This window comes from Typopeltis vanoorti, chromosome 1 (assembly GCF_054136105.1).
Source record: "Typopeltis vanoorti isolate ZY-2024b chromosome 1, IOZ_Tvanoo_1.0, whole genome shotgun sequence".
In the NCBI taxonomy this organism is placed as follows: Eukaryota; Metazoa; Arthropoda; class Arachnida; order Uropygi; family Thelyphonidae; genus Typopeltis; species Typopeltis vanoorti.
The window spans coordinates 118,651,296-118,939,653 of NC_143549.1; the positions used below are offsets into that span (position 1 = coordinate 118,651,296).

Below are 288,358 nucleotides of genomic sequence, written 5' to 3' on the forward strand. Positions count from 1 at the left end.
CTTGCAGCTTTGTTTACACTTGGATAAAGGAAAGGCTTAAAATGAACCCAATTTCTTGTCAAGTACCAGTTACTTTGTAATGAGATGGAGAATCAACCATTCCTTCAGTTGTTTCCTACGGTAAGGAAACCGAAATTTTTGCCATGATACTCAAGGACTCATTTCATCTGTTTAATATCCTTTAAAGAAAAATCCTCAGAAAAATATTTGGCCCCGTGGATGACCAATGTTCCTTGGGAAATCACATACTACCATAAGTTAAAGCAACACTTCAATTAATCTAAAATATCTACTTTACCAAGTTCAAAAGTTAGATTGGACAGGTTATCTTACTCAAATAAAAGGTTGCTGTTCTGAAGAAGACAATAAATGAAAATATTCCGTAAAAGAAAAACCAAACCTAAGGTGGTTATATACCAGTAGTCAAGGTAATAGTCACATCAAAATGATGTTCAAAACTGTACAAGCAAATAGTCAGTCATAGAAGCGAGGAGTCTCGGAAGCAAAAGCTCAAGTTGGCTGATAGCGTGATAAGGAGACAAGACATTGCTCCTTATCCGTAAACATACAGCTTACGTTTCTTTTAGAGTAAAATAATCATTGTGGCGGATGATTGGTTTAGTTGTGTGAGGCATTCTTACAATAGCTGTTAGGTGAAAACACAAAGTCTATTTCACGGCAGCTTGGGATATTTAATGTGAAAAATTATTCGATGGGTGTTTCATATATAACTGCCTTTCCTAAGATGATTCATAGAAAATAACGGTCTTTATACTAGAATGTATTAGAAGCGGATGAGCGGAAAGTTAAAAATAAAGAAGAAACTTAAGAAATGTCTTTTAAAGGAAGTAGGACAGAGTTTTTTAGCCCTAATTTACTAAGAAGAAACTTTCTAACATTAAATTTCGATATGTACATTGCATCCTTTTCGAACGACATAGGAAATGGAAGAGAAATTGAAATGAAAAAGAAAGAACAGTTATTTGAATTTGAAGTTGAATTTAGTTCAACTTATTTAGTTATTTAGATGAATTTGAAGTTCAACTGCGAAGGAATGCTGATAGGGGTCGGAACAAATTTAGAAGAGAGCTATTATGTATCGATGGCAATCCTGATTAACAGTAACTATGGGATCATTTGCAGAAAACGCCAGCAGTATATTCCAAACATACGTGAGAAAGAGTCGAGTAAATTGAAAAGAGAGAGAGAGAGAGGTGATTAACTTAATCATTGCTCTCTCTATAGCAAACTGTGTTTTAAGGAGCTCTTAGGTATATCTCCCAAATGTTAGAAGGTATTCAATTTTTGAAGAAATTCGCAATTTATGTAGAGGTTATATAACGAAGAGCGAAAGATAAGCTATAATTTCTTGTATGTCCAGGTGACAATATTTGAAATCTCCTTATGCTAAGGTTGGTTACGATTGTTCGAGCGCAAGCTACTTTACGTGCAAACTTTGCTTAAAATGGGATTAGGGATTAAAAACTATGCAATATTCTGTCAAGTATAATTTAATTTGTAACCAGGAAAATTCTTCACAACTATCTCTGATCCAGAGTTTTTAATTATAATTATCTCACACATCGTTTTACTACATGTATATGTGGAAAATACATAACTGCTTTGTTAATTCCATCTTGGTGTTTGGTTTCTGCTGATGAGAATAGTCTGGATAGAAACCTATCCCAGAGGCTGGGAAAATGTACTGTCCAGCCTCTGGAAAGCTGCTTTATTATTCACTAAATATTGACCTATTCAGATCAACACACATGGTTTCCTGGAAGACATCTTCTGATTTACCATAGAATTTTCTATTCAGATCAACAACAGTCTTGTCAGAATATCACCTTTCTGCATTCGAACTGCAAACCATTCTGCAATGAATTATCTTTTAAATTTCAATACTCTCTTATTTAAAAAATAAGTTTACTAGTATTACTTTCGACAACACGTATATAGTTACTTTTAATCAGGATTGTCATCAATGCGAAACAACTCGCTTCTAAAACTGTTCTAAACACGTTCAGTACTCGACCCTCCCTCGTGGTTTAATTTCAAATTCAAAAAAAAAAAAATCAGAATGTTTTCCCGTCGTTTCCCTTTTTTTCTATTTCTGTATTTTAGAACAGTCTTCTCCTCAATGCATTTCTTAAAGGGTATAGTCTACAGATATCCAGCTTTAAAGTTTCTTATATTCCTGAACTTTCTGCCCATCAGCGAATACTCTACATTATATGCAGAATGGCTGACAGTTATTTCTTACATATGATATACAACAGTACAGATAGATTTTCTGTAATGGCAAAATGTTAAGAATGACGAAAGTTGAATATGTGAAAAATCTTTTCACATATTCAACTAGATCACTAGTTGAATATGTGAAAAGATTTGTAATAGCTATGGCTCTGATTATTATATTTTGTATTCGTATCAAAGGAAAGAGATTTTTATAGTCATCTCCTCCCTGATAGGTGACAATACTGCAATGAAGAATTTTTCCATGAATATAGGCATCTCCAAAATGCTGCATTGATGTTTTTTCACAAATTACTCTATATTTTGTTATTTACGAACCTCAGCTGTTGTTTGCTAAAAATGATGAGGTATGGGAGTTCCGTTTCAGGTTGCTGTCGGTATGTTGGCCCAAATACTTTAGTGATTTATTTTTACTAATCCACAACCATATGCCTGGGAAAGGAGTGTCCTGCGTTCGATTCTCGTCGCTGACGTGAGGAGCTTAGGATCTTTCTCAGACATACATAAGTTAGCCGGTCTTGGGCGTAGACCCCAGGGTTTTTCTTCCCTGTTTATCCGGTTTTTTTTCCTACCGCAACCAGGCAAACCAGCCCCCTTTAACACATCCTTCTACAGTCATAGGATTCCTCCAGGAGTAAGGGGTAATCAACCTTTTCCCTAGGATTTCTAGGGAAAAGGTTGATTACCCGATTACGAAAGTGATCGGATCTTTCTCCACCTTTACTACGAGTTGCCTCAGACTTGACCATGTTCAGGCGTAAACTTGACTTAATTGTCTGATTGCTCACTTGCGAAATAGGATTAAAACCAAGTTTATAAAATTGCTTGGTATCTTTAACACATATTATACCCAAGTTAAAAAACTTCCTACATATTTCTCTCATCCGGAGATTTATTTAATAAGGGGTCAAAGTACCTTGTGGCATCTTGTTTAGGTAAAATTTATAAGCTCTGCATCACTTCAATCTTGGCATTTTTGGGTCTGGTTCCCACTGACGAAACTTCAATAAAGGTCGAAACCGGTCTGGGTAGTGGGCCTTGCCTTTAATGCATAGCATCATACATCTCTGTTTGGGGATATGCTTTGCATTAGGGGAAAATACCAAGAAAAGTGATAGGAACTTGCCCCACCTTTACCACGAGTTGCCTCAGACTTTAAACATGTTCAGGCGCAAATGTAACTTAATTGTCTGTTTGCTCACTTGGGAAATAGGATTAAAACCAAGTTTATAAAATTGTTTGGTATCTTTAACACGTAATATACCCACGTTAAAAAACTTCCTACAGAATATTTTTTGTTTTAAAAACATTGATTTTTAAGAATAGAGAAAAATACATTCTTCTAACTCAATTCCAAGTTACCTTTCCGAAATATACTATTTAGAAAGCAATTTGAAATATAGTGTTTCCAATTGTTGGGTCACAAGAATTAATTTAGACAAATTTGAAAAATTGGTATCCAAAGAGTTCATCGAAAAGGAAATTCATCGAAAGACAATTCTTCGAAAAGGCAATTCATTGAATGAAGAATTCTTCGAAAAAACAATTCACCGAAAATTTTAAATTTTCGAAAATGTTATGAGAAAATTGATCCATTTCGAGCAATCACTGAACCGTGCAGAGAGAGAGAGAGGTAGCAATGCTACATTAATAGTGAAAAATTATAGAACAATATGGTTTCTTATAGTCTTTCTTGTCCGATAACTGTTTCATGTCTGTTCATGGGACTGATTTGCCTGCTTCCTGGAGGAAAAGCCCAGCCATCTCCGTATTATGCCTGATAACGTACCTTTAGCTGAACAGGACTGATAAAAAATATGAGTGTCGTAAATCGGATTCCAACTACTCAGGTCTTTCTAAATAAATGGCTTCGTTCATACAGACTGAACAACGCAGACTTCATTTTTATTATTGTTGTTGTTGCTAGTAGTAATATGTGACTTCAATACAGCAATTATTATGGGATGAATTTTACTCAGATTCGCTATTTGAAATTTTTACAAGAAAATGTCGAACCATTCCAGTTTTCAGTTCAGCTATATTCGGGGCGACAAAGAAGTCACGTGTCCAAATTATGTACTGTATTACAAAAACTCTGTGACTTAGCGGAATTAGTAGAAGTTGTCAGTACAAGAAGCTGTCTGTCAGTTTTTGTTCTAAATGGATCACTTTTATCATAACATTATCGAAAATTTAAAGTTTTCTGTGAATTGTTTTTTCAATGAATTGCATTTTCGACGAAGTTTCGTTCGATGAATTGTTCATTCGATGAATTTTCATGTAACCTTATTATGGGCTATTCAATGAAGTCACACTCATCGTGGGAGGCCCCAAACATCATGCGAAGCACTGTCCAAGTTTTGCGCAGTATCTATCATACATTTCCTTGAACTCATTCACAACAGTCTTTGCAAACGCAACAGACTCTGGCAAACCATTCCACTCATTCCTCACTCTCCAAGCAAAACATCTACGTTTAATACCCCTGCTGACTGCACTCTCGTTCAGTTTCCAAGAATGTCCCCTCTAGTTTTCCAACCATCAGACCTATTCTAAAAAATTTGCTCTGTATTAATCTTAACCTTCAGTAATTTGCATATCTCAATCAGATCACCACTTTGCTGCCTCTCAATCAATTTCTGTAACCCAAAAATCTATAACCAGCTCTTGTATTTCATGTACGTTCATTCCATGTACCTGCCACCATCTTCGTCACTCACCTCTGGACCCCTCTCCACCTCCTCCTTATTGCAAGAAACACCGACCAGATTCATGCTCAGTAATAAAGATGGAGTCTTATCAAGACTCGATAAAGAGGAATAATAAACTGCTTCTCTAAAGGATACTTTATCCTTTATCCTATTCAGCTGTTACTGTGTTGAGAAACGTGAGCAAGTTATTGAGGCATGCCCTACACTTCACAAACTCATGTTGTCCTCCACACAGTATTTTTTTCTGTCTTGTCTATCCATTTCTGTATTTCGCTCTTGACGAACTTCTCCAAAGTTTGATATGATGATAAGTCAGCAATTTGGTACATCAATCTTAAAGTTTCCTTTATGCAATGGAACTGTTTTTCCCTCTTTCCACTTCTTGGGACTAACCCACATCTGAAATTTAAATTAACCAATATGGTTAAGGGCACTGTCAATTCCGTCGATGCTTAACATAAAACTCGAGCTGGTATATCATCCAATCCCACAGTTGTATTCACATTAGAGGTCTGTAATATGCTATGCACCTCCATTTCATTTATCTCAGTTCCCATATAAACCATTGTTTCTCTCGTTACTACAATATCTCCACCTAGATGATATTCTTTTGTAAATTGTTCACTTTGTAATTCTACAATTTTATCTGATTCAGTTAAAATCCTACCTTCGGTATTCATTAAAATCATTCTTCCAAAAGCATTCTTCCTTTTACTCGCAACATATCGAAAGTGCTGTTTGAGATTAACATTGGCTTGTACAACTTAGTTCCTTTCGTATTCTACTTTTGCTTTTCTTACCACACTTCGTAAGAAAGTTTTATATTAGTAATTCTTGGTGCATTTTGTGATGTAACACCTTTTTTAGCAACTCATACGGAAAAGTATGTGTTCTGCATCACTTCAACCTTAGTATTTACATTTACATCTCAGTCTGGCTCCCACTGACGAGATCTCAGAAAAGGTCGAAACCGGTCTGGGTAGTGACCACCCCCATAATATATAACATCATATATCTCCGTTAGGAGATGTGTTTTACATTAATGGAAATATTAACAATAGTGATCAGAGCTTATTGGATCCGCCGAAACGTTTATAGTTTCTATATTCGGCAAGAAACTCTTGTAGTTTCTCTATTCGGCTTTGACATAATGCTGGATTCAATATCCACTTAATTTGAATAATCTTCGTAATTAATTATTTTTCTTTTTTGATATTCAATTTAGGTCTCTGTATCATTGTTCATCTACATTATTGGTGAGCATCCTTCCTGTCTTAATTGGTAACTAAATTGGCTTTTTTTAAAATACCTGGGTTTGAATCTCGTCTATGATAGGAATATAAGGGCTTTTTCAGCTGACGGTGAGTTTACTGTTCTGACATAGAGATTGAAGCGATTATTGTCCTAGAATATGTAAACCGGGAGAAACGTGAAACTAATTGACAAAACTGGCATGATTGCCCTATATGCCTCGTATGCTTCGCCCTTATTTATGAATAACTGAACTATCCTGATCCTTTCTCCAAATAAGTCCGTTATTTCTTTAATTATCAGTTCGTTTATTAGTTTTAATATATTTTTACTGTTATATATTTCTTTCATACACGAAAGGAAAGGCACAATAGCATGTAGCAGAAGTCGGCAACACGACAAAAGCGCATTGTATCGATCACGACTCAACGATTTTCATTTAGACTGCTGCCTAAGAACACCGGAAATTCCATTTACGTGCCAGATTCTAATAAGTTAGCTGAATATCTGCTATGCAAGTATCATATTAATGTGTTTTTTTTTTCCTTTGAAGCACATGCTTAAGTTTGTAAGTAGAATTTTGCATTAATAAATTCATTTAAAATACACATTTAATGTATTGAATATACATATATATTCAATACTTATTAAAAATAAATATGTATTGAATGTACTTTAAGCTTACAACTTCCCTTACAGCAAAATTAAAGTAAAGTGCCTTTTGTCATAAGGCAAGTATTCTTACCTACGTGTTCCTGGTCAGATTTTTACAGGCTAATTCACCATTGTTTTCCCCAACCATCTACTTTATCCGGGACCGGCATATAGCTGACGAATCAGACCTATGGCTAGGACGTATTCGTGACAGTAAACCATGTGTGTTCGCGGGCACGGTTTGCCTCTTCTGGGGGACGAAACCAGGCGTTTCCGGATGAAAAAAATCCTCTGCCACCGTATGAGACCGGCTAATTCACCTTTCGTCGAAAAAGACCAGATAAAAGTTCCTCATGTCACTGATGGAAATCGAACCCAGGTGATTCTGATCAAAGGCTTCGTCTATACTGACTGAGCTACGGAGGCTCCCAGGAGAGTACTCTCTTTATATTCTTCTTGAACTCTTGTAGGTTGTAGCCTTTGGAAATGCTTTTCCAGGGAGGTTGTTATTCTACGGACTTGAGGTTGAAGGATTGAAAAATGAATGGGGGTTATCAGGTTCGCGGAATATGCAGTTCAGTTATGTTGAGAAGCTATTGCTCGAGTACCTGTAGTTCTTAAAGCAATGGAAGGCATAAAGGATTCTAGTTCAAAGGAACAATGGCGATGGAAATATCATTAGAAGCGATACAGTGCAGAAACTGTTCTTCTATGGACAGTACTGAAGAGAGTCTTTAAGGGAATATCAGTAAACAACCGAACTGCTTTTTTCTGAAAAGCATGAGAGCAGTATTCCAAAATTGGTCGGATTTGCTATGTTTATTTACAGAGTAAGCAACTGTTCAGTAGAGAAGCATTGACTTTAGCAGAAAACGATGTCAAGTTTTTTTGGAAGCTGATGATGCAATAAAAGCGATATGATTGTGTTATATTTCTGCTTCCGATTGTTTCAGCAACCAAATCAGTTCGGATACTGTTTCATATCTAACATTGTTTCTCCGTGATAGGTTTCTCCAATTTGGTTAGTTGTTTTCAGCTTGCTTCTCTTTCAAGTGTAGCTCCTTTCCATAAACCGTTTAAATTTTAATTTAAAAAATTCCAAGGAGACTGTGATTTGATAACAAGTCTGCACTCAGATCATATTTTTCAACCATGACCTGATCCTTGTAATTGATTTAGTTTCTCTAATTATTTGAGCTTGAGCATTTCCTAGTGATTTCTAAGTGTATGGTGGGTTGATCAAGCTATGCACTAGATATATAAAGTTCTATGAAATTAATGAATGAATTCTATTAATGTACTCCTCGCTCCTTTTCTCCCTCACTAAGTGAACTCAACATTTATATCTGACATCCGCCTACTTTACATTAAAGTCTCTCATAATGATAATAATTTTACTGGTAGCAAATTAATGAAATCTGCCATTGCTATTTCATTAATCTGTGGGTTTAATTTGTATCCTTGATAGTAATTGGTGCTATAATTAGTATGTTGTCTTCGTCTAATTAGCCAGATTTCGTTTGCTCCTGAAAAAGATATTCAGCAGCTATTACAGTGGTTGATGCTTACAAAGGAATATATTTTTTTAGAAAGGAAGAGGAATAGTTTTTTTGTTGCTTGGAAAGGGGAGAATGAATAGAATTTATTAGCAGAGGTGACTTTGGGTGCCTGTTCTCCAAATCCAAATCTTGCAGGCAATCTATTACTTCTGTGTTGTTCCTTATTAAAGTCAAAGAAATTTCAATTGGATATTCAGGAGAAAATATTGATGGTTTGTTCTTTCGATAGTTTATGTTCCCTTTGAAACAGCACCTAAGGGAATTTGTGGTGCTATTCGAGATCTTTTCGCTATCCATAAACTGTCTATGGTTCAGTTTGCGTGGTTTTATTTAATAAGGAACTGGTGATACTATTTGATTTTGTGCTCTATTAGTTTTAAAAATCGATATCTGAAAACGAATATAATACGTAGTACATGATTTTTTTTTCAATGATCCGCTTTTGTACGTTTAAGAACGTTTAATCGTTTGAACCCTTCTTCTTTTATGCATGTTTTAAGTATTTCAATGACCTGACCGCTCCATTTCGAGGAGCCTGGTTTCGTTTAGATCGGAAATTAAGCAGAACCTTAAAGATAGACATTATGTTTCAAAATAAATAAATGAAATAATATAAAAAGGAAAGATAATACTGGAACATTTTGGAGAAATATTTCTAAGAAATACTGCCCCTGAGTGTGGTAGGTTTCAGAATGCTATAAAATGTTCATTTTTCTGTATAAATCACTAACTGAACTCATGCAATGTCTCCTTTTCCAACTTCCTTTATTTTTATTTACATTTCAAGTATCATAATCTGTTTTTCAAAACATTATATACTTTTTGCAGGCTGCAAAAACACCTCACTTACAAATTGGATCTTTTGCAACATTTGTTCCACTACTATTAATAATGATAACAATAATAATGCGTTTTTCTTCTAGGGTAATCGAAATATCACGAAGTTTTTTAATTACTTTAGAATAGTGCTTCGCAACGTTTTTTTGGATCATGCCCCGCCTCAAAGATTTTGATACCCACCTCAATCTCTCAAAGATTTTGATTCCCTTCTTTTAGCATAACTGTCAGCCAAGTTCTGAAAAAGTATAATATAAATAGCCTATGTACTTTTAAATAAAAAGGAACATAGGTAAAACTGTTTTTGATTTGAGTTTCTTCAATGAATGTAAATTTTATATTACACTTTGTATATTATAAACATAAATCGAAACTGAACTCGGGAAAATAAAATCCAAGTTAATGCGATCCTTGAGCTTGATTCTGCTGCAAAGAGTTTTATTTGAGGTACTAATTTAGTCATTTTCATTCTCAAATCCCCATGGTTTGTGATATCCACATGATTTAATTTTTTCAGTAGCACGTTACTTGTAAGTAACGTGCTACTGAAAAAATTGGCTTTAGTGCTGTAGCACTAAAGCCACATTCAACTAAATATGACGATGGGAAGGGCAACAATAATTTTTAGTTCTAATAGACTCATCAATTTGCTTTTCTGACAGTTCTTGATATTGTATTTATGTTGACTGCTGTACTAGTGATGTCAACTTTTTTTTATCGGAAAGTCAGGGTTGCAACATCATTTGATAATTGCCCCAAAAATATTCAAATTTCCCCCTTGTGGGACGTACGCCCCACGTTGGGAAACTGCTTTAGAATATTTATTAAGATTTTAAATTACATCCTTTATTGCAGATTTATTTAAGACTATTTTATTTCCTGCGATATTGTCTGCGCTCTCTCAGAGAAGAAGAAGAGTTATCAGATAATGTATCAAGAAGATTAATAACATAATCGTTTAAATCACTGAGTGACTGAAACTTTATATCATAATTTTCTCATATCTCTTAAAAACCTGACTACAATTTGAGTTTCTCTGGAGATTGAGTTACTAATGACAATAGTAAATAAAAGTGACAGATTTGTAAAAGTTATAAAATATTTGGTTGTCTAGATTCTTGGAAATGAGAAGATGGTGCAGATGATTTAGAAGCGGGGTAACTACGATGTCCGTGGAATACTTCGTATGAGGGCAGAGTGAAGATTTTTTTGTTACAAAAATTGGTTGAGAGACAGAGAAGCATTGAAGTACTTGACAGACATTAGAAGTTAGTAAAGGGATTCTGAAAAATTTACTGAGTGAAATTTTTCTACGAGTGAAAAGGAAATAACTTAGAAATTAAGTAAACATGTGGTTGCTTGGAAGAGGAATATATATATATATTTTTTTTCTTTTTTTTGCTTGGAAAGTGAAGAATGAATGGAATTTATTAGCAGAGGTAGTTTTGGGTGCCTGTTGTTAATAATAATATGATATATATATTTTGTGAATAATACCTATTTTGAACATCCTTCCCCCAAGTCTTTGGAGTATATGGGGAAAAGACAGAAAACAAATTTGCAGATCTATTAATATTTTAATATCCATAGCAAAGTATATACAGCAGCAGCCTCTTCTTGTAGATCAAGTATTTACACACAAGGATAATTAAAAAAAGGCTTCTTTGAAAATTCGTGAAAATTAAATAAAAACAATGACCGTATATTACATTGAAAGGCATATTAAATAAATATACACACATTTAAATCACAGTTTGTCAGATTTCGAGTTTCACTATTTGTACAGATTTATACCCGGCAAAGATTCCTATATAATACAGTTGATATAATCTATTTTCCGCAATCAGCAGAAAAGGAAAGACATACTTTATTTTCCCAAAGCATAGTGAATAATTCAAGACATCTTCTTGAATAAGAATTTATAATTAATAAATATGGAATAAAAATTTAAATTACGATATTCGAATTAATGCTACTCATTTCAAAATTCAATTTTTCCCTAATAAACTAACAATTTGAATGGGTTCCTTCCAATTTAGGCAATTAGGATTTAAGATATTTCTGTTTTTATAAATCGACCAGCTGTTTCTTCTTCTTTGTACAGAAACTGTATTCGAATGCCAAGAAACGCTAATATTTTTATATACATTTTTTTCCTTTGAGTATTTGCCGCGCTTGTCCTTCCACTTTTCGCAAAAAGGTTGACATATTATATATTCTTAGCCCTTGATACTGATTTAAGTTACTTAAATCAATGTCAAGGAGTAAGAATATAAGAGTTTTATCTCATTCATAGCTTCGATTGAAGTATGCAGCATTTTGTGGCCGGCTACTCTGTAAAATACAAAAATATATTTCTATTATAATGAAATACTGTAGTTAGTCAGTTAACATGAGAAAAATAATATTTTTTTTAAAAGTTCATCTTGAAGTGAAACAGTGTAAAAAGGTTATGGAACAAAAAGTTAATTTTGTTTTCAAAAATTGACTGTTATTTCATTTTTTCTAATGAAAAAATGACGTATGGTTTTATCTAATGGCATATTATCAAACAACACCATTTTATTGCTTGTTTTCGCAACGAAGGAGAAAAGTAATTTCTCTTTCCTTCCCCTCCCGCTTTCTTTACCTATTCAGAGGACAACATGGCATTCATTCTTTGGCTGAAAAAAATGTTTCTTCAGTCATAATTCTTACCATTAGCAATACCAATTTAGCTAAAGGGTCTAGTGAATATTACATAGGTCTCAAAGATTTAAAGCTTTGAGATAAGACTTCTCTGCCACTACCCAATTGGTTTCATGAAGAAATTAAATATACAATATATATATATATATATATATAATTAAAGTATCTTTGTTTAAAGCCTTGTGGAGCGCCACCCAATGATCCAAGTTCTGGGAACCTTTGCAAGAATACAAATGAATCATGCAGCAGTGATATCTGAGGGGAGAAAAAAAAGGAGTTCCAAAACTAACGACCGGCGGCGCTGTACGATTTGCCGAATATAGATGGAATAATGTGTGTAAAAAGTAGAAAAGCGACATAAGCATAAATAATGCATTTTTATTCATTTCCATTACGCATTCATGGGCTGTACTGTTCCGTATGCTGCCCTTGCCCGTATGCCACACACTGCATCCTTATCACAATGTGTTCAAAGGCAGAATGCAGCTTGGCGGTACTGATGTTGACGCATATTGTGTTATACAGTCTTTCATTGCAGCAAGTTATCAGGATGATCTCATAAACTCTGTGTTTGAGAAATCGCTAGAGTCAGAGGTCACAGGGAAGTCAGATCAGGTGAACGAGCCGGCCATGCAGTGGAAAACTCACGGTTGATAACTCTGGCTTTAGTAAAGTTTCTCGAAGAATCACCTGTACCAATCGATCAAGGTGTGGATGGTGTCCATTCCTGCATGAAAATGACTGTATTCCTGCACAGGCGCTACTGTAGCTGTAGCAAAACGAAATTGCTTGTCATATCGTGATACCTCTCACGTCAAGTAACGAGGCGGCTCACAGGACCACACTGGCGTATATCCTCATTGGACCATTATTCTTGATAAAAGAAGCTGTAAATCCGCACTGGCTGCAACTTTGGATGAATGCAGAGGAATTTGTTGAACTGCATGCGGATTTTGCATACCAGGCGATTGGGGATATTGACAGCTCCGTTCAGGTGAAAGTGACGCAGCCTTAAATTCGAATCGAGCAACAAATCTTAAAGCGAATGTCAGTCGCTTTTCAAAGTCCTGCGGGCGCATCTCCGGTGTCAGGGTTATCTTGAATGGATAGAAATGCAGAATCTTCCGTAGAATTTTCCAGACAATTGTGTAAAGCACTTCCATGTGTCTTACAGCACGTGCACTGCAGGAACCAGCACTGTTATTCATGACTTGCTGGACAACGGCGACTCATTTACTTATGAATGAACTCAACTTTCTTCAAAACGACTAATCATTCGTCGCAGAGCATATTGCGATAGTGGACCTCGTCGACATTTGTTAAGGCGACGAAATTTTCGGAGTGCAGAATCAGCTTAATTGCTAGATTAGTACAGCGTTACGAACCAACTAAGTTTGAAAAAAAAGTTAGTACTGTCACTGTGGACTGTATAAACAACCAGAATGAAGGGGAAAATCACGTGTCTATCTTTCTTCCACCTTCCTGAAATCTGCCAAGTTGAGTGATATGGAAATTCCATGCATTTAATTTTTACAACTCTGGTGGTGAATTTTGTAAATGCTTTTCCCCTCACATAGTGCTTCTGCATAATGCACAATGTATTCATGCATTGTTTCGCAGCATTTGAATCATTGGATGAAGCTCCACAAGGCACTAAACAGAGATACTTTAATTTTGTTCACGATATATAGTGATGGGAAAGCTGTAGCAGTTCTTTTTCTTACGTCGAAGCATTCTAGAGAATTTCAGCGAAGTGAAATACCTGAAACTTGAAAGTACAGTTCACTGCCTGTTATCTCTTGATGAATTTTTTTAAAACGTATTTTTAAAATAGATTTTTGAGTAACAAGGCATTGATTGTAAGATGAATGTTTTGCCAAATCGTTCTGAAAAAAGCAGATGATACGTTTGAAAAACACATCGTGCTTAAAACACTTATAACTCTCTCATTCTAAAAAAAGGAAATCACTGGAATAAAAAAGGTCAAACTAAAAAGACCCACGTATTGGGTGTTTTCAGTCGCACTGAGGAAAGTGTTGTTAACCTGCCATACATTTAGTACCTTTTGTAAAGTATAATGTTCTTAACTCCCTTGAAAGGAAGAGATAGCAAAGAGATCTGTATCGCGAAGTCTACAAGATGCCTTGAGAATCTCTGACAGTGTTCCGCCTCAGCATCTTTGGGTGCGTGAAGAAACAAGAATGTTGCCTAAATGGGAGTATAGAGATCAAAACTGGTCAAGACTAGGATTAACACCCTTCCCACCATGGATCGTATAGCCTGAGGTAGGCATTATATACTACACTACATGTAAGGCTGGATGTGGATTCAGAGAAACTGACACATATATCTCAACGTTGTTATAGAACCATATCATTAGAGTTAAGACATGATGCTGCCATAAATAACCGACTAGAACAAAAAGGAAAGAAGACGGAAAGAAGCCAAATATTAAGAGCAGGGGTAAGCATAAAAAAGCCTGATCTTGAACGGATTTTTTTGAATTAATATGATCCATGTCAACTAAAGTCCGCGCGGTTAGCCTAGCGGCTTTGCGCTTCGCAACCATATGCCTGGGGAAGGAGTGTCCTAGGTTCGATTCCCGTCGCCGACGTGAGGAGCTAAAGGATCTTCCTCAGCCATAGCCAAGTTAGCCGGTCTTGGACGTGGGCAGCAGGGTATTTTCCGCCAGTTTATCTGGGGTGTTTCATCCCGCAAGCAGGCAAGCCGGCCACTGAACACACAGGGATACAGCCAGGAATACTTAGAGGCATAGTGATGACCATTCCTATCCTCGTAGTTCGGTTACGAAATCCAAGCATGCTTGGAAGGTCGTGGGCCTTAATGGCCTGCTAAAACCATAGGGATAGACATAGGATGTCAACTAAAAGTTTATTTAAAATTCTAGATAAGTTCGCTTTTATTAAACTTCAGCATCCGCAATAGTTTAAATGTTATTCACACTATGGTAAAATACAATGATGATGTAAATCACTAAATGATTTATGTTAGTAACGGATATATGAAAATACTTCGAATATTTAAAGTTATCATTCGACATCTTACACACACACACACACACATACACACACACACACATCATTATTTAGTACGATATTCAAGAATAATTCCAAACTCAAAGATAGGGACGCTAATACTCATATCTTGATCCTCCCTTGTGGATTAATCTTTATAGAACTAAATTATACGATTTTTACTGGAAGCGAAACATCGCTTTATTTCACTAAATCAACGATTCAATTTTTAATTCACTTTAATGCATAATAAATTTATTATCTGCACAGCAAATGTGAAAAAATTGTACGTATTGAAGTTGAATTTTATGTTTCCGAATTATTTTTACTCCAAATAATGACATAAAAAAGATTAACTACTATTATTTATTCTTCATCCTACATCGGCAAATTATAACTACCGTGTATTATATTTGATCCTTGTATTTTTATTTTATATTATTTTTCTATGGATTATTTTCAAACATAATGGCTGTTGAGGAATTAGTTAAATAATAATAAATTTTGTTGCACAAAAATTATTTTCGTTTTTTTGAAACCTTAAAAAAAATAAATGGCCCAGTTATGGAAAAGGAAATGAAAGGGAAAAATACGGAAATTTATTTACATAGCGATTTATATGGTATTAGTAATTTGCATGAAAATAAATGAAATAAGAAAATAATGCTTGATTTTAGTAAAGTGTCTTACCATTTCCTGTTCTTCTCTTCCATAATCAGGATAAGACTGATCTTTACCTTTTTTCTTCAGCCTTTGAAAACAAAAATGCATTGTTTAGGGATAAGCGAAACTATTCTACTTTAGTAAGAGATAAAAACCACAATACGTCAACAACAATATCATAACAAGATATATTATACAATAATACAATGTATATAATATATTGTATCGTATATATTGTATATATTCTATTACAATATTATATATATATATATATATATATATATATATATATATATATATATATATATATATATATATATATATATATATATATATAGGGCTTTTTTTCAACCGGAACGTGTTCCGGTAAACTTTTAGGACTTAAATGGTCCCTAAACACATATTTTACAAGTACTTCAAAACTAGGACTGCTTCCATTTTAAATTCTGAATTATGGTCGTTGACAACGTAAACCAAGGGTCATCTTTGGTTCATCTAATCTAGTGCTGCCATCTTGTGTTGTTGAACCTCGAAGATCGAAGTTTTCGATTAGAATCGCTAGTCGGCTGGAAGTTACGGTAGTTACCGGAACTTTTATGTGAACAAGCATACAAGTAGACTTTTTTTCTACGGAAGTAGAGGTGCACCTTTACAACGTGAGTGAGGTTAATTTGTTTCATGGAATTTTCGCCAATTTCACGAGATGAATAGTAAAATAACACAATTTTTCTCTTCCCTCCCGCAACTAAAACGTTAAAGCTCGAGAACAATAAGTGTAGTTATGAGGCAAAAACAGACCCGATGGACAGTGATACAAAAACTGGAGGGATAAAACAAGAGGCTGCTACAGTTGCTACAATGATGAGTACGACAAGTAGAAACGCACATTCCTTTCTACTCGCACGTTTGGGAGTAAAAAGGAATAAGCATGCTATTAATATTTCAAACCCATGGACAAATATTCAAATTTCTCATTACGGTAGGAATAACAAAGAGCAAATGACTTCACTACGTAAAAATATTCACGATCATTATTCAAAAGTTTGAACATGAGAATGAAGTCACTTGTAGAATCTTCAGAATAGCGTATAAAAATATAATAAATAAATCACCTAACTCCTTTTGCTCCCTTATAGGGAGTTGGCGAGGCATTTATACCCTATCTAGCTTTTGGAGAGACTGAGTGGGCAGTTCAATCACCACCGGTAGCCAATCAGAGATAGCTGGCCCATGTCTATCACTAATTATAGCACCCACGGATGAAGAGGCTGGCAAACTGGTGCAACCATCTCTTGGTACCTAACTCTAACAAGATATGTCACTGTCTGAAATAATGTGGGTACTACGGTCGATTTTCTTGAGTTTCCGGGAGTAAACACCCGCTTGCCCGTGCCAGAGATCGACCAACTCGGGAACCGGGTGAAGAAAGGCTTAGAAAAAGTTCCTCTAGTCGACGACTAGACTTGAATTTAAGTCAAATTTCGAGCGACCAAGTACAGAGGACGCAAGCTCACTTCCACTGAGCTGCACAGGCCATCGGAAGAAACCTAAGAGAGCGAAACTCTGCGTCCCATTTTAGTCTCCTCTTACGACCTGAATGGGCTACAGTGGCGCTATTCTTATCCCGGCCACCACACGGGTAAAGTTGCGAAGAAAACACAGGCTTTCAACGATTTTGAATCAGAAGTTGACCTCAAAGAATTGAATGGCAATGACACGGGTCGAATTCTATGTTTTACCAATGTTTTTATGAATATAACAAATCATATTGTAACCGAAATGAAAAACGAAATCCTTTTTAAAAAATAGTAGAGTGAAACTGTGAGATTTCCGTTTTGATTGACAAAAGCACCACTATTAGCCAGTTATTATCATTAATAATATATGTACGCACAATGCTACCTGATCTGGAGCTATACACAAATATTTTTATTGACTTTGTAGAGTTAGAAAATGTATCCACACAAGGTATTTTCCATGGCTTGATGAATACCCTTAATTAATTGGGGTTTCATAATGATTATTTGAAGATAAATCTTGTTTCCATTGCCTGTGATGGAGCACCTATGATGTTGGGTATGAAAAAAGAAGTAGTGGCTTTGATTAAGGAACGTTATCCTCACATTTTGGTTTGGCATTGTGCCCACCATAGACCGATTTCTCTGTTGGTGATGTTGTAAAAAAATACTTTCTAGAACATATCAACCACTACAAGTCATTTCTTGACAAACTTTACTGTCTCTATCACCAGTCACCCAAAAATGTCAGAGAACTAGGCAAAATAGTTGAAGATCTTGACAAGGAAATCTTCAAAATTGCAAGAGTTTTAAGTTAACGTTGTCCACCCCCCCCCCCCCCCACCCCCCCCCCCCCCCACCCCCCCCCCCCCCCACCCCCCCCCCCCCCCACCCCCCCCCCCCCCCACCCCCCCCCCCCCCCACCCCCCCCCCCCCCCACCCCCCCCCCCCCCCACCCCCCCCCCCCCCCACCCCCCCCCCCCCCCACCCCCCCCCCCCCCCACCCCCCCCCCCCCCCACCCCCCCCCCCCCCCACCCCCCCCCCCCCCCACCCCCCCCCCCCCCCACCCCCCCCCCCCCCCACCCCCCCCCCCCCCCACCCCCCCCCCCCCCCACCCCCCCCCCCCCCCACCCCCCCCCCCCCCCACCCCCCCCCCCCCCCACCCCCCCCCCCCCCCACCCCCCCCCCCCCCCACCCCCCCCCCCCCCCACCCCCCCCCCCCCCCACCCCCCCCCCCCCCCACCCCCCCCCCCCCCCACCCCCCCCCCCCCCCACCCCCCCCCCCCCCCACCCCCCCCCCCCCCCACCCCCCCCCCCCCCCAATTTTACTTTTACTCAAATAGAAAGTTTCAACAAATTGCTATGACGATTTATGAAAAAATTAAGTCAGGAGTTAAGAAAACTGAATTAAAGAAGATATGATAATAGAGTATTTCTTTATTTCATTGATCTTGAAATAAAGAAATACTTTGAAATAAGAATAAGTTTTCATTATCTCTTTAAATATTACAGACACAATATTTACATCCGTAAATATTTCAAATATTTCTGGATGTAAATTGATTATGACAGACATAATTAAATTAACACAGAGTTGCCTTTCGTCCCCGACCCTGGAATTATCTCGATGTTTGGTTTTTTGAACTGAAAGCATCCCTGCCCCTAAAAAAAAAGCTAAAATCCCGCAAAAACTCATGTGATAATCTATACCTTTTGCATAATTATTAAACTACATAATGTAAAAATTATAAACGTTTATCGAAGGATTATTGTTTTTATTTTTTCCCATTAATTTCACAGGTGTCACTACTTACAAATCGCATTCACATCTCTCTTTCAAAGCAGTCTTTTTTTGTGTGTAACATCTTGTCAGGAGAAATGAAGAAACTAATATTGAGTGCTTCTTATGGACTCAATGAAATATGGAATTAAAGTGGAGTGGATTACGCTTAAAATTTAATTACTTGAACTTTACAGAAATTCGAAAATCTTGTATGAGTTCTAAAGGTAAGATAAGTGCATACTTATGTAATATTTTCAAGAAATTATATTGTAATACACAAGTACACTCAAGTACTATTTCATCAATTACAACAGAAATTAATATTAATACTCACTTTCGCAGCGTGCACCCGAAAATCCATCCTTGCAGCTGAATGAAAAGAAAGTTTCATTATAATTAGCATTCATTTCTTAAATGATGCATTTTATAATAAAATTACACCAACTGAGTTTAATGTGATCACCGTCATTTTAAGTATAAGAAAATTACATTAAAATGGTTTACATCCCCCCACACACACACACGAGTTAATGTTTGATATAAGATGAATCCAAAATTTCAATTTCAATATTTCATATTTCAAAATTAAATAAAAAAATTAAAAAAATTAAAAAATATAAACATAAATGGATGGAACATGTTCAAAGAATGAAAACAGAAAGATTACCAAAACAAGCCTTAAAGTACAAGCCATTAGGAAAAAGAAAACCAGGACGTCCTCTTAAACGATTCAACGATGATTTCTAAGGCCGGAACAGGCCATGCTAGGCCTAAATCCTTGATACGCATGGTGATGATGATGATGATCAGATAAAATCATTAGAATAATTTTATGAAACTAAATATACCAGTTTTTGATAAGAAGTGGTTGACATCGTTCATATACCTATTTAATATGTATGTTGTTTTTACTTACTTGCAGAACCATTGATTATCGCCTCCGACCTGGCATTTTCCACCATTTTGACAAGGGTTTGAACTGCAGAAAGCTAAGAAAAAACATGTAAAATATATTAATACCATTTAATAAGGCGACTTTAAAAATCCGAGATATTTATATATAAAATACTTAATTAACTCTGAGCGTTATCATCGTTCGCCTGCATATCCGATTCCTCAATCGCTCGAATAATTTTGTACGCCGCACAGCTAAAATTTGCTTTTCACTAATATATGATGTGTTTTAAGCAAATTATTCAACAGTGTTTATGCATTTTGTTTCTTTTTTATGCTGTCAAGAAAGACTTCCGTATTAATTTCAATAGGTCTTTTTAACTACTCATAAATGTTCGGACAAGTTGAGAAGTGTACTCTGAGCCAGCCAGTTTATCGAAATCACTCTCTTTTCTCCATCACAAGACTAGCTGCATTCGAATTTCTGAAGACGAAAGTAAATTTTGTAAGACCGTCCTGAACCATTTAAACTGACTGGATTTGATTATGTTTTTTTTTTTTTTTTTTGAATTTGGATATGGAATAAATACTGTTGCACTGATGCTGCAACTGTGTTTATTCCTAAGACTTGATGAGTTCGATAAATGGTGTTTAAGGAGATTTTGGATGTAAGAATGTTTGACTTCTTCGATAATGATGAGGTAAGTTAGAGGGGTGGTCAGACACATCTTAGCACTAGCCTATGTAAGGAAAAGCTACGATGGTTCGGGCACGTGGTGAGAATGCAGGACATTCGATTTGTCAGCAAGATTTATGTAGAGTGATTCAGAAGATTTTTCAAAATGAGGTAGCTCTGATTGAGACAGATCGACAATATCGAAAAATGCTTTAATTTAACTGGCACACAGTGGCACGGCGCAGCAGCGAACCATAACCTAAGGAAAGATACATTTGGAGAAGGAAATTATTTCATGTGGTGAGACATACATGACTGTTGGCTGCTTAGTGAACTTGTACGTATTTATATATGTAAGGCGGTGCTTAACCAAAAATACACCATCTTAAATTACATCATTAGAGTGTGATCCTACTACCATTTTCCCATAGACAAAGGTAGCAATTTAACATTCCATCACTAAAAAATCATTAATGGAATCAGCTATTTTTATTCCCTTATAGACAGCAGGCGAAGTCGTTTTAGTTCTGTATAACTTTTGGAGACTGAAGGGATGGTTCAATCTCGACCAGTAGCCAATCAGAGATAGCTGACCTGAGACTATCACTAATTGCACACAGCATCCAGTGAAGAGAGGTATGTCTGAACGAGATAATGGAGAATATCGAAGAAGCCTTTAATCGAACTGGCATTGGCAAGAAGCACTAGCGAACTGTGGAAGCGAAGAAATCCCACCATCTCGCAGTCCCTAATCCTAACATTATGTAAACTGTTTGACCACAGTGTGGGTTATACGGTCGATTTTCTTGAGTTTACCGGACGAAAAGCCGAGTTTCCTAGAGATTGAAAGAAAAAAAAAACGTGTACGTGCCAGAGTCAACTAACTTAGGAACTGGTCATAAAAGACAGTAAAAGTTCCTCTAGTCGTAATTACTTGTAGAAATAATTTATTCTTAATAAACTGTGCGTTATGTACTTAACTGACTTGTTCTTATTCCAAAAACATCATTACAATATGATGTAAAAATATCGGTAAATAATTTGTTTATTTGTGATATACTGTTAATTTCAAATTTTTCCTAGTAACAAACAATGACCATCAGCACCACCTATTAGGTACAATAAAAAAAAACCACTTGCAAGTACCAGAGATCGACTAACTCGGGCACCTGTCGAAAAAAGGCTTAGTAAAAGTTCCTCTAGTCGGCAACTAGAATTGAACTTACTAAGCCCTTTCTTCAGGATTGTTCAAATACTTTTCTACACGCTTAACATGCTTCAAACGGATCAATTCAATGTTTTTGGAACTATTCGCTCTGCTGTAGTTGGACTAGCTCTACCTCCTGGGAGAAATAGTAAATGGGGAATGATTTCTTCGCTATTTCATTGGCAAAATGTCGTTTACAAAATATCATGAATTTTGTATACGACAAAATTCATGATATTTCAGCTATTTGGTAGATTGGATTTGATATAGGAGAGAAATTTAGTATACTATCCATATTCATTTGCACGAATGTATATGCCTATTGGCAGTATTCCACATTCCTGTCCTTCACCTGTAGACTTCAGATGCAGACTTAAGCACTATTTCGATTGAGAGTGCATTCGGATGTTCTTTGCTTTAAGAAAAAAAAAAGAAAGAAAGAAAGAAAAAAGAAAAAAGTAAAGAAAAAAGTCAAGTGATCAACTTTGATATACCCATCGGGGATTTATTGCCAGTTAATCATCAAGCATTCAATAAATTATTCACGTTTGATATCGATCAGCTACACTTTCTGTGCACTTTTGAGTCCGAACACTGGACTGACATGTACTTGAGCAGTCAATCATCAGTGAACTATTGATGTTTTCACATCGAGCCGTTTCCAGAATTAATTCTTATATCCAGGAATCTCAATACACATGGAAACGCTGCATGAGGGAAATAATAAAAGAAATTTCATTAATGCCTTTGAATGCTAATAATTGAAGGCCATATTATTTAAGAAACTGAAAGAAATATTTTAATTTTTCGCACATCTTTTTTAGCCAATTCAGTTGCTATTTGTACTATGTCAGACACGTGATTTGAATGATAGCAATATCTTGTCTTACATTACAGAATTTTCATTTTAAGAGATCAGATCAGAACGATCGCAGTAGATTCACGATATCTCGTAGCCCTTCCAGTAATAGCAAACTGTTTTAATTTCTTATCGTTACCATTAGGAGAATGACACCAGAAGCTTTGACTCGTCTCTTGTTGTGAATTAGTTTTGGCAATCTGCAAAATAGTCGCAACGAAAAATTTGTTTTGGGTACTAACAGTTTGCACCTCCCATTGCTTCACGGAAAAAGATACTTTTCTTGCAGTTTCAACATAATTAGCGCTTCACAGTTATTAAAAATATTTCTCAACATAATGCAAACATCAGCCTTCTCTGCTGCAATAAAGCGCAACATCATAAGAAGAAAATTATTAATTACGAATTCTGAATGATTGGAGTACAAATCTCATAGTACCCATATGTAAAAAGAGAAATAAAACTGATTGCGAGAATTACAGAGATATTTTTCTATCCAGTGTTCCTGTTATGATTTATGCACGTAAACTTGATAAACGGTGGAGAAGGATTGTGAAAGATAAGCTTGGTGAAGAAAAAGCCCAAATAGAGGCCCTCAGGATCAGATCTTCATTTTACAACAAATAGTGGAGAAACCACGAGAATATAAGAAATATCTGTATTTAAGTTTTGTAGATCTAGTAAAGGCGTATGACAAGGTGCCATGAAAGAATCTATTCAATACGCTAGAGTTGTATGGTGTTAAAATGGCATTATATCAGGCAATACTTAGTCTCTATTTGAGTTGTAAGTCAGCAGCTAGAATTGAAGGAAGTACAGAAAGATGGTTTAATGTTAAATCTGGTGTCAGACAAGGATGTACGTTATCCCTCTGTTATTCATTATCTATATGGATCACATTTTGAAAGAAAGTGGTATTAAACCTGCTATCAAAATTGGAGATGTTTATCTCAGTACTTTGCTTTATGCGGATTATGCTTTACTTCTAAATAAATCAGCTACAAGTATACAAGGTACTCCGACTAAATTGAATAACTGTTGTAATAGATATGGTATGAAGGTCAGCAATAACGACACAAAGACAATGCATATAGGCAGAAACATTGAAAATGTCAACTGCGTTGTGAATGTAGAACAAAAAAACAATTAAAATATCTCAGCTACTTAGGCACGATTTTTAGTGAAGATGGTAAATCGAATAGGGAAATGGAAAAAAGTAGGAAATAGAAAAAAAGTGGGAAATAGAAAAAAAGTAGGAAATCAACTGAATATATTTAAATGGAATAAGAGAGAAATTAGCCAAAACACTAAATTAGCTGTATACTAGGCAGTGTTCGAACCAATTTTAACTTATGGATCTGAGAGCTGGGTCAGAAGTAAAACGCTTGACCAAAGACTAGAGACCACAGATATGGGAGTCGTGAGAAAAATTACGGCATGAACAGATGGCGTCAATGGCAATATCATATTAACAACTTGGAAAGGAAAGAACATTGTCAGTATCCGGAATGCGTTAGCAGAGCTAATCTCAGGTGGTATGACTTAAATAGAATGGAAGAAGAAAGATTAGAAAAAGACCCAGAAGAAGACCAAGATGTAGATGGATTGATATGGTAAAAAGTGCCTTAAAAGATAGAAATATAAGATCGGACAATGTTGGAGCCTTGAACAGGTAACAGACTGATTTGGAGGGAAATTGTAGATAGGAAGTTAGTAATGATGTAAATTTTTGATGTAGTACTATCATATCCTGTAAACCCGTTGAGGGTATATGTCAGGAATTTGATGATGATGAGGAGGAGGAGGATGACGTTCTTGAGAATTTTATAAGAAGTTACGTGAGAACTTAGAAGTATTCGAACCCAAAGTTAACTTTTTGTTATCTTGCCACTTCCAAAGACAACATGATTTTTTAAAAACAAAAACAACTTTTTCTGAGCTAGTTGACGGATTAACTTGGTGAAATAATTTAACATAAATTAATTCACCAAGAGAGAATAATTAGCTTAATGACATCCTTTCAAATCTCTACATTATTAATATTATGCCGCACCCCAGCATAGAAAAAGTGCGGTAGTATGAAAGCCTGCCACTAAACAAAACTGTTAATTTTCGAGATCAGTAAGAGATCCCATATCAGCATATTTCAAATAACGAGGAGGTTTATCGTACTATCACAGTTTGACTTGTCTAGAAATGTGAAAAAATAAACGATGATGACACAAGAGAAGAAACCGCAACAAAGGGAAAATTTTAGAAAGAAATATTGCGCTCTGTTTAGATACATTTCTGTGACATAACTTTTATTATTATTATTATTATTATTATTATTATTATTATTATTATTATTATTATTATTATTATTATTAAGAGAGACCTCCAGGAAGTCAGGGACTAATCAAGGGAAGCCACATATGACATCCACCATCTATCATACTTATTCTTGAATTCATTCACACTGCTTGCACTCACAACATCCAATGACAATCCATTCCAATAATGCATCACCTGCTGAGAGAAAAATCTAGCCCTCACCCCCTTCTTAGCGGCATTCCTTCTCAGCTTACAAAGATGCCTTCCTGTCGTTCCTCACCCTCCGTAAAATGAAAAATTCCATCAACTGAAATATTTTATGATCCTTTCAGAAGTTTGTAAATCTCAATCAGATCATCCCTCTTTCTCCTGTTTGCTAGTGTCTGCAGTCTACAAATTCTCACTCTGTCTTCATAATCAGTATTCCACAATCCTGATATCATTTTTAACACTGTATTTTGTACTCTCTCCAATATTTCAGAATCACAGCGGAAACCAGGAGACAGACCTGCGCATAATAATCCAAGTGAGGTCTTATGATCGATTCATAAAGAGGCAAATTAACATCCTTATCTTTACCTGTTAAAGTTTTTCAGCATTGCAATTATCTTTTGATTTGTATTTATAATCTTTGTTTCAAGACTACAGAACTTCAACTTGCTATCCACTAACACTCCAAGATCCCTAACCTGATCAGTAAAACACTGGATATCTAATCAGGACAAAGTTCATGATTTTCATTTACTGATATTGAACGGATATCCCTTTTCCAAAACCCACAATTCAGGCCTATTCAAATCATTCTGCAATTACTCTATATCAGCAGCATCCCTGATTACACTGTCTACTTTTGCATTATCAGCAAATAGATGTATGTCGTCTATCAAATCCTTCCCAATATCATTAACGTTCAAATTCAATAACAGTAGACCAGGCTTTGATCATTGTGGCAAATATTCTGGTGAACACTTAAGTCTCTTTTGCTGCCCTGTCATGCACTAAAATTTATCATTGTAGTGGCAATGTATACATAGTTATATATATATATATATATATATATATATATATATATGAGTGTGTGCATGGAGGTTCATCTACTCGGTTGTTAAACATATTTTTTAAAAGAATTGAATGAAAAAACCGAGAAAAAAAGGAAAAAGATTTAATGGTATCACACATCTAATTTCTGCTTTTTACAGCCTTCTTCAGGTGTTGTTATAAAAGAAAAAACCTTAAACCTTGAAGATAAAAACTGTGAATAGCACAGGAAAGTCACTATACATATTTAATGTGAAAACGTTGTAGTTAACGTATTCAAAGTAGTTCCTTCGTTGGTCATATTGTTGGGTGAGTGCGTACGTATGGCATCTCGTGAGCGCCAGTATTTGATCACAGCAGAATGACAGTCTGGGAGGTTATAGCTTAAATTATTATTTAAATGTACAGGGTTGAGGATGATTCCTCTAGATTCTATAATTTGCCTCTCCAATTCGTCATGGCAACGGAAAATGTTGTTAGATTTATCCCAAAAGATTGTATGGCCAGGGTTTTTATTATCAGAATCGGTAGAAAAAGGACATGGATGGATGGACATGGACGCTTACAAGAGAACACTGGCACGTGTTCTCTTGTAAGCGATGTCCCTCCTGTGCTCCTCCATACGCAATTCAATAGACTTATCTGTGTGGCCAAAGTAAGGGATGTCGCAGTCACACCATATCTTATACACACTGGGATAAGATGCATGAATTATTACAGAGTGACACTTACTTAATTCTTGAGAGAGATCCCACTCGTGAACTTCAAAATCGTACTAACAATTTATTAAAAACAACTTCTGAAATGTCTAAAAACATTCGCCTTTCTCTTCGCTCTCTCTATCCACTTATTCCACGCATATATGCAGTTGCCAAGATCCACAAGGAAAATACCCCACTTCGTCCCATCGTTGAAGGCATTTATTCACCAACATACAACCTTTCAAAACATCTCGCAAAATATCTCAAATGTTTTTCGGACAAACCTTCGTCTTTTATTAATAACTCTACAGAATTTGTATCACACATTAAGGATATTACTCTTCAAGAAAATGAAATCATGGCTAGCTTTGACATAGTATCCTTGTTCACAAATGTTCCTACAAACGAAGTCCTGTCACTTCTCAAAGACAAGTTGTCCAAAAAAATAATATTAGCCTTACTTACTCATTGCATCAAGTCTGGATATTTCAGATTTCAGGACACCATCTACAAGCAAAATCATGGTCTAGCAATGGGTAAATCTTTATCTCCTGTACTTGCCAATATTTATCTGGAAGATTTTGAAGTTAAAGCTATCTCTTCCTATTCCTTAGCACCTAGAATTTGGAAACGATATGGACGACATTTTACTCATTTGGAGCCATGGACGTGATTCTCTCCTGTATTTCCTTGAACATCTTAATAGTCAACACCCGAATATCCAATTCACGGCTGAGTTTGAAACTAATGGCTCCCTGCTTTTCTTGAACGAGGAACTAACCCGTTCTTCCGAAAAAACTTAAAATTTCAATGTACAGAAAACCTGTGCACACCAATAGATATCCCCATAGTCAGTACCATCATTTCCATCCTCAGAAACCTGGAATTATTTCTAATTTGGGACATTGAGCTCGCTCTCTTTTTGACAACCGAGATGAACTTCGTAAAGAAATCAATTTTTTTACATCTACCTTGAGAATGAATGGTTATTCTCAAAAAATTACTAAAAAATTCCTTTTTCTAGTCGCCATACTCAAGAAATGAATAATGTTAAAGGCACTATATCTATTCCATACATAAGCACAGTTTCTCAACAATTAGCCAAGGTTCTCAAAAAATATAATATTAGAACCTCATTTACTCCGCTTCCTAAGATCCGCTCCCTAGTGAGCCATCCAAAGCCTAGCCATCACAATCTAAAATATCCCGGTGTGTACAAGATATGGTGTGACTGCGACATTCCTTACTTTGGTCAGACGGACAAATCTATTGAATTGCGTATGGAGGAGCAAAGGAGGGACATCGCTTACAAGAGAACACGTGCCAGTGCTTTATCCAGCTATGTCCTTTTTTCGGTCGATTCTGATGATAAAAACCATGGTCATACAATTCTTTTAGATAGATCTAACAACATTTTCCGTTGCCATGCCGAATTGGAGAGAAAAATTGTAGAGTCTAGAGAAATCATTCTCAACCCTGTATATTTAAATAATAATTTAAGCTACAACCTCCCAGACTGTCATTCTGGTGTGATCAAATACTGGCGCTCACGAGATGTACGTACGCACTCACCCAACAATGTAACCAACGAAGGAACTACTTTGAATACGTTAACTACAACGTTTTCATGTTAAATATGTATAGTGACTTTCCTGTGCTGTTCAACTATTTTTATCTTCAATGTTTAAGGTTTTTTATTTTATAAACCACCTGAAGAAAGCTGTAAAAAGCCGAAACTGGTCGTGGGTTACTATTAAACCTTTTTCCTTTTCTCTGTTTTTTTTGGTGTAAAATAAAATAACAATGAAATGAGAAGATGTATACAAACATCATATATATGGGACATTCCATAGGTAAGTATACAAATTACCTTCCACCCCTAAGAAAAAGGAAACATTATAGAAGTCGACATAACATTCTACGAAATATGGTCACATAACATCGGTAAGACGGACGATACACTTTAATAGGTAAACAGCCTAACAGTGGTGCACTAGGCTCAATATAAGGACGTCTATAAGAGGAAACATACCCAATTCTTCCAGAAGAGTAGATTTTAGCTCACGAAATGAACAAATGGGTGCTGTCAGTGTGCAGGTTTGTCCTATACATAAAAGCCACACAGATATCAGAACAAATTTCAGTCTGATGAAAGCACTAGGTTGGATATCTTCAGTTTTAAGATACTCCTCACCAGTTGAACTGTATGGGCAGTGGCACTGTCATGTCTGGTCAAACCGCGTAGACATGAAAATGCATATTGGACCCAATATGTGGTTCTAGCACCTGATACCTCAAGGACCTCTGCGCACTTACAGTATCCTTATCAAAACATGAAGACGATTGCTACAGTTGATTATTATTTGCCTTACATGAGAAAACGGCCTCCATCGTAAGTGTCCAGTGTAAGATATTTCTGAGAATTGTGAATGGTCACATTTCTCTTTTTCATCAAATAAAACAACTTATGGAATCGTTTGCAAACTAAAACATGACTCGGAATCAGGGTCTCAATTCACATGTTTATGGCACTAGTTACGACGTGCTCTGCAGCCTTTTTTCTTAATGAGATACAAAGCAATGGCTTCATGCCTAAAGTACACTTGAATTGAGCCGCCTTTCCTACACAGTATCAGTTGAAACACCTTTCGCTTCTTGCTTCAGCAACCTTAAGACAGCTGGAGACAGGACATCGTATGATTTGCTCTTGTTATTAGAGCTAGATAGTGGTCTATTCTAGTTAATGTAGCTCTAGGGCGACTTTCACCAACACTACTTGGAATGGTTTAAGTCTTTTAAAACTAAGTCCATGTTGCCGAGACGATATTTCTTGATATGTTCAGTCAACGTGTCACTTTTTTCGTGTGACTGCAGGATTCCAGTCATCCAGCGGCAGTCATCTCAAAGTTATCTAAATGATGATGATGACTTGCCACTCATGTTAGTGGAGATGTGGCTAATTGATGAAGCAATCTAAAAAAAAAACAAAAGACGTGAATGACATAATGTGGTCGCAACTCGAGTTTATAGGCATGAGTAATTTGCACCGTATAGAGCCTTTTGAGTAATAGCTCAATTCCTATTGGATACGCGGAATCTCGGATAAAGCTTATTTCTATCAAATATTCGTATTCGCATTCTGAGACTCTTTTAAAAATAAAATATTCAGAAAAAAGCATTTTGTTCTGTTAATTTCATTGAGCAATGTACTATATGGGAATCTGCGTATGGGGCACATAACAGTATGGTTTGACTGCCTTTAAAACAAAAGTACCTCATAAGAGCGTAATGCTACTTTGGTCGACTAGTGAGACGAGAAGTGAACGAAGTTTCAGCATTTTCTTCCGAATTGTTTGTTGCAACTTCGTTTTATTCGCTTGGATAAAAAAAAAAATGAAAATGTTGGATTTTATGAACTTGAGTTCGATTTAGAACGTGGCAAACACATTTCGACGAACAAAAACAAATTTCAATTGATTTTTTTTTCCAACACTAGAACGGTAAGAATGTGTTTTTGATAGAAGGAACGTACTCTATGGAGAACTTAACTCTAAATTTGGTCAATGTTTTACTATTTTTAAACAAATTTCCTATGAAACTGTGGACAAAATCAAAGCAGGTGATATTCTGAACTGCAGAGAACAAGAAATAAATAAACTTACCGATGCAACGCTTTACTTTTGGATCAGCACCATTGTCACGTGTGTGATTCGCTCTGCATCTGCACTCATACGTACCTACTAGGTTTACACAAACGGAATTTTCTTTGCAGTCGTTTTGCTCAAGACACTCATCCACATCTAATAAAGAGTATTTTAGGAGTGAGACAGAGGATTATAATCACAGCCTATTCTCTAAGACATTCAACATTAAAGCATGCTAAATATAGGATACAATTACATAAACTGAGCTGCTTTTTGCAATAGGTTATCCAATTTAAAGTGAAAATTATACACATTATTCCCTTTCATTCCCATTACGAATATTAGAATTTTTTCCTTAAGTGTCACAAAAGCTATCATATTAAATAATCATAAAAATACAATGCAACGCAGAGCTCAATGAGCTCACTGCTACATCTACACTGAATCATTAAACTCAGCTGCATGATGACAGGGAGGTAGTAGAACTGTTGCATACACTTAATAAGATTTTGTTACGGGAAGGTGGAATATCAGCACGGAGAGTAATGGAGTGCTCCGTTGAACTAACTGTGAGTTTGAGCTGGTTGTTCAGCCTTTGAACTAGCTACATAATTTGTCTCAGGTAGAGAAAATTAAACAATAGTGGAATGAATGTATGATAATCTTATTGAACAAAAATGGTGCAAGAACTGGTGTTCTAATTATCAACCTATCAATATTTCTGGATTAGTGGCGAATATCTTGGCGCAATCAAATGGAGTTCTTATACAGAGATATTGACATAGAATCTACTTTTGCAAAGAACAGCATGGGTTTACTAAGGAAAGATCATAAAAAAAAAAAAAGAATTCCATACTCCAAACATGTCTCGAACCAAAGACACAAGATGACGTCAATGACGTAACCCTACGAAAGTCCAAACATTCCATACTCTATCTTATCTCTAACCATCACCCACAATTCCATACGCAAACTATTACCCAGAATGCCACACGTGAACATAACGTGACGTCAATAATGTCACCCTGTGAAATTTCAAACATTCCCTACTCTATCTTATCTCTGACCATCATCCACAATTCCATACGCGAACAAAAACACACAACTAAACATCGGTGACACATGTTCCCTCAGGGAAATTCCAAATATTCCTTGCTCATGACATCACAGCTAATCACTTATATTATTTGTTGATGATTCAAAGATAGGTGAAGTAATCAGCAATACGACAGACATGCAGTATTTGTAGAATGATTTGAACAATTTATGAATGTGGGAATGTGAAAATGGCTATCAGTTTAATGTTAATAAATGTAAAGTTATACATTTTGGTATGGTGAGATATTCAATGACGTATTTTACTGCCTGTTCTAGATGAAACCGAGCAATTTATAAATCTTAGAGCTTCTGTAGGTAGGAAATTGACTTCAGAAAGCAATATTGCATTGATTGCTAATACAATTCAGAGGATAATTGAAATACTGAAACAAACATTATTGTAAGAATACGAAAGTCATTTCACCTCCTTACAAGGCCCTGATATGACTTCATTTAGAGTATTGTGTGCCTGACTGCACCATCTCTTGGTTTATGTGGTTAGGCAAATATAGTGAAACGTTGCAAAAGGAGAATGTTATGAATAATGTCGAGTGTGGCATGTAGATTATGAGGACAGTTTGAGAATTTTTGGACAGTAGACTAGTAAACAAGAGAAAAAGGAATGATATAATATGATGCGTACATACCTCTGAAAAGGTCATACATAATAACTGTAGATGGAAATTTTCGTATTAGGGAGTGTGGGGAAAAACGGAAGACCATCCATGGAAGATAATGTGAATGGACTCAAGAAAAGGGCGATATATCGATTTTTCTCTCATAGAGCGGCGTTCGAGTAAAATGGCTTGCCTCCAGAGGTTGTGAGGGCAAACACTGTGAACGAATTCAGGAGAATGTATAGAATATATGAGAGGTGGTACGAGTAATATGTGAGCTTCCTTGACGAGTCTCGGATTCTCTGGACATCCGTTGTATAATATTAATCATAATGTGCAGTACTGCAGTACTTGCTATCCCTTATGACTCATTACTTGCCTACACTGGCTTTCATAACCATAATTTTGGGATAACGTCTTGTATCTTATACTTAAAATTACATACCTTTCTCTGTGAAAACTGCATGTGTTCTCCTGGTCAGTTTGTCTTGCCAGGAGAACAAACCAGAAAAGAAATAGTCGATTTCCAGAGAACGTGCTACATCCTATAGAAAAGCATTTCCAGGGCTATGTTTATATGACTTTTTTGTCAACAGAATATACGGCGGCAGAACAAGTGCCCAGATTTTGGCCAACTATTTTAGAAATATCCTCTATTATGTTTCCGAATAATCGAATGATTTGTCACACACACACACACACACACACACACACACACACACACACACACACACACACACACACACACACACACACACACACACACACACACTTTAAGTATAAGATACAAGACTTGATCCCAAAATATTAACTTTATTAATTATATTAAAAAAATATTAACTCTATTAAATTTGTATAAAAGAAATAATAATTATTTAAGAGAAAAAGAATATGTTTTTAAAAGAAGGGAAAGCAATGACGGCAAGAAGGCCGCAGCATAATTTTTCGAAACAACTGAAGAGTGAAATAAATAAACAAAATAAAACTATTGCGTTTTTCATTTTTTATACTCAATTTAAACTTCTTACCTTCACAAAACTCAGCATATACATCGCTGTCATTTCTTGCATAAGAAATAGATCGATATCCTTTTTTGCAGGTACAGTTAAATTTAGGTGTTAATGACTCTTCAAAACTACATATAGTAGAACTAGAGGGACAGTAGGGTGGACGCAGGTCATCTTCACACCGGTTAGTGTCGTTGAAGTTTTCTATAATAAGAACACACGAAAAAGAGGAGAGGTAAATATGAAAGTTACATTATGAAACTTTATTGTACCGATCAGAAACAAATACATCGCTATAAATCGTTAGGCTTTCCTTTGACAATTGATTCATTGATAAACATGATTTTTTTTAACAATTATCCTATGAATTAACGAAATCTTCACTTTAGTGAGCACAGACCTAAGATAATTCGATTAATCTTAGAATAGAATAAAAAATCTTAAACGAAATTAATTTTCTCAGAAGCTCTGATTCGGCGTTTTTTACACGAGAACCATTATTTGGTGATATTGTTGTCGCATAGCTGGAATAGCTCTTCCTGGTAGAGAGAGTATTATGAATTTAACCATCGTATGTTTAAAGCAATGTATATTTTTATATTTAAAATCAGCGGAAACTTTTTTGAAGCACGAGCCTAATCTTCTCAGTGGACCCATTTCAATCTGTTGCACCATTTAGAAGGATGTGAGATGGTTTTACTCACATAACCAACAAAGATCAACTAATATATTGATGCCGTTCAGGAATAATGTCCATGTGAATTACGATGGATTGTATCTACTTTGACATAAAATAGAATCCAATCATTCATTATAGAATATATCTATAATGAATACCTAACACTTCCTAGCAGTCAAAATATTAACCACAAAGAGTACTTCACTTCACATAACTCATTGTTCTACATTATTCAATCCTTCAGCTTCCACTAGCACTGTATATTGTGGTGTGTGTGTGTGTGTGTGTGTGTGTGTGTGTGTGTGTGTGTGTGTGTGTGTGTGTGTGTGTGTGTGTGTGTGTGTGTGTGTGTGTGTGTGTGTGTGTGTGTGTGTGTGTGTGTGTGTGTGTGTGTGTGTGTGTGTGTGCGTGTGTGTGTGTGTCATTTGATGCAAGAGATTTACTCGGCTATCTGACATAACTGAAGAAACATAAATGACTAAAAGCCGAGGGATAACAAAATATAAAAAAAACTATTTATTATTTTGAAAGCACAACTACTTTCGTCGATGTAAGACTTCGTCCGGTGCATAATATGGAAGTGAAAAGGAGAAATACAAAAATATACATTACCATAGACCAACAGCTACAAATAGTCTGCGGTGCTCCAACTGCTTTGGTGACAACAGAACGCGTTATAGGGAAAGATATAGTGCGTTGCTAACTTCTCCTGCGCACGCCACACACAGTAGTCAAATCGAAACTTGCGTGTATCAGACATTACATGCGCTTGTGTGACGTAGCCAGTAAGACGCAGCGATTACCGATAATAATATTTCAAAATACTCACACGTGCGTGTTCCTATGAAGACAGGTATTTTTGTTATTAAATAGGTAATCTTTTTTTTTTTTTGATATACAGACATATACGTATTTTTTAATGATTAAACTTTAGTTCCTTGTGTTATTTCGTAAAATAATTCAAAAAGTTAAAATAATTTTTTGGAAACTCTCGGAAGTACAAAAATTTATCTAATAGTTTTTGCTCATGATTTTGTTATAACTGAATTTACAACATTCGCTAATACTATAAAAATAAATGGTTATTTAATTATTAATTCTTTTTTACTCCAGCATGAATTCAACGTCATTTCAAAAGAAAGTAGGACCAAAAATAAAAAATCGTGGATGAAGGAAGAGTGTTCAATAAAAAATAGACAAATTAGTACTTTTTGTCGAGAAAAATAACTAGGCACTATGCTTGTTTTTTTGAAAATTGTAGCAGTTTTCAAAGATTATAATTTGAAAAGACTTGGTTTGGTAGACGAGATTTGGTAGCAGAGATATGCTACCAAATTCGTTATATATCAAGGAATATTTCGTAAAGATAAAATAGAGGTATTGAAGGAAAAAATCTCTCATCTCAAAAAAAAAAGCTTTTCAAGGAAGTTACAACTGAACTATTATAAAGTATTTTCAACAACTTAACTATTATAAAAGCTAGTTATGTGGTAGCAAGTGTGATTGCAAAAAAAAAAAAAAAATCAAAGCTATTTTCTGATGGTGACTTTATTAAACAATGTATGGAAAGCTTCGCAGATATAATTTGTCCTGATAAAAAAAGCAAAAAGAAAGGATTTTTCTAAAATCAGTTTATGCCAATAAACTATAGCTAGGTGAATTAAAGAAATAGGGAAATCTGTCGAAAGAGATATGGAGAGTAAAGCTGCCAATTTCAGAATTTATGCTTTGGCGATATATGAAATACTAATGCTACAGATACGGCTCAATTTGCCATTTTTATTAGAAGTATTGATAATGAATATAATATTACAGAGGAAATGGCTTCTTTGGTGCCATTAAAAGACGCAACTAAATCTCTTTATGTGTATATGAAGCACTAAAAATTTACATTGAAACGTATTACATATCTGGTATAGCTACTGATGTGACGCACCGGCGATTGTTGGTAAAAAAGCTGGACTTATAAAGTTAATAGAAGATGATGTAATTGCTGCTGACAACTCACATTTGATGAAATACACGGCATGGTACATCAAGAACATTTATGCGCGAAAGCTTTAAAAATGAAAAATGTCATGCAAAGGGTCATCAATGTTGTGAATTTCATAAGGTCGACGGATTGAATCATCGTCAATTCCAAGGGTTTCTTAAGAGTATGGATGTTGATTATGGGGACATAATTTACTTTTCTGGAGTAAGGTGGCTAAGTCGGGGTAAAATGCTTAAAAGATTTTATGATTTGAGAAATGAAATGAAATCATTTATGGAATCAAAAGAAAAAAATTTGTACCAGAAATTGAAGATAAAGAATGGGTCGCAGATTTAGCATTTTGGGTGGAATTAACAACTCATTTAAAAGAGTTAAACATGCGTCTTCAAAGTGGAAATCAACTTATCTGTGCTATGTTTCAAAGTATAACAGCGTTTGAAATGAAACGTAAATTATGGCAAGCTCAAGTTATTGCAAATGATTTTATGAACTTCGAGGCGTTGGCTAAACACGATCCTGTGAACAGCGAAAAATATGCTGTCTTTCTTTCCCTTTTTATACAGGAATTTAAGAATAGGTTTCAAGAATTCAGAAGAAAAGTATAATTTTTTTATATATATTTACGACTCCATTTTCTGTCGACATAAATACATTACCTCCGAATTTTGAAATGGAATGTATAGAGTTGCAATCAGATATTCAACTCAAAGAAAAATTTGATCAAGTCTATTTGCTAGATTTTTATAAGACCTATTTCCTATAGAAAAATATCTTTCGCTTCGCAGTCACGCTTTATTCATGTCAACGCTTTTTGGTAGTACCTACATTTGTGAACAACTGTTTTCAAGAATGAGCATACGAAGAGTAAAGTTTCCGACGAGATCCTTGAGAGCTCACTACGAATAGCAACCACTTCCATCGAACCAGACATTAACTCATTGGTTTCACATAAACAAGTCCAAATATCTCACTAGTTTTGTGTTTATGCTGCCCTTTTTTTAATGTTATAATAAAAACTTTAAGAAATAAATGCATTTTTTTACTTATACATTAACTATATTATACATTTTATATGTGGCACAAGACAATTCCTCCTCACTCAATGTGGCCCAGGAAAGCCAAAAGGTTGGACACCCATGGTCTAGAGCAGAGGTCGGCAAAGTAGTGCCCGTGGGCGCCATGACGTCCGCAGTGAATTTTTAGTGCACCCTCAGAGAAATTATTGTCAACTGCTTTGGAACTCGCAGCGGTAATTTTGCAGCGTAGATCGCAGTATATCTGAGAGATACATTCATTACTAGTATGTGATAAAATGCAAGAAAACATAAAGAAAAAACACTGTAAATATAACACATGATGGCACAAATTCAGTAAATATTGAATCCAACATTATTTCATAGCCGAATATATAAACTACAAGAGTTTCGTGCCGAATACATAGAAACCAAAAGTTTCGTCGGATGTAAGCACAAGTAGTGCCTTATGGGCAACTCGTAGTAAAGGTGGAGCAAGTTCCGACCTCTTTCCTTAGTATTTTCCATAAATGTAAAGCACGTCTTACAGAGGTCAGCAACCTTTTAAATATGAAGAGCTCAATATAAAATTTGAAAATTACGGAGGGCTTATGATACAGTGTTACACCCTGATAACCAAGAATGTAAAAATTTCAGTTATCATGGTGTTACAAGAAAATAAAAATATAAAGTCCTATGTAAGTTTCTAATACAAAATATTTAAAGACAGAAAATATGCTTGCATCCAAGTAAAATAATTATAACAGAAATTGTTTATTTAACGAAATAATAAAGAAGGGAATCTTGTTAAAAAAAAGGATATGGAAACAAATAGGTTAAGTAAGACAACGAAGATTAGAGACAAGAATTTGTATGTGAGAGACTAGTTTAACACTTGAAAAAAGGAGATTAAAATATTCAAGTAAATTCATAACAGATCAACATCAAAAAATAACCCAATCAGCATATGCTGATGACTTCACTGTATTAGTCTGAAATGAATAAAATGACAGTAACTGAGGAAGCACACTCACCATATGCACAATCCTCAAGGACCAAATTAAATTCTGCAAAACTCACTGGCTTGTGGTCAGGTAGATGTAAGATAGAAATGATTCTCCGATCGAATGTACCTGGTCAAGTGAAGGACAAAGATACTAAGATGTGTACCATGGAACAGCAGGATATATAACACACTGAACTGGACACAGCTGCACAACCGTTTTAAACATGTGCTAGGTAAAAGGAACATCATTCGTTCCACGTCTTTACTTAGAGGAAGAGCACTAATAGTTAACCAGATGGATGCGAGTGTGTTATGGCATACCCTCAAAGTACTCACACCTCCCGAAGAATTTTTCGACCACCTTCAAAAGGCAATCAAACCTTTCCTCTGGAACAGAACACACTGGACAACATATCCTCAACTCTGCAAGCCACTCAATAAGGAGGGTCAAGGCCTGATTTCCCTTGAAAACAATTTTAGATCCTTCAGGATAATCCTCCCCCTAAGGACATTTTAGTGCAACCACACCTATGTAACCATCTTTGATTATAACACAAAATCATCCACCAGAGGACTTACTTTCCACCAGAGGACTTACACTTTCCACCATCCTCCAAGTCGCTAGTCCTGCACCATCCCCTCTTAAACTACCTCACTTTTACAGAGATGCTCTACAGTGGTGGAAAAACACAGAACTTTATCACACACTGACAGGATCAACAGAGTCAACTATACTTACAGAACGACTATTTTCGAGCAGAAACATAAGTCTCACGACTGGCCAGCCCTTTCTTTTCGCTACATGGAACTGTGCAGGAATAAGAGTCATAGGGGACCTCCTAATTCAGATCCTAAAGTGGAAAACATTCACAAGCCTACAATGAAGAACCAAAAACTGAAAAGAAATATCAATAGGTGCAAGCTGATATTACTGCAATTATAAAAGCCTATCCAGATATCGCTACACCTCAGGGAATCCGTATTCCTTCAAGAAACTTCTCGGGACCGATATATCATCTTGTACAATCTGAAACCTCACTTACAAATCTTCCTTCCAACTATAAGAAAATATACCACTTCCTCATGTAGTGTCTCCAACTTCGCCCTTCGTATATTCATCCTTAACCCTCTTATCTACAAGGCTGCATATGCCACTCAGTTTTCAGTGGGATCTTCCATATGAATCAAAGTGTGCCAAACCAGTTTCCGATATACAGTGGAGACTATGGCATAACATCTTGCCAACGCCTTCTAAGCTCTACAAATTTCAGCTAAGAGAAACAGATCTGTGTCTATTCTATGACGTTTCAGGTACCTTGCAACACACATTTCTAACCTGTCCCGTAAATAAAGTTATGATCACCTATGCCCTGAATACTGCGTCTAGCACCTGTAACTACGCACGCAGCCAAGAAGACTACTGCAATTTAGTCGACACAGAAGACAACAGACACAGAATATGCAATTTCCTCTTCATCTGAGATAAGGCCGTCATCTATAGCTTTTACCTAAAACAGACAAGAAGTAACCAGCACCCATCCATCACTGAATTTGCACAAACCTTCATCTGTATCCTTCGTCGGAAACTAAATTGCAGGCTTTCACTGGAACTTGAGTACTACAAAGAAACAAGAAATGTCGCGAAATTCATAGAGGAGTGGAATCCAACTGGTACCCTCTTCTGGATTGACGACGACAATACGCTTCATCTGAAAGATGACTCAGACTGAAACTGAACTGTAATGTTGAATTCATTTATCATATTCTCTATTATATACCAGAAAGGAACATTTTTCTTTCTCTGTAATATATATACTTATATACTTATAATATGTAAATAGTCCTTGTTACCTATCGTCTAATGTATATTTTAACAAGTTAAATAAATAAATAAAAACAAATCTATGGAGCGGGATTTGGCCAAAGATGGATAGATAGATAGACATTTTTTTAAAAGTAAACTTGATAAAATATTCATTGGAAGATAGATAACAAAAACGGACTATTTACATATTATAAGAATGTATATTATAGGGAAAAAAGGATTTTCTTTTTATATATACAACAGAAATGAAGGGTAAAAAGGTACATTAGTGGTAAGCAGCATGCGACTTTTCAGTAAGAGTCAATATTACAGTTTAGCATCACTTTTAGTTATTCTTCAGCTGAAGTGTATTGTTGTCGACATTCCAGAACAGGGTACCATTTGGATTCCACTCCTCTATGAATTTTGTGACAGTTTCTGTTAATTTGTAGTAATCAAATTCAAGTGAAAGCCAGCTTTGTAGTTTCCAACGTAGGCTACACATGAGGGTTGGTTCCGATTCAGTGATGGATGGGCTGGTTATTTCTTATATGTTTAGGTAGAAACTGTAAATGACGGCCTTAGCGCAGATGAAGAGGAAATTGCATATTTTTTGTTTGCTCTCTTCTATGTGGAGTAAATTCCAGTTGTCTTCTTGGCTGTGCGCTTAGTTACAGGTGCTAGAAGCAGTATTCAGGGAGTAGGTGATCATCTCTTTGTTTGCAGGACAGGTTAGATATGTGTGTTCCAAGGTGCCTGAAACTTCGCAGAATAGACACTGATCCGATTCCATTAGCTGAAATTTCTGGATCTTAGTAGGAGTTGGTAAGATCTTATGCCATAGCCTCCACTGTATTTCGGAATCTGGTTTGGAACACCTCGATTTATATGCAAGATCCCACTGAAAACTGGGAGGCATGTGCAGCTTAGTAAATGAGAGGGTTAAGGATGAATATAAGAAGGGAGAAGTTGGAGGCACATATATGAGGAAGTGGTATATTTTCTTGTAGTTGGAGGAAAGAATTGCATGTGAGGCTTCAGATTATGCACGATGAAAGCAGGCTCCCCCGCAGTTCCTAGAAGTACGGATTCACGGAGTTGTAGCGATATCTGGATAGGGTTTTCTAATAGCAGTTGGTATTGCAATAGTTGGTATTGCTTTTCAGTTTTTGGGTTCTTCATTTGTAGTCTTGTGAATGTTTTCCACTTTAGGATCTGGGCCAGGAGGTCACCTATGATACTTATTCCTCCAGTTCCATGTAGGGAAAAGAAAGGGCTGCCAGTTGTGAGACTTGCTATGCTTCTGTTCGAAAACAGTGGTTCTGATAGTGCAGATGACTCTGTTGATCCTGTCAGTGTGTGATGAAGTTCTGGCTTTTTCCACCGCTGTAGAGTATCTTTGTAAAAATGAGGTAGTTCAAGAGAAGATGGTGCAGAAATTGCCATTCGGAGGATTGTGGAAAGTGTAAGTCCTCTGGTGGATGATTTGGTGAAATAATCGAAGGTGGTTCCCATACGTATGATTGCAATGAAGTGTCTTTATGAGGAGGATTATCCTGAAGGATCTAATCTTGTTTTCAAGGGAAATCAGGACTTGACCTCCCTTACTGAGTGGCACGCAGAGTTGACGGTATGTTGTCCAGTGAGTTTTGTTCCAGAGGAAACGTTTGATTGCCTTTTGAATTTGGTCGAGAAATGCTTCAGGAGGTTTGAGTACATTGAGGATATGACATAACACACTCGCATCCAACTGGTTAACTATTAGTACTCTTCCTCTAAGTGAAAACCTGGAACGTATGATGTTCCATTTATCTAGCACCTGTGTAAAACTGTTGTGCAGCTGTGTCCAGTTCAGTGTAGTATATATCCTGCTGTTCCGTGGTACACACCTAAGTATCTTTGTCCTTCACTTGACCAGGTGTATTCGATCGGAGAATCATTTCAACCTTCCATCTTCGTGACTACAAGCCAGTGGTTTTTAAAGAATCTAATTTGGCCCCTGAGTCTTGTGCATGTAGTCAGTGTGCTTCCTCGGTTACTGTCATTTCTTATTCATTTCAGGTTATTACAGTGATATCATCGGCATATACTGATTGGGTTATTTTTTTATGTGGATCTCTTATGCTGGTTCTTTTGGAGATGATGGTGTCGTGTACTCTTTTTAAGAAGGGTTCTATGGCCAGGGTGTATAATTGTCCAGAGAGAGAACATCCTTGCCTGATTTCTCGAGAATATGACAAAGTGCGAGTGAGCCTGTTGTTGATTTTTAAACAGAAATATGCATTTCTGTATAGCAATTGCACTGTTTCAATAATGAGAGGACCATAGCCAAATGCTTTATGACTTCATAAAGGAACTCGTGCTCTACCCAGTCGAAAGCCTTCTCCTGATCAAGGCTGACGAGTGTCAGGTTGTCATGTTGGTTGTTCGTGATGTGGATGACATCTCTTATTAAATGGAGGTTTCATGTATTGATCTTCCTGGGACAGAGTACGGTGGATGTTCGCCAATAACTTCGGGAAGTCTTGCCTTTATTCGGTTTGCTATAACTTCGGATATGATTTTGCAATCGGCATTAATCAGGGAGTTTGGACGCCAGTCTCAGATATCCGAGTGCACTCCCTTCTTCGGTATAAATCGCGCTAATGAGGTTGTGGTAGATTATGGGATCCCGTTAAGGTAGGCTTCTTGCAGTGTTTTGAGGAGAAGTGGTCCGAGCTGATTCCAGAAAACTTGGAAAAACTCTGACGTGAGACCATCAAGACCGGAAGATTTGTTCTTTGACAAGGATGTGCATGCAGTTTTCAGCTCATCTAGCGTGATTTTGTTTTCTAAGTGGTTCCGGTCTGTTGCAGAGATTTTTTGTTTCTTTCAGTATTTCGTGAATGGCATGATGGGATGTTCGTGTGGAGCTGAATGCAGTATGCATTCTAGTAGTATTTTAGGATTTCAGAAGTGATTTTACTTGGATCTTCTGTGATGCTGCCATCTTGAAGTCTGGTAGCTGAAATGGAGTTTGCTGCCTGGCATTTTTTTTTCAAAAGAGAAAAAATATTTTGTGGGGGCATCTGATAGATTTTATTTGTGTATGCTGCGATCTAAGTAGGGCACCTGTAGCCGCTAATTCTGCGTGTATTTGCATCGCTTGGCAGGCAGAATGATATTTAGGGTTTTCTTCTGGGAGATACTTGAGCTGTTCTTCAAGTTGTCGGATCCTAATATTCCTCTGTTGATTTTTATGGTCACTGTAGATCTGCGTAATTGATTTTATTTGGGATTTTACGTGGGGCCACCATATTTTCATTGGTTCTGTATCCACGTTCGAGTGAGTGAGACTGGTTATTAAAGCTTGAGTGTTTCTTATATAATCTGAATCTTTCAGGAGGGTGTTGAAGATCTAATAAGCACTTCCTCAATTGGATGCTTCCAAAGATAAAGACATTTGCAGCATTACGAAACAATGATCTGAGATGTAGGAAGGAAAGTGTGAGATGTTTCTAACTAGAGGAACAGTGTTTTTGGAAATGTAGTATCTGTCCTGTCGTGCTTGGTAGAGTGATCTGTTAGTTGCTGTGATTGCTGACCTCCATGTGTAGGACTTCTTATCTGGATGTTGATGCCGAAAGACGTCAATGAGTTCGTTATTGTTTATCAATATTTGAAGTTGGTTTATTAATGAGCAACGATGTTCAGTACGTCGAAGTCTCTCTTTTTCTTGGTCAACAGTGCAATTAAATTCCCCAGATATTATGTGTTCTTGGTAAATGCTGGCAAGATGGTTTTGAATGAAATCAAAGATTTGTGATGCCATAGACTCCTGCTCTGGTATGTAGATATTGAAGACATACAGGGTATTATGGTTGGGTACTTTTATGGGAGCATATAAGGCATATCCTGGAATATCAGAAATCATTTTAAGTTTGTAGGGAGATTGATGATGTACACCTTAGCTGACTCCATGATTTTGTTGGGTTGCAGAGTGATGTAGGTCATAAGGCCACTCTGTCCATCTTCCAGATAATTTGGACGATGACTTTATATTTATTTCCTGCAGAAGTCATAGGTCTATGTGGTGTTTTCGTACATGGTCAAGGGAAATTCTGTTGCGAAAAGCAGAGGCACATCCTCTTGCATTGAGAGATAAAAGGTTCAAAGACATTATGTTTATGAAAGTTTAATTGTAGGTTGAATCTAATATTGGTCCTGGTATTGTGTTTGTAGCTGATTAGTAGATTCGCTTACTTCTGTTAACCTATGCTCTGCCATTTTGCATTTTAATTGTGAGTGTAGATCCTGAAGTTGAGGAATTAGTTCTGGGATTATTGTGGTGTATTTAAGGGTTATACTTAATTTGTGAGAGGAGCTTGCAGTTTCTGTATGAATGATGACAGCTGCTCTATCATTAGGGTACAGTCAGTGTGAGGAAGTCCTCCCTCAGCTTCTTTCCCTTCTATGTCGTCACGTAGGAGTACAGTTTCATGATCGTCTGGAAACTCTCTTTCTCCTTGGTTGGCTTCAGGTGATGAAAGGCCATTTTGAATAGTTTCTTCTATCGGATGAGGTTTTGTAGTCGGAGGCTGGGCTGCTCATTCTGTTTGTTTTATCCGGGGATTGCTTTTAATTTGTTCATCCGAGTCATCTCTGTTGTGTGAATCCATGATTTCATCCTGTATGTGCTGTGAGACTTCGTTATCAGAGCTTTGGATCTCATTATTCGACTGAACCTCGTCTTTTCCAGTTCGGGATTTTCTTGGTTCTGAAATTCGTGATTGGGAGAGAATTTTTGGTTTACTTTTCCTATGCTTGGATTTTCTTCGCGTACGACGTTTTTCTGTTCAACTGATTTCGTAATCTACGATGGGATATTTGTTGATGAGTCCTCGGTAATATAAGGACCTTGTTTCCTAATGTGACCATTTACATGACAGAAGAACTGTGATGTGTAAGATAAGTAGAAAATGTAGGTTATCCCATTTATATCCGTGTTGATAAATTTTAGGAGGTCGTATAGTGCGGCGTTGTTTGGAAAGTGCATTAATGCCTGTTTTCGAAAGCTTTTAACATGGGCGAACTCGGGTTTTTTCTTGGCTTCGGACAATGTACGTATTTTTCCTGTGACAGAACTGTATCTTGATAACATGGATCTGATGGGTTGATGAGGAATTCCTGGTAGAACATTTGATACTGTTACTTTTGTCGGGTCCAGTGCTATTGGGACTGCTTCAAAGTGATAATCGCCGATATAGACGACTTTTTGCTGTACCGTTTGTGCCCATGTGATATGGCTGAATTTTCGTTGGAAAAAAATTGCCAGGTAGAAAACTCCATTTCTGCTATCAGACTTCAAGATGGCAGCATCACAGAAGATCCAAGTAAAATCACCTCTGAAATCCTACAATACTATAAAAATGCATATAGCTCTACCGGAATATTCCATCATGCCATTGAAAAAATACTGAAAGAAACAAAAAAATCTCTGCAACAGATCGGAACCACATAGGAAACAAAATCACACTAGATGAACTGAAAACGGTATGCATATCCTTGCTAAAGAACAAATCCCATGGCCTTGATGTTCTCACGTTAGAATTTTTCCAGTTCTTCTGGAATCAACTCGGACCACTGCTCCTCAAAATACTACAAGAAGCTTACCTCAATGTGCTGCCACAATCCGTCACGACGTCAGTAGCACGACTGATACCAAAGAAGGAAGACCACAGGTTTATTCGAAACTAGCGTACAATCTCCCTGATTGATACCGATTGAAAAGAAATCGTTTCCAAAGTTACTGCAAACCGAATAAAGCCCGAGGTCATTGGCCAACGTCAAACGTACTCTGTCCCAGGAAGTTCAATACATGATAACCTCCATTTAATAAGAGATCTCATCCACATCACAAACACAAAGCATGAAAACATAGTACTCGTCAGCCTTGATCAGGAGAAGGCTTTCGAAAATTAGAGCACGACTACCTATGAAGTCCTAACAGCATTTGGCTATGGTCCTCTCATCATTGAAACAGCGAAATTGCTATAAGAAATGCACACTTTTGTTTAAAAAATGAACATCAGGCTCACTCGCACTTTGTCATACTCTCGAAGGATCAAGCAAGGATGCCTCTCTCTGGGCAATTATACACCCTGGGCATAGAACCCTTCTTAAAAAGAGTACACGACACCATCATCTCCAAACGACCCAGTATAACAGATCCACATAAAAAAAATAACCCTATCAGCATATGCCGATGAAGTCACTGTATTAGTCCCAAATGAATAAGAAATGACAGTAACTGAGTAAGCACACTGACTATATGCACAATCATCAGGGGCCAAATTAAGTTCTGAAAAACCCACTGGCTTGTGGTCAGGCAAGTGGAAGGTTAGAAATGATTCTCCGATCGAATGTACCTGGTCAAGTGAAGGACAAAGTTACTTAGGTGTGCACACCGGCAACACTAAATTATATAACACATTGAACTAGACACAGCTGCAAAACCCTTTTAAACAGGTGGAAGAGCATTTGTTTCATGTCTTCACTTAGAGGAAGAGTACTGATAGTTACCCAGATGACTGCGAGTGGTTATGGGATACCATCAAAGTACTCACATCCCCTGGGAAATTTCTCAACCACATTGAAAAGGCAATCAAACGTTTCCTCTGGAACAATACTAACTGTACGACATACTCTGAACTCTGCAAGCCACTTAATATCGGAGTTCAAAGCCTGATTTCCTTTCACAACAAGATCACATTCTTCAGGATTATCCTACTAGTAAAGACACTTCAGTGAATCGTGCTTACGTAACTACCTTCGATTACATCACAAAATCATCCACGAGAGGACGTACAACTTACGTAATCCTCCGAGTGGCCAGTTTTGCAACTTCTCCTCATAAACTACCTCATTTTTACAAAGATTCTCTACAGCGGTAGAAAAATGCGAAACTTCATCAGACACTAACAGGATCAACAGAGTGAGATGTACTAACAGAACTACTGTTTTCGAAGATAAACATAACAAGTCTCTCAACTGGCCAGTCGTTCCTTTTCCCTAAATGGAACTGGGAAAGAATAAGAATCATTGGGAACATCCTGAACCTGACGCTAAATTGGAAAACATCAACATGTCTACCATTGAAAAATTCAAATATTGAAAAGCAATATGAAATGATGCAAGTTCTGTTATAAAAACCTTCCCAGATATCGCAACGCCTTAGGCAATCCGTATTTCTTCCAGAAACTGCGGGGAGCCTACCTTTCATCTTGCATCATCTGAAGCCTCACATGCAATTCTTTCCTCCAACTACAAGAAAATATACCACTTCCTTATATTTGTACCTCAAACCTCTCCCTTCGTGTACTGATCATTAACCCTCTCATTTACAAAGCTGCACATGCCTCCCATCTTTCAGTGATATCATCCATATAAATCGAGGTTTGCCAAACCAGATTCCGAAATACAGTGGAGGCTATGGCATAAGATCTTACCAACTCCTACTAAGATCCAGAAATTTCAGCTAATGGAATCGGATCAGTGTCTATTCTGCGAAGTTTCAGGCACCTTGGAACACACATATCTAACCTGTCCTGCAAACAAAGCGATGATCACCTACTCCCTGAATACTGCTTCTAGCACCTGTAACTAAGCACACAGCCAAGAAGACAACTGGAATTTACTCCACATAGAAGAGAGCAAACAAAAAATATGCAATTTCCTCTTCATCTGCGCTAAGGCCGTCATTTACAGTTTCTACCTAAACATATAAGAAATAACCAGCCCATCCATCACTGAATCGGAACCAACCCTCATGTGTAGCCTACGTTGGAAACTACAAAGCTGGCTTTCACTTGAATTTGATTACTACAAATTAACAGAAACTGTCACAAAATTCATAGAGGAGTGGAATCCAAATGGTACCCTGTTCTGGAATGCGACAACAATACACTTCAGCTGAAGAATAACTAAAAGTGATGCTAAACTGTAATATTGACTCTTCCTGAAAAGTCACATGTTGCTTACCACTAATGTACCTTTTTGCCCTTCATTTTTGTTGCATATATAAAAAGAAAATCCTTTTTTCCCTATAATATACATTCTTGTAATATGTAAATAGTCCGTTTTTGTTATCTATCTTCCAATGAATATTTTATCAAGTTTACTTTTAAAAAAATGTCTATCTATCTATCCATCTTTGGCCAAATCCCGCTCCATAGATTTGTTTTTATTTATTTATTTAACTTGTTAAAATATACATTAGACGATAGGTAACAAGGACTATTTACATATTATAAGTATATAAGTATATATATTACAGAGAAAGAAAAATGTTCCTTTCTGGTATATAATAGAGAATATGATAAATGAATTCAACATTACAGTTCAGTTTCAGTCTGAGTCATCTTTCAGATGAAGCGTATTGTCGTCGTCAATCCAGAAGAGGGTACCAGTTGGATTCCACTCCTCTATGAATTTCGCGACATTTCTTGTTTCTTTGTAGTACTCAAGTTCCAGTGAAAGCCTGCAATTTAGTTTCCGACGATAGTCCACTTTTCAGCATAGAAATGACATCATCCCTCCACAAAGAAAGGGGAAGAAAGATTTTTAGGCTTAACAGTGCGAATATTAATTAGCTGTCACTCTCATGTAAATAGAAAATATTTTCCTATATAACTGTTATGTTCTTCCACATGCATGTCAGATCTTATGTTCTTATACTGTATCATTTCAAATAACTGTTAATGGTTTAAATTTTAAAAAAAATGTAATTCACCTTATAACTGACATTTCGATGTAACATACCTGAACAACAGTATGAGCAGAGCATGTAAACTCTCTGCCTGACTGCAGAGAACCAAAAACAAGTTATCCTGCACATAAGATTGTTATGTTTACAATAATAATAATAATAATAATAACAATAATAATAATGTAAAATACCAAGCTATTTTACACCTGGTTTTACCTCATTTCCCAAGTAAGCAAACAGACAAACAAGTCAATTTTGCGCCTGCACGTATTGGAAGTCTAGCTGACCCTCAAAGTAGTGCAAGATATATATATATATATATATTAGGATAACCAAGTAATTTTATAAGCTTGGTTTTTTTACTCCGAATCCCAAGTATGCAAACAATTATGTTTACGCCTGAAGCAAAGTTCAAGTCTAAAGATGGTACAACACCTGGGCAACTCATTGTAAAGGTGGGTAAAGCTCTGATCACTATTCTTAGTATTTTCCCACAATGTAAAGCACATCTCACTAAAAGATGTATACTTTAATGCATTATGAGTGGGGTCACTACCCAGACCGGTTTCAACCTTTTTTCAGGTCTCCTCAGTGAGTAGCTAGACCCTAAATATCAAGGTTTTAGTAATACAGAGCCTTATCAACTTTATCTATATCTCCTCCAGAGTTTCTTATTAAAAATAAAAACACCTTGTTGCAACTTCTATAGGTTAAGTTCATTCTATTAAGATGCTGTATGCCAAAGCACACTTTTGCATGTAAATAAACAATAGACTTACAATAACTATACCATACAGCAGAGGTATTAATCAAGACTGTCCACTTTAAGGTCCCCTTTACACAATTTGCCATTGAGCCTTTATTGTGTAGACTAAGCATGCTACCTAGGGCATCCCGTCCTAAACTTTCCTACCAAACCATAACCCTTACAGCATATGCTGATGATGTTGCAATTATAGCCCGTAACAAAGAGGATTTCCATAACATACAAACGGTATACCAACAACACCAAGCAGCCCCAGGAGTCAAACTAAACGCACACTAAACCACAGGACTGTGGTGAGGCAAATGGAAAACCCGAACCGATTCTCCAATGTCTGGACACTGATCCGCATATGGAATCAAATACCTAGGGATTTACCTAGGAAACACGCCCGCTTATGTGGATAAAAAGTGGGAGACACTAAATAAACAGTTCAGGCAGGTACTAGGAAAGTGGGCATCAATACGAGCCTCTGCCTCCAGAAGACGGAGAACAATAATTGTCAACCAAATAGCCACCAGTGTCCTTTGGCATGCACTAAACTCTCACGCCACCAGTGAAACTCACCAAACAAATAAATTCAACCATCTATCGATTCGTATGGAACAAAACAAACTGGCTCTCCTACTCCACGCTATGAATTTCTCTCAAAGATAGAGGACAAAACTTGACTTCCATTGACAACAGGATAACAACGTTCCGCACTCGATTTCTCGTTAATGCCCAACAACAGGAAATAGCCCACAAATGCACCGCTGAATATATTTTCACCTCTGCCACTAGAGGTCTCTCTCTCTCTCTCTCTCTCTCCCCCTCCACATGCATCTAACAAACTTGTACAAAGATGTCTTTCGAAGATGGAAGAAGCTAAACCACCAGCACACAGTAAAGACAGCATCCCTTCCTGAAATCCTCATGGAACCCATCTTCCATAACACGATGGTAAGAAACCGGATCACTCAAAAAGAGATTTCCTTTCTTCCATGGAGCTGGCGAGGCGTGAGGATCTTGGGTGACATTCTGTCTATGAGCATCACCTGGCACTTTTAAATATCCCTTGAAAACCGGGAATACGGGAATCAGGCTGAGCAGATACACACTGTAAAGGCCGCTTTCAAGCAGCTATGCCTGATAGCCTAACGGAAGAGTGGCTTAATCCTTCTAACTCAGAAGATCCGGTGCCTATCTTTCTGATAAAAACTAATAATTCAAGTGAGAAATTTACACCCAGCAATACTAACAAAATCTATGGCACTCTAACAGAACAGCCCAACCAAAGCACTGTATTGGAAAATCTTGCATCATCCCACCAAACACCATTTCAATGGGACCTACCATATTCCACAAGGGCCATCAAACCCGACGCAGATATTGAGTGCAGAATGTTGCACAATGTATTACCCACTCCAACTATATGACAAAAATTTAACTCAGATGTCTCAGATAAATGCCTGTTCTGCTACCGAATAGGAACAATCCAGCACATCTACTTGGAATGCTCAGTCAACACCCAATTAATCAGTTTCTCCCGGGAAACGGCAGCTCTCTCACCTGTGGTAGTCTTCATACAGAAGTGGAGTATTTCAATCTCGTCCATGCAAAGTCAAATAATCATTCATTCTGCAACTACCTCTTCATCACTGCGAAAGCAGTAATATACAGCTTCTACCTCAGACATACAAGACCAGACAGCACAGCAACTTCACAGAGAGAGGCAGCTGACTATCTCCTTGCAGCCTTCAAACAAATGGTGAGAAGTTGGATCCTACACGAGCATCACCACCACAGGCAAAACAACCCTTAGATCTTTTCCACCAAGGCTGGAATCCACGGAATCACGGGCGACTGTATCATAGTCCACTTTCCAGCATAGAAGTGACATCATCCCCCTCCCTCTCGCAAAGAAAGGTTTTTGTGATATACTGTCATAAATAGATGATATTTTCCTATAGTAAGTGTTATGTTCTTCCACATACATATCAGATTTTATGGTCTTATACAGTATCATATCATATATATATACTTGTATTTATAGGCATGCGTAATTTGCATTATGTGCAGTCTGTTGATTTGTAAATCAATTTCTATGGGATACTTGGGATTTTCTTGCAAGAGTGCACATTACATCTAATATTCATCTTTGGAGACATTGTTGAAAATAAATTATTCATGGAAAAGTTTTGTGCCGTTAATATTGTCAAGCAGTACATTTCCATACGTGTTATCCTTTTGTAGTAGGCTTAGGAAACCTTTGAATACGAGTGTTCCTTTGAAATGTATACGGTGTTTCTAAATGTTTCGTTAAACTATTAATAGTTGTTCCACTGCTGATTTTGATAACAAAATGGCCATATAAATACAGAAAGTTGAAACACTTTCCTACAAAGATATACGCAGTGTGATGTGACATTTTGCATCATATCTTACCCACTGGGAAAGCAAAAAGGTTTGGTATTCCAATAATATTGTGCTGTATGTATAGTAAATGATCGAGGAAAGCTACTACCCCTGCTATATCACACAGAAAATGTTAGGAATGCGCTCCTGAGAAAGAATACATGCCAGCGTCGACTATGCTATTGCTGTATATGCTCGATCAATCTTCAAGTAGTCTGCATGGTCGTATAATCTTCCAAGATCCTTCGACGTAGAGCCTGTTTTTTAAGCACCGGTCTTGCATAGCGTTGTCTCCAGATATCGGGAGATCGAGGCTTCCATTCAACTGCCATTCTGGCTAATTGTTCTACCATCGGAATCGATGATAGAACAATTAGCCAGAATTTGGAGAAACATTATTATAACACCAAGCCTAGAAGGAAATATTATTGTTGCTGTCCATTTTAACATGCGACTATATCGATTTATTTCTAGATATGCTAAGTCAGTACGTAGCGAATCATAAAAAATGCAATGTAAATTCTTCGATTATAAGTAATTAGTCTGCAGAATTTTAGAGAAGAATATACATTTCAAGGTTTGGTTTACAACTAATAGTCTTCCCAAATAAATAAGAATCGTCTCTAAAGCAGAACTTTATAAAAATCAGGCAACTTTATGGTAACCCTTCATAAATTTTCACAGAGCGTAGTGCCAGGATAGAAGCTATAAAACACTGGTTAATTTTTTTCTTCCGAATTTAATTGTATAACAGCCTGGTGCATATGAGCTTTATATGCTGACGAGTTAGCCACTTAACAATTGTTCACTGGTCAATGGACAAAACAGTAAAGAGGGTCTAAGACGTGACACATATTTTGTTCTAACGATTCTGATTTCATTTTTAAGAAAAAACGTAGGCTTTTGAATGTTTTCAGCATTGTATCCTTAATTTCTACTAAATAATTATAAAAAAGGAAACTATAAAACTTGCTTCTTATTTATGATGTCGGCAATGATTTAATTAGCAGATATATGGAACATAAATTAAATTGTTAGTTTTGTTAACTATACATTAATATTCTCAATAAAAAGAATGTTGAAAGCATAATATCTATTTTTATGACTTATATTCTATATATAGTTTTATTCTAAATAAATGAACCCACCAGAATTCAGCGATTTTTCATCGAGTGCAAGAGTCGGATAGATAACACATTCTCCACCGGAGCTACCTGAGCATGTCTCTTTCAGCAGTTTTAATTCTGCTAAAGCTGATTTGTTAAACTGGACTTCAACCGTACATTTTCTGTCTGAAGTGCTGAAACAGTAAGGTAATAAACACCATTGGAATAATGCAGTTTATTTATGTGAATACAGAAACAAGCATTCTTAAACTCATAAAGGAGTAGTCAGACTTAAGTTTACTTTTTCTACATTTAATTAGTTAATTCAAAGTCTTGCAGCGGAGACATCATCTTAATCACATGACATTCTAATCTTTAGGTTTAACTGAAAAAAGTGATGAAAAGTAAATCAAATTTAAAGTCATATAGGTACAAAGAAATATTTATAATTTGGCATGTAAGTATCTGTATGTTTGTTAAAATATATACTAATGTGCCTTGAGAGAGAGCAGTTCTGGTATTCTCAAATAGCTTTCTTCATTTGTTATATGAATTGATTTTCGACTTAGCAATTGCCTTACAGTGATGTCAAATGCCTAGCTTTTCCCGTCCACAAAACACATCACCCGGTATGTACATTGCCACCATATATTTCTATACTGTACATGCAACGTTGGGGTTACTTAGATACAGGTACTACCATTCGAGCACCAAAATTGTATTGGCCTAATCGACACCTTACTCGATGGCACTGAACACAAACCTCGCCTCTTCTCATCACAACCTCCAAGTGTATTCAGCTGCTTGACGCTCATCCTATACGGGCGCTAAACGTCTAGGATACATCACTGCTCCTTTATACAACAAAATCAGATAAAAATTGAACGATCATCTATTACTTATCTTCTAAAGCCTGGGAATTGAATGGACAAATATTTCCATGGAAATATTTCGGAACATCAGAACATTCCCGAGAGAGAGAGAGAGAGAGAGAGAGAGAGAGTTCCTTCTCCTTTGAATTCCAGTGGATTTGTGAGTTTTTTTTAGTATATACATTTAGATAGTCGTTAATTTCGTAATTCTGTAATTACTATTTTTGTTTTAATTGTCTTCGTAGAATCTTTACACTTCCGCTAATAAGCTCTGTGTCTTTGAATTCCAGTGGCCGATACATGGTAAATGATTTAGGCAATAGATGCATTTCATTCCACCACCACAAACCCTCTACTTTGTGGAGTAACGAAATGTCTTGAACACTAACGTGCTACACAATACCAATCTGTCTTATGTGAGTTGCAGATAAAAAGAATAAAAACAGTTTCATACTATTGCTATTCTAAATCACAAGATCATATTGACTGTTTTGCCCACCGCTCACTTGGCCAATTGAATGAGGGAATAGTTCCTACTTTCACGTCAGTTGCAAGCCATACTGAAAGAGTTGTGTGGTTCGTTTTCTATTTCTGGTGTGGATTTGTTTCGTGGAATAAGAGTTCAGTATGGAAAAGGAATCTAAGTCTTGGAAAATATTAATGGAAAGTGCTTCCTCATACCAGAAGAGTCCTTACGTTACTTCGATCTTTTCTCTGAACTGAAAGAGCTCCGTGGAAGACCTTATCTCCAATGAGATTTCTACCAAAGTGATCCAAATCATTAAACGCATCAGGAAAAAGAAAATAAAAAGTTGGTTGGCAAGAACACAAGACCTCTAAATGTTAACCAGCAGTGACAAAGAAGAATTAAGATTATGATGAAGACCGGAAGATGTATTTTGTTAAATAATTGTTTTGTCACCGAGAAGAGTACAGTGCGCAGAAATGACTGTGCGCAGTATTTGACATGAGGACAACTATACCTTGCCGTGACAGTCCTGCAAACTGCCATTTGACGATTGAGGGCAATTTGGTAGATTGACGGATTATTGTAATCCTGAATTATTCGATCACATTAACAAGCTCTGACCATAGGGCTTCAAGGAGTTGGGTGTTTTCTGATTGCCGAATAATTTTCAAAGCATTCTCTCTGTTATTCTTGAACACCTTCGGTAGATTGGAAGTTTTATTCTGGTGCGCCTGACTCTGACACTTATGCCACACTCAGATCACAGTTGTTGCGTCATTGGCCCTTACTAATGCAACCATTCAACTGCAATTGGCATTTTTTACTTTATATAGCTTGGAAAGGATATGTTGCTCTCTTTCAGAAGAATAACGACTCTATTGATTACACAGGCGCACTTAATAAACTGGCGATTTCTTATACACACCTATATACAGAGCTAATAGAAATTGTTAATCTTAATCGTTTTCAATTATTTTTAAGACTAATACTTTGTTTATCTGCTCATTAATATCTGATACCATGAGAACAATTAATTTTAGGAATTTAACAAGTTATGGAATTGAATACAGTTTAACTAAAATATATGTAAAGCCTTACTTGCAGAACAAGACGTTAATTAAAGTAGGCTCGCCAATTTCCAAATGGTTCTGTAGTATCTGAAAGAGAACACAAACAAAAAAAATTACTGACATTATTGTGTGCATGAAACAACACAAAAATATTATGAATCAGTGTAACTCAGTAAGCAAATATCTGTGAATAACATAAAAGAAAATTCTAGGGGAAAAAGGGAATTAAGTTTCGGAAGAGCTATTCTGGATTAGTCTGATTTTGAATAGAAAGCCACGTGTTACATCAGCAATAGTTTGTTAAGAAGGTTTCGGTAGGAATTCAGAGATTAATTCTTTAAGGGAAAGGAATTAAGTGAGAATAATAACAATTCGTATTAGATATGTGTAAAGTACGTGACAGTTCAGAGATAGAGGTTGCTCTATCGCATTTATACTAATATAATATCTTAAACAATATGAGAAATCTTCGAGGACTTGAAGTAAAGTATAATACGAATCCCTAAAACAATAACAATAACCACTACCACGAACACCAAATACTCTCTCTCTCTCTCTCTCTCTCTCACACACACACACAACACACACACACACACACACACACACAAAGAAAAAATATCTCAAAACTGGAGTTCCTACTTTTGATTTACCTTTTTTACCTTTTACGCTGAATACATGCATTTCAAAGTATTTTGACTACCGTTCCAATAATTCCCTTCAACTCTTGTTGCAAAAACGCCCCCTACGTAGCTAAGAATGGACTGAATATTGCAGGACGTATGCTGTACAATGTTATGAGGATTACTTTCTTACGTCTTTGAATGTTTGGGATGGACGATTCACAGATCGGATCTCTAGTCGACACCTTTTTTTGTCGACTCTGATCTATCTCATCTGATCTCTGATGACAGGTCTAATCTATTGGAGACCTAATAAACATAGATTGTGCTATGACTTTGCAAAGCATTTGTCATGACTCCAAGAGTTTCAAAGAAATATATGCTATACCAAATCCTCCTGCCTGATGGCGCTGGCCCATGTACACACTGACCTACTGTACACACCGTAAAGTTGGAAAAGAGATTTATCTTTATCTGAAAAGGCAACTTTTTTTGATCTTCAATGGTCCAGTGACGTCTATCAAATGCAAGAATTAGACGTAGTTGTCGATGGCTTTATTCTTTGTGTAATGGTTGAGAGACAGGATTACTAGGCTTTCTGTCAGGCATAAAGACAGAAAGCCTAACGTTTACAGTTCTTTACCATTTTAATAAATTTTATATTTAAAAATACTTGTTTGAGATTATTGTGAGGGTTTGAATAACTAAAGAGGAATAAAGCTAAGGATGAACCAGCTGTAACATACTGGGTTTGTAAGAACATATTAGTACAGTTTCTGAGAAAACGAATAGTAATAAGCAGAAAGCCAAGAATAATAATTTCATTTCTACGAAAATGTTATCATGATGCTCGAAATATGTATTAGAAGCGTGAGCTTATAGTCGTAACGCTTCCAGAGATTTAATCCGAGAGTAGATATGTAGGCATCCATCTCAATAAAAAGAAAATACTCACCGACTGCTTGATATCGTTTTTAAATGTTTTAAGATCAAGCCAATGTTCAAAGAATTGCTCTGATCTCCCATTGCCGTTTGCCTTTACTGGCGATCCATATTTAAGTCCAGGTATTAATCGGATGGTATATGAATGTCCAGCTGAAAATAAAGAATCACAATAAGGTATGGTAACAGAACACGATTCTAAACATGTACTTAAGTAAAAAAACACTGAGTAAACAGTTCTCATTCACTGAATAAAAATCCAGGCCAAATTGTAATTTCATAAGCACGATCTACTCTTACTAGAATCTTCAGCAAAAGTAGACCATTCGATCTATTTTAAAATTATCTTTCTTTTCAACGTCAAAAGGGGGGGGGGGCACGGAGGAGATCCCACATCCAATTGCAATCACGCAGATCTACTAGCCCATAAATGGGATGAATACTGGAATTGAGTACCGTGCAGATTATTCGCCTCAATGGAACGCACATTAATTGCCGTTTTTCTCTTCTTATCTCCATATTTATGAATAACATTTAAATTAAAAAAGTTCTGCCCTTCGGACACTTTATAAGCGGAATCCTATATCTTATTTTGTAAAGTGTAAAAATTAAAACTGAAATGAAAACATTACTTCTCGCATAATTTCTGGAAAAAATAATTTTTTTAAATATGCCATTTGTTATCCGAGTGTAAATTTTATTAATAACTGGCACCCAGATGGATGGGTGCTTACTGATGTGTCTTAATTAAGAAATGAATTAGAACAGATATGTGAAGTTCATTTATTTATTTATTTATTGCTGTTGGGATTGAACATATGTGAAAAGAACACAACATTGGATTACAGAAGTGACGAATTCAAATATTTTTAAGAAAGAGTTTAATTATAAGTTTATTAAGAGTGGCTTTATGTATAAATATGTGTGTAAAATATTAAATGAAACTCAAAGAAAAAATAAGGAAATAGTATAAGAGAATGAACAAGAGGAAGAAAATAAGCTATGTGAATATATATATATATTCAACTTTTTTTCACTTATTTTTAAATTATATGTACGACGACTAGGGAGGAACAACAGTTTTTCATGATATTCTTTCTTATACACTTTTACACATAATGTAAATCGTAGTGATGGGGAATTTTTGTGTATGCCCCGGCGACGATTACACGCAACAATTCACCTTCTGTTCATATTTTTCACCATTGAGTTGATTAATCCATGGTTACCATTCTGAGACTGTGAGATGTTTTTTCTAGAGTGTTTTAGTGTTCTTCTCTTCATCAATATAAAAGCGATCTTAAGCAATTTTTTAAGTTGCGTTTATGCCATAAAGCTGCTCTAGATGGACTTACGTGTTTAAGTTGAAAGCCTGAGATTATTATTACTACTGCTAATACTAATAATGGTAATAGATTCATTTCTTTCTGAGAGGCAGTTCCCTTAATTAATTTCACTTAACTAATTTACAAACCTTCACTTAACCTTCTTTTACAAAGAATTTTATAATCGCACGATACCCAATTTTATCCATTTCAAGGGATCCAAACAACACCTTTGCTTCAGGCAGCTGTGTAAAACAAACTACTTGATAGAATGACTTGTAATTTCACATGGATGCTTGTGACAGTTGTACCACCTTAGAAAAAAAAAATCTTGCCGATAGTGTTGCAATCTATGGGCGAGACCGGGAACTTTTCGGACCACCCACATAACATTTCAATTAGGCTCTATCCATAGGTGTTCCCTATTAGCTGATTTAATAGTGAATCTATAATACAGGGGTGGTGGAGGCATAAAATAACTTTCCCTCTTTGGAGGCATCTGTTGCTAAAACCAATAAACGGGATGAGACCAAATTTTATATTGAGACTTTTGAAGACATGGAGAGATGATTTCCGCGAAAAAAAAAATAGTACCAAAAGTCGCCGATAGGGGAATTTTTGGCGCTGGCGGAACCGAAAACAAGCGGTAATTACATTGAAGGCAGATAAAATGGAATAATAACATTGCTACGGTGTAAGCGACAGCCGCTTGAATGAGTGACGCGGCTGTCACTCATTCCAACTCATGAGTCACTCATGTGGCACGTTACAACGATATGTGGCGGGTAACAAAGATAATAATAATAATAATTAAACGAAAACATAAAAATTGCGAGAGACTCAGAAATTAATGTAGTGATTGAACTCACAGGGAATAATCAGAATCAAGACCCCCTGGACCACATACACGATTTTCAATGTGCTGACCTTCCTTGTGTACAACAAATTGCATCCAGTGTGCGACATACTTTACAGCTGAGAGTAAGGAGTCGGATTGGATTTTCGTAACAGCCCGTTTTATGTTCTCTTTGAAGACATACAAGTTGGAAACGTCACCCACATACACAACGGATTTCAAATATCCCCACAGCCAAAAGTCACATGGAGTGATGCCCGGGGATCGAGGAGGCCATGTCGTCGGAAAGAACTGACTGTAACCCTCTCATTACTGAATGCTGGCGTAAATGGCGTTGATCCGGACGTTCAATGTGTCGCCATGCTCCATGCTGCATAAAATTTACGTCAAAACATTGTCTTTGCTGCAATGCAGGAATGACAAAATTTTCTAGCACTCGTCGATGAATCCTCCAGTAGTGGAACAGGTTACAGGGCATGTAAGGATAATACGCTGAAAAAAGTATGGTCCTATTATGAAATCAGCTATGAATCCACACCACACGGATACGTTGGAGAATGCAATGGTACTTGGTGGATCGCTTGGGATGTTCAGATGCACAAATTCTGCAGTTGTGAGTGTTGACCGACCTATTCAGATAAAACTGGGCTTCATCACCACAATATTCTCCAAGGCCAGTCATTGTCGACCTCCATTCGGGCAAGAAACATTAGCGCGGAGGTCATGCGCTTATCATAATCTGTGGTAGTTAGTGCTTGCACACGACTGAACGTATACTTATAGAAGTGAAGCATTTCCCCTAAGATTTTCCAGACTGTACCACAAGCTATATCAAGTTTGTGAGCTATGGCCCTTGGACCAGTACTGGTCCCTGTGTGTCAAACACCGCAGTAGAAAGGTCTTTTACTGTCTCCTCTTGCATTGCTTTCGTCCTCTGCCAGGTCTAACTCCTAGTGATCCAATTTCTTCAAACTTCTTAATCATAGCTCTCAGTGCTACAGCTGACATAGGACCTGTACGCAGGTTATGAAGCCTTCAAAATTCCCGAAGGGCCGCTACGGCATTGCACTGTTTAAGGTAAAACAACTTAACAAGTAAAGTAAAGTTTACTTAACAAGTAAAGTTGGACGCGCAATATGCGTCTTAGCTTGCGCTAAGGCAAGGTAGGACGCATATTGAGCACAATTCGTCAGTCATTTGAATAACTGTCTGAACGTTCCCAATCCCTTTTTAAGTGATATTGGTGGCGGTGCTGTCAAGTACTCACAGTAAAATTTGCATAATCCTTTCTACCTGCGTTTACTGCAAATATCTGACTGCTTTCGACTCCGCCAGCGCAAAACTTTCCCCTATCGGCGACTTTTAGCACTAAACCTTTTTTTCGCGGAATTCATCTCCCCATGCCTTCGAAAGTCTCAATATAAAATGTCGTCTCATTCTGTGTATTAATTTTAGCTACAGATACCTCCAAAGAGGGAAAGTTAATTTATCGCCACCTTGTACATTCTGTGCTCCATTGGTTCATATATTTTTCTTCTTTAGTAGGCTTCATATTCTTTACTACCAAGTAATGATTTACCGTTTTTCTTTTACTATTGGTACTCATTTGGTGTGGTTTTCTCTGCTTGTTTTCTCTGATAATAATAACAATAACAGATATTATCTGCGAACAAAACTTATGAATTGAACAAAATCAGAACAATGAACCCTTAGGCTATACCAGTGATCCGATACATGGCTGGGATAAAATACTTGACAGAAGACGACCTGAAGAAATGTCATAAAACTAGAAAATTAATGAGTATGCATCATGCATTACATCCGCGAAGTGATGTTGACCTGCACTAACTTCCAAGAAGATTAAGTGGACTAGAGATCTTCTGCAAGTGAGACAGATTGTTGAAGAAGAAATGAGTTGAAAATCAACAATAGCACTGAGCAAATGCTTCAATCCATTTCACAAGAAGGCCTTTTAAGAGCAAGAAGAAACAAATCCGATTACAAAAAGAAACAGCAAAATAACCGATATGTGCGCTGGAAAAATAAACCCTTGCGTGGCCAATTTCTTCCAGATACTAAGGGAAAGAAATGATGTGAACAAAACTTGGCAATGGCTGCAATATGAATATATCAAAAAAGAATCAGAAGGATTTATTCTAGCCGCTCAAGGACAGGAATGACAAACTAATGTAATTAAAGTTAAAATTTTAAACAGCAAATTCAGATTATGCAACCAGAAAGATGAGGCTGTAGAACATATGATCAGTGTCTGCCAAAACTGATTACATATGCCGCCTGATGAATTAGTCAAAACAATTCATTAGCGTGTCTTAAAAAAATATAGTTTTCCCTACGTCTGATAACTGGTAGCAGCATAAAATAGAGACAGTATTGAACACCGAAACAGCAAAAATTCTCCAGGGATTAAGTACAAAGTGATCGGCATTTTGAATACAATAGACCTGACATCACAATTATTGAACATTACGAAGTTTGGATTATTGACATTGCAGTACCCAGCGATAAAATCAAAAACAAAGAATTTTTTATAAAAAAATCACTGAATATTGATATCTAGTAATCGAATTTTAAACACACCAAAATCATCCCAATTGTTATCGGTGCAATTTCAAAGAAGCTACCAAACTATTTATAATAATTAATCATCAACGAAGTGACTACATGTGATCTACAAAAACGGTACTACTTGGAACAGTAAATATTTCAAGACCCTACCTGGTAGACTATTCTTAGATTCTTGGGAAGAATCTGAATTGCTTGAAAATCACCAGTCAAATTGTTGTTTGAATGATATCTTGATTTGAATGTGTTTCAATTGTGCGAATAAAGTAGTAGTAGTTAGTATTAGTATTAGTAATAGTAATAGTATTAGTATTATTATAATTAGTAGTAATACTTAGAAGCGTTCTATGATATCAACAGTATTAAATGACTATTCGTCTTTTTTGATTAATTCAGTTACTGCATATTGCATTGACATTGGTTTCTGTTAAGATTAAAAACCGCGTTTCGCTGTCAAATGTAAGCAACTGCCATTAGCAACTAACTCTGCCGAAGGAACGGCCACAACAGCTGGATAATTTATAACTCATTGAATTTGCCATTGATTCCCCATGTATCGGCTTCAAAAATAAAAACGTATAACTATACAAATAAGCGTTAATGACAAATAGGACAAATATAAATATATTTTCCTGAAAGTTTAGGAAAAATATATACAGGGTGTTCGGGATAAATTTGACATATTTATAATTAATTATATTTTTCCGTAAGTTACATGTATTAACACACACTTCTCTTCATTTAAAAGTTTGGACCCTTCTTCATTCATATACAAGATGTCAGAAAGGATGGATAGCTGGAACCCACCTGAATCATGGAAGAGAATAACTTGTATCATGATGATTCGTGCCCGCCATCAAAATAAGGATATTACGACTGCTGCCCAATGCTCCCTGAATACAGTAAAAACAATCAGGCATGAACTAGAGAGTTGCAATGGTGACTACGAGGATGTAGCAAGAAGAAAGATCCCTAGCAGACGATCTGATTGCGTTCGTACAGCAGAATTCCTCGCAAATCTGCAGGAACAGGTGTTGAAGAACCCTGGCATTGGAATTCGGGCTTTGTTCGTGGAGTTGCTAACTGTAGTCAAGCCCTGGATAACAAGGGTAGCCAATGGTAGGCCGTATGTATGGCAGCAGGATTCGGCCCCTTGCCACACCTCTGGGAAAAGTCAAAAATGGTTGTCTGAAAATTTCTACAACTTCACCAGTCCAAATGTTTGGCCTCCAAACTCCCCAGACCTTAACCCCATGGATTATTTTGTATGGGGCGCAGTTGAAAAAGACACCAATCGCACTTCCAGTAATACAAAAGCCCAGTTAATGGATAAAATTAAAACAGTTTTTGCGGCCCTTCCCAGGGAGACTGTAGCGTCAGCTTGTTCGAGGTTCCGAAGCAGAATTGAAGCTGTGATCGATGCTAATGGTGGTTATTTTGAGTAAATCTTGTTGATAGTATTGTAATTAACTCTGCCTGTAATGTTTTTTTGTCAATTCATTAAATTTAATAGATACAAAGAAGATTTTCTTTTTCCTTACGAAACTGTCAAATTTATCCCGAACACCCTGTACATTATGCGTGGACAATTAACATCAGCTCTTATCACAGTGATCCCCCTAGATTGATGAAGAGGGAAAAAAGCCTTAATGGGAAAAATATAAGAATTGAAGAAAAGAAAATGTTAAATATGGTATTTGTTAAAAGGAAAGCTGCATGGTACGTGTGTTTTATATCTTCTTTACAACGATATAGTTTTGCAAATAAATTACAACTTTATACTGTTATTAAAATGTTAAGATAAGTATTTTACGGATACTTACCAATAGTACAGTGTTGTCCAGTACGGTATTCGGAAAATCCTGCTGGGCAAGTGCAATTTGGTTTATTATTTTGGTTAACCATACAAAGGGCGCCATGTGCAATGCAATCTTTCTTGTGTTTATCTTTTTCACATATTACTGGAAAAAATATTCGAATAAATATTCTGTGCAATGAAAACAATAAATATATTAATTATAAGGTAAGTAGAACTAATGAATAATACAAAAGTTAACTGGTATCCTTTTTAAAAAGTATTCTTCCGTTTGTCAAAAATTGAGATTAACACACGCAATATAGTAATGAGTGCGCTCTTCATCGTATTTCAACGAAAGATTGCAAAATCTCCAAACTCCATTTTTACTCTTTACCTTATTGATCACACACGAAGCACATTAGTGCTGTGTGTATGTGTGATCAATGCGTTAAAGGAAAAAATGAGGAATCTCTTGATGTGTTTCTTTTCCAGCTGGAGGACAAGCGAAAACAGATGGTAATGAGGAAATAACTTGGCTGCATCTGTGAAAGGAAGCATCACTAGAATGCTTTCTAATGTCATTCGTTTTTATGCAGGAGTTTGGTGTACCACTGAAAAGGGGTGAGCGATATTACAAAGATGGTTGGATTGAGATTTATATATTGCTATCTGTTGGTGTATGAAAAGGCGGCACTTAAGTTTCTGACCTTGTTTAGAGATCTGGTAAAGATATTCATGATATTAGTTTTTGTTTTTCTTCCTGCGATTAACGTGTGTTTATCTTTGCGTAATGTTAATATCTATTTAACTTTGTATGATGTTACAGGACGTTGAAGGGACTAGGAGGCGAAATTACCATCTGAATAGGAAGCGAGCTTTTTGCATTTTGGGAATATCAAAATCATACCTCTTTTTACTTTGCAGTTTGTTTCATTATGCAGTGTAGCCCTAAGGAGAAGCTGCAGTCGTTTTACGGTCTTGATGTCATCCGATTTGTTACTGTAATGCCAAAAGATTCCAGATTGTTACTGTACCTAGATAATCCTCATGATGCTGCTAACCTGTCTGCAAGTAAAGATAAAAACTAACTGCAAATTTCCAATACTGTGGATCGTCCTTCTTTCAGGTGGCTGATGCTGTTAGATGTAGTTCAGATGCTTTTAGATGACGCAACTTCCCTTTCAGAACGATCAGTGGAAACGGAGAAAGAAAACTCAATGTCACCAACCAAGTATCGACTTCAGTGCTTGGGCGTTTGGAAACCACTGAAAGCGGTAAAGAAATGCTGATATTTTTATATTTTCATCTTTCCGTGGTGTTTCACATCGTGCATGTTATTATTAAGGTGAATGCTGGTTAATGTGCGTGGAACAAAAAATCGGTTTTTATGTTGTTAGTCTTTTTTTCTTGCTTTTCATGTGTTTTTTATGTTTTTTTTGTGAGAATTTTTCTAAAGAATGAATAGCAGTAATAATAATAATAATAATAATAATAATAATAATAATAATAATCTGCTTACGCCTTTTATTCTCTTATAGGGAGTAGGCGAAGCCTACGTACCCTATTTAGCTTTTTGGAGACTGTGGGCAGTTCATCCTCCACCAGCACCCAATCAGAGATAGATAGTTGGTCCATGACAAGCACTAACTATAAGTTAGTGCTAGTCATGATGAAGACAGATAGGAAAACAAGTGCCGCCATCTCTTGATGCCATACTCTAACAGGATGTGCTAATATCTGAAATAATATGAGTTTACGGTCGATTTTTTGGAGTTTACGGGATAAAAAACTCGAGATTCCGGAGTTTCTTTGTATATTCTTTCAAGGTTACTGAGGAGAAAATAAGCAAAAAGTAAAGAGATATAGTGAAGGTGAAAGATTTGGGAATCACATAGAGGAATTATTCTCCTTTCTGTGCATGTAATCTGGAAATATAAGTATAATTAAATTTATCAATATGATCTAGGGATAATCACATTAGTCTTGGATATTAAGGAAGAAGCAATTACATTTTGTTATTAATTGATACACTCATACATACAAAGAGCTACATTCTCCCAAGATAGACTTGGTCGCTGTGGGAAAAGTGGACTAAACAATCTCGCATATATGACAACCTTTGAAAACAAACCTTTGAAAACAGCTGTGAGGATTTACAGGCTGAATATAATAATAATAATAATCAGTATTTGATTGTATGTATGTATGTATTAACCGTAAAGATGTAAAATTGTTCTGTGGTCATTTCTGATTGACGTATTGGGGCCCTCAAGTGTTCATTATAGTTGGATTTTTTAGAGGAAAACAGAAGATATTTTTCTCAAATCAAATAAACAAACAAAAATAATTTTATCTTACAAAACACGGCTCAGCTAACTCAACAACACGCTCTTTACTTGGCAGTAGCCTAACCGCATTAAAAATTCATTTCCTGCAGGTGATAAAGGTTATGAAAATTGAAAGAAGCAAGCTAGAAGAGTCACAACTGTTACACGGAAAGCTAAGTCTGAGTATGAAAAGAAATTCGTTCTGCAAGCTAAAGACAACCCAAAAGCTATCGGTATGCTGAAAGTAAAGGTAAGAATGAATATGAAAGAATAAATCTTTCATATGAATTCCCATTTTGATAAGACATATCAACTCTATGATGTATGCAACATTGAGTTCACTGCTACCTTTTCAATAAATGAAGAAACTCAATTGTGTGAAGAGGAGGGGTTAGAGCTGTTGCAGAAATTAAATAACAGTTCAGCAATGGGGACTGATGGGATAACAGCACGGGTGATACGACAGGGTTCAGCTGAACTGGCTATACCTTTGACAAGGCTATATACTTTGAATCTTAGAACACAAAAGATTCACAAGGAATGGACACAATGTGTGGCAATCCCATTCAACAAGGGCGATCCAAAGACCGACGTATCCAACTATCGACCAATCAGTTTCTCAGGTGATGGTGATGATTTAGGAAAAATTGGTTAGTACTCACATTCAGAAATAGGTTGACCGTGAATGTCTATTTTGCAATGCATCGTATGAGTTTATTAAGGGAAGATCATGTTTTAGCAACTTGATCACATTCTATAATAATGTTACGATTGAACTGGACAAGAGGAATAGATACACAATGACAATCTTAGATTTTGCTAAGGCTTTTGAAAGAATACAGCATGGAAGACATTTGCATACATTGGAGAATATGGGTCTGGATTATAGAATATTAGCGTGAATAAGAGAATGGCTGACTGACAGATATCAAAAAAGTGTTGTACGGGAGATGTGAGTTTGAAATATTTAAGGTAACTAGTAATGTACCACAAGGACCAGTCCTTTGCCCAATGTTATTCAATCTTTACATTAAAATCCTTTCCAATATGATTGCGAAAGATTTGACAGGCGATATGCAGTTATTTGCTAATGATGCAAAGATAGGGAGGGCGATCAGAAATGCTGCTGATATGCAGTTCTTGCCGAATGATTGAGTTCAATGTCAGTAAATGGAAAGTCATACACTTTGAAGATATTCGATATCCAATGTGATATTATATTGTTGGGATTATGCTAGAAGAAACTGATCATGCCAGGGATTGTGGAGTGTTAATAGATAGCAAGTTGAAGTTCAGGGAGACCATGTACAACTCAGAAGATAACTGCAGTGCTGAAAAAACTTTAACATCTAAAGATAAAGAAGTTAATTTGCCTCTTTACAAGCCTTTAATCAGAACTCACTTGAATTATTGTGTCCAGATCTGGTCTCCTTGTTTTCTATGTAAGTCTGATAGCCCTGAGAATGCAAAGGAGAATGTTAAAAATGATATCAGGATTGTGGCATACTGATTAGAAAAACAGATTGAGAATTTGTAGGCTGCAGACACTAAAAATCAGGAGAATGAGTGGGTGATATGATTCAGTTGTACAAACCTCTGAAAGGGTTATATAGGATTTTAGTTGATGTAATTTTTTATTTTATGGAAGGTGGGGAAAGAGTAAGAGTGCATCCTTTGAAGCTGAGAATGAATTCCGCTAAGAAGAGGGTGAGGTATAGATTTTTCTCTCAGTGGCTGATGGGTGATTGGAATGGATTGCCATTAGATGTTGTGTGTGCAAGCGGTGTTAATAAATTCAAGAATCGTGTTACAGCTGGCATGTGTATGATGTGACCTCCATAGATCCCTGACTCGCTTGAGGTCTCTCTTTAATAATAATAATAAACGTTGATAAGAAAATATCCAAAAATAAGTACTCATACAGTAGCACCTGCCTTCAGTCTCAAAAAGTTAGATAGAGCTAAACGGACTCGCCTACTCTCTATACGGTAATAAAAAAGGCATCAGTTGATTTGATTTAATTTGGTTTAACAGTAGCACCTTTCTCCTGTTGTGTACAAAAATATAATTGATTGATGCTAACAGATCTGTAAGGTTCGATGGTCCAGCTAATAAGATCTCTTCTCTACAGGAGACCCAAGCATATTCATATTAAAGAAATACGGTCTCTAACCATTTTCTAGGAAAATTTACTCTTACATGTACAAGTTTTCAGAAGTTTCTTTTAGATTGCTGTAGCAAACACACCCTCACTCCTTTATTTTCAGAGTTCTGTGTAGATTATAAAGAATTTAGAATATATCACAAGAATTATATTTAAAGGGATAAAATTCTGCTCAGCTGATAAACTGCCGTCCAACTGGTAACAGTCACGAAAAACAAGTAGCGTGAGTTGATAAAAAAATAGTGACGGTTTTCTGGCTCAATATGCCCCTGGAAGTCACTTTTTTTCATTAGTTTTTCAGTCGCTTTCGTCAAAATAACTTCATATTGGCAACATTGGAATCACGAATTCTATTATATCGCTATTATTACTATTATTAATAATAATAATTTCTTTTCACGATGAAAGAATTGTCGGTCTTGATAATTTTGTTTGTTAATAGCTTTTTTTATTGGCGACGGTTTGAAGTTTCTTTACTGGTATACACTTGATTCATGACTATAATTGTTATCGCTAACGCTGAGTGAAATCCAGGATCAATTTCCATGGATTTTGTCTATCTTGCTGCAAACATTCACCTGAAAAATAATGGAGTATTACAAATGCACGAGTCCCATGTTCCGAGACAATTAAGTCATATCCAAGCATTAAGAAATGACGAAATTCCATTTCGAAGAAAACGACTGAGATCACCTGTTTTTTTTTATGCCAAGAGGAAAAGCAATTTTATAAATATTTTGAAGTTGTAGAAGGCGATATTGGTTTTTATAACAGTATTACCTCCCTTCCAAAAAAAAGTCGATTAACTGTAGTGAAAGTATCTCAGGGAAGTCATCTCAGGATGAAATATTCCGAGAACAGTGTATAAAGACTAATATGGTACTGTCTAAGACCTTATATGAAGCAGTGTGGCAATCTCACATTAGAAATGAAGTTTATCTTAAGACAAGTGTAATATACTTGGCCATTTATGCCTGCATGTCGTTGCATGTATCCTGTTTGCAATTAAATCTGTGAGGTGAATGTATTTCATGAAATGAATATATTCTCTAGTGATGTTATGAGAATGAAAATCCCAAAATTGAAAAACGGAAAATAAATTATAATATTTTATTTTTAGGCAGTGATATCACCAAAACCAAACTCTTAGTGACGTCTCTAATAGTTTGGTTTTGAAATAAAGCTTAAAAGACCTTATTGCAGAAGTTATCAAATATGACGTCACATCATTACTAGTGATTTCGACAAGCATTATATATATATATATATATATATATATATAATATATATATATATATATATATATATATATATATATATATAATATATATATATATATATATATATATATATATATATATATATATATATATATATATATATATATATATATATATATATATAATATATATATATATATATATATATATATATATATATATATATATATATATATATATATATATATATATATATATAGCCACTTTTGGCCTCTAGTTAGCGGAGAGGTAGTCTCACGGTGGACGATAAAAGTCATTTCCCACCTAAAGACAATCCTAAACATTTATAATTACTTTGAGGTTTTAACTCACATCATGTTTGTTGGAAAGCAGGTACTTTAATCACTCAGTCAACCAAGGCTGCTAAATGCATGAATATCTTTCATATTCATTTGATTGTGATTTATGAATTGATACACTAATAAATTTCTACCGTAAATAAAACACTTTACATATGTTTTCGTTTCTTGAAGAAACGACCATTCACATATGCAAGTGTTATGATTGAGTTTATGTGATATTGTGGATACAGAAACCATAGTAGAAGTAAACTTATACGCGATACTGCTTGACCGTTACATTTCACCATAACTTACTGGCCAAACCCTTGATGATAAGTTTACTTACGCTATGGTTTCTGTATCCACAATATCACATAAACTCAATCATAACTTGCATATGTGAATGGTCGTTTCTTCAAGAAACGAAAACATATGTAAAGTGTTTTATTTACGGTAGAAATTTATTAATGTATCATTACATAAATCACTGCACAAATGAATATGGAAGATATTCATGCATTTAGCAGCCTTGGTTGACTGAGTGATGAACGTATCTGCTCTCCAACAAATATGATGCGGGTTAAAACCTCAAAGTAATTATGAATGTTTAGGATTGTCTTTAGGTGGGAAATGACTTGTCGTCCACCCTGAGACTACCTCTCCGCTAACTCGAGGTCGAAAAATCAACAGTAATGAAGTAACGTCTTATTTGAGAACTTCTACAATAAGGTGTTTTAAGCTTTATTTTACAGAGCTGTTTCATGTGATACTGCTTTTAAATGAATTCTCAATTATGTTACATTATATATGAAATAATTTGATTATTGGTCACTGTAGCATTGTTTCCATTTATGTCATTAATATTTCTTTAATATTTCATTAATATTTTAATGAATCAAACAATTAGAATATTATTTTGGGAAAGAGAGAGAGAGATTCATCGAATGGTGAATTAGAGCTATGGAAAATAATCATATAGGAAGACAGATATAGAATATTAATTTATTTGTTTGTAAAGGATATTATATGTTTTAGGTCATCATCATCAGCAAATTCCTGACATATACCCTCAAGGGGTACAGGATAAGATAGTAATACATGAAAAATGTAATCATTACTAACTTCCTATCTACAATTTTTCTCCAAATCAGTCCGTTACTTGTCAAGACTCCAACATTATCAGATCTTATATTTCTATCGTCAAAGGCAATTTGTACCGTATCAATCTACTTATATCTTGGTCTTCCTCTGGGTGGTTTTCCTGCCAACCTGGCAGAGAACACTTGTTTTGCTAATCTTTCCTCGCTCATTCTGTTTAAGTGACCATACCACCCGAGATTAGCTCTGCTAACGCATTCTTGGATGCTACCAACGTCCAGTTCTTTCCTAATATCCTCGTTTTGGATATGATATTGCCATTGATGCCATCTGTTCACGCCTCTAATCTTTCTCAGGACTCTCATATCTGCGGTCTCTAGTCTTTAGTCAAGTGTTTAGTCAAGAGTTGGGTCAGATCCATAACTTATGGATCTTACCCAGCTCTCAGATCCATAAGTTAAAACTGGTTCGAACATTGTCTTGTATACAGCTAATTTAGCTGTTCTGACTAATTTCCCTCTTATTACATATGAATTTATTCAATTAACTTCCTACCATACCATCTTTGTTGATTTTGTTGTCTATTTCCACATTTAATTTACCATCTTCACTAAATGTTGAAATAGACAACAGAATCAACAAAGCTGGTATGGTAGGAAGTTTTATGTAGAAGTATACTAATTTCTTTTTAAGGTTGGAATTTACAGAAAAGAGTTTTATATCAACTGAGAAATTAAGTGGATCAGTTTTATGATTTCTATTTGATCTCGATTCATGTTTTAAATCCGTCTATTTTGCAAAACAAGAAATAATATTAATAATTTAAAGGTTATATAAAATATATTGTAATAAATTTGGATAATACAGTTAGTTATTATTTTCATAATTTAGACACACGAGGCTTACCTTCGCAATTATCTCCTGTTTCCACATAGCCAAATGAACAAGTACATTTTCCATTTTTGCATTCTTTATTTTCTCTACAGGTTACATTTTCACATTCTGGCTGTATTTCTGAAAGCAGTGCAGAGAAATAATTATATGTATGTATATATAAAAAGATATGGAATGAAGGGATTAATGAAAGTCTAAAAGTTGTGATAGGAATACTCTCGAATCGAAATAAAATTTGATGCATTTCAGAGATTGATGTTTGATACTTAATTTTGAACAGAAGCAAGATGTAGAGTATGGTTGATTTCTGTATTATTTGTTTGATATTTGTATATGTATTTACATTCATGACGTGTATCTGAAGTATGTGTTTTATGTATGTTTGCATCTTTATTCGAGCTATATTTGATTTCCGGATAGCGATTGGAATTGTTACTGTATATTGTGTTATAGCAGTCTGTTATTAACTGGGGCAGAGGTTGCTATGTGTATTTTAAGCTGCAATTCCTAAAGATTAATTAACTAGATATTACAGATTTTAAAAACATAATAGAGAGGAGAGGAAGATAGAAACCGCATTACAACATGTCGTTTTTTATATAATTAGCCCCACAGCAGCATATATACATTAATATTAAGACATTTCACATTTAATTTTAATTAAGACATTCATTTATTTACAAAAAAAATCAGTGAACCTGAGGGTTACCAACCTTCTAGAAATCGCAAATATTCTTCACGTCATCCGAATATGAAAGTTTTTGGATATTTATTTATCACAAAAATTATGATAATAAGTGAAATAAAATGAATAACAGTTTTGTCAGGTGATAACCGATCGTAGTTTACACATGCAAGGGTTCATACATACATAACATTTAATACCCTAATTTTGCATTGCTTATTACAAACGTTTCATCTGAAAGAAAGCCAATGAAACAATAAAGATATATTTAAAAATATGATTAAGTGGACAGTTTCGATCGCAGAAACATATGCAGGGGATGCACTATTAAAGTTCATATAGAATTAATAAATGATCTGTATATACATATCATTTTGAACAGGCATTTTTTAAAAATACAAACATTTGCTAAAACTATTTTGTTATAATGCTTACATATATTATATACCGTATTTTCCGGTGTATAAGATGATCCTATGTATACGACGCACCCAAGAAATTTAATACAATTTTCTGGAAAAAACCTTCTAATTGTTCTAATCATTTTTTCTCTAGGCGGAGGTCCAAAATGTCTTTCAGCTTCCCTATTCCCGTGTTCTTCCTCATATTTTACAACCTGCAATTTGTAACTTGAAGAATATGAATGTCGCCTGTTTTTTTTTTCCATCACTAAAATCTACGGGGAAATATCAAACTGAACACAAAATATCTCAACACGTCAACTCAATACTGATAAACATCGGTTAAGTGATTACTCGGATAAGATATTATGAAGCTTGAATAGGGGCTCCCCGTTCTTAGCCAATGACGGGCTAGAAGTCACATGAAGGTCACGCATCAATTTGATTGCACCATTAACCGCCTACAAAGATCTTGGAACATAAAAGGGAGTGTGTATGACTTTGAAAAGAGGAAACAATCTTTACCTTCATTATATAAGACGCACCCCATTTTTAAGATGAATTTTTAAGGTAAAAAAGTGCGTCTTATAGACCGGAAAATACGGTACATGTGGTATATATAAGTTAGAGACAGTTTCACACATAAAGGTTTCAGGTTCTTCATTAGTAGCTAACTATTAATAATATTACTCAGAACTTCATTGGTTCTTGTTCTGTGTATTTTGGCTGTTCTCTTGTTTCGTAAAAATATTTTATCGTCTTTAATCCATGCAGATTGAAAACCGTTTCTATTGTCCGACACAGGTGCGAGAGCTATCGTTGGCAGACTGCCAAGAAGAGTCATTTCATGTTGAATGGAAGAAAGAAATAAGGTGATGTACGAATTGGTCACCAACACGCCAAATCACGTGCTTTATACGTAAAATTTTCCAACTGTTATACAAGCAAAATAGTTACCACTTTAAAAACTTCGATGATCATAAAAGAGAAGTTAATTTTCCGACGGGTAATAATAAACATTCATCCCACAATACGGATTGATTACCCTATTACCGGAATGGATTCTCCTTCTTTGACATGCACAGAAGTGTCGAATGGTCTCGTATCTGTGGGCGTACTATATCTTATATTGTTTTATGGCATAAAATAATTGTTTCGTGGCCTTAGATATATTCGTTAAGATATATTTTAATGTCATTAAATTTTCTATTAATTTATTAATTAATTTGTTTATTTATTTTCTATGTCTGAAGCTCTGAGTTTCTTGTATTCCTTTGCTTTTTTTTATCCACTACATGTCATTCGTCATCGTCTCTTCTTCTGTGCCTGCCTGGAGTGAGATAAAAGTGTATGCTATTGTGGAACCTTGACAAGTAATTTGCTGTACCCTCAAACACCATTAATTTTCACTGAAAACATTTAAGGAGCAGGCTCGGGGATTGAGTTTGTGATGTCACTGAAGAATTCGTCACGAACGCTCCCAAGTCTTATATTTACAGAAAGGTGGGTGAATAAGACAGTGACTAAAGGTTGGATTCACAAAATTCTCGAACTGATTTGAAATAATCTGGAATGGATGATGGCAGTAGTTTATAACAATATTCAGATTCCCGGTTCGGGCTTGTATTCAAAGATGCAGATGGTACTGTCAACTTGAAATGATCTGTATAGTAAAAAAGTATTGGATCCGCTTGTGCAACATTGTTTCAAAATTGTGCGCTATTTCCTACTGGTATTTTAAGGAATACGTCCTTATGCAATTGCAGTTGCATCATGGCAATGACAATGGCTTTCACTAGGGACCACAAAGTTCCCTCCAAAGATAATTTTCCATCACCACCTGCCACTCACACAACGTCGTCCCGCTAAGGCGATTTCTATCCTATTTCTTTCCATCATAGTTTTTCCCCCTCTCTTTTTTAAACGCAAGCTTCTAATGTTCATACATTTGGAGATAAGCTACCACCGACCCTTAAAACCTGGAAATTTGTTACTGAGAAAAACTTTTTCATGTCATTTAAGCCAAAACGTTTCACTTCCAAGCCAAATATCTCTCAAGTAAGCATATTGCACCCCAGTAATCATCAGTAAGAAATATAATTAAATACTGTTATGGAATAGTTAGGTTCTAACAAGCCGAAAACATCCAGTAATATATTTAAGATCACATTTCAACAACCCTTCATATAAATGCATGTACATGAAAAGAATGTAACTAAAATTAAATGCAAGGATCAGCATATTCAAAAACGCTCCTCATCAAACGCAGAGCACAGCTGCTGAAACCTGAGGACTACAGTTCCTTCCTTAAAATATCCTGGTGTGAGCAAACTCATCTATCAAGTTTCGAGGTGATAATAATAAATGACAGTTGCACACCTATCATAGAAAACTTAAAACCAACAAAGATGACTTATCTTTCATGACTTTCTGGAAATCCTGACCGCAAATATGAGAACCGTTCTCACAATGAAATAATGATAACAATAGTTGAACGACTACAGGTTTACAGTTCATAAACAAAATCCAACCAAACAATTATTTTTTTACGGCATTGGCTACTGCTCTCTAATATACAAAGTACAAAGTATATTTTGATTTCTAAATTTCAGTATGATTTTTGCACTTTAATTTCTGACATATGCGTTGTTTAAAAATATAGATTAAATAAATAAATATATTCGAATATTTCCCGCTATTTCACAAGAGATATAAAAGCCAAAGCGATCAAGTTATATAAACTGTTAATCATCTACTAGCACGTATTTACAAATTATGAATTACGACGGTAAACAGTGTTCCGGAAGATTCCATGCAGATATGCGATCAAATGTAAACCGCCTTCCATCTGTTATCTTTTTTTAAGATAGAGGATATTACCAAATAAGATAGATGAACAATGAACTTAGTAAGTCAATGGCGTTCCTTATCATCGAGACTAAAGCAATAATTTCATTGGAACCAACGAAGACAATACAGAAAACACAATTTAAAGATCTCTTGATGGAATCAAGTGCAAGTGTCGCTGAACTATTCCCAGCGTAATAAATATGATCAGGTGTATACAAACAGCTCTTGAATTCATTACCTTGAATTTTATATACCATATGTACTGTATATATGGTATATAAAAGTTAAGTATTTAGTTAAGGAATCCTAATATAAGGGGAGGGTTTGCGAGGGGTCAACCACCCATCCTGTAAAAACCCTATTGGTTACGAAACAAGCACCATAGAAGCCTCGGAATTTCGGACGCCATTGCGACTATGATTGTTAATCGTTTTGGGACCTGGAATATACGTAGTTTGGTGAAAGAAGGAGCTATTTTTAATGTGACCAATGTCTTACGAAAGTATAAAATTGGACTTTGTGTTGTACAAGAAGCGCGTTGGCCGGGACAAGGCTCGATCCGCAATCAGGGGTACAGGCTATACTATAGTGGTGACGAGAGAAGACGAAGAATCCTCGGAATTGTATTTTTAGTTACTGCTAACTTTTTATGTAATATTTTAAATTTTAAACCGGTGAACAATCGGCTGTGCACTATTAGAGTTAAGGGACGTTTTCAAAATGTGTGTATTGTGAACTGTAATGCGCGTACTGAAGAGAGCTCGGAGGAACCTAAAGATTGTTTCTACGAAGTGCTTGAGCGTACTTGTAATAATCTACCGTCCTATGACGTCAAGTTAGTGGTGGGAGATTTCAACGCGAAGCTGCGGAGAGAGCGTGTGTGGCGCCCTTTCGTTGGTATTGAAATGAGAAGTGCAATAATAACGGGATCCGACTTGAGAGTTTTGCCGCCGCTACGAGATGCTTTGTAAAGAGCACTATGTTTGCGCATAAAGACGTCCACAAACAGACCTGGAGATCGCCGGACGGTAGAACAGCTAACCAAATAGACCATGTACTAGTGTATCGACGTCACCACAGCTCAATCTCCGATGTGAGGTTTCAGAGGAGCAGATGGAGATAGCGACCACTATCTGGTAGCCTACGATTTCAGGAATAGAATTGCAGTTCAGAAGCCCGCGTGTCCTACCATACGATCGGCATGGGACCTGGACAAGTTGAAAACAGCGGAAGGCAAACGGGCTTTCTAGTTAGAGTTGCAGAATCGTTTTGGAGAGTTACAGGAGGAAGAGGATGATCCGGGTGGGATGTGGGACACCATCAAAAATACGGTCGCGTTAGCTGCCTCGAGAACTGTGGGAACGAGAAAGAGGAGGAGAAAAGCATGGTTTAATAGACAGCTGTAGTTTAATGGTTTAATAGTGCTTCCCTTCGTTTCGCTACAGCTTCTTCACTACAGCTTTCGCTGTAGTGAAGAAGCTGTAGCGAAACGAAGGGAAGCACTATTGAACTACCTAGCGGATAGCAGGAAGAAAGCTGCATATGAGAGAGTGAAGAGTGGTGAATACATGTCTACGCAGGGAAAAGCGGAAGTATCTTAATGAGAAAGTGGCTAGCATAGAGAGAAATAGGGTGAAGAATAATTGACGGGAGATGTACCGGACGATCAAAGCCATGCGAGATGCCCAGACACAAGCGGCAACTATAAGAAATGAGAGTGGAAATCTATTAACAAACTCCAAAGATGCTCTCACTCGGTGGCGTAGATATTTTGCGAACCTGCTGAATGTCAATGCTGGAACGTCAGTATCGTAGGATTATACTCCTTATCAAACTGCTGAACCATTTATTAAAGAGCCGACATTTAGTGAGATTACTCGTGCTATCCGCATGCTGAAAAATAATAAGGCTCCAGGAGTGGACTGCATACCGGCGGAGCTCTTGAAGAATGGTGGGGACGTCCTGCTGGAGCAGCTGCACCGGCTCATCTTGATGATCTGGCGAGAAGAACGGATACCGGACGAGTGGAAGGAGTCGCTGATCACCCCAGTATATAAGAAAGGAGATAAGGCTCAATGCGGCAACCTATAGGGGCATCTCGCTGCTGTCGACTGACTACAAGGTGCTGTGTAACATCATGCTAATGCGCCTCACACCATATGCAGAAGAGTGTCTTGGTGACTACCAGACGGGCTTCAGGAGGAACCGTTCTACAATAGACCAACTCTTCACGCTACGCCAAGTTTTTGAAAAGTGCTGGGAATATAACCGGGAAGTTCATAATATTTTCATAGACTTTTCTTAAGCCTATGACTCAATGTACGCCCAAAAATATGGCAGGTGTTAGAAGAGTTGAGAATTCCTCGAAAACTCCGAAAAATGGCGCAGGTGTGCGTAGCTGGTTCGAGAGCAAGAGTGAAAGCAGAAGGTGACCTTTCGGACCCGTTTCAAGTACAGACCGGTGTGAAGCAGGGTGATGGGCTTTCTCCGATTCTCTTCAATTTAGTGTTGGAAAAAGTAATTAGAAACACACAGCAAGTGTCAGGTGGGGTGCAAGTTAGGTTTCTTGGCTACTCTGGCGACCTGAACGTTATGGCGTATCAACGGGACGACGAGGTGGCATTGGTTACTGCTATTGAAGAAGCTGCAGAAGACGTTGGCCTGAAAATAAATGCCGAGAAGGCAAAATATCTTTTTATGAGTCGCCATGCTGCTCAAGATCCAGACGGAGCTGCACAGTTTGAGAGGGTGAAGGTATTTAGGTACTTGGGTTCTTTCGTGACTGAAGACAACAAAGTTGAGACTGATGTCCAGAGTCGGGTAAATGCTGCGAATGTGGCCTATTATCAGGTGCGTCCCCTTTTCGCCTCGCGCTTGCTATCTTGGACTACAAAGGTGGGACTATACAAGACTTTGATCAGGCCTGTTCTCCTCTACGGTGCTGAAGCGTGGACTCTGACGGCAAGACAAGCAGATCACCTGAGAATATTCGAGAAGAAGATGCTAAGACGTATCTATGGAGAGGGTAATGGCAGACGGAGTCTGGAGGAGGCAGTCCAATGCTGCCATACACGCTTTATACAACTAAGCAGACGTTTTGATGGAGCTGAGCTGCGAGCCCGGCGTCTTCAAGCTGCTGGGGCACCTGTACCGAATGGGCCCCGAAAGGACTGTGAGATAAGAGAGGGAGGCCCCACCCCGATCAGGGAGACGGAGAAAGAGATGGGCGGATGAGGAGAAGGAAGACCTGCAAGCTGTCGGGCTGGAGACCAGAACGTGTCGGACAGTCGCAGAGGACCGTGCCCAGTGGCGACATGTGGTGCTTGAGACCAAAAGTCCACCCAGGCTGATAGCGCCTGGCTAATGTAATATGTATATAATATATGTAAGCATTATAACAAAATATTTTTAGCAAATGTTTGTATTTTAACAAAATACTTCATTCATTTTAATTTTTTGATTACAAAAAATGATTTGATTGAGAAGTTAGAAAAGGTACTAAAAGTGTTAATACGATACAGTTTGTTTGTTTTTTTAACCTAGGGGAGTGGTTCCCAACCTTTTTCCACTTGTGTACCCCCTTTTAAACTCATTTTATAAATTGTATCCCTTGTTTTTAAAATAGCTGTTTTTAAATACTGACACTTTTGTTCAGCGCCTATCTTAATGTAAAATAGTAGAAAAGAGGTATGTCCGCCATTACTGATTATTTTTCGTGTATTCCTTGAAGGGCCCAGCAAGTACCAGTATATGGTTGGGGACGGATGACCTAGGGAGGTAAACGTAGATTTACTTAAAATACTTAAAAAAATGAATTTCATAGACGAACGCAAGGCATTTGACTCTGTTGATCATGCTATGTTATTAAAAAAAGAAAAACCCTGCTCACTGTAGGCATTAGGAAGAAGCAAAATCTTTTCCACCTTATTTAGGAAACAGACAACAATAAATTCATATAAACAGCACCTTGAGCATACACCAACTCGTTTAAACTGGGTTATTCAATTATAATTTCTGTGATGTGTCTTAATTTTGATTAACTGAGTTAATTTGTTTTGAACGACCACTGTTCACTGATCTGAAAGGGAACCTAATCAGCTATGCTCATCATACAGCAATCTCTTCAAGCAATAAGATAAGCTTAAAGTGAAACAAGAAAATTGGGTCATTAAATCTGCAGAGAGATGGTTCAGTAAAAACAAAATCAAAATGAACATTCAGAAACTAAATGTATCCCATTTGAATTGAAGGGTAGAGAAGGAAACTTGTCCATTAAACACTATTCTACTTCATCGTGCAAAAAAGTGACTTTAGTTACTTTTTGGCACGATTGCTATTCAGAATGTCGACACCTACTAGTATCTGGGAATACTCGCCGGGATCATAATCAGAAATGGGGGTTTCCATTTCTGTTATTTCAGTAACCATTTAGTGTCATGCATTCGTTGCACAGAATGCATGACACTAAACGCTGAATATCTCATAAGTTTGTACAGACTGTACACTGAGTTAACTTTCCATTAGGAACAAGCAAGTAATAAAACACACCAACTCTCTGTGCAATCACAGCTCACAGACGCTTAGGAACAAAATCCCACCAGGTGTCGAACAATCTCCATGCATAACTCGACCCATTCCGGCTACAGCAACTCCTTTAGTTCAAGCTCATTCTGTGAAGGTGTGGATCAGCAGCTCTCACACCCCGTTCTAGCATATACATGTGTTCAACTTGGTTGTAGTAGGGGGGGTAGTTTGAGGGCCAAGGCATTGTGGCGAATTGTTATCGTGTTCCTCCAACCACGCAGTAGTTGTATGAGTCTGATGACAAGTTGCATTGTTCTGTTGAAATATGGCATGTGGTCGGGATATACCTCCTGCGGATATGGATGGAGATAGTCAGCTAACTGGTCCCTGTAGCATTCACCATTGTATTTAGCTCTCCAGACCATAAACCCTCCTTTACCGGCTTGTTGGACCCCAAATGTGCAACCAGGGTTCGTTTAAGGCTTCGTGCTCTTTTAAGCGAAATGTGAACCCAGCCATCAGCATTGTGCAACAGGGAATTACCACTCCAGACCTTTTTCCATCTATCGAAGGTCCATTACCGACGTTACCTTTGTTGTAACGTCGGTAATGTCTGTTCATGTTTAATCCAGCTCTGGTAACCGCTTGATACAGTAGCACGGGAACAACCAACAAGTTCGGGTATTTCCAAAATTCTGGCACCTGCCCTCCAGTCTTTATATGCCAGTTGTGGAATTGGCTTAAGGCGTCACGTGTCCCTTGTACTGGCAAACGTTTTCTGATTACGTACAGAAGGCAAGTGTGCTATTTATAGTAGCCGCATGTGAAAATGATATCACGTGGTACTTCGTTATCTCGCCTAATATGTAAATCGGGGTGAGGGATTTTCTAATGCAAAGCTAACTCATCATATTTTGCAATGGTATACTTAAGAATTCGGTATGGAATTTATAGCTGGTAGCATGCAAAAATAACCTTGGCAAATTACACAACGTACAGAACAGAATATTAAAGAAATCTTCCGTTATAATAATACGGTAGTTAACAACTAATTTATTCCTCAAAGTCAGGCAGTTATATACCTTTATAACAAACATTTTTCTTATATCGAAATCAACACTGGATTAGTTTTAATGTCCAGCACTGTACCATCAGGCAAAGTAGTTTTAGAAAAAGTTAATTATTTTAGTAATTTGGATTTATTCAGTATTTTTCGTCAATAATTGACGAAAAATAATTGACGAAAAGACACAATGCATTATTTATTTCACGATAAAAGGTTATTCGTTATTTTAAATTGTGTTGTTCTTTACATTTTTACATAAATTTAAGATATTATGCATTACAAATATTGGAAATAAGAGGGCAAACTGGATTTCTTTAGAAAAAATAATGCAAATAGAAAAATAAACACTTTCATTGATATGAAAATGATTGTTTAGAAGAATGTTAAGTCAACTTCGTTATTCTGATTGATTTTCTCAGTGATTCTGAAAGAGAACACATTTTTCTTTTATTAAGGTGCAGTGAACTGATTTAGGACAACTATATTTCTCTCTTTCAGTTTAAGAAAAATAAATTACTTTAGGAAAAAAAAATGTTAATTTTTAATTCGAGCGGAAAGGTTTTCATTTTGGAACTAATTGTATAAGTATATTAGAATGCTCAAAGTTGTTATTTAGCAAGAATTTTTTTCTTTCTTTGATTTGCTTGTTAAACCATTATTATTATTATGACAGTAAACTAAATTTTCGTAAATGAGTATGAGAAATTCTATCATTTATGAAATTTGTAAAATCAATTGTTATGTAAGTTATATTTGTATAATTATTTATTAGAGATTTATTATATTGTTTAGGGAATGTGTTAAGCATATGTAATAAATTAGATTTATATTATTATGAAATATTATGAAAACTAATATTGTTTTCATGTAACATAATTTTAGATTCTGAAAATAAAATAATAAAAAAAAACTTTTGGTAGTATGAGTCGTAGTGAGCGTTTTAAAAGAAAAAAGATTCTGTCCGTTATTATTCAGCATTTGGTTTTTTTAGATGGGAATTTTGATCGAAATCAGTTATTACTGATGGCAGGAAATGTTAAATAAGAATGCAAAAAAAATGGCCTCATGTCTTAAATTATGAGCTATTTGCATTTTATTGCAAATAAACTCAAACAAGCATTCTTACTACTCACTTTTACAAAGTCCAGTATCTAATCTGTTGTAATCATGCTTGCATTCACACTTTTCATCTTTCGCTTCTTCAGTATCGCTGTTACAAAACATCTCCTGTGTCACATCTGCAAAATAAAATGAAACTAAAGTCTATTAGCTATCCATTTTAATGAAGTATTCTCTGTGTTTGCTTAAATTATTTAACAAACTGTGCTCATCATTGAATTAACGCAAGAAACGTTATTTTTACAGAATGATATGCATTAAGAAGAGAACATATTCACCGAAACTCCATTGAGGTGTTAGAATAAGATGTTGCTAGTGAGATTTTGAGCGAAAAAAGAAGTACATCTACTATATTATAAAAGAATGATCAGGGTAAAGAAGTCAATTTAATTTTTAGCTCTCAGAAAAGGTTACTTTTAGAAATTAAAATTAAAATTTTCCTTTTTACTTTATATATGAAGCTATATATTTTATATACAACGAATTAAATTAAAAATATGACAGCATCTTTTGTTTTTATTAAATATAGCGATATATGTTCATAAATTATGGATTGACTTGACAACAAGCTGTGGCCTTGGCCAGTAAAAATTTGTTTGACAGTCTGTTGCGTTCCTGCAGTTTCTGGTCAACTATAAATTGAAGGAACGCAAGTTTATCAGTTCAGTTTATTTCTGAAATGGCGGAAAATTTTCAAGAAGCAAGTTAAGATGTATGAAACTTACAGAATGCGATACCTTCTCAACTTGCAAATTATAACTGAAGATTAACTATAGAATTTCGAAACACACGTCATGAACTATATTTAAAAATGATTAGCACATCTTCATTTATCCTCAATAACACTAAACCAGTCACAGATCACTGCAAATTATGAACAGAACGGATGCATTCATAATGACAGTAGTCTAAAATAATAAAAATGGGGTTTATTAGAGTTAATTGACATCCGGGGAGGTATTACAGGAAAATATAATATCAGAGTTCAATCAGTTTTCTTAACTGGAGCACAATTCTAGCATATAAGATCATTAGCAGCTAATGCCATTAAAAGATGCAAACGTGATAGTAGAAGTTATTGTAAATGTGATGAGAGAAAGGATTAATAAACTGTTAGGAAGATTACAGTAATCAATTGTGAGGGGACAAGGGAATGCAGAAAAAAATTATGCATCGCGACTCGTTTTTGAGATTCTCACAAAGTAGAGTTAAGAGCGTCCATAGGTGAAGAGAATTAATGTAAATGTGTAAAATGTCAGGTTTTGACACACTAAAATTTATTCATGTCATTTGTAGAGTGTAAATAAAAATGTCATACAGGATACATTGCACTATAAGGAACTAATTCATTACAGGGATATTAAATGGGGCACACATATATTTTTCTATAATAATGATGAATGCTTGTTTCATAAAATAGAACAGAACGCAAATTATGAAACTGCATGATTTTCATACTTACCCTTACACGTTTTCTCATTATAGTCATAGTACATATTTTTATTACAGGTGCAGATGAAAGTATCAGAGGTCGAAGTGCACTTTGCTCCAACCTTGCAAGCATTACCGTCGCACAGGTCACCAACTGAAAAATATAATACGAGTTAGTTACTCTAGTTGATGGGCATCTTGGTATTAACTACTTTATTGCTCTCTCTCTTTCTCTCTCTCTCTCTCTCTCTCTTTCTGTGTGTGTGTGTGTGTGTGTGTGTGTGTGTGTGTGTGTGTGTGTGTGTGTGTGTGTGTGTGTGTGTGTGTGTGTGTGTGTGTGTGTGTGTGTGTGTGTGTGTGTGTGTGTGTGTGTGTGTGTGTGTGTGTGTGTGTGTGTGTGTGTGTGTGTGTGTGTGTGTGTTTTCGTTTTCTTCCCGATAGTAATTCTACAGAACGTAATTTATTCCTTCATGCTCCGTTGCATTACAATGCCTATATTACATGTAGCTTATAAGTACTGATTAACATTTCTATTTCTATTTTTGTATTAATTTTCATATTTACATTTAGATTGTTATGTATACATATATTAACACTATACAGTATTTGTGTTAGATCACAGGGACTGGAAATTGATTTAATTAGCAAATTTAGTTATTCTATGTAATAGTTTTCGATAAGTCTCTGTCTTTCCACGGCCACTTGTCTCCAGCAGTGATGACATGTTGTATTAGGGACATCCGGATGGAGTCCAATAGTTGACAGTCGTAAAGTATGTGGTCAACAGTATGTTGAAGGTGTGGACTGCAAATGCACGCTGGTGATTCCAGGATATGGAATCTGTGAAGGCAGTGTCTTAGTTTTCCGTGTCCCGTTAGTAGCGTGGTTAAACCTGAAGAAATGGCATGTCTTTTCAGCCGGAGTCTGTTTCTGATGCTAGGAAAGAATTATTTTGTTGTTGATCCGTTTTTTGATGTTTTCCATTCTTCTTCTCACATGTCTAGGCTTTTCTCTTCTGCAAGTGTTTTTATTGCAGATTTCGAGAATTTCTGGTAATTTGTTTCTAGCCGTTCGTTTCTAGCTGCTTCTTTAGCCAACTGATCTGCTCTCTCGTTTCCTGCTATTCTAGTATGCGCTTTCACCCAGCAGAAATTGATTTCCCATCCCTCTAGTGAGATTTCGAACCTGATTTCTTGTCTGTTCTATCAATGCAATATGGTTGTTCTGGTTTTTTATGCTGTCTATAGTGTTTCTACTATCGCTGTAGATTGTTGCTGTCTTTTGCTGAGAGGTGTTGAGTTCTAATTCCTGGAGATATGTGAGTGACGGAACTACAGCAAGTTGTTCTGCTTGGTTGTTGGAATAAAGTGAAGACAGTCTAGAACAGTGTTCTTGTATTATGTACTGTCTGTTGTATGCAGTGAACGAACAACCGACATTCCTTTCGGTTTTGCTTCCGTCAGTGTATATTTGGAACTCGTCACTTTCAGAGCTTTCCTTCTCCTTAATATTTGTTTTCTTTGCTGGGTGAAATAGTGAAGCGGACGTTTGTAGCAATTTGGATCGATTTTGTAATTTTCGATATATCTTCCGGAAATGATTTCATATATAAGAGATAATTCTTGTATTTTCAGGTAGATCGGTGTTAGAGCTGCAATAACGGAAGCTGCCTCGAAAGATATTGTTCTGTATCCTTTGATTATGTGTATGGCTATAAGGCGTTGAACTCTGTTTAGTTTTTGTCGGTTTATATTTGATTTTAGTGTATGTTTCCAGGCAGGTGCTGCATAAGAATAAACTAAAATCGTTGTATACAAAAATCAATATTTAAAAATATAACTTATAAGATAAAAGTTAGGCAGTAGGGCAAATAAAATTACTGCAAAATTTGTTTATTACCAGTCTGTACTTTATGAGTATTTTATATCTTTTCTTATAATATATACATACCTGAAATTGTAGTTATATTAACTTTTCCATCTGCCTCTGTAGATATTTTAAGAATTATCTGGAAAAATAGAAATATATTACTAATGGTAAAACTACAACCTTCCATCATCTTTAGTTTCGAAATTTTGAATATTTGCATTTCAGTAAAGTAAATATACAAGGATATGTTTTTCCTATAAAACCATTTAAACCAGGAATTTCCGGTACTAATTAAACCACCAGTGAACTAGCTTGTAAAATTATATAAAGTCTAAACCTTTGCATTTCCATTCCCTCAGTCTATACGAGTTGCGATCCACCGTGGCGTAAGTGTGTTTGTAGTTCCAGTAGAAATAGCTCTTGTAGCTTTATTGGCCTCTGGCAGGAGTTCATTCAGTTTTTGTTGAGGTACCTGTCTCAATACTGGAAACCTAACTCGCTCCAGGTTGCTGTTCATTTGCTCGATAATTTTTCTTGCGTGTTCTTGTTCCTTCTCTGATAGCTTCCTTTCAACTATTTGTATATTTTCATGGTATTCAGCATTCTGCGCATTGGCATCTGGTTCTGATCCATTCATATTCTTGGCCAATTTAAGGTCAGTACAGTCCCCTTTTACAGCTTGAACGTTCAGTGCTTCCAGCTCAAGTTCACTAAATATCTTGCGTTTGAAAATGAAGCTGCGTTGCTGCATCAGCCTTTCGAATGAAATTTCCGAATCTGGGTGTCGTTCAAGCCAAAGTTGGAACATTCGTTTCTGAAATTCTCTAACTGAGGTGTTTGAACCGTAGAAGCGCTGCTTGACTTGTCACTGATGCATGACACTGCATGACTTCTGATCATGCAGTGTCATGCATGAAGTGTCATGCATGACACTGCATGATCAGAAGATAAAAATTGAAACCACAAAACTCAAAAAACTATCCAGCAGCCTACGCAAATTATATATATATATATATATATATATATATATATGTGCTTTCATATATGTGTGAAATCTATGATATGAATACCTCTCTCGTGATATGTAGTACGTACTGTAGCTAGGCAAAGCAAACAGGTATTCTCCTAGATCCGACTCTGTACGAGTATACTTTCAATGGCACGTTGAGAATAACTTTTTGGTTTGGAAACAAGTGTTATCGATGGTCGATTCATTCTTAGCAATGGAAAGACCGAATCGCTAAAAATCCCCTATAGGCAACATAATCAGTCAATCCACTTGTGGTAGTGGTGTTATGCAATGATGAAGCGATCAGTAAGATCGAGGCTAACATTAAGAAACAACAAGATGCAATCAATGCTGCTGACATTTCGTAATCTGATATAGATGTGATCAACCAGGAATTCAAAGAATCGACAGGATTGATAGCAGATACACAGTAGATTCTCCACCTACATATATATGCTTGATAGCGCATAGATATCTAGCATGAAATAACATGGCAAGTATAAGAGCTTTAGACGTCTGCTATACGAAATGACGAATACTATTTTGAAGTTCCAGAAACTGTAATTGCTTGGGAACGCCTTTGCCAGTCTTGCGACATAAAGGCTTTTTTTTATGTCACACGTCATGGAAATGTTTGCTGTATATTTGGTGGCGGAAATATAATGATGTGGGACTGTTTGTAGTGCTTGGCAAGATGAACGCCAACCGGAGCGCAACAGTTTTCCATAATGTAACGTTTCCTCCGTAGGGAGAGCTTCAAGAAACAGACACTGTCTCTTTCAACAACACAATGCATCGAGCTATACTTTACTGTCTTTTGTGACATGCCTTAAAGAAAACCATGTTGGAATAATTGAACTGCTATGCACGTCATGCAGATCTCAACTCAAAATAACATCGTTGTCACAATGCAATGGGGTCTCTTTCGAATAGGTAAAATGTTTTCTCCTTGTAACTTGAGTATTTTTTAGTCTCTGAACAACCACACCTGCCGTGATGTTTATATACGTCCATAATTAAATGGATGCGAAACTTCCATTGAAGTGAATATAACCTTTGGATATTATAGAAATAATATGAATTCGAAATGTATATTTTTGATATATTTGATCCAAGTTGCCGTTTGGGTGGTTAACAATGACTATTAAACACTCACATTACTGTCATTATTAATTTAAAAGTCCATTTGCTAAAAGATTTAAATATGATAGCAAATAGGGAGTATGTAGCACTACGTACCTGAACATCCTCGTCGATAAAGGACAATTCATTTCCAATCAGGAATCCTTCAGGTGGAGAAGTGGCTTCAATTTCTATTTCTCTGGTAGTTTTATCTTCTCTGTCAAAAACTTGTGCCAAAAGTGTTATATCTGCCTTTTGTTTTTCTCCAGAAACAAAGAGCTAGAAGAAATTATGAACTTTATATAATACATAATAAATGTACTGGTTGCATATTGGAAAGAAAAAGCTAAGATCTTTTTGGCAATATAGCAGTCCCTTTTGTAACAATTTGACTAAACAGTCAAACTTAAATGAGGTTTAATTAAAGGATATTAATTCAAATACCTCTGTGAAATTTTTGAAGGTAAAGATAATAAAACACTTGTCAAAAGACTTGATGTGCCGAGATGGTGGTAATTAAAAGCGGCCAGACAATATACAACAGCTGAAAGCAGAAATACATTCAGATAAACGAAAAACGTAAAATTAAGGACGATAAAATAAACGCAGAAAATATGAATTACGAAATTGTTTATTTAAAGGAACTTAGAATAAAGAAAAGGAACATAACCTCATATGCACAATAAAAAATCAACATGCATGAAGGGTGCTTTTTCTTTAAAACGTCAGTCATCGGATGTAGATGAACTGCAAGCCAGCCTCATGATTATTTGTGTGAAACGTATTGTATTGGGAGAAGTTTGGTTGGTTCGAGAGTATACGGTAGTTAGGTTGGCTTGAGAGTATAAGGGAGTAATTTATGTTGTTTAATTGCAATGAGAGGGACAGCAAATAAGATCTTTTTGTTTACGGCACACCAGCTTGTTTTTATTGCTATTGATTCAGAACAATGTAATTTATATTCATTTTCTTTGTTAATATAATGGTGATCTTTTCGATTTCAGGGGTATTCTTAGATTGTTTTTCATGCAAGGATATCACTAGTAGGATTTTTATTGTTGATGATATGTTTTAGTTGACGTTTTCCTTGAAGATGAAAGTAATTATCCATTATTAGGAATAATATTATCTCAATAATATTTAACAGAACGAATATAACAAGTATTGAATGCTGATTGGAAGTTAAACTTATATAATACCCTATGGAAAGTAGCATATCGGCCTTAGTTATTGTGGTTCTATGCTTTAGCAAATTTTGTCGTTGCTGCTAGTGGGGAAGATAATTTTGTAATTTAAATATCAGAATATTCGTTTCATCATTTTATAAATGGTTTGGATATATGGGAATTTTAAAACTGTATGAGGTTTTGATATCTGACTTTGAGAAGAAGCGATGTGATTTTGGGTTGAGTGAATAGAGAAATCTATAGGTTGTTTGGGATGCTGTTCAGAGCTAAAGATTTCTTTAAGATAATAATTTCTTAGTTTAAAGTTGTGAGAGAAGATGAGTACTTGTAGTCCTTAATGAATTGTATTAATATGAAAGATTTATGGTAAGGGTGATAGGAGCTGAATTGTAAACATTTTCAATTGTATGTATGTGGTATACTTCAGTATTCATCTGATGATCGAATCGTATTCAACAGACAATTTTAATCTGGGGAATAAATGCGTTGGAAGAACGAACTAACTGTTGTACGAATCACAAAAATTTATTTTGTTTAGTTTCAACTAAACAAAATAAATTACATTAATTCTCTGTACTCTCAAAGCACTCTTACTCTCAAACCAAAACTCCTCCTCGTAATGCACAATTCACAAAAAAAAAAAAAAGAAAAGAAAAGAAAAAAATAGCTCATAGTCCCTTTTCGGCTATCCACATCTCATTCCTGACATTTTAACGAAATGGCCAGCAATCGTCATGTATGTTGCTGGATTATTCGTTTCCTTTGTTCTCAGCTCCCTCAAATTCAATTTGCATAAATCATCTTGTTCGTGATTCTTTCTTTATTTTTTTTTTATTGGTTTTACTTTTTTCGTTTATCTGAGTGTATCTGTGCACTTTTTTAGTATCTCGTGTTCACCTCTTTAAATTGTATTTTGTCTTGGCTTTAATCAGGTGTTTTGCAACATCTTTTTAACTATGTCTACCTACAAAATTTTCACACAGGTATGCATATTAATATCCTTTAATTAAAACCACAATTACATTTAACTTTTTTTAACATAATTGTTCCATAAGGGCATGCTCTTTTGCCAAAAATAGCTTAGCGTTTTCTTTCCAACTTAAAATAATTTTAAGTTGGAAAGAAAGATGGATCATGGCTTTTCGGAAATTTTCAGTTCTGTTTCTGTTTTGATAATTATTTAATACTAAATGAAGACTTTATAGTTATTTCTGTAAAATAAATTTCTATAATACTAATGTTGCTGAATTTTTATGCGAATCTCACAAATGTAAAATCTATCGAATATTATGGCGGTAATATAGAAACTAAGAATGAGAGAACTACTTCAAGTCAGGTTTCCAGTATGTAATGTGTGGCCACATAATGAGCAGTTAAATTCACACACCGTCTAAAGACATTCAGAAATATCTATGCCAACATTTCGAATCAAGCCCACGACTTGATTGGAAGCTCTGTCCACTCGGACTGGAAGAGTAGAATTAATCTTTATATTTGCTATCGAAAGGGATCTGTGAAATCAATTTTGTATTTTAACCTGTGCTTTTGCGTTTTCTATTTTTAATTTTGTAATTCATAGTAGCTTATCTGGTATTCCGAACTGTATCATAATTTCATATATAAGTTTTGTTTATTAATGCTCTCCTATGCTTGTTGGAAATCATCAAATATCAGAAGAATATTTCTATCAATTTTCAAATTCTCTCTAATAATTATTTAATTACATGTATCTGATCAGTTGCAGATTTTCCTTTAATAAAATCTGCTTGGTCGACATCAGTTGTCTTCCCCCATGAACGAGTTTAATCTGTTCTCCAAATAGAAATAGCTGTTTTCTTTTATTATACATGACAGAGAAATACCGCTTTAATTTCCACTGACTATTTTTTTTCATTTCTTTTATATAAATAGCAGATCAAACGCGTCCATTCTTTTGGCATTTGCTCTTTCTCCCATATAGTTAAATAAATTCATATACTTTGTCTTCTGGTTTCTTTCCTTCTGCTTTCAGCAACTGTACAGGTATTTTACACTGGTGTCCAAAAGCTAAGGAAGAACTATATTTTTATTTGTATATGAAAAAATGTTCATAATTACAGCGAAATATGTATATAAATTTATTACGTCCATATTGTCAGCACACTAATAAATTATATTACACAAAAATGTGTTACTGTTATAAATTTCTTACAAATTAAATTTCATCACAATTTTGGGCATAAAGTACAGTGCCTACAGAAAACTATGTGGAGAGACATTTCAGTATAGAATATGTACTTCTAACTGCGATGCAGCCTCTCACAACTTCGCATCATGCTTAGCACAAAGTGAATCAGAAGTATGTTTTCTAGATAGGAATTTCGTGCAGCAGTGCGTCTTTCTTTTGCGTCCCAAACACTTTCTATGGGATGAATCTGGGGAGAGTGCTGTACACTCAATTCGATTAGATTTCTAGAAATATCTGCACTGTATATGTACAATGTGGTGTGGCATTGTTATCCATAAAAATTAATTCTTCGCCTACAGTAAAAAGGAACAATAGAATATGACGTTCAAGAACTTCGATGCAATATCGTTCACAAGTCATAGTCCCTATTTATAGCACTTGTAGCTCGGTGCGTCCATTAAACATAGTGCCATTCCACCTCACACCATGAACTCTAGCATCTCTGTATCTATCCCTTTCATAATCATTCTCACGATGGTGAGCAGTACCACTTTCACACTAGATCAACGCCACTGAAAACGTGGTTTACGATGAGCTGTGGATAAAGGGACGCAGACTATAGACCTTCGGGTGAAACTGTGCTTGAATGGAGCCGACTTGCAAGCTGACCTGCAGTGGTGTTTTACTGTTATAACGAAAGCAAAAGTCTGGAACTCATTCCGTTGGTTTGAAACGCTGCCCAGAGCTTGGATACAATGCTATGTGAAACGCCAAACTGTCTGGCAGTCTCAGTAATTTAATTCTCCGGTTTCTTTTAAGCTTTCTAATAATTGTTTCCCCGCGTGAAATCATTTATTAATTCTTAGCCTTTGTCTTTGCGACGTTACAAGACATCCAAGTCTGCAACTTTATTCCTTCGCGAAACGAGCTTCCTTCAAACACAATTATTCACTTTTGCGTTTTATCCTGTTGAATGCTATCACTTGACCCATTTCTGCGATATTCAAAAATTTGAATGTGTATCCGCTTTCTCTCTTCGTAATGGTCAGTTATACACATTGCCACAAGCTGATTCGTCTGAATCTGTTGTTGTAATCTTCAGAAATAGAATTTTTTCTATTTCTGAAGAAATCTTCAGAATTCTTCAGAAATAGAATCTTGCTTTGATGGTAGCTTTACAGAATCATCTTCTATAGTAACAGTTGGTATAGAATTTTGAGTTGAAGAAGTAATTCAGTAAAGAAGTTGAAGAAGAAGTTCAGTAATATACAAAAATATTCTCTCCATCTGTTTTTTTTTCTTCTTTTATTTGTACCATATCTAAGATCACTCTTGTTCCATTGTGCTCATTACTTCATTAAGGGCTAGTCTTTTCTATCATCTCAGGTTATTATTATTTATTTATTTATTATTCGTGACAGACACCTCCAAGGAGTCCAAAGGCTCATCGGTTTTACCTGTCTTTCGTCTCGGCTCTTTATATTTAATTTATTTAATCCTAATTGGTCTTATAGTAAATTCCGTGTACGCTTTCTTTCTTTTTTATTGCTTGAGTATATTCTCCATCAAACCAATCTCTCTCTCTATTTTTCTGGTTTTCGTATCCCAGAGTTTCCTTTTTCTTTTTTTCTTTTTTCTTTTTTTGATGTTTTCAGAAGTCATTTTAATATATGTCCAGCTTCTTTCTATGTCTTTTTCCATATCTATATTTTCAGTCTTTCCAAGGTAAGCGTTCGTGTGCTTTTTCGTTTCTTTCTGTTTCTTCGCTGAGGTTCTACTCTTGAACTTATCTTTGACGAGATAATGATCAGCAGCACATGATCAATATGATTAAATGTTGCACATTTACTCAAAATGTGAGGAAACATCGCGTCGTGTGACTGTAAGACTGAAATGTGTACTGTGTTAGGTTTCCACTGTCTGTCACCCTCCACATGCAGTGCAGTGACACACTTGAAAGACATGCCATATATATGGAGCCAAATCAGTAAAAGGGTTCCGTAGTTCGGCAGATGGATTGTACACCAAACCAAACCTGATAGTAACGAATCGGGAGTCTTCCCTACAAGTTAGCAAGAAATCTTGCTGCCACTTTCTCTGCCGAATCATTTGAAGCGTGAGTCCGAGTAATAGCGGTCTGCAAGGTCAGTACTACTTATGGGGAAGGGAGTGGGTTCTATCTGTGTTGGCGTAATGGTCGCAAATATTTCACCACCTAGTGCGTGTCCATACTCTATTTTATACTCTTCTTTTCTTCCCACCAATAACAAAGGATGACATAACGAAATACAGTTTTTTGCGAATGACAAAATAATTACCACAAAAAACTACCCCAACAAAGTATAAAGAAACGATAAAAATTTAATCATACACACACGCGCGTACGTACGCTCGCGCGCCCATGCACACCGGCACGTGCGCAAACACACATAATAATCCAGTAAAGTATTTCCACATCCACTCATCAGACTTCATGGCCCAAAGAATTTTCTCATTATTACACTCTTCTAGCCGCTTATGAAATACATATATGAGTTGAAAAAGGTTCTTGTGGTTCAAGACTGACTCTAGCATTACTTTATTTTCATAATTACATTAAAATCTCATACATTGTGCGTAAAAGTTTTATTTTCACGATTATTTATATCCACACTGTACCAGAGTAATTAATATTCTAGAACTATTCTATTACCAACATATTAATACATTATTCTCAATAGTAATCAGAGTTAGAACATGAGCAAAATTTCATGCTAATAAAAGAATATAATAGTTTTAAAATACTTCAACTCTTTTAATTAAACAGTAGAATAAATATTTGGAGATGTTATATTTACTTTCATGTTTTTGGCAAATTGAAACCATGGACTTCTGATGACAACGTCTGACTTTCCATTTAGTATAAGGTGTTTTCCATCAGCTAAAATAGACAAAAAGGAAATATCAGATAAAAACATTACAAGAAAACGATTAGGGTTTTTTAAGCCATGCTTATATGATTAGAGTCATAAAGATTTCAAAATAAACTATTATGGATGTTCCTTGCCTTTAAACGCTCAACTCAGTGAACATTATAATGAATGAAAAGGAACATGAACAATCACAGTAAGTATCTAATTAAACAGCGAAATGATTTATTACAAAGATGATTCGATTCTCCTTTTCGATCTACAAGCATTTCAATGTAAGTCTGCAGACATATGCTAAAAGGGTATTCAGGAACAAATCATGATAAATATATTGAGTGAAGTTCAACTTGGCACCGAGTTTAATATACAAATGAGAAAATAGAATATATATATATATATATATATATATATATATATTGACAATTCATTTTAACTCGGTTGGAATATTATAAAATAAGTTTAATGACTGTTACCGAGAGAAAAGATGACAAGATATATTAAACAAGATACAACTAGTTTACTAGTTTCGTTACAAGAACATCATCAGGTATCATACTCAAAGAAATATATAAAATATTACAGAGACTTAACATTGTACTAACAGAACAAGTGAAAAAACAGTAGCATGTTTGAAAAAATGCAAGTATGAGTTCCATACAAACGAATACTACGCGCTGTCGCGAGTGCGCCAGTACTGGATAGAAGCAACGTGTGCGTCCGAGAGATTGTAACTCAGGCTGTTGTTGATATGAGAGGAATCTAGAGAAATTTCTCTTGATTCAACAATCTTTCTTTCGAGTTCATCGTAGCACACATGGATATTAGCAGTTTGAGTCCAGTTTACAATGTGTTGGCGGCCTTCGTCTGCGTTAGCAGAAAAGAGAACGTGGCTAGAGAGAGAGCGCTAGCTCTAGTCCTGTTATAGGAGATATCTCTACGGTGTTCATCCAAACGTAGAAGGATGGATTTAGCAGTCTGTCCATAATATGGCTTTCCGCAATCACATAAAATCTTGTAGACTCCTGGAAACTGAGTAGGAAGATGTTTCTGTTTATATTTGCAGAGTAATGAACGAAGTTTAGGAAGCGTAGTGTAGCACGTTTTAAAGTTAAATTTCTTGAGAATCTTTGCCAGTTTTGGTGAAAGAGAGCTGATGTAAGGCAAGGAGATGAAGGCTCTTGGGGGAGGGGGATCTTCAGCAGTAGTTGAGTGCCTGGGGGAAAGAAATTTGTCAATCTTCTTTGGAGAGAAGCCATTGTTAATAAACGTTTTTTTAAGAAAACTGAGTTCATTTATAATTTCTGTGTCTTCTGTAAGTAATGATTTGGCTCGGTGGGCTAAAGTGGAAATAATACCACATTTTTGTGGGGGATAATGATGGGAGGAAGCATGAAGGTATCTGTCAGTATGAGTAGGCTTTCTAAAAATTGAGATTTTAATGTTCTCAGCACATCTGGTAAGTTTGAGGTCTAAAAAGGGAAGGCAGTCATTTGATTCCAGTTCGAGGGTGAAAGAGATTTTTTCGTGGCATTTGTTTAGGTGGTCTAAAAATAAATAGAGGTTATTGACGCCGTCTTCCCAGATGAGGAAAATATCATCAATATATCGGAACCAGACTTTTGGTTTAAAGTGAAAGGAGTTAATAGCTTTTCCTTCAAATTCGTTGAGAAATATATCCGCAAGAATCGGAGAGAGTGGGCTGCCCATAGCCAGACCTGAGTTTTGTAAGTAGATCTTGTTGTCATATTTGAAGTATCCTGACTTTACGTTGAGAAATATATCCGCAAGAATCGGAGAGAGTGGGCTGCCCATAGCCAGACCTGTAAAGTCAGGATTCGCGACAGCGCGTAGTATTCGTTTGTATGGAACTCATACTTGCATTTTTTCAAACATGCTACTGTTTTTTCACTTGTTCTGTTAGTACAATGTTAAGTCTCTGTAATTTTTTATATATTTCTTTGAGTATGATACCTGATGATGTTCTTGTAACGAAACTAGTAAACTAGTAGTATCTTGTTTAATATATCTTGCCATCTTTTCTCTCGGTAATAGTCATTAAACTTATTTTATTATATATATATATATATATATATATATATATATATATATATATATATATATATATATATATATATATATATATATATATATATATATATATATATATATATATATATATATATATATATATATATATATATATATATATATATATATATATATATATATATATATATATATATATATATATATATATATATCTGTGTGTGTGTGTGTGTGTGTGTGTTGCTGTTTTAAAGGAACTGAAACTTGTATTCTACCATATTAACTTATGTATTTTCATAAACACTTTGGAGTGTATTATCTTAATATAAATTTCAGATACACTATAAAGTCTGATTTTTTTTCATATACCGATTACTCTATTTTCCATTTACTTTACTACAAGAAAAATATTCTTTTAGGAGAATTGTTACTTACTTGTCGCTTTTCCTGCCCTGATGTAATAGCTCCATCCCTTGTCTAAACAATCTCTAAATTCACATTTCGGTTCTTCAAGGAAAAGAAAGAACATTATTAGTTGTGAAAGAAGCTAAGATGTTAAAGAATGATTGTTATATTAACAACCGAGTATTGATTAAAATATATATGAAAACGAGTTATATATTTCAAGAAATCTAGGATGTGGTGCGCTTCTTTTTATTTTTTATGTTTTATCTTCCTAAATAAATGGGCAAAGTTGACCATATAACGCTTATTAATTTGTATAGTTAATTCAATTATTTCTGTTGACTTTATTATTACGTGACACCTCCAAGGAGTCCAAAGACTCATCGAAGGAGGGCGCCTACTCTACAACTCTCTGTCTTCACTACTCACAATCTACCAACTACATCGAACCGCATCATCTACACCAATGCCATCTACTTCCCATCACCACCACCACTAGTATTTTCACAGACAACTACAAACATCCATGCCCAATACGCGATTCGAACCCACAGCCTTTTGGTTGGAGAGCGGATACGCTAACCACTTGTTCAACGAGGCCGGCTAACTATGGATATACGTGTAAAAAATTCTCATGCATTTTTGTGAAGTGAGAAGTGTAAAGTGTTCGAAGTGCAATGATACTTAATTATCAACAGTGTAATATTCTTGCATTCTTTAGCTCTTGTTTATTATGAATCTGAATTTAGTATCCGCGCGGTTAGCCTAGTGACTTTGCGCTTCGCAACCATATGCCTGGGGAAGGAGTGTCCTAGGTTCGATTCCCGTCTACGACGTGAGGAGCTTAAGGATCTTCCTCAGCCATAGCTAAGTTAGCCGGTCTTGGGCGTGGGCAGCAGGGTTTTTTCCGCCAGTTTATCTGGGGTTTTTCATCCAGCAAGCAGGCAAACCGGCCCCGTGAACACACAGGTTACAGTCATAAATACTTACGGCAAGGAAGACAACGGGAAACCACCTTGCTCATAATCATCTCTCCCTAGAATGGTAGCATATAGCTATCCTCCCGCGGCCGTATGGCAGATGGGAACCAGAAGAAGAATTGAGTATAGTCATGGGAGTGTTTCTCCCACTTTTCTGCGCCGCCTGATTTGATTAAGGATATACCTCAGCGGCCCACTATTACCCGTCCCTCCGATAGACATATTTTATCACCAGATGTAAGCTTCATAAGCCACCCCTAAGTGCAAATATGTGGAATAATCGGTATAACATAACCTTAATATTTTTCAGTGGAAAATTAGGAAAGGAGTGGTATATATTGTGATTTATGCTAAAAAGTGAGAAAAATTTAAAGTATTTCGTTGTTTATTTTATTAAAGCATTTAAATCAACAAAGAATGAAGTTTGTATTAAAAAAATGGCAGTGTTTAAATTTTTGCTCTGCTTTATAATATCATATTGCTGGTGTCCTTGAAGCATTAAAACGCACTTTCTCATGTTCATTTGTATCTCATTCTTGTGTCATATAATTATCCGTTTGTTAAGTGAAATGCTCATTACGATATAGTTCGGATTAAACGTTTTTTCTTTGTGTAATTAAAGGATATTTTATTACATTAATCCTTTATAAATACGTCGGTAATAGTAATCACAACGATTTTTCAGACCAATTGTCCTCTGTTTATCGTAATTACAATATTTTGCGAAGATTAAATTGGTGATATGATAATTTAGTTTTATTTTTAATTTTAATGAAATTCATGACCAGAATTACTTCTCTATCTAAATTAGGAGAATAAATATTAATTACTGATTTATAAAATATCTTTAAAATAGAAATCAGATTTAATATTAGCGTAGATTGGCATATAGTTGATATAATGTTTTAGACTCTTCTACATGGAATTCTCTAACAGAACACTTGAATTCGCAATAGTTAATATTTTTAAACATTTCATATCTTACTTCTTTTGAGCTTTTATTAAAATATGTCATCTGGCCTTTTATTCAACTAACTTTCTGATTTTGCAAGTTTGTGCTTTTCTAGAATATCTTATACTAATAATTAAATGAAAAGTTTATTATGCATATTGCTACATAGCTGCTCAAGCAAATAATTTTCTCCTTTAAAAATTCAACGTGATCTGCACTTAAAAAGAAAAAATCAGACATTCCGCAAAACTCTCTTGTTATTGCATCACTTAAAAATAGGCATGAATTTAACGAGACTTCCGTACATTTTGAACTGATGGAGACGACTGTCTTTGAAGAGGTGTGTCTAGCCAAATGGAAACATCTACACAGGCCTCTTAATTCCATAGCGCTAGCTCATTTCCCGCTGAAGCAAGATTCTTAGTTCATTTCTACTTGCGAACTACAGGAATTTTCAAGTCATTTCTTTGACAAGTTCTATACGTAGTCGATCTCTTGCACTGAAACCCCGAAAATACGTTTACGGGTTTCCTTTCTCCTGGAAACTCAGGTTTTTCAACTCGTAAACTCAGAAAATCGACCGTAGGACACACTATTCCAAAAAATAATTTATATAGAGTTATGATCAAAGAGATGGCCGGCACCATTGTCTGCCATCTCTCTTACCCGGGTTCCAGTTAATATCAGTAACAGTCGCAGATAGGCTATTCTGTGATTTGCAAAGCGTAGAGACTGTCTACCTGTTATTCCCAAAAAGATAGTTAAGGTTAAATGACTTTCCCCCTTTGAGAAATAAAAGCATTAGAAGCTATTTTATTTCTCGTCAAAGGCCGCCAGTCAGAAACTCAACACTACTGTAATTCATGTTTGAAAGCTCGGTATTATTCTTTCGTTTAACCGTTTTTGATACAAAGATTAAGGCTTTAGTTAGATAGGGGTAAAACGCCATCGCCTACTCCCTATACGGGAATAAAAGCCTTTAGCTGATTTTTCTTTTCTGATTTTTTTCATGAATAATAATTATTAATGTCATGAAGGCAAATACTTCCTTCAGCACATCACGTTTGGAAGTTTTATATTTTTAGTTTTTTGACAAATAATTATTATTGATGAAAAAACCTAATGATATATAGAACTTCCAAAGATGATGTGCTGAAGGAAGTATTCACCTTGTTTGTATGATGTGTTTTATGAGAACCAACATGAAAAAGTTTGCAGTCCAGTGCAACCCTAAATAAACATAAATTATTTAACGTCAAATATGTATCGTCAGCAGAATTTTCTGTTAAATGTCATAGTAGTTCTTACTCAAAGTTTGTATTTAAGTAAACTTCTGAAATTGTCAAAAGATTTAAGTTTACTTTTGTTACTTTCTTTTACTTAATTTTGTTTAAGTTTATTCTTAGTTGACTCTCACCACGCTACCAGCCAAGACGTCTATAGACGTTAAGATTATCATGGATGCGAAGTGCATATTAAAATTGCCATACCATTGATATTACATTGAAATATATGATGGATACGAAGCGTATGAGGATGCGGATTTGATCCATAATGGCTAGTAAGGTAGTTAATAACACTACAAACAAACAAACAAACAAACAAACAAACATTTTGTAACTGTGATCAAACAGGCGCATTTTATGTATTTCATGGGATACAATTCAATACTTGAACTTGTTTTTCTTCCAGTGTGTAAGAAGTGTACACTAAAACAGGCTTGGTTGAACATTGTTCAATGATTGAACAAGTCACTTAGAAAGAACTGTATTTTAAGTACAAAATGAGTGGAAAGATGCAATATTCAAATACATGCATTATATGTGCTTATTCTATTGGTTATACGATAAAAAACATTATAGTGTTCCTTTTATTATCTTACAATAGGTAGGAAAATAAAGGCAATGTTAAAGAGAAACAACATGCTATTTTTTAAAAAATCGTATAAGTCCTTGTTTCTTCTTGAAGGCTCTTTCCTCTATCTTTATTTGAAGTTGTCTACAGCAGTTTCCCAATTACAACTAACATTCCATTTTTCTTAGTATGGTTCATTTAACCTAATCTCCTCTTGGAACACTTCATCTCGTAAAGTTTTAAGGAAAGACGTTAGTAAGGATGAAGGAATATTTAATAATATTTCTATTTTAACATATTTTATTAAAGTTGCCTAACTAGTTCTGCATATCTTTCCGTTTTACCATCGCTGAAAACCATCCACTAATATCTTTATGAGCGATTTTCAGGATTTTAGTTATATTTTGCTGACATTTCTAACCTTCATCTTTTAATAATTTAGTGATTTAATTGAAAAAAAAAAAGTTTTACCTCACGTTTGGCTTTTGGAATTTTTGGAAATAGCACAGTTATGTACGGAAATGTAGATGGCAACACTTTAACAAACTTCGTTGTGAAATTTATTTTAATATACTACTGTGGTAAAAACATTTTCTTAGTATCTGCTTTTTCTTATGCTTCTATTTTATGCTCTCCCTTTTCTCGCCGTTTTGGCCTTGCATACTTAAAAGTAATGCAGCTTTTATAATATTACGAATATTCCAGCCTTTGTACTTTATTGCGTTCATTTATTGTACATTTTTCAAAATTCTCCTTCATACTCACTGCAAGTGTGAGAGGTATGGAGTGATTCTCATTAATATTAAGAAAGAAAGCCGCTTTTATGCTTGTTTGAAGACACCACAAACAACTCCTAGTCTTTCCTTTCTCTTCGCTATAAAAGTAAAAAATTCCAAGAGTATTAAACTATGATTTTGTTTCTATTTCTACAATTAGAATTTTTATTTCCTTAATAATGAGTTTAGATTACTTTAGGTTTTATTAGATAATTTCATAGAGTTAACTAGCTCGCTTAATTCATTTCTATTCAAGAAATCTTATATCATGATGACCTCTTATCCATAACGAAGGAGAGGGGTCATTACTGCATAATCTTGTGGTAACAGCAGATGAGGTTCTGAAAGATTTACATAACGACACTGTTCGTTTGGCAGATTCTTGGTTTAGGAATGATATCCATTATTTCATATTCGTAGAAAATCAATGTACATTATTTGTACTAACAATCCATTATCATCAGTTAGCTTCTCCAAACCATTGCAGTCCGAAAACTTGGAGCGACCTTTATCATGAATCCTTTAAGTCAATTAACTTGACAAGAATTAACCCAATGATGATGATCGCAGATTATTTTTTTATTTATCCCATTGTCCGCACCCAAAGTGATGAATGCATACAGCCCTTAACACACGGGTGATCTATCATTGCATATCATCTGAAAATTTTCACGAAAATCAAACATTTCAAATAGACATTTAGCCTCAGACGTTGACCAAATTTTACCACGAAACACTGTCTTATAGTTCAAAGCACAAACTCTTGTTATGTATAACTTTGGTTATTGAGGCATTAGTAATATAATAGGTATCATCGATTCTGATGGCATACTATCAAAGATATATATGATAATATTGAATAAGGTAAAAGCAATTTTGCACTTTCTCTCATTGGTGCACTATAATTAATAGTCATCTGGAACATGTTTGATCTAATTCTAATTACTATAATGCATCTAGTTGATGGCTCATTTTTCGATTATTTCAAATTACATCTCTCATTTGCACCTTGAAATTCATCTTTTATGAATAATCTTTAAAAGGCAGGACTCTGTTAAACATCGGAAGCGAATTTTATGTGTCTGTTGATTTAGAAGGGTAATATCAAGACGCAGTAATTAATTTTCCTGATTTATACTATAAACTGTGACAACTGTTTGGCTTGAAAATTCATTTCATGATCGTGTCTTGCCCATTTTTTGGAATCAATAATTACTTAAAAGAAGTTAGCCACATCCCCAGAGAGAGAGAGAGAGAGAGAGAGAGAGAGAGAGAGAGAGAGAGAGAGAGAGAGAGAAAGTGCTCTTAAATGATCTAAATAACATAAATCTCCTTTACAGTTGAGGATATTAAATTACAATCATGACGAGTTATTTTAATTGTTAGCAATATTTTTTAGTGTAATCTGCACACAGAGTATTTACATATACATTCATACGCACTTTTAGATTACAGAATGTAACTTATATAATTACTTACGATTTTTCTCCAGTTCTATAGGATTCTGACTGTTAGCTGAAAAAAAAATAGCGTGTCATATGATACTGAATATAATGTTAAAATCATAACTACAGAGGAATTGTGAAATTCCCCAAGTGTGCGATTTAGTGGGCAATCTGTTATTCTATATTTCATATTCCCTAAATTTCATTTTAAAGAAATACGTAATCAATGAAGTCAGGACAATTAGATAGATTACAAGTGGCTAAAACAAACCTTCCAAAGCCTCCCAGATTCTCTTCATAAATATGTGTAGACTTAATTCCAATTACAGTGATATTTATTTCCCTTCAGCCTGCAAGGCCACACACACACACACACACACACACACACACACACACTTACATTCAGATTTTATTTTCAGTTTCGTCAAGTGCTACTCACCTATTGTCTTAATTACACTTTTTGATTAGTTTCGTCTGAAAGGTGGTATCTGATCAAATATTCACTCTGATGTTAACATTTCTGACAGTTTCCAACTTGGAATCTTTTTCTATTGGGGAAATAACTTTTCTTTGGAAATTTTAATGTTTGTAAATCCATCTCGCTTCCTTTCCTAACTGAAAAGATCAAACAGTTGACTATACTGAAACATTTTGTCACAAACGATTTTACACAACAAATTCCCAGGTTTACCAGAATACTCGATAACTCTGGTCACTCTTCAAACATCTAGATCTTTTTCATAATAGATACTATTCTTAGTGAAGTGTGGATTTATCCTATACGCATTTCAGATCACAATATAGTGTTGATTTGGAAGAATAAATCTCTTTCATCTGCGTGCCGTCGAACGTTTTTAATTAATTAATTAATTTTAAAAAATTAATTAATTTTTAATTCCAAGTGGAATGAGCTTCTTGTTCTACTATCTGATTTCTTCGGTTGAATTATTGTTTCCGTATTGTGATTCAATGCTTTGCATTGAATTTGTCACAGAAGCGATTGTTATGTATGGGAACATTTATTCACTTTAAAAGTGTTGTCCCTTATGGAAATATGGTTCTTCAAAAGGTTTGCGAAGGTTATAAAAGAGAAGATCCAGATATTGCAATCAGGTTCAATCCAATTTTATTATCCTTTGTTTATAAGAAAGACCGATATAGCTGGAAGCGTACCATTTGCGCAACCAAAACTAATTCTAGAATAATTAAAAGCAAGAAACTCGTATCATTTCAAAATCACATCACAATTTCTATTCTCTTGCCAAACTATTGTTCGTAACTTCTATCCACTGTGCTTCCCAGTTTTTTATATATTATTTATTTTTTTTAATTTTTTTGGAACTTGAATGATTCTATTGTGTCTGATCCCCGCAAAAAAGAATCAACGTCTTTGATTTTTCGCCAGAAAAATCTAGTGAAAACTGGATAACAAAACGTCTCCTAGTTCTAATAACATTCCTCCAATTTGTCTGAAGGTTTGAGCTCCAGATCTGACACTTATTCTATGTTTAACTCTCTCTCTCTCTCTCTCACTCTATTGGAATCTGACTTTAGTTTGGAAAATACCCTATATTCAAGCTATCCTCAGAAGTCAACAAATGTTTACCATATAATTACTGTGTAATCTGAATCACCTCATTTGTTTCTAGTGAAATTGAGAAAATAATTACAGTAAACGTCTACGCTGCATTAGTTAATGCTTTAAATGCTCGTAAAATTCAAATCCAAAAATTAACATTTTCTTCCAGTTTTACTTTTTACAACTTCGAAATATCTAGATACGGTTGAATCTAGATTTTAATCTAATCTCACTTCACTTGAATATATTTCTAATAAAGCACAACGAAGAAAATTAGACTTTACCTTACTCATGAAGCGTTACTTGGTTTCTGAACAGCTATAAAGTTTAATTCAAATTAGAAATCCTTCCATCCATTGAATACTGGCCTCACGTTTGGACATTATCAAAATGCTTGACTCAGTATAGAAGGGAATAATTAGTTTCATTAATAACTCTTCTTTCAGAATTCACTCATCTTTTTCACACAGATTTTCTATTTCTGAATTTTGCATTTTATATAAATATTTTCATTAGAAACGTCTATCCGCAGTAGTATAGGTAATTATGTCATTATAAAATAAACAAAGAAATTCCCTCATACATTAACAACATAGGGAAGAAAAAAGTAAAACCTATAGCATATTAGAAGAGAAGTAGGTAACGGAATCTTATGTAGATATTTTCTAAAACTCAATGACTAAAATTCCTCAAAAAATACCGAAGAATGAAAAGCTATTCAGGAAGTGAAATAGATAAAAGAAGAAAAAAATTCTGGGTTTGAAGCAAGGGCTGGATAAGAATGATGACTAGTTCTTGTTTGCAGTAAAACAGATTAGAAAAATGAAGCAGAACTGCAAACGAAACAGTTCTATATCGGCTTCAACATCGGCTTTGAATACAATCTGGCCAAAACAAAAATAAAAGATTAATATATTACAATATTTCTTTCCTTGCCACCGTTCCTTATAGGCATAAAACAGATAGGAAATAATAATCCATTGGTTTAAACTGTGTAATCTGCACACACATGCCTTCATGATACAATGTCATGGACAGACGTCCTTACCTCGGTTTAAGGCTGATGGGGTCATGAAGTTAGTTTTTAGTTTAGTAATAATGCTCATAGAAGTACCTTAAAGAGGAATCATGCAGAGCAGAAAGAGAAACCCCATGTGGCAGATATTTACAACAGCAGTGAGTCAGCATAGTTTTATCTCACCTGCCGTAAGTTTTGTAAATCTGAAATACACATGAAACAAAATAACAGAAAAAAAAGTCCACTCAAAAATGAAAACAACAACAACAACAAAAGAATAGCATAAGCTAGGAGAATTAGGTTTAAAAATTAGAATGCATCTAACTCTAATTTTTTGATAAAAGTGATAAGGATTCCATTTACTTTTTTCTTTCTCACTTAGCGGTATGCGAATAACACTCAAACACGTTATGTCTGAATGCTTTTGCCAGTCAAAATCAGACGTATCCTGGAAGTATGACCTGTCTATCTCGCGTCCTCTGCGAGGCAATTTACCATTTTTACATCTCGTAGATTATCTGCTAAAACATTTTATTTTAAGATATGCATCTTTGTTTGGCCACGATTGTAATGCATTTAGTTCTTAGGATTGGAAATAATTGTTGGAATTTGACAGATAATTGATTATAACTCATGTTTATAATTTAGGACTCAGCTAGGAATAAAGTGCAATTAATTACTATTTCAAAGTTTAAAATAATTTAAACTTTGAAATTTTAAAGTTTAAATTAATCCTTCACGATTGTGCCAATTCACTGGCATGTATGCAAAAAATGGCTTTCCTACTTCTGAAAACTGGTGGCAGCATTAAATAGAGACAGTCTTCTAAAACGAAAGAGCAAACATTCTCTGGGACTTTAGAATACAAAGAGATCGGCATTTGGAACACAATATACCTGACATCACAATTATCGAACATCGACAGGTTTGGATTATTGATATAGCAGTACACAGTGATAACAACATTAACAACAAAGAACTGGAAAAAATTACTAAATATCGAGATCTGGCAATCGATGTTGGCCGACTGTGGCTTAAACACATCAAAGTCATCCCAAGATATCATCCCAAATGATATCTGGTTGTGACTGTGTATCAGCTATATGAATACAAAAATAATAATAAGATTATGATGATAAAAATTACATTGATCTATATTTACCTTCAAGTTTCTTAACGGCTATAGTGGCTTTAATTGGATCGGCAACTTCGGCTTTCATCACGATCTGGGCAGAAGAAAAATAAAAGGTAAATTTATTACAATATTCCATTCCCTAGCATCGTTCCTTATAGGCATAAAACTGACAGAAAATAATAATCGATGGTTTTGTCTGTGTAGCTGTTTATGCCTTCATGGTACTAGGCCATGGACAGACGTTGCTAATTATGTTTAAAGTGATCGTGAAATTACTGTATCAGATCAACTGCTTTTTCTCTGAATTGTTTGAGAAAAAATCGGATTTGATGGGATAATTAAACATATTCCTTTCGTGATATGGAAATGGAGACAGGATTGCATTCTTTTTCTGGTTAGTTTTCGGCAGGAGAATACCTGATACTACCTTACGAGTCAGTGCCTTTTATATCAGACAATCTTGAAAGAATGTTTATTATAATACTAATGTTTTATATGCATTGCTTCTTGCAGTGCTTCCATAATATATACATTTTTGGTTCGCCAATTACTGGATGTTATGAACAAAAGAATAGTTTTTAAAAGACTTCTAAAATAATGAGTTAGCCGGTCTCAGACGGGAGCAGCAAGTTTTTTTCCCTACCATAAAACAAGTAAGCTTGCCAGAAGAACAAACAGATGGAATTAACATACATAATATTTTGGCCTTAAAATTGGAAACAACGCACCTCTTAATTTAGACTATCTTGGTACTCCTATTTCACAGAAACGATTCATAGATTATTCAAGACTCTTTGCTGAACAAGAATCGTTTAAAATATTTCAAGAGGCTAATAAAAATGTGCTGTTCTTGAAATTTGATATGAAACCACTATGGAAGTTTTATGTCTTTGTTTAATGTAGAAGAAGTATTTGGAAACTCTTTCACTTCATATTTGCATCGGTTAGATCAGTAACATGAAAGAAAACAAAATTCGACATAACGGCATTTTCATCTGTTAAATAAGCGTGACTGGAAAGATTTCGAAATATGAACCTTTTATTTCAATACTTCATTAAACGCAGGCTGTTGTGTTCTATGAAATTATCTATCAAAGTCTTCGCAGGCAGGTCAGTTCTTCCACAATGACATGTTGGAGAAACATCATCCTACTAGAAGTACATCGATCCTTAGATTAGAAGAAGATAATTGTGATCTGTATGCTGGATGATACACCATCTACAGTTTGTGATTGTTTTTCTTGCATATGGACTGTACGTGTGATCTAGCAGTATCCACTTTTGATTGATGATTGGGAATTGCTTTCTCGCCTAGAACAGTAACCGCTCACTTCAATCATTGGGAATTGATGTTTACTTGGATCGCATTGTGGACCTTCTTTCTGATATAAGTTGGGAGTCGGACTACGCCTTCAAATTTCGAAACGGACAACTTATTTTGAAACTGACCTCTTATTGTAGGTGCATTGGAAGTGGTCCTTTACAAGTTGACCTTTGGGTTTCCTTGTTCAGATTATCGAAATATATCCATTTTTCATCGCAGGTAACAAATAGCTGAATGAAATAATCCCGAGAATTGGTGCATGCTAAATTCTTTCTGATTGATGAATTGATGCATGCTAAGTTTGAAATCAGCTAGTACTGATTTCAAAAGTTAATATTAAACAGCGTTAGCACACGTTGGTTTTCGACTATCAGCTGACCAGAATGATGCGATACACTTTTAGAGATAATTTTCCCTTGGAGTATTCAGTTCATTATTAAATGGAATATACATCCTATGTTTTTTTGGGGGGAGGAGTAGCTTCAGTGCCTTGATTCCTCTGATCGATGTCGCTTCAGAATGATGTCCACAGAGTGGTTTCTTCTAGAAATGATATTGCTGGGCAATGATCCTTTACAACCAGTCAAACGCAACTCTTTTCACTAGGATTTAATTTGTTGATTAATTTACTGTTGTTGATGATGTTAGAGATGCTTCTAACCGTTCGAGATAGTTATGCTGCGTTTCGATCTAGTAGCAGTTTTCGAATTAGGCAATTTCAACAACTCTTTCCAAATAATTAAATTTTCTTAAGCATCATAAACTATTCACATTGCGATTCGTTTGAAAGAATTAATTCTTCAATTAGGTATGCAAATTTGATTAATTTTATTACTTATTACAATAAACAATATAAAATTATTCACTACACAGAAACAAAATTGAAGTTTAGGGTTCATCTTATTGTATATAAAATAGCCTAAGAATTCAGAGATTTCGGATATGATTCCCTCTCTATGATGAAGTATCGATAAGCTTTCATCTTTTTTTAACGAAACATACTCATCCGACAGGAAAGGTCAAATGAGATGACGTCCATTTTCAGAGAAACTAATGAGGTAGTTTCCTATTTTCAAAACTAAAAAAGTATTAAATCATGAATCCGTTTTATGATAACTGAATTCACCTTTCATTGATACTATTACAGGATTTAAAATTTAAGATGTTTTTGTATCTAATGACATCTTTCACAAAACTGCCCATCTTGATATTTTCTGACATAAAAAAAAACATATGGGTATAAAAGTTTTGAAATCGATATACGTTTTGCAAAAACAGCATTAAATATATACATTTTCTGAACCTACAGATGGATATATTTCAAAAAGCCAATGAATTAAAGTGATGACTTACCTTATATTTTTGTTTTAGACGAAGGAAATGTCCAGTAACGAATTTCAGTTTAGTCCAATTGTCTTCTGTAGTTATATTGGTCACTACTTCCACTGATCTGTTGTTATCAGCTGTTTCTTCTAGATACACTGAAAGCGGATTCGCGTTTTCCTGCTTCCAATACGTAATAATCACTTCAGTGTTTTTATCTTGAAGTTGTTCCGGACTTGTCAGAGATTGATCCCCTTCAGATATCGGATAGATGTAATTGCCATCTGAAATTTAAGAATAAAATATTTTTTCGATATAGGTTAAAGTTCCTTACGGTGTATCCAATTATCCTGTATTGAATTTAAGCTATCAAACTATTTTCCATACAAATTTTCATACACATCTTTATATAAAACTGAGTCTTAAAATTGTTCGTTGTCTACAGAGGATTTAGTTTTGATAGTATTATTGCAGTAACTTGTTTTCGAAGTACACCTCTTCCTCACTTATAAGAAAAAAATAAAATTGAAACATACACAAACAAAGCAGTCAGCTATTAAGATATACAAAGCCACTATTACAGAGAATAGCCCAACCTGATAACTTTAAAAAAAAAAACATGAGATGTCACATATCTCTACATTAAATCCTACCCCCCAAACTTCTCTTTTAAACAAAGCGAAAGCAATCCATATATATTTTTATGACAACAATTCCGATATTTCTATCTCTTATATATACAGGGTGTTCGGGATAAATTTGACAGTTTCGTAAGGAAAAAGAAAATCTTCTTTGTATCTATTAAATTTAATGAATTGACAAAAAAACATTACAGGCAGAGTTAATTACAATACTATCAACAAGATTTACTCAAAATAACCACCATTAGCATCGATCACAGCTTCAATTCTGCTTCGGAACCTCGAACAAGCTGATGCTACAGTCTCCCTGGGAAGGGCCGCAAAAACTGTTTTAATTTTATCCATTAACTGAGCTTTTGTATTACTGGAAGTGCGATTGGTGTCTTTTTCAACTGCGCCCCATACAAAATAATCCATGGGGTTAAGGTCTGGGGAGTTTGGAGGCCAAACATTTGGACTGGTGAAGTCGTAGAAATTTTCAGACAACCATTTTTGACTTTTCCCAGAGGTGTGGCAAGGGGCCGAATCCTGCTGCCATACATACGGCCTACCATTGCCTACCCTTGTTATCCAGGGCTTGACTACAGTTAGCAACTCCACGAACAAAGCCCGAATTCCAATGCCAGGGTTCTTCAACACCTGTTCCTGCAGATTTGCGAGGAATTCTGCTGTACGAACGCAATCAGATCGTCTGCTAGGGATCTTTCTTCTTGCTACATCCTCGTAGTCACCATTGCAAGTCTCTAGTTCATGCCTGATTGTTTTTACTGTATTCAGGGAGCATTGGGCAGCAGTCGTAATATCCTTATTTTGATGGCGGGCACGAATCATCATGATACAAGTTATTCTCTTCCATGATTCAGGTGGGTTCCAGCTATCCATCCTTTCTGACATCTTGTATATGAATGAAGAAGGGTCCAAACTTTTAAATGAAGAGAAGTGTGTGTTAATACATGTAACTTACGGAAAAATATAATTAATTATAAATATGTCAAATTTATCCCGAACACCATGTATATATATATATACAGGGTGTTCGGGATAAATTTGACAGTTTCGTAAGGAAAAAGAAAATCTTCTTTGTATCTATTAAATTTAATGAATTGACAAAAAAACATTACAGGCAGAGGTAATTACAATACTATCAACAAGATTTACTCAAAATAACCACCATTAGCATCGATCACAGCTTCAATTCTGCTTCGGAACCTCGAACAAGCTGATGCTACAGTCTCCCTGGGAAGGGCCGCAAAAACTGTTTTAATTTTATCCATTAACTGGGCTTTTGTATTACTGGAAGTGCGATTGGTGTCTTTTTCAACTGCGCCCCATACAAAATAATCCATGGGGTTAAGGTCTGTGGAGTTTGGAGGCCAAACATTTGGACTGGTGAAGTCGTAGAAATTTTCAGACAACCATTTTTGACTTTTCCCAGAGGTGTGGCAAGGGGCCGAATCCTGCTGCCATACATACGGCCTACCATTGCCTACCCTTGTTATCCAGGGCTTGACTACAGTTAGCAACTCCACGAACAAAGCCCGAATTCCAATGCCAGGGTTCTTCAACACCTGTTCCTGCAGATTTGCGAGGAATTCTGCTGTACGAACGCAATCAGATCGTCTGCTAGGGATCTTTCTTCTTGCTACATCCTCGTAGTCACCATTGCAAGTCTCTAGTTCATGCCTGATTGTTTTTACTGTATTCAGGGAGCATTGGGCAGCAGTCGTAATATCCTTATTTTGATGGCGGGCACGAATCATCATGATACAAGTTATTCTCTTCCATGATTCAGGTGGGTTCCAGCTATCCATCCTTTCTGACATCTTGTATGTGAATGAAGAAGGGTCCAAACTTTTAAATGAAGAGAAGTGTGTGTTAATACATGTAACTTACGGAAAAATATAATTAATTATAAATATGTCAAATTTATCCCGAACACCCTGTATATATATATATATATATATATATATATATATATATATATATATGTGTGTGTGTAGAAAGTATTTTACCTTGGGTATATTAAATGTTAAGAATACCAAGCAATTTTTTAAACCTGGTTTTACTCCATTTCCCAAGTAAGCAAACAGACAAATAAGTCAAGTTTGCGCTTGCAAATGATGCAAGTCTAGCTGATCCTACAGGTAGTGCAAGACCAGGGCAACTCGTGGTAGACGTGGAACAAGCTCCGATCACTAATCTTAATATTTTCCCTTAATGCCAAAACACATCTCCAATAAAGGGGATGTATGATGTTTTGTATTAAAGGCAAGGGGCCACTACCCAGACCGGTTTCGACCTTTATTGAGGCCGAATGGGAGTTCATGCCTTTCGTCACTGGCCTCTTTAGATTAAAAATGTTGTGCTGAGGGCCTCATCAGTGGGAGCTAGGCTAGAAATACCAAGATTTAGTAATACAGAGCTCGTAAGTATTTTACCAGAACAAGTTGCCATAAGGTGTTTTAACCTTATTAATTAAAAATCTCTGGAGGAGATATAAATGTAGAAAGTATTTTACCTTGGGTATATTAAATGTTAAGAATACCAAGAAATTTTTAAACCTGGTTTTACTTTATTTCCCAAGTAAGCAAACAGACAAATAAGTCAAGTTTGCGCCTGCAAATGATGCAAGTCTAGCTGATCCTACAGGTAGTGCAAGACCAGGGCAACTCGTGGTAGACGTGGAACAAGCTCCGATCACTAATCTTAATATTTTCCCTTAACAAAATTTTCCCTTAATATTTACCCTTGCCTTTAATACAAAACAAAATGATGTTTTGTATTAAAGGCAAGGGGCCACTACCCAGACCGGTTTCGACCTTTATTGAGGCCTCATCAGTGGGAGCTAGGCTAGAAATACCAAGATTTAGTAATAATACCTGGTCTTGCACTACCTGTTGCACTATATATATATATATATATATATATATATATATATATATATATATATATATATATATATATATATATATATATATATATATATATATATATATATATATATATATATATATATATATATATATAAAGGGGATTATATATATGTATATATATATATATATATATATATATATATACAGGGTGATTATAAAATAACGTCAAGTGTTTAGAGCCCTCTAGCGAGTAATGCATTGGACGAAACACATCAATATTCGGTAGACGTACACAGTGGAACATGGGGATTCGATTTAACCAAAAATAAAAAATAAAAAGTACCAAAAGTCGACAACAGGAGAAAGTTTGGCACTGCCATATTAATTTTAGTAGGTGTGAATGACTAAATGGCAAATGAGAGACAGCATACATCAATTTCATGACGTTTATTGTTAATTACAAATGAGGTTCAATATGACCATCATTCCGATGTTCCAGGAACTGCATATGGTGCACGACGTTTTCCACAGTGACTCGCAACATATGGGAATTGATTTGTCTTACGTGTAACCTTATTCGATCTTTCAAAGTTGGAATATCGGGTACATGTCCTTGATACACAATGCTTTTAAGAAATCCCCACAGCCAAAAGTCACAAGAATTGAGATCAGGCGATCTTGTTGGCCATGGAGTCGGAAATGCACGACTAATGATTCTTCTGTCAGAGAAATGTTGTCGCAAAACACGCTGTACCTGAAGTCCGATGTGGGGTGGTGCACCATCCTGCATGAAAATGGTCGAATCGTGACATCTTTGCTGCAGTTGTGGAACCACACAGTTCTGTAGCATATTTGCATACCTGTTTGGATTGACGGAGCAGGTCACTGATCCATTTTGGCGAATTTCCTCGTAAAAGTATGGACCGATGATAAAAGATGCCGTAAATCCGCACCACACTGTGACTTTGGGCGAGCGGATAGGTTGGGATTAGTTGCAGCCCAAATGCGAAAGTTGCGTGCGTTAATACCGCCGTTCAAATAAAAGTGCGCTTCGTCTCTCCATAAAATCTGCCACCGCCATGCATCATCCACTTCCATGCGCGTTAAGAATCTCAAAAATAAGTCGATTGGTGTGGTCGCATCACCAGGGTGCAATTCTTGAACATGACTGATTTTATAGGGGTAAAACTTCAACATCTGATGTAGGATTTTCCACACCGTTTTGTATGCGATATCCGTTTGCCGGGATATTGTTCGTGCACTGTTTGTACCCTGCACATTCGTCATCTTCTGTTCCACAATAGCAGTTGCAACTTGTTCAACTTGTTGATGATTGATTGGTTTGCGTCGCTTGACTACCTACACTGCTAGAGTTCCAGTAGTTTCAAATCGCCGAATCAGTTTTCGTAAATTTGTTACGCTAATCGGTCCTTTTCGTAAATTTTTCATACCCCAAAAGTCACGAAGACGAGCACTGGCATTATTGTTCCGCTGATAGAGTTTGACTAACAAAGCACGCTCATGTAAGGTAAGAGGCATCAAAAAGCAGTTCGTCTACGAATGATAAGAAATCTTACAGGCTTTCCTTTTATTGCATGATCGCTCACAAGAAACGCGATAATGCAAATTAATGTAGTTTACTTGGTAAACAGCGCCAAACCTTCCCCTGTTGGAGACTTTTGGTACTATTACTATTTTTTTCATTAAATTGAATGCCCATGTTCCACTGTGTGTGTCTACCGATTATTGGTGTGTTTCGTCCAATACATTACTCGCTAGAGGGCTCTGAATACTTCACATTATTTTATAATCACCCTGTATATATATACATTTCAAAATAAATTTTTTTCCGTATAGCTTAAAGTTCCTTACGATAGAGTTCTGTAGCGTTAATATTGTGTAAGTTTCATATTGTTTTAAGGATATGTAAGAATACCTCAATCAACTTAGTACAGTATATTACATTTAAATATAATAATCGCTATTGAAAACCCATTTGGACTTCTACATTTCAGATATGTTAAACTACCTTTTGAAAATAAAAATCTTACAAACTATAATAGCCTAAAATTCCTACGAAGGACAAATATGTACCCTAATATACTACAGACTTAATGAGATGCAATCAATATAATTCATTCAGTATTTTCAGTTCAGTAACCTGTTATGACATTTTTTATAAACTCTCTGTTATAAACTCAAGAAGCTATACAATCGCGTTCAGAACAGGCTTTTACAAACTCATGCCCATAGTGGCACTCAAACCCACAACGTGTTGGTAGGAGAGAGCGGGTATGTTATTCACTCTGCCCACATGGCTGGCATTCCTGATTATCGTCTGAGTGTGTGATTTTCTCATCCTACTGCAGTAGTGGTGTGATAAATATCAAATCTATCAAGTGTTGTTATACTTCCAACACAGGTGACAAACCTATATACAATAACTAAGCAGTATCTACCTCAAATAAGCTTAAGAAATGCTTTTATGATGCCAGTTGATACATTACACCTCAACTGGGATCAATATAAAGAAAAACACCTATCCATTTCAATTACACTATTTAAAATGGATAAATGATAAACACTTTAATCCAAAATTTATAAAAAAAAATACTACCAGCAGAAATGTAATCAATGATGGTAATATCTTGATAAAGTTGTAAAATTAATCAACAGAATTTATGAGACTGGTAAATTACCCTCCGACTGGATGAATTCAATCTTTATTGCATTGATTAAAAATCAATATAAAAGCTTGTGATGATTTTAGATTGATTAGACTAATGAGACAGACTCTCAAAATATTCCAAAAATTATTGATAATAGAATATATCAAAATTGTGATGATCTCAGTAAACACAAAACTTATTCTGATTATAAGACCATCGGTTTAATACAACTACGTACAAGAACGCCTACTAGTTTCGCTAGCATACTGTCCAGCTTTGTCAAAACTAAAAAAGGTCAAACATTAATAAATGCAAAAAAAACGAAAGAATACAGAACCGTTTACAACGGTGAGTACACCAAATTTAACAGCTCGGTTGAGAATGTGTGCATGTAGCGAGGCGCTTCAGTCATTATTGTGAACATGCGTTACATAGCTTTTAGCGTACTGTAGTTCCTCTGTACGTAATGAATTAATCAGATTTTTCCATGTATCTTTCAATACTGCTCCTTGATTTCGGTTGAAGTTATTTCCTGTTCGTAGGACTACTGCCTGCTGCTTCTTTGAATATTGAGCATCTGTAATCATCCTCTATATTTGGCATTGAGCTGTTTTCCCAATCTATTGCGTCGTTAGAAGTTGAGAGGTGATGCGCCAAACCTGAGGTATCCGTTCTGTTGTGATTTACAACTCCAATAAGTCCCTACTGTCTAATTTCCAGGTTTCTTGAAGTTTGGCCTATGTAGGAAGTCCACAAGTGCATGGTATTCTACAAACACCTGCATATTTGAAAAATGGAACGCTGTCTTTAAGGGATCTTAAAAACTGTCTAATGGTTGTAGTCGGTTTAAACACAACTCTGATGTTGCAAGGCTTTACAATTCTAGTTATTTTGATGGAGACTGAACCAACATAGGAGATGACATCGCATGAAACGTACTGAGTAGCTATTCTTTGTTGTTGGAGGTTATTTTTCTAAAGCAATTTGTTGATTATATTTGGAGGATAACCATTTTGAGATAGAGTTTTCGATATTTGAGAAAGTTCTCTGCGTACATCTTCATCTGTGATTAGGTTTTTTGCTCTATTCCGTAACATATGGATGATGCTGTATTTTTATGTATGATGATGATCGGAAGTAAAATGCAGATGATACCGTCCAGTATTTGTTGGTTTTTTATGTATAGTAAGTTTAAACTTATCATTCTCTTGTGTTTTGACCAGAATGTCTAAAAAAGATAGTTGTTGATTGTTTTCTAATTCCAAAGTAAATTTGATTTTGTTGTGAAGCGAGTTGATTTTATTTAAAAACGCATGTAAGCTTTCTATTTTTTCTTTCCAAATGATAAAAACATCTTTAACGTATCTCCATCAGACTGATGGTTTTGAAACACTGTTGGCTAGAATTCCATTTTCTAGTTTTTACATGGAAACATCTGCACATGGTGGTGAGAGGACTGCCCATGGCCAGACCCTCCAATTGTTGATAAACGATGTTGTTGACTTTAAAGAAATTGGAGTACAGGCAGTGATTGAAGGTAGGCGTTCTTGTACATAGTTGTATTAAACCAATGGTCTTATAATCAGAATAAGTTTTGTGTTTATTAAATATATAAAGACCAAATATGAATAATCTAAATTGTGATGATCTCATTAGTGAAACTTAGTTTGGTTTCAGAAAGTGGCTAGGAAGACAAGAAGCACTTTTCTAATCATATATCTTAAATATGAAGAGAACAACAAACCGACCTTTATATTTGTTTTATTGATTTCGAAAACACTTTTGATAAGGTCTAGCATAATGAATTCATAAGCGTCTTAGAACAACAAGGTCTAGATGACAAAGATCTTAGAATCACTAAAAACCTCTACTTGGGACAGACTGCATCTGTCTTCAGAACATTAGGACAAGCAATATCAAAATTGAAGGAGGAGTGAGACAAGGGTGTGAGGATGTGTACTATCTCCGTTCTGTTTAATATACTCAGATAAGCTAAATAAATGCTAAAAAGGCTACTCAGAAGTCTTATTTCTCAAGGCCTTACAATGAAGAAAGGAAGGAATAAGGATAAACGGTCGATTAATGACTGTCCATGTATAAGCAAACAAAATTTGCGCCTGAAGTATCTTCAGGAATGAGGCAACTCGTGGTAAAGGTGGACCAAGCTCTCATCACTCCTTGTCTTAGTATCTCCCATAATGCAAAGTACATCTTCTTGCAGACATGTATAATACTATGCATTAAGGAAAGGGCCACTACTTAGACTGGTTTCGACCTTTATTGAGGTGTCGTCAGTGGGAGCCAGATACAGAGGTGGTGATAATAAGGAAGAAGTAATAGAGAAGTCATATTTACCTATAATCCAGAGTAATTTAATTATAAGGTGAGACATCTTTTGGCAACTCTAACTTTCTTTGTTTACACTCGGACAGTCATTAATCTCCCGTTTATCCTTATTCCTTCCTTTCTTCCTTGTAAGGCCTTGAGAAATAAGACTTCTGAGTAATCTTTTTAGCATTCGTTAAAATTTGATAGGTAAATATGAATTCTCCATTACTTCCACCTTAGTATCACCACCTCTGGGTCTGGCTCCCACTGACGAAACCTCAATAAAGGTCGAAACCGGTCTAGGTATTGACCCTTCCCTTAATGCATAGCATTATACATATCCGCAAGGAAATGTGCTTTGCATTATGGGAGATACTAATACAAGTGATGAAAGCTTGGTCCACCTTTACCACGAGTTGCCTCAGCCCTGATGATACTTCAAGAGCAAACTTTGTTTGCTTACACTTGGATAAAAGATTAAACTAAATTTATTATAGTTTAACCAAGTGGAAAAAATCTTCCAATAAATGAAAGTTCAGAATGTGAAATGGCAATAAGATCAAGAATTGAAATTGCAAGGCAGTCCTCTATCAACATGAAACTCATGTTATGTAACAACGACTTAAACATGGAAATTCGAGTAAGAATGAAGTGCTACGTATGGTCAAGTTTACTATATGGAATTGAAACGTGCGTTGCGTTTCACCCATTTTAACACCTCCACCCTGTCCAAGTCGTTCATTTTCGGCGTCCGCCATAGGTGTTTTCCTACACTAGTGATGACAGAACGTCACTATTTGTTAATCACATCACATCACCAACCGTTGATTTTGGATGCTCCAGTTGAGAGGCAAAGGCAGTATGGACATATCAGCAATGTGACACGATGAAGACTCACTTGAAGTCATCAAGTTCGCGTCGTGTTGCCATACCACCTGTAATCAACTGCAACGATGATATACTGCTTCCTACTACCAGTGCCCCGGTTTTTATGTTATTAAGAAACCTCGAATGTTCCATGATATCAAATAACAGGGGATGTCCAGACAAGTATTGGTAGACAGAGTGCGTAAACATCACTTATCCAGCGTAAGTGCAAAATATTGGTCACGCTTCACCACGTGTTCTACGCAACTATTTAAGAATGCCACTGGTCGGTATCGTCAATAATGTTGATCATAATGGGAAACCAAAGTTTCTTTCGGAGTTCGATAAAGGGCTTATTGTGGGTGCCCATCTGGCAGCAGCCAAGATTTTGTAAATATCAGCGATGAGTGATTTTTCAAAAGGTGAGATATCCCGGGTGTTTAATCAGTGCGAAAACAACCCACTTTGTTTGTCTAAGAGGCGTAACTGTGTTTTTCAGAGAATCTGTCAGGAACGAAATCGCGAGCATCTGAAAAGGCTTGTACGGACAAACAACTTGTGTGGAACAGTTGACCGAAGCATTTAATGAAGGCAGTTCCCAACCCACATCTCACCAAACTATGCATAGGGAATTGAAGCGTATCTGTGTTAGGTACAACAGGCAGGTCCAACACGGTATTAAATAAAAGTGTCTAATTCAGTGGTGGTATGTGTACTTAATCGCTCTATAAATTACGTAAACTGATTCCGGAAAATTTTTCTTCAATAGTTATCAAAGGACTAGTAGGCTTCTGTTATTTTCTACTCATATTACATGAATAAAAATGTAAGATGCTCCATTAAAAGAAAATCATAATGCCTAAAATAAGGGATTATGATTATGGATGAGCAGGCGGAGAATCCCCTTATATTTCATCAAACATATCAGCAACTGAGATATCAGCACCTGTGGTATGCTGTGGTATGTGCTGATATGGTTTCACCAACCATATCAGCACATACCGCATCATGTGTGTCGTCAGTTACAAGTAATTTTGACAGAATATGGTTCAGTTTTATTAATATATTATATATAATAAAATTATTATATATTCGTAAATAATAATTTTATTTATGAATACGTCGTTAACAAGATATTTTCTGAGGCCCTTATATGGATCTTTTATGAAACGCATAGGAAAACTAGCAAATAGTAATTCCAGCTGAGGAGAGATGGCTGTAATACTTGCCATCTAAAATTCTAAAGTAAATTTTCATTCTGATAATTATCAAAGTATGCGCAAAAGGTTGTATATTCTTCCTATATTTAACAAAATAAAGAAAGTTTCTAATTATAAGGAGGACTAGAAATACTTGCCTCCTGGAAGACCCTTATTACTCCATTGAAATCCATTTTGTTTCCATTCGCATTCCGGGTTACATTGACCTAAGCACAATTTTAAAAAATTATTCTTTCTATTTTATGTAAGATAAAACCTGCTATTTGCAATCCTAGTTTAGCAGTAGAGGTTAAAAATAATCATTGAAGTAAAATATTGTAAAAGTTCATTTATTCAGATTAAAAAGTATTATTTGTATATATTTTTGTAAAAAATATAAATTATACATATGATCAGTGACTGCAAGCTTTTCAAATATCTTGACTACTTTTTAAATAGCAGGCACACATATATATATATATAGAGAGAGAGAGAGAGAGTAATATCATTGTATTTTAAAACGAAATTCGTAATTTTATTCAGATTTCTCAGTATACTATACGGAAAATAGTTTTGTTTCAACCTGGGTTTGGCATGTGGGTAACAGTTTAGAATTTCCGCTAAGAGACATCGACTTTTCTTTCTCTTTCACTACAGAAAATAAAACAGAGACAGGTGTAAATCCTGCGATGTATACTGTGAGAAATAAAATCAAGATTGCCCGTGAAACCTTTTCCTACTATACGAGGGTGGGCTGAAACGTTCTCGGCCTAACAATGAAAAAATGAATTTATAATTTCAAAATTATTTTTATTTTTCAACATAATCTCCCTTAAGACTAATACATTTATTCCAGCGATACTCCAGTGCCATTATTCCATCCCTGAGTGGTTCTCAGTATGATCAGCAAAATACCCCTCCACAGCTGCAATCACCTCTTGATTCGAAGGAAAACGCTAACCAGCGAGGAAGAGTTTTAGTTTGGGAAGAGAGAGAAATCAGAGGGAGCGAAATCTAGGGAAATAGGGTGGATGTTCCAACAATTCATAGTGCAGATCTTTTAATTTTCCTATTGGCAAAATACCTTCATGGGAAGGTGCATTAGCGCTACGTCCCATTTTCCATCATTCGTGAATATGGACCCAAGGTATTTAAACTTCTCCACCTGTTTCATTGGGACTCCATTTACATTTAGAGTGCACTGGGGTGGTTGTTTTGAGACCACAAATGTTTCAGTTTTGGCCACACTGATCTTCATTCCGGTGTCTGCACAAACAGCTACAAACCTATCCAGGGTTTGTAGCTGTTTGTGCTATATATATATATATATAGCACAAACTTCTATATATATATAAAATATATACAAATAATTTCTCCAGGGTCCGCTGGAGGTCATCTGTGGAAGAGCTAAGTAGAACTAGGTCATCTGCAAAAAGCAGACCTCCAATGCTACATTTTCCAATTCTGACACACTCACTGCCTCGGCTGTGCCTATCAATCCAGTCCATAAATATAATGAAAATGATGGGTGACAGAACACACCCTTGGCGGAGGCCAACGGAGATTGTGAAAAGTTCAGACTTTGTGCTGTTTACCCTGACACAAAACTCTAGGCATTCATACAGGGACTTGATGGCAGCTAATAGTTGACCATCCACTCCATACTCCTGTACTACTTGCCAAAGCTTATCCCGAGGAACCCGGTCATATGACTTCTCCAAGTCCACAAAACATGTGTAGACATTCTTCACATATTCCCAAGATTTTTCATAGACTTGCCTTAAAGTGAAGATTTGGTCAATTGTGCTTCTACCAGGACGAAAGCCACATTGTTCTTCCTGGAACTTTGACCCTACTATGCTCCTGCACCGTCTTTCCAAGCACTTAGCATACACTTTCCCAGGCAGGCTGAGCAGAGAGAGATGCCACGATAGTTACTACAATTTTTCTGGTCTCCCTTCTTAAAGACTGGTATTATTATGCCTGTCTGCCATTGCTGCTTTGGTGCTCGCCTAGATATCCAAGCAGCCTGACACACTCGAGTCAGGCAGAGAACACCGTCTCGATTTAAGGCTTTTAGCATTTCGGGCCGAATTTCGTCATCGCTAGCAGCCTTGCCAGATTTTAGCTATTTTATTGCTAAATGGACCTCTTCTGCTGTGTGACTAGTCATTGCCCCGAACTGCACCTCTTGCATGTCCACAACTGCTGGGCCAGGGTTGAGAAGACTCTCAAAAAAGCATTCCCCCCATCTGTGGAGGATATCCTTCTCAGTTGTTAAAGTGCACCATCAGAGGCCTTAAATGCCCTTGCTGTGCACGATTTCCTCCCTCGAAGGCAGAGGATGGTCTACCAGAATACTTTGTTTGCATTTGCATAGGATGAGCCTAATCTTTCTCCAAAGGATTCCCAAGCCTTCTGCTTTGCTGTCTTTACTGTCTTAGCAACAGCTTTTCGTGCCTCAGCATACCGCAAACGCATCTCAGGTGACCTGACTCTAAGCCATGTTAGGTAGCACTCCTTTTTTGCCCGGACAGTTTTTCGGACTTCTTGGTTCCACCAAGGTGTCCTTTTCTCACTGTCCATTGCCACGCCGAGCCGCTTTCTGCCACAGCATGAGAGTGCAGAGGCAGTGACAGCTGTTCTGAACAACTTCCATTCCTCCTCAACATCTGCAGTATGCTTGGGAATTTCTTTGAACCTGGAGGAAATGTCATCTGCAAATTTCTTCCTCACAGCCTCATTTTCCAATGTCTCCCATTTCACGAGGTATAGCTGCCTAGGCCTACCAGCGTTGATGGTAGCATCTGGTTTCTGAAGCCGTAGAGTAAACACAACAAAGTGGTGGTCAGTTGAAAATTCTGTCCCTCTTCTCACACAAACGTCCAATACTGAGGAAAATAAGTCTGCTGAGACTATAAAGAAGTCAGTCAGAGACATTTGTGCTAGTGTACCAGGTATACTTAAGGGCTTCGTGGTGCTGTAAGAAGGTATTCATTATGGACAAGCTGTTAGTACAGCAGAAATCCAATAATTTTAACCCATTCGCGTTAAGGTCAGGGGCACCGTTCATCCCAACCACACCCCTCCATGTCTGGTCATTTGTTCCAACATGTGAATTGAAGTCGCCCATTAGCATAAGGACTTTATATTATATTGTATTATATTAATGATTCTCTCTCTCTCTCTCTCTCTCTCTCTCTCTCTCTCTCTGTATATATTTATATATATAAAGGATTTTTATACGAGATAGTTTATTTCTTAATGTAATCCAGAAACCCTACCCTGGAGACTAAACATGGAAAATTTTCAAGTAACTTGAGAAATTCAGTAAATGAAGAAGTGGTCTCACAGCAACCAATTAAATTCATCTGTCACCTGAAGACATTGCCAAAAAATCATGTGTATATATTGCGGATTCAAATTCACAGTCTCTGGTTTCAGAGCGTATATATTGACCAATCAGCCAACCAGGCCGAAAATGTTATTATTTTCTGCTGTTTAAAAATGTGCATGAAAGATACTTTCTATTTAGTAAATATCTTTCCGTTTTTTAACTTTCTAAGCGTAAACACTCAAGAAAGTGAAATTTATTTTCTCTCTTATCTTGTTCTTTTAAATGTCAAGCTCTATGCTGAATTTCTAAGCCCTTTTTCGGGGGAAAAAACAGCTCCGAAAACATTCCACTAATCCGCGACTAGACTCGAACTCACAAACTTCTTAGTGCCGAAAGTTTTGGGATGAGGAATGCAAACGCCACTTTCACTGAGCTACGTTGGACCTTTTTGTTTGTAAGATACTACCAAGACCACCTGATGAAAAGATAGGTAGGTAACCAAGAATGCTGCTGATATGCAGTACTAGCAGAATGATTTCAGTCGGCTAGAATTGTGTGAATTGAGAAAGTTGATGTCAGTTCAATGTTAGTAAATGAAAATTCATGCACGCCAGTGTGATTAGATACCCAATGTTGTATTTATTGAAGGGATTATGCTAGAAGAAACTGATCAGACTATGGATCTTGATCTGTTAGAGTGTGTAGAGAGGAAGTTCAAATTCAAGGGCCGTGTAGCAAAGAGTATAATTGCATTCCTGAAACGAACTTTGACATGTAAAGATAATGATGTCATTTTACCTCTTTACAAGGTCTTGATAAGACCTTACTTGAACTATTGTGTGCAGGTCTGGTCTACTGGTTTTCATGCTGATTCTAATATAGTGGAGAGAGAGAGTGGAAAGGAGAGTATTAAAAATTATATCAGGATTGTGGAATACAGATTATGAAAACAGATATTGAGAATTTGTAGACTGCACTCAGTAGCAAACAATCAGAAGAGGGGGTGACAGGATTGAAACATACTCGCTATTGGAAGGATCATACAAGATTTCAGTTGATGGAATTTTTTTATTTTATGGAGAGTGAGGAAAGGACGAGAGATAATCATTGGAAGCCGAGAATGAATGCTGCAAGAAGGAAGAGAGATCTAGATTTTGCTCTCGTAGAATGGTGTGTGATTAGAATGGGATGCCATTGGATATTTTGTGTGCATGCAATGTGAATGAATTCAAGAATAAGTAAAACATCTGGTGCGTGTAGTATGTGATCTCCTTCGATGAGTCCTTAATTCCCGGAGGTCTCTCTTAATAATACAATACAATACAATAACATATAATATAAAGTTTGTTATTCTCATCACGTATACATAATTATTAATATCGAGACCTCCATGAAGTCAAGGACTCATCAAGAGAGACAATAAATCATTCAAATCAGCTGTCATAACTAAAATTCATTCGCACTAGATGCATTCACTACCCCTAAAGGTAAACTCTTCAACTCACTCACTCACTCACTCCTCTCTGTGAGAAAAACCTAGCTCTTACCCCTTTCTTGACTGTGAACCAACTTAACTTTCAAGAATGCCCTGGTGTTCTCTCCCTCCCCACCTTTCAAATAACGAAATTTTTATCAATCAGATGATATCCCATGACATCCATTCAAAGGTATATAGATCTCTATCATATCACCCATCTTTCTCCTGTTAACCAGAGTCTGCAATCCATATACTCGCAGTCTATCATCATAATGTAAATCCCATAGTCCGGAGATAACATTTGTAACTCTTCTTGACACTCTTTCGACAGCTTCTTTATCCCGTTGGAATCCAGGAGACCGAATCTGCTCACAGTAATCCATGTGTGGTCTTATCAAAGCCTTATAAAGAAGCGAAATGACTTCCTTATTCATACATGTCAAGATGCTCTTAAAAATCGCAAGTATACTATGAGTTGTATTTGCAAGTTTTACTAGGTGACCTTTGAACTTCAAATTCCTATTCACCAATACGCCAAGATCCATTGCTTCCTCAGTTTCTTGTAGCATAATTCCGATAATATAATATATCGCTGGAAATCTAATAATCAAAGTGAATAACTTTATACTAACTAACATTACAGTGACATGAAATTTTCGTTTGCCCAAATTTCCAGCCTATTCAAATCATTTTGTAGCTTCTGAATATCAGTACCACCCTGATTGTCCTGACTCTTCTCATCATCGGCAAAAATTGTACATCTGACGTTAGATCCAGCCTGATGTCATTAATGTATAGATTGAACAATAATAGTCCATGGATTGAACGCTGAGATACACCACTGGCTGCCTTAAATCGAACAAATTCAAACCCATTGTATACCGCTTTTTGATATCTCTGTGTCACCCATCCCATGAACCAACTCAAGAGTTTATATGCCAATCCCTATTCTGCAGGTTATGCAATAGCCTTTAGTGTGGTATCCTATCAAATGCCTTAGAAAAATCCAACATTATCGTAGGGTATCAATTCCCTGTATCCAACTCGACCGTAATGTAGTTATAAAATATGAGCAAATTACTAAAATATGACCTTCCTTTAGAAAACCCGTGCTGTTCCTTGCAGAGTATAGCATGTTTTTATATCCATTTATGATGCAAGTTCTTAATAACTTCTCTAAAAGTATCATTACCACACCAGAGATACTGAAAAGTCGGTACAACTTAAACACATTAGTTTTTGCACCACCCTTGTACAATGGAACTAGCTTACATTCCTTCTATTCCTGTGGTATCATTCCTGAGCTGAGACTCAAATTATACAAACATGTGAAATGCCTAGCCAATTCAGCTGAACATTCCTTTAGCAAAGGGCTGATATTCCATTTGTCCCCTATAGACAAATTTATATTCAGGTTATGCAATAGATCTTCAACCTCATTTTCATGAACCTTTGACTCTTCATCCAATGCAGCAATAGCACTGTGCACCATGTTACATACATCTGGTTAATCTATTTTAGCAAAATGAGCACCCATTAACTGAACAAGCTCCTTAGCTTTCGACACTCGAGTACCATCTGCATTCAATAAAGTTATTCTTTCACATTCATTCTTTGTTTTGTTTGTGGCATAACGATACAATTTCTTTTGGATTTCCTTTCGCTTGTATGGCCAATTTCTTTTCATACTCCGATTTAACTTTCCACACAGTACTCGTTACTTTTCTTGCCTGAGATTTATATATTTCGTAACATCTCTCACTCTTATTCTCAAGATATTTTCCACATCACCTTCTTCTTGTGAGTTTAATAAGGTTGCAAATCCATTTTACTACCAACCTATTTATTAATCGAACAACAGGGATACAATTTGATACCGTCTGATTTAAGCACTCTTTAGAAGATTCCCATGCATTGTTGACATTTTCTCCATTCAGTAACTGATACCATGGGACTATTCATGGTATTTTCCTAAGTTAATCATAATTTCTACCAAGTTATGTTTACTTCAAAGCTAGAAACTACAATTTCTAACAGCATGTAAGCTGTTTTAATCAGAACACGAATACAATTAGATACTTCCCCAGAAATCACAACACGATCTCTGTCACCAATTGGTGATAAAATAGCGATATTCGCAACAGAGATCCCTTCTGAAGTTATGAGCAAATCCAACACTCTTTGACTTCGAGTTTCTCTTGTTACATACTGTTTGAGGAAGTTGTTTCGCAACAATTATTGCGAAATCTACCCAATCAATGTTTGGAAAATTAGAGTCACCCATAATGATTACTAGTTTGGTACCCATAAGGCTAAAATGGCGATGCATTTCCTCTTCCCCAGCAACTGTTCCGCTAGGTCTGTAGCAATACACCACCATATATTTCATTCAGTTAACTTCCACTTCACACCAGATAGACTCAAACTCACCGCTACGTGCTACATTATTACCGTTATTGTTTTCTTGTGTTTCTACTCTAACTAGACTTAAGTCATCTGATATCATTAGTAGTACTACTCCTCCTCTCCTATCTCTTCTGTGATTCCTAAAAATAGTATACCTATTAAACTCGTCCTAATTACAATATCTGATTCTGATAGCCAGCTTTCACTAATGCAAACAATCTTAGGCCACATCATATTCAATAAAGTAACGAACTCGACCCCTTTGTTTTTGATGCTCCTGCCATGTATAGACATAATAGCAGGAAGTGATCAAATCCAAATATGGACATACCCGATTTCATGGTTCTCCTACTGGTATCAATTGTAAATTGCTAAATCGTCCGGTCGATTATTGGTAGATATTGTACATTTAGGTATAAAAAAATACAACATATCGACAAGTTATATTGCAATAACTTTCTGACAGTGCAATATGCTCAAACATGAGATTTGCAAAGTGCATAAAAAGTCTGTTAACAAACAATTGAAACAATAATTTTCAAAAAATTCATCTTTCCTTGAATTACGAAAATATTCATCGAAAAATTATCGTTGAATAATTTTTTCGTCCATTTACTTTTGCGAGTAAGTGTCGTGCGATGAATTATTGTTTAATGAACTATTTATTCGATCAATTGCTTTTTCAAGGAAATACTATTCGTTAAATTGTTTTCGATTATTTGTTTATTCGATGAATTATCGCTCTTTCGATGAACTTGTTTTAGATGAATTTTCAGGTACCAACGGAAGAGTGTGAACAAATGCTTATATGCTTTTGGCTGCTAAGGCACAGGTGAAAAATCAGAACAGACAAATTTCTCTAAAGAAGATAGCTTGGTAAGGAAATGTCAAGAACCAGCACATTAGTTTCTAGAAAAATTTCATGTCTCTTTCATTCTCGGATTAGCCGATGTAACAATAGAAGTGATGGAATCCATTCTAGTAATCATTAGTTATTTAGCGGGCCTTTAAATACTAGCAGTCAGATGGCCGATTCTAAGCTTTAGTACACTTTTTCGAGATGGGAGCAATAGAACGCATGCTTGATGCGCAGCTTTTGTCATACCTTTTGGTACGAGCTGGATAAAGGCTTGCTAGAAATATAACATCTGTCCAAAAGCATGAAGGCTTGCCTTCATGCTTTTGGACAGATGTTATATGTGTATGATAGCGTATGAAGATATTACGGAATTGGTGTTATGTCTGAAACACCGCTTGAGTACAGTTTGAGGAATTCCATCTGGACAAGCAGTCCTATTGGCCACATTATTTTTTTTTCTTTTTTTCGGATGTTTCTGGTCAACTCTCAGAGGAAACATGCAGATCTGTACGTATGTAATGTAGAGAGATGTGATTTTCACTCCAAGACGATACCCTTATCTGAGAATAATGTTATTCTGGAACAATTAGGATATAAGGGAGGTGAATGAATGAAACGGCAGAAGTTGCCATGGCGAAGATCAAAGAAACAATATATAAATGAGCAGTTTTAATAATTTCTAAAATAAATTTTCATACACAATAAATAAAACAAACAGAGTAATATTTACCTAGAGGTTGTAGTTTTTCGTTTTGTACATTTGCTGCTAAATAAAAGAAAAAGAAACATCTAAATCGACTATTCTAATATTTTAAAATTATTTTTGATATTTATCTCACCAAATATAAACTCAGCTATTCTAAATTCAATTCCAAATCACTCAGAAATTTTAAAGCCGTTTAAATGATTCCGATCAGTGTTTCCCAATTGTCGGGTAACAAGAACTGATGGAGTAAAAGTGAAAATTGATATAATAAGAATCTTCTGGTCGATACGAACTAAAAAGAGCATACATTTATGATGCATGTGAGGAAGTACAGAATATGCCTTGGCGAAGGACCAGAAGAGTCGACTACAGTTTGAGCTCAAACAAGTTTAGAAGTTTTGCTTCCTTCTTAACGAGAAAGAACAATTTTAATTACGTCTGCTCCACAAAAAGTTTCATATATAATCGATTACAAATAGAGCACAACTTTCTTGAAGGCTGTGGTTCTTCGGTTTCTGCAATGGTTGTCAAACCAAAAAGAATATTTAAACAGAATATTCTTTTTATTTTAAAAACATTGATTTTAAGAAAAGAGCAAAATACATTCAGACATTTCCAACTCAATTCTAAGTCATCATTCCTGAATATACTATTTAGAAAGCAATTTGAAATAATTAAGATCACTGTGTTTCCAATGATTGGGTTCCGAGAATTAATTTAGAAAATGTTGAAAAATTATGTAACACGGATTTTCTGGTCCACATATGCAATTATTTGAAATGAAAAAAGTTGTCATTTGTCGATCATGTAAGGATGGAAAGAAGATGCTTCGGCAAAGGACCAGAAGACTCGAATGCAGTTCGAACTGAAACAAGTTCAGAAGTTTTGTTTCCTCTTTATACTTATTTTCATGATAGAAAAAATATAAATGAGCAATTTTAATTAGGTTGGCATAAAGTTTCAAATATAATAAGAAATATAGTTCTGTTATATTAATATAATAGTAATTACCACTTACTTCTATGTTGTGGTTTTTCCGTGTTATTTAGAGTGGCTGAAACAAAGAGAAAAAATATTTAAATAGAATATTCTCATATTTTATAAGATTTTTTGATTTTGAGAGAAGAAACAAACTAAATCAGATATTCCTTGTCCAAAATATACTATTTAGAAAGCGATTTTAAATAATTAAGATCACAGTATTCCCGTTCGTCTGGTCACAAACAAAAATTTGAAATATTACGCAACAAAGATCTTCTTTCATATATGCAATTCATTGAAATAGGTAGAATTGTCACTTGTGGATCATGTAAGGAGGAGAAGAAGATGTCCTGGAAAGGACAAAGTCTAGACTACAGTTTGACCTCAAACATGATGAGAAGGTTTACTTTCTCTTTTAAACTATTTCCTTTGTTTTTATTGCGAAATTTTAATTCCTGAATTTAAATTTCAAAAGGTTGAGTGTGGTAGAGAGAGAAAGAGAGAGTAATATTATAGTATTACTATTTAATTCCAAGTTGTGGTTTTTCCTTTTCTATAGTTGCTGTTAAACAAAGATAAAAACAAAAAACAAAAATAAAAATTTTATTTTAAAAAAATTATTGTAATATTTTGAAATGAATATTAACATGTAGGTCAGGAGAAAAAAAAATAAAGTTAGGTTGAAAGCTTGGAATTTTTTTACATTTCTACAAAAATATATTTGCCTTTTAATCTAACAATAAACTGAAATATTTCTTGGTCAATCCTGAGTAACTTTTCAGAAATGTGCTTATTTTAAAAGTGATTTTAAATTATTCCAATCACTGTTGCAACTGACGGGTCACAAGCAATGAAAGAGAAAAAAGGAATCATCATATAACAAGAACCTTCTGGTTCGAATGAACTTATCTGTTTTATGTTCGAGTTCTTAGCTTCTAAAGCACAGAAATATTTCAGAGATATTTTACTAAACATTCCGAGTATTATTGGCTTATATTAATCAGACTATGGGGTTGTAGTTGACGGGCCTTAAAATATCTTCCGAAAAATTGATATGATAGTACTCCCTTCCGTGATGTTTGATTCCAGAAGAGAGATGGTATAAGTTCGATACTGGTCTCCAACTAGATTAACTTTTTCTAGGCTTTTTTAAGTAGGTTCAAGTTTAATCATATTTTCCGCAGCTATGCAAACTTGTTTTTTTTTCTCCAGAGAACTCTCCCTACCGGCAATGGGGATGAAATAGTGACACCAAATTGCACTTCTTATCTATGTTATTCAATGGGTTTCAGAGCTTCGTATCCAGATTTAGCTCGACATCTATAGACGTCGTGGTCAGTTGTGGGGTTAAGCTCACCGCTTTGAAAATTGAACTATATATCTCTATTTCATGCTCTCACTCCAATATTTTTAAATTGTTGGCAGCCCTAAACTAAACTAAACTAAACTGCACTCGAACATTATTTGGGATTCCTGAATTTCTAAACATTAGCGGAAATCAGTTGAGAATTCCTCTAATTTCTAAATTGAAGTAAAAAAATGGACGGTATTGTTTCTAATCTCATTAATTTGTTCAATATGATCCAAAATGGTTTGCTGATCTCAGGGATTAATATTTGCTTTAAACACATTCACTTTATAGGTTTAATCATCATCATCATCATCATCATCATCATACGTATCAAGGATTTAGGCCTAGCATGGCCTGTTCCGGCCTTAGAAGTCATCGTTGAATCGTTTAAGAGGACGTCCTGGTTTTCTTTTTCCTAATGGCTTGAACTTTAAGGAGGCTTGTTTTTGTAATCTTTCTGTTTTCATTCTTTGAACGTGTTGCATCCATTTATGTTTATATTTTTTAATTTTTTCTATTACTGGTTCTTGGTTTAATTCTTTCATAATATTTTATTTATTTAATTTTAAATTACTGCCAACCGCGATGATCAAGAATCCAGATGATTATTTCAAGTGGAAAGATAAAATAAATCAGATTTTGTTATCTTGTCCAGTTTTACAATGTATACGTTTTGCACCCTGTTAACACAGAGAGAGAATAATAAAAGAGTTCAAACTAAAATCTCGTTTCTTTAAATTTTTTATTTTGCAAAAATAGTTCCTTTATTAGCAAAACGCTATCATATTTATATAAGTTTATTTTTAAATCATTAATTTAAATGCTGAAGAATAGCTAATATCTTTCGAAAATATTTCCTTACGAGATTATACAACCGTAATGAGCAATATGGTCGTATATTGCTCATTAAGTTACATTATACAATGAGCAATATGGTTGTATAATCACACATAAAAATATTTTTGCTTTAAAGATACAGAAGGGTAAATTTGTGAGTCTTATTAGTAAAATGTCCTGAGCAAACATATAACACTATCATAATTTACATTCTGCTGTAATCTCCTAAGCTATGCTATCTGCTTACTTGTCTTTTCAGTATCCATGTCTATTCCCTACCAAAGAAATACATCAATCCTTAAATTCATTAATTCATTTTGATGACTGTCCAGTCATTTTGTAGTTATTTCTTTCATGTATCAACACTTTATACTTTCATATATCAAAACAGCTCTTCAAACCTATCATATGAGCGTACCTGGTGTGAGGCAGTGGATGAGAATAAAGAATGCGCCTGTTGGCGTATTTTTTGAACAGCTGGAAGTTGTAGCGTTTGGAGAAAATGGTAAGATAGAATGAAAACGGAAGATGAGAGGCTCTGGACCCGTAAGTACACTGCTTGGTAACAAGTCAACGCGCACCAATCCATGGGCAAGGGACATCGTGCTGTGTAAAGAGTCACGTGATTGTAACACATAAATTGGAGGAATGTGATGTTTCCAACCCAGTGCATCTGAGTCCGGGCGAAATCACTCTGAAAAGGAAACTGCTAGAGTTTGAAACAGGCTCTATTGCAAGCAAATATCTGTTCGTCAAATTGTTGTCAAATTAGTCCATCCCAGGACAACAATAAATAATACCATACTGACATGGAAGTTAAGGGAATCAAGTGCAAGTCCTACCCTTCACACTCACCGAATGTGATCGTAAGATGCAACGAAGAATAGTATGAATAAACCGCCATTGGTAGTCCCACACGTTGAACAAGGTGTTCCAGACTTCAACTGGAACCAGAATCGGTGCAAAAACTTTCAGAATTGAGCTTCACAACATGTGTTTCCATGGTATGACAGCAATATGCAAGCACCATTACCCGAACCAACATGCAACGTCGTCTTCGTGATACAAAGAACGTTTACAGTGGAAGTGAAAGCTCGAAAGTTGTGTTGGGGGTAGCGATTAGTCACGCAACACCCACTACTGAGCAGATGGTGGGTATAGGTGGGGCAAGAGTCCGTTCAACGTCTCCTGCCAGAGTGCGTAACCCCAACTATGAAATTCGGAGGTGTCGGTGTGATGGTATGGTGCTGGTTTTTGGTCTCAGACTTCTGTGGTGCCATGGTATCTGAAGGACAATGCAATGCTTCCTACTTTGTGGTGTTTCTACATCACAAAGTAGGAACTGACCAATGACTCTTTCAGCAAGATAATGCACCGTGTCATAAGGATGCTTCTATAACTGCGTGGTTTGCGGACATGAACGTCACCACACTTGAGTGGCCTCCACAGAACTCACGATTCCAACCATATTGAGCATTTATGGAATGAACTGGAGCGTCAGATGAGGTCAAGGGACGGCCACATGTAGAAAGAATGCCTCGTAGGATTTCTGCAGTCATCGCAGTGAAAGATGGTCTTACATCTTATTACGTTTGGCGCTATTGCTATTTGTTCCTCATACTAAAGTGTCCATGAACTTATTTCCAACCAGTGTATGTCGACCCGTAACATCACGTGGTTTTACAGGCTGAAAGCGCGAACAGTATTATTTTAAGGTTGGGCGACTGCTATACTATGACTTGTACAGATGAGGACTTCTGTCTCGAATAGGAAGCCAGGAAAATACAGGGCAGTTTTGTTCGCAGTGTGTTTCCTTGGAACGTTCGGATTTAAGTAACGAATGGCTATAAAATCAAGGATTAGAATCATAGGATATGGAGTTTGAAGAAGTATGGGATTTGGTAATCTCTACATTCCGTTCATTCTTCTGATATTCTAAAATAGAACTTTGGTCATTCGTACAGCTGGTTAGTACATCTCCACGTTCACATTCTTATAAAAGTGAAAAATTGTAATTAATTATATTTGAACCTAAATCATTAAACCGAACTCTGAAGTAATTAGCTCCTGTTTAGCAGTTACAAGACATCTCTTGTAATCATTGCGTTCTGTCGACAATCTATCTGTCAATTTCTATCTAACTGATGCAGTATTAATTATTAGCTGTTTGAAAGTATTAGTCAGCAGATGCTTCTTATGTGAAATACTACCAGAGAAGTTGCTGAAATCAAAATATATTTCATGATAGCCATGAAATTAGTATATTTTCTCTTGACCTTATAAAATTTAAGCAGATTTATGCAAATGATTGTTTCTTTGAAAATATGCACTCCTTCCACAAATCTTCCGTGTGAATGATATCGAGATATGATTCCTAATTAATTTTCTTTTACTTTGTTTATGTTACAGTGGAAAATTAGAAGGCATTATTTCTAATCTTAGTGATTTGGTGAATACGATTAAAAGTGAATTGCCGGAATATAATCTCAGGAATTCCTTGAATATAATCAACAGCAGATTGATGAATCTTGATATCTTTTTAATACTAAACGGACCATCGTATGGTACGCAGTAAAATCCAAATAAACTGCCAAAAAGAAAGAAGGAAATGTTTCGGAGATCAAAGCAAGACATAGATGTACACAAACTCAACATTAAAAAAGATATATTCCAACACGAACTAAACAATTGATTTAAACATCTTATTGTAGATGACAATGCTGATCTATCATAAAGTAATGCCTTTATTACCCAAATCCTTTTACAATGCTCACTTGAAATACCTGGTACTACAGAACAGAAACAAGACAAAATCTCTGAAGAAACAAAACAGCTTATGAAGAGACGAAAAGAAATAAAACAATCAATTGACCTATAGAATAAATTTGAATACATTAAATTGTGAAAAACGATCAGAAAACGTATCACAGAATAAGGAAATTCAATTGTTAATTCATACAACAAACAATTGAAAACAACCGTAGTCTAAAAAAAGCCAAACAGCAATTGATGAACAAACAATGGTTGCAGTCAAACTGCAAGACGGGACCATCACTAGAGATAAATATCCTATAGAAAAAATGGTTGAAGAATTTTACTCAGTATTATATCAAGATGATGAATTAAATGAAGAAAAGACAACTACGATACAGCTGAAGTACCACAGATTTTCCCAGAAGTTATGTGGAGCATCCAAAGCTTGCAAAATGGGAAGACTGCAGGTGAGGATGGAATTATAGCTGAACTTCTAAAAACAGATGGAGAAATAATCTACAAACTCTTAGCAAAACTATTTACATTATGCCTGAAGAAAACTTATGCACCACCAACATGGAAGAAGGCTACCCTAATTCTGCTACACAAAAAAGGAGAGATAGAAGACTTGACGAACTACCGACCTATCAGTGTACTATCAGTGGTTTACAAAGTGTTTACAAAAGTCTTAGCTCATAGACTTTGTGCGACTCCAGACCTATCCACACCCAAAAGAACAGGCACGCTTTCGAGGGGGCTTTAATACAATGGACCATATTCAAGTTGTACAGCAGATTATTGAACGGTGTAATGAATATCAATTACCACTATGCTTTGGTGTCATTGACTATGAGAAAGCCCTTGATTCATTTGAAACTTGTGCAATACTTAAAGCATTACTAAACCAACAAGTGGAGGAGCCATACATCAGCACCATCAAATCAGCATACACCAATGCCACAGCGGCAATTCATTTCAATGAAAACATCGCTATTGTGGGAATACAGACAGGTATAAGACAGGGGACACAATATCTCCAAAATTATTCATAGCGTGCCTAGAAGAAATATTCAAACGTCCTGATTGGAAAGGAAAAGGTCTGAAGATAAATGGAAGATATTTAAGCCATTTACGCATTGCAGATGATATAGTTATCTTTACTTCAATTGCGCATGAATTGAAGATTGGTATCCATGAACTCCAAATTGCTAGAAAACAGCTGGCCTAAAAATAAACGTAAAGTTGACCCAAGTTGTGTTCAATAGCTATGTTCAACCGGAAATAATAAAAATCAATAATGATGAAACAAGTAGATCATTACATATACTTCGGACAACAGATATAAATGGAACAAAATATCATGGACGAAATTAAAAGGCGCACGATTCATGGGTGGAAAGCATTTGGAAAAGTACATTCAATATTCAAAAGCCAACTACCATTATGTCTGAAAAGAAAATTTTTTAACCAGTGTATTCTTCCTATACTGACATATGGCTGTGAAAAATGGACACTGAAAGCAACGGAAATTCAAAAATTAAGAACAACACAATTTAGTATGAAAATAATTATGCTTGGTATCATAAGATTGGATCACAAAAGGAATACACGAATAAGAAATCAAACCAAAGTCTCTGACATTATTGAAAGAGTGAAACATCTGAAGTGGCAATGGGCTGGACATATTGCTCGAAGACAAAATCAAAGATGGACAAAAGAAGTACTGGATTGGATACCACGAGAGAAAAAACGACAAAGATGCCGACCTATATCACGGTGGATTGATGATATCATCAGTGTGGAGTTATAGCAATGGACAGACAGCTTTGGACTAATCTTGGAAAGGCTTTCATCCAGCAGTGGATCGACAATGGCTGATAAAGATGATGACTACTAAACGCAATATAATCTACACCACTAACATTATGAATTGTCATAAGGTGAGAGGTGTGTATATGTATATTATTTGCATATATAAAAAATATGCATATTACATAAAATCTGTTTTTTTTTTCAGCAGAATTTCCTCTTCTACTTCTTTTTCCTTATGCGAATCCCACCAAAGTAGGGCTGTAAGTCTATAATACATTTAATATTGCTATACGGTGGGATGAATGAGGTTAAATACTCTTGATTTTAAAACCAAAGATTGACCTTTTATTTTCAGACTAACAGTAAGCAGCGTGATAATTACAGCCTGTTAATGAAATTCATCTACCACCTAAAGATATCCACTCATATCCACCCTCATGTTAGAATCGAAACTCGGAATGATTGGAGAATGAATATGCTAACCACTTGGACAACCTCTCTGATTATTGTTCATATACCTACGTACGGATACTAATTTAATTTTGTTGCAGCCGCAGTTGCATCATTCAGAATTGTCCCTATAGGTTATCAGCGGTTGCATTCAATTCCTTTATATTTTATTATTTTTTAACGTGTCAATGAAAACGTATAGGAATACTCTTAACAATTCCGATTAATCATTTTTCAAAGTTTGCTATTTTTTCTGTTATATCTACATCCGATTTATGATAGCCATGAATATCTTTTTCTTAGGATGTATTTCTTTCGGGGCTTGATTATTCATTAAGTTGACTAATAACAATTGACATTTTTTGTGAAATTTACTTCTGTAGATAAATACAGTTTTAAAATTAGGATAAATTATGTGAGATGTATATTCATCACTGTTACTCACTTTTGAATACTGTCATTCATATACATAATCCCTTCCACTTTACGTATTAATTCATTATTCTACCTTCATAATTAGCTTTATTTGCAGTTTCATCTCTGATGATTTCTAGTTACCATTTCTACTTTGTCTGAATTTTCCCCTCAAAGGGCGTATAATCACTTTTACATAGAGATTCTAAGTAATTAATATGGTCATCACTAATATGATCTGATACTATTATGAAATTTAAAATCCTATCCCTGTCTAGTAGATTCAGTGCATTTTTTCAGGTAACTATACGAATACTTCTGAAGTTACTCCAGAAATTTACTGTCTATCACAGCTTTTCATACTTTAGTAAATCTCACATATTAAAATCTTCCCATTAACAACTGTTGGCTTTTCCTCATCTCTTTGAATATTTCATCTGAATATATGAATATATCATTAGATGAATATATGATATAATAATAATAATAATAATAATAATAATATATTTTTTTTTACATTTTATTATGTCTCAGTATAAGTTACATACAATAATAATAATTACAGTATTTACAATAAGGATTATACAGAATTTTTTTTTTTTATGTCTCAGATGAATTGCATACATAGTTGCTGTAGTAATTATATGTATATAATATTTATAACGCATTACAAGTGTGTATAACAGATACTTGCAAGTTAGTAATTTTCTTCCTCGAAGCTTAGCAGAGCTTATCTGAGGAAGATAATAGATGACAGAGGGTGGTGGTTTCATGGTTGTGTTCCTGTAGTGGTCACAAGCCAGGTGTTGATTTTACTGTTTGTTGGTACGTGCTTGAAAGACTTCGACTGCTATTACAGTTTAACTTTTTTTTTGTTGTGAAAATAGGGTTGGATTTAGACATGGTGTGTTTGTTTCTTTGTGTTCTTGTAGTGGTAGTTTTTTGAGAGGGGGGGGGGTTATCGTAGGTTTGTGTGTGTGTGTATGTGTGGTGGGGGAGAGAGAAACAGGAATTGCTCTAATTTTCATTCTTGCTATAATATTTATATAGTGCCTGTTTCAGCTCTCTGTATGTTCCTAGGTTTCTGTTGTCGAACGGCAGTTTGTTTATCATGTCAGGTACGTAGAAGTTTCGGGTGGCTTTTGCTGTAGTGATTGTTGTACTTATATGTTATGTAGTTTGTTGATTGTGGTCTTGTTATTTGATATGTTGTTCTGGTTACTCTATATGTTGGGCTGTAGTAGTGTTTTAACATGACTGTGTAGTGGTGTAATTGTTTCACCTTAAATATTTTGTGTTTTGTCCATGCTTCCTGCATAAGAGTGGGTTGTTCCCAGAATATCAGTTTTATCATTTTATCTTGCAACCATTGTAGCCTGTTAAGTCTGTAGTCTGTGCAGAATGCGTATGATGTGATTGCATATCTTAAAATGTTTTCACATAATGCTTTATAGATTAGTATTTTTATGTGGTTTGGGGCAATGTCTTTTAATCTGTATAGTTTGCTAGCTATTATCCTAAGCTTGGTATGTAGGTAGTTTGTATGGCTATTCCAACTTTGATCTGCATCGAAGTGAAGTCCAAGGTAGCGTGTTGTTTTCACCTGTGTGATGGTTGTGATTTTAGGTTCTGCACTTTGTGTATAGGAGGATGAATGTTTGATAGTGAGATATTTAGTTTCTATGGGCAAGGTTTGGGGGTTTTTGAATATCATTAGCTTTGTTTTTCCAGGGTTTATATATATGCCGTTTTCGGTTAACCAGTTAGTGATTTGATTGATGTCGTGTTGCATATTTTTGTAAGCGATATTTGCATTGTTGTGAATGGATACTATGGCCGTGTCGTCTGCATACTGGAAGATTTTACTTTTTAGGGGGAGTTGGCTTCTGTCGTGTGTGTCTATGTTAAATAGAATGGGAGATAGGACAGCTCCTTGCGGTACTCCACAGGTTACATGTACCTCTTTGCTGTGTGCTGATCCTATACGTGTAATAATAATAATAATAATAATAATAATAATAATAATAATAATAATAATATTAATAATAATAATAATAATAATAATATTAATAATAAATTATCTCTTTGAATATTTTCACTGCTTCTTTAACTAAGGTAATAAATATCTATTCTGAACTGCTATGGACTCCATGTCGTCTCGCATTGGTGTTCCGAATAGGAGTTGAGTATGTTATTGATCTCTGAGGGTTAGGCTTCCTGAAATCCAATAATAAAAGCCCCTCCTTTTTTTTCCATATTCAATCTCTTCTGCCAACATTTTAATCGTCATAATGAACGTTAACATCAAGAACGACCTCAATTCCCAAGATTCATAAATTTTAACAATGCTGGACTTTATTTCTCCGGTTGATTTGTTCTTTAACATTCCTGCATTGGTGTATAACAATGTGATATTCAAAATAAGTTGTGAATTCTATCCATTAAAGTTAAGGATTTCATGCATAGGATTCGTATATAAACCTATAATTGTTATATAGTTACTTGGTTATAGGCTATGCCAAAGAGAAAGAGAAAGGACTGATATTTAAGAGAAAGAATTTGTAAAATTATGAACTGTGATTTGCACCTATTTGTTTCTCATATCTGCAAAAACACTAATCTGAATTTTGCTTTACAACAAAATCACACTTAATTATATGAATATTTTATTATTATAATGATTGTCATCACCTTTGCTGAAATATCATTTGAATGTTTCTGCAAAGATATTGTAATTTTTATTCACGTTTTTAAACTGAAAGTAAAACGCATACCATTTAGATTGTCTATTGCTATTATTCCTCCTTGCGGAACTTTGAACTTGAATGTTATCTGCTAAAGAAAACAACAGACACTTGAGAAAAATCTTAAAAACGATTTCCAATATATAAACATCATGAAAATGTCTTTTGCAATCACAAGAGAAAGCTGATAAATTCGATATTTTTTTAAATTCACAAAAATGAATACTTATACACAAAAATGATTAATTCGTAAAGTTTAATAAAACGTGATAGCTTCATTTCGATGAAGCCGTTTCGGATAAAATTAATTCGATAGTGTAAATACATAAAAATTGTGTTTTATGTTGCATAAGTTCCAGCATTTTATACTATTCACTAACGCTATTACAATTTATAATACAATATATGACAATAAATGTAATGTAACAATATATTACATTTATTAACTTTGAGAAAGCATTTGATAAAGTTAAAAGAAGTATTTTCTTTAACGTATTAAAAGAAAGACAAATACGAAATAATATTCTAAAAGCTATCATAAGTATATATAAAAATAACTAAATACAAATAAGATTAAAACGATGGCCTTTAAACCACAAGATCCAATAAGAACTACATAATAATAGATAATAAGATTTTAGAAACAGGCGAATTCATTTAACTACCTAGGATGTGTGATTACATATGAAAACGAAAAAGATATAAACCTAAAAATTGCGAAATATTTAAAAATAACAGGTGCAATTAACTTTATATTTAAACCTAACCTAGTTCAAAAAACTAACCTAGTTCAAAAAACTAACCAGACTAAAAGTATACAATACATTAGCCCTACGAGTCCTATTGTACGGAAGTGAAATCTGGACAATAAAACAAAACCAAACGAAGATTAATAACAGCTGAAATGAAATTTATGAGAAAAACTGCAAAATATACTCTATTCGATAACAATAGAAATGAACAGGAATCAGTAATAGAAAAAATTCAAAAATAGAAACATAAATGGATGGAACACGTTGAAAGAATGAAAACAGAAAGATTACCAAAACAAGCCTTAATGTACAAACCATTAAGAAAAGGAAAACCAGGACATCCTCTAAAGAGATTCAACGACGACTTCCAAGGCTGCAGCAGGCCACTATAGAAATAAATACTTGAAAAGCATGATGAAGATGATGATGATTAACACTATTACAGGTACACTGCCTACTTTCCGGTACACTTAGTGTGAAACCTAGCAATTTTATGGAACCAACGTAAGTCATATACTACAAATCCAGGAAAACTATGTTATTGTGCTACGAATCACGCTACACCCTATACCGAGAAGATGGGCGGGTGTAGTTGTGTTGGATATACGGATGTCTCGTACAAGAGTATGTAACTCCAGTTATGAATGTAGTGTGATGATATGGTTCTGCTTTTCCTGTTTTGGCCTTGGAGCTCTGTTTGTGGTTCGACGAATATTGAACCCCGAGATGTAATTGAACGTTCTAGACAATGCATTTGTTCCTATTTTATGGCGATTTTAGAGGGTACAGTCAGTTGTTTCTGTATCATAAGGCTGCTGCTGCAACTGCGTTGTTTGTGGACATTAACGTCATCACACTTGAGTGTGCTTCTTAAATTATTCCAACATTAACATGATAACAGAAAAGATAATAAGAAGAGTGAAGGAGAATTTATTGAGCTGTTCCTAAACAAGTTTCTGAAACCTGATCTCAACCCTATCGAACATCTGTAGGATGAACTCGATCGTCGGGTGAAGTCTGGGCGAAGTCCTCCCCATAACGGTCCAGGATCTCATTACATGCCCACAGGAAGGATGGCCCAAAATCCCCATTGAACGCTATCGTACGCTTATGAATACTATGCAGCGTACGATTACCACAGTCATCGTAGCGAAAAGAAGTCCTACATTTTGTTGAGGTGGGTGTCATGGCTGTTTGTTCCTCATACTGTCCGTTGACATCTTTTCAAGAAATGTGTATACGCTTTTTATTGGCTCGGTGAATTAGTTGTGGGCTACCATTGGTAGAATTAATGAAATGTGACATTGATACCTGAGTACCTGGAATGGACTCTAAAGGGTGTAGCATCTTCAACAATGACAAAAGAGATAGAAGAGGTGGGGGATAATAATAATGATATCATGAGGCCAGTTAGGATATAATCTCATGAAAGCAATAATGGTAATAATGTTCCATGGAGCTGGAAGTTTCAGGTTATCTGATGTGAATCAAAAGTAACAAAATGAAAAATTGGCGACTTTTGCTATAGGCCTAGCCGTTTCAGATAACGTAATTCATCGCCAAATTACCTTTATGGGTATTAAAAATATAATAAATATTGATGAAATAAATTATTTTAACATTAATTTGATAGTAGAAAAAATAATAAGAAGAATGAAGGAGAATTTATTGAGCTGCCTAGACAAGTTTCTGAAACCCAAGTGAAAGAAGGAACTCGAGGTCAAAGAATAGTAGAGTTGATCATTGCATCAGAAGAGATCTCATTTACATGTGACGTTTTCACTAGCTGGTGACAGCGATTATACAGAACTCAGCTGGGAAGTAGCAAACCACAGATATTCCAGTTAAGGAAAGCTATGTTCAACTACAAATCTGAAATTATGACAAACTCGAACGAGTACAGTGGTCTGTACAGCGTAATACCCTTTACTGAACGAAAATGAGCTTTGAAGACCTGCTTAATGATGCAGTTTTTGAATGTATCACTAGAATTCGGAAAACATGTACAGTAGAGGTGATATCGATGTCAACCTTGTAGCAGGAGATACGTAGATTGAGAATATGAAAGACAGGAATTATGAAATATATAAAACTGAAGCCAGTAAAGTTACTAGTGGTATAGGGAAAGAGAACTCGGTGAATGAAAAGTAACTGACTGCTCAGGTTAAAGATTGCTCACTTTGCTAAAATCTATTAATTTGATATATACATCATAAGGTAAAGTGCTTCAACAACGCCCGTTGAAGAGATGAAGGTGAATTAGAAAGTGGTTTAGACTGTTACATAATCTGTGTAGGAATTTTGCAATAAAAGTAAAAGGGGGAAATCATCAGGTATGATAAAGGAATGCTCAGATTAACGGAAAAGGCTTCTCACCCAGTTGGAAATTATGTGGGAGATCTCCTGTGCAGAAACACAGCCCAGGAGATCTCCCACAGGAAAGGAAACAATGTTTGATTATTTTTTGTACAAGGGTGATGAGAAAATTGATTTGTTTAATTACCGACATGCTATTATCCCTGGAGTGATTGCGAGAATTTTAGAAAAAATGGTGAGAACTCGCATACAAAAATCAGTTGATATATATATTATAGGTCCGGTTCGAAGGTAAAGAAACCTTTACAAAAAAAAAAAAGGGTGTAATGTTTTAATAATTTGCTGAAAGAGAATAAATATACTATGATAACTTGGGACTTTGCTAAGGCATACTACACGAAAGTCTGTTGCATAAATTAGAAGAAATAGGATTAGATTATAAATATTGTTAGCTTTGATAAAATGGTGGCTGAAGAGAATACTTATAAGAAAGTATGTGTGTGTGTGAATAACTTCCTCGTTTTCTTCTGTAGTCCATTTTTTACTTTTGCTTTCTTTCAATTGCTTCTTGTGGTCTCTCTGCCACCAGCAACAACAACATCTCCAATAATAATAATAATAATAATAATAATAATAATAATAATAATAATAATAATAATAATAATATTTATTTATTTATTTATTATTTTATTTAAAATTGTTTTCATTTACAACAGAACTCCACAAGCAATGTGTACATTATTATTATTACAACTGATGTTAAAATTAACGAATAATCCTAATACTATCATCTTTTAGAAGTATTACATAATAATAAGCAGAATAATATTAACAGCTTAAGTAATTAATGTTGATTATGTCAGCATAATTCAAAGCTATTTGTTTAGCTCACGGGTCGCCAAACGTCTTTGACCGTCGACCGCTTCAAGAGTTTCTTGATTTTTTATCGACCCCCTCTATTTTATTATTACGTAATTATAATAGGACAAGCAACAGAGATGCTTATGCGAGTTTTTAGATTATTTTATATTTACAGTGTTTATTGTATTTATAATATAGTTTATATTATTATATTGGCTTAATGTCAAAGGGATACCTTTTTGACGTCCTTAACATTACATATTTGATAGGACTGATAAATAAATAATTTAATTAACAAAATAACAATAATATAATCTTCATTATGTATATGAAAATAAGACTTGGATTAACTTAGTATAGAATTTACTAACATTGTCAATGTGAAGGGTGTGCTTCGTGACTCTTGACAAGATTAGCCATGCTGGGTTCAAAATTAATAAGTTTCAGCCTTAAATCGCCATGGAAATCTATATCTAGTTTATTTCTTTGTTTTGTTAAAATGGAATTAACATGACTAAAACCAGATTCAACCATGTACGAGCTTGGAAATGTACCACTTAAAACAGTTTTGGATATTTTTCTACAACATTTATATTCGTACAAAACTAACTTAAAGTCCTATTTTTAAATAGCATCTTAACTTCAAGATCAACTGACAATTCAGTAAGTTCATCTTGTAAGTTACATTCGATATTTTCAATATCTGCAGAAAATGTCGTGATAACCCAATCTGGAATGTGTATGTTTTCAAAATCTGCAAAGCGAAATTTAAAATCATCGCTCAAATTTTGAAGATGTTTTGTGTATATTTCTAAGTCTTCATCTTTTACTTCCAACTGCTTAGATTCGAAAAGTACTGAAAATCTTTTCGTAACAATGATGATTTAAATAAGGCTAATTTAGCTTGGAAGCCTAAAAGAATCGTCCGAACTTGAATAATCGTGACATCTTTACCTTGTAGACGGGTCTGTACGTCATTAAATTTTGAAAATAAATCCGCCAAATAGGAAATATGATTCTTATTTCTCTTCAGTTCATCACTCAAAAACAAATTAACATCTGTAAGAAACTCTAGGGTTGAGTCGAACAACTAAACAAATCTTTGTAGACTTGCACCTCTAGACAACCATCTTACTTTAGTATGCAAGAGTAATTGGTTTGATACTTCATCATTTATTTCAAACAATCGCGGTTTAAGAGGATGAGCTCCAATTTGATTAATAGATTTAATACACACTCTTAGAGTATCATGCAGTTCGTAACTAAGAGTTTTTGCCACCAAATGGTTTCGGTGCAATACTTTGAACTTTTTCTTTCATAAAGGCAGTGAAACCTCGATAACGGCTCACCATTGCAGGTGCGCCATCTGTGGCTACTGCTGTTATATTAGTAAATGGAATATCATACTTATTTAAATATTCCTCCAATCGCTGAAAAATTGTCAACCCCATTCCATCACTTTCAAGATATTTTGCAAATAAAAATTCGTCAATAATTTGATGTTTGGTTTTACTATAATATCTTACATAAGCCATAAGAATAGGAGTATTGAATGTAGATTCATCAAGTTGCATGGAGAACTTACTATTTTTGAGTTCTTATACTACAGTTTTTTCTACATTTTCAGCCATTTCACCAATACGTCTTTTCACGGTATTCCCACTCAATAGTAAGCATTTTAAAACAGGGCCAGAATCTTTTTTCATTATGGTTTCAATTACTTCTTTGTTTGCGGGTATAACAATGCCCTCTGCATTCGTATATGTTTTCCTTTTTGCTATATTAAAAGAAATATTGTAGGAGGCTGTTAATCCTTATTTATTGTCAACTTCGACAGGTGCTATCATAAATGATTTTATAGTTGGTCGATGTGTGTATTTATCTTTCAGTTCTTTAAAAAAGTCAAGATCTTTATCTTTCTTATCGGGATGGAGTCTTTGAAGATGATCTTTCATTTTTTGCTGGTTTTATTGCATCGTTACTAAACATTTTTTACAAAGAAGACACATAGGTCTCGTTTCGTTTCTTAATGAAACAATAAACCCAAGTTTCAAATAGTCTAACGAATATTGTCTGCATTTCTTTTTAAAATCTGAAGCTACCATTGTGGCTACTGGGGTTGTAACAAAATAATTAAAATTGAACTCAGTAAGCAAAAGTAATAAGTCTAAATAATATACCTACTCACATATTTCTATAGCATGTACAAAACTACCAGCCCTGCTCAACTCTCCAACATAGAGAAGTTTAGTTCGTGAATAAATAACGATTGAATTATAATATGTATATTGATGAAGTTTAGAACATTAACGCTCACTTGTACGTCGATACGCAAAAATGAGACTGGGATCGAATATGTGTAAGTATAAGTAAATAAGCAATCGCGCACGTGTTGCAATCTCGCTCCTGCCGCGCCGGCCGGGAGGGAACCTCTCACATCCGTTTATTGGTAAATAAGTCATTTTAGCCTACTACATTGGCATCCGTAACTATTTTCATGACCTTGCTCCATCTTACAGGTTCTATTCATGTCACTGTTCCCATGATTCACTCTTAATTGCATTGTCATTCACGATGGAGGTAATCCAAGTTAACCGAATTAAATATTACCCGTACAATGATGTCTTATATTTTTCTATCGAGCCCCAATCGACTCCTGAGCCCGAATTGACCCTATCAATGTTATATCGACCCCTGGGGTGGATATTGACCACTTTGGCGAACCACTGGTTTAGCTTATGTGAAGATCTTTGTAGGCCATTTAGTTAATTTTTTTAAACTGTAATAACATTTTGTTTATAATCATAAACATATATATAATAAAGCATACTATTACATTTTCTGTTCAGTACAAAGTACAAAATGTAGAGTATGATTTTTTAAATGTAAATGTACATAATTTTTTTTTCAACATCAATCATAGCTTATTATTATACAGCCTATTTACATATACACATTTTTATATCAGTATCTTCATTAATATTACTGAATGTTTTGTTACATAATTTGCAGTCTTTGATTATGAGGATTACGTGTGGGTGAGTGAAGCGAATTAGTCCAACCTACTTCGAAGCTTGGGTTAGCTTTTATGAAGAAAGAGAGTGGGATTTAGCCTTCACTATTCATGTTGTTGTTGTTGTTACTGTTTTTGTATGGGACGTAGTCATTGTATGCTGGTGATTTGTGATGTGTATATTATTGTTAATGGTATATTAACTTTCTTGGTATATTTTCCAGAGTTCGTGTTTTAATGTTCTGTAGTCGTCTATGTGTTTCAAATTTCTCGGTCGGTTATTGAGTTGCGTGGGTATCTGATGTGATCTCACAAAAAGAACCGTATGAATTGTTGAAGGGTGTAGAGATGCAAATAGTTGTTGTAGGTCGTGTTATACGATATGTGTCTCTGTTGTTTCGATAGGTGATGTTGAAGTAATTCCTTATTAGTGTTATGTAGTGTTTCAGATTTTTTATGCTCAAGATTCTGTGTATCCCCGTGTGCTGGTCGGATATTAGTTGTTGCGTATAAATTGTCCAAATCACTGTTAACACAATTTTCCTATGTATTATTTCCCATTTTGTTAGTTGTTTGTTTGATGTGTTTGCATAGACTGTTATACCGTAGGATTTTTTAACGATACTTGTGACATAATGATTAGAAATATATACAAATTAGCACAAGAATAATGTTTCATTTGCCAAATATTTCGGTCTGAATATTACAGACCATCTTCAGTGGCTACAAAGGAATAGTTTTTAAAAAACAAAGTGGAATACCAACAATTGATCATTCATACATAGAACGAGCCGCGTGATGTCATATCGCTAAGTATTAGAAGAGTAAACATTTTTAAAACATAATTAAAGATATTAATTCAAAAATTCCTATAATGATCTTAAATAACATTAGACTGATAAAAATAATAATAATATTTTAATGTGTTATCCTGATTAAACTTTCCCAAATTTTTGATATAGATTCATTACGATTCATTACATTCATTACGATTCAAGTTAGAACGTTGAAGTAAGGCCTCTACACTTTCTTTAAATAAATGTTCAAATTTGTAGTGACATTGTGTAGAAGGAGAGAGTGTAGAGGCCTTACTTCAAAGTCCTAACTGGAATAATAATGACTGTATATCTATATCAAAAAATTGGGAGAGTTAATTATTGTTATTATTTTTTAATCAGTCTAATGTTATTTAAGATCATTATATGAATTTTTGAATTAATATCTTTAATTACGTTTTAAAAATGTTTACTCTTCTAATACTTAGTGATATGACATCACGCGGCTCGTTCTATGTATGAATGATCAATTGTTCTTATTCCACTTTGTTTTTTAAAAACTATTCTTATGTAGCCACTGAAGATGGTCTGTAATATTCAGACCGAAATATTTGGCAAATTAAACATTATTCTTGTGCTAACGTGTATATATTTATAATTGTTATACCGTATCTGAGTAGTGATTCGAAGACACCATGATATAGTTTTTTTTTTTTTTTATGTTAGATGGAATAATGTCATTTACTTGGAAGAGTTTTGCTCCGATGATCCGGAGTTTGGTATGTAGGTATCTGTGTCTTGTCCATTTAAGGTGGCAATCTATGTGGAGACCAAGGTATTTTGCATGTGTTACAGGTTGGATTTCGAGACATTGGTAGTTTTTTGTGTTGTCAATGCAGTGGTATGTGTGACAGTGTATCGATAGTGATGCGGGGCGCATGATTCCTGGGTTGTGTGTTATCAAAATCTGTGTTTTGGTGGCGTTGATTACAATTGCGTTTTGGTAGAACTATATTGTGATTTCATTTAGGTCTTGTTGTGCTTTGGAGAGAGCCGTGTTGATATCTGTGTGGATTGCTAGCAGTGCGGTGTCGTCTGCGTACAGAACTATTTGACTTCTTATGGTCATGTTATGAACATCTTTAATGTATATGTTGAATAGAGTGGGTGATAATATGACGCCTTGAGGGACAACGTGTTTTATCTGTATACCCCGGCTGTGACATGCACCTATTTTTGTTACTTTTGTTCTGTTTGAGAGGTAGTTCCTGAACCATGTATGCAGTGTTCCTCTTATACCTATTGAGTATAGTTTGGTGAGTAGTATGTCATGTTCAAGTGTATCAAATACTTTGGTTAAGTCAAACAGTATAAGGACGGCATACTTGTTTTTGTCGAGAGCTTTGTTTATTGCGTCAGCGATGTCTTCTAATAATGTGTTGGTGCTTTTTGTTTTCTGAAAGCCGTATTGGTTTTGTGAGATCATGTTGTACTTCTGACCATAGTTCTGTAGTCTGGTGTGTGTTATTTTTTCAAGAATTTGTGAAATTGCTGGTATGGTAGATATTGGTCTGTAGTTCTGAGTATCGTTTCTTTTACCGTGTTTGTAAATTGGCGTAATTATTGCAGTTCTTAGTTCTTGTTGTTGTAGAATAATGCCAGTGTCGAATATTATGTTCACGAGTCTCAAAAATATTGGATTTATTTGTTCAAGGTGTGTTAAAAGGTTTGAGAGTCTTACTTTGTCTATTACTGGAGTACTCTTTGATTTAGTTGTAAGAGTGCTTCTTTCAGTTCCTGTTTTGTTACGGGTAGAAAATGCATAGTTTGTTGTTGACTTCGTGTCAGAATTTTTTTATTGATCGTTGGTAGATTTTTTTTTTTTTTTTTTGAGTTATGTGATATTGATTGTGAAGGCATGCTTGATGGAGTCTGCTAGTTCCTGTTGGTTTGTATCCTGACCGAAACTTTTTTATGCAATAAAATCTTGTGCTGAAGTTTTCTTTTTTCGAGTTACTAATTCGTTTGAGTGTCGCCCATGTTTGCTTCATGTTGTCGTTATATTCCATGAATTTTTGGAAATAGTAGTGTCTTTCTTCCCTAGGAATTTTTGTTGTTAGTTGGTTTCTTGTGTTTTTGTATAAGGTTTGTGTGTTAATGTGTGTTATTGGGTGAATTTTTAGTTTTTTCCATAGATTTTCTTTTACAGTAATACTATTTAGTATGTCTCCATTTATCCATGTATTGCTGTCATTAATAATAATAATAATAATAATATAATAATAATAATAATAATAATAATAATAATAATAATAATAATAATAATAATAATAATTTTTTTTACTTTTAAAATAATTTTATCTTATTTTTTTTACATTGCATACATTTGTTACAGTTATTATATACATTACATACATTTGTTACAATTATTATATGCATTACATTCATTTGTTTACATATGATATTTACATACATTGGTTTTCTTGTGATACGTACATTACATGCATTTGGTTACATATGATACATCTTGGATGAGAACTAATTTTTTTCCCTTTCATCCTCGAAGCTAAAATGTAAGCTTATCTGAGGATGACACCAGTTCGTTATTATGTATTGTTTTTTTTTTTGCTGTGTTAGGATGCTACGGAATCTATGATTGAGAAATTTGCGCGCGCGCACTCACACGCACACGCACGCACGCACGCACACACAGGTGCGCGCACGGGCACCCCCCCCCTCACAATAAATTGGAATGTACTGATGCATCGCTGAACTGGAAGAATGAGCGAATATATTGTGTTTCATTAAGTTTGTATGGTATTTTGGGTTCGTGTTTCTTGTTCGTAGTATGTCCTTGGAGCTCTTTTCAGGCTATTGTAGTTTGTAAGGTTTCTGTATTCAAAAGGTAATTTGTTTATCATGTCTGGGATGTAGAAGTTTCGCGTGGCCTTTCCGTAGTGATTATTGTATTTATATGTGATATAATTAGTAATCTGAGGTCTTGTTATTTGGTATGTATTTCTAACTGTCCTGTAGTTGGCATCGAAATAATGTTTTAGCAAGGCTGCATAGTGACATAAATGTTTTGCTGTCAGTATTTTGTGTTCTGCCATTGCAATGTATATAAGGTCGTAAAAACTGTTCCCAAAATATCAGTTTTGTCATTTTGTACTGTATCGACATTAGTCTATTTAATTTGTAGGGTGCACAGAAAGCATACGTTGTTATAGCGTATCTTAGTATATTTTGGAATAGTTTGTATATTAGTGTTTTTAGGCGTATGGGAACTATGTCTTTTAATCTGTAGAGTTTGCCACTTATTGTTCGGAGTTTGTTGTGTAGATGTTTTATATGGCTATTCCAGTTCATATCTGTATCGAGGTAAATTCCAAGGTATCGTATTGTTTCAACCTGAGTGATTGTAGTGGTTTTGCTGTTCTGTGTGTTTTTTGTGTTGGAAAGTGGATGTTGGATGGCTATATATTTGTTATCAACTGGTCGAGTCAGTGGATTTCTGAATATCATTAATTTTGTCTTTTCTGAGTTTAGGTGTATGGAGTTTTTCGTGAGCTAGTCTATGATCAGATTTATGTCGTGTTGCATATTTGTTTGGGCTATGCTTGCGTTATTATGGATGGATATTATTGCTGTATCGTCTGCGTATTGGAATATCTTACCTTTGAGTGGTAACTGATTAATATCGTGCGTGTAAATGTTGAATAGAGTTGGGGAGAGTACAGCTCCCTGTGGCACTCCACAGGTTACTGGTAGCTCTCTGCTTCGGTTTGATCCGATATGTGTGATATGCTTTCTATTTTGGAGGTAGTTTGTAAACCACCTGTGAAGAGGCCCGTCTATTCCAACTTGCCTCAGCTTTTCTAACAAGGTTTGATGTGTGAGTGTATCGAATGCTTTGGTTAGATCTATAAAGACTACCGTGGCTATTTTGTTTTTGTCTAAGGCGGTATTAATTACGTCTGTAAAGTCTTCCAAGAGAGATGTTGTTCCCTTATTTTTCTGAAAACAATATTGTGTTTTGGGGATAATATTAAAGATCTCAGTGTATGCTGTGAGTTTCTTCAGTATGATCCGCTCCATAATTTGATTGATAATTGGTAATGTTGCTATGGGTCTGTAATTGCTGATTAAATTTCTTTTTCCTTGTTTGTATATGGGTGTGATTATGGCGGTCTTTAGCATACTTGGTATCTGTCCTGTTTTAAATATTTTATTTATTAGTTTTAGTAGGATAGGACTTAAACTAGTTGTGTGTTGCTTCTTTAGATCTGATGCCATCTATTCCTGGGCCTTTGTTTGGTTTGATTTGATGTATTGCTGAGAGAAGTTCTGCTTCTTTTATGCTTGGGAACCATAATGTCTGTTTTGATCGCGGTCCAAGTGGAGGGTCTCGTTTTGCGATTGATTGAAGGGGAATATTTCTGTGAAGTTCTTGGATGGAGTCTGCAAAGTATTTGTTAAAGTCATTTGCTAGTTGTTGGATAGGTTTTGCGTCTTTCATGAAGCTGTGTTTTATGATTTTATGGTGTTAGTACACCATTATTATTATTTTTTTATTATTTATTTATTCACATAATTTAAACACAGTCAAAAACAATATATCATTTAAACAACAATTTGACAGGCGATTAAGATAATTCAGGTTCTACCCAAGAATATAAGAATAGTTAGTCAGATATAGTCCTAGTACTTTTTTAAGTACTAGGACTCTATCTGACATTACTGGACTGTTCCAAAAAAACAGTATTACTGTACTGTTCCAAGTGCAGTAATACTGTTTTTTGTAGATCATATGGTGTCACTTCGTTGATGTTTAATTGTAATTATTATTATTTTTTTTTACGCGGAGATGGCGCTGTGTAGGCATACGAACGGTTGCGTTGTCGTATCGCTCGTCCCGTTTTTATAGTTTTAATGTGGTTCTAACTCCTGTTTTTAATTTAAAAGTGTCATAAAGAAACTCTACTTGTCTCGCTGAAGACAGTGACATATAATTCATCGAAATCGGCCAAGTGGAATCCAAAATCTGAGTGTGATAAAAAAATTGAAGCGTACACCGGTTGCTAACGAGTACAGAACAAAGGACGTCGCCATCTTTGCAGCTGTCCAGAGGAAGAAAGAAGAGTCATGAAGTGCAACAAGTGTCAGAAGGAATTGCCGTCCGACGGATGTTACATAACCTGCAGGAAATGCCATAGGAATTTTCACTTTACATGTTCCGGACTTTCTGAAACAACCTCGCAACGCAAATCCAGTGCCAAACGAGAAGAATGGAAGTGCCTAAACTGTAGAGAGAACAAAGAAACGCCACCACCCACGACGCAACTGATTACGCCGGAGGCAGAATCAGACGATGAACTGAACAGACAGCAAAACACCGGTGAGTCTTATAATTTGAGTTCCGTTAATTTATTACTAGTAAGAGGTTTAGAAAATATAAAAGCCAGCTTGGTAGATCTTGTCCAAGAACTATTTGATAAACAGAATAAAGAAATAACAAAAAAAATAGCGAATATGAAGAGTTTGTTAAATTTAATAATTCAAAAGTCGAAGAAGTCTTACAAACGGTAAAAGACATTAAAACCAGCATTAACGCATTAACTGAGAGGCAGCACAAATTGATAAAAGACACATCGGAATTCCGTCAAGAATTTAACTCCCTGAAACAACAATACGAAGTTTTAAACCAACAACAACATAAAGAAGACCTTGTCATAAACGGTCTTCCAGAAACCGAATCCACAGAAAATCTCAGAGACGTAGTTCTAAAGTTAGGCCATGCAATTGACATCCCCTTACAGCATAATGATATTCAGACCATAAATCGGCTTCCCAGGAAGAACAGAAAACAAGGTTCGCCACGACCGGCACCAGTCATAGTTCGTCTGACAAGCAAGGCTACAAGAGACAATTTCATAAAAGCCAGCAGACTGAAAAAAACAGTAGTCAAGGATTTAAATGCATCGCAAGCCAATACGCCAATCTTTCTATCTGAGTATTTAACACCTTTCAATCAGAAACTTTAGTACCAAGCAAGAAAGGAAAATACAGAAAAAAAGTATCAATTTTTATGGATCAAAGACGGCAAAATATTCTTGAGAAAGTCACAGACTTCAAAGTGTATACAAATAAAAAGCTCGGAAGATATAGACAAGTTGCCAGAGTGAAACAAAAGACTCTAACTTAGTTCAATAAGAAGATCTCAACACAACAAAAATTAATGTGAACCATCAGATAGATGTAATTACACCAGAATACATCAGTAATTGTACTTTCGAATCTCTTGATGCATGTAAACAAAACACAGTACAAGCGAGAGGTCTCTCAATCTTGCATATTAACATCAGAAGCATCCGAAAACATTGGTTATTACTACAGGCTTATCTGAGGAATTCCACTTACATTATTGATATATTGATTCTTACAGAAGAATTCATAACTAATGACGAAGCGACTGCTTTCCAAATTCCAGGCTTCCAACAACATAGATCATGCCGCCAAACAAGAAGAGGGGATGGAATACTAATAATTATGAAACAAAATTTAATAGCAAAAGAAATAGCCTATCAGTTTGAGCATGCTGAAACCCTCTGCCTCGAAATCATTAATACCACGAATACACAGCATCCCATAATACTAAATGCTATTTACAGGCCACCAAAACTAAACATGATAAAATTCTTACACGAACTCAATTGCTGGCTTTCAAGCCAAGAAATGTGCTCAACCGCACACCTAATGTTAATTGGCGACATAAACATAAATATTGCAACTGAAAACCAGAACAACACTGTACAATACCTAGACACACTATCCATGTACAATCTAATACCAACAATAACATCATGTACTAGAGAAGAATATTCGGAAATATTATCACTGCCTCCTGTCTAGACCGTCAGAGCATCACCAAATAGTTACACCGCATCAGTCATAAAGTGTAAAGTAGCAGACCATTACTTCACCGCTCTAAACCTGCACACCAAGACAATACCAATGCAATATCCCACAGAGGAAAAACGACAGAAAACAATAATAGACGAAGAAATAGTCAACCACGAAATAAGAAAAACAGACTGGGAACACCAGGCATCAGATTCAGCAGATATCTTATACAACAACATTAAACTCATACTGGAAGAAATATATAAGAAAGCTACAAAGAAAGTCCGAATTCGATCAAAAACAACACAAAATCCTTGGATAACGCAAAACTTAATCCTAGAAATACACAGAAAGGACGCTTTATGGAAAGAATTAAAGCGATATCCAAATAACACAACTTTAAAAACTGAATATAAGATAACAAGGAATCGCCTTACAACACAAATCAGAAATGCAAAACGAAGCTACTACAGAGACAAACTAACCTCCGCACAAACCAACATGAAACAAACCTGGCATCTGATTAATGAGATGCTAGATTCTGTTCCCAACACCACTGCCTCCGAAACCATAAAACGCAGCTTCATGAAAGACTCAAAACCTATCCAACAACTAGCAAATGACTTTAACCAATACTTTGCAGACTCTATCCAAGAACTTCACAGAAATTCCCCCAATCACAAAACGAGATCATCCACTTGGACCGCGATCAAAACAGACATTATGGTTCCCAACCATAAAAGAAGCAGAACTACTCTCAGCAATACATCAGATCAAACTAAACAAAGGCCCAGGAATAGATGGTATCAGACCTAAAGATATAAAGCAACATGCAACTAGTTTAAGTCCTATCCTACTAAAACTAATAAATAATATATTTAAAACAGGACAGATACCAAGTATGGTAAAGACCGCCATAATTACACCCATATACAAACAAGGAAAAAGGAATTTAATCAGCAATTACAGACCCATAGCAACATTACCAATTATCAATCAAATTATGGAGCAGATCATACTGAAGAAACTCACAGCCTACACTGAGATCTTCAATATTATCCCCAAAACACAATATGGTTTTCAGAAAAATAAGGGAACAACATCTTTCTTGGAAGACTTTACAGATGTAATTAATACCGCCTTAGACAAAAACAAAATAGCCATGGTAGTCTTTATAGATCTAACCAAAGCATTCGATACACTCACACATCAAACCTTGTTAGAAAAGCTGAGGCATGTTGGAATAGATGGGCCTCTTCACAAGTGGTTTACAAATTACCTCCAAAATAGAAAGCATATTACACGTATCGGATGAAACCAAAGCAGAGAGCTACCAGTAACCTGTGGAGTGCCACAGGGAGCTGTACTCTCCCCAACTCTATTCACCATTTACACGCACGATATTAATCAGTTACCACTCAAACGTAAGATATTCCAGTACGTAGATGATACAGCAATAATATCCATCCATAATAACGCAAGCATAGCCCAAACAAATATGCAACATGATATAAATCTGATCCTAGACTGGCTCACGAAAAACTCCATACACCTAAACTCAGAAAAGACAAAATTGATGATATTCAGAAATCTACTGACTCGACCAGTTGATAACAAATATATAACCATCCAACATCCACTTTCCAACACAAAAAACACACAGAACAGCAAATCCACTACAATCACTCAGGTTGAAACAATACGATACCTTGTAATTTACCTCGATGCAGATATGAACTGGAATAGCCATATAAAACATCTACACAACAAACTCCGAACAATAAGTGGCAAACTCTACAGATTAAAAGACATAGTTCCTATACGCCTAAAAATACTAATATACAAAGCACTATGCCAAAATATACTAAGATACACTATAACAACGTATGCTTTCTGTGCACCCTACAAATTAAATAGATTAATGTCGCTACAGTACAAAATGACAAAACTGATCTTTTGGGAACAAAGAGAAAATCACGACCTTATAAACATTGCAATGGCAGAACACAAAATACTGACAGCAAAACATTTATGTCATTATGCAGCCTTGATAAAACATTATTTTGATGCCAACTACAGGACAGTTAGAAAGACATACCGTATAACAAGACCTCAGACTACTAATTATATCACCTATAAATACAATAATCACTACGGAAAGGCCACGCGAAACTTCTACATCCCAGACATGATAAACAAATTACCATTTGAATACAGAAACCTTACAAACTACAATAGCCTGAAAAGAGCTCCAAGGACATACTACGAACAAGAAACACGAACCCAAAATACCATACAAACGTAATGAAACACAATATATTCGCTCATTCTTCCAGTTCAGCGACGCATCAGTACATTCCAATTTATTGTATGTGGGGAGGGTGTGCGCGCGTGTGTGTGTGTGTGTGTGTGTGTGCGTGCGTGCCTGTGCATGTGAGTGCGCGCGCCAATTTCTCAATCATAGATTCCGTAGCATCCTAAGACAGCAAAAAAAAAAAAAAAAATATATAATAACCAACTGGTGTCATCCTCAGAAAAGGTTACATTTAAGCTTCGAGGATGAAAGGAAAAAAAAATTAGTTCTCATCCAAGATGTATCATATGTAATGAAATGCATGTAATGTACGTATCACAAGAAAACCAATGTATGTATTATATGTAAACCAATGTACGTAATGTAAATTTCACATGTAAACAAATATAAGTAATGTATCATATGTAAACATATGAATGTAAAGTATATAATAATTGTAACAAATGTATGTAATGTATATAATAACTGTAACAAATGTATGCAATGTAAAAAAAAATTATTTTAAAAGTAAATCATGAGTTTACACCGTATGTTTGTGAAAATAAGGACACATAATATTCAGATGGCATATGTGTAAATACTGTTGTATAATCACACCTTTTCAAATTTGAAAAAAAAAATAGTAAACCACAACATGTAATATTATACAACTTATGTAACTCTGAACAATATAATTGTAAATTATTATTATGATTGTTATATAAAAAAAAACTGTTATCATCATTACTATTTAAATCTCATTATATGTAGCAGAAAATGCTGAACCTTGTAAAATAATATACTGAATGATTATTGTACATATGTAAATATTTAAAAGAACAATAAAAAAAAAATATATTTTTTTTTATTGTTCTTTCAAAAAAAAATATTATTGTTAATCTCTCTCTCTCTCTCTCTCTCTCTCTCTCTTGATTAATTTAAAGAAACAGCTATAACCTACGTGAAATATAATGTTGAATCAGCGAGTCTTTTAAAAGTAGTGCAGCAATGGGAGCGATTTTTGATGAAACTGAACACCAACATTCGTAAAAATTTAGAACGCCACTACTGGTCTTTGCATGTCAGTAACGAAGCGCATACGGAAATTTACTTCAGTCGTTGCAGTTATTCATCCTTCCATTCACAGTTTCAAAATCGTAGAAAATTTTAGCGTATAAAATGTCTATTATACTCTTCATAATCTAGAAGTATCATGTATTAGATAAATTGTGCGCTACATCATTCATTTGGGATGTTGTGTAATCAATGCAATTGTATGCCTGCAGTGGATTTTTAGACATAGGAAAACTTGTAAATTTCTGATAAAATTATAATTTTACAGTCTTTCCTTAAGGACGAACTCTCTTGGAGGTTAAAAGGAAAATAATACGGAAAAAATAAAAAGATGACAGAAAACAGTATGTAATTTTAATCTTTCCTAAAGATGATCAGATATTAGGGATGATCAGATATTCAATACGAAAATTCGAAAACAAAAGAAATGATAACACTTCGGTCTGAAGTTGAATTCAGTTTATGATAAAATAATTATTTTCACCTTGAAGTTTTAACAATTACTTAAGTGATACAAGGAGTGTAAGTAATCCTCTCTACATCCTTGCTCTTCAGGTTCTACATTTATCCTGACCTACTATCAGGATGAATGTAGAGCCTGAAGCATTTTAAACGATACATCAGTGCATTAACTCTACAAGCTGGTCCCCATCAAATCTTAAAAGATATGTATATCAGCAGGTGACATGCAATTTGACATACATAGTTGCCCCTTTAACCTCAAAATTACGTTCTGCACGATTTCCTGCTGCCAGGAAGAGTGGTGTTTGCCTAATATTCCTTGCTAGAGGATGAGTCATCTCGTAGCTACTCTTGTTAACCTTCTGTGCTAAGATATTTCTTACATCACATGTGATTAATCTACCGGTTCTACCATTCTCCAATTCTGAAAACAATTCTTATGTGAACTTTTTTGTCCATAAAACTTGCAATATGCCTTCGCTAATGGTGAAGTTACGTTCTGTGTTCAGATATAGTAGAACACAAAACATAACTGCGTTATGCTATACGTAAAAACAGTCGTGATAGATAGAAATGTGTGTAATGTCCACAGTTCTAAGTAGTATCCATTTTCCGATTACACCGAACAAGCTAAAAGAGAAGCTGAGATCCTTGATGTATGCAATAGCTTAAAATATGCTGTTCATCTGCCAACTCTGGGAATTCTCTCCATTCACTCAACAATCTTTATCTTTCCTCATGCAGTTCTCCTTCTAGGTATACACTTGTCATCTCTTCTATTACTAATTCAGACCAGGAAATCATATAACAGTTGCCTATATTGGATCGCAATGCCTTCAATCACTCAAACCACGTACCTTTCGCATATATTTTTACTCTTCCTTTCCATGGTCAGACTACTTTTTGCTTTACAAATCGAGACATTTGTTGTGATCCTGTTATGAAGATGAACGAATTTCGAACGAGGGCCTCATTTGGAAATCGGTTCAAAATTCTCCTCCAATATGCAATCCACGGGTCTTACAAATGAGCCAAGGTAGTCCAAGATAAAGCATATCGAAAGTGACTTGAGAAAAGACTTTTAGTTTCATTTCAGTCATAGCTAAAAGGAAGCCATAACACTTGAAAATCAATAATCGACAGCGTTAAGTCGAACTTTGAAAGAAATATATATATATAGAAAACATGTCTTATGCACAGGCATTGGTGACCTTTCCATGCAAAAGGTGTTGGGCGCAGTTTCTATTCCATCTGTTTCTTCTCCCTTTGTCTCTCACCTGGCTGAAAGCACTTCAGTATAACCAAAAGACGAAGCTGATCTAATGAGATTAATTAATGCATAAATGACCGAAGCAAATCGCTTTCATCTATACCTGAACAATGCATCGATGCTTAGCAGACCCCTAAAGCATTTACATCTGATTCGATTAAAATATAAATCTCATATATACAACAATAACTATTAAAATGAGGTATTGAAATCCTAAACGTGCCCCTCTTGTCATAGAGCGAGATGACACCGGATGTTTTGAAAAGTATTTCTAGTAACCAGCAGACTATGTATTAAAAATTCGACTAGTCAATATATGATAATATACAGAAACACTGAGCTTTATTTTATATTTTATCTCCATAAAGCATTGTACCGTGCACCTCAATATCCATGCACTAACATATATACTACATGAATTGTGGAGGGTGGTATCCTCTCATTTCTGCAGTATGGTTTATAAAAAATTAATTAAATAAAAATAACTGTTAATTTAAAGTAGACTTTTAACTAATTAAAATAGATGATTCAGCCCATATCACGTTCACTACAACTTTGGAAAACTGACAACAAAGTTCTATAATTGGTTTCGTGTCTATTTGAGAACGAAATACTTGGATAGTGATCGTTTTTACAAATGGCGAAGGCCTTCTCAATTAAGTTTATATACATATACCTTGCAGTGAAATTTAATGAAATATTCATTTAGTACTTATCTCTTTATACATTTAGTACTTATATGTTCGGCCTACCCATTCATGGTAGAAGAAATACAATATTTAAACATTATTAAAGTTCGAAACTTCGTATTCATGTTATGTCAGTATTATATCAACAACATTTCAATTTCCGTGATACACTTCGTATCCAGCTTGTACGACGGATGAACACATCATACTCTTGGTAGAATGGCTTAAAACACACAAGCATGATGTGTTCATCCGTCATACAAGCTGGATACGAAGAAAGATGAGGAATAATCATATAACTAATTTTGTCGGTCTATTTAATGTATATTATTTGCGGTTTAAATTAATAAAAATTAAATAGAGTATATTTACTGTTTTCATTGAAGATGTGCTATTCGTAAATATCTTATTCCATGTTTCTTCAGTGTCGTTGTTCAAGGAAACAATGTTGGATCCGCCTTCTACAGTTACTGTTATTTCCTTTCTTCTCCAGTACGAGAAACTTACATTAAATGATTTAATTGTGTTAGAACTTTTAATAGACAAGGAGCCATCTTTTCCAGAATCTGTAGAGCCATAAATGAACACGTACTCTGCAAAATAAGAAAAAAAATTAATAATATACTAATTTAGTTCACTTTGATGTAAGAATATAAAAGAAGGATATAACAACTCTATTTACCAAGCTATATTTATCATAATTGGTATGTTTGTGGAAATTTTGTCAACACAGAATCTATCCGTGGGGTAGACTGTCGGATGTGCTGGTGTTTAGCTCATGCTTCTCCCTTTTTTATAGTGTTTCCTTAGAGTAGAGTCCTGTATTGTGTGCAGTGTCTTTCAGATTTCAGTGAACAATTCCCTTATTAAATATTGTGTGTGTTTATACAGAACATCGTGGATTACAGAAGATTTTGTGATTCTTCCTGTAATGTTAGCTGCCCTACGCGCTTTTATACTATTGCTTCTTTATCGACCTTAACTATTCGTGGACACATGGACTGCTATCGCAGCTATAGCTTGCAAAAGATAACGCCATTATGTGGATCGTACAACTCCCTTTTACAAATGAAGTATATCAAGAACTCCCTACTACTTCACTACCGGAGGTAGTAAAAATGCCCTTGTTACAAAAATGAGATCACTAACTTTCCCTTCTTATATTAATATAGTGGCTGAAAGAAAAACAAAAAGCTAAAATTTTGTAGCTGCATAAAACGCTACTCTCACGTACAAACACTGCCTCATAGAACACAAGATACAGTAATAGTTCAGTGACCAACTCCGGTTCATCACGCAGAAAACTGAATTGTTCTTTTTGCCACAATAGGAACCCGACCTTTGGAACAGTACTTGATAGCCATTTCCAAGACCATACTTCCAAATAATAAAACACGCTTCCTGTATAGCTGAAATAATAAAAATATAATTAAGTCACAATTCATGAGCACAGGGAGTGCTGCAAAACGGCATTGACATCAGCCCCCTACTATCCAGAAACAATTCCAATAGCACTAGTATCTACAGAAGAAACGGGGTCAAAAGAATATTATCAAGACACGGATCAGTTACCTGAAAAATAGGTACGCCATCAGCAGCCACAACTAAGCCTGAATTTGTACACAACAGAAGTTTTCGAAGATAAGCTCTTATGCATTTCAATCTTATTGACACTCTAAGCACATTACTACATTCATAAACACCAGCATAAATGTAATCATTAAACGTTCTATCAGTTTCATCACAATACTTCTACTGTGAGAAGAAAGACCACATTAGATCTTTCTCCCTCTTCTTTCTTCCTGAGGTAAGAACAAACGGTCTGTTGGTCAACCATAGATGCGTGACCGCTCGACACTTCTGTGCATGCCAGACGAAGGAGAAACCATTCCGTAATAGAGTAATCAGTCAGTCTCGTGGGATGAGATTGTTTAGTATTACATGTCAGAAAATTAGATTTGCTTTTATAACAGTTGGAAAATTTTACGTATAGAGTAGATGATTTCGTGTGCTGATGACAAATACGTACACTGCTTTATTCCTTTCTCCCCTTCAACATGAATTGCCTCTTGTTGACACTCGCCAGCTACGGTTCTCTCAGCTGTGGGCAGACTATACCTCAGGATACCGACATTTAACGACAGTAACGAATAGCAACATAAAGCAAAACATAGTCAACAGAATCACAAACAAGTACTCATCCAACTGTGCAAATCTGAAAAGCGGAAAAAACACTCTCGAGGATCACACTGAACGTGAGCATCTGCAGACTAACAAGAAAAGCATTTCTAGTGATTCTCTGCAGCAGTTTAATAAAACAGCTAAGAAGTGTCTGCAAGCAGGGCCGCCCCCATAGGGATGACCGACATGAGGGACAAATAGAAACTCCCGCAACTGAAACTGAAAACGAACTACTTGAACAAAATGAACTAAAAGCGAATGCCCTTACAAGGAAACTCTTCTTTTTACGAAACAAATATCACAATTTTTAAAACGTAAGGGGAGTTTCCTCATAAATTATCAATATCAATTATCGTGAATTGTAGAAAAAAGAAAATGAAAGCTCGATTACCTCAGTTCTGGTCTACTGAAGAATGCCTATAATGGAATGCTGTCGATGAATACAAAAAAAAAATAAGCTTTCAGTTGAGCTGTAATTCTTCTGAAATATTCAGTTAGTCAGACAATATTTCAAAGTTACTTTCTTCCTCCTTAACAAGAATTTTCATCTCAAACTGGTAGAACGTTTAATGATTGCATTTATGCCGGTATTTGTTAATGCAGTAATGTATTTAGTGCGTCAGTATATTTAGTGCATAAGAGAAAATCTTTGAAAACTTCTGTTGTGTACAAATTCAGGTATTGTCGTGGCTTCTGACAGCGTGCGTATTGTACAGGTAACTGATCCGTATCTTGATAATGTTCTTTTACCACCATTACTTACTTCTGTAGATACTAGTGCTATAGGAATTGCTTCCAGATGGTAGGGGCTGATGTTAATTCTAAATCCCCTCCATCCACCATTTAAGAAATCTGGCTTTTGCAAGAGTATCTATATCTGTGGGATGTGTTCTGTAGGATGCAAAAGACCACAGTATAAGGAGAGAATCGCATGTCAGAGCATTTCAAGGGATTGGGGAAAAATCAAGTTTGACAGCATATAAAACATAATTTAAATATGTCGTATTGTAGTAATACACGGAAATGATTGAAATAAATTATAATTTCTGTTCTATATATATATATATATATATATATATATAGAACAGTGCAAACAGAAAAAGGCAAGATTCTGACTACACAAGACATTCGCACTTCTCTCTGTCTCTCTTTTTCTGATATTTACTTTTTGATCTTTACCTGCTTTTAGCTTAATTGTTTATTTTTTCCTTATCTTGACGCTGAAACCATTATTGCACGAAACTATTCGAGTGTCTGAATAACTATTTTTACTATCGAGTGTTTACATGTGATTAAATTTTTTAATTTTTAAAGCATCTGAATATATTAAATTACTTCATGATGCTCACTATATTCACTATACGTTTTGCCTCATTTGTCTAAAATTGTAAATCTCTTAGAAATTTCGGCACATTTCCAACAAAAGCAGAGATAACCTAAAGATTGATAACCTAAAGAAAGGATAGGAACAAATACATTTTCAGTTAGAGAGTGTTTAGCTTTAGTATAGTTATCTAAAATACTTCCTAGTTTGGGCGAGTTAATCTATCGTTTCCATAATAATGCATGATTCTTTTACTAGAAATTCTTTATGTAAAATTCTGACACTGATGAAGAACTCTTGAGTTTTCAAGAATCGCGTAGTGAATTCTTATTTTACATAAGTTTTTTACTGTTGCATGAAACGAATTACTTGAAAATGTTTTTAGTTAGAATGAATTAGTCAGCAAGTAGACATAATCCTAAGCGTGGTCCTTAATCTGAAACTATCGAGGTCCAATAAAAGTCAATACAAAAATAATTAGACGTAAATGTCTAATTAAAAGTAAATTAAATAATATGTTCTAATTATTAAATTAAGAGGGTATTATTTAAAAAAATTAAATTATTTCAAATTTAACATAGAATCTAAATATCAAATTTCATTAAATCCCAACCAACAGGAGAGGAATCGTTATGAGTATTTTGTTAATAAAACAGGTCCAACTATACAGAAAAAAGTTTCTTCTTCTTCTTCTTCTTCACTATTAATCTTAGTTGAGTGTAGTGTTTCCGCTTTTAAAGACTATCCCACTCTTTTCTTTGGTCATCCTCTGCGACTCTTTCCTTTTCTATGCAGTTCTTTATTTTCACACAGAATGCAAAATCATACATTCTGTATGATTTCGCATTCTTCTTTCGGTTTTTGGATCCAAACATTTAATGGTTCATTGTTGCACGAGGGACATTACTTGAAATTGTTTTAGTTAGAATGAATCAAAGAATGAAGAATGGAATTGAAAAAGGCTTAAAGTGATATATTTTACCATCTTTAAACAGTTTACAATTTTCTCTGATTTGTGAGTCCCGAATTTTGTTACACCTTCAATTTTTCTTAATGTTTTGATCTCAGTAATTTCATTTATTTGTCTAAGTTTTGTAGTTGCCATACGTGTTTTTTCTGCCAATATGTTACTACTGGTTTGAGTATGCCTTTATAGTTTGTTATTTGTGTTTCTTTGTTTATGCTCTTATACTTCCAGATGAAGCATCGAGATATTCTACATTATTAATAGCTTTTATTGCTACTTCTTATCTTCATTTTGTGCGATGCCATAACTGTTTATTTCTATTCTTAAATATTTTATTCTACTAATTTCTTTAATTATTTTTCCTTTGTTTTCTAATTTGTATCTTATGTTTGAGTTTCTTGGCAAACGTCATTGTTTTAAATATGTCTGTTGATATATTCATATTTTCATTTTCAGCTGCAATATGGAATGTATTTATGAATCTTTGTAGGTCATCATCATTTTACGGTTTTAAGATGATATCATCACCATATCCAATCAATCTTAATTTTTCATTTTTAATTTGTATTGCTCATTTTCCTGTTGGTTTACTTATTTCATTATTTCTTTCATCTAAATTAAATAAAATGGAGCTTAATAAATTACCTTTTCTAATTCCTTTGGCATTTTAATTGCTTCACTCTGTACTTCTATGTTTATGATAGAATTGTAACCTATGTACATATTCATAATTAATTCTAAAATTCCTTTAGGTATTTTTGACGTGGTTATTATGTCTTTTAACAGTATTCAGTCAGAATCTATTTTTAAATAAATAAAACACATATAAAGAGGTTTATTGCTTTCCATTGATTTGTATATTTTTTCTTTAATATAAATACAGCATTACGTCTATTGTACATCTATTTTTCCTGAACCCTTGTTGCTCACCAGATAACTAAGTTAATTATTTATAATACTTCCAATTATTTTTGTGCATAATTTTAATGTAGTGCAGAGCAGATTTATCCTTCTACAGTTGTTTGGATTGGTCATCTCTGCTATGTTAAAGATTCGTGCTGATAAATTCTTTCGCTAGTTAATTTGTAATTTTCATTCTTTAAATACTGTATTTAGAATAAGACAGTTATTTTGCTAATTGTTTCCCCTCAACGTTTTAATAATTCATTATGTTACTAAACTAAGTTTCTTTTTAAACGTTCTTTAAGAAAAAATTCGTTGATCAACAAATCATTGACTTTATACTTGTCCTTCCGACCTTACTTTAAGCCTAATTTTCGGCTTACGACATTTTGTTATTTTTCGAGAACGTACTGGATCCCGAAAGGAATTTACGGTATTCAAAACTCTCTTACCTGCTAGTATTTGTTTTTTTTATTTTACAGCAAATGATTTCTTCAAAATTGAGAATGGAATGCGTTGATGAAATACTGATCTACGTTTAGCTTATGCACAGGCAATTTTTATTTTGCCTAATTTTGTCGTTACGTATAGTCCGACTACAAGTAATTGAAACGGATCAACAAAATTTCATACATTCTATTTTTCTAAATTTTGTACGAAATTGGCAAGATAAAAATTAACAGTGGAACATCGGGATATATTCTAAAGTTCAAGATAAATACCAGATTTTTATTAGATTTCTTTCCCCTAGAAGAAGAGCTTTTATTTATAACTTTGAAACACTTTCGAACTTTGTGCCTCTGAAAATGATCTGGTTGAAACAAAATCGAAAATAATCACTCATGTAAGACTAATGATGTCATCTACAAAGGTGTTTATCTTTGCAGATGAAAAATGTTAAAATTCACGAAAATTCACGTATATTTTCAGTGTAATACAAAACTTGTCAACACAGATATGAAAACAGTGACAAACTAGTTTCATGTGAATAAACTTTATCTGAATGCTGGAAAAAAAATACAATTTTTAAACTCAGATTAGAGAGTGTTCACATTTTTATAAGAAGATTGAATATTTCTTTTCTTTATATATATCTTTCTTTATATATATATATTTTTTTTCCTTTTTAAATAATTATACTGACTAGGACACCGAGAAAGGTATATGCTAAAAACTTTAATAAAACATGACTCGTTTCGTCGGAACGCCGACTTCTTCAGGTGTGTAAATAATTATAAAAAACTGCAAAAAATAAAAAGGAGTCAGGTAAGCTGTAGCTTAAATATTGTTCATGTATGATGGGCCCAGAACTATTTCGTTTGATTCTAGGATACGTCTCTCTAGTTCGTCACCGCATTTATGGATAGTGGTCGTAATATTCCAGTCTATTTGGTGCTGACGCTCTTCAAGATTAGAGTTAGCAGAGAAAAGAACATGGCTGGAGAGGGCGCTAGCACGGGTTCTCTTGTAAGAGATGTCACGTTGATGTTCCTCAAGACGTAGTGAGACAGACTTATCAGTTTGTCCATAATAAGGTTCACCGCAACCCAAAATGATTTTATACAATCCTGGAAACTGAGGTTGGTTGTGTTTTGGCGTGGGTTGACCCAGGAACGAACGAAGTTTTAGTAGGGTGGTGAAATAAGTTTTAATGTTAAATTTCTTCATAATTTTCTCCAGTTTTGATGATAGAGAACTTACAAAGGCAATTGAATGGGAGTAATAGGATTGGAGTTCTCTTCTTGTCGAGGGTGAAGATATAGACTTCTTCTTCTGAAATAAGAGATCTCGCCCGATTGGCTAGAGTGAAAATAATACCAAGTTTCTGCGGAGGGAAGTGATGAGAGGAGGCATAAGTATCTATCTGTGTGAGTTGGTTTCCGAAAAATCGAAAATTTGAGACAATCAGGCATCCTAGTGATCTTTCAATCCAAAAAAGGCGAGAACGCCATTCATCTCTAGTTCCGATGTGAATTTGATATTCTGGTGGCGATTATTCAAATGATCTAAGAAAGTTTACAACTGTTCTAGACCATATTTCCTGATGAGGAAGATATCATCCTCGTATCGCAACCACAGTTTGGGTTTTAATGTTGCGCTTGAAATAGCTCTTTCTTCAAAGTTTTCTAGACATATATTGGCTAACACTGGAGAAAACGGGCTGCCCATAACTAAGCCGCTGATTTATTTATATATTTTCACTTCAAATGAGAAATAGCCGCCGTTTATGCAATGCGTAATTAGGGCAAAAGTTTTTTAGAAACTTTGTTTTTCAGTATATCGAGGACTTCTTCTGTGGGTACATTTGTAAAGAGAGAGAGAGAGAGACAATACCAAAACTAACTGTTCTGTCAGATTCCTTGAGTTTTATATATTTTATCTTAGATGTGAATTCTTCAGAGTTTTTGATATATGAGGAGGAATTACCAAGAAGATGTTTTAAGGAAGAGGCAAGGTATTTGGATAGGTTGTAAGTGGGTGAGTTATTTTTTAAATTATTTTATTCTATATATATATACCCCAGGCACTTGCAAATTGGGACTTGGTACACCTGGGGTACCTGAGATAAGTATGGCGTCCTTCACTCTTAGTCATACTTCTTTCCTATATTGTTTTTCGTCTTGACCCCTCTTACATCTCCTCTATTAACATCTATAGAAGAGGACACGATACTATAATCTTTACTATCCTAACTCTGGAGGGATTCCTCCACTCTCCCCTCAGAAGCTATTAGAGTAATAGAGGGCTAAGGGATTTTCATTTTCCTTTCATAACCACTAACCAAGGTGAGCTTGAGGACATTAAGGCGGAAGCCCCACCATCATGCTAGACTGCAGGTAGCCTACCCTCAGTTGAATTAAAACTCACTACAAAGACTCATAACTATTCAAAAAGGACGGAGCTTACTGGAAATGACCCAGCTCGGAGAATGGATACGATTGGGACACGGACACAAACACGGAAAAGAAGATACCTAATATTTGGAAACTATCAGCATGGGCTATTAGAAGTATACACCATAAAATACAAGAATGATACCAAACCTTGGAAAAACAAAACATAAAGAAAGCTACCATTACAGAATCAAAGAAGGAACAAAACGGAACAGATGAAATCGAGAATTATATCTACTTTTATAGTGGAGTAAAGATGGCAGAAAGGGCAAAGTCAGGCGTAATGATGTTCATACATAAAACTTTAATACGAAATGCTATTCATTACAACTACTGGAATGATAGAATCATAGATACAAGACTAAAGATACATAGAGGATATTTATGTATCTTTCCCTCTTCTTCTTTGATAAAACATCTCTGATTCTTCTTCTTTTCCCTCTTCTTTGCCCCAGAAGAGGGGAAAAGAAGAAGAAGAATCAGACATGTTTTATCAAAAACTACAAACGATTATACATCAAATAAACTCTTCTGATTATTCTGTAAGAATGGGTGACTTAAATGCAAGAATTGGTTATACCTCACTTAAATCCAATATAGGACCAATAGGAGAACCAATATATGATAATAATCTATGAAAATATATGAAGCGCCGAGTTATAGGGCCAAGAGTGACAGTGTGTTTTGACGAACGGTCGATAAATAAGTTTCAAACAGAGCTGCGATTGATTTTGTGTTAAACTTGGTAAACGTTTTACCGAAATGCATGAAATGCTTCAAAAAGCAGAGGGTGATGAATGCTTATCCCGTTCTCAAGTTTACGAGTGGTTTAAGCAATTTCAAAGTGGTCGTGAGACGCTTGAGGACGACTAAAAATCTGAGCCGTCCAAAAACTGGACTGAGCGAAGTTCACATCCAAAAAGTGCATGATTTCATCAAAGAAAACCCGAAATCGTCCGTAAGATAACACGAACATTGATTGAAAATGAACTGGAGATTCCAAAATCAACTGCGCACAACATTTTGACCTAGAGGTCAAAATGTTGTGCACTTTGCGTTCGTAAATTGAATTCACGATTTGTTCCCCACAAGTTGACCCACGACCAAAAAATGTATCGAATTGAATATTGTGAGAGTGCTGAGTTGATACCACCAGAAGAGGGGAATCAGAAAAAAAAGTCGGTTGGAGAAGTCAAAAGTAAAGATAATGCTGATTTGTTTCTATGATTCCAAGGGCATTATCCACAAAGAATTCGTTCCGCCTGGACAAACGATCAATGGTGAGTTTTATCTCGAAGTTTTGAAGCAATTGATAGCGAGCATTCGTCGCGTACGGCACAAATATCGTGACGGCCGACAGATCGTCAAAACACATTGTCACCCTTGGCATTATAACTCAGCTTTTAATGAAACAAATGTCATAAACAGTTGACACAACACTAATATAGGTTGCCGCTTTCGACAACAAAAAGATACAACAAGTGGCGCCACTAGTTTGTTCTATTTTCGAAAATTTCTGTTTCTTTTTGGACAGAGGGTGTAGAACGGGACTGTACATTAAAAGACTTAAAATATAGAATCCTGAAACAAATGAATAACGATTTAAAACAAAGAACAAAAATCGATATAATCGAACCAGAAACCTGACAGGAGTATTTCCAGAAGTGATGGCATGATGACTCCTTGATACTAGAATTCCTTTGAAATACAACATCAATAATATAGATGAATTTACATATGAAGTACTACAAAACACCCTCATACAAAGCAGAACAAGCACGTCATCAGGGGAAGATAATATAAACACAGGACTTATTAAATTAGTAGGTAAAGAATTTAATACCAGATTTCTAAAACTTATAAACCAAATATACAAAGCGGGAAAATCCCCAAAAAGCTGGAGTAGTGCTCTAGTGATTCCAATTTACAAAAAAGGACAAAAAACAGATTGCAATAACTATCGTGGTATCAGCGTCCTCACTACAGGTTATAAAATCCATGCAAAGATGTTAACAAACAAATTAATATCTATATGAGTGGTTCCCAAACTTTTTCGATTCTCGGCGCCCTATGTCAAATTCTTATAAGTATACTTTGCGAAATAGCGAATAATTTTTTAATTAAAGAATTAGGTAAAAATAAATAAAACATGTACTTAAGATCACACAAAAACGATAATTGAACAAATTCAACTAATTATCATTAGTGGGATGGATGAGCCTGTTATTCACCTCACATTTTCTCAAATCTTGGAATCAAACTGGACACAGCCACCCTTATTTCTTTCTCCACATTGATTTTCGCGCGATGCTTAGTTTTTATCACAGCGACCGCCGAAAATCCAGCTTCGCACAAATAAGAAGTCGCAAATGGAATTAGAATTCTCTGAGGTTTTTCACTTAGATGGGGATTTTCATCTTTTACTGATATCCAAAATTCAATTAATTCCATGCTGCTAAATTTTGTTTTCAACGTATTGTTGCAAGACAACTTAGTAAGATTCTCTTCTTCTGCAGCAGTGAATTCAGATGGAGCACTGGCATTAAACGGATCTTGAATCCATGCAAATTTATCGATATTATCATTTTGAAAATATTTCTCAAACCAAGTGATAAGCTGTGATAAGTGTTCTTCAAAAATGGATTTCATACCTCGAGAGAAATCAACTCTATTGGAGGTCAAAAACTGTTTCAACAAGGAGGAAACAGTCCTTCATTCATTTTTCTTTTCCATAATTTTAGTTTTTTTATAAAAGCTGAAATTTTCTCAATCGACTTTAAAAGGTGCATGTTTCATCCCTGCAGGAAGATATTTAGAGCATTCATCTTTTCAAAAATATCACATATGTATGCCAGTTTTACCAAAACATCTTCATTCACATAACGTTCGGTATACAGTACTTGTGGTTTTCCTCTTGAAGAAAATATAAATTTCCTGTCACATTTCAAACGTAGGAGACAAAAACATTACCACGAGACAGCCATCGTGAAGTGCTATAGTACAACAAAGACGTGTGCTCGGATCCCATATCTCACATAGTTTTTTGAAAAACCTTGCCTTCAACGGCAGAGTTTTGATAAATAAAGTTTACTACATTCACTACATATTCTAAGACCTGGTACAATGTAGGACTCAGATATTTTGATGCGAGTGCTTCCCTGTGAATAACGCAGTGGGTCCACAGTGCATCAGGGGCTTGGCTTCAAATAAGTGCCTGTAATCCTCCATAACAGCAGGACATAGAACGAGCACCATCAGTACAGACACCAACACACTTAGTTCACTTCAAATTATTTTTGGATATAAAAGTATCAAGGATCTCGAACAAGTCTTGTGAGCCTTAGCACCAGCAATGATATTTTAACAAAAGAGAGAAGGTCTTCTACAATGTTATTACCATCTATAAACTTGTATAAACATGTATCCGAAAGGACATAACATGATGATGTTCTCAAGATAGTCTATAGCATATTCCATTTCATCTTCAACACGTTACGATAACAGGAGTGATAATGATAAAGGAACACATCTTAAGTATTCATAATTACTACTTGTAAATTCAAACCAAAAAATACCTTATACAAAAATATAATATATAGAAATACTCATTACTGTCCATCCAGAAATAATAAAAATCAATAATGAAGAAATTAAACAAGTAGATCATTACATATACTTAGGACAACAGATATAAATGGAACAAAATATCATGGAGGAAATTAAAAGGCGCACGATGCTTGGGTGGAAAGCATTTGGAAAATTACTCTCAATATTCAAAAGCCAACTACCATTATGCCTGAAGAGAAAAAAGTTTTTAACCAGTGTATTCCTCCTATACTGACATATGGCTGTGAAACATGGACACCGAATACAAAGGAAATTCAAAAATTAAGAACAACACAATTTAGTATGGAAAGAAGTATGCTCGGTATCACAAGATTGGAATCACAAAAGGAATACATGGATAAGATATCAAACCAACGTCTCTGTCTTCATAGGAAGAGTGAAACATCTGAAGTGGCTGGGCATATTGCTCGAAGACAAGATCAGTATTGGACAAAAGAAGTATAGGATTGGATACTACGAAAGGAAAAACGGCCACGACGCCGACCTAATTCACGGTGGTTGATGATATCATAAGATTCGCAGAAGTGACATGGAAAAGGAGAGCCATGGACAGCGAGTTTTGCAGTAATCTTGGAAAGGCCTTCATCCAGCAGTGGATCGACAATGGCTGATGACGATGATGAGGGCTCATTATTGTGGCTTTTATATTTAAAATGATAAGCAATAATTGCAATCATACTCATACATAAATCTTTCTCTCTCTCTCTCTCTCTCTCTCTCTCTCTCTCTCTCTCTCTCTCACACACACACACACACACACACACACACACACACACACTGACTGCACTAATATGCTCTATGTTTACATAAAATAAAAACTTTTCGGGTGGAAGTCGTATTAAATACAAAGAACATGAAAAGTCTTAAAAAGGAAGAAGCGAAAGTAATACTCGAAAAATAAAGGATGGGCCTTTCAAAATTTGAGGCAAACACCGGTGAGAGAGTTAATTTTAAAATATTACGGATGAAATATGTTTAGACGTTCAAATAAGAATTCAAAGTTCTGTATGCAGTAGCGTGCCAATAGTACAAAAGAGAGTATCAACACACAATGTATTAATAACTGGATTACATTTTCTCCTTAATTTGAAGACTTACGTACAGTTTCAAAAATTTCAAACATTTCAAAAATGCCACTTTAATTTAAAAAAAAAAAAAAAAGAAAAAATTTGGTATAAAAAGATATTGTATTCAGGATACATACCAATTAAGAGGAAGAAAAGTAGCACAAACAAAGAAGTTCTTATCACTGAGGTCGCAGAAAAAACTGTAGAAAATACAATAGAAGACATGGAAATCACGTCTGTCACAACCAAGAGGTCAAGGGACAATGAAAGGGAAGATACAAAGAAATCAATATCGGTGCTCTTCTCTGAAAACATCCCACAGCATGAAGAAGAACAGAAAATTTACCCAGCTTCATCAGAAGTTTCTGAAGAAGAAAAGAGTAGCTCTGCCAAGCACAGCGTTAAAGGTGGAGCAATCGTCATTACATCCTTTAATGGATCTTTAGGAGAACCCGTGTTCCAGGTCTCCAACACACAATGTATTAATAACTGTGAATAGCATATACTTTGAATGGGGGGACCCTTAACATAAAGGACCTAAGAAAAGCCACTCCTGAACAGTTTAAGGAATTTTCCTATATAGTCTCAAACCTGAGTGAACAAGACATATTAGCAGTACATAGCACGTTATAGCGTAAATTAAAGCTTATAATATTATATCATCTATTATTTAGAACTATATCACAAATCTAATAAAAATATGTGACTTTTTCACCATTTTAAAATATTCCATTTATGTTGAATCTTCAATTTGAAAAGTCTGGCATAATAAATTTTCGCTCTGTACAAAGCTAAAGTTACCTCGATGTTGCTTGTCGTACTGCAACCAACTATCTGTGCTAGTCCACCCTGCACATAGCGTTTTCGTTTCACCAAATGTACACTGAAGATTTAGAGCTGAAAAGAAATGGATTATCGAAAGGAATTATTGTTTATAACAGTTAATTAGATCTTTCTTTAGAAAGTATGTAATATAATCAATCATCATGGTAATGTAATGTAAATGAAAGATAACTTTTTTGTGATAATTCCATACAGAACGTAGTGTAGAGTTTTGATAAATTTATAACACATTACTTCTTGAATAAAATAAGGATTTTATAATTCGGAACTCTGTTCTAGAAACAAATGTTAGTTTAGATTTCCAAAAATGAAGTCACAAAGCTTATTCCAGGTACAAGGCTCAGGTAACCCGTATCATTCACCATGGAACAGATTCAGACTGGCCATAGCCGGTGTTCAATTTCGTCTTATTATTCTATTTTCGTTGTTCCATTGTTCTATTGTTCTGTTGTTCTTTCCTCAAGTGTTCTATTGGTTGATCATCGTAACTTTGCACACGCAGTCACGTTTGTTTTAATTTCTTTCTCCTGACACGATCTCTCAAATGTTGTCTGTCCATCAACATTCATTCTTCCAGGCACAGTTAAATGGTGAAATAACAATTCACGTATAAGAAAATCTTATATCTGAGATGATGCATTCAGGTATGAGATTTTCTCCAGGAGTCAGCTACACCTATAGTCATCGATCCAACTGAGAGAAGAGAAAAAAAAAAAAAAACAGGATTTTTTCCCTTCATATCATCAACTTTCAGTGTTCGATGAACCGGACGTGATGTTTATTTTATCAGTGTATGTGATGTTCTGACTTATGTGCAACGGTCCTTCTGTTGAATACCATAGTATGTCCCTTTAGTCTACCTATTAATTCTCCCCTTCCGTATTCCTGAAGTTTCGGTACGTAATATAATGCTTATATTAATTCCGAGGTTACCATACCGTAATTACGAAACTATCTTTTGGTTTCTTGGACTGGAGTTTCCATTACTCGGTTCAAGTGGCACCTTTACATTTTTATTATGAATGTGACATTGCAACTCTGGGCAGGGAAGAAGCAGATTACTTCCATTTTCAGTGAATAGAACAGGTCTCAAACAATATGTATGACTTCATTTCTTCTTACATCAGATATTTTTCGGTTTTTGAAAATTAATTGCTTTACAATTACGCAAACTCTGCAATGTAAGACGTACACATAAATTTCAATGTCGAACAGCGCAAGTCGGACATTAAACTTTCTCAGGTATATTATGAGTATTTTCCAATATTTTTCATACATTTACAAAGATTATTTTGTTTTCCCGAATTCAAAAACATCATGAACTATCTTGAAAAGTTTTAATAAGATTAATTTTACTGTTAATTTTCTTCTTCACAGTTTTAATTACAAAACATTTATCACTTGAATTTTATTTTGAATAATATGCTTATTAGATGTCGCCATTCATAAAGAAGGTAACATTTAATCTAAACTTAAGGAGATTCGATTGGAAGCTCAGAGCGCTAAAATTTCGAAAATTTTAATTTAGAACAGCGGTCGGCAACCTTTTCAGACTCGCGGGCCACTTTCAACTTCCATTTTTAATAATCGGGCCGCAAGTGTTTAATTAAGCGAAAACAGTGAGGGGAAAAAATACTCCTTTTATCACTGTTTATTATATCAAACTTAAAAAACCACAGAAATATTTAAAGTACGAGATATGAAACAAGAATGAAAATGAAACTCAATCTAAAATGATTATCAGTAAAAACAAAGTAATATGGTGTATGCATCACAATATGTGTGCCTCCCTTTTATGGAGACACACATATTGTGATGTGTGTCTCCATAATGCTTTTGGGCATTTTCTAACAAAAATGTGTTATTTTCATGTGCCAAAATCTCGGTTGTCGCTGCATGAAGTCGCCTTTATTATCCCCATCCATGATGGCTCACAAAGTTGACTAGACCAAGCTGCACAACGATATCACGAAGTATAGGTATACAATTATTTTTAATTTTTTATTTCTATTATAAAATTATTATTAAAATAATTCACCATATGGGCCACATGCCATGTAAGCATGGTCAACCTTTTATGGCCCGCTAAAAATGCAATTTTGGGCTGCATGCGGTCGGCGGATCGCCGACCCTTGATTTAGAACACTCAAATTTATCATGTATGGTTCCTGAAAAAAGATGGAGAAGGCTGTTTTGTAAGAAGGAAATCTTTCATTTCGTAAGTATTATAATTGAAATCGGTTTTGTTTTTCTTTAGAATCAACTGAATTAAGAGGATTCTAACATTTATTTGAATCATGTGTAATTTCAGAAACATTCTAGAAAAAGAGTTTTCCAGAGATTATCTATAGATTTCCGTAATAAATCTTCACATTTTAACAGTTTCTTTAAAAGACATTCTAAAAACATACTTTTATGTTCTGTGAATGGGCAATGAGAATGCTATTTGTATTTCATAGCATCCAAATTTAAAATTTCTGGAAGATATTTCCTACCATATTTTGTAAAGGTCAGAATCTTCCATATTTAAACTTTTTTGTTCCTTCTTAAATCAAAATAGTCTTATAAGAAAAGAAGAAGTATACCATTCAAATATCTGACTTCTCTAAATCTGTTGGCTGAAAAATTCTCTTTTCAGATGAATCTTTCTCATTACATTGCAAAATTTCACAAGTAATCACATAGCATATTGGATATTATCCGATTATTCGTAGCATTCTTGAAGTTCATGTTCAGAAGACAGATCGATTGTAGATCTGTGGAAAACTAAAGATTAAATCTGTATAATACAAATATAAGCTCTTTCTTTTAAGATGGAATGTATGGATGAGCGATAATAAGATAGAGTAATACAATACTAGTCATTAGTTCTTTCATAAGAATGGTTAGAGAGTATTTGCTAAATAAATTAATTGTGTCTTCAAAATACCACTTTATAATTGTTTATAGAAAGAAGTATTTTTTGCGCTTACAACTTAGATACTTAAGTAAATACTGTGTCAAAAATTTTATGCGTCTGCCAGTCGGACAGCAAGGTCACCAGTAGAGACAAACAGTGTTATTCATGAAGCATTTCGCTTTGTGCCTTTTGATCTTTGATGAACATTCGGGAAATTTGAGATGAAACCTTTGTTCTTCATTCAGTTGTTTGTATAGCAATTTATTAGAGCAAATCAATAATAAAAACAAGGAATTATTCTGTATCAGATTTGGTCTTGATTAATGATAAATCTTGCTTACTCGGATCACGAACAATATCACAATAGTAATACCCATTATAACACACGTGAATTTATCGCAAACAGCATCATTAATCTACGTCACATATTCTTCGCTGACAATTATCTTATATATAGTAAACTTCGTAACTTCAATAATAAGTGATTTTCTCACTACCCATTGAAGTGTACTAAAATCACATAAACCTGATATAGAGGAGAAACTAATAAATTATGCTAATTGAATTGATATATTCTCAATGCGGTATATATACACGGGACATAACCTCATTTAAGATTATAATCTGGATACTTTCTGCGTGTGAGTGGTGATCTCCAGGTTCCTTCACCCCATGCAAGTCGCCCCTACTCCCAATCACAGCAACAGTGCAAATATTCCAATCATTGCGGTTAAAATCCTACAAAAACTCCAAGAATCTCTTAAAATATCAAAATTGCTCATAAAATTGCAAAAACGCAAAAAATCACACACACACACACACACACACGCACGCACGCACGCGCACACACGCACGCACGCACGCACACACACGCACGCACGCACGCACACACACACACACACACACACACGAGTGTGCTCGGACGCGAACGGACGTGCCTGAAATCGCTCTTGCTTTTACCATGATTTGTGCGGTATCTAACAGAATAATTGGAAGTATCTGGTATCGAATGATAGCTTGTACAGTGATCTATCTAACAGTGACTAATTTACTGTGTAGTTCACAGTTTTAAGTGCATATGAGTTAATTTTATTCTATCGTTATGGACTGAATACTGCTGTTCTGATTGTATTTATCGTTCAGTTACCCTCAAAACAACGACCCGTGCATAATAAGATTAACTGCTACCCTCCCAACTGCTACCACTGGAAACATAATTCAACAGAAGTGTCTTTTATAGGAACAAGCAGGAAAACTGTAAGTAAATTTTTCTTATACTTTGTATATTAGAAAAGTTAGCAGTTGAATGTGAGGATATAATACTACAACTCGAGTAATATTGAAATGGCAGCACGGGAGGAATTAGAATTTGAAAAAGCCCTAGATTTGCTGTGTAACGTAGCCAAAGTAAACGGCAATTTAAAGAACGATTTAAAAAAGGACATACTAACCATGGAGAGGGAATTAACAAAGGTTTTCAATAAAATGAAAAACGAAACTAAAGTATCAATAGTAACTACAGACTGCTACCAACAACCAGGAACAGGCTAACCTAGCGCAGTCTACTCAACTATACTCGCATGCCGTTGAACACAAAGCTAAAAACAAAGATGAATCTGAAAACAACTCATGCTAGTGAAACGGATAGCTCAATTAAACAGCGAGGAAACTAAAAATATCATCAAAGAAAAAATCAACCCATGGAAAATCAAAGTCGGAATGACAAAAATGAAAAATATTAATAACGCAGGAGTCTTAATTGAATCGAAAGAAAAGACCGACATAGATTTGCTACATAACGAAATCAGGAAGGAATGTAAAGACATATTAGTAAGAAATCCCACTAGGAAATATCTTCCAAGACTAAATACAGTATATATGACATTCCCAGTGACATTGATACCAACAATGCAATTGACCCAATCCGCATGCAGAACGAAGAATTCTTCATTGGCGACACAATTATGACACAGAAATTTATCATGACAAATAAAAAAAAACAAACAAAATAAACTTGATTATAAAAGTCGATCCAACGGTGAGGAGCAAACTACTAAAAACCGGTGTCAAAATCCTATGGAGAATTTTCCATTGCGCAGATTATAAACGTTATGAGATGCTTTAACTGTAATAAATTTCACCATCATACACGAGACTGCAGGGAAATAACCACCTGCCCATTCTGCTCTAAAGAACATAAGTTCAGCGAGTGCCCACGAAATAAGTCCGAGATGAATTTCATAAATTGCCAAAATCACAACAAGCACGGCAAAACCAGAAATGATTGCAAACCCATGGCATTAAACAAAGACTGCCCGACATATAACTACGTACTACAAACAGCGCAAAATCCAAAACATAGATTATGGAAAGGAATAATAAAGCTTGTAGAAACAGCAATACTTCCCTGGCATGCCTTCAAATAAATCTACAACGCTCTCTCAAGGCTGTCAATAACTTAACAGAACACATAAATAGAAAAAAACATAGGACTGGCATTAATACAAGAACCCTACAATATCAACAATAAAATATGCAGCTTTCCAAGTAATAACAAAATATTTTCCAAAGGATCAGAAAGAAAGAGAGCTGAAATACTCGTAGTAAATCCTGAAGTTGATGTAATATTAATTACCCAGCACAGTAACGAGGAATCGGTACTTATTGAAATTACGGTCAGAGGAATTAAAATTTTTGCTGCGAGTATGTATCTCGACTATCACACAGACATAAAACACGACTTAGAAAAAATGAGAAACATCGCGGAGTTTACCACCAAACATGGCCTAATACTTAGAATAGATAGCAATGCCCTTAGGTATTATGGTTTAATGAAAACACAAACAATAGACGGAAAAATTTGGAAGAGTTCATAGCATCAAATTCCCTACACATACTAAAGGACGAATGTAACACTCCATCATTCGAAAATAGCAGAGGAAGCAGCGCTTCATCGATCTAACAATGGCAAACAACGCTATTTTACCCCTCGTTTCTGAATGGAAATACGAAGAAGAGGAAAGCTGTTCTGAAAATAGTATAATACGTTTCATCATCAGTAACAAAAATTTAAAGAGAATAGATAACAAAAACCACCGCATTAACATCAAATACTTCACCAATAAGCGAACCTAGAGAAATTTATAAAATCATTAAAAAGATAATTTTCACGCTTAATCTCAGAACATCATTTAATGCGAACAGCGAAAAACAGCACAGCTTAGACAAGATCCTAGCCATCTGGGCATCAGCACAAACCGATATAGACTTCTTTACAGAAGTACTTTCATCCATCCTGATGAAAGTGGTTCTGCACTTTCATCAGGATTGAAAACATCAAGTGATTAAACACTCAGAACACCTAAGAAGCGAAACATAGACGGAAAAAAATTAGTACCGTTGTGGAACGACGAACTATCAGTCCTAAGAAAAAGTGTTAAGACCACAATAGTTTAGGAATATTATCTACAATATTTTGAATATACAAAATTCGTACACGTGACAATAGCGAAACTTAACCTCCATAATGTATGTTTGGTTTCATAGTTGAATTTAATGAATATGAAGGAAGTCTTTGCTGGATTTTTTCGCATGTAAGGATGTATCAGCTTTGCTACTTAGGCGGTTTCCTGATGTAAGCTTGCTCAATTCGTTTTGTTATGCCGATCACTTGTTACCTCGGTACCTATATTCCAAAGAATAAGATATTCAAAAATCTGAAAAGTTTTTAAACTCAGTTTGGTATTGATAAACCGGACATACTTCGAAAAATGATGTGTTTTCAATTTTCAACGGTTAATAGAAGAGTATTGTTTACCCTGTATTATGAGAGCCTATTTCACCTATTCCTCTAGGATTATGGATTATTCTTTAACGTTGTTTGGGAAATTAAGTAAGCAAATTGGTGGTAACGATTATTATTCTTTGAAAACTATCCGTAAATCAATGAATAACTTTGTAGGATATATTGTAGCGAATTAATCTCTTATTTTCAGGCGATGAAACATTTCTTGTATTTTTTATAACAACACCGTGCTTTACTAATTTTAAGGAAAGACATGCTGTACAACAAATCGTTTAAGAAATTAAAAATAATGATGGTTATCAACGTTAAATAATCTGTGAAAAACATTATATGCACCTTGTTTAGAATTTTGTAGACCTAGAATTATATATATATATATATATATATATATATAGTAAGTAGATAAATGTACTCGGTGATTGGATATGTCATCTTTTTGATGGAATGAACCCGAAAAACTAGAAAACACTTCACTTTAATTGAGCAAACCACATGTTTCGTCACATATGATATCTTCAGGTGTGGTAACACTTAAATCAAATAAAAAAATATATATATAAATCCGCGAAAATACTGCGCGACTATAATAACAGACTTGTGAGCTAAAGTAAAGTTTTAATAGTTTTTAATAGTTTTAATTATTATCCGTTCTTTTGTTTTATTGTTGTGCAAATGCGGCTGCATGAGATCACGTTATGTCAGTACCTAATGGCAGAACTATCCGAGTCAGGTAGACTATAGCTAAGGTTGATGTTGATATGATAATAGTGTTGTGAGAAAATGGATATTCTGAGCATTTCCTCACAACTCTCTTCTGTACAGTTCCTCAGAGTATTATTTCCATCTGTTTATGAATTCGATTTTACTATTAGTAATGCTCCATTCCTCTATTTGATATAATTCAATTAGGCCTTAAAATTCGGGTCTAAATCACGAACTAAATGAACCATGCTATTATAATTGAGCATCCACATCTTGAATTAAAGGTAGTCACATTTGTTTGTGTAGAACGTTTTCTTTCCTGCTTGACGGCTCTTCGAAATTCTCTATATAATATCCTGTATGATTCAGTGTGTGTGTCTCTATGATTTTAAAAACGCCTTCTTTTGGTTAGTTCCCATGTTGAAACCAACATCCATTGGTCTCTCGGACTTCTTATTCGCCAGAGATAATTCTTGGCTGTCTCTTGAATTATCACCTTCTTTCCTCACGAAGCATTTCTGGTAAATTCGTCTCATTTGTTTCCAGATTTATATATATATTTATAGTGTTGTGACCTATTCTTCTTATTTTTCTTCTATTAACTTTGTTATACTTTATATCCTGTCAGTACGCCATTTATGTTGTGTCCCAATTTACGATTTTTGTTCTATCTAACAATTCCTGCTTAGCGATGTTCTTTTATTATCTACGCACGAGATATCACCAAAAATTTTACTAATACTTATGTTATTTCTCCCCGTAGTACCCCTAATATTTGTATTTATACTGCGCCTTTAGGGATATTTAGTTTAAGATATTATATACAAAAACAAGGAGAAAAAACTAAAACATGTCAGAAAGTGTAACTATATTGCAGTCGTGACACTTTATCTCATTTCTTAACATTAATTTCTCGCGTGATTAGGTTCGTAATTTTTTCAAGTGGTGCATTGGATAGAAATTTCAGACAACTGTTTTATCATTGGACAAAAGGTTTATTAAATGCTTTAACATGGTACAATTCAATTTTTTGTGATTACTCAATTTAATGATAAACTAAATACTTACAAACTAACATTAGCTTATTACAATAATTAGGCTATGATTCTATAATTAGTATTACGATCATGTCGCCATAACAATTCAACACATAAATTCACTTGACATGGACAAATAAGATTAATTCACACTACTTAACTATTCAAACTTAAGTAGATTAACTAAACCATTTACTGCACTAACACACAACGATGACATTTTAACTTTCCAATACAATACAATAGACATGCAAAATTCTCAGGACACTTAATTTTTCACTTAGCATTAACACTAGCCAGCTTACTTTTAATATATTCCGTCAGATACTAAAGTCCTATTATACATTTTCCATGGTCACTTCAACAGTTCAGTATTAGAATAATGATACTTATCACAGACAAATTTTAGTTAACATTAGATATATTTTACAGTACCTTTCAATCTTGGGATTTTCATATGGACCTTTACCTTCTTCTGATTGAACTATCTTGATATAACCTCACAGATAATCTGCTTCTCCTACGTTCTTTTTGGAAATGAACTACGCTTACGCTGGGTTAACTTTTCATAACACCGAACACACTTTGAATCATCTATATATCGGCTGTGCAACTCGCCACGTGGACATCGATTTCTTTACCTCTTTCCGCTTTTCGTAGTGTCACTGAAGTCGAAACACAAAGAAATATGCCTTCTTTTCCTCGACTTTATGGCATTCTTCGCTGCTCACATAGGAGATATGGAACCGAGATTCCGCTCACTTTTGTTTCCGTGTTGTGGCTTTGGAGACATAACTCCAATCTCGCTGCTCAGGATATCACTGTGAAATCCCCACGAAAGAGGGCGCAAAGGGCTCTCCTGGAACAGAATCAAAACCAAAACCAAAAAAGCCTCGTGGGGGGTTTCCAACCCTTTTATACTTGTTTTCCTAACGGCACTTCTTCTAACTTCTTTTCTCAGCCCCCTACTTGTTTTTACTTCATCGACCAATTAGGGTGGCGTTTTTCAGCCAAACGTCCTTTGATCGGTGAGCTGTGCACATTCTTCCTCTCCCTTTTGCTCGAATCCCTTTGCACAAGTGCATTTCACCCTGTCATTGTTATCATAACTACAATCGTTTGGAGGTGGACATTTTTCCAATTCTGCATCATTACAAGATTTTCTCTCTATTTCTAGAAGAAAGTTTACTACTTAGGTAACGATAAACAGGTCGGTGTGAAGTAATAATTGAATTCATTACTAAGTACTTCAAAAATTTATTTAAACATATATATATATATATTTAATGGAATTCTGTGAAAACTACAACTGAACTGAAACCCGAAATGTCTACAGTCCTCCCTCGTCTCCAACTAAATCCGAAAGTCTAAATTCATTCCGAACTTCACACATTTAAGGCCACAATAGTTTAGGAATATTATCTACAATATTTTGTATATACAAAATTCGTCCACGTGACAATAGCGAAACCTAATCTCCATAATATATCTTTTGTTTCATAGTTGAATTTTATGAATATGAAGGAAGTCTTTGCTGGACTTTTTCGCATGTAAGGATGTCTCAGTTTTGCTACTTAGGCGGTTCCCTGATGTAAGCTTGCTCAATTCGTTTTGTTATGCCGATCACTTGTGACCTCGGTACCTATATTCCAAAGAATAAGATATTCATAAATCTGAAAAGTTTTACAGTCTGTTTGGTATTCATAAATCGACATACTTCGAAAAACGATGTTTCAATTTTAAACGGTTAATAGAAGAGCATTGTTTACCCTGTTTTATGAGAGCCTATTTAACCTATTCCTCTAGGATTATGGATTATTCTTTAACGTTATTTGGAAAATTAAGTACGCAAATTGGTGGTAACTATTATTATTCTTTGAAAAATACCAGTAAATCAATGAATAACTTTCTAGGATATATTATAGCGAATTCTCCTCTTATTTTAAGGCGATGAAACATTTCTCGTATTTTTCATAACAACACCGTACTTTACAAATTTTAAGGAAAGACATGCTGTACAACAAATCGTTTAAGAAATTAAAAGTAATGATGGTTATCAACGTTAAATAATCTGTCAAACACATTATAAGCACCATGTTTAGAATTTTGTAAACCTGGATTTATATACTACCTGTCGGATCAGCTAGACTTGCAACATGCAGGCGCAAACTTGACTTGTTTGTCTGTTTACTTACTCGGGAAATGGAGGAGAACCAGGTTTAAAATTGCTTGGTATTTTTAACATTTATTATACCCAAGGTAAAATACTTTCTACATTTATATCTCCTCCTGAGGTTTTTATTTAATAAGGTTAAAATACCTTTTGTAACTTGACTTTTGACTTAAACTGGTGTGATGGAGAACCAAGCCCTTGGCTTTTACTCCCTTCGTCTTGTGTGTCTGTCTTTTGAGGGAGGGGGTGGGGGTAGTTATTGAGCAAGTGCTCGCCCTATTCGCGCTGTGTGGTTTATAGTTAGCTTTGGAATAGCAGGATTGTTTTGGGGCGTTTGTGTTTCATTGCATCATGTTTATAATAATCTGTTGCTGTCCTTATTAGTTGGTTTGAGTTGGTGGCTGCCTGTGTGAAGTAACTTTTGGCCGTTTGTTGGAGGAATTTCAGAATTGTCGGTATATTTGCTTCTCGATGGAGTTGTGTGTTTCGTATGAACCATGGGGCGTCAAATGACATTCTTAGACCTTTGTTTTGTATTGTTTGGAGTTTTTTGATGTTGTGAGGTGCTGTGTGACTCCACGCGGGTGATCCGTATGTTATTATGGGTCTTATTATTGATTTGTAGATGAGTAGTTTGTTGTCTATGCTTAAGCAGCTGCGTCTGTTGGTTAGTGGGTATGTTTGGGCTATGATTTTGTTTGCTTTGGCGCATATGTGTGCAATGTGGGTATTGAAGTGTAGTTTTTTGTCAAGTTGTATTCCTAAGTATTTCGTTGTTGTTACCCATGGGATTGTTTTGTTGAATATGTGTACTGAGTTGTGGGGGGATTTTTTTCTTCTTGTGAACAGTATTGCTGCGCTTTTGTCTCTGTTTACGTCGATCCTCCAATTTTTGAACCAGAGTTCAAGTTCATTTGCTGCGGTTTGTAGTCGTTTTGTTATCAGTTTTGGGCATAGTGATCTGGTTAAAATGGCTGTGTCGTTTGCGTAGTAGGCAGAAAAAGTTGTCTTGTTCTGTGGGATATCAGCCATGTAGATGGCAAATAGTAGGGGGGATAGTAGTGAGCCTTGTGGAACTCCCGCTGTGATTTTGCGTTCAGTGGATATTATTCCTTGTATTTTTATTCGGAATTTTCTGTTTTTTAAGTATGAGCTGATCTGGAGGACTAGATGTATTGGTACTTTTGCTGTTAGTAGTTTATGTAGGAGGCCGATGTGCCATACTTTGTCGAAAGCTTTGGCTATATCGAGAAAAATGGCACCGGTTTGTTGTTTCCAATTGAAACCGAGTGTGATGTATTCTGTGATTCTTTGTACTTGTTGTACCGTGCTGTGGTGTGGTCTGAACCCGAATTGTTCTTCTGGAATGATGTTGTTCTTGGCGGCTATTTCTTGTAGCCTGGTCAGGATTACTTTTTCGGATATTTTTCCGAGGCAGGAGAGGAGACTGATGGGTCGGTAATTTTGTGGGAATTTCTGATCTTTTCCTAGTTTGGGGATCAGGATTACGTCTGCAGTCTTCCAACGGTCTGGGAAATAGCTGAGCCTGAGCATCGCGTTTGTGATGGCAACTATGTGCATGAGTGCTTTGTGTGGTAGATGTTTGATTATTTTGTTCGTGATTTTGTCTGGACTCGGCGCTTTTTTATTTTTAAGGTGTTTAATTATTTCGCATATTTCTTTTGGAGATGTTGGGCGGATATTCGGTTGCTGGTTGTGGAGGTTTAGTGCATGCCGCATCTGTCGGTGTATTTTTGTGATAAAGGTTAGGTCTACGTTCTTGTAGTTGGGGCTAAATTGTAGCTCTAGGGTGTTCTCGAAAGCTTCCGCTTTTTCGACGTCGCGGTAGACCGTACCGCGTTCCCCATGAATTGGTGGTATGTAGCTTGACGTGTTGCGAAGGCCTTTGAGGAGTTTCCATAGTGCTTGGTCATTTGGTTGTATAGATCGAAGTGTGTTTTCCCAGTGTTGGTTGCGGAAATCTTTGATAGCATAGCGGACTAGTTGAGTGACTTTGTTGAGTTCTTGTCGGTCTTGTGGCGCTAGTGTTTTGTGATATTGTCTGCGTATTTTGTTTTTGTGCCGGATGAGTTTTCGGATGTCTTCTGGGAGTTGGTTTGGTTTCGTGCTGGATGTAATCGAGGTTACTGCTGCTAGGCTTAGCGTTATTTGTTTTTCTAGGTTGGAGACTGCAGTTTCGATATCCTGTTTCGTGGAGATGGTAGGTATGGTTCCTATAGTGTCCTTGATTTTTGTGAGTAGTTGTGTCCAGTTTGTGGTTGTAGGGTTTGTTGTTGTTTCGTCTGGTGTAGCACTCGCTGGAGTAGGACTGGGTTTATGGTCTGAGCTTAGATCGTTTATTGTTATTAGCTGGTATTGATGGTTTACGTTTTTCAGGATAACTATGTCTAATACGTCGGGTCGCCCGATCGTGCCGTAGTGTGTGGGTTCGATGGGTCCTGCCACTACAATGTTCCTGTTAGCGATGAAACTGTGTAGGATTTTGCAGCTTTTGTTTGCAATCCTGCTATTCCATGCCGGGTGTTTAGCGTTTTTATGTCTCCAGCCATTATTATGATTTCATTATTGTCTAGTAGCTGTGGCAGGTCTGTGATAGATATGTGTTTGTTTGGTGAGTTGTATGTGGCTTAAATTTTGAGACTGTTTGTGTTGGCTAGGTGAACTTGTAGTCCTGTGACTTCTAGGGTTGTGAGCTGGGGCGGGGGTTATTTCGTTAAATCTGAGTTGTTTTCTGATGAAGATAGCTGTTCCTCCACCTCTGGCTGTTGTTCTCTCGGTTCTGAATAGGTGGTAGTTTCTTAGTTTTGGGTTGTCTGATGGGCGTAGGTGAGTTTTGTTTATTAGTATTATGTCTGTGTCTATGCGTTGTGTGAATTCTCTTAGTTCATGCATTTTGTTGAGCATGCCGTTTGCATTCCAATATATTATCTGTAGTGAATTGTTGGTGTTGATTGTATTATTCATGAGTGAGGGTAGAGAAGATTACTTGAGCGTTTTTCATGAAGTGTTTTGTTGAGTCTTGGGTGGGATTTGTCTTACTGAATGCGAGTAGCATTTCGCCTAGGGCTGCTGTTATTTTGACTGAATTGGGTGGTTGGTTGTAGGTGGGGGGTTCTTGGTTTGTCCTTATTATATCGGCATATGTTGTGTTTATGCGGGTAGTCCTGGGAATTACTGGTTTTGATGTGGGTGGCGTGTGTTTGTTTGTGTCTGTTGTGGAGCTTGGATCTTTTGCTTTCCGTGTTGTCACTTCGTTGGCTGGGTGTTTAAGACATCCCTTATAATTTGCAGGGTGCGGGCCGTCACAGTTTGCACATTTTGCTGGAGTTGTGCGGGGTTTAGTACAGGAAGCTGTGGGGTGTTTGTCTCCACACTTCAGCCATCTGAACTCTGCCTTGCATCGGCTCTGGGCGTGTCCGTACTTTTGGCATCGGTGGCACTGTCCGGTTGATGCCCTCTTTCGAAGTGGTTAAATTCTGATGATGAGGTCGCACACTGTTCTCAGATTGTATATTTCATGTTTGTCTTTATCGATCTCTATTAGGATTAGCGGCATCGGGGTTTTGTCTCCCCTGTGCATTCTCGAGACTTTTATGGGTGCAAAGCCCTGTCTTGTTAGGTCTGCCTTAACTTCATCTGTTGTGATTGATTCTACTACTCCTCTTATTACAACTTTTAAGTTTTTCTCGCTTTTTAATGCGAACATATGGTAGGGGATCAGTGAGTCGTCTAGTTTTTAGTGAGGTTTCTAAAGTCTGTTATTGTTTCGGGTTGTATTCGTATTCCCTCTGCTGTATTTCCTGCTGTAGAGGTTCTTGTGGGGAGGGTTCTGGATGTTCAACTTCTAAGTCGGTGGGGCCATGAGTTGCTTCGTCGTTTGGTGCTGATTGTATGAGGGTTACAGTGCCTGGATATCTGGTTTCTAGTTCTAAACCTATCTTCCTGAAGAATGTTATTAGTTGGTCATAATTAAAGTTTGCTAATGTCAGTTCCTCCATTTGGTTCTGCCGGTGTGCTACTGTTAGTTGGTAGTGGATGGGTAATAGTAAATAGAAAATTTACTTGCAATGTCCGGATTTTTTTCCATGAACTTTCTTTAGTTGTTTCGTTGAAGACGATCCTAATCCACTTGTAGATGCACTGATCACGAATTTGGTTCACACAATCTGTATACTATAACTTATACTATATCCTATTCAGTTATAACATATACTATATACTATATCTGATCAAAAGCTCAGCACTTCAAAATACCTTAAAACTCGGACTCCTTTTTCATCTACAAAAGTTCACCACTTCAAAACAACTTAAAACTGCTGCCTGAAGAAAACACTAACTCTTAGTTTCAGTACTTCTAAAAGCCTTGAACTACTAAACTGCTCGGGATCACCTTTTGTAACTGTTACTGTTAACTTAAATGGCGAGATGGACGTCAGTCCCTTGGACTTTTATCCCTTCATCGCTAGATTGTGATTATCGATAATGAGAAATTTTTTGAGCGCATGGCTCGCCTGAATTAGGGCTGTTTAGAATCGTGTGAAGCGATGATCAGAGCTGCCTTCGGACGTTTGTGTCTCCATCTGTCGTTTTCATCATAATTTGATGCATCGCGAATGAGTTGGTTGGGGTGGAGTGATGCCTGGGCGAAGTACTTGGTTGCAGTCCGGTTGCGATATGAAGGTATGTCTGGCATGTTTCCGTCTTGGTTGAGGAGAGCATTCCTAACAAACCACGGGGCGTCGAAGATCATTCGGAGGCATTTATTTTGTAGTACCTGTAGTCTTTTGATGTTGCTGGGGCAGGTGTGGCTCCATGCCGGCGATCTGTACGTTAGTATGGGTCTGATGATTGTTTTGTATATTGTTACTTTGTTTTCTGTACTGACTTTGCTCCTTCGGTTGAGTAGCGGATAGAGTTGAGCTATTGCTGAGTTGGCTTTGTTGCAGGCATGTGAGATGTGGGAGTTGAATCTGAGTCGGTTATCCAGTTTGATTCCCAGGTATTTTACTTGTTTTTGCCATGGGATATCAGTGTTGAACATCGTGTCTGCTCCGTGGTGGGTTGCTTTCCTTCTTGTGAATAGTATGGCAGTACTCTTGTCGGCGTTGACATCTATCCTCCATTCTGAAACCATTCTTCAAGATTTATTGCTGCGTCTTGTAGTCGTTATGTGGCTCAGTGTGGCATGAGTGATCTGGTCAGTATTGCCATGTCGTCTGCATAGAAGGCCGTGGTGGTTGATGCTGTGTTTGGTAGGTCTGAGATGAAAATATTGAAGAGTAGCGGCGATAGGAGGGAGCCTTGCGGGACACCTGCTGTGATGTTTCTCATGGGGGATATGAGGCCACGTAGCTTAACTTGAAATTTTCGGTCTTTCAGATAGGATTCCATGATTTTTGCTAGGTTTAGTGGGTATTTTGCAGCTATTAGTTTGTGGATGAGGCCTTTGTGCCATACTTTGTCAAAGGCTTTCGCCACATCCAGGAAGATTGCACCTGTGTGTTGCTTCCAGTTGTATCCAGTAGTTATGAATTCTATAAGTGTGTGGACCTGTTGGGTTGTGCAGTGGCCTTTGCGAAATCCGAATTGTTCTTTTGGGATTAGGTCGATCTTTTCCCTTTCATTTTGTAGGCGGTTCAGAATTATCTTTTCCGCGATTTTCCCAGATTTGATAGGAGGCTGATAGGTCTGTAGTTCTGGGGGAATTGAGGTGCTTTTCCGGGTTTGTGGATGAGGATTACATCTGCCTGTTTCCAGCGAGTGGGAAAGTAGTTAAGTCTTAGCATCGCGTTGATGATCGCCACTAGTTGCATAACTGTTTTATGGGGGAGTGCTTTTATGGTTTGGTTTGAAATCTCGTCAGGACCTGAGGCCTTTCTGTTGTTGAGGCTCTTGATGATTTGATGAACTTCCTTTGGTGTAGCATAGCTTGTATTGTCTTGGCTGCTGGTTTGATGGAGTGCACAGCGGACATTCCTGTGTATTTTTTCAATGAAGTGCAAGTCCTCATGCGCATAGTTTGGGCTGAATTGCAGTTCCAGGGCGTCCGCGAAGGCTTCTGCTTTCTCGTCGTCTCGGTAGGCCATGCCCTTTCTCCCTGGATTGGCTGAATGTTGGGGCGGTCGCCGCGAAGGACTTTCGTCATTTTCCACAAAGAGTTGTCTTTGGTGTTTAAGGAGCTTAGCTTCTTCTCCCACAGCTGGTTCTTGTGATATTTGATCGCATACATATCGAACAAGGTTTGTTGCCCTGTTTAGCTCTTGTCTATCCTGGGAGGATAGTGTTGTATGGTAACGGCGTCTGATCCTGTTTTTGCTGTGGATGAGCTTTAGAATCTCTTCTGGGAGCATGTTGGCTTGAGCTGGAGTGGTAACGGTGGAAGCTGCTGCTAGGATTGTGCTTTCCAGTTTTCTCATCGCTGTATCTATTTCTTTAGGTGAGGAGATGGTTGGAACGGGTCCTGTGAGGTTGTTGAGAATAGCGTTCAGCTTTTTGAAATTTGTGGAGGATTGCCTGGGGATGATTTCTGTTTCCCCGCCTAGGCTTAGTAGTACCGGATTGTGGTCAGAGCTTAGATCATTGACTACCTGTAACTGGAATTAGTGCGAGGTGTTCCTAAAAACGGCTATATCCAGCACATCAGGTCTTCCCAGCGGTCCGTAGTATGTTGGTTCGGCGGGACCTGCTATGATGATGTTTCTTGTCATAGCGAACGTGTGTAGGCTCTTCCCATTGTTGTTGGAGTTCCTACTGTTCCATGCAGGATGTTTGGCGTTTAGGTCTCCCGCCACAATTGTTGCTTCATTTGTGTCGAGGAGCTGGGAGAGATCCGAGGCTAGTAGTGGTTTGCCTGGAGGGTTGTAGACTGAATATAGCTTTAGGTTACCTGCATTGTTGGTGTGTATCTCAATTCCAGTTTCTTCCAGGTGTTTAGTCGTTGTCTTCTTGATCTCATTGTATCTTATGTCTTTTTTGACAAAGATAGCCGTTCCACCTCCTCTGGCATTGAGTTTGTCATTCCTAAGTAGTGCGTGGTTCCTTAGTTTGGGGTTGTCGCAGGGCCGAAGGTGCGTCTCGTTGATTAAGAGGATGTCTATTCTATGTCTTCTGTAAATTCTTGTAGTTCCAGGAGTTTGTTGTTTAGGCCGTTGGCATTCCAAAATGTGATCTGTATGAAGTTGTTCGAACCAGGTGTATTATTCATTGCTTATCATTGTGAAGATGACTTGAGTGTTTTTTAAGAACTTGTTCGTATCACGCTGATTGGGGTTGGTCTTGCTGAAAGCCGTTAGCATCTCCCCTAGGGTGGCAGCAAGGATAGCAGCTGTTCTGACTGTTGGGCATAGATTCTGCTGATTTAGCCTTTGAGGTGACTGCTGCAGCATATGAGCTGTGTGATGTTCGCTGATAGATACCTTCTTCCATGGGTGTTGCACGTTTTTGAGCTGGTGGAGTGCCTGATTTTCTGTTGCTTGCAAGGTTATCTGGGTGGAGAGTGCAGCCGCTATAGTTTGCTGAGTGTGGGCCACTGCAGTTTGCACATGTGCCTGGAGTTGTGCGTGGTTTGGAGCATGTGTGAGTAGGGTGACTGTTCCCGCACTTCACACATTTCTACACTGCTCTGCACAGTTTCTGTGCGTGCCCATATCTCTGGCAGCGATGGCATTGTCCTGCTCTTGCTTTCTTTCTGAGTGGTTCTGTTTTAATCCTGAGATTGCAAACTGTTTTGAGATCGTAAATCCTTCTTTGTTCCTTATTAATTTCCACAAGAACCAGCGACACAGGACGTTTGTCTGCCAGGTACATTCTTGATATTTTTATGGGCTCCAGTTCTTGAGATCTAAGGTCGATGGCTATTTCTTCTACCAGTCCTCTGATGACAACTTTTAGGTTTTTGTCGCTTTTCAGTTCAAAAGTGTGGTATGGGGTCTTTAGCTCGTCCCATAACTTTGTTAGCCGACGGTAGTCTGATGTCCCTTCGGGCTGGATACGGACTCCGTCGGAGTTTTCGGCTGTTTTTAATTTAATCGCGGAGTTTCTCATGGCCTCCGAAATTGTCGACCATTGTTTTTTGTCTCTTAAGATTACCGGCGGGACTCGTTCTTTGATTTGTACCGCTGTGTCCATTGGCTGGTGTTTCGGTTCTTCGGGTTGTGTCTCTTTTCGTCGCTTTTTTGTGCTAACCGTTTGGTAGTCATCTGGTTCTTCCGGAGTCTGAGTATCTGTGGCTGGGTTGTTGTCTCTAGTCTCATCTTGAGAAGTGGTGGGGAGAGCTTCTGAAGGTTGATAGTCCTCAGATTCGACTTCCCCATTTTGATGGATCTCTACACTACTACCCGGCCATTTTGTATGTAGCAGGTTTCCTACATGTCGGAAAATTGCAAGTAGCTGCTTAAAGTCTAGTTCATCGTACGGAGTGTTCATGATGATTAAGATTAGTCTGCAGTTTGCTGAACAATATTCAGAATCACTATACTTTGTGATCACCTGTCTTAATCTTTACCTTTACCTTACCTACTTATTCACCTAAAATTTCTGATCACCTGTCTCAATCTTTACCTTTACCTTACCTTACCTTACTCCTGCCTCTTCTGTAGATTTGGCCTCCAATCCTCCCCCACCTTTTGTAACTTGTTCTGGTAAAATACTGTATGCCTATTTTCCAACAAGTTATTCCAGGTTCATTTAATTCCATTAAGCAATTTTATTTGGATTTACAAATAAGCCACTTAGGGAAAAAAATTTCATCAGAGAATATTAAACAAAGGAATGTTTGGTGTTCGATGTTGTGCAGAAATTATGAAACATTTAATCGAAAGCACTACTTTAGTTCATTAGATTAATTACGGTTTATTTTTTTCCGCGTTGCTATAATATAATTCCCAAAAATCGTTTTTTCATTAATATTTTAAAATGTCATACTTTCTCTCTGATAGAATAAATGGTCATTGTATTAAAACAAAATACTTCAAACTCAAAACCAATATTTTCATGGTTTGAATTACTCTATATGATTCCAATAAGCGAGAAAATTTTTCCTTTAGCAGAAGGAAATTTTTGAATATTCGTAAGGTTTTACTTAATGAAATTTTCCTCTTGAAGCAATAGAAATATATTTCTAAATCACTTACCTGCACATTCTTCCACTCCCTTTTGTTCGAATCCCTTTGCACATGTGCATTTCGCCCCGTCATTCTTATCATAACTACAATCGTTTGGAGGTTTACATTTTTCCAATTCTGCTTCATTACAAGATTTTCTCTCTATTTTTAGAAGAAAGTTTACTGCTTAGGTAACGATAAACAAGTCGGTATGAAGTAATAATTGAACTCATTAATAAGTAATTCAAAAATTTATTTAACAAAAAAAAATATATATATAAAGGAATTCTGTGAAAACTACAACTGAACTAAAAATATCTAGTGTCCTGCTCGTCTCCAACTAAATCCGAGAGACTAAATTCATTCCGAACTTCACACATTTAAGACCACAATAGTTTAGGAATAGTATCTACAATATTTTGTATATACAATATTCGTCCACGTGACAATAGCGATACCTAATCTCCATAATGTATTTTTGGTTTCATAGTTGAATTTCATGAATAGGAAGTAAGTCTTTGCTGGATTTTTTCGTATGTAAGGATGTGTCAGTTTTGCTACTTAGGCGGTTTCCTGATCTAATCTTGCTCAATTCCTTTTGTAACGCCGATCAATTTTTATCTCGGTAACTATGTGTTTGTTGTTGTCTTATCCTTTGAAGAATATTAGATGTTTCGTGAGCTCCTTGTACTGTTTTTGCTATGTCTATGGTTTTGTGGGTATAGAGCGGTTGTTCACGATTACGATCTATTTCTTGCAAGGCTGCTGTAATTGCTGCACAGGTAAAGATGTGAGTGGGTGTCAGTACAGTATTGGGGCAGTTGTTGCAGTTTCTATATGTACCCGTATTATCTGTATTGATCTTCATTCCTCTATAATGTCCTGTTCGTAGTGTTTCTATTGTGGTGCAGGTTCTTCTGTCAGCACTGATCTCGTGAATTTGATGTTGTATCACTGGTTTCAGTGGAATTAGTTTAGCTTTTGCTAGTGCATTGGCATCAGCAAGAGTTATCTTATGAGTTTCTTGGTTGAATTCTGTGGCCTCTTTTGCTAATTTATAAGCTTCTTCGTTGTGATCAATGCCTACATGAGCAGAAATCCATTGAAAAATGAAACTGTTACCTAAACATTTTAGTAGATTTAAGAGCTTATGGATGTCTTCTGTGAGCTTGGTATTGTCATTTTTGAATGCCTCCTAATCTGATCTTCAGTCCATGCAAATTATTATTCCTTGAGATTATTCATATGATGGTGGATTTAAGTAGGCTACTAGTGCTTTATTTATTGCGTAGAGTTCGCTGGTAAAATTGAAGAGATTCTCCCAGATCAAACTTTTATTGAAAGTTTTCACCTTTTGGGAGTAGAAGGAGAAATTCAGCGCCTCCATTAATCATGTTGGTGTCTGATGATACATCGGTATAAAAAATAACCTGTTTGGATGATAAAAGAAGGTCCATAGTATTTAGGCCTTTTCCTGTGAGAATTTCGTTTGGTTCGTTTTTTTTTTGTACAGTGTTTGGTAAGGTTTAGATTTATGGAGGTACTTGAAGGGAAAGGACTGGAAAATAGAGGTTCATTCTTTATGTGGGCATTTACCTCATCAAGAGCTCTTTATCAAGGCCTCGGTAGCTATATTTCAAAGAATAAGATATTCATAAATCTGAAAAGTTTAAAGTCAGTTTGGCATTGATAAACCGACATACTACGAAAAATGATGTGTTTCAATTTTAAACGGTTAATAGAAGAGTATTGTTTACCCTGTATTATGAGAGCCTATTTCCCCTATTCCTCTAGGATTATGGATTATTCTTTAACGTTGTTTGGAAAATTAAGTAAGCAAATTGGTGGTAACGATTGTTATTCTTAGAAAAATACCCGTAAATCAATGAATAACTTTGTAGCATATATTATAGCGAATTCTACTCTTATTTTCAGGCGATGAAACATTTCTTGTATTTTTCATAACAACACCGTGCTTTACAAATTTTAAGGAAAGACATGTTGTACAACAAATCTTTTAAGAAATTAAAAGTAAAGATGGTTTTCAACGTTCAGTATTTTGTCAAACACATTGTGAGCAACCTGTTTACAATTTTTTAGACCTGAATTATATATATATATAGTAGATAAATAAACTAGGTGATTGGATATATCATCTTTTTGAAGGAATGAACCCGAAAAACTAGAAAACAATTCACTTTAATTCGAACCAAACATGTTTCGCCAAATATGATATCTTCAGTTGTGGTAACACTTAATTCAATTAAAAAAATCATAAAATTCCGCGAAAACACTGCGCGACTATGATAACAGACTTGTGAGCTAAAGTTAAGATTTATTTGTCGTTATTATCCGTTCTTTTGTTTATTTGTTGTGCAAAGGCGAGTACATGAGATCACGTTATGCCCCTACCTAATGGCAGAAATATATGAGTCAGGTAGACTATAGCTAAGATTGACGTTGTTATGAGAAGAGTGTTTTGAGAAATTGGAAATTCTGAGCATTTCCTCACAACACTCTTCTGTACAGTTCCCAAGAGTGTTATTTCTATCTGTTTTTGAATTCGATTTTCCTGTTGTTAGTAATGCTCCATTTCTCTGTTTCATATAATTCAATTTGTTCTTAAAATTCGGGTTTAATCACGAACTAAATGAACCATGCTATTATAATTGAGCATCCACATCTGAAACTAAATCTTGTCACAAATTTTTGTGGAGAACATTTTCTTTCCTGCTTGATGGCTCTTCGAACTTCTCTATATAATATCCTGTATGATTCAGTGCGTGTGTTTCTTTCATTTTTCAACCGCCTACTTTTGGTTAGTTCCCATGTTGAAACCGATATCGATTCTTCTCTCGGATTTCTCATTCGCTCGAGATAATTCTTCGCTGTCTCTTGAATTGTCGCCTTCTTTCTTCACGAAGAATTTCTGGTAAATTCGTCTCATTTGTTTAAAGATTTATATATATTTATAATTCAACTCAATATTCTATTGTTAATTTATTACCTCATTCACATAAGCAGACCTGTGTAATAATATCAACGTTTGACGGAGAATAAAAACAAAATATTTAATTATACGGAAATATATGTGAACAATAATTTTCCTCAAGAAAACATACTGGATTGTTCGAAAATCTTGTATACTCTGTCTATTTTCCAACAAGTTATTCCAGGTTCATTTAATTCCATTAAGCAATTTTATTTGGATTTACAAATAAGCCACTTAGGGAAGAAAATTTCATCAGAGAATATTAAACAAAAGAATGTTTGGTGTTCGATGTTGTGCAGAAATTAAGAAACATTTAATCGAAAGCACTACTTTAATTCATTAGATTAATTACGGTTTATTTTTTTCCGCGTTGCTATAATATAATTCCCAAAAACCGTTTTTTCATTAATATTTTAAAATGTCATACTTTCTCTCTGATAGAATAAATGGTCATTGTATTAAAACAAAATACTTCGACCTCAAAACCAATATTTTCATGGTTTGAATTACTCTATATGATTGCAATAAGCGAGACATTTTTTCCTTTAGAAGGAAATTTTTGAATATTTGTATGGTTTTACTTAATGAAATTTTCCTCTTGAAGCAATAGAAATATATTTCTAAATCACTTACCTGCACATTCTTCCACTCCCTTTTGTTCGAATCCCTTTGCACATGTGCATTTCGCACCGTCATCCTTATCATAACTACAATCGTTTGGAGGTTTACATTTTTCCAATTCTGCGTCACTACAAGATTTTCTCTCTATTTTTAGAAGAAAATTTACTGCTTAGGTAACGATAAACAAGTCGGTATGAAGTAATAATTGAACTCATTAATAAGTAATTCAAAAATTTATTTAACAAAAAAAAATATATATATATAAAGGAATTCTGTGAAAACTACAACGGAACTAAAAATATCTAGAGTCCTGCTCGTCTCCAACTAAATCCGAGAGACTAAATTCATACCGAACTTCACACATTTAAGACCACAATAGTTTAGGAATAGTATCTACAATATTTTGTATATACAATATTCGTCCACGTGACAATAGCGATACCTAATCTCCATAAAGTATTTTTGGTTTCATAGTTGAATTTCATGAATAGGAAGGAAGACTTTGCTGGATTTTTTCGTATGTAAGGATGTGTCAGTTTTGCTACTTAGGCGGTTTCCTGATCTAATCTTGCTCAATTCCTTTTGTAATGCCGATCACTTTTTATCTCGGTAACTACGTTTTTGTTGTTGTCTTGTCCTTTGAAGAATATTAGATTTTTCATGAGCTCCTTGTACTGTTTTTGCTATGTCTATGGTTTTGTGGGTATAGAGCGGTTGTTCACGATTACGATCTATTTCTTGCAAGGCTGCTGTAATTGCTGCACAGGTAAAGATGTGAGTGGTTGTCAGTACAGTATTGGGGCAGTTGTTGAGGTTTCTATATATACCGGTATCATCTGTATTGATCTTCATTCCTCTATAATGTCCTGTTCGTAGTGTTTGTATTGTGGTGCAGGTTCTTCTGTCAGCACTGATCTCGTGAATTTGATGTTGTATCACTGGTTTCAGTGGAATTAGTTTAGCTTTTGCTAGTGCATTGGCATCAGCAAGAGTTATCTTATGAGTTTCTTGGTTGAATTCTGTGGCCTTTTTTTACTAATTTATAAGCTTCTTCGTTGTGATCAATGCCTACATGAGCAGAAATCCATTGAAAAATGAAACTGTTACCTAAATATTTTAGTAGATTTAAGAGCTTATGGATGTCTTCTGTGAGCTTGGTATTGTCATTTTTGAATGCCTCCAAAACTGATCTTGAGTGCATGCAAATTATTATTCCTTGAGATTATTCATATGATGGTGGATTTAAGTAGGCTACTAGTGCTTTATTTATTGCGTAAAGTTCGCTGGTAAAATTGAAGAGATTCTCCCAGATCAAACTTTTATTGAAAGTTTTCACCTTTTGGGAGTAGAAGGAGAAATTCAGCGCCTCCATTAATCCTGTTGGTGTCTGATGATACATCGGTATAAAAAATAACCTGTTTGGATGATAAAAGAAGGTCCATAGTATTTAGGCCTTTTCCTGTGAGAATTTCATTTGGTTCTTTTTTTTTTGTACAGATTTTGGTAAGGTTTAGATTTGTGGAGGTACTTGAAGGGAAAGGACTGGAAAATAGAGGTTCATTCTTTATGTGGGCATTTACCTCATCAAGAGCTCTTTATCAAGGCCTCGGTAGCTATATTTCAAAGAATAATATATTCATAAATCTGAAAAGTTTAAAGTCAGTTTGGTATTGATAAACCGACATACTACGAAAAATGATGTGTTTCAATTTTAAACGGTTAATAGAAGAGTATTGTTTACCCTGTATTATGAGAGCCTATTTCCCCTATTCCTCTAGGATTATGGATTATTCTTTAACGTTGTTTGGAAAATTAAGTAAGCAAATTGGTGGTATCGATTGTTATTCTTAGAAAAATACCCGTAAATCAATGAATAACTTTGTAGCATATATTATAGCGAATTCTACTCTTATTTTCAGGCGACGAAACATTTCTTGTATTTTTCATAACAACACCGTGCTTTACAAATTTTAAGGAAAGACATGTTGTACAACAAATCTTTTAACAAATTAAAACTAAAGATGGTTTTCAACGTTCAGTATTTTGTCAAACACATTGTGAGCAACCTGTTTACAATTTTTTAGACCTGAATTATATATATATAGTAGATAAATAAACTAGGTGATTGGATATATCATCTTTTTGAAGGAATGAACCCGAAAAACTAGAAAACAATTCACTTTAATTCGAACCAAACATGTTTCGCCAAATATGATATCTTCAGGTGTGATAACACTTAATTCAATTAAAAAAATCATAAAAATCCGTGAAAACACTGCGCGACTATGATAACAGACTTGTGAGCTAAAGTTAAGATTTATTTGTCGTTATTATCCGTTCTTTTGTTTATTTGTTGTGCAAAGGCGAGTACATGAGATCATGTTATGCCCCTACCTAATGGCAGAAATATATGAGTCAGGTAGACTATAGCTAAGATTGACGTTGTTATGAGAAGAGTGTTTTGAGAAATTGGAAATTCTGAGCATTTCCTCACAACACTCTTCTGTACAGTTCCTCAGAGTATTATTTCTATCTGTTTTTGAATTCGATTTTCCTGATGTTAGTAATGCTCCATTTCTCTGTTTCATATAATTCAATTTGTTCTTAAAATTCGGTTCTAAATCACGAACTAAATGAACCATGCTATTATAATTGAGCATCCACATCTGAAACTAAATCTTGTCACAAATTTTTGTGGAGAACATTTTCTTTCCTGCTTGATGGCTCTTCGAACTTCTCTATATAATATCCTGTATGATTCAGTGTGTGTGTGTGTGTGTCTTTCATTTTTCAACCGCCTACTTTTGGTTAGTTCCCATGTTGAAACCGATATCGATTCTTCTCTCGGATTTCTCATTCGCTCGAGATAATTCTTCGCTGTCTCTTGAATTCTCGCCTTCTTTCTTCACGAAGAATTTCTGGTAAATTCGTCTCATTTGTTTAAAGATTTATATATATTTATAATTCAACTCAATATTCTATTGTTAATTTATTACCTCATTCACATAAGCAGACCTGTGTAATAATATCAACGTTTGACGGAGAATAAAAACAAAATATTTAATTATACGGAAATATATGTGAACAATAATTTTCCTCAAGAAAACATACTGGATTGTTCGAAAATCTTGTATACTGTATGTCTATTTTCCAACAAGTTATTCCAGGTTCATTTAATTCCATTAAGCAATTTTATTTGGATTTACAAATAAGCCACTTAGGGAAAAAAATTTCATCAGAGAATATTAAACAAAGGAATGTTTGGTGTTCGATGTTGTGCAGAAATTATGAAACATTTAATCGAAAGCACTACTTTAGTTCATTAGATTAATTACGGTTTATTTTTTTCCGCGTTGCTATAATATAATTCCCAAAAATCGTTTTTTCATTAATATTTTAAAATGTCATACTTTCTCTCTGATAGAATAAATGGTCATTGTATTAAAACAAAATACTTCAAACTCAAAACCAATATTTTCATGGTTTGAATTACTCTATATGATTCCAATAAGCGAGAAATTTTTTCCTTTAGCAGAAGGAAATTTTTGAATATTCGTATGGTTTTACTTAATGAAATTTTCCTCTTGAAGCAATAGAAATATATTTCTAAATCACTTACCTGCACATTCTTCCACTCCCTTTTGTTCGAATCCCTTTGCACATGTGCATTTCGCCCCGTCATTCTTATCATAACTACAATCGTTTGGAGGTTTACATTTTTCCAATTCTGCTTCATTACAAGATTTTCTCTCTATTTTTAGAAGAAAGTTTACTGCTTAGGTAACGATAAACAAGTCGGTATGAAGTAATAATTGAACTCATTAATAAGTAATTCAAAAATTTATTTAACAAAAAAAAATATATATATATAAAGGAATTCTGTGAAAACTACAACTGAACTAAAAATATCTAGAGTCCTGCTCGTCTCCAACTAAATCCGAGAGACTAAATTCATTCCGAACTTCACACATTTAAGACCACAATAGTTTAGGAATAGTATCTACAATATTTTGTATATACAATATTCGTCCACGTGACAATAGCGATACCTAATCTCCATAATGTATTTTTGGTTTCATAGTTGAATTTCATGAATAGGAAGGAAGTCTTTGCTGGATTTTTTCGTATGTAAGGATGTGTCAGTTTTGCTACTTAGGCGGTTTCCTGATCTAATCTTGCTCAATTCCTTTTGTAACGCCGATCACTTTTTATCTCGGTAACTATGTTTTTGTTGTTGTCTTATCCTTTGAAGAATATTAGATGTTTCGTGAGCTCCTTGTACTGTTTTTGCTATGTCTATGGTTTTGTGGGTATAGAGCGGTTGTTCACGATTACGATCTATTTCTTGCAAGGCTGCTGTAATTGCTGCACAGGTAAAGATGTGAGTGGTTGTCAGTACAGTATTGGGGCAGTTGTTGCAGTTTCTATATGTACCGGTATCATCTGTATTGATCTTCATTCCTCTATAATGTCCTGTTCGTAGTGTTTCTATTGTGGTGCAGGTTCTTCTGTCAGCACTGATCTCGTGAATTTGATGTTGTATCACTGGTTTCAGTGGAATTAGTTTAGCTTTTGCTAGTGCATTGGCATCAGCAAGAGTTATCTTATGAGTTTCTTGGTTGAATTCTGTGGCCTTTTTTAACTAATTTATAAGCTTCTTCGTTGTGATCAATGCCTACATGAGCAGAAATCCATTGAAAAATGAAACTGTTACCTAAACATTTTAGTAGATTTAAGAGCTTATGGATGTCTTCTGTGAGCTTGGTATTGTCATTTTTGAATGCCTCCTAATCTGATCTTCAGTCCATGCAAATTATTATTCCTTGAGATTATTCATATGATGGTGGATTTAAGTAGGCTACTAGTGCTTTATTTATTGCGTAGAGTTCGCTGGTAAAATTGAAGAGATTCTCCCAGATCAAACTTTTATTGAAAGTTTTCACCTTTTGGGAGTAGAAGGAGAAATTCAGCGCCTCCATTAATCATGTTGGTGTCTGATGATACATCGGTATAAAAAATAACCTGTTTGGATGATAAAAGAAGGTCCATAGTATTTAGGCCTTTTCCTGTGAGAATTTCGCTTCGTTCGTTTTTTTTTTGTACAGTGTTTGGTAAGGTTTAGATTTATGGAGGTACTTGAAGGGAAAGGACTGGAAAATAGAGGTTCATTCTTTATGTGGGCATTTACCTCATCAAGAGCTCTTTATCAAGGCCTCGGTAGCTATATTTCAAAGAATAAGATATTCATAAATCTGAAAAGTTTAAAGTCAGTTTGGCATTGATAAACCGACATACTACGAAAAATGATGTGTTTCAATTTTAAACGGTTAATAGAAGAGTATTGTTTACCCTGTATTATGAGAGCCTATTTCCCCTATTCCTCTAGGATTATGGATTATTCTTTAACGTTGTTTGGAAAATTAAGTAAGCAATTTGGTGGTAACGATTGTTATTCTTAGAAAAATACCCGTAAATCAATGAATAACTTTGTAGCATATATTATAGCGAATTCTACTCTTATTTTCAGGCGATGAAACATTTCTTGTATTTTTCATAACAACACCGTGCTTTACAAATTTTAAGGAAAGACATGTTGTACAACAAATCTTTTAAGAAATTAAAAGTAAAGATGGTTTTCAACGTTCAGTATTTTGTCAAACACATTGTGAGCAACCTGTTTACAATTTTTTAGACCTGAATTATATATATATATAGTAGATAAATAAACTAGGTGATTGGATATATCATCTTTTTGAAGGAATGAACCCGAAAAACTAGAAAACAATTCACTTTAATTCGAACCAAACATGTTTCGCCAAATATGATATCTTCAGTTGTGGTAACACTTAATTCAATTAAAAAAATCATAAAAATCCGCGAAAACACTGCGCGACTATGATAACAGACTTGTGAGCTAAAGTTAAGATTTATTTGTCGTTATTATCCGTTCTTTTGTTTATTTGTTGTGCAAAGGCGAGTACATGAGATCACGTTATGCCCCTACCTAATGGCAGAAATATATGAGTCAGGTAGACTATAGCTAAGATTGACGTTGTTATGAGAAGAGTGTTTTGAGAAATTGGAAATTCTGAGCATTTCCTCACAACACTCTTCTGTACAGTTCCCAAGAGTGTTATTTCTATCTGTTTTTGAATTCGATTTTCCTGATGTTAGTAATGCTCCATTTCTCTGTTTCATATAATTCAATTTGTTCTTAAAATTCGGGTTTAATCACGAACTAAATGAACCATGCTATTATAATTGAGCATCCACATCTGAAACTAAATCTTGTCACAAATTTTTGTGGAGAACATTTTCTTTCCTGCTTGATGGCTCTTCGAACTTCTCTATATAATATCCTGTATGATTCAGTGCGTGTGTTTCTTTCATTTTTCAACCGCCTACTTTTGGTTAGTTCCCATGTTGAAACCGATATCGATTCTTCTCTCGGATTTCTCATTCGCTCGAGATAATTCTTCGCTGTCTCTTGAATTGTCGCCTTCTTTCTTCACGAAGAATTTCTGGTAAATTCGTCTCATTTGTTTAAAGATTTATATATATTTATAATTCAACTCAATATTCTATTGTTAATTTATTACCTCATTCACATAAGCAGACCTGTGTAATAATATCAACGTTTGACGGAGAATAAAAACAAAATATTTAATTATACGGAAATATATGTGAACAATAATTTTCCTCAAGAAAACATACTGGATTGTTCGAAAATCTTGTATACTCTGTCTATTTTCCAACAGTGATTGAGAGCGAAAAGTCAATTCTTAATCAAATTGATTTTCTCAAAGATAGATAATAGAAAGATTTGAAAAATACAAATTAAGAAAATCAATAATAATAAGATGGAAAAAATGAAAGGCGGATTTCAGCCCTGAAACAATTTCTGCAAGGTTTGTGAAGACAACTCTTTTGGATGAAAGTAGGCTATATTAATGTGTTAGGCAAAATATTTTGAGCATCTCCTTCAGGAAAAGCATGTTTCAAACTATCGTGTCTAAAAAGATGGATTTAATGAACTTCGAAGCAAATGTAAGAAATGGTTTGGCAGAGAAAAGAAATGATGTACACGATTTGTAAATACACCTACCGAGAAAGAAAATAACGTACCGGATGATCGCAAAATAACAATCGTTCTATTTAAACATTTCACTCAATACTAACCAGATTAATGAGTTCTTGGTAGAAGAATCGCAAGCTGGGTTTATTCTTACTGATTGGGTTTCTGATATTATCTTCCGTATCTATGAGAAAAAATGACTTCTCATTCCCCACGATATAGAAGGAATAATACTATTAGCAGAGAGTTTCAAATTATTTTCAAATTCCGAGCATATCAGATTCGCTGTGTGAATATCAATGTCCATTTAGATACCATAGATCAGCAATACACCAGATTTTTATATTACCGAAAGTACTGGAAGAATGCTGCGTGTTTAACATTAGTATGCATCGTTTCTTTAAGGACTTTATTCAAGCCTCTCATAATATTAGTGGCGATAAGCTATATAAATGCATGAGATTATTACAACTTCCTCTAACTGAAAAGATTACCTACATTGCCACTCAGAAATACCATGGGTAGAGCAAAATTACCAGGGGAATTCACACCGTTGTTAAGGATACCAAAAGGATTAAGATAAGAATGATAAGAATCAGCAATGCTTTTCAACCTATGCGTTTAATAGAAATTATTAGTATAAATCTGGAGTTTTTGGCTTTTGTATATATGAATAGTAATCTATTCTTTCTTACTTTTGTATCTGATGTGCTCGGAATTTGAAGAACTGAGAGACGTTTTACTGAAGGATATAAAGAAATGAGTTTGGCGGGAAAGAAAATGGGTATACACACAAGTTAATTCTAAATATAAAACTGTTGTTGCCAGAGATATTAAAAAAAAATTTAAATCGGCAGTTTCATAGCATATTCAGAAACCTTTAAAACGAGCAGATCTGTTAAAATCATTGGGTTCCGTAATAAGAGAATGTAATGATGTCTCATTTCAATTTCCGGGTAGATTAACTGCATCAAATACACCTTGTTATTTTCTTATTCGACAATTATTAAAATCTATTTAGAATTCGATAAAAGTAAACTTCTGATAAATAAAGTAATCCTCAAATCCATACTTTTGTGCGGTTGTGAAACATGGGAACATTTCGATTAACTTGAACCCCGATTAGAAATATGGGAACGAAGGTTACGAAGAAAGTTCTTTGACCCAGTTAACGACGATATAAAATTTAGGATAATAAGGATGAAGAAAGGAATAATTGAAAAATTCAATGAAGGGGATATTATTACTGAAATAACGATGAGTTGTCTGAGATGGATAGGACATATTCAGCAATTGCGAGATGGCAGATCCGTTAAATATAATGATTTATTGTTTTTACCGGGTGTTCTAGATCCAGGATACGACTAAACTTGAGATTGGTTTACGATGTAGAGAACCTCAAGAAAGCGAGATACATAAACTGCAGCAATAAGGCACAGAATGCGAGGGAATGGAAACCTATCAAGATACAGGCCGAAATCCTAAATTAACTAAGAGGTACTATTAGTATATTAAAACGAAACGTGCAAACTTAAGATATCACATATCTGCATGTTCACTGGACATCCACTGATGCCGTCTGTTCACTTCGATGCTCGGTAATGTGTCACACCAGGCGTCGTCATGTGATCCTGTTGTTCGATTTTTTTGTAGACTTCAAATCTCTGAAGATTAGTTGCACCACACACCATCATCCGTTTCATTAATATCTACCCTTCCTCTTTTTCTAGGAATTTTAACCTCTATTACTGTTCTGAGAATTGCTCGTTCCCTCATATTAATGTGACCAAAATATTTTAACTTTCTTTTGCCAATACACTTAACGAACCTTAAATATTTCTGATCTTTTCAACCAACACCCATATATTTTTACGCCATTCAGTATATGATACCCTCAACAACCTTCTCTACCACCACATCTCAAAAGCAGTTATCTTTTTCTTATCTGACTTCTTTAGGTTCCAAGTCTCACATCCATAAGTCGCTGTTGGAACAACAACTGCATCCATAATCCTCAACATTGTTCCCATGGAGATAAATCAATCGTATATTTTAGACCAATCTCTGCCTGTTGTTTTATCCATTCCTAACCTTCTTGTGATGTCTTCTGGAGCAATTCTTCATATTAATAATGGACCCCAGGTACTCAAATTTGCTGACTTCATCAATTCCTCTTTCATTAAGGTAAACTTGTTTCTCAAGATCTTCACTGTTTGTATATCTTTTGAGAACTATAATCCTTGTCTTGGTAGGATTTAGTTGAAGTGCTCTCTTATTACTGATCTTGTTGATTATGTAAAGAATTTGTCCTAGTTCTTCCATGTTATTACAAAGGTGGTCAGTATGCAAAGACATTTACTGGTGATATTTAAAAAATTAAAGAATTTTTATGCTCAATTTTTGGCTGCATTGTATTGAAAAATGAACTGAAATTACTCTTATTTTCTGACGAATTTGCAGGAAACCTAATAAAATTGTTACAGGAAAATCAACTTCAGGTTACTTTCAAAGAAAATTATAAGTTAGCATAACTTGTTAAGTCAATTCCGAGCTCTGTCGCTAGAATCGAACATACTTTTTCCGCTATGAAGAGAGTACATACATGTTATAGAGGAACACAATCACAGGGAAGGCGGCTGTGTGGCATAATCTTTAGCGCTATTGAAAAGACACTGACGATGGAAATGGAGAACAAAACTTCATTTTATGATGATGTGTTAACACGACTCCTAAGGAAAAACAGGAGATTGGAACTTGTGTATCAATACTTGTGACCAGATCCAGTTTCTGGTGTAAAATGTACAAAAAATTGTAAGTGCCATTTAACAATTTTTTTTTTATTTTGTTCCTAATTAATGTTACAACTTTCACTTTAAATATTAACATGTTTCCTGTGATTTTATTATGCTATTATATTATAATAATATATAATATGTATATTATATGGATGTACATATGTGTGTATAATAATAATGCATTACACAACTTTTTGTGACTTCATGCATATCCTAACCTGGACGAGCTGTTGCTCTTAGGTTACATACATGATCATTCGAAATTTTGTACTCGAATATAAAACATACAATAAAGAACTCGAAAAAAATATATGCAAATTAATAAAAAAAAAAGTAAAACGAGCTATTTGAGCTTTTTTTTTTGGAATCCTTTCTGAAACTGATAATATTTTCCCAAGTGATCACTTATTGTTTCCGATTTCTGTGCGTATTATATATTTTTATTAAAAATCGTATCAAAATTCAAATTATCCCTGTCTCACTCTAGTGCAGGAGTGGCCACAACATGGCTCACGATCCACATGTGGCTCGTATCCACCTGTCAGGCGGATTTTCACAATCTTTCAAGAAAAAATAAACAAGTTTTAAACATGTGACTGCCAGTCACATGTTTAAGACTTTTATCATGTTCAAATGTTTGTAAAGAAAAAAAAAATGTACCTTCTCTTAGTTTTGAAAACAGCATAAATGCTTTTTGCCTATTTTCTTCTCGTTCCATTGTATGAACATTAATTTATCCTGCCTTCTCATGCCCCAAAGTTGTATTTGTATTACCTGCAAAGTATTCGACATCTTTTTTTGTTTTCTACACAAAAATTTTTTTAAGAGTTTTGGTAACTTGTTGGGTAAAATAACCAAAAATTCTACCACTCGTACTTAAAGTACGACTGTTTGAATTTGGTTGTTATTTGGTTAGATTATCACTTTTCTGGTGAAATCTTCTCCATTAAAATTCTGGCTATTAATTTAATACCAGATTCCTTTTGCTTCCATAAGTTGACACAGTTTTTTGAAATATTTGAGGGCTTACATGAACAAATAACTTTTAATACACTGAGTAGATTTTCAACAACAAAAAAATTCCAAATTTAAATTTGCATAACACTTCAATAATACCCATTTGTTCAATTAAGTTTAGACATTTAATTTGACTGAAATATTATTTACAATGTTATCTTTTTTTAAATCTAACATTTAGAAATTAAATAAAGTGAAAACTGCATTCTATTTTATGTTCCTTACTATTAATCTAACATTACAATCATAGGGTATGATTTCCCACACTTGTGCAAAAGTTTTTCCATTTCTGTTCTTGTGAACTTGTTACTGTAGCAAAATTAAGGGTTATATTTTTATTTTTTTAACCAATACATATATTTTTCAGCATTGTTAAAAGCACAGAATCTTTCATTATGTTTTCAGAAACATATAAAAGTACACAGTATGTTTTCACGTTTTGGGTATTCAATTTCATTTAGATCAAGAACAGCTCTCCCTATCAAGCCCATGAATGTATTTGATTTTTCTCTTCCTTTGGTGAGTAATATTTGTTATTTGCATGTTCATTTTATCATCCTTAGTTAGTTAACAGATAGTGAACCAATTTCCAACTTCAGCTGATGGTGATATTTTATTATCCAAGAATTCTGATTTTTAACTCTTTCAGGTAATTCATTCCAGCTACATGGTGATTTTGTCAATGCATATCTTATAATAATTGCATTAGAAATACAAATTTCTTTAGGAAATAAATTTGAATTCTTATTCAAAAGAAAGTGAACAACAATTATACCAATGATTACTGAAAATTCATATCTTTCACCCATTTCAATTCTTCTTCTTACTTTACTTTACTTCATTTGGCACCACAAATAAATAGTTATTAATTAGTATTATTATTTCACTGATTATTAGCTCTGATCCTTTATTTTATGTTACCTTTCTGGTAAAAAATTTTAAACAATTAGAACTTTTCACAAAGAAACCTTTAAAGAATTTTATGGCTCACCAATTATTTTTACTTTACCAGATACAGAATAACACAACACAATGCATTAGCTGCAGTGGATGAACGAGTACCATTAGTCCAAAATCACTCAACTCGTTTGTTTTTCTTTATAATACTGTTTACCATACCCTAACCTATCCTGACCATTCCTTCAAAAATGAAACTTTCATGCAGATTACTCAACGAAAGAGTTAAAAAACTGAAGTCTTGGTTAATAAAATATAATAATCAGCTGAAGTGGGAAATTGATTCACTATCTCTGGACAAACTAAAAAAACTCGATAAGAGAATCAACATGCAAAAATCAAATACATTGATGGGCTTGATAGGGAGACCTGTTCTTGATTTAAATGAAATTGGATGCCCAAAACGTGAAAACATACCGTGTACTTTTATTCGTTTCTGTAAACATAATGAAAGATTCTGTGCTTTTAACAATGCTCAAAAATATATGTATTGGTTAAAAATAAATAAAAATGTAACCCTTAATTTTACTACAGTAACAAGTTCCTAAGAAGAAATGAAAAAACTTTTGTACAAGTGTGGGAAATCATACCCTATGACTGCAATGTTAGCAATGTTTTCGCATGTTGATGGATATACTGTTGATGTGTTTTTACCTTACTTTGTGTTAGGGAAAGTTAAAATTTGTATTTGTGTTATCTGGAGAGTACAAACCTTTTTTCTATTCCAAACTTTAAGAATTTAAGTCACGTTTTGGGTTAAATTATCTTCTGTCTCTCTGTAAAACCAAACTGAAAGTTTCATTTTGGAAGGAACAGTCAGTGTAAGGGTCAGGTAGACAGTACTATAAGGAAAACAATCGAGTCGTGTGGCTTTTATGTTACTGCAATTTGTTTATCCAGTGCAGCTATCATGTTGTCTTGTGATATTTTGTGTCCATTAAAGCAAAATAATGAGTGAACCACAATTCTTTGAATATTTTTAGGTAATTACATGTTTCTAATTTTTTTCTCTGTAAATAATAATATTTCAGCAAATTAAAATATGCATTTATAAACTTAAATGAACAAAGATGTGTGATGTCATTGTGTTTTCCATAATGAAATTTTTGCATGTTTATTCTGTTTACAATTTGATAAAAAAATCCATAACTTTATATACCTTAATGCAATTCTGTTTAAAAAAGGTATCATACTGTGTCAGATAACACAAATACAAATTTTGGGGATTGAGAAGACAGTATAAATTAATGTTCATACAAGGTAATAAGAAGAAATAGACAGAAAACTTTTATGGTGTTTTCAAAATAGAGAGAAGCTACATTTTCTTTTCTTTTTGCACATGATAAAGTGACTGCGAGTCAAAATTTATTTCACAACTTTACCACCCATACTATTTTAGTGTAGGGAAATTAAAAACAGAGGCCATATCAAATAACAGAATTGTAGTTTTGTGAATAAAGTACAAATGAAGTGAAAAGTGACAATTTTGTTACTATATTTGTAGATAGCTCCACAAGACTGAAAGAAAACACTTATACCAAATACTAATGGCAGGACTGTTAGAATTTTGTTATTTTACAGAGAGACAGTATATATATTAATCCATCACATTACTAAACCTCTTAAAAAGTTTGGCATAGAAAAAGGTATTGTACTGTGTGCAGAAAGCAAAAATACAAATTTTGGGAGATTAGAAAACAGAATAAAGAAGAAATAGACAGAAAACATTTATGCTGTTTCCAAAAATAAAGAGAAGGTACATTTTTTCCACACAACTGAAGATGATAAAAGTTAAAATCTAGCGACTTGAGTGTGAGTCGAAACTTATTTCACAACTTTAGCATCCATGCATTCCAGTAATGGGTGAATTAAAAACAGAGACCATAGCAAATAACGGAATTGTAATTTGAATAAAGTAAAAATGAACTGAAAAATGACAATTTGTTCCTATATCTATAACATCATCAGACTAGAAAATCAGTCGTACCAAATTCGAACAATATGACTGTTAGAATTTGATTATTTTACAGAGAGACAGCAAATATTTCAGAGAGACAGCACATATTTTAGACCATCACATTACTAAAACTCTTTAAAAGATTGCTGTAGAAAATAAAAAGGTATCCTAGCATGCAGATAACAAGGAATCAACATTATATATATCAAATAATGCTCACCATTGGAAGAAAAAGATCAAAAATATTAACGAGCTTTATAGCCAGACCCGTTCTTCTTTTAAATGATACTAAATAATGAAAACAATATGGGTATGAATTTCAAAACTTTGAAAAGCTGATGAATTTCTTGCTAGCTTTTTTGTTTTATGGTAACCCTGTAGTAATATAGTAACCCTGGTTTCAGTCACATGTTAAGTTTAATGTCTTTATTTTTGTTTAGTTAGGAATGCAAAAAATCCTTGTAATGCAAAAAAAAATCCTTGTAATGCAAAAAAAATCCTTGTAATGCAAAAAAATCCTTCTAATGCTAAAGAAAGAAAAATAAATACATTTCAGTTATGTAAGTAAGCAAGTAAGTTACGAGCTTTGGAATTAAGATTCATCAAGCATTTGATGATTTAATATTTGAGAAATATAAAATATACATTTGTAACTTAATGAACAAACATGTGTGCTGTTGTTGTTGCGTTTTCCAATAAAAGTTTAAAAACATGTGACAGGCAGTCAAAACTTTTTTTTCAAAATGCAACACATAATATTCCATTAGGGGAATGAAAAAAAGAAGTGGGGAAACTGATATCCTGTAATTAAGTATTTTTGAAAATTGTCTAATGCTGACTATTGACATTGTTTGAGATATATGTAAACATTTCGTACATATGTTCGAAACACCCACAAACTACTACTAATCTCTAATAGAATGTTGGTGTCATAAGAACACAGAAAGACTGTGCAAAAATCAAAAGGGAGGTAAATTGAGTAATGAAATACACGTTGTACACTTACCTAAACATATCATATAGTGTAAAGGTATAAATGAACTAAGGTTCCCACACTCAGAATGAGGACTAAAAACAGATGACAGGATATGAGTCACTCAGGTATCTACAAACAAAACTAATGAAATTAACAGTGTGGGAAAATAATACACACACACAGTTTATTTATTTATTTTACTCAGTTATTCTGGTTATGATATGTAGTTAACTGAATTTTAAAAGTAAAATAGAAAAACAACCAATCACTTGAAAAAAAAGAACCATATAAAAAAAATCCACATTGAGAGCCGGGAAATTACCGATCACTGGTGGATATATTAGTCAGGAAAAGACAGTTTGAGCTTACACTCACCACTGTGGGAATAAAAACATAGTATGACCCCAAAGTGAAGGAATTAACAGACTACCAAATGGACAGAAACTCTAAGGGAACAAAAGTAAAATAGTTTTTCAGGTTATTTACAGAAATTTCATTCTTTCAAGCTTTGTGTGTGTGTGTGTGTGTGTGTGTGTGTGTGTGTGTGTGTGTGTGTGTGTGTGTGTGTGTGTGTGTGTGTGTGTGTGTGTGTGTGTGTGTGTGTGTGTGTGTGTGTGTGTGTGTGTGTGTGTGTGTGTGTGTGTGTGTGTGTGTGTGTGTTGTGCTCTGGTGTGGGTATATGCTTTAATTCAACTAATTTTGGAATATCATCTATTCACATTAAGAAGAGTCATTCTGGAAAGACTGTAAGTAAATTTAAATTATTATTAGAATATTTAGACTACATACAAATGTTCTTGGCAAGCAAAGAAACTCCAGACATGTGTAAAAAAAACATAGCCATGAGTTATGGAAAACGAAATGCCCCAGTAACATATAATGAAAAAAGAGTCAACTGCACTTCAGATCTTGTGTTTGTGTGTTTTGTGCTGTGAATATATGTTTAAAATCAGCAATTTGGAATATTCAGAAAACCTTGCTATTTCCAGTATGTCCCATTCTGGAAAGAAATGTAAGTAATACCTGTGAAATAAATGTGTAAACTTAAAAGAAATAAACAGTGTCATTGATGTGTTATGCATATTTAAGTAGGATCACTTTTGATATCACAGAACATGTATGAATTCATACATGCTTTGTTTATTTATTGAACTTTAAGATCTTAATTTTAGACAAATCAAAATATTCGATTGAATTATGAATAAAATATGAATATAAAATAAAATATGTCTGAGCTATGGGAAAAAAGTGTGTGTTTGAGGGACACTAGCATATAATCAAATTATTCAGAAAAGCCTGAAGGCTGCCTCCACTAGACTCTACTATACTCTAAGAATTCCCATAGCCTCTAGAATATGAATATAGAATAAAATATGTATGAGCTATGGAAAAGAAGTGTGTGTTTGAGGGATACCATTAATATAATTAATGTTATCCCTCAAACACACATATCTGCACAGCATATAATTAAATTATTCAGTAAAGCCTAATCACTGCCAATGTCACGATTCTTATCTCTAAATACCACCTTCAATACTATACGTGAACCCAACACACCATGTGATGTCCCTGACAGAAGAGGAGCCCCAGTGAAATTCCAAACATTCCAAAATTTATCTTATCACTATCCATCACCCATAATGCTATATGCAAACCATTTACTTATCTACAACTCATAACAATACACATCCAAGACACTGACATCGTTTATCCCCCATTCACCCTACCCCTCTTTTGTTCATAGTATCCCACCGATCATGACATGAATCTTATCTACTAATATCTTCCTTTTCCATTCAGAATAATAGAGTCACTTATTTACAACTAACAAATCATGTCACTTATCTTCATCTGAAAACAACACACATACACGTCACAATTATTTGTTTTATCTTGAGCTTATCAGAAGTGTCCCACTTCTGATAAGCTCAATATGGGACAATTCGTGTGAGAAGTGTCCCACCAATAAGAATTGGTGGGACACTTCTCACACGAATTCTTATCCACTAATATATCTCCCTTTTGAATTAAAAACAATAACGTCACTTATTTACAACTAACAAATTATGTCACTTATCTACATCTGATAATAACAAACATTCACGACACGATTCCTTATCTTATCTTGAATTTAATCTTGTTCAAAATGCCCCAATAATCATGACACGAATCCTTATCTCTAATCATCACCCATAATTCCACATGCAAACAAAACAAACAACGTGACGTTACACACAGAGATCGTCCCCCAAAAATTCCTAACATTCCAAACTCATGACGTCATCATCTTAACCTCCCAACTGGCCAGGACATCTACAGACATCCAGCTAAATCTGGATACAATGCAGCTATCTGTTGAAAGAACATGGATAAGAAGTGCAAATCGGCCAGCATGTCCATTAGAAGGTGTGATAATCCATCACACTGAAGAGAGCACTTAATCAGATTATCTCAGGCTCATAGCTGTGACTCAGTTACCTATAACAAGAAATGCAGTTCCTTGTTCTATGCTGGGCAACTGAATTTTAGTTGTATTGGATAAACTAAAAATATAGAAATTATTTTTATTTTCTCTTTTTATTGTACAATACAATTTTAATGGCTGGACAAAATAAAGATCCTTGCATAATTTCTTCACTTACATATTGCGTTACCTTCGAGATCCAATTTAATTTTTAATTTTTTTGTGCTAATTTTTTCTAATTGCTTACTCCACAACACATTTTCTTTGTTCTCGAAGAAATTAATTCACGATAATTATTAGAAATATTATTTAAAAAAACTGGCTGCTGACATTCAAGATTATGTTATTTTTTTGTTTAAAATCATTTTCAAAAAATACTTCACAGATTTCCTGAAGGATGTTCTTGAGCGACTTTGCTTTATAGAGAATAATGAATTTATTTAATCATATCACTAAATTTTTTTTCTTTATATTGTAATCTACTGTTCTCTACACTTTCACCTTCTTGATTTCCATGTATAATTGGTCATTACAAAATAAAATTAACGGTTACGATTTAAATTGATATGTATATATTTCCTGCTATATCAGATATTATGCTCCAATTTTATAATAAGCAATACTTTTGCTTATATATATATATATATATATATATATATATATATATATATACAGGGTGTTCGGGATAAATTTGACATATTTATAATTAATTATATTTTTCCGTAAGTTACATGTATTAACACACACTTCTCTTCATTTAAAAGTTTGGACCCTTCTTCATTCATATACAAGATGTCAGAAAGGATGGATAGCTGGAACCCACCTGAATCATGGAAGAGAATAACTTGTATCATGATGATTCGTGCCCGCCATCAAAATGAGGATATTACGACTGCTGCCCAATGCTCCCTGAATACAGTAAAAACAATCAGGCATGAACTAGAGACTTGCAACGGTGACTACGAGGATGTAGCAAGAAGAAAGATCCCTAGCAGACGATCTGATTGCGTTCGTACAGCAGAATTCCTCGCAAATCTGCAGGAACAGGTGTTGAAGAACCCTGGCATTGGAATTCGGGCTTTGTTCGTGGAGTTGCTAACTGTAGTCAAGCCCTGGATAACAAGGGTAGCCAATGGTAGGCCGTATGTATGGCAGCAGGATTCGGCCCCTTGCCACACCTCTGGGAGAAGTCAAAAATGGTTGTCTGAAAATTTCTACGACTTCACCAGTCCAAATGTTTGGCCTCCAAACTCCCCAGACCTTAACCCCATGGATTATTTTGTATGGGGCGCAGTTGAAAAAGACACCAATCGCACTTCCAGTAATACAAAAGCCCAGTTAATGGATAAAATTAAAACAGTTTTTGCGGCCCTTCCCAGGGAGACTGTAGCATCAGCTTGTTCGAGGTTCCGAAGCAGAATTGAAGCTGTGATCGATGCTAATGGTGGTTATTTTGAGTAAATCTTGTTGATAGTATTGTAATTAACTCTGCCTGTAATGTTTTTTTGTCAATTCATTAAATTTAATAGATACAAAGAAGATTTTCTTTTTCCTTACGAAACTGTCAAATTTATCCCGAACACCCTGTATATATATATATATATATATATACCTTGGGTATAATCAATGTTAAAGATACCAAGCTATTTTAAAACCTGGTTTTACTCCATTTCCCGAGTAAGTAAACAGACAAACAAGTCAAGTTTATACATATATATATATATATATTTTTTTTTTTTATGTAATTTATATATATATATATATATATATATATATATATGTGAAAATTTATATGTGGAATATGTGGAAATTTATATATATATATATATATAAAATTTCCACTACAAACGTTCGACAGAATCAACAATATTATTGTCATATTTCTTTTTCTCGTGTGGGAGAAAACGATAAAATTTCACTCTTGTCATTGTATCAGATGTTATAATGACAAAAATAGTAAGAAAAAAATAATAATTTGTACTTTCTTTTCAAAACAGAAAGAGAGAACATTGTAAATTCACCCAATGAAAAATAAAATACTCCATATTTTTCTTGTGTTATCTGATTTTTTTTCTTGTAGTATAAAGAAGAATTCACTGCACATAAGATAGTAGAATACAAGATGGCAAAAATCTGTAGATTGACTACACTATAGCTGATAGAGAATTCATGCCAGAAAAATTATTTATGTAAAAGTTATAACATCAGCAGATATAACGACATTTTCTTCTAGTTTATATACGTGACATTATTGAAGTAGCTAAACCTTTGCTACTATTTACACTAAAATGAATATGCATGTTCCCCAAGTGATTTACGTTCGTAACAGTTGTCTTGCGAACGATTTATAAAATAAATTCTCTGAAATATCTGCAAATTAAATAAGTCTTCAATATAACCCCCAAAAAATAAGATTATGTGAAGCATATACTCCTTTTCTTTTAGAATAATTCAAGTCCTCTTTTTCAAGATAATTATATGAAATAATTTATACTTTTTCGATAATAAATGAAAATGAAAAAAAAATGAAACTGATCATTATAAATTAAGAACTTATTTCAGCATAAATACTGTATCAGCCTGTAAAAAAAATGTCTGTATTTTTTTCTATGTTAGGATGTCTACTAATCAACAATTGAAAACGAAACACGACATTCTTATGTATATTGCACTATAGCTTGATGCACTTCAGTGTCCCTTGCTTTAGTTGTTCTTCCTCAATAGCACTGAAAGTAATCTAAGCCTTTACCTTTTCCTCCAGCTAAGAGGATTACTACAAGTATTTCTAAGACGTAGATTACTTCAGAAATAGCAACCAGAAGCATAAGTAGAAGTAAAAATATTTAGATTATTTTAAGAAAAAGAAACTAAAATAATACTATTGAACTTTCTTTTGTGTGGTATGAATATAAACAATTTTATGTAGTGAAAATATAGCATAGTATTTCTAAAATTTCAAATCATTTCAGCAGACAGTAGAACAGCTGGTTTTAGATTGCTAAGAAATAGTACAGAATTAGAAGATTCAGGGTAAAACAATATTATTGCCTTATTTCTTTTGTCGAAACGGTAAAATGAAATAATAGATTTTGAATGTCTGGAAACGTTTACGAACCTTAGAAATTTAGAGTGGTTATGTAATTGAATTCCAGGAGAGGATAAGGATGGGGAGGGGGGTGAGCATTAGAATATCTTCAAAATGCGCATACATTTTGAATCATTCTGTATATGATATCCTTCATATTATATTTTCAACATATCTACGGTGGTTACGCACTGGATATTATAGTAATGTGCATCCTACAAAAAAAAGGCGAAGAATCCCTGCTAAAACATCATTTTGATACTAAAAAGATTCACAATTGGAAACCGAGTTATGCAATATAACATCGTTTGTTATTCATAAAACAAAACAACAAAAAAAAAATAAAAATTCGTTTCTAAAACTAAATTGTGATGATCCATATAACGGTATTTTGCTAGGAAAGAAAGCAAAAAGTCATATTTATTTCAATAAATATAATTTAAAAATATAAATATGTGACATAATATGTTCAATGCAAACATCGAAAATTCGCGAAAAAAGTGTTTCTATATTGGAACAACCAGTGCAACTGTTCCATTGCAGTGATTTGAAGAATAAATTTATAATACAGCAACTTTGCTACTACTAAATATGTCATTTCAGGATTGATTATTTTCGCACATGTGAAATTCGTTTCAATTTTTGGAAATGAAACACAATAAATCATTTTAGAGGCAAAAAAGTCAAATATTTTAGGATAGTAAAGAAACTTCCAAGTAAAACAGTGTGTGTAAAGACAGGTGACACAAACTGTTAGTCAGGCACTAACAGTTAATCCACGAATGGCTCTAAAATAGCCGTAAAGGAATTAACGCGGATGGAGGTAATGGCATGATAAAAGGTATAAAGCCGATGAAGTTTTGATCCGTGAGGAATGCTATGGTGGGCTGGATATTTCATCCACCTCAGCTGGTAGGAAGGGTTAACGACCAATCACGTCACGATTCCTTATCTTATCTTGATCTTGATCTCGTCAGAAGTACCCGGTATATTACTGAAATCATCTCCCCATGCCTTCAGAAGTCTCAATATATAAAATTTGGTGTCATTCGGTTTATTGGTTTTAGCTAGAGATGCCTCCACACAGGGAAAGTTATTTTATGGTCACCCTGTACTTTCTTCAATAGCACATAATTTTTAGTATAAACTTTGCGTATTTCAAATGTAAAGCTGTGATAATATTTAGATTTCGAATGAGTATCGGAATAATTATGTTAGCCAAACTTCCAATGGAAAATCTGTTTAATATTTTCTTACAGATATTTACTATTTACAGTCAGCACATTTTAAATCCTTATTCATCTTATGTACATTCCATAGCACATCTTTTTTATTAGCAAAAAAAAAAATAATAATATTTTTTTTAAACTAGGTTTTAGCCTTTTTTTTTTTGAATGATGTGAATCCAATGCTAAGAAGAACTAATGAACACTAAAAACATGGTTGCTGTACATCGAAATGGTGTACAACATTAAAAAAAAAAAAAGCCAACAGAAAGCACATAAATAGCAGTATTGCAATGCAGCTTCCGGATCCAAGTAAATGTGGTCTATACTAGGGCTAATTAATTTTATTATTCAAGCCTCCTCCACAACTAAATGAAAAGCGTGTTAGTAGTGGAAGTTCAAATCCACAGTTAACAGGAAAGTATCCGATATCATGTACTACATTTAGGGATTGGTCTTTAAACTCGGAAACATAAATTCTGTTCATTCAGCATAAGAGTATGTGCAAGAATTTCGAACAAATATGAATTCTTCATGAAAATCAGTACCAATCAAACGGTTCAAATTTTAATACAAATAATCATTGCTATCTGCTTTCGTTCTCTATAGGTAGAAAGGAAAAGAAACTGAACTTAAATTCCTTGAATCTTCAAGTTATTCTCCTCAACTGGAATGTTGAACTACAGAAAATCGACACTTTTAGACTTCATTCGAATACGTATCGAATATCTGATCCATTAAAAGAGCTACTGTAGGAAAGGAATTTTGAAGAATGTAAAATGCAGATTTTTATTCAAAGAAGATCTAAAACAGGAGATTATCTAAGTATATCCATGATACGAGCGAAAATCGTCAAAATCAGTGTAACACTAACTTAATTAAAATCGGATAGTAAACCAGGTTATAGCGATATCGATTTTCATTGTTCGATCTCCAATAGCATCAAGTATTTCTATAGAAAGGATAGATTACCTTATTACGAATTCTATAAAATTTAACCAGTAGTTTCATATGAAATTTTTATATTTTTTTACAAGTGATGTCGTATGATTGTCAGAAATGAACTGCCAATAGAAATTACGTGAATTTAACTGATAATTAGTTTACGGAATTAACAACGCATAAAAAGTATATTAATTAAAGGCAACTTTAATCAATAACTTCTATATTTCGCAACGTCACGTTGCCATCTTCAGGAACATAAAGATATGGTATGTGCACGCAGGCACTAACAAAAGCAAATGAAGAAGAAAGCAAGAAACTAATATTGTTCCTAAAGTACCAATGGTGCCCTATGGCAGGCTAATTTGGTTGTCTTGGCAGTTGGGCCGAAGTTCTCAAAATGTAAGTCTCCCAAATTTGGGGTAGTTTCATGCACCCAAATTTGTTGAGGTTAGGAACGTTTCTTAGAGCTGCTGATGAATCCTTGAATAATCTTTCGTATTTAAACTTGCTGCAGTGTATTATTTTTGTTTTCATTGAACGAATTCTATGGTGGGTATCTAAGGCATGGTCTACCAGCCCAGAGCGGCTGTACTGGTGAAACCGAATGTAGTCTTTGTGTACTGAAATCATGATATTTGTTGTTCTGCCTGTTTGGCCAAAGTAGGACAATTTGCAGCTGCAAGGGACCTGGTATACACCAGGTAGGTCTAGAGGAAGTGGTTGGTCTTTGGTAGAGCAGATAAGGGATGCCAACTTTTTATATGGTCTGTAACAAGAAGTAAGGTCATATTTTCTGAGTATATTGGTTATTTTCTCAGAGGTGCCCTGGATGTAGGGGATAGTGATAGATTTGGTGTAATCTTTATTGTGGAGGGGGAGGGGGGGGTTGTGGTTTACTGGTTTTAGTATTTTTTGGATATTTTGGGGGTTATAGCCATTGGCTAAGAAAGTGTTGTGGATGTGGTTTAGTTCAGTAGTTAAGGCCTTGTTATCTGAGCAGATTAATTTTGCCCTGTTATACAGTGTTTTTATAACCCCATATTGTTGTCAGGGGGGGTGGGATTGCTGGTGAATGTATCTGCCAGTATGGGTGGGTTTTCTGTAAACAGAGAAAACCAAAGATCCATCAAGCTGGCGGGTGATTAAAGTGTCTAGGAAGGGGAGGAAGGAGTGTGTTAGGAAGGAGTGGAATGAGTCTGAGCCATGTGGCCAAATAGCGAACACATTATCCACGTAACAAAGCCAAATAGTGTTTTTGTGGGGCGGAGTTTAAGGCTTTCTCTTCAAAGGCCTCCATAAAGAAATTGGCCAAGGGTGGGGAAAGTGGTGAATCCATGACTGTCCCCTCTATCTCTTTATAGAACTTTCCTTGCCAAACGAAATAGCCTGAGTTCATTGTGAACTGAAATAGGGCTGAGATATTGGGAGGAAACTTGGCTTGGATGAGCTCTAGGGTTTCGTTGAGTGGGACATTAGTGAATAGGGAGGAGACGTCAAAACTGTCCATTATATCAGCATGTTGCAGTGAGAGGTTTTCTATACTGGCTTTAAAGTGGGCTGAGTTTTTTTATGTGTGATGGTGCGCCAGTATAGTGTGTGAGCGTTTTGGCTAAATGTTTGGCTAATTTATATGTGGGGGAATCGATGTCATCCACTATGGGAGACGTAATGGCATATTTTATTTATGTATTTTTGGGAGTCCATATAATCAGGGGGGGGGTCCTAGAGTTATAAGGTTTTAGTTTGTAAGTGACTTCCACAGGCCAAGAAGTGACTTTCTTAAGGAGTCTGTGGAGAGTTCTAATCTGAGAGCTGGTAGGATTATATTCAATAAGGAGGTAAGTAGTACGGTCTAGTACTAAAGCATTAAGTTTACCTTTGAAGTCCTTTTCATTGAGCACCACAGTGGCGTTTCCCTAAAGATTATTCCCTTCAATAATCTTTCGTATTTAAACTTGCTGCGGTGTATTATTTTTGTTTTCTTCCAACGAATTCTATGGTGGATATCTAAGGCATGGTCTGCCAACCCAGAACGGTTGTACTGGTGAAACCGGATGTAGTCTTTGTGTTCTGAAATCCTGATATTTGTTGTTCTGCCTGTTTGGCCAAAGTAGGACAATTTGCAGCTGCAAGCGACCTGGTATACACCAGGTAGGTCTAGGGGAAGTGATTGGTCTTTGGTAGAGCGGATGAGGGATGCCAACTTTTTATATGGTCTGTAACAAGAAGTAAGGTCATATTTTCTGAGGATATTGGTTATTTTCTCAGAGGTGCCCTGGATGTAGGGGATAGTGATAGATATGGTGTAATCTTTATTGTGGAGGGGGGGGTTGTGGTTTACTGGTTTTAGTATTTTTTGGATTTTTTTGGGGTTATAGCCATTGGCTAAGAAAGTGTTGTGGATGTGGTTTAGTTCAGTAGTTAAGGCCTTATCATCTGAGCAGATTAATTTTGCCCTGTTATATAGTGTTTTTATAACTCCATATTGTTGTGAGGGGGATGGTGGTATTGCTGGAGAATGTATCTGCCAGTATGGGTGGGTTTTGTGTAAACAGAGAAAACCAAAGATCCATCAAGCTGGCTGGAGATTAAAGTGTCTAGGAAGGGGAGGGTGCTGTTTTCCTTTTTTTCTAAGGTTAGGTTAGGTTAGGTTAACGTAGCCAAATAGTGGGGTTTTGTGGGGCGGAGTTTAAGGCTTTCTCTTCAAAGGTCTCTATAAAGAAATTGGCCAAGGTTGCGGAAAGTGATGAACCCATGACTGTCCCCTCTATCTGTTTGTAGAACTTTCCTTGCCAAACGAAATAGCCTGAGTTCATTGTGAACTGAAATATGGCTTAGATTCAGTTCACAATGAACTCAGGCTATTTCGTTTGACAAGGAAAGTTCTACAAACAGATAGAGGGGACAGTAATGGGTTCACCACTTTCCCCACCCTTGGCCAATTTCTTTATGGAGACCTTTGAAGAGAATGCCTTAAACTCCGCCCACAAAAACCCACTATTTGGCTTCGTTACGTGGATGATGTGTTCGCTATTTGGTGACATGTCTCAGACTCACTCCACTCCTTCCTAACACACTTAAACAACCAACACCCCAGAGTCCAGTTCACCTTAGAAAAAGAGGAAAACAACACCCTCCCTTTCCCAGACACTTTAATCACCCGCCAGCTTGATGGATCTTTGGTTTTCTCTGTTTACAGAAAACCCACCCATATTGGCAAATACATTCACCAGCAATCCCACCCCCCTGGCAACAATATGGGGTTATGAAAACGCTATATAACAGGGCGAAATTAATCTGCTCCGATGACAAGGCCCTAACTACTGAACTAAACCACATCCACAATACTTTCTTAGCCAATGGCTATAACCCCAAAAAATCCAAAAATTATTAAAACCAGTAAACTACAACCCCCCCCCCTCCCCCTCCACATTAAAGATTACACCAAATCTATCACTATCCCCTACATCCAGGGCACCTCTGAGAAAATAACCAATATACTCAGAAAATATGACCTTACTTCTTGTTATAGACCATATAAAAAGTTGGCATCCCTCATCCGCTCTACCAAAGATCAATCACTTCCCCTAGACCTACCTGGTGTATACCAGGTCGCTTGCAGCTGCAAATTGTCCTACTTTGGCCAAACAGGCAGAACAACAAATATCATGATTTCAGTACACAAAGACTACATTCGGTTTCACCAGTACAGCCGCTCTGGGCTGGTAGACCATGCCTTAGATACCCACCAGACAATTCGTTGGATGAAAACAAAAATTATACACCGCAGCAAGTTTAAATACGAAAAATTATTCAAGGAATCATCCGCAGCTCTAAAAAACGTTCCTAACCTCAACAAATTTGGGTGCATGAAACTAGCCCAAATTTGGGAGACTTACATTTTGAGAACTTCAACCCAACTGCCAAGACAACCAAATTAGCCTGCCATAGGGCACCATTGGTACTTTAGGAACAATATTAGTTTCTTTCTTTTTTCTTCATTTGCTTTTGTTAGTGCCTGCGTGCACATACCATATCTTTATGTTCCGGAAGATGGCAACGTGACGTTGCCGAAATATAGAAGTTATTGATTAAAGTTACCTTTAATTAATATACTTTTTATGCGTTGTTAATTCCGTAAACTAATTACCAGTTATGTTTGACCAACGTATAAGCCTTGCTACTAGGATACGTGAATTTAAATATACCAATAATTTGGAATTTTTTCATCTCGTCTTGATTCCTCTATATTCATGTCATGTATCCATCGAAACGTTTCCAAAAAATAAAAAATAAATAAAAAATAAATACAATAAATGAAACTGAGCTTCCTATGTGGAGAGGAAAAAAAATTAAATTTTTACTTCTTTGAATGCTGTGTTGGTTCGTGTGGAATAAACGAAATTTATGAGACAAAGATAAGGAGTTTGTGATCATTCTTCGTATGCAATAGAAAAATTTTTTTACCTTAATTATGGGGTACAATGTTGTTCGCGTCCATAGCGTTCCTTAAGCTATATACGTGTCTCCTGGGTGGTACTAAATAAGCAACAGAGATAGGCAGCCAGTCCGTCCTAAGGATCTCCTGGCCAATTTCGTGATGTCTACGATATATATTGACTTCAGAAACCAAAATTTAGAAACATTGGCCCTACACTACGTATTTGTCAATTCAATATTGAATCTATTAGCAACCAACAATGTTGATGTGATTGCTGTCCAGGAATCACGTGCTGCTGATCCTGAACAGCTCCTTAAAAGAGGTCGCATTCCAGGTTACACTGCTATTGGTGCAACCTATCACGAAGTATAATATAAGAATAGCAAAGTTCGTGCGAAATCGTCTTAAAGAATTTTTCTTTTATCTCAAAATATTGAAGAAAACATACACATAGTAGTGATAGAAGTTAATGATATTACAATTACGAATATTTATAAGCCACTTGGATCATCTTAGATGGAAAAAATATCCCTATTAATGAACATCCCACAATTTATATTGAAGACTTTAATATTCATCATGAACAGTTGAATTTTGCTCGAAACTACGAATGTAGTGAAAAACTTTTGATTGGATAGAACTAGATAATCTTCATTTAGTCTTTGATGCCAAAGACAAAGGCACTTTTAGATCTACGTTCTGGAAAAGAGATTATAACTCTGATTTATGTCTTGTGAGTAAAAATAATTTAGGTCAACCTATGCAAAATTTGAGAACAGGCTTAACTGACTTTTCACATAGTCAACATATACCGATATTAATTGACATCGGTTTTTCTATTCCACTTTTAAGATCAATGCCTTTTCCACGTTGGAATTTTAAAAAAGGCTGACTGGAATAAATACGCAAATGAACTTGACAAATATATTCGCTGGATATATCCAATAAGTAGTAATTTTAATCGATTTATAGGCTCAGTACTGCTTGCTGCCAAGAAAAGTATTCCTAGAGGTATTAGGCATAACTATATACATGGTTGGAGCGAAGAATGTGAATTACTTTATAATGAATATCAGATGAACAATAACTCTAAAACAGCAGACGTACTTCTAAAAAAATTGGATATATCCCGAAATAAAAAATGGGCAAATACAGTTGAAGGTATAGATTTTACTCATTCCAACTGTAAATCTTGGAGCCTTCTTAGGAAACTAGGTGGTAGTGCTCCATTGATTAAAGAACAACCAAGAATCACCCCAGATCAACTAGCCATACATATTGTTAACGCATCACGTGCCTCAATCAATAAAAAGCATACGAGATATATTAAGAGAAAATCAAAAGAATTTAACAAGTCTTCACCTATAACTTCAAATTTCGCACGCCCTTTACGCAGCAAGAAGTTGAAGCAGACTTAAAGGAATTAAAGCCTGGTAAGGCTCTGGTTTTGATAACAGTCATCCAGACTTTTTAATTAATCTAGGAAGAAATGCAAGATTATGGTTAACTAAGTTCTATACTGACATACATCTAGTAAAGTTCCCACTATTTTTTAAAAAATCAAAAATACTTTCTAGTGGCTGTAGGTAATAAACCTAGCAGCGAAAGGAAGTCAAATAGTGGATTGCCTCAGGGATCTGTTTTATCTCCCTTATTATTCAATCTGTGTATATCCGATCTTCCCGTCACTACATCAAAGAAATTTTGCTACGCCGACGATATAGCAATAATTATACAGCATAAATGCATTAGTCGTACAGAGGAAATTCTAAAAGCTGACTTATCTATACTGGATGAATATTTTAATGGATGGAGACTATGTTTAAATAGGAGCAAAACAGTAATATCCTGTTTTTATCTAAATAATAACTTGGCAAATGTGGAACTAAAAATTGAATTGAACAACACTATACTTCCATATAATAAATTCCCTAAGTACTTGGGAGTCACACTTGACCGTTCTCTCACTTTCAGGTAACATATCCCCCCCCCCCCCCACCCCCCCCCCCCCCCACCCCCCCCCCCCCCCACCCCCCCCCCCCCCCACCCCCCCCCCCCCCCACCCCCCCCCCCCCCCACCCCCCCCCCCCCCCACCCCCCCCCCCCCCCACCCCCCCCCCCCCCCACCCCCCCCCCCCCCCACCCCCCCCCCCCCCCACCCCCCCCCCCCCCCACCCCCCCCCCCCCCCACCCCCCCCCCCCCCCACCCCCCCCCCCCCCCACCCCCCCCCCCCCCCACCCCCCCCCCCCCCCACCCCCCCCCCCCCCCACCCCCCCCCCCCCCCACCCCCCCCCCCCCCCACCCCCCCCCCCCCCCACCCCCCCCCCCCCCCACCCCCCCCCCCCCCCACCCCCCCCCCCCCCCACCCCCCCCCCCCCCCACCCCCCCCCCCCCCCACCCCCCCCCCCCCCCACCCCCCCCCCCCCCCACCCCCCCCCCCCCCCACCCCCCCCCCCCCCCACCCCCCCCCCCCCCCACCCCAAAACGTTTATTGTTCAGCATTATTTTCTTTCATATGGATTGTTAGAGCAAATGGTACAAGTCTCCAACATGTTTGTGAGCAGTCTGTTCGTCGTTGTTGGTCAGTGTTTAACAGCAACGGATTACGCTGTACTGCAAAAATACGTGCTGACTAATGTCTATGAAGATCCGTCCTTTCTCCACAATTCCTGGTTCTCGGACAAAGCGCATTTCCGTCTAAGTCATGTAAACAGACGAACCAACAGATTTATTGCTTTCTCAAGACCTGGCTTTGTCCAACAGAAACCTCTTCAGAGCGAGAAGGCCACCGCATTGTGTGCTGTTTCCGGCCATGGCATGATTGGGCCCTACATTGACGAGGATGGTGTAACCGTAACCTTGAATAAAAATCTACATCGAGAATGGGTTAGTTTCGTTCACCAGGGATTTGTATAGGATGCATTGTATTCTTTTTGCCTTAAGAATAAATAAAACAGGATATACATATCTTGCAAAACACATTCCATTTTATACACAGGTATTCCAACAAAACGGAGCAACGTGGTTCTAGAACATATTTATCAGAACACTTCCCCCAGGAGACTCATTTCGAGGTTCACCGAATTTCACGTTCTTTTGATCTCATACCACTTGATGCCTTCGTTTGGTGTATGTTGAAGGAATGGGTATTCGAACATGACCCGCTTCAAACATTGATGAACAAAGGGATAAAATTACACAATACGTCCAGCAAATGTACCTGCTGTTGTCTCCAAGGCGACAGAAAACTTCGCATCCGCTACGAAACCTGTCTTGAAAGACAAGATACCCATTTCGAGCAAGTAATTTACCGTCGTTAAAACTTTTTTCGACCAAGATTCCATCGATAGTTGTGGATTTACATACCATTATTGTAAACATACATTTCTTTCTTAATAAACCCGTTTGTTCAATAACATATATCGTTGTAGTTATTCAGTAGCGTTTTATTATTATTATTATTATTATTATTATTATTATTATTATTATTATTATTATTATTATTGTGCCATACTGTATTAGTGATATAAATCAGAATGCAGTATGTGTCAATAATTACATTATTAGAAATCCAAACACTGGTTTCCCGAATACATAATGAGAGTTTGAGATCTAGTTCATATAATACTATTAAAAGGATCCATGTTTGAGTCACAGTATCCAATAATAAAAGAAAAACCATTCTTCTTCTTCTTCTTGAGTATTCTGCAATTGAGCAGGTCAGGATCTTTTCTTAGTAGCAAAAACGTTTCTTTCACTCTCTTCTGTTCTGAGCTTTCTCTTTCAAGGTTGTGTACCTATCCACATTCAGCATGTCACCTAGCATTGTTTTACTTACTCTTCCTCTGGGTCTTTTTCCGTCTATTTTTCCTTAGATGGCATCTCTGATGATTCCATTCCTCTCAGAATATGTTCCCCCGATCCAGTTCCCCTTTCTTTTTTTTTATCCTCCTTAACAGACTTCTTTCTTCTTCTACTCTTTTTAAGACCTCTTCATTAGTTATTTTATCTGTCCATTTGATTTTTTCCTTCCTTCTCCAAATCCACATCTCAAAGCTTTCCAAAATCTTAATTTCTTCTTTCTTCAATGTCCAAGTTTCAGCTGCATAAAGGGCAATACTCCACACATAACATTTTATTAGTCTTTTCTTTAGGTTTCTATCCAGCTTACTTCTGAATAAATTCCATTTTCTTTTAAAGGCATCTCTTCCCATCGCTATTCTTGCTTTTATCTCACTTTTAATAACATCTTCCATCACTGCTAATAACACTTCCTATATATTTAAATGTCTTTACTTGTTTCAATTTTTCCCCATTTATTCTGATATCCATATTTGCCTCTTTCCTTGCTATTTTCATTACCTTTGTTTTTCTGATGTTAATTTTCATTCCATAATTGATACAGTAATCTGTTCAACAGATGTTGTAGCCTTGTTTCAGTATGTCATAATAATGCATTGTTATCTGCTTATCTTATTGCAAATATCTGTCTGCCTCTAATCTTTATTTCTTCTTCCGAATTCTCCAGTGCTTCTTTTAACATTGCTTCAGAAAAAACATTAACGCCTTTTATTATCCAAAAGAAGTGAGGCAAGGCACTTTTAGCCCCATCTAACGTTTGCAGACTGAGGTACCTGCCAACCCCTACCATTAGCCAATCACAGATAGCTTGGCCCAAACTGCATCAGATGACAGATAAATATAACACCATAACTGGGCTAATTAATTAGAAAAATGAAAATTTTTGTTTCATGTAATATTACAAAATATTATTTATTGATGAATGTCTGGATAAAGAAATCCATAAAAATAAATTCTGATTGCTGTATTTTTTTTTCTTTTTCTTTCTTTCCTTTTGTATATGAACTCACCCATGAAAATTTATAAGGCTATGGTACGCTTAGTACCTTGAGTGCTCTAAGAATTACATCCTTAGGAACCATACTCTAGTGACGAAACAAAGGTCTTCTTTGAGCTACTTTAGGTCTCCACTAAGAATGCAGTTGATCGCACAGCGGGTGATGAAATTCATCCAACGCCTAAGAGCACTCATATCCATTTGTTTTCAGAGAGAGATGGGGGGGGGGGGGCTATGCAATCCAAATGGTACGTGTAAACTCTTCTTCTTGTTTCACTTGTTGGCTTCTCCAATACTTCGATGCAGACAGTCTGTCCATCGAATTCTTGACCTGCCAACTGGTCTTTTTAAATTTGGTTTCCAGTTTCTAGCTACTTTATCTATTCTTTTTGGGTCCATTATATCGACAAGTCGATTCTATTATCTGATATTCTTCATAAATATTTTCATTTTTACTCTAACAATTTTTGTATTGCTAACTGGTTTTCTTAATGTTTTCATTTCGCATGTTGTATTTATCTATTGCATTTTTGATATTTCTATTCTTGTTTCACATGAATCAGTATTTGGTCGGACTACTGATTTATAGATTCTTACTTTTGTTTCTTTTATTTAGTTCTTTATTTTCCAATACTGTTGAGGTTAAACATCCTGATATTTTATTAGCAGTCACCGATATTTTACCTCATCCTGTTCATATTTTTACTGTTCACAGTTTTTCTTAGGTATTGAAATTTCATTATTAGTTCCTGTATTTTTCCATTTAGTTCTAATTTTCATTTGATTGGTTCTTTTGTAGTTACCATTGTTTTTGATTTCTCTGTTGATATTTGCATAATAAAACTGCTGCGTATCTGATGGAGTTTGAATAATTGCTTTGGAGATCATCTTCATTTTCTGCAAGCAATTCTACATCACCTGCATATCCAACCAAATTAACTGTTTTTAAAACTTTTATTCCATTTCATTTCTGTTTATTAAATTCTCTTATTAGTTCATCCATGATCATTTTAAATAAACATGAACTTATAAAATCGCCCTGTCTGGTCCCTTTTCTTATAGGGATTTGTGTATTTGTGTTCTGATATCTTATTACACATTCATTATATATATATATATATATATATATATATATATATCATTGATCCTTTCGATGATTTGCTGTGATATCTTTCTTAATGCTACTACTTTCAGAACGTCCTGAAATCTAATTCTGTCGAAAGCCTTCTCTAAGTCATGAAACAGAGAAATATTTATTTGTTAAATTCTATTGCTTTTTCTGTTATTTGCTTTATAACAAGTATAGCGTCTGTAAATGATCTTCTATTGCAGAATCATTGTTGTTTATCATTATAATTTAGCCTTGACTCTAGTTCTTCTTTGATAATTCTTGTATACAATTTTAGAGAGGTTCACCATAAGTTTGTTTCTGGATAATATTTGGGCTCAGATTTTTCTTCCATTTCTAATATTGGTATTGCAATATTCAGTTTCTATTCATTAGGAATCTATCTTTTTCTCAAAGATATGTTTAATTAAATTTTTCATATTAAATATACAGTTATAATCATTGCATTGTAGAAGCTGAATCGCAGTTCCCTGTTAATGGTCTACATCTGTCCACCTAACTTTGTAATAATATAATAATAAGGGAATTGCATCATATGGTTTCATCTTCAATTGGTTTAAAGAGATGGTTATTCCAGGTAGAATACCCTGATTTTAGGCAGTGATTAAAATGCAATTTTTTGGGGGGGAAGGATGTTTAGGAAGGATCAAATATTTCTTCCAGAACATTAGTGAAACATTAGACTGCATTAGGCCAAAACATTAGACGACACATAGCAGCTTACCAAGCGATCGCTCTTTTCCATCCAGTTAAAGGTTGTGTATAGTAGCTTTAAAGTGTATGGAACTTTTTAGGTAAGGCGAGGTCATGCCAATGTAATTGAGTTCGAATGCCCGATGTTTAGCAAGGTTATAACTAGGACAATTTATGGCATCAAAGATGGGGCAAAATGGGGAAACAGACTGTGGACAGCCCATGTAGCCTAAGTGTGTGCGAATGATTTTTTTTAATTGTGAGAAAGTTCCCTTTGACCAGCTTGAAATGTTGTCTGACAAACGTATAGTTTTATTCATTTTTTATCGATGTCGTGGTGCCTTTGACTATTGGAATATATGTTCACGTATCCAATAATAATTATTTTAATATATTGTTTGTTATATTCATCTATATTAAGAATCACAGTAGAAGTTACTTTTTCTGCCTTTGATATAACTTTTTTTTTTATTTTGTATTTTTCAAATCTGCCTATACATTTGATATGTTGATTTTTTTTGGAGGGAGAACATTTTTTATATTTTTATTTTATTTATTTATTTATTTATTTATTTATTTGGCAAGGCGGTGGGTTCTATCATATAAACATCTTCTTCGTCTTATGGTAGACTTTTGAGTACGAAGTTACAGTGATCAAAACGCATGGAATTTTTTCATGAGTCATTCCAAAATTAAGGCCTTATTAACGACTGCAATAATAATATAGATAACATCCTAATTTTCTCTGAGTGTATCTTTAAAATGCCCTGGTATTTTAGAATGTGCTCTAGGAAACAAAAACGTTGGGAACCCCTGCTCTACGATATCCTTCCTCCTATACACAAAGAACGGATCCTAAAACCACAACCATCACACAGGTAGAAACAGCATGTTATCTCGGACTTCACTTCATTGCTACAAAGTTGGAATAGCCATACAAATTATCTACACAAAAAACTCAGGATGTTAGCAAGCAAACTGTATCGATTAAATGACGTTGCTACGACACACACAAAAATTCTAATCTATACAGCATTATGTGAAAACATTTTAAGATATGCAATCACGTCATACACATTCTGTGCAGACTACAAACGTAACAGATTAGTTGCATAATGAAATGCTGAAACTGATATTCTGGGAACAAAGAGAACAGCCCACACCTATATGGGCAGCAATGATAGAACAGAAAATATTTATGGTGAAACACTTATACCACTACACAGTCATGCCAGAACATTACTTTCAGTCCACCCTACAGGGTATCAGATAACAAGAAACAAACTACATAACATATAAGTATAATAACCACTACGGAAAAGCCACCCGAAGCTTCTACATACAGGACATGGTAAACCATGCCATTCAGTGAAAGAAACCTAGGAACCAACAGAGAGCTGAATCAGGTGCTATATAAATATTATAGCGAGACTGAAAATTAGAGAGAAATTACACACGCACACAAATCTATAACAAATTCCTCTTAAACTCCATCACAAGGACACAAACACACCATATCCAAATCCAACCTCGACTTCAAAAATGTTAAACCGTGCTCATGCAGTGGTAGTCCATGTGTGCATCTACTTAGTTCTACACGTTAAACCGGAAAAAAAGCATTTGCATATATATCTTCATATATAAGTTTCCAAGCACACACATATAAATAGTTAAATCTATACTTGGCTCGCAACAGATACTGAAACAAATCCACGAAACCACCACTATCTATTATCTTTCTCAGATAAGCTCTGTAGAAGCTTCCAGGAAGAAAACAGAAATGCCACCCAAACAAACAAGTATATCAAAAACAATGTAACTCAGTAACTTGCATACTGAATTTTTCTGGAGGAATAAAATATCTGATTTAAATACAGAATCTATAAAAAAAAGTATATATATTGAAAAAAAAAAACACAAAAGACAAAATGCAGAAAAATTATGTTTATTAATATAAAATCATTCGATTATCATTATTATTATTACTATTGTACTGTGTGTTGTATAACTGCATTGCATAGTGAATTGCATGAAGATTCGTGCCAATCCATATGTATAATACGACGAATAAATATTTAATTAGTTAAAAGTATAATTATATTTATAAATAATTAAGTACTCTGCATTTGGTAGTGAATCCTCCTACTGTACAGAAACTGTGTCTCATTGTCTGTATATGTAGATACAGTACTCAGTACTCTGAATGATAATAAACCTTGTCATTGTTAAAAAAAGACTCATTATGTAGTATTATGCATGTAATCTATGCTCATGCATGTACTTGTATACAAATATGTGCACATGTCTGCATTGTAAATAGTATGTATATATGTATGCATGTATGTATATATGTATGCATGTATGTATCTATGAACAACTATTATGATTTCTTTTAAATAAGTAATTTAAGGAAATTACAACGTCACTAGGATATACATTAAAATACATTTTAATATATTTCAATATTTCGGCAACGTCACGTTGCCATTTTCAAGAAACTTAAGAACAAGACACGTGCACGCAGGCACAACAAACAGTAAATGAGGAAGAAGCAGGAAGCTATTATTTCTCTTAAACCACATTCTCAACACTTTCTCAGCCAATGGCTACCCTCCTCCAAAAAAAATCCAAAAAATATTGAAACCAGTAAACCACAACCCCCCCTCTTCCCCGTCACAACAAGGATTACTCTAAATCCATCACCATACCCAATATCCGAGGCATCTCGGTAAAAAATCATAAAAATCCTTAAAAAACATTACTTAACTTCTTGTTACAGACCATATAAAAATTGGCATCCCTTATCCGCTCTACTAAAGACCAACCTTCCCCCAGACCTACCTGGTGTATACCAGGTCCCTTGCAGCTGTAAGCTGTCCTACTTTGGCCAAACAGGCAGAACAGCCAATATCAGATCAGAACACAAGGACTACATCCGGTTTCACCAGTACAGGCACTCTGGTCTTGCTGACCATGCGCTGGATACCTGACATAGAATATGATGGAAGAAAGCCACGATAGTACACCGTAGTATATACAAGTATGAAAAGCTTTTCATGGAATCAGCTTCAGCTCTAAGAAACAATCCTAACCTCAACAAATTTGGCTGCATGAGACTGCCTCAAATTTGGGAAACCTACATCAGAACACCTTCAGCCCAATCGCCCAAGAATACTAACATTGCCCGCTAGGGGCACCATCAGGACTTTAGGAGAACTAATAGCTTCCTGTTTCTTCCTCATTTACTGTTTGTTGTGCCTGCGTGCACGTGTCTTGTTCTTAAGTCTCTTGAAAATGGCAACGTGACGTTGCCGAAATATTGAAGTATATTAAAATGTATTTTAATGTATATCCTAATGACGTTGTCATTTCCTTAAATTACTTAGTTTAAAATGCATAACCAACGTCTAAGCCTTTCCATGATTATTATTATTATTATTATTATTATTATTATTATTATTATTATTATTATTATTATTATTATTATTATTATTCCTTGGAAGGAATTTGAAGAAATGGTCAGACAACATTTCCACCAACACCAACTTCACTATCATACACACAAACATAAGAAGTATAAAAAAAAACACTGGCTTACGTTGATAACAGAGCTCAATTATACCATGATAAACATTGATGCGCTAATACTGACCGAAGTTGCAATAAACGACACAGAAATTTACGCATACAACATAAATAATTATCAAACTTACAACGTATGTTGACCAAACAAAAGAGGAGGTAGCATTGTGGCATTTATCAAAGAAAAATACAATGTGACAGAACAACAAAATCATTTCGAACATGCGGCAATACTAATTTTGAAAATCACAAATAGCCACAATAGGTTCAAATACACAATAAACACAATATACAGACCCTCAGATAATAATCCACTCAGTTTTCTTCACGAGTTAGAAACATGGCTAAGCGGCATCGAACCGCGTACAACACACAGGCTCATCCTAATAGGAGACATTAACATAAATAATCTTGACCACGCTTCTTCAACCACTAACACGTATCTTGATATACTAAGTCAGTACAACATAAACCCTACCATTAAATCCCCAACAAGAGAAGAAATACTCAATAACTCACTAACACAATCAAGCATTGATCATATCAACATACGGGCTTCCATCCATACATATACATCATCAGTAATTAACGTAAAAATTGCCGATCACTACTTTGTCTCAACTTCGTTTTATTACGTTTCCTACCCCCCCCCCTCCGACCACCACAAAAGTCGACAAAACTCGATCTTACTAAAGAGCATTGTCGATAACCAAGTAAAAAATACAGACTGGAATTCCCAATTTAAAATAAACGATCCTGTAACATTATACGAGAATTTTCAACTAAAGTTCACAGAAATATACAAAAAAAGCAACAAAACCTACACAAAGGAGGCGACAAACAGACAACAATCCATGGATAAATGATGACATACTAAATACTATTACTGAAAAAGAAAATCTATGGAAAAAACTTAAAAAGTCACCAGGTAACACACATTTACAAACCTTATACAAAAACAAGAAATCAACTAACAACGAAAATTCGTAGGGCGAAAAGACGCTACTACTTCCAGAAATTCATGGAATATAATGACAACATTAAGCGAACATGGGCTACACTCAACGAATTAGTAATCCGAAAAAAGAAAACTTCAGCACAAGATTTTATTGCAAAAAGCTTTGGGTCAGGACACAACCCAAGAGGAACTAGCAGACTCATTCAACCATGCTTTCACAAACAACATCACACAACTCAAAAAAGACAAACTACTAATGATCAACAAAAAACTACCGACACAAAGTCAGCAACAAACGATGTATTTTCCATCCATAACAAAACAGGAACTGAAACTGATCTACTCATCCCAAATTAAACTTCTCATCCTAAATCATACTCTGCTATGAAAGGCGGTTGGTGCACGCTTTACTGTTATAACTGCCATCAACTTCTGGGAAGTTGTTCTGCTTGATTTTCTATATTGCTGTGGTTAATCTCTTTCTTTCCATTCTTCCAGAAGAACATTATTGAGGTCAGTTACCAATGGTGGGCGATTCTTCCTGACTGGAAAACATAGTTTCGAATCATTCCAAGGTGTTCGATCGGGTTTAGATCATTGCTCTGTGGAGGTCATTTAAAATCTTCAACATTCATCTCATCAAGCTATTCCTGCACAGAACTCGCTTGGTAGACTGGACAGTGTCGTGTTGATGTGAGAAAGAGCCTTCACCGAGCTGTTGCCATAAAGTGGAAAGCACAGAATTGTCTAGATTGTCATTATAAGCTGTTGCCTGAAAGTTTCCATTCACTGGAAATAGGCACCCAGCTCCATGAAATACGGCCCAGACCTTTAGGTACCCTCCACCAAACTTCACAGTTGACACAACATATTCGTATATTTAGCATTCTTTTGGATTCCACCAAACCTAGATCCGTCCTTAGGAATGCTATGTGGTGATGAGTGATTCATCACTGCAGAGAACGCGTTTCACTGCTCCAGAGTCCAATGCCAGTAAGCTTTAAACCATTCCACCCGACTCTTGTCATTGCTCTTGTTGATGTTAGTCTTGTGGCTGCGCAGAAATTGCAACTGATATTCTTCTGCCCCTGAAGAACAGTTGTGGTACTGGCGTTGCTTGTAGAGAATCGGAACACGGTAACGAGAGTTCAAACGAGGAAAGGTGAGCTTTTCGCTTGGCAAGCTTCATCACTCAATGGTCTCTTTCTAATTGTGCTGTTTTCTCGAACTGAGTTGTGATAAAGGTGGCATCTTATAATACTTCCGTTGAAAGTCACTGAGATATTCAATACAGCCCATTTTATCGATAAAGTTATATATTAAAAATTGCAAGATCGTGCGTTTCTTCGTTGACCTGTATTAGCCTTTACTTCTGATGTTTATAGTAATGTCCACCACTAACGAAGAGTTTACCAATATTCCTGATCAGATAGTGCAGTTTAATGGATGACATTTATCTTGAATTTGTGGATGCGATGAACACAATCATGCTCAGTGTTCTAAGATAGATTCTAATTGATTACTCCATGGTGTTCGGTATATTCTAGACCATAAGTTCTAATCACCATTTCAGATATACCAGCAGGACTAGGAGACTTTTTATCATGTTAGTTGTTCAAGATTATCCTACTTTAATCTAATCAAGATTACCTCTAATATTTTTTTATTAAAACAAATTATGACAAAATATTAGCGGAAGTAAACATCCAGTTGTTTGTGGGATGCACAGATTCCCTCCCAGTACACGTTGATAAAGCGACAATTGAATTTTTCGCTACTTAGTAAGACCTCCTGGTGACTTACCATTAGGTTCGGTCTTGTGTATTATCTAATTGCAATTGCCTGCTTAGCGTAAAAATGCCTTAGTGCTGTACCTTCGAGTGTGAAAAATTTGGGATTCCTCCAATGTGTTTGACATATTCTTATCGGCTGTCGGCTGAAAGAAGAAAGGTTAATAAGTCCACTAGCCTTATTAAACAAGCAAGGTTAATTATCTAGATTTTATGGGCCTCCTAAATTGCATATGGCATATTTTTGTGTTCAGATAGCTAGTTACGGATAATATTATCTAATGTCTCGAAAAAAGCAGATATTGTGATTGAAGCAATTTTCACGATTTTGATCCATAACTTTGTTAATATATTACAATCCTCCAAAATAAGCCAGGTTTTCGATCTGTGGAAACTGTTTCAATAAAAAGGCATCGCGTATTCATTTATACACGCGCATTCTAACTTTCACTTTCTTTCCTCACTCTTATAGAATGTTTGTTATACTCAGCAATCAGAATAAGGCTACCAAACTAGTATTATCTGAACGGCAAAAAAATAGATTGAAGCAAAATACTTTTCTAAATCAACTACAAAGTATAAAAGAGATCCAAATTTATCCTTTTAACTAAAATTTAAACTAAAACTAAAAGTTTTAGTTTAGAATTTTAGTTAAAAAGTCTTAATCTGTAGATCAGTACGATCAGTACTATTTTATACTTTAAAGTTGGTTTAGCAAAGTAATAAAACTGTTCGTGTCTTGCAGCATTTGAAAATGTGGATGGGCTAGAGGAATTAAAAAATGAAGCATTCTACATAGACAGAATTCGTTTGCTTAAATGAGTTCTGCAGAGGATTATACATAACGAGTGCCTTCTTTTAAAATAAAAGAAAAAAGAAAGAAAGAAAGAATCGGAAATTAACATGGTGAAACACAAATGGAAAGGCATTTAATAAGCTTTACCAACAGAAAATAATTTTAAATTTACAGAACGTAAATTGTTTTAATCCTGTTAGTAACCTAGACTAGTGAAATCAATCATTCATGTTAGAGGCACTGAGAAAGGATTTTTAAAAAATATTTTATTGTTTTCAATATTTTTTCTTTTAAATAAACTAGTGTAGTTTATAATAACCTAAAAATAGTGAATTCCTTCTATAAACATAAAGACATTTATAAATATACTTGGGCAGCAAGAGGATGGAAATCAATATTAGATTACTTCATATTAAATGAAAAGACATCAAAATTTTCACTAGATGTTAGAGTTCACAGAGGATATGAAATAAGCAGTGACCACTTCCTTGTTAAGATAAATTAAGATTACCACCTAAATGGCTACAAGTAACAAGAACAGAAAGAAAATTTTAAATATTTGTTTATAAAACTAGACTATTGAATGACACAAATGTACAACGGCTATATGAACAAAGAATTAACCAATATCTAGATTAAATAAAACAAAATGAAGAATTAGAAATAGAATGGCTTAATATAAAAACGATACTAAATGCAGCAGCAAATGAAAGCTTAGGAAAGACCAAAAAATTCAATAAAAGAAAAAAACTGAAGATCTGGAATGATACAATCAAAGAAATAATCAAAAAAAGAAGCATATCATAAATGGTTAAGCAGTAAAAGATTAGAAGATGAAATAGAATATAAAAGAATAAGAGTCATAGCTAAAAGAGAAGTCAGAAAAAGACACAGAATCATGGAATAAATGTGTTTCTAATTTAGAACATGATTTATATAAAATAAGACCCAAATAAGATTTTGAAACACTTAAATGCAGATACCAAAGAAAACATAAAATTAAACACCGAATTGAAATTAGAAGAATTTCTAAATTACTACACAGAACTGTGGACAGACAAATATTTTAAAAAAGACAACTGGCAAACAATTAACGAAAATGAAAAGGAAATAACTGAAGAAGAATTAGAAATCAGCCTGAAAGAAACAAGAAACGGAAAATCACCTGAAGAAGATAAGCTAGGTTGTGAGAACTATATAAATACGCAGGAACAAGATTCAAAGAAAGACTCTTATTATTTTTAAATAAATTTACTCAACTGGTATCCCCCCAATAGAATGGAAAAAAGCAATTGTGATTCCTGTCTTTAAGAAAGGTAATAGAGATGACCCTAAAAACTATACAGTATCAGAATACTAAATTCCTGTTACAAAATATATAGCAGAATCTTAAATAACAAACTAATGAAATATTCCGAAAACTTTATTCTAGAAGTACAGAATGGATTTAGAAAAGGACGATGTATAGACCCAGCCTTTTGCTTAAAATTAATAATAGAGAAAAGAAGAGAATATAATTTAGAAACACATATTGCATTTATTGACTTTGAAAAAGCATTTGACAAAGTTAAAAGAAACACATTTTTTAATTTTTTAACATGTCTTTCTTTTAAAAGAAAGACAAATACCAAATAATATCCTAAAAGCTATTACAAGTATATATGAAAATAATCAAATACAAATAAGATTAAATCACGAGCTATCATATACAAGAGAGATAAACCAAGGGGTCCGACAGAGATGTCCCCTCTCAGCAACTCTTTTTAATATCTACTTAAATGAAATAATAATAAAATGGAATAAAAATTTACATCAAGGAATTAAACTTTCTCCTACAGCTAACTTAAACACTCTCCTCTTTGCCGACGACCAAATAATAATTACAAATTCTGAAGATAACTTACAGAAAACTATTTTAAATCTAAATGAGATATCCAAAGATTATGGTATGATAATATCTACGGAAAAATCAAAAACTATGGCCTTTAAATGACAAGATCCAGCAAGTACTAAAATAGTAATAGATAACAAGATCTTAGAACAGGTGAATTCATTTAACTCCCTAGGATATATGATCACATATGAAAATGAAAAAGACATAAACGTAAAAATTGCAAAATATTTAAAAATAACAGGTGTGATTAACTCTATATTTAAACCAAACCTAGTTCAAAAACAAACCAGGCTAAAAGTATACAATACATTAGCCCTACCGGTCTTAATGTATGGAAGCGAAATCTGGACAATAAAACAAAAAGACAAACAAAGATTAACAACAGCAGAAATGAAGTTTATGAGAAAAACTGCAAAGTATACCCTATTTGATCACAAAAGAAACGAAGATATTATGAAAGAATTAAACCAAGATCCAGTAATAGAAAAAATTAAAAAAGTATAAACATAAATAGATGGAACACGTTCAAAAAATTAAAACAGAAAGATTACGAAAACACGCCTTAAAGTGCAAGCCATTAGGAAAAAGAAAACCAGGACGTCCTCAAACGATTCAACGATGACTTCTAAGGCCGGAACAGGCCATGCTAGGCCTAAATCCTTGATACGCATGATGATGATAATGATGAGTAACCTAGACTAGTGAAATCAATCATTCATGTTAGAGGCACTGAGAAAGGATTTTAAAAAATATTTTATTGTTTTCAATATTTTTCTCGGTCATTGAGACATCAGGGTGTATATATAAGATTTTTAACATATACACACAAAGGCAATACAAAACTAAGTGAAACACGTGGATGAAAGGCTATAACAAGTTACAAGTCTCATACAGTACTCCCTGATGATGTCTCAATGACTGAGAGAAATATTGAAAGAATTAAATATTATTTTAATCCTTTCTCAGTGCTCTTTCACTTCATTAAGTCTCTAGCATGAGTTCCTTCCAGCACTTAAGCGTAACACACGAAATCAACCATCATTTTTAAACAGTTATGAAAGAGACACAAGCTGGTTAAAAAAAAAATAGAAGGAACATCTGTTAATTTTGGTACGCATGATAAAAACTACCCAATAGTTTTTATCTGGCAAAGAGAATGCTGAATTAACTAAAGGAAAGATGAAATAAAAAAATGTATGCAAAAATACGGAAAGGAATCACATAAGGAAATTCAGAACAAGAAATATAACAATCACAATAGAAAACACTATGAGCGTAAAAGGAATTACAGGGAGTTTGATGCTAGGACAAAATTAATTAATAGCCCTTAAAAATGAAAATGGAATATTCATTAATGACAAATAAAAGATCAAGAGAAGAACAGAAACTTTCTGCCCCAAATTACATGACGGTTCCCTAAACTTACACCAAATATGGAAGCAGAAATAATACTCCAATGACGGGAATAATTATTCTTTGATGTTTTAAAAGAAAACATTTAGTATGCAATAAGTAGCGTGGCTATTAGAAAGCAGCCAAGTGAAAAAATTGACACACACAAATACACAGAGAGAGAGAAAGAGAGAGGTTTTTTTTTAAAAAAAAAGGTAGTGAAACAATCATGGCTGTGTAGAATAAAATGTGTATATTCCGACCGTGCGAGAACTTAGCACCAAAGACTTGGAACAATGCTATCCTTATTATAGATTTTAAAAAGGGAGACAGAGAAATTATTAACACTTACTGCACATTTATTCTCATTTTAACAAAATACAAAATTTACACAGAAATAAATACTATTGGAATATAAAACAATTAGATTTTTCCAATCTCCAAAACAATCAGTATTCAGAAAAATCTACAATACTATTGATCACATATATGTAATAAGACAAATTGCTTAAAAGAGAAATGCATATCAAAACCTCTTAGTTCTTGCCTATTAATCTCGAAAGTTGATTTGGCATTAGTTATTTTAGTAGGGAACTGGAAACCATATATCGATGTACTTAGCCGCTAGATCTCATCTTACCTTTTGCGTTAGTCTCAGGGGCTTGTCATCTTGGCCAATAACTTGGCTTCTTAGAAACCTGAATACAATTCATGATAACGGAGTTAATCCTATCGACACAGTCTGCAAATTTGTGTGTGTGTGTGTGTGTGTGTGTGTGTGTGTGTGTGTGTGTGTGTGTGTGTGTGTGTGTGTGTGTGTGTGTGTGTGTGTGTGTGTGTGTGTGTGTGTTTCCAACACCTAAAATGTTAAAAGTATTATTTTAGTATATCTAATCTCTAAACTTTTTAAGTGTTGGGAAAACACACAAGGAAAAAGAGTACCAGTTAGCCCAGATATTCACTTAACTTAGTCTTTTAAATAAGAAGAGAACTGTAATAGAAATATACTTTGTTCAATTAATAGAGAAATTATGAAAATTGCATTATTTGCATAAAAGTTATTTTAAAATATTTCATAAGCGATACACTTTCTCTCTCACAAATTTAATTTCAGGAATATAAAAATATTTTTCAAAACAACACAAACAAAGCAAATTCCTTTGCTACTCGTATCAAGAAATTAATAAATTTATCTTTCTACTACTTGTACTCATTGTACCGGGTTTCAATAAAATGCCAGTTCACTCTGATACATGGATAACATTCTCCCCAAATAATTCTCTTTCCTCAAATTGGAAGAAAGAAATAGTCATGTAGTCAGTAAAATTCATTGTTAATACCATGTCCTAAAGATTTCCCTTCTTCAGACAATTATCCATGAGAAGAAGCAGAATAAACTGTTGACTTTAAGTTCTCTAACGACTCTTTCCATTAGTAATGATATCAGTTCTCCTTTTTGTCGCAATACAGTTTTCTTCTTGTCTCTGGCATTAGAAGAAAACACAGCTTTCGGTCTTGGACAAGAAATTTTCTGTATTCAAATTCTTCTACTGACTAAAACAATCGCAGAATCAATAAAAACAAACAGTCTAGTTTCAGTCAACTGATTGTTACACTAATATGAGTAGTTTTAGAAATTCAGACATTCCGAAGTGTGCTACTGTTTATTCTTAAAAACAAAAAGGAAAGAAACGAAAAAATAAAATAAAATAATATATATATAAGAGACCCAGATTTTATCTGTGGTCGTCATTAATCATTTTGAAAGAAAAACACTTCAGATAAATTTACTGGTCTCCGAAATCCGTTCTTTTATCTCTCCTGTCTGAAAAGGAACTACTAAAATAACTTTTAACAGCAATCGCTACTATTGTTCTGCTTCTAAATTGTCCACGCATGTGCAAACCCCCCCCCTACAAACAACTCGTCCAACTCAATGGTGCTCTCCTCGTATGGATCGAACAAAGCAACGTGTAACATAAGGTTTCCGATAGGAGAAACAGTTTGACTATTATTGAAGCCTATTTAAATAAAAGAGGCATAATTTCTTGATATTTGTTGACCTAAATTAAGTGCAGTTCTTGAACTTGAAAACTGTCAACTCTACGTGTTGTCTACGTCTTCATCACGAAATGTTGCCGAAGTTTAGCGATACTTTATAACAAACAGAAGTTATAAACCGCTTTAATAACAACTACAACATTTTATATAATAATCCATTAGCATAAATCTTAATTCCCTTCTTAGACAGTAAGGCAAACGAATTAAATTATAACTATAAATTAAATGTCATGGCAGTACTAAAAGAAAACTGCATTAAGTACTGTAACCTGCAGAGGGTACCAGAGTATGGAATTAATACGTTTTCATATATCAGTCACTTTCCAGTTTATTATTAGTAGTAGTAGTAATAGTATTCACATAATTGATACACAGTCGAAAACAAGCGTCTTTCAATCAACAATTTGACTTGTGACACAGAGCAATTCATATTCTACAAGAATCTAAGAATAGACTGTCAGGTAGCGAGGTAAATATGGACTGTTCCAAGTAATGCCGTTTTTTGTAGAACATATGGGATCACTTCGTTGATGTTTAATTGTTGAAAATCAAGGGTGGGCAACCTTTATAAGTGTGTGTGCCAAAATCGCCGATTCTTTGATGCAAAATTTTCTCACGTGCCAAACGAAATTTTGGGGAACATATTATTATTTGGTGTTTTTTATGTATTGGGAGAACTTTTCGAATAATCAAAAATCAGACTAGAGCTGTAAAATCAAAGAATATTGCAAGATTGATTATTGTAAGTCATGTAAGATTGAATGAATATAAAAATTAGTGACGGAATTTTTACTTGAAAGCCATGTTGATAGTTTGGATATTTTTTATTTGCATTTAAGTGTAATTCTAGCTGTCATATGCAGCCACACAATTTAAAGACGCAATTTTTAACATCAGCAAAAGAGTAAATAATAATTATGAATTTTTGTATATTTTCTTTATATAAATATCAATCTGACATACGTTTTTTTTTTTCAAGTTTTTCCAATATATTACAGTACTCAATCTCATAATTATCGTTTTACTTGACTAAAGCACAATAAAATAAAATAAAATTAATGATATTCTTTTATTAATTTTAATCCCTTACGAGTAATACATAAAATTACACATAAATAAAATGTTATTTTACCTACATAATATGTTAAACAGAAGTTAATCTTTACCATTTTAGCAGAAAACATCAAATCAAAACTAGAGAAAGAAACATAGTGAACGTTATATTTATGTTAGCATCAATGAGACCTCTGCTGCAGCATCACTGATGACATAATTTATATCTGGTTTATATTTTGTATCCTTTAGAGATATGCATGCGCTACTAATTTCATCTGTAAGGCTACTCCTATTACGAGACTTAACAAAGTTCATCACTGAGAACAATGATTCACAAGATTATGTGATCCAAAAATGGATAGCAATGCTGTTTCAAGTGGTTTTGAACATACAAAAGTTTCTAGAATAGTATTACAAGTCCTTAGTATCTCGTTTTCCACACTTCTATCTGTTACTCCCATGTCTAATCGCCCATTTTCAATATTTTCCAAGTCAACGCTGAGCTCAACAAATTTCTGCCTCTAAATTGAGATACTTTGACAATCAATCACCTGTATTTGAAATTCATCCATATTTATCCACGAAAACATCTGCAAGTTTTAATTCAGCCAAATCTTAGAAAGAACTGCTCAACAGTTGACACAATGTCAACTGTTGAGTAGTTCATTGTGTCAACAGCTGAGGGTCTGTTTTGTCATCCTTTTGACGATCATTGATGTATTTCTTTAGGTTTTGAAAATATCTAAATCTTTCACTGTCTACATCCCTTTTAAAAACTAAAACTCCTCGTTTCATTTCAAATGCCCCTATATCATCAAACATAACATCACGAGTCTTACCAGAGCCCTACAGTTTAAGGTTCAAGTCATTTGAATGGTTGCAAAAATCTGCAAAAAAAAATACATGTTCACAAACCCACACGATATTTTATAAGACGTATTAGTCAAAAAGAGTTGATTAGTTAAAAAGAGATTTATCTCTTCCAGGCATTCTACAAATCGTTTCAGAACAAGACCTGGACTACCCCAACGAAATGAAAATTGATGTATGTTATTAGTCCTTTTAAAACCGAACCTCATTCAATAGATTCTGAAATTGTCTTATTAAAGGCAAATGCAGAAATGTAATTAATACATTGGTTACTGTTTGTATCACTTCTTGAAGCTCCTTCAGGCCAGCTCTTACACATAAAATCTCCTCATGTATGATGCAATGAAAACCTATCAATGGATGACCGACATGTTTTGCAAACAATTTACGAATCCTGCTCCCTTACTAATCATGCTGGATGCACTGTCTGTTGTGACACATACTATTTTTGAAATATCAATTTGCGGAATAGATATTTCTACCCCAGTGGTGCGCTCAGGTAGTGTTACAAGGTTAATCATCTGTTCGCCTACTTCGTCAACCCTTTAACTTTTATGCTCTCATCAACACAAACAAAAAAGAACTTACACGAAGCCAAATCTTTTGTTTAATTGTTCTGCTGTATTCCATTCCAACTTAAGTGTCCTATCCTTACCTGTTTTTCTACTCACAGACAATCTTTAATGCGCTGAATAATTTTTACGTTCTGAAAGGTTGTCAAAAAGTATAGGAGAAAAATATACCTTAGTGGTTTACCATGTTGGGAAATATTGAAACCTCAAAACTAACAGCAGCAACTAAGTTGGAACTAGACCTACCTGAAATAAATTTCATCAAAGTATGGGACTGTTTTTTTGTCTTCCTCAGTTCAGGAGAAATTAATTCTCTTTGTTCTTGCACACTTTTTTTCTTATGAACAGTTTCAAATTGTCTCTTTATATAAGAAGTCCTACAAACAATTGATTCGAACATAAAATGAATAATGCTATCTTATCTATCTTAATCATACAAAATGTTTTCAGTGCAGTATTCTTTAAATTCTATAAATCCTCTTCATTTGAATGTTTATCTTTGTTTGCTAGTGGTTGTGACATTCTGTAGAATATGTGAAGGGCAGGAACGAAATAAAAATATATGATAATTATATATATAGCATAAATACGAATAGAAAAAAAGGAGAAAGAAAAAAAGGAAGTCAAGAGGAGAATAAAGTAAAAGGAAAACAAATTACAACTGAATGACTAAAGTTGCACAACCACAAGGTACATACAAAAAATAATTGCTTTCTTCATACAGCTTTCATGAAAATCGGATTGTAGTGTGTACAAATGTGGATAGAGACGTATGGACACGGACAAAAATTATAATTTTGACTCAGAAAATCTCATCATAATTATTCTCTGCATACACCTACCAAATTTAAGCAAACCAAAAATTAGTATAATTATAGCCCTACCTACACACATGCAAATGAAAGAGAAGGGTATGATATGGTCTTGATGTTCCAAAATGCGTTTATAAACAGATCTACCTGTCTGTCCATAACAAGACAATTTACAGGAGCATGGAACCTCGTACACGCCACGAAGCATCAGAGGTGAGAGTTTGTCTTTAGGAGAAGGTAACATGTTATAGATCTGTTTGATTGGTTTGTGAAGCCCTACTTCACAGACCAAATCTAAACCGTAATGACATTCTTACTGTCCCTAAAGTATGGGAAATTGTCATACAAAATTGTGTAAAATAACTTTTTATATATGTTATCTTATTTTAATGTAATTTATTTTTTTTTCCTCCAGATTTTAATTTAATTCTATAACACGCTACTACACACACATATTGGAATTTCAATGTAATCATGCGCCCTAATTGTATGTTATTCCTAGTATTGTTTGAATTGACTGTTCTAACGATGTCCGAAGATACTTAGGATGAAATATTTATTTATTAAAACTTATTACAATGGTTACGTGTGTTTGTTTATTCATGAATTCTCCACAAGTTTCATTGTACAATAAATATCTAAAGATCGTCTTATGCTTTTTAGGAAGCAATGCAGAAGGCAACTTTAAACTCAGGAATACGTTAGTTTATCGAGCACACAATCCACGATCAACACATTATTGAAGAAATCAGCAAAATTCCAAGTTCTTGAAAAGAACTTGGAATTAATGAAGTGGATAATAAGATATGAGAAACTTGCTCGATTCCCATTCAGAACATTTAAGAGAGAATGATCTCCTTCATCCAGAAGAACAGCTTGCATATCAAGAAGAGAATGTTACGACTAAGACGCTAACTGCAAAAGAACTTGAGCTAGTGTTTATTCCCATTTATTATGCTAAGGATTTTTTTTATGATGATCCTTATATAGAACGAAGATTCAATGTCCGCCAAATTTTTGATAAAGCGATTGCCAGCTACTGCAAATTGCATGACATGATGAAAATGTCGAGCACAATTCAAACATCTTTACTTAATTTTTTTTCATAAAAAAGTAGCTCAATCAAATGTTTAGATATTAAATAAAAATGTAAGCAATTTATTTTTATTAACTTTGATGATTTTATCCTCTAATATAGCTTCTACAGTATTTTCCCCAAATTTATGCTAACTGATGGATGAAATGATGTTGGATAATCATTCCTATTGTTTGTTGTATTCGCTCAACGCGATTTCGCTTATTGCGCTCATTAATTGATGAATTAATTAATCGCGTTAAGCAATGTTTTCCCCGTATATCTAATAAATTAAACATACTAATTTACAATAAATACTTCCAATCCATATTTTAATGAGTTACAATTTAATTAAATCCAAATCCACATATATACACACTTTAGAAAAACGATAAATTCTTTACGAAACACGAAAAAATATATAAAATGATGGTGAAAGGAGTTGCTCCACGTCTGGCTGCCTGGCGAATGATGCAACAACTGAACGGGACAAAACTCGTACGTCAGTATATCGCGGATAAAGATGGCTCGGAAATAGAATGTTTGTTTCAGTTTCTTATTACTTATTATTACTAAAACAGTTGATAGTGTTTGTTTCTTTATTGCATTTTTATTTGGTATCGCTCTTCTTAATAAAATTGTATTCTATTAAGTTAAAATATACAACTCAGAGAAGATTTTGATATGTATTTTATTTATTTAAAGTAATTAAATAAATAAATACATATTTATATATTTCCCCACCCTTGCATTATGGGAAGGGTCACTACCCAGACCTTTTTCGACCTTTATTGAGGTCTCATCAGTGAAAGCCGGACCCAGAGATGATTTAAGGTTGAAGTAATGCAGAAGCCATATTTCCATATAAAAGTAGCCAAAAGGTGTCACTCCTTATTAAAATCTGGATAGTCTGGGAAGTGACCCTTCCCATAATGCATAGCATTATACATGTCCGTAAGGATGTGTGATTTGCATTATGGGATACTAAGACAAGTGATGTGAGGTTATTAGCCTCTATATACGAGTTCCACTGTCCTGAAAATACTCCGGGCACAAACTTGTTTGCTTACACTTGGATAAAAGATTAAACAAAAAATATAATTTCTTGGCATCTTTAAATTATAATATAACCAAGTGGAAAACTATCAGCACTGTTGCGTTCATCCTCTTAGCTGCAGTTGCAATATCTTCTCTCATTTGTGAAATTTCAGATTTAAGTTCTCTTCTTAGTTGGACTCTCAAATTTTATTTTTTTTTTATGTTGAGCCCATACACGACAGGTTCGTTGATCAACCTGTAGTACATCAGTACCGTATTATAGGTAGTGGGTTTGGAAAGGAGAACTTGTTTTACATTTGATTTAAAAGACCATTGTAATCTATATTGTATTGTATGTTATATTCCTTGGGAAACACAAGGGGGGGGGAAGACTGTTATACAATACAGCAGTTGCAGAGATGAAGGAGGAGGAGGAAAAGAAACTTGTTCTGTGGGTTTCAAGGTGCATTGTGAAAGCCTGTTAAACAGCAGCTGCACGTGTTCAATGAACTTAGTAATAAGTGGGGGAATTACTGCTATTTCAGATGAGCATTTCCCATGAAAATATTTGTAGAATACACATATTGAGGAAACCAAACGTCTGTGTGAAATGGGGGGGGGGATGAGTTCGTAAAAGATGGGTAATTAGTAAGTCTAATTTCTCTCCTCTATACTGAATCTAGCATTTTGAGGAAGCTTTTCTTTTTTTCATATATCCATATTGTAGCCATTGCCATGTCTTGTTCATCAGTTTTTTTTTCCATTATCTCGCAGAAATTGCCCATGCAAGGGTTTGTTTTTCCAGCACAATTCCACCAAAATATCGGTTATTTTATTGTTCCTTTTTGTAATAAGATTTATTTCTGTTGCTTTTACAAAGCCCTCTTGTAACTGCTTGAAGCATTTGCTCAGAGCTATTGTCGATATAACTTTCTAAAGTAATTTCTTCTTCTTCTTCCACAATCTGTCTTACTTGCAGCAGATCCCGTCCACCTATTCTCCTTGGTAGGTACAACATCACTTCGTGGATGTAATAAATATTTCATAGTTATTAATTTTCTTGTTTTGCGGTTCAGTTTGTCCAGGTCTTCTTTTGTGCGATCTATTATGCCAGCTTTGTATCGGATCACGGGTATAGCCGAAGAATTCATTGCTCTAATTGTGTTTAATTCGTTTAGTTTTGTTCTCAGAATAACTCTTTTGGTATTCTGCTGCTGCCTGTTGTTTAACTTTCGAGTGGAGAATATCACTGGCTTCTAATATTCCTAGGAATTTATAGCTTTTATTAGCTGAAATTGCTTTTAAATATTTCTCTTGATCAAAATTAAAATTGCTAGTATCATTAATTTTTCTCCTTTAATAGATAAAATTGCGCATTTATCTAAACCAAATTCCATTTCGATGTCCTGAGTGAAAATACCAACTGTGTTCAGTAAAGAATCTGCTTGTTGTGCCGATTTTCCATATAACTTCAACTACATATAAGTCATCTGTATACAACATATGGGAAATTTTAATATTATATATAGGAATTTCACATCCAAGTTTTGTTTTCTTCAAAATCATCAACAAAGGTATCAAAGAAATGTTGAAGAGCAATAGTGACAAGGAATCACCTTGAAAAATTCCAGGTTTAATACTGATATTTCCGAATTCACTATTAAAGTTGTTTTCTATGATTTCTTAGCAGCAGCCAGAAACTAACATTTGTTTTTGCTAATTCCAAATATTTTAGTGATATTAGGATCCAGGTTTGTGGGAGGGAAGATGCTTTCTTATTCTATCCATGGGATGTTTAAGTTAGTTTTCCGTCATTTTTGAATTTCTGAGAATCATTTTATTAATAGGGATCTGTTCTTTTGTTCCCATAGATTTTTAAAAATCACCTTTTTGTTCAATCGGATAAATCTGATTATCTGATAAGTAGCGGTATATGGAATTTGCTATGATTGCTGTGAACAGCTTAAGCATATTTGGTAGGCATGTTACTTGGCTCCGCACCCTTAATCTTATCTTCCATAAAGAGAAAAGTACGCCCAGATATCACCTAGTCTTCTACTGAGCCTGACTTCAACAATTAATTAAATTGTTCCGCAATTCGATCATGTAGGCTGGTTAGATGCTTTAACCAAAATCCATGTAGTTCGTTTTTGCCAGGTGCACTCCAGTTTTTTTTTTTTTAATTTTCTAGCTTGGGCACTGATCATTTCCTTAGTGATAATGACATTTTGCATTTGTTTTTGTTTCATTTCTGATTCTATTTCCATAATCCATGAGACATCTTTATTATGTTGAATAGGATAATCCCAGACTTCCAAAATTTGAGTGTTTCTTCTTTTTCTGGTGAATGATTGTTTGCATTTGTATTTCTCTGGAGAGACTGAAAGAATTGACTTTGGTTCTGTCGAAGATATTTTGTACATATTGGTTTATTCTTGCTTAATACCTTTTACTTTTCTGTGCACTCGCTATAATTCTTCGATAACTTCAACAATTGTTTTATTGGCCAAATTATATGTGATAATTGGTTTGTTTTTTATGTTATTATTTTTCAGCCATCCTTCTTTAAGACTCCTTAACTTGCTCAGATCAGCTCGAAGCTTGTTGACGTTTCGTTCCAACCGGTTCTTCAATGGTGCTGATTACATTGTGCTCGGCTTTTGCTCTTGCGATTTGTAACCAAGCTTCACTGTGATGATACATGCTCTGCTGTATAGGAGCTGACTTGTTTTCTTTATACTGTTGGTTCGGATGGTTTTCATCACAGCATTTGCGTCTAAAAGGAGTTATTTAGCTTAGATTTCTGTAAAGCTATGTAGTAGAGGTATGTCCTCAGCTTGGTGCTTACTGAGTTGAATTCCAAAGTTAGATATAGCTACCTCCTGCTGATTTACAGTTACTCGAGTTGGTTTATTACATAACTCTTATAGCTCAAGTTCAGTAAATATTTTGTTATAGAAAATGAAATTCTTTTGGTGCATGAGTCTTTGTTCTGTTATTGCAGATTCTGGGAATTCTTGTTTCCAAATTAAATGCATACGCTTCGTAAACAATGTTTTTCTAGTGTTGATCTGTAAAAACATGTCATATCTTCTCTTTTCTCTTTTTCTACAGTCCGTTTTTTACGTTTGATTTCTTCTGTCGCTTTTCAGCTTCCTGCTCTGGTTGCGGGGCAAGAAAATCTGGGTCCTATAACCCACTTGTTGCCTGATGCCCAGGATGCCCAATATCTGACACAGTCCTTGATGACCTCGGCGTCGACTGATTTGGTACGGATTTCTTCTTGCTTTTGACCATTGAGATTGGGGAGGAATACTGTTAGTCTGGCTCCTCAGTTGAGATCTGCCTGACAAGGGTGGTCCTGCTGGGGTAGCTATGTTACTGCCAACATAGCTCTCAACATCATTGAAGTACGCAAGCAAATCACCATGACAAGGTCGTGTTCCTCAGGGAGCTTATTATTATACAAATATTTATATTTATATAAATATAAATATACTGAAAAATAAATAGACTGAAAATTAGAGTAAAATTATTCTCTCTCTCTCTCTCTCTCTCTCTCTCTCTCTCTCTCTCTCTCTGACACACACACACACACACACACACAACTTATAGCAAACCCCTCTCAAACACCATTGCAAGGACAAAAAACGCACCATATCCAAATACCCCACCCCCTTTGCAAAAAAAAAGTAAAACCGTACTCACGCAGTGGTAGTCTATGGGTGAGTGTACTCGCCTGGCTTGTGATGGGTATTGAAACAAAACCACGAAATCAGCGCCATCTATTATCTTCCTAAGATAAACTCTATATTTATAATAAAGAATTCTGATTTATGAAAAAGCAAGTTCCGTTATATATTCTATTCCATAAATTACATAGAATCTTTCTATTTTGACTCAGTTATCAAAAAATTCTTTTTGAAGAGGAAAGCTCTCCTTCAAGTGGATTAAGGAATAGCTGGAGCTTGTCAAAGAAAATCTGTTAGTTTTTGTGATATTCCAATAACAAAACCAAGCTAATAACGTTGCCAAATCTAGGAATTTTCCACTTTTTAGTATATTTTCGGTTTGCGTTTCAGTTTTCAGTACATTAGTGTATTAATCTTAGTTGTGGAACTAGATAGATGACGTACACTTATTAATTAATGAATCCAAAATTAAATTTCTTTCTAGAATATTTTAAGAGCTTTTCAAATGGGTTTAAATTAGAAGCGCTCATCCAAATCTCCGGAGAGCTTTGTCCAAATCACAAAACACGGATTTTCTTCTTTTAGAATGTACTAACCGGCAGACATAAATGGACATTTGCTAACCCGGGAGACACAAGTTATACTATTCAGTGCCCTGTACAGATAAAATTAGGTCAGGAAATGGAGTTCTCTGAATCTAATAGGATCAATAAATAATGTACTAATGAGACGATTATTTTTAAAGAGATGTGTGTTTTCTGAAGTAATCGTTGATATTCAATGTTTAACTAAACATAATAAAGAAAATTCTTAAAACTCAGCAACACCACTGTTTATGTAGATAACGCAGACAGGAAAGACAGCAATAAGCGAACATAGGGCCCAGTACCTCGTCTCTACAAGTTGAAGTAATTAGGGTTCCATAAGGTTTCCCACACAGCTTGGAGCGTCCACCCAACGAGATCTCCCAAAACCACCACACTAACTCCACCATAAGTGTCCCTTTCACGAATATTGGAGGAATAGTAAGGTGACTCTAGTTCTTTCCCAGGTCAGTGTACGCCTGTATCGCGTTGCAGAGCAAATCGGGAGTCGTACATAAATAATACCGATCGCCATTAGTCTTGAATCCAGTTGATATGAAGCTGGACTTATTTCAAACGCCAGAAGAGAGAACGTTTGAAATGAGCTTGACTCGTTTCAAGCGTTCTCTCCTATGGCATGGAGGATAAGGACAAGCAAACTACTGGTCTTAGCATACAAGACCACCTTCGTGAGGCCTTCTGTGCACGTTGAAGCAGAGACGAGTGTTCCTGCAGCCGATAACAGATCAGATTCTACCTGATTCTGGGAAACAACCCTGTTTCAACAAGAAGATAATCAGAGATATCGGTCACTCACTACGGTATAGCCAGTGGCCTTCCTTCACTGTATTTCACCAGCATGCTGATTTTTGATGGTTGGAATTGGTTCCACAACCTGTGAACCACGGAATAACTCATATACAACCGTTTGATTGCCTACGTCTGACTTTGGCTGGTTTCTATTCCTACAATGGCTAGCCAAGTGAATTCATCTGTTAAATTATGTCTTTTAGCCATATCCAAGAATTTTAACCAATAACGGAAAATGTGGAATAAATGTTACAATAAGTGTTGAAGTTGTATAAGATTATGCATTCTGCGAAATATTGCAGCAAAACGTACTCAATAGAATCCGTTTCAAAAATTTCCTGAGATCTGCATTTATATCGGTGGAAATTCATATTTCATCTAATGTTATACTGCCTACGCACACTAACGATAAAAGAAGAAATGGATGCCATTTAAACCGTAATAGAAAATGGATTACTTTATTGCATCTTAATCTGTTTAGCGGTCATATACGTTTGCAAAAGGCAAAATTTAACAAAGATAAATAAATAAATAAAATAACTGGTTATATTAAAAAGTTATCTGTTTATTCATAACAAAAGTAATTTGTATAAAAAAAACAGAATATTAAATATCACAGAAAAACCTTTCTTACATTCATCAGAGTTATCATCTGATTTAGCATATAAAATAAAACTGCACACTGCAAAAAACACGCAAAAGAGCTTTACGTATTCCATTCAGAAGAGTTTTATCGTCAAAGACAATACTTGCTCCTAGCACAACATAATTTTTGTGAGCAGGAAGGCCTCGATCGTATCGTTTTTGTAACAATAATACTTGCCGTAATTCACCGATAACCGTGTTCACGTCACTAGTAAAGAGAGGGCAACGACTAAATAGTGAGATAATTTTATTATCAGAAAAACAACGAGATGTGTTTTTTTTTTGTGTATATATATATATAACTGGTTATTCTTGTTATATATATATATATAGTTATATATATATATATATAACTATATATATATATATATATATATATATATATATATATATAGTTATATATATATATATATAACTATATATATATATATATATATATATATATATATATATATATAACTATATATATATATATATATATATATATATAACTATATATATATATATATATATATATATATAAAGAATTGAATGACTAGAATCGAGATTTAAGTAAAAAGGTTTTAATATAAAAACATAAAATATAAAAACTAGTTTCGGCTTGTAACAGCCTTCATCAGGTGACATTATAAAAGAAAGAAAAAACACTAAAACAATGAAGATTAAATAAACTATGAACATCATAGAGAGAGAGAGAGTCTCTATACATAATTGACACTAAATCGTTGTGGATTATGTATAGAGACTCTCTATGATGTTCATAGTTTATTTAATCTTCATTGTTTTAGTGTTTTTTCTTTCTTTTATAATGTCACCTGATGAAGGCTGTTACAAGCCGAAACTAGTTTTTATATTTTATGTTTTTATATTAAAACCTATTTATTTAAATCTTGGTTCTAATCATTCAATTCTTTATAAAAATATGCATGTTAACCATTATTTCATATATATGATAATCGGCTTTTAGTCGGTTGTTGTGATACATTTTAAAAAATAGATTTAATGACTAAAAACCGAGATAATTTATAAAGAGTTTAATAAGAATAATACGACTAGTTTCGGCTTATAACAGCCTTCCTCAGGTATTCTTAAAAGACAAGAATAGTAATAAACATTGAAATATCAAAACAAACTGGAAATTACAGGTAAAAATTGCCACACATAATTGATACATAAAAAACGTTGTATTTTATCAAGTTGTTCTAACAGGCGTGCCATTGTTTATTGCAAGTGTGCGTGCAATAAACAATAAACGTGGTTTTTAGTCATTAAATCTATTTTTTTTAATATATATATATATATATATATATATATATATGCCATTTAAACCGAAATAGAAAATGCATTGCTTTATTATTTAGCGGTCACATACGTTTGCAAATATATATATATATATATATATATATATATATATATATATATATATATATATATATATATATATATATATATATATATATATATATATATATATAACCACCTTGCGTCATTATCTCCCTAGTAATCAGTTGCAACCCTCTCAAAGAGAGGAAGCCACAGGATTAGATCAGATATATATATATACTGTATATGTTCTGGAAAATTTAGAATCTCTATGTACAGAAAACCAACCCATACTAATAGATATCTTCACAATCTTTCTCATCATTTTCCACCACAAAAACTCGGAACTATTTTCACCCTGGGACACAGAGCACGTTCTCTTTTAAACGATCCAGATGAAAACTTCAAAAAGAAATTAATCACCTCTCACATGTCTTTGAACAAAATGGATATTATAAAAAAAAAACATTAAGAAATTTCTTATAGATCCTCCTAGGCACCGCAATACAGAAAAATACCAATTTTAATGGTAGCATCCGAATCCCATACATCAGTTATGTCTCCCAAGAATTGGCTAAAGTCCTTAAGAAGTACATCATTTCATCAGGACGTTATTCACTACACTTCCAAAAATTCGATCTCTGTTAAGCCATCTCAGCATCACAATCTGAAATATCCTGGCGTATATAAACTATGGTGTGACTGTAATGTTCCTTATTACGGTCAGACTAATAAGTCTATTGAACTTCGTATGGAAGAATATAAGAGAGACATCTCCTATAAAAGATCATATGCCAGTGCCTTATCCAGCTATTTTCTCTTCTCTAACAATCCTCATGATGATTTTCAAGGTCACTCAATTTCCTGGGATAGATCTGAAAACATTTTCCGCTGCATGATGAATTTGAAAGAAAGATAGTGGAATCCAGTGAAATTCTACTTAACCCTGAACATTTAAACAACAATTTAAGCTATAACATCCCTGGTAGCCATACTGTTGTTATTCAGCTGGCGTTCTCGAGAGTCTGCTACCACGCATACAACAAACAATGGCACATAAAATAGAACAACTTGAATGTGAATACAACGTTTTTTTTTTCAATTATGTACTGCAATTTATCTGTGCTTTCAGTTTTTTTTAATCTTCAGTTTTTATTGTTTCCTCTTCCTAAAAAGATACCTGATGAAGGCTGTAAAAAGCCGACACTAGTTGTGTTTTTTTATTATTAAAGCTTTTAATTAATGATCGGTTTTTCAATCATTAAATTATCCATTTGCTTCCCTATTCATTTATCAATATCATATTCTCTAATTTTATGCTATATATATATATATATATATATATAGTTTTATGAAAAAAAATTGAATGACAAGAACCGAGATTTAATTAAAAAGGTTTTAATATAAACACACTACTAGTTTCGGCCTGTAACAGCCTTCTTCAGGTGATATTATAAAAGAAAAAACACTAAACATTGAGGGTTAAAAGACTATGAACATCATAGACAGTCTTTATACATAATTAGCATTAAAACGTTGTAGTTGTATTTGAAGCTGTTCTTTCATTTGTTGCATTGTTGGGAGAGTGCGTGCTTGCTTCATCACGTGAACGCCAGTACATGATTACAGCTGAATGACTATCCGGGAGGTTGTAGCTTAAGTTGTTATTTAGATGAACAGGATTGAAGATGATTTCTCTCGATTCCACAATTTTTCTCTCTATTTCGTCACTGCAACGGAAGATGTTTGTAGATTTTTCCCAGCAGACTTTGTGACTTTGGTTATCATCATTAGGATTAGCCGAGAAGAGGATATGACTTGATAATGCACTTGCTCGCTGTCTCTTGTAAGTAATGTCTCTCATGTGTTCTTCCATACGCATTTCGACAGATTTGTCTGTCTGCCCGAAATAAGGAATATCGCAGTCACATAATATTTTATATACGCCAGGGTATTTGAGTTGATGATGACAAGGTTTTGGGTGGCTAATTAAGGAACGGATCTTTGGAAGTGGAGTGAACAAGGTTCTCATATTGTATTTTTTTAGAACTTTTGCTAATTTATGTGAAACAGTACTTATGTAAGGAATAGATATATTGCTTTTGAATCTATTTGTTTCTTCTGAGTGATGTCTGGGAGGATTAAGAAGGAATTTGTTAATGATTTTCTTGGAATATCCATTAACTTCGAAAGAAGTTTTCAGATGGTTTATTTCTGTAAGCAGTTCATTTGGATCATCAAGAAGAGAACGGGCTCTATGTCCCAAGGTGGAAATTATTCCAAGCTTATGAGGAGGGAAATGATGGGATTGACTGTGCAGATATCTGTTGGTATGTGTGGGTTTTCTATATATCGATATTTTTAGTTTACCAGCAGAAGAGCGAGTGAGTTTGACATCAAGAAAAGGCAAGGAATTATCGAAATAATTATCCAAGGAATTAACAAAGGAAACACTACTTACAAAAATAGAAAGAGCTGCTTCTTTTCTCCCTCCACAAGATGCAAACCTTCTACGTATTGAATCAATCTTTATTATCAATAACGCAAAACCACCTGCAGACAACATTACTTCAACCGAACGCAAAGCTATTAAAAGTTTAAAAAACAACAGAGATATAATCATCCTCCCTGCAGATAAAGGAAATGCAACAGTCATCATGAACTCCGAAGATTACAAGAATAAAATGATTGATTTACTACATAATGATACCTACTCAATACTTGAGAGAGATCCAACTCGTGAACTTCAAAATCGTACAAACAACTTATTAAAAACAACAACTGAATTATCCCGAAACGTCCGTTTATCTCTTCGCTCTCTCCATCCGTTAATTCCTCGCATATATGGTGTTCCTAAAATCCATAAAGAGAACACTCCATTACGCCCAATTGTAGAAGGTATCGATTCTCCTACATACAATCTTTCAAAATACCTTGCCAAATACCTCAAAAGTTTTTCAGGGAAATCACCTTCCTTTATCAAGAACACTACAGAATTTGTTACATACATCAAGGATATTACAGTTGATGAAAATGACATCATGGCTAGCTTGGACATAACTTCTTTGTTCACTAATGTCCCAACAGATGAAGTCCTAACATTACTCAAGGACAAGTTATCCAAAAAAATGTTAGCCTTGCTTACACATTGCATCAGGTCCGGTTACTTCAAATTTCAAGATAATATTTACAAACAAAATCATGGACTGGCTATGGGTAATCCTTTATCTCCTGTTCTTGCAAATATTTACTTAGAAGATTTTGAAACCAAGGCTATCTCTTCCTTTATTTTAACACCTAAAGTTTGGAAACGTTATGTGGATGATGTCTTCATTGTTTGGAGCCATGGACATGAATCCCTTATGGTTTTCCTCGAACATCTCAATAGCCGACATCAAAGTATTAAGTTTACTGCTGAGCTTGAAACGGATAATTCCTTGCCTTTTCTTGATGTCAAACTCACTCGCTCTTCTGCTGGTAAACTAAAAATATCGATATATAGAAAACCCACACATACCAACAGATATCTGCACAGTCAATCCCATCATTTCCCTCCTCATAAGCTTGGAATAATTTCCACCTTGGGACATAGAGCCCGTTCTCTTCTTGATGATCCAAATGAACTGCTTACAGAAATAAACCATCTGAAAACTTCTTTCGAAGTTAACGGATATTCCAAGAAAATCATTAACAAATTCCTTCTTAATCCTCCCAGACATCACTCAGAAGAAACAAATAGATTCAAAAGCAATATATCTATTCCTTACATAAGTACTGTTTCACATAAATTAGCAAAAGTTCTAAAAAAATACAATATGAGAACCTTGTTCACTCCACTTCCAAAGATCCGTTCCTTAATTAGCCACCCAAAAACCTTGTCATCATCAACTCAAATACCCTGGCGTATATAAAATATTATGTGACTGCGATATTCCTTATTTCGGGCAGACAGACAAATCTGTCGAAATGCGTATGGAAGAACACATGAGATACATTACTTAAAAGAGACAGCGAGCAAGTGCATTATCAAGTCATATCCTCTTCTCGGCTAATCCTAATGATGATAACCAAAGTCACAAAGTCTGCTGGGAAAAATCTACAAACATCTTCCGTTGCAGTGACGAAATAGAGAGAAAAATTGTGGAATCGAGAGAAATCATCTTCAATCCTGTTCATCTAGATAACAACTTAAGCTACAACTTCCCGGATAGTCATTCAGCTGTAATCATGTACTGGCGTTCACGTGATGCAGCAAGCACGCACTCTCCCAACAATGCAACAAATGAAAGAACAGCTTCAAATACAACTACAACGTTTTAATGCTATTTATGTATAAAGACTGTCTATGATGTTCATAGTCTTTTAACCCTCAATGTTTAGTGTTTTTTTCTTTTATAATGTCACCTGAAGAAGGCTGTTACAGGCCGAAACTAGTAGTGTGTTTATATTAAAACCTTTTTAATTAAATCTCGGTTCTAGTCATTCAATTTTTTTCATAAAACTATGTATGTTAACCGAGTCAATGATCATTCTGTCATCATATATATATATATATATATATATATATATATATATATATATATATATATATATATATATATATATATATATATATATATATATATATATATATATATATATATATATATATATATACAGTGGTGTGCTATAAGGGGCTCGCTCGACCCCTTTGTTAAATTTTTCTGAAATTTGCGTTTACGTTTTTATTTTTTTCAAAAAAAATATTTTTTTGAAAAAAAAAGTATGAAGAATAGATTATTTGGAATTATGGTTTCACCTCCTCTATAACGAATGCGCCCAACTTTGAAAATAAAATAAGCGCATGCGCCAACCCTTCTCCCTTCTGGTAGCCAATCGCATGGTAAAACCAGTAGCCAATCAAATGTTTTATAAAAGATTTCATTCTTATTATATTTTGATAGTTAAAAATGTTTTTCTTAAATAAGATAAATTAATACAGTTGATTGTGTGCAAATATTTCATGTTTAGATCATGAAATATTTGTTTACAAATGATAGCCTTTAGAGGTTCATTGTCCTCTAATATTTCTTGATTTGAATTTGTACACAAGCTATATATATATATATATATCCAAATTTAGATAACACTCGTTTGCTATCTGCTTCTTTCATTTATTATGACAGTGCAACCAGGATATGTTGCATGAGACCAAAGACTGCAAAGTTATAGTGCAGAATTTATATTGCTATGTTATTGGAAAAATCCAAGAAACACAAGAAATGACAATAAACAATGGTTATATTTTAACTAAGTTGCAGCTCTAACGTTTGGTTTTATTACTGAATTTATTCTACATTAACGTGCCACTTATGTGCTGCTGATCGCACAATATATGTCCAAGATTGCCTCTCTCAACCAAGTCATTTCCACATAGCCAACGTATGGTCTCTTTCCAGAAATGTGACTCTGGCCAGGCGATTAAATACATACATTTCTTAGTAGAAGAAATTCATCTAGCTGATGGATATCTGTTATCTCCGAGTGAACACTGTGTGTGTGTGTGTGTGTGTGTGTGTGTGTGTGTGTGTGTGTGTGTGTGTGTGTGTGTGTGTGTGTGTGTGTGTGTGTGTGTGTGTGTGTGTGTGTGTGTGTGTGTGTGTGTGTGTGTGTGTGTGTGTGTGTGTGTGTGTGTGTGTGTGTGTGTGTGTGTTTTCGTCCTGTAGTAGGGTATCATTTCTGTTTCCACCATTTCTTTCCACATTCAGTGTGAATGGGTGAGTCACAATTCACGCTTTTAATACAGAACTTATTTAACTAGAGAACCAGCACCTCCTACAATGAAAGGATATAGAAGTAAATTTCCAACGGCTGGCGCAGATCGTACACGGAATATACAAGTCAAGTCAGTAATACTTTCGGATGCTTGCTGATCAGCTGGCGAATAATCCTCCTCCTGCTTACTGCGCCAGGTTGTGCCTGGAGTGAGTCCGCATAGAACAGCTTTCAAGAAAGACTGTCCGAGCTCATGCTTAAGAGGAGTATGGTACCTCCTTGTGTGCAAGTCGAGAACGCTACTCCCTCACCCCTGCTGCTTTCTCCTTCTCTTATACTTTTCATGATTGACTCATAACCATAAGAAACAACATAAAATATTATGGAGTAATTGTGATAAAAATCTCCAATAAAAACACCAATAATCTCAAAAATATCAAAATGTACCGGCCTCTGAAATAAACATACTCCCGAAATCCAACAAAATAGCAAAATCCCGTGTAGAATACAAAAGCTAGTTGCTTTTTGTATTCTACTAGAGTGACTTTAGCGATATCCTGTGAGTCAGCTCTAGCATGAATGATGTTCACCACCACTTACGCAGAAACCGATATGTTACTCTTTACTTCACCTCAGCTGGAAACCTCTGCGAACCTCAATTTTCCCCATTTTATCATGCATGATTGCTTTCTCAAGAAGAGTAGGACTTATGTATTTGTCAGGTCTGAGATCCTATGCCAAAGCACATCAGACCTGAAATCCCCTTTTTACAATCGGCTTTGATTCTAGATTTCTAGATCCTTACCTCACTTTCTTGTCTCATTTGTTGCCTTTGTCTATGAATTTACTAACCTATTCGATTATTTACTAATGATCTTTTAAATAATAAAGGCACATTTCCTCACACAATTCCAGAGAATATATATCCACAGTACACCTCCTTTGATCTATCTTCAGAAGAACATCAGAAAAGTGCCCAATTCTCTTTATATTAGAAAGCCTCCCGGCCTTGATAATATTGCTTCAGTTAAACTAACATTCATCTTGTATCATCTCTATCAGAGATGATACACAAGATGAATTAGAAATAGAGGTGATTGATCTTGTCAAGTATTACTTTAACTTCAATAATCTCGAACGTAATGGAAAAGGTTATCAATATCCAGCTCTTTCATTACTGCAGATTCTCAAATTCCTTAATAATCATCCATTTGGATTATGCCGTTCTCTTTCCAAACAGACCTCTTAAGTAACTTCACCATCGTTGGAGATAAGCAGTGGAAAAGTTTGGAAAAATTCAAGTCTACGCTCTTGATATTTCTAAGGAATTTGATCAGTCAAGCATCGTCGTCTGCTTACAATCTTATGGAATTCTTCCGAACCTTGGTGAGCGCATTACCAGCTTCCTCGCCAGTCGTTCATGCAGGACATGATGAATGGTTTCCATTCGTTAGATTTTTCCGTCAACAATGGACTTCCCATGGCTCTGTGCTGCCCTTAAACCCTTCCTCATATACATTCTCTCTCTCTCTCTCTCTCTCTCTCTCTCTCTCTCTCTCTTTTCTCCCCCCCAACACATCCAATCTTAATCATAGTTTTTTCTGATGACAATGCTCTCTAATCTATCATCAAATCCGATGTGGAGTGTTTTAATGCCACCACAACGCAATCCTCTCTCATTTGCCAGAAAATAAATTATGCTTCACTCTCCTTCATTTTTCAAAATATTTTGTTTGCAACCGAGATCAGTTTTCTTCCTTGGGTTGACTTTTGTATGTAGCCAATCTTAGTACAAACACATCATGTCCATAGCTCTTCCAGCTGCCAAAATGCTTCGTATTCTTCTGAATGCTTCAATTACATTCAGAAGAGATATTCGCTTAACTGATACCCCCCCCCACACACACACACACTTTCACTAACTTCTTCTACTCACTTTCTCAGACACACTGTCGGAGCTGCTGGTCAATATCCATATACAGTTCAGCTCCAAATTTATCAAACTAACTTATCATCCTCCTCCTACTACTTCATTCATTCCATATCTATTTGTTATTTGGAAGATTCTATTCAATACTGTTTTCTCCGATGATTAAAACGTTCGCTGTTTAAAATAACACATTGACAAATTCTTTTCCTTTAACCACTTGCCCACACACGACACTAAAGACCTTTGTTGTCCTTGGGTATTCTCTTGAGTAGGGCTGAATTTAAAAAAATAAAATAAATAAAATAAAAAAATAATAAAGTATATTACGTATTATAACAAGTGTGGTAGATTAAAATTTCGTTATTGGTAGTAGGACTACCTTAAATTTGTTAGGTAGTATTTACCTTCGAGACAGTTCATATATCGTTCCATTTCCTCACACAAGTGGTTAGATTAAATTCGGGGATTTGACCAGACACTATTAGAGGGAAGTTGTCATTCCGAATCCGGTGCTTAAAATAGATGTACCGTATATGATAGTGCGCACTGTGATACTGGAAAATGTTTCAACCATATTTTTAAATCTCTGCAAACAGGCAAATCTCCCAGAAACATCCCAATTAACATGATAAGAATGACAAGTAATACAACGTTATACAGAGCATGGAGATAAATCTCTATTTGTGATAATATCTATAAAAACCATTGGACCAATTCCATACGAAAAGAAGAAACTTTGCGCGATGTTATCTCCACACAATGTTTAACATTCGGTGCAATGCTTTTCTGTTGATCTAGCAATGGCAGCATTCACGCTGTCATTGCTAGATCATGTTTTACCATCTGACGAAAACAGGCTTTATCGAGATTCAGGGTTATATATTATGTAGAACAGAAATCCCAAGAAACTAGACTCCAAAATCCCGTATATTTATGCAGAATCAAGTTTTTATTATTTGTACGATTTAAATGAACGCTGAAATGATAACAGAAAACGGGGGATTGCCCATGAAATTCAGAAGATGCAGCTCACTATCTACTGTTCTCACGTCATTAATTACTCACTTTTTCATCCATTAATCACTCCCAAATGATTTTGAATGTTTAGCATTATTGCACTGAAGCTTTCCTTGGAGACAGTACCTGTCTTGATTTTCTTCTTTGAAAATTTATCTTTTCTGTCCGAGGTTTGAAATTTCATTCAATGTTCACTTTTGATCTATAATGTTCCATTCCGCTACACTGGAAAACTTTAACTACCAGAAAATTCTTCTTATGTTCAGCCATGCAACTTGGCCAACTATTAGCACAAGTCCGTGGGTCATGAATCAATGCTTCACTTCAATCCAGAATTGTTTCTATATTGAACAGAGTTTAGTAAATTAGGTCAAGTTTCTCTTTAGCATAAACTTAAAACTGGTACTTATGACTTGCAGCTGCCTTCGCTTGGACTTTTTTAATATCTGTTACATATTTTAGCATGTGATATGTATAACAGATTTAATATGTATTCATAATAAATCTGGTATAAATCAAGTAATCGTTTTTCTTACTTTGGAGAGAGGTAGCAGTTTTTCAGCAATCAGTTATGTAGAAAGAACAGAAATTCTTAATGTCTGTAGGGTCGAACATGTCGTCAAAGGTCTCTTGAATGTTTAATTAATTCCATTCATTATTATCGAATTCATCATTTTTGTATATTATTTAGCATAGTTCATCGAAAATTTAGTTTCGATATAATGAATGGTCTAATCATCTTATTTGAACTAAATTTCAAATAACTGAACAGATTTTAGCGAAGATCTCAAAATGGCAACTCTCATATTAGCACACTTCCTCTGTTGTTCAGTCGTTACATCTTTTCGGTTAGAAAATCCTGTGTTTGAATCCCATCAAGGACATAAGAAAATTTTGTAAATGCCTTTGCAACCGAATATGAGTTATTCAATCTCATACAAAAGTATTAACATATTTTGCCTACATTAACTCTTATTTTTGCATCCAGCCAAATCGGCAACAAGATGAAATCATAAGCACCTAACAGTATCATATTTTCTGTGCTTTGGCTGAAATTCTAACCAAATTACAATACAAATTGGTTTGATTGCTGTAGAGTTATATGAATTTATGACAGCAGGCAATTCCCGATTCGATTAGCCTTGATAGGATAGAATTTTTATGGTTACAACGTAAATGATTGAAAGAAAACCAACACGTCTCAGATGCTGTCGAATGACAGAATTGTATAATGATTGTCTGGAGGGAAGATTTTAGTCAGAAATGAGATAATAGTGATTAAGTCGCTGAAGTATATAAACAGACAGGCATTTCTTACTGTACATATCAAATAATTAAAAAAAAAAAGATTTGAGATCAGCGGAATATCCGAAAGTTCAGTTTAGTTTAACATGTATAAAATATTCGGCGTATGTGACTATTTTCTTTTCTTCCAACCCCCTCAATACGATTTTGTAAGATTTCAGGATATCCATATATTAAACGAAATAAAGCAAAGTGGCAACACCCAAATTCGACAGAACACAGAAATAGCGAAAATATTGGATGCATAATTTTGAAACTGATTTTCATAGTTTTTACTACTGATGCTTCTTGATCAGCCATTGTTTTGTGCTAATTTGTATGTTTGTGCATCTTCCTCTTCAAGTGTCACCCTCTAAAGGGAGGTTGGCAACCGTGTTACAGAATGTTTCTTTCGTTTGCTGCTCTGGAACATTTATGGTAATTCAAGCATGTCCAGTCCTTAATATCTTCAAACCATATTTTCCTGGGTTTACCTCTACCTCTTTTCCAGTCCAGTTTTCCCTTCTAATATTAATTTTGGAATCCGTTCCTGTCTAGTTAGATGTTCAAAATATTTAAGGTTTCATTCTTTAATGATTTTCATTAATGTTCTTTTCATTTTTGCTTTCTTTAAAACATCTTAGTTTTCTATTTTCTCTGTCCATAAAATTGTTAACATTCTTCTGATGGTCCACATTTCGAAAGCTTCTTATTTTTTCTCTGCTTCTTTATTTAGAGTCCAAGTTTCACTGTTGTGCAGAAGCTTTGGTCAGATATAACACTTTATTATTCATTTTCTTGTGTCTATGCCAATATCTCTGGATGTTAGAACAGTGTTCTTATCAATAAAGGCTTTTCTTGCTGTCCCTGTTTTACCTTTCATTTCTTTAAAGGAATTTCCTACTTCTGTAAACATTTTTCTCAAATATATAAACGATTGAACCTGTTAAATTTTCTTTTATTTAAGAGGTATATATAGTTTCTCATTTATAGGTTCTTTTGATATAATTATGCACTTCGTTTTCTTCAAGTTAATAATTAATCCCAACTGTCTAAGCTTCTGTTGAAAATTTTTGTGACTAAATTTTGAAAATCATCTTCAGATTCAGCAGTAAGGACCGTGTCATCTGCATACCTAAAGATTTCATTCCACCTTTCAAGAGAGTTTTATAAGATTTTATGATGTCGATATAATTAAGCAAAATAAGTCAAACTTGTGGATACTAACATTCCATTTATATTATCCATTTTGTATATATAATGCAAAAAGAAAGAGATAAGAACTCTTTTTTGTTGCTTACGTAAATAATATTAAGTTTAAATAACAAAATATAGCCTTAGTCTTTCTTAGAGTTAGTTCGGTCATTTCCAGCTCCCCGTCTTCTACCTTCTTTAATACAGAGATGGGTACCTTTTAGGATACACTCTTCAATGAACTAGAATAGAATTTCCCTTTCCTGTGGTACAGTAATATTAACGAATTTATTTATAAGTTTTGCATAAACTCCACATGAGATGTTGGTCCGATTAAATGACAAAACAGACCTAGAGTTATTTTGTATGAGAGATTGGTCTGAAATGTCTAAAAGAGAAAAATATTCATGAGCCGTTTTCTGAGGAGGTTAGGTGAGCGCCTCCCTTCATTGTTGAGCTGCTTGTAAAGTTCTTCGTAGGTCGTAGAGTTACATTTGTTTCATAGCAAATATATGGTATCCATTTGACATCTAACTGGTCAGCGCTTAAAAGTGTGCCCGAGAACAACAGCGGCCATATGGTCGATAATTAGGAAGGACGTGAAGGAATTATGAGCTGTTTTCCAAGGAGAACAGCCCATGATCTCCCTTCATTGTTGAGCAACATGTAAAGTTCTGCGTAGGTTCGTTCCATATGATATGTGTGATTTCTTTTGGAATCTAACGGAGAAAATGTTCTGCGGTGTTCAGCGCTTGAATATGTGCTCGAGAATAGCCGCACACTTAATGATTAGAATTATCCCTTGAGGGAAGATGTGTGTCTCTTGTTCTTCTTATGGCTTGAAGAGAAAAATAATCTATTTCTGCAATTTAAGTTGCATCTAAATTATGTGCCCATATTAATGGCCTTCTGAAACACTGTCCATTCTCATGAATGGTGACTGAAATACACCAGCAAGGCTCCTGCTATTCAAAAGCTGTCGGTTATAGTTTTTGCCGGCATTTTTTTGCCGATTACTGACAAATGCACTTCCACCGTCTTTGCCTTAGCAGCGAAAATGGCACTTCCATTTTCTTTGCGCTGATAGTGGTAGAGTTTATCGAAGAATTAAGTTGTATTGTTGATACACTCATGTGGGGGGGGGTGCGAGAGAGAGAGAGAGAGGAGGGGGGGTTGTTTTCTATGGAGATCGAAAGTGGAGTAATTCCTTTAGTACTACATAGATATCACATTAGCATTACACATCTCATTGGCTTAGAGATAAAATGGACTATTTACTATTTACTGTGTCTAGGGCTGCTGCTGCTTTTCCATCCAGGTGCACGATAATTGCAGAGAAACTGTTTAGATGCAATGCTATGTAATCCTTCAATAGTAGCCGCAGATGAAGATTCCAAGTGTCAGGCAATGATAAAAAATAAGGAATTATGTGTTGAAAATGCTACCTTACCTCACCTATATAGGAAAGTTCATGTTATCGTCTTCAATCCAGAGGACTGCACTATTTCGATTCCACTGTGCATCGAAATGGGCTTTTATTATCCACACCACATGGTGGTGTGGATATTCGATAGACAGTCAGTTTCTCGAATATCATCAGCATAGTGTCGTGTGAAGCTTCTTTGGTAAGTTGCATTTTGTAAGAAGTAGTTCGCTTCTTAAAGTATTGCTTGGACTGAGTGATGTATAGGTGTTGGTTTCTCTTATTTTTCTTACGTAAAAGTTATAGATGACAGCTTGGCAATAGTTAATCGAAAACTACATATTCTAGTGTTTTTCTAGCAGTAATAGAGTAGATACTATAAATAATAATAGTTGTGTGCGCCTGATTACAGGTGCTAGAAGTCGCGTCGATGACATATGGTATCATCGCTCTGTATGCGAGACAGGTCATACATATGTGTGTTTTTCAAAGTGCCTTATAAGAAACAAATATATGATTTTCTCTCTCTCTCTCTCTCTCTCTCTCTTGTATCCATTGTATTGGAGGAGAGTTTTCGAATAAAGCAGGATGCCTTGTCCATATAGACCATACCAATATATGTAGATAAGGATGAAGATGTAGATGCAATGATTATTCCTAAGTCGATTTAAAAAGTCATCTGACAAACACTGAACTAGTGCCTTATAGCTTTAAAATGTTTCATGAGATTTTATTACAACAAATGATCTATAAGGCATTGCAGAAGACAAAACCATGTTGATATTAGATTCACTAGCAACTAATAAATTGACTTCCCATAAAGCAATAATGCGCTCTTCTTGTGTGGTCCATCATATATTGACTCACACTACAGAGATAAAAGCATTAGCCTTCACAGGATGTTTGGATTGGTTAAAACACCTAGACCACGAAAATTGGAAATATATCAAAGACAATGTGGGCACGAAAATGCTTTTCGGTTACAATCTAAAGGTACTGCAGCTAGGACACACGAAGGCATAATGGCAATATATTTTGCATTTCTTTCCTCAACTTTCCTTAAGTTGAGGAAAGTTTCTTAACTTAATAACATTAGTTCGTGAGGTAGAAAGAAAGACAAAATATATGGAATGCTTATCGTGATTGGGTGATAGGAGAAAATAGTGCCTACCAGTCTCTGGAAGAAGCCAAACAACCCGCCTCACGAGAATGGTGGTACTCCACACTTACCCCACCAATGGTATGGAGAGAATTTGCAGCCATTAAAGTCATTTTCTTCAGTTTACTATTTTCTACATTTATGAAATGTGATATGAAATAATCTGTACTTGCAATATCGTACATCGTAATAATTTCTATTCTTTATTTCGCTTTACAAACTTAATACAAATGGCTTTAATTTTTGTCAGAACTCATATCTGTGGTCTCCAGTGTTCGATCAACTGTTTTATTTCTAACGCAGCTGTGAGATCATATGCCAAAGTTAAAACTGCTTTCATCACTCTAATATAGGCATACAATATAGTGATTTAGTTTGACCAATTTCTTATTGTTGAAAGCTAACTAAAATCATTCAGTTAGCTTTCAACAATACCAGATTTGTAATACAATTTTCTATGTTCATGTTGAATTTTCCAACCACACCCAAATTGTGCCATAATAAGTGAAATGTTTTACTTATTCTATATGATATGCATTCATTGCGTTGATATTTTTGATATTTTGCCTATTTTAATATTCCTTGAGGGTTTTTTCTAATCTTCTTAAAAACTATTTATTACAGAAGTTATTCAGGTTACGAAATCCTGAATACTTCTTGATTTAAACGTATAATATTATCTGCGCAAAGAAAAGAACTGAGATGAATATCTTCAGTTTTGAAAATATTATGCGGAGATTAAACGTGATCCATGTAGATTATTATTATTATTATTATTATTATTACCTGACGCCTCCAAGGAATCCAAAGACTCATTGAGGGAAGGCACCACCTTATCTTCAACTCTCTGTCTCCACCACTCAATCCACCAACTATAACGAACTGCAACTACACCACCGCCATCTACCGCCCTCCTCCACCACACGTATTTTCACAAAGAATCACAATCATCCATGCCCAATTGATTCGAACCTGCATCCTTTTGGCTGGAGAGCGGATAAGCTAACCATTCAGCCAATCAGGCCGGTAAAATTTGATACATAATTCGTGCGTCTTATACCGCGAAGATTTTTTTTTTCAAAAATTCGACATGAGAAATATGATGCGTCCAATACAACGGTGCTAATAAATAATGATCCTTTCCCAGGCAGATGATGAATGACAGTGAAGAAATGTTCATTCTGCATTAAATCGGTGTTTCAGATCATTTTCCTGTACTTCCTTCAATTATAACTGCTGACTTACAGATCAAATATACGCTTTTTATTGTTCAATATAATGTCCCATTTGTGTCATATAATTGTAGTATTTTAAATTGCTTCCCTCCTGCCAACTTGTCATATGCATTTGCGAGATATACAAAACTTAAATATGGATCCTTGTTATATTGCTATTCTGTCTGACCTATTTGTTCTGAAAGTGAAAATCTGACATTGACAACCTCTATTTGGTCTGCACCAAGCATGTTCCTCTTCAAGTTTCCCTTCCACATATATAGTTATTTTCTTAAGCTTTTTTAAAGTATACTTATATAAATGTTAACCTTAAACACTCAGTAAGGAAACTTCTTCTGTAACTTTCACATTTAGCTTTATTTCTCTTTTTTTTATAGATGGGTACTATGAGAGCTCTGCGTCATGCATCTGAAATTCGACCTTCTGACCACGACTTCTGAATTATGCATTACAGCCATGGTAAACCTTTTACATCTACATATTTGAACATTTCTGCTGAAATATTATCTTCTCCAACGTGCTTGCCACATATTATGTTTTAGGTATTATTTAGGTATTAGGTATTATGTTTTATCCTGCAAAATCATCGAAGATCACTGATGAACGAGTATGATTATTTTTTCTTTAATTTTTCTACTATCCAGTATGGAGATGGCCGATGGAAGACATTTCCAGAATTGGTGATGAGAAACAATCATCAACATTTTGCACAGGGCATGTTGGTTGGAAAGCGTACACGCTAATCACTTGGCCAACTGGACCAGGAAGTACACTTATATAATAAATATATAATAAACGAAGCATTCAATAAAACACCACCCCGAAAATTTTGCTAACCTAAGCACCATTCAACCAACAAGTTTAGCGGAAGAAATATTTTCAAGGAACAAATTATAAATTTAAAATGTATATCCAACCTTATAAAAACAATCCCAGAATTTTTATACACGACAAAACAGTTTGTTTCCAGCAGATAACAAAAAAGATTTATTTTGATAATGCAATCTTAAAAATTAATTTTAAAACATCTGGTTTGATTAACTGCGACCAAGAGATATTAAAATGCACTACCCTGCCCTATTACCAATTATACTCACATCAATAAACTTTTTATAGAAATTCAGAATGCCAGAAAATTTAAAAACTGCAGTGATAACTCCACTACATAAAAAAGAAATCGATTAAATTAATAATTATAGGCCTACAAAGAAGTTTTTTGGGTTTTTAGGTGGAAATAATCTTTTAGAGAACGAGACAAAATATTCATTCTTTATTTCGATCTAGAAATCAATAATGTGTTTTTAAATTAGAATAAAGAAAAATTTGATAATTATAATGCATGAATTTCAAAATAAGGTTTAAGCTACTCGCTTACCAAAAAAGATGATCAATCTCATATGGATATTCACTACTATTTTTAAAAGATGTAGTAGAATCATAAAGGAACCAGAGATGAATAAATTGTTTACAAGAGTGATGAATATTCATATTATTCAAGATATTAACCAAACGGTTTTAGAGTTAGTTATGTTTGCCTTTTATCAAGAGTTTGGTACTATGATATATAAACGCTAATGAAATGCAAAATAAATAAAACAAAATACAGATCCCATTGGTATCTTGCCGCTTTAAAAAGCACAGCAAATATAATCACGCTAATGTTTACACAGATTTCGTATATTATGATCTCAAAAGCTATCACTTTCAACTAATTCTGTTACTCGGAGTAAGAAACTGTTTGAATTATTAGTAACAAAAAATTGATGTTTTATTCTTTTGATAAGGATGCGTTTTAACCAAGTTACTGAGGAAGCTAATTATCTCGTGGTAAATAAATTGTTATAAAATAAATAGATTGGGTAACAAAAATATACAACACATCCTATCGCACAAGATTACTTTTCTGATGGAAGGGGGAGACAAACATCCAAAAAATATTTAACTTGATATATTACACTCCTCTACACCCGATAGAAATTCAAGCATAACTCGCTCATCGTGGATAATACGATTCTTGGTTGTCGTTATTATGTTATCCATAAAACAGAATAACGTATTACTTTTCTTTTTAATTCAACAGATTTGAACGTTAAGGAAGACAAACCTTGAATCCTGCAGATTTCTAACGCGATTCCATAATTGTCTGAATGAAAGCAAGAGTTGTCTGGGAAAAACAGTTGTCATCTCACTTAGGATCGACCTAGTACTGTATATCGTTAAACTCTAAACCGATCAAATTCATAAAACCGTTAGAAATGTTTTAGCATTTTACTTACGAATATAATAAATGGGTAATCCACAATAAACAGTACTTTTTAAATGCCTTATAAAAGGTATTTTAATACTCTAAGATAAAACAAAATTAAAATTCTTTAGAAATGCCTTTTAAACAGTTTTAATTCAGTTCACATCTCAATGAGATTTAAAATTTTCATTTGAATTTAAATCTCAAATTTAAGATATCAACTATTTAAAACCAGTTTACAATAGTGTTCAACTTATTTTGAAACAAAAGTTTAAAAAACTTCGTTGAAACTAATTCAGTTATAATGGAATGCACATGTAGATATTACGCAGTTTTATTTATAATAATTATTGATAAATGACCTGTTGATGTCCCACACAGTGAAAATCCCCCCCCCCCCCCCACCCCCCCCCCCCCCCACCCCCCCCCCCCCCCACCCCCCCCCCCCCCCACCCCCCCCCCCCCCCACCCCCCCCCCCCCCCACCCCCCCCCCCCCCCACCCCCCCCCCCCCCCACCCCCCCCCCCCCCCACCCCCCCCCCCCCCCACCCCCCCCCCCCCCCACCCCCCCCCCCCCCCACCCCCCCCCCCCCCCACCCCCCCCCCCCCCCACCCCCCCCCCCCCCCACCCCCCCCCCCCCCCACCCCCCCCCCCCCCCACCCCCCCCCCCCCCCACCCCCCCCCCCCCCCACCCCCCCCCCCCCCCACCCCCCCCCCCCCCCACCCCCCCCCCCCCCCACCCCCCCCCCCCCCCACCCCCCCCCCCCCCCACCCCCCCCCCCCCCCACCCCCCCCCCCCCCCACCCCCCCCCCCCCCCACCCCCCCCCCCCCCCACCCCCCCCCCCCCCCACCCCCCCCCCCCCCCACCCCCCCCCCCCCCCACCCCACAACACGATTACTTATACACTAATATTTCCCTTTCCATTCAAAACAATAATGTCACTTATTTACAACTAACAAATGACGTCACTTATCTACATCTCATAACAACAAACATTCACATCACGATTCCTTATCTTATCTTGATCTTGATCTGGTCACTAGTGCACCACCAATCACAACACGAATTCTTATCTCTAATATATCTCCCTTTTCCATTCAAAACAACAACGTTACTTATTTACAAATAACAAATGACGACATTTATTTACAAATAACAAATGACGTCACTTATCTACATCTCATAACAACAAACATTCACGTCACCATTCCTTATCTTATCTTGATCTTCATCTGGTCACTAGTGCACCACCAATCACAACACGAATCCTTATCTATCATTACCCATAATCCCATACGCGAACCAAAACACAACAACAGAAGCCAGTGACACACTTGCCCACAGAAAAATTCCAAACATTACACACCCATGAAGCCACGCCCACAATGACGTCATCAACCAATCACGTCACGATTCCTTATCTTATCTTGATCTTGATCTGGTCAGAAGTGCCACCCATACTACTCTCCTGGAACTAAATTATAAATCTAATTTTCTACTGGTTTGAAGGTTTTCACAATATTCAATATCTATTACTTTATTTTACCGTTTGCTAAAAGAAGTAAGCCAATAATACTGTTGTATCCGCCGAAGCAGATACTTCTAATTCAGGACTACTATTGACTTTTTATTTAATAAAGCTTTTCTTTTTTTTTTTTTTTTTAAAAATAATGTATTTTTTTTTTTAATTTTATTTTTTACGTACGAACGTATCGCTATTATGGCCATATTACTTCTGATAACGAAGTTTCGTTTAACGAAGTATTTCGTGGAACGCATCCTTTAAGCATGACTATTTCTTTTCAATATACAAGCATTTAATATTATGTGACACCTTTAGGGAGTCTAAAGACTAATCGAGGGAGAGTGAGCCAAAAGCATCGAACGATTGATCCTTTCCAGCACTACTAACCGCGCTCAAACTTACTTATATTTTTGCGAGCCTTTAGTAGCAGAGGCTCTACCAATCGACCAACCTTTGCTGTTCAACTGTCTGTTAATATTATTCTAAGTTTTTGAAATTCTGTTCTATATTTTCACCATATAAAAACCGTTTACGTGTATTTAACAAAAAAGAAAGTTCAGCAGTGTTAGTTGTTTTTTTTCTTAAAAATTTCCAAATATGAGGACTTTTACTGCTGCTCGAAATAACCCTTGTCTTAGAAATACTAGACAATAATCTTCTCAGCTGGAGACAAAGGCTAGAGCTTAGATTACCCTAAATACTATTGAGAAAGAAAGAAAGGGCACCTCTTCAGAAGTCACACTAAAAAGCCTTGTTTTGTTTTCAATTATATCCTAAACAGAAATACCAATATTTCGTTTACATTCTGATACAATATTTATGTCAAAATAATTTCTTAATTTATAAGAATTACAATTTCAATTTTATTATCGAAAACGTATAACTTATTTAATGCAGTTATTTAAGAAAGAAAGAAATATTAATTTTAAAAAAAAAGGTGCATATGTGCATAAGCGGTGGGGTGTGTGTGGGAGAGGGGAGAACCCACCTATTCATCATGCCGACGTTTGAAATAATTTATTTTCAAAGCCCGTCAGAAGACAATTGTTACAAATGTAAATCACTTGGGGAGCATACTCATATATTTTAATGTAAGACTGCAGTAAAAGTATAGCCACTTCAAAGTATGGCTATTTTGCCACCTATCTAAACTATCAGTAAATGGTTTTTTTTTTTCAAATATGCGGTGATTTCTTCTTTATTCTAAAAGAAAATGCAAGATAATGATGATAAAACAATCTTGAGATTGAATTAGGTCGGTAGGTATCGCATTGATATGATCGTCGGCTTGTGGAGAGCTCCTGAAAGGATCAGTAGTATTTTATGTTTTCATTGGCAATTTTACTAGAATTTTACGCAGTATTGTTTGCTTTGTATATCTTAGTGTGTCTCTACGATTTTGTGTGTTTTCTGTGTTATTTTAATTATTATTTTTGAGATACGATAGCGTCTACATGGCACCGATTAAAAAAATGGCGGCCAGGTCGCCATATTTGTTTAAGAATTTTGATATCAAAGAGTTTATGCAATGTGCTGTCTGTGAGATGTATGCTTTGCATAGAGCGGTTGGAGTCTGGTTAGATGGTGATAGTGGAGTAAATATGTGCAGAAAGTGTAAGGATAATGAGGATCTAAAGCGTGTTTCGGGTGGTGAGAGTGATATTAAAGAAAGTCAGAATATAGAAAATAGTGATGTGATAAGAAATTGCGAGGTAGTACTAGATAGGTGTGAGAGCGAGTTGAAAGTGTAAATGGAGGTAGAAATACAGAACGAATGGATGATTTAAATGATGATGAAAATGGTGAGATAGATGCAAATAGAGAAAATAGAGAAAAGAAAAGTGGCAACTGGAGCGTATGCAAAAATGTGAACTGAACGTACCAACTAATAAACGGCGAAAGTCTGATACGAAAAATAAGAGAATGTTCGTAATCTTAAATAAAATGAAGGAGCGAGTGCTGTATAGAGATTCGTTATTGAGAGGTGTGATAGTTGAGAGTTTGACGAAATCGGACCAACCGGGTGCGAACATAAAGGACGTCAGCGAGTCTATTAGAGCGCAAAAACAGAAGTTGAAAGAAATGATTTGATAAAAGGAACAAATGATTTGAAAGAAGACAAAATGATTTGAAAGAAGACAAAATGGAAATAACAGAGGATGTGAGGGAATTACTTGAGGTAGCAAAAAAAAGAGTGAGGGAGTTAGGATGGTGAGTTAGCAGTATGACAGTGAAGTGTTTAGAAGGAGGGCCACAATTGCCAATGACTTTATACGTGGGTCATGCATGGAGAGTGGTGTGGAATTTGTGGATGTGTGGAGTGAGTTCGATGAGCGAAAGGATTTATATAAGATGGATGGTTTACATTTGAATGGATTTGGCATACAGAGGCTTGAAAAAATGTTGATCAATGAAGTGGAAGTGGATGTACAGACTCAAGGAAAGTAGATTTATTAAGGAGGGGGAGTAGATAGGCAGAATTTAGTTAGGCAGTTGAGTGTATGCATGAATATAATATGCCCGAGCGAGTACGAAGGACAACAAATCAGAATGGGACAGTTAGTATAAGGCATCAAAGTAGGAATGGGACTAACGGGCTTCTGCAATTCATGTACACTAATGCTAGGAGTATTAGGAACAAAAAGGAGGAGTTTTTGGCCTTGGTTGGCACTTCCAGGCCACAGGTTGTTGGTATTAGTGAAGCATGGCTGACAGAAGATGATAAAGATAGCGGGATTGAACGTGATGGATATAGCGTGTTCAGGAGTGACAGGGAGAATAAAAATGAGAGAGGAGTGTTATTGATGATAGCTAATGAGTTGCAACCAAGTTGAACTGCAGGATAGAGAAAAGAGCATATTTGAGGCTATTTGGTGTGAGATAGAGTCTAGCAGAACAAAATATACAATTGGAAATATAGACCAGGAGATGGAATAGATGGTGGGGATAGTATGCATAGGCAAATAGAAGAAATGAGCAGAAGGAGGGTAATTATTATGGGTGATTTCAATTATGGTAACATTGACTGGAGGAGAGGGCACATGGAAGGAGGAGAGAGGACACATGGGAGGAAGGAATTGGATTTTATGCGGTTATTAAGGGATAATTATCTGCGATAGCATGTAATGGAAAATACTAGGGGGCAGAGAGTGCTTGACCTAATATTCGCATCTGAGAATGTTGCTGTAACGACATGACCATGTTGCCACCAATTGGTGAGAGTGATCATAAGGTCATGACTTGGGAGGTTGCTAAAGGAGTGGAATTTACAATTAAGACAGGGTACATGCGGAATTACCAGGCTGGTAAGTATGAAAAGCTGAGGAGTGTACTTGGCTAAGTCCATGCCATGTAAAACTGCAAGGGCTGAATATTGATAGTGCATGGGAGGTGGTTAAGAAGTGTTTGCAGGAGGCAATGGTTGACTGTATACCAAGAGCCCAAATAATAAATCAAGTAGGGGTTAAATGGATGAATAACACTATTAAACTTGAGCTGCAAAAAAAGAAACAATTGTGGAGGGAATTTAAGGAAAAAGGTGACCAGCAGGTGCAGGAACAGTATAAAGCTCAGGCCAGAAAGGTAACAAGGGTGGTAAGAAAAGCAAAAGCGGATTATGAAAGAATATTGGCCATGCAGGCTAAAGAGAATCCTAAACAGTTTTTTCAATATGTTGCAAGTAAAAGGGAAAATGTTCACGGCACAATAATTTTAAAAAATGCTGAGGGAAGTGAGGTAACCGAATCAGTCGATATAGTGGAATTACTGAGCGAGCACTTTGCAAGAGTATATCATCCAGGTGAACATTGCAGGAATGGAAAACCAACAGCTTATACTGGAATTGTGATGAATGAAGTAGAGGTAAATAGTCTATAACAGAACCTCAATGTCAATACATCTGTGGGATTGGATGGTATACCAGCTCGTTTCGTACGTGAAGCGGCTAAAGAATTGTCATTGCCCTTGACCATTTTGTTTAATTTGAGCCTCGGGTCTAGGTCAGTCCCAAGGGGGTAGAAAGCCTTGGAACCACCTTTATGCAGCGGAAAATAGTTCCGCTGCATAAAGGTGGTTCCAAGGCTGCTGTTGAAAATTACCGGCCAATCAGCATAACAGTAATCGTTATCAAGGTCTTGGAGAAAATAGACAAGAGGAAAATACAAGATTGGATAAATGAAAATGGGATACTGTATCGGGGACAGCATGGTTTTGTGAAGGTAGGTCATGCCTCAGTAACTTTCTCGCGTATTATAACACAGTGAAGGCTGAACTGGATAAGGATAATGGGTTTATAGTGATTCTACTGGACCTTGCTAAGGCCTTTGACAGGATACCACATGGAATTATAATCAGTAAAATGCAGCATATGGGAATGGATATAGGGTTGGTGAGATGAATAGGAGGGTGGTTGATGGAGAGATAACAGAGAGTGGTTTATTCAGGAGTAGAATCCAAAAGATGGCCTGTGACTAGTGGTGCACCACAAGATTCTTGGACCACTGCTGTTTAATTTGTTCAATAATGATATAGGAAAGGATCTGAGAGGAACAGTTCATTTGTTCGCGGATGATGCAAAGTTGGGTAGGGCAATAGTGAATGCAGATGATGTCAAAATTTTGCAGGATGATTTGGATTGATTGGATGTCTGGGCTAAGGAGAATGGATGTCAATTTAATGTGGCAAAATGTAAGGTTATACGTTCTGGGATAAAAAGATTATCAGCAGTTTACTACATTGGTGGAACTGTACTCCAGGAAATTGATGAGGCAAGAGATTTAGTAGTGTTGGTGGATAAGGAGTTGAGGTTTAGGGGGCACATTGCAAATGTGACCAAATCAGCTCATCAAATCACTTGGTTGCCGAAGAATACGTTGACGAGCAGAGACAAGCATGTTATTGTTCCTATGTATCGAGCCTTGATAAGACCCCATCTCGACTACTGTGCCCAGATTTGGTCACCTAGGTTTCTTCTTGATGGATAGTAGGTTGAGAGGATCCAGAAGCGAGTGAGCAAGATAATAACAGGTCTGTGGAATGAACCTTATGAGAACAGGTTGAGGATTTGTGGGTTGCAGAAATTGATTGATAGGTGGAGTAGGGGAGATATGATTGAGACATTAAAGTTACTGAAGGGTTTCTATAAAATTAATTCAGAAGATATTTTTGATAACAGGGCTGGTGGTGGGAGGACTAGAGGACATCCATGGAAGCTGGGCAAGAGTGTGGTTAGTAAGGGTGTTAAAGCTCGGTTCTTTACTTTTAGAATAGTGAATGAGTGGAATAAGCTGTCAGAGTCTGTAATGGGTGTTGTGACATTGAATGAGTTTAAGGCAAGGTATGATAGATACCATGTGAATGTCGAATAGTTGTGATGAACATGATTTGGGCCTCCCTCAATGAGTTTGAGGACTCCCTGGAGTTGCCCGTAATAATAGTAATAATAATAATAATAATAATAAGATGAAAATACGTAGTACTTTCTGTGGTTTATAATGTACTTTCTTTGTGTGCTTTTTGAAAAGAAAGTGCACGTGATTATTTTCTTGTTATTTTTTGAATTTATTGAACACTGGAAATAATGGTAATGAATAACTATAGCATATTTGTAACGTTTATGACCTCTTGACTTAGAATAGTGAACCTGTGTTATCTGGAATTTCCAAGTAAATATTTTGGTTGTTTCCAATATATATACGCGCGTGTGTGTACGAGTATACATTTTAGAAGCCGTGTTACATAAAATATTGTGTAGCACGTCTGGAAATGCTAATTTCCTCGCTTGTGTTAAACAACTGTTTACTTTCTTCTAATTTCGTATTTCATAATTTTCACAGTATGTATACTTCACATTTGATATGATTTTCATATGATTATCTATAAAGCAAAGTCTTCAAAGCGCGTCCTTCACGAACTTCAAAACCCCTTTTTTTTTTTTCAAAATATTTTAAATAATTATCTTGAATTACGTTCTTCGAGAAAAATAAAAGGTATTGTCGACTAAACAAAATTAGCACAGAAAATTAAAAACGACGTTGGTTTTCCAAGGTAATGCAATATTCAAATGAATAAAGTATCCAGAGATCTCTTATTTTGTCCTAGCATTAAAACTTGTACAATAAAAGGAGAAAACAAAAATTAAAATATTTTCTATATTTTTAGTCTTTCAAATATAACTAAAAGTTCAGTGACCCAACATGGAACAAGGAACTGCGTTTCTTGCTATATTATAGATAACTTAGACGCAACTATGATCACGAGATAATCTGGTCAAGTGTTCTCTTCAGCGTGAAGGATTATCGCACATTCAAATGGACATGACGACCAAATTGAACTTCTTATTCATGTTCTTTCAACAGAGCATGCACCATATCCACATTTTTCTGGACGTATTCATCACCACTTGTTATGGTAATTGCAGAATTCTTCAGGTGACTTGAAAGACTGCACTACTTGGTTTCTAGAGAAGGTTGCCTGTGTAGCTCAGTAGAAGTGTCGCTTGCACTCTACAGCACTTGACCGCACGACGAAAGGCGTTCCTCTAGTCGCGGACTAGAGGAACTTTTTCTAAACCTTTTCTCGACCGGTTCCAGAGTTAGTCGATCTCTCGCACGGGCTAGCGGGTTTTTCTTCCCGGAAACTCGGGTTTTTCGTCCCTTAAACTCAAGAAAATTGGCCGTCGAATCCAGGCTATTTTCAGACATTAAAAATATTGTGTTAGTGTTAAGGACCACCAGATGGCGGCTCTTACTAGCCTCCGCCTTCACTGCGTGTCGATTAATTAGTGATAGCCTTGGGTGAGCTATCTCTGATTGGCTACCAGTGGAGATTGAACTGTCCACTAAGGCTCCATTAGATAGGGCTAAAAAACGGCCTCACCTACTCCCTTGGGAGTGCAAAAAGTCGTTAGCTGGTTATATATATAACCAGCTAACGCCTTTTTGTATACATGTGAAAGGTATGAGAGGTAAATCAAATGTAATAACAAAACTAAGGTAGAAGTATTACTTAATATTTATTAAACATTACACTATTCAAATCTAAAAAAAATTCAGTAGACTCAATATTGAAAGAATCAATTGCGTTAAAATTTTCTTTTTGGTATTTCTTTGCTTCATAATCATTGTCACTGGACACCACTGCATTCCCATGTGCTTTAATGAAACCATTTCTAACACAGTTTTCACTTACAGCAGCCAAACTTTCTACAAATCCATGTAACTATATCTTTATATGACGTTCTTTTCATCTGCCCTGTTTTGTTATATTTATGGATATCAGACTTCCCACTTCGCCTGCAAATTGGCTTTGAATGATTTATTTACTGCAAGATCAAATGGTTTGAGTTTTTTGTTAAACCACCTGGAATGACGGCCAATTTGGAATACTTACAAGTATTTTAACTTCTGCTGTTGTGTGTACCCTACACGAATCCAACACTAACAAAGCTTTTGGGTTGAAAAAATGCCATTTTTCTCTTTCGCCACACATTCTCCAACCAAAATTTCATAACCTTTATCATTAGCAGTAAAAATAATATCTTTGGAATGACAACCTTTTGGAACAATCTTTCTTTTGAAAATCACCATCGCTAGCAGTTTGGAACCATCTGCAGTTACGCAGAAACTACAGTAAAGTTAGACCTTTCGTTCCCTGTTGTAGCAACTGAAACCTCATTTGCTCCCTTCAGATTCACAGTCCTAGAACTACGCATGTCAAAACTTACGGGAACCTCATCCATATTTCCAAACTGACAAGTATGGAAATATGGATGAGGTTCCCGTATCCATATTTCCATATTTCCAAATGACAAGTAACCCCACACAAGTTTTCTCTCAGAAACAAACGAAATTTAGCTACTTTCGCTTCCTAGTCGCACGGCAAATTTTGTCCAACACTAGTGGAGGAGCGCACACTTAAATTGTTTCTCTTCATAAATCCAAAATCCCAAGATGTCTAGGCCTTGAAATCCTTCATATTATCGTTTTGCGCAATGCTTTTCGATTCCCGCAACATACGGGCAGTAGATTTTCTCATACATTTTGCTCTTTCACTAACAACCCAGTCAAACAGTTTTTTCCACAAGCACCTTCTAAACCTCATAGCACGTTTCCTCGTATGTAAACATTTCAGGACTCTTTTAGCCTTTCGCCATTCACGAACACTACTTTCTCCAACATTGAACAACCTACCAGCTTCACGATTCCATTTTTCCTTTGCTACTTCTACGACTTCAAGCTTGAACTGCGATGTGTAAGATTTTCTTCAAGAAGCACTTCTGTTCACCATAAGTAATTCAGATCTAAGAAAATAGAGACAAATAATGGTTTACTTTATGAAATATTTTAAAACACGATGTACGGAATAATCGACCGCTACTACAAGCAACGCACGTGCTTTTAAATAATTCATCCGTCCTCTGTCTGTACTTGCTAACTCTACCGCTAGTTGGCACATACACGTTATCTATACATCAAAAGGAGTAATGAAAATGTTGGGGGTGCACGCTATATATTAGGTGCGCGTTATCTATCGAAAAATACGGTATATGTATATTTCAAAGTACACACTTTTTCATAAAAAAGATAAGTATGTGTTTTGATTTTATAACCTTTAAATTTTAAGTACATAAAAAAGTAGGGCACTCGGCTTAAAATTGCATCCCGGCACCAGAACTCCTAGAGCCGAAATCATGTACACATTGAGTGTCAGATATCATTAACCAGAACTGAAAAAAATATTGCAGTAAGTACATTTCATGATTGATAAGCAATGAGGACCGGATTCTTTTCCTATAAAATTATCTAACTATTACCAATACAGATGACTCTCACTATACCTAACTGATATGGACAAAGAAATTGTTGGGTTGTAGTGGATAGTTTGTTAAATTGAATTTCCTTTAGTTAAATTGAAATTCCTTCCGAATTAGTAGTCTCTGGCACACAGGCAAGCGGGTTTATCGTCCCGTAAACTGAAGAAAATACCATAGAACCCACACTATTTCAGACATCAAATACGAGTGTTAGGGTTAGGGACCACAAGATCGCAGCACTTGTTTAGCCATCACTACTCTTTAGTGCATGCCGCTTAATTAGTGATAGCCTTGGGCCAGCTATCTCTGATTGGGTACCAGTGCAGATTGAACTGGCCACTCAGTATCCAAAAGTTAGATAGGGCTAAAAACAACCTCGCATTCTCCCTGTAAATGGGAATAAAAAGGCGTTAGCTGATTTTTTTTATTTTATATATATATAAAATCGTCCCGTAAACTGAAGAAAATACCATAGAACCCACACTATTTCACCTTATATATATATATATATATATATATATATATATATATATACAGTATATAAGGAGTATGCTAGGCACTAGTGACAAGATCAAGATAAGATAGAGATTCGTGACATGATTGCTTGTTAAGATCATGAGGCCATTGTGTGAGTGATATAATGAATTTGGAATGTTTAGAATTTCAGTATAACAGGCACTAGTGATAAGATCAAGATCAAGATAAGCTAAGGAATCATGACGTGATTGGTTGTTAGAGTCATGACATCATTGTGTGAGTGATGTCATGAGTTTGGAATGTTTGGAATTTTTCTGGGAAACATACGTGTCATTAACGTCACATTGTTTGTTTTGTTCATGTATGGGATGGTGAGATATAAGGATTCGTGTCATGATTGGTGGGACACTATGAACAAAATTCAGTATGGTGTATGGGGAAGCGACATCCATGTCCTGGATGTGTGTTGTTATCAGATGTAGATAAGTGACATAATTTGTTATTTGTAAATAAATGACGTTATTGTTTTGAATGGAAAAGGAAGATATATTAGTGGATAAGGATTCATGCCATGATTGTTGGGGATACTATGAATAAAATCGGGTGAATGGCGAAAGTGACGTCAGTGTCATGGTTGTGTGCTGTTGTAAGATGTAGATAAGTAAATAGTTTGCATATGGCATTGTGGGTGATGGTTAGAGATAAGGAATCATGATGTTATAAGTTTGGAAATTTCTGGGGAACATGTCTCAGTGACTTCACAGAGAGGTTGGGGGTTGGGGGGGGGATGCTACCTATTGACAATAGTCAATAGTTAGCATTAGACAATTTTCTAAAATAATTATTAGCAGGATAGCAGGTTTCTCCATTCCTGGTATTAATTTACAGTAGTGATTTTTTTACAATAATTAAACAGAATTGCCTTAAGGCAGGGGTTCTCAACCTTTCCCAGTGACATACCACTATATTTAATTCCAGATATTAAATGTACCAGTAAGGCAGTGGATCAAGTACCACTGGTGGTACAAATACCATAGTTTGAGAATCCCTGCCTTAAGGTGTAAAGTTATGGTATATATCAACTTCTAAACAGGATAACTGAAGAAAAAAGAAAAAACGTGTTTTTTTTTTGCTCCAACATTATCAGTATCAGTTGTAGGTGACATCACTAAAAGATACCTGCAAATTGCGAGCTTACTCATATCCCCCTTGGGTGAGGAGACATCTTCTGGAGGAGAGGGGGGGGAAGCATTGTTGGGAAGACCACTATCACTCTCTCGACTACCCTTTAACCATCACCACATAATGCTATTTTTTTCCATTCCAACAATTTCAGACATATGAGTGACAGAACTAGTCATATGGTCTTACATCAAAAATGCTTAATATGTTAAGGATAAATAATATAGAATACAACTCTAGCCACAGAGATATGGTTTGTCCCATGATTTCACAAAGTAAGATAAACTCACATCAACATCATATCCACCAGCATGCAAAAACATATCTGTGTGAAAGTTTCATTTTTAAAAGGAATGGTCAGGGTAAGGGGTCAGGTAAACAGTACTAAAAGGAAAAACAGTCAAGTCGAGTGCCTTTTCAGTTACTGCAATTCGTGCATCCAGTGCAGCTATCATATTGTGTTTTGGATGTTTTGTGTCCAGTAAAGTAAAAGAAAATAATGAGTGAACCACAAAAGTCTGAAATTTTCTTCTGCAGGAAAATAGCATTAGACAAAACTCTTCACACAGCTATAAAATGATGAAAACCTGTTATTATTTTAGAAGACATGTACATTGTGATGTATTTATTCAGATCACTTGGGATAGGTTATACAGGAAGTGGTCTGATATCCCCTCGGCTACATGCAAAAATGAGTTGACTACAAAATAGACCTAGTAACTGTTATATTCTGAAATGCCGAGATGGAGAACTAATGCTTGATGATACAGGAGCTGGTGGATGTAAAGTTTTCTCTATTAGTTGTGAAGAAGCTGTGAGATTTTCACCAAAAATGTACGTCATTGATAATCATTTACTATTTTTGGAAACTGAATTACAAGCAATTTGTATCATGGGAAAAATTATCTCTAATCATCTAAAGTCTTCAATGGTAAAATTAGACCTTCAAGATTTTATTCAATTTAATAAAGATGCTTTATTTCGGATATTTGCGAATATTTTACAAATACTGCTTGTGTATGTCTGGTGACAAAAGAATATGCACAAAGTTTAATGAGGCATGTTGTCATTTCCACACAGATGCAATATCAAGTGTATGGAGCTGTACTTACTATGGTATCCCATCTTAAGACTCCTTTCATGTGACCAACTATTTTGATGTAATGTAAAAAAGAAACAGTGAGTATGGAACATTTTCTTTACTGAAATCTTTGGAAAATGTTAAGAGTGTAATCTAAATATTTTGAAATATTTTTAGGTAATTACGTATCTCAATTTTTTTTCTGTAAATAATAATATTTCAGCAAAATTAAATATTCATTTGTAAAACACAAATGAATAAAGATGTGTGTTGTTGTGTTTTCCACATTAAAATGTATAATCAGTTATTCTGTTTGAAATTGATATATAAATCCATAACTTTATACCTTAATGCAAATCTGTTTAATTATTGTAAAAAATCACTATTGTGAAATTAATGCCAGGAACAGGGAACCTGATATCCTGTAATTAATTATTTTAGAAAATTGTCTAATGCTACCTATTGACATTGTTTGAGTTATCTGTAAAAATTTCGTTCACATACTCGAAAACCTGAACTGTTAGAATTTCGTGCATTTACAGAGAGATAGCAGATAATTTAACTCTAAAACATGACTTAAACTTTTAAAAAGTTTGGTATAGAAAAAAAAAGGATTGTACTCTGCAGATAACACAAATACAAATTTTGGCTTTCCCCACACAAAGTAAGATAAAAACACATTAAGAGCATATCCACCAGCACGTGAAAACATATCCGTCAGTCAACAGCATGCAGGTTTAATTTTTGAAGGAACAGTCAGGATAGGGTAGGGCAAACAGTACTATAAGGAAAAACAATCGAGTGGAGTGACTTTGAACTTAAGGAAATCGATCATCCACAGCATCTATTGTATTGTGTTGTGGTGTTTTGTGTCCAGTAATGTAAAAATAATGGCTGAGAACCAAAATTCATTGATATTTCTTCCTGTAAAGTTCTAATCGTTTGGAATTTGAAACAGAAAGTTTTTCCATAAAATATAACATCAGAGCTAATAAACACTGAAATAATAACAAATAACTATTTATTTGTAATTTATTTATTTGTGGTGCCAAATGAAGTAATGTAAGAAGAATGAAGGAAAAAGCATATGAAAAATCTACAGTGGGTGAAAAATATGAAGTTTCAGTTATCATTGGTATTATTGATGTTCATATTTATTTCCCAAAGAAATTTGTATTTCTGATGGAATTATTGTAAGATATGATATGACAAAATTGCCATGTAGTTGGAAAGAATTACCTGAAAGAGTTAAAAAAAAAAAAAGAATTCTTCATTAATAAATAATCATCAGCTGAACTGGGAAATTGGTTCACTATCTCTGGACAAACTAAGATAATAGAATCAACATGCAGATATCTAATATTTCTTGCCAAAGGAAGAGAAAAATAAAAAATATTAACTATTTTAATTGGCAGATCTGTTGTGAATTTAAATGATCTGAGTTGCCCTAAATATGAAAAAATTCCATGTACTTTTTATTTCTTTTTGGAAACATAATAAAAGATCATGTGCTTATAATAATGCTCAAAAATATATGTATTGATTATAAAAAATAAAAATGTAACCCTTAAATTTACTATAGTAACAAATATTCATTATGCCAAATGAATAAACTTTCAGATGAGAGTCACATTGTCGAAAACCACATGATGGCAATTCTGCAACCATGGGAAATCATTCCTTTGAACAACAGTTCAAATTTAACAATAAGATTAAGAGGAAAAATAGTGTATTTTTCACTTTATTCATTTCTGTATATTAGATTCAGTAAATACAATTTGTAGGTTATATTTCACTCAGATAAAATGTGTACATTTAAATGAACAACTTGGTGTCATTGATGTTTTATGGAAATGTAATTAAGTGTCACATGGAGAAAATCACGTGAATTTCACATAGGCACCCATGGCAAATCATACACTGAACATCAGCGCAATTGTTGATTAAAAAAACAAAAAATAGTATCTTTTTCACTTTATTTAATTTTTGAATGTTAGATTCAGTAATATGATATTCCAAATAATATTTTAGTCAAATAAAAGGCAACACAGAAATTAACACAGTATACTACAGAGCTAATATTCATTTGAAATAATAAGAAATAACTATTTATTTGTGGTTTCAAAAAAAAAAGGCTAATGGAGTATCCCTAACCCAAACAGAAGATGTCACACAAAGGTACAAGCAGGGATAGGAGATCAAAGAAGAGATAAGACTAATTTTTATTAGTCTTATCTCTTCAAGATAAGACTAATAAAAAATCTACAGTGTGGGAAAAATAAATTCACACACAATTTATTTATTTATTTATTTTGCTCAGATTTTTTGGCTAAAATATGTAGGGTAAACTGAATTTTAAAAGTAAAATAGAGAAAACAATTTGAAATATATATATATATATATATAATTTTTTACCATGATATAATATATGTTAAAGTTACCAAGTTATTTTAAATATAAACCAGTTTTTTTACTCCATTTTTCAAGTAAGCAAATAAACAAGTCAGTCAAGTTTGCACCTGCAAGTGTAGCTGACCCTGCACGTAGAGCAAGTCCAAGGCAACTCGTGGTAAAGATAGCATAAGCTCTGATCACTGTTCTTAATATTTACCCTTAATGCAAAGCACATCTCCAAGAAGGGGATGTATGATGTTTTGTATTAAAGGAAAGGAGCCATTACCCAGACCGGTTTCGACCTTTATTGAGGTCTCGTCAGTGGGAGCCAGGCTAAGAAATACTAAGTTTTAAGTAATACAGAGCTTTTAAATATTTTACCAATACAAGTTGCCAAAATTTACCATGGTTATTTAAATGGTTTAGGAAGGTTTGCAGTTCCTCTAAACTATGTCCCCAGAACATTAAATTCACATCAGAACTAGAGATTAACGGCATTCTCCCCTTCTTGGATCTAAAGATCAGCAGATTA

General features: G+C 35.2%; 2 protein-coding genes and 1 long non-coding RNA gene across 3 annotated transcripts; all 3 read right to left on the bottom strand.

The window, feature by feature from the left end:
* Positions 1-10,825: 10,825 nt before the first annotated feature.
* LOC150110349 (uncharacterized) lies at positions 10,826-15,744 on the bottom strand. Its single transcript, XR_016548360.1, has 2 exons — positions 15,682-15,744; positions 10,826-11,602 (listed from the first exon to the last, which is right to left on the bottom strand). It is a non-coding gene; the product is annotated as an uncharacterized LOC150110349 (long non-coding RNA).
* A 3,243-nt stretch (positions 15,745-18,987) lies between these two features.
* On the bottom strand, positions 18,988-182,427 carry LOC150110350 (uncharacterized). Its single transcript, XM_090396379.1, has 25 exons — positions 182,397-182,427; positions 173,150-173,245; positions 159,758-159,978; positions 139,007-139,067; positions 128,652-128,687; positions 127,658-127,693; positions 119,007-119,075; positions 108,302-108,555; positions 105,652-105,715; positions 101,927-101,962; positions 95,916-95,987; positions 93,363-93,445; positions 87,289-87,450; positions 85,122-85,179; positions 83,203-83,325; positions 81,755-81,859; positions 71,108-71,215; positions 63,077-63,214; positions 56,503-56,642; positions 54,956-55,014; positions 52,559-52,710; positions 33,031-33,213; positions 30,306-30,443; positions 19,872-19,944; positions 18,988-19,324 (listed from the first exon to the last, which is right to left on the bottom strand). Exons 1-25 carry the CDS (start codon positions 182,425-182,427, stop codon positions 19,279-19,281), a joined length of 2,544 nt encoding a protein of 847 aa, XP_090252505.1. The 3' UTR covers positions 18,988-19,278.
* A 268-nt stretch (positions 182,428-182,695) lies between these two features.
* LOC150110351 (uncharacterized) lies at positions 182,696-200,289 on the bottom strand. Its single transcript, XM_090393161.1, has 4 exons — positions 200,162-200,289; positions 196,555-196,686; positions 192,960-193,091; positions 182,696-182,801 (listed from the first exon to the last, which is right to left on the bottom strand). Exons 1-4 carry the CDS (start codon positions 200,276-200,278, stop codon positions 182,721-182,723), a joined length of 462 nt encoding a protein of 153 aa, XP_090249287.1. The 5' UTR covers positions 200,279-200,289; the 3' UTR covers positions 182,696-182,720.
* Between the last annotated feature and the right edge of the window lie 88,069 nt (positions 200,290-288,358).

Coding starts and splice junctions, on each gene's coding strand:
- LOC150110350 (XM_090396379.1), bottom strand. CDS start 182,427: ATGTCTCCAAAGCCACAACACGGAAACAAAA. Junction 173,246..182,396: donor GCCACAACACGGAAACAAAA/GTGAGCGGAATC, acceptor ATTTCTTTTCAG/CTCTAAATCTTCAGTGTACA. Junction 159,979..173,149: donor GTACGACAAGCAACATCGAG/GTAACTTTAGCT, acceptor CTTATTTTGCAG/AGTACGTGTTCATTTATGGC.
- LOC150110351 (XM_090393161.1), bottom strand. CDS start 200,278: ATGAAGCAGAATTGGAAAAATGTAAACCTCCAAACGATTGTAGTTATG. Junction 193,092..196,554: donor GGGAGTGGAAGAATGTGCAG/GTAAGTGATTTA, acceptor TTCTAAAAATAG/AGAGAAAATCTTGTAATGAA. Junction 182,802..192,959: donor GGGAGTGGAAGAATGTGCAG/GTAAGTGATTTA, acceptor TTCTAGAAATAG/AGAGAAAATCTTGTAATGAT.